We start from the raw sequence: 261,022 nt of genomic DNA on the forward strand, positions 1-261,022 counted from the left end.
AGGCATGACTTCCACCCTCCAAGTCACGGTCCTGGCTAAGAAGAGGCAGACCTCAGCTGGAGGCTACCCCAGGGCAGGTCCCCAGACCCTGCCCAGCCATCATCATCATTGTTGAGGGAGCCAGGCGCCCACGACCCAACTGGCCCTTAGGCTCCTCAGGCCCTCATATGGCAGGGGCAGGTCCCATAGACTGTGTCCCAGGAAGACAGCTGTTAGGTCACAGAGGTGGGGATGGGGGAGAGGTTCACTGCCACCTCAAGGCCTTAGGCTGGCCAGTAGGCGGCCTTGGCAGGGGCTCTGGAGCCTTTCAGGACACAGCCCCCAGCCTGCTCCCTGAGCCCTCAGCTCACCACCCACTCAAGGCCAGGTGAGCTGGAGAGCCCCTGGGGAGAAGACAGGGCTCTACCTTTTACCTCACTCTCCACCTGCCAACCACCACTCTAGAGATTCTTGTCTGAATCCCCTCACCACCTGTTGCTCCTTGACAGTTGGTTGCTTGTGGGCAGGGCCCACTGCAGTGCTGACTAATAGCCGAGCAGGACCACTGACAGTCACTCCTTGACAGTTGGTTGCTTGTGAATGGGGTGGGTGGGGCCTGGGGCCCACCATAGCCGAGCAGGACCACTAATGGGTCGCTCTGTGACAGATGGCTGCCTGGGCACCTGACTAAGGAGCTTGTGGGAGGGGCCCACTGCTGTGCTGACCAATGGCTGAGCAGGATGACTAACGGTCACTCCTTGACAGTTGGTTGCTTGTGGGAGGGGCCCACTGCTGTGCTGACCAATGGCTGAGCAGGATGACTAATGGTCACTCCTTGACAGTTGGTTGCTTGTGGGAGGGGCCCACTGCTGTGCTGACCAATGGCTGAGCAGGATGACTAACGGTCACTCCTTGACAGTTGGTTGCTTGTGGGAGGGGCCCACTGCTGTGCTGACCAGTGGCTGAGCAGGATGACTAATGGTCACTCCTTGACAGTTGGTTGCTTGTGGGAGGGGCCCACTGCTGTGCTGACCAATGGCTGAGCAGGATGACTAACGGTCACTCCTTGACAGTTGGTTGCTTGTGGGAGGGGCCCACTGCTGTGCTGACCAGTGGCTGAGCAGGATGACTAACGGTCACTCCTTGACAGTTGGTTGCTTGTGGGAGGGGCCCATTGCTGTGCTGACCAATGGCTGAGCAGGATAACTAACGGTCACTCCTTGACAGTTGGTAGCTTGTGGGGGGGCCCACTCTGTGCTGACCAATGGCTAGCAGGACCACTAACGGTCCCATGGTAACTGTTGTCTGGTAACAGAGTGAGTGTGGGTAATGGCCTAGAGCAACAGCCACATGCTCTATCTTCACTGAGAATTTTTCCTTAATTTATTAGCAAAAGCAAGAATTCTATCACCTTTAGTTTCTTTTTAAGCAAATAAATGGTAATATTTCTTTAATAGGAACACTTATAGCTGAGTTTCTAAAAATGGAGAAAGGGAGTTTGAAGTGGATCAAGTTCTAACATAACTTCCACATTCCAGGTCTCCCCACAAATAATTATGAATAATTTTTAACATTTATTTATGCCTGTATAATGGAGAAGGAAATGGCAACCCACTCCAGTATTCTTGCCTGGAGAATTCCATGGACAGAGGAGCTTGGCGGGCTACAGTCCATGGGATTGCAAAGACTTGGACATGACTCAGCGACTGTAAAAGAACAGTGCTTGTATAATATACAAAGTCTACTTTTGCCTGTTTCACTCAATTATGTTTAGTTGTATGTTTTGAGGTATTTATTCTATGTTCTACTCCAAGATCTTGTGTGTTTCAGCATAGAACAGGGGCATAAGAAGCAGCTTAACTCCTTGTATTTTTGTGATCTTGAATAAATACATGAACTCTTTTGCCCCACTTTCTTTATCTGGTTTTATGTTGAGAGGAAAAATAAATTCTTCCCCAGGAAGGAATATTATACTAGTTCTTCACTGCCCCGTCAAATTCATCAATCAAGGTTCAATTATTCACCCATCTCTGTAGCCATTATGATTCAACTGATAAGAGAAGGCCAACCAGGTAGCGATTCTTATTTTACACAAGACTTAGCTAAGAAGCTAAGATTCCTGGCCTTGTACTCAGATACTCTGATTCTGTAGGACTGAGATCAGCGAAGAGTCTGAATTTTCACTCAGATCTCCCAGGGAATTCTTAAGCACAAGGTCCTGAACACATTGTTGAAATGGTAAACTGAAATAGTTGAAAATAGACTTTGAAAGCTAATTTTCCATACCAACTGACATGGAGGCAGAAAACAAAATACAATTTTGGGTAACTATAGCATTGGGAGAAATTGGGGCTAGCCTGGCCCAAGTGGCAACTATTAAGAAAATAAAACAGGTATAGAAGAGATTACTCATTGTAAAAGACCCTGATGCTGGGAAAGATTGAAGACAAAAGGAGATGGGGGCAGCAGAGGATGAGATGGTTAGATAGCATCAGTGACTCAATGGACGTGAATTCAAGCAAACTCCAGGAGACAGTGAAGGATAGAGGGGCCTGGTGTGCTGCACTCTATGGGGTTGCAAAGAGTCACATATGACGTAGTGACTGAACAACAACCAAGTGATTCAGGCACAGCAATTGCAGAGGTTAAAACAAAGGCAGTAGCTATTTAGACAGTGTACTGTGAGTTCTGCCAAAAGATGCTTCACTTCACAAATCAATAGTTTTAGCCTCACTGCAGTGGAATTTGCAAGAAAAATTTGACAACCAGCTTACTAAGATGTTGTTAAATGTATATTTCAAAAAGACACTGGATGTAACAAAAACTGATTTAAGCCATGACAATAGAATTATAGGCACTTAGGCAGTTCTCAGACTTAAATAAGTTTATAAAAGTAAAATATCTGAATAACGGGAGATGAAAAATCCCACAGAAAGAATGATATAACATCACACACTGGTGGGAGAGGGAAAATGGCAAAACTTTTGGATATTGGCTGTGAACTAATATACCAAGTTCTTAGGACCCAGGACATCACTAATTCCACTTATCAGAATATGGACTTAAAGATATGAGAATGATTAGATAAGGTATATTATATATTCATCATAAGATAAATGAATTTGTTGCCCAATGGCCTCAGTCATATTCTGAGTTCATTCTGATAGCCCTTGCTTAAAATAGGATGGCTAGTTATTAGTTGGATGATGTGACCACATTATGGTTGTCAGTCACCCTTGACCTTGTTCTTGCTCAATGCATCCAAAAGCAAAGTAGCAATGGTGGTGGTAAAGGAGGCCATCATTCCCATTTATCACCTGGACTTCACTTCACCATCGCTAACTCATCAGCTTGGGCTTCCCTGGTGGCTCAGTTGATAAAGAACCCACCTGCAATACAGGAGAGTGCCTGTAATGCAGGAGACCTGGGTTTGATCCCTGGGTTGGGAAGAAAATGGCAAACCCACTCCAGTATTCTTGCCTAGGAAATCCCATGGACAAAGGAGCCTGGCAGACTGCAGTCCATGGGGTTGCAAGAGTTGGACATCATAGTGGCTAAACCACCAGTATTGCTAAGGGTTTAATTGGCAAGGCGTACTGATCAGTGAACAATTAAGAGGAAACTAGAGAGAGGGGGTAGGGGAAACCATCTACCTGATTGTATGATCACATGACTCAGTTCTGACCTGTGAAACATAAGCAGAAATGTTTGTGAAAGTCCTTAAGTGGGGGTGGTTGGGACATACCATTTTCACTTCTTTCTTTACTTGCTGACTGAAAGAATGTATGTGTGCTGTCTTATTTGAGAATATTCAATTCTTCCAATTTAGGATAAAGCAAATAAATGAGATATTTGAAACTCATAAGAAGTACTAAGTCTAGACACTGGGTAAGCTATGAAATAAAGGTGAAACTCATGGAGGGTGTTAACTATAGATATGTGTAGGCAGGTAGCTTATGAGATGTAGGCAAATTTCATAAAGTGTGTTAAATACAGATTTTAAGTAAGTAACTTGTAAAACATGTCTAAGTTACATATAATAAATGGAGTATATGGCAGGATAAACACGAATTTTATTCATAGGTAGAAAGGGGTAAACAAGTTGAATCACAAGGTACAGGTATATCTTTGGGCTAACAGCTAGGTTATCCTTCAGCCAGCTGTTGTCGTAGGCAGAACTGTAAAGTGGTCCTCCAAATTTCTGGCCCCCAGTGTATATACATCTTCACTTATTTATTCATCAAACATTAATTTAGGTGGTGTTGTGAAGGGATGTATTATGTATACATAATAATGCAATGTATACATTGCAGATGTATTTGAGATCCTAAATCAGTTTATTTTATTATAGGGAGATTATACAGGTGGGCCTGACCTAAGTTTAAGAAGGCTGTAGCATGAGACAAGTGCTCGGGGCCGGTGCACTGGGATGACCCAGAGGGACGGGATGGGGAGGGAGGTGGGAGGGGGGTTCAGGATGGGGAACACATGTAAATCCATGGCTGATTCATGTCAATGTATGGCAAAAACCACTACAATATTGTAAAGTAATTAGCCTCCAACTAATAAAAAATAAATACATAAAACAAACAAAAAAAAAATAAGAAGGTTGTAAATATAGGCATAAAGATCAGAGACAGAAAGCTAGAGATTCAAAACATGAAGAGTTGATGCACCGTTCCTGCCTTGAAGACTAAGGGGGCCACAGGGCAGGGAAGATCAGCAGTCTTCTAGAATCAAGAGCAGCCCCTAGCTCACAGCCAGTGAGGAAAGGGAACCCCAGTCCTGCAACTTCAGCAACTGAATTCAGTCAACAGGAAGAATGAGCTTGGAAGTGGATTTGTTCACAGAGCCTCAGATAAGAACTCAGCCCAGATGAACCTTGATTTCTGCCTTGCAATGCCTTGAGCAGAGAAACTAGTCATGTAGAACCTCTAGCCTCCAGAACTGTGACTACTAAATGGGTGTTGTTTTAACACTCCAAATTGGTGATAATCTGTGACACAGCATTAGAAAAGGAATACAGCTGCTCATTAGTGATATTTATCATGGTACCATTTTGGCCTCACACACGGTCTACCCTACAAGCATAGATAACACTCATAATTGTTCAGCAAGCTAATTAGGGAGCTACACTTGCAGCCAGGCATACTCGTCCCTACCTCTTGTTGATAGAACATATCAGTTTGTTGGTTCCAGAAACCTGCCTGCCAAACTCCCTTGCTCAAATCCTAGTTCTGCTTATAAAAATCATGCCATCAAAGGGGAAGAGTGATGAGGTAGAGAGAAAAAGAGAATATATAAACATTATGTAATCAAGGATTCAGTTAATGTGGTGCTTCCATCTACTTGCATCCTAAGTGTATGAAACTATTATCCTTGTTTCTTTTTCCTTGTTTTCTCATTCTGTGTTATAAATTGATTTAATAAGCCACATAATTTGAGCATCTTCATTTCATCTGCAGACCTTTTTGTCCCAAAAATTCTATGATAGCTTGCATGCTAGTGTACTTAGAGTTTACAGTTGCATCAAGGAAATTTCTCACAAGACAAATGTGGGCATAATGTCTGGCATGCAAGCAGCCATTTTGGCCCCATGAAACAAAAGGTCCATGCTCAGGATGGTGTTGCTGTCAAATAGAGGGAGAAACAATTTAAAAGGAGCCTGAATTCCTTACATAATGGTGGGCTGTGACAGCCCTGAATTGCCTATTTTTTATGTGTGAGAGAAATAAGCTTCTATCTTTAAAAAGTGTCAGTATTATTGATTTTTCATCACTAACAAAACTAGCTGAGCCTAACTTTAATTTATGCAGTAACGTTTCATGTTTCCTCCACTGTATCTAATAATTGGTTTTTAAAAACAATCTTTAGTTGTGGCATGCAGGATCTTTAGTGATGACACTTAAATGCTTAGTTGTGGCATGTGGGCTCTAGTTCCATGACCAGGGATTTAACCAGGATCTTGGCCACTGGACCACCAGGGAAGTTCCCCCTACCCACCCCACTGTCATCTTTCAACTCAAGCCCTGCTCAGGGAAGCTGCCTTGAATTGCATTCCAGGATCAATGATTAGATCAGGGTAGGTATATGAATGGAGGGAAGCTAGTTTACATCCTACGAGATGACCAGTTAAACATGTGATTGCAAACATCTAAGACAAACACCCTAGCTTCCTCTGTAATTTGGACTATGGAGTTTGAAATGTGGAGGTTACCAGTTAGCAGAGAGGTTTGGGTTTAACAGTCTAGGGTGGGGCCTGAGGGTTTTTTTTTCTTTTTAAATATCAGCTTTCTACTAGTTCCTATTTATTTCCTAATTGGAGATCTCAGTTGTATTGAGAAGATTATGGTATACTGGGTCAAGTATTTAAATCTCATTCCTACCACTTGCTAACTTTGCTAGTTGTCAGTAATCTCTCTGATCTGTAATTTCCTCCACTATGAAGATTATGTCTAACTCTCAGGGTTGTGAAGATTACATGTCACAAAATATCTAAAATACCTGGCACATACTAGGCACACTGGAAATCTTCAATAAATGGAATGTAGTAGGTACTTTACTGATATCATACAATATTTGTCTCTCTCTGTCTGACTTACTTCACTCAGCATGAAAATTTTTAAGTCCATTCATGTTGTTGCAAATGGCATTATTTCATTCTTTTTAATGGTTGAGTAATATCCCATTGTTTAGATGGACCACATCTTCTTCATCCATTCCTCATTGATGGACATTTTGGTTGCTACCATGTCTTGGCCTTTGTGGACAGTGCTGCAGTGAACATTGAGGTGCATGTATCCTTTCAGATCATGTTTTTCTTTGGATACATGCATTATCTGGGTAATCTAGAGGTCTGTTTTTAAAGGCTGTGTCTTCCTGTTCACATATGATATTTTCCTTCATATTTGCAAGTCCCATTTTTAGAGAATTGTATGTTGAACATTGTATATCCAAAAACTTATGGGAACTGAAATATCATTTTTGTCCCAGAGAGTTCATGTCTTTTCCACTGTCAGGAAGTTGAGTGGCATTGGTTTGTTCCACTTGCGATTATGCTCTGTTTGGGTTTAAAGTGAAAGTGAAAGTGAAGTCGCTCAGTTGTGTCTGACTCTTTGTGACCCTGTGGACTGTAGCCCACCAGGCTCCTCCGTCCATGGGATTCTCCAGTCAAGAATACTGGAGTGAGTTGCCGTTTCCTTCTCCAGGGGATCTTCCCAACCCAGGGATTGAACCCAGGTCTCCCGCATTTGCAGGCAGACGCTTTAACCTCTGAGCCACCAAGGAAGCCCGTTGTTAGGTTTAGATTATTACAGATTTATTTTGTTTGAGTTTACCTCAGGTTTCAAGTATTTGGAGAGTGAAACTTGGAGTTCTCTCCTGTGTGTATAGCATATCCATTCCTCTAGTAGGACTTTTGAGATTAGGTATTGGGAGACTGGCTACATCTTACTGGGAAGCAAAACTCCTACAATTAACAAATTTATACTTGCTTTTGAAAGACAATTTGGAAAATAATTCCAAATAAAAAGACAAAACTCAATCAAAGTACCATCACTTCAATTAAATTTCATCATTATTTTGATGTATTTTCTTACAGAAATTATGCTGGGGTTTAATAGCATAAAATTGTCTCATTATTTAATTGAAATGCTAAAAATAAATGTATACTTTGACTGAGAGTGAGACTTCCTAAGAAATTTTTTTGGGTCAAAACCTAAAGGAAAATAATATTTATAATGAGACTGCTTGCATTTACATTTTGTCTAGTTTTCTCTGAGGAGACATCCACACTTTTGCATTCTTGCAAGACCATTAGTGTGGTAAAGTCAATTCAGAATGGCTTCTTAAATTATTATTCTCAGAATTTTTGTTGGGAGTTGTGTGCTGTGTTTGTAGTTCTTTTAAACAAATCTGCTTAACTAATACCCAAACCTTCTAATTTTGGAAGTATTAATTTTGGTTAATCTCTTAGGTAAATAGGCCTATAACTGTCAGTAGCTTTTCTAAAAGGATACATAGGTCATATATTTTCTGAACCTTTGAGTATCTAAGAATAAATTTGTTATTTACTTTTTTACATTAAAAACAATTTAAACATAAAATCTAATGTCCCATCCTTTCCCCTCTCAAAACTATTAAGATATTGCTCAATTAAGTATTTGGTATTAATACAACAGAGGAGAAGTCTGATGCCAATTTGATTTTTGTTCCTTGAAATATAGCATTTTGTATCTCCATTCTTTACACACCCACCAAAGACCCACCCATGGCATATATACCTTCTTACGTTCCTGCCAAGCTAAAGGTCATAGGATTTTTATCTTGCCTATTATTCAAACATGCTGATAAAATGTTTTAAAACACAGGTTTCTTTTTTATTAATATCATTTGAAATGTACTTCAGAAGCCTGAAGTTAAGCACTGGCCATTGCTCTCTAAAGGTCATCTTAGTCAAAACTGGTGCTGAACAAAGAGGTCAAATACTAACCTTGTCAAGTTCCAGATGGTTCTCACTCTCCTTCACTTCACCTCCAGCTTGTCTTCCTATCTGTGAAACCTGTTGATGAGCAACAGACACTTGGTTAGGTCACAGAAGCCATAGCTAACTACACAGAGGCAATAGCTTTTCCTATGCAGTCCCACTTAGGCAGCATGACAAGCCTTACTTTTCAGAGAAGTTAGTTAGTGACTCCTTCTCTGTTCCTTCAACTAACCTTCTCTAGCTGTTATTTCCCTAGCTTCTACTACAGGTGTAGAAGGTTTAAATCACATAGAATCTCTTACTTCATAAGACTCATTTAGATCTCTGCTTCTCTTACTTAATACTAACTGATATTGTTATTGGTACTAACAATTGGTCCCAGGGAACAGAAACAAAATGATGGAACTTTCAAACTGATTCTCTGATCTGCCTAAATTTGGGATTAATGACCCTGTTGCCAGTAATAAAATGGTAGTCTATTGCATGAATTGGGCAAGATACTTAAATTATAACACATTGTCATGAGCAATCAATGGCCTATAGAAATAGCTGTTACCATAGATTATCTCATGGGAAAAACAATAGTGCTGGCTGATTGCTTCCAGAGGCACTGTAGAACTTGAAGAACAAAAATTATGAGTTCAGAACCTTAAATTTCCAGCTTTAGATCCAGAAAAGGAACAAGATGACTTCTATGACAGCCTTAAAATACATCTCTATCTCTTTTATCTGCAGAGTGTCAAGATTTCTGACCAAGTCCAAAGTCTAGATGTGTGAATGGCTAAGTTACAGTGCAGATTAAAATTATAACATCAAATGGTCTCTTATATTAATGTTAGAACTTTGATTAGGAGTGAGAGAATTGGGGCTGGTACATAGAGGAGACTCCAATTAGGCTAAGGATTCACATTTTGTCAAGCATCTTTCGCATCAGAAACAGCCTTTTGTATTCTGTCTTTGTTACTTTTCTTTTGTCTGAAGGGCCAGTAATGACTTTTCCTAAATTGGTTGCTTTATAGGGTCCAATGATCCGCAGTATGGACTTGGAAGGTATCCCTTTGAAAATAAAGTACAAGTTGTTTCATCTGATCCCTTCTACCAGTAAGAAAGGGACAGGATGCTTTTTGTGTCTCTTCGAATTTTAGAGATAACATAAGCTACTACTATGATGCACTTACTGGATATTCCAAAGCCTGCTGGTTTGGTATGGATCCTGGAAGAACCTCAGCATCAGATCTAGTCTTCTGCACAATCTGTTCTGTCATTTGGGCCATATAACTTAGCAGATATGATTATGCTGTGTTTTCTTTGGTAGATAGGGCTACTGTATGGAACCTCTGACTGACTCCTATAGGATTTTGAGGCAGAACTACACCATCTTCTGTGGATGACGTTTCCTTTGGGAAACGGCTTCTGTCCCACTATAGGCCCTAATACAGACTGACAGCTTGACCAGAAGCCACTAAGTTACCATGTAACCTCAGTTGCCTGTCATGAACTGAGTATTGTATGATATATAGAAGCATAAAATTAAGTATTTATCAGTTCAGTTCAGTTGCTCAGTCTTGTCCGACTCTTTGCGATCCCATGAACCTCAGCACGTCAGGCCTCCCTGTCCATCACCAACTCCTGGAGTCTACCCAAACCCATGTCCATCAAGTCAGTAATGCTATCCAACCATCTCATTCTGTCGTCCCCTTCTCCTCCTGCCCTCAATCTTTCCCAGAATCAGGGTCTTTTCAAATGAGTCAGCTCTTCACATCAGGTGGCTAAAGTACTGGAGTTTCAGCTTCAACATCAGTCCTTCCAATGAACATCCAGGACTGATCTCCTTTAGGATGGACTGGTTGGAACTCCTTGAAGTCCAACGGACTCTCAAGAGTCTTCTCCAACACCACAGTTCAAAAGCATCAATTCTTCAGCGCTCAGCTTTCTTTATAGTCTCTCACACCCATACATGACCACTGGAAAGACCATAGCCTTGACTAGATGGACCTTTGGCAAAATAATGTCTCTGCTTCTTACTATGCTGTCTAGGTTGGTCATAACTTTCCTTCCAGCAGCACTCTGTCATCAGTATAGACTGGTCTTGAGAAATTCCTACAGGAAGTAGTAAGTTGTATGAGTCTGCTTCTGTCTTCTGCTACACTTCTTCTTCTCTCTTTTGCACCTATGAATGCATTGAGACTTCCTATAACTAAGAAAATTTTGGGTGGACCTGGATTAAAGATGGTTCTGAATTATATACTGGCATAATTTGAAACTTGATGGCTACAGTACCACAGTCACACTGGAGTAGACTTGAAGAATATGGGTGAAGGAAAAACCTCATTTGGTGGGATTTCAACTGGTACATTTAGTTGTCTACTGTATCAGGACCACAGAGTTGGTTAGAAGTATGGATCTATATTTATTAATGGGCATTTGCTGTTATCTGGCTGGATGGTCAGGGACAAAACAGAATTTGAAGACTGATGGCACAGCAGTTTGGGGTAGAGGTATGTGAATGGACCCCTCTAAACAAGCACAGAGTGTGGATATATTTGTATCCCTTGTGACTGTCACCCAAGAACAACCTCAGCACAAGAGTACATTTAAAATAAGGCAGAAAAGACAATCCATTCTATAGATGTTAGGCATCATTTTTCCTCAGACATCCCTGTCCTTGACAAATGGGCTTTTGCACAAAGTGGTCATGTGGTCAAGGATGGAGGTTATGCGTGGACTTAACAATATGGATTTCCACGGACCAAAACCATTGCAATGAGCCCATGATTAACATTAGAGACCAACAATGACCCTCCTGCTTTAAGACCATTCCTGGAGATCAGTCTACCTTGGCAGCAGGCTGATTACATTAGATTAATTCCATCATTCAAAGGGTATACTTTGTTCTCACTGATATAGACTATTTCAGACTAATATAATTTGGAAGAAGATTTACCTTTCCTGCCTATAATACTTCTTCCAAACACACCACAACCTGTGGATTTACAGAATGCCTTAAGCACAATATTTCAAAGAATATAATTTTCAACCAAGGAACTCATTTTATGGCAAAGTATGTTGATATGCTCATTTCATAGAATTCACTAGTCTTCCTGTTCTCATTACCTAAAACAATTGTCCTAATATAATGGTAGAATGACCTTTTGCTTTAAAGACAAGTTATCTTTTAGAGTAATTGAAAATATTTTCTTTTACCTTCATTTATTTCATTTCTGATACTCTTTAGTCCTTTATGTTGATACATGTTTCTGACCTATCTAATATTCCTCATCCCTGAGAACTTCTTTAACATTTCTGCTGACAATGAATTTCCTCAGTTCTGATTTGTTTGAAAATATTTTTATGTCTTCTTCATTTTAAAGGATACTTTTGCCAGGTATAGAATTATGTTTTGTTTTTTTTTTCTTTCAGCACTTGAAAAGTGTCACTTTATTGTCTCTTGACTTGCATTGTTTTTGATGAGGCATATATGTTATAATTCTAAGCTTTGTCCCTCTATGAGTAATATATCTTTTTCTCTGGATGACTTCAAGATTTTTGCTAGTCTTTGACTTGCAGCTATTTAAATATGATATGCCTGAATTGTGGGGCTTTTGTATTTATCCTTATCCTACTTGGTTCTCTGAACTTTTTGGATATGTGATTTACTCTCTGTAATTAACTTTGGAAATTTTTTGGCCATTGTTTATTCAAATATTCTACTTTGTTCTTTCTTCTCCTTCTAGGATTCTAATTATGCATAATATCAGATCATTTGATATTATTCCACATCTCCTGAATATTCTGTCCTATTTTTTTGTTGATTCTTGCTTTTCTTTTTGCATTTTAGTTTGGGTAATTCCTATTGACCTACCTTCAAGTTTATTGGTTCTTTGCTTCCCTATGTTGAGTTAACTGATGAGCTCATTTAATGCATTCTTCATCTCCATCACTGTGATTTTTAGCTCTTCCAGCTGTACTGATATTTTAAAAATCTAATCATTTTAGCATGAGGGGGTAGGGAAGGAGGTGAGGGATATAATGTTGAGATTAAGTCACAGCTTTAAGCAGGCCTGTAAATTTGGGTCTTGGGGTATGGATTTCTTAAGTGTTCTGTCTCTCTTGCTTGAGTGTACAAGCCTATCTTGGATCCCCTCTATCATTTCTTTTGGGTTTATATTCCAGGAATGGAATTGCTGAATCCTATGGTAATTCTATGTTTAGCTTTTTGAGGAAATGTCAACCTCTTTTACACAGAGGCTATACCATTTTACATTCCCACCAGTGGCTCAGATGGTAAAGTGTCTGCCCGAAATGTGGGAGATACCCCGGTTCAATCCCTGGGTTGGGAAGATCTCCTGGAGAAGGAAATGGCAATCCACTCCAGCATTCTTGCCTGGAAAATCCCATGGACAGAGGACCCTGGTAGGCTATAGTCCATGGGGTCACAAGAGTCAGACACAACTGAGCGACTTCACTTTCTTTTTCTTTCCAGTAATGCATGAGAGTTCTAATTTCTTTACATTCTTGTTGACATTTGTTATTATTATTTGCCTGTTTGTTTTTGGTGATAGCCCTCCTAATTGCTATAATGTGGTATGTCATTGTGATTTTTAAAAATATTTATTTTTAACTGATTGATGATTGCTTTACAATATTGGTTTGATTTCTGTCACACATCAACATGTACAACATAGGTGTACGTATGTCCCTTCCCTCCCACCCGTTCCCACGCCTCTACGTTATTACGGAGTTCCAGTTGGAGTTCCCTGAGTTGTACAGCATATTCCCATTGGCTATCTATTTACATAAGTTAGTACACATGCTTCCATGCTGTTCTCTCCATGCTGTACTTCTCCCTCTTCTCCCCCACCTTTGTCCTTAAGTCTGTTCTCTATATCTGGGTCTCCACTGCTGCTCTGTGAACAGGTTTATCAATATCATCCTTCTAGATTCCATATTATGTGTTAATATAATATATGTTTGTTTTTCTCTTTCTGACTAACTTCACTTTGTATAATAGGCTCTAGGTTCATCCACCTCATTAGAACTGACTCCAATGTGTTCCTTTTTATGTTTTAGTAGTAGTCCATTGTATACATGTACCACAGCTTCTTTATCCATTCATCTGTTGATGGACATCTAGGTTGCTTCCATGTCTTAGCTATTGTCAATCGTGCTGCAATGAACATTGGGGTACATGTGTCTTTTTCAGTTTTGGTTTCTTCAGGGTATATGCCTAGAAGTGGAATTGCTGGGTCATATGGTGGTTTTAGTTCTAGTTTTTTAAAGGGCTCTCCATACTGTCTTCCATAGTGGCTGTATCAGTTTACATCCCCACCAGCAGCGCAGGAAAGTTCCCTTTACTCCACACCCTCTCCAGCACTTGTTATTTGTGAATTTTTTTTTTTATTATGGTCATTCTGTCCAGTGTGAGATGATATCCCATTGTAGTTTTGATTTGAATTCCTCTAATAATGAATGAGCACCAAAGAACTGATGCTTTTGAACTATGGTTTTGGAGAAGACTCTTGAGAGTCCCTTGGACTGCAAGGAGATCCAACCAGTCCATCCTGAAGGAAATCAGTCCTGGGTGTTCATTGGAAGGACTGATGCTGAAGCTCAAACTCCAGTACTTTGGTCACCTCATGCGAAGAGTTGATTCACTGGAAAAGACCCTGATGCTGGGAGGGATTGGGGGCAGGAGGAGAAGGGGATGACAGAGATGAGATGGCTGGATGGCATCACCGACTCGATGGGCATGAGTTTGAGTAAACTTTGGGAGCTGGTGATGGACAGGGAGGCCTGGTGTGCTGCCGTCCATGGGGTCGCAAAGAGTCGGACACGACTGAGTGGCTGAATTGAACTGAACAAAGACATTTCTTTGGAGAAATGTCTGTTGTTTTCTACAGAGGTATATCATTTTACATTCCCACCAGTAATGCATAAGAGTTCTGATTTCTTCACATTCTCATCAACATTTGTTATGATCGTTTGCTTGTTTCTGGTGATAGTCCTCCTAACTGCTATAATGTGGTGTGTCATTGTGATTTTTAATTTGCATTTTCCTAGTGACTAATACTGTGCAGCACCTTTTTGTGTGCTTATTGGATATTTGTATATCTTCTTGTAGATAAGTTTGTTCAAGTACTTCACCCATTTTTGAACTGGGTTTTGTTGTGTTTATTGCTGTGAGTTATAGGAATTCTTTATAAATTCTGGACTTCTATCAGATTTTCAATGATTTTGTCCCATTAGGTGGGTTGTCTTCTTATTTCCTTGATATTGTCCTTTGATATATAAAAGTTTTAATTTGAAAAAATAGAGAAATAATTAACACGGTATTTTATTATTTTCAGATATACAACAGAATTCAATATCTGTACACCATGCAAAATGATCACCACAATAAGTCTAGTTAACATCCATTACCACACAGAGTTATAAATTTTTTTCTTATAAGAACTTTTAAGGTTTACTCTATTATCAATTTTCAAATATATAATACATTATTTTAAACTAGACACAAAGCTGTAGATTACATCCCCTTGACTTATTTATAACTGAAAACTTGTACTTTTTGACTCCTTTCACCAACTTCACTTACCTCCCTATCCCACATCTCTTGCAAGTGTCTGCCTGCTTTCTGGATCTATGAGTTTAGCTTCTACTTTGTTGATTTTTTAAAAAATTCCACGTGTAAGTGGGATTATATGGTTTTTATCATTCTCTGACTTATTTCACTTAGCCAAATGCTCTCAAGATCCATCCATGGTGTTGCAAATGGCAGGATTTCATTCCTTTTTAGGACTGAATAATATTTCATTATATATATAGATCACATCTTCTTTATTTATTTATCCATTAAATGATCACTTAGGTTGCTTCCATGTCTACTGTAAACAATGTTGTAAGGAACATGGAAGTGCAAGTATCTTCTTGAGTTGGTGTTTGAGTTTCCTTTCAATAAATACCTAAAAGTGTAATTGCTGGATCACATAGTTGTTCTATTTTTAAGTTTTTTGAGAAACTTCTGTACTGTTTTTCATGGTGACTGCACCAATTTACATTCCCAGCAACAGTGCACAAAGTTTCCTTTTTCCTCTACATCCTCATCAACACTTGTTATCTCTTGTCCTTTGAATAATAGTCATTATGATAAGAGTGAGGTAATATCTCATTGTGGTTTTTTTTTTTTTTCCTCATTGTGGTTTTGATTTACATTTTCCTAATGATTACTGATTTGATCACTTTTTCATGTATCTGTTGGTCATTTGTCTTCTTAGAAAAATGTCTATTCATATATTGCGCTTATTTTTCAATATTCTTTTGCCATTGAGTGTATGAGTTCTCTCTGTATTTTGAATATTAATCCATTATCAGATACACAATTTATGAATTAGTTTTTCCCATTCTGTAGGTTTCCTCTTCATTTTGTTGATGGTTTCCTCTGCTATGCTGAAGCTTATTAGTTTAATGTAGTAATACTTATTCATTTTTGCTTTTGTTGCCTTTGCTTTTTGTGTCAAGTGTAAAAGCTCACTAAGACTAATGTCAGTGAGCATAACATCTGTTTTCTTCTAGGAGTTTTAAAGCTTCAGGTCTTACATTTAAGATTTTAATTCATTTTGTATTAATTTTTGTATATGGTATAAGACAATTGTCCAGCTTCATTTTTTTGCATGTGGCTGTTCTGATTTCCCAACACTTTTTATTGAAGTGACTGTCATTTCCCTATAGTATATTTCTGGCTCCTTTGCTGTAAATTAACTTACTATATTTAACATATTGGTTGATTTTACATATTTGTGGATTTACTTCTGGGATCTCCATTCTGTTCCACTGATCTATATATCTGTTTTTATGCCAGTGCCATACTGTTTCGGTTATTATAACTTTGTAATATAGCTTGAAACCAGAGACCATGATGTTCCCAGATTTTCTCTTTCTCAGGATTGCTTTGGTTGTTCAGATGTGTATGTGTGTGTGTGTGTGTGTGATTCTTTGTATCTTTAGGGTTTTCTGCATATCATATCATATAGTCTGCATAATAAAACTGTCATAATGACAGTTTTGCTGCTTTCTTTCTGATTTGGATAACTGATTTCTTTTTCTTGTCTAATTGTCCTGGCTAGGACATTCAATACTCTGTTGAATAAAAGTGGCAAGAGTGGGCATTTTTGTATTGTTCTTGGTCTTAGAGGAAAAGATCTTAGCTTTTTACCATTGAGAGTGATATTAACTCTGGGCTTGTCATATACGGCCTTTATTATGTTGAGGTATATTCCCTCTGTACCACTTTGTTGGGAGTTTTTGATCATAAATAAGGTTGAATTTTGTCAAACATTTTTCTGCATCTATTGAGCTGATCATAATTTTTATCCTTCATTTTATTAATGTGATATATCATTTGATTTACAGGTATTGAACTAGCCTTCCGTTCAGTTCAGTCACTCAGTCTTGTCTGACTCCCAGGTTTTCCTACTTAACACCTCAGTAAACTACTCTGAAAATTGGAGGACAAAAAGAAGTATCAGGTTATGGTTCATTCATATTCTATCTTAATGGTAGTACAGGATATATAGCAAGAAACTGCTCAAAGTGATCTATGTTTGTGACATTACTACTCTGACAAATATTACTACTACTACAATTGCTACTATGATTACTATTAGCTAACACTCATCAAGGTATTAAGGATAGTATATACTCAGCATTCCTCAAAGTGTTTTATCATAATTTAATCTTTGTAAAAACATTACCAGATAAGGGACATTTTTACCATGCCCATTTCATATTTCTGAAGCCATTTGGATAGACAAGTTTAGAACATGTAATAAGAAGCTGAGCATGCATGTGTGCTTAGCTGCTCAGTTCAGTTCAGTCACTCAGTTGTGTCGGACTCTTTGTGACCCCATGGACTGTAGCACGTCAGGCTTCCCTGTGCATCATCAACTCCTGGAGCTTGCTCAAACTCATGTCCATAAAGTTGGTGATTCTCAGTTATGTCCATCTCTTTGTGAACCCATGGACTGCAGCACGCCTGGCTCCTCTGTCCATGGGGATTATCCAGGCAAAAAAACTGGAGTGGGCTGCCATACCCGCCTCCAGGGGAGCTACTCAAGCCAGAGATCAAACCAGGGTCTCCTGCATTGCAGGCAGAGACAAGATTTTAATTCAGGTAGTATATCTTCAGAGCCCATTTTCATAAGCACGAAATAAGACTGTTTCTAACTGATTTTGAAGCTGAAACACCAATACTTTGGCCACCTCATGCGAAGAGTTGACTCATTGGAAAAGACCCTGATGCTGGGAGGGATTGGGGGCAGGAGGACAAGGGGATGACAGAGGATGAGATAGCTGGATGGCATCACCGACTTGATGGGCATGAGTTTGAGTAAGCTCCGGGAGTTGGTGATGGACAGGGAGGCCTGGAGTGCTGCAATTCATGGGGTCGCAAAGAGTCAGACACGACTGAACGACTGAAATGAACTGAACAGTACTTAGAAACTCCAGCTTTCCTCTTTAACTGTTCCTTTCTCAAGTTTATATCGCTTTTCAAAAGTTTTATTTTCCTTGTTCAATTGTTGCTCGATTGCTTCATTTTAAAATGTTTACTATTTTAGGATTTTTTGCTTTTTGTTTTTTGGAATTTTTTCTGTGATATTGCTTTACTCCACTTTTTTTTTCTAGAAGACTATTCAGTCTGTATATATAAATAAGCCCATCATGGAGGGTAAAATATGTAAATCCTTCAGTACTTACTGGTAAGTAGCTGCCCTACCCCTAATATCCCTTCAACCAGCCAGTCCGTCTCAATGCTCAGCTGAAGAACCCCTGGACCTCTCCACAAACCTACAACTAGAGGATTCAGTTCAGTTCTGTCACTCAGTCGTGTGACTCTTCGCGACCCCATGAATCTCAGCATGCCAGGCCTCCCTGTCCATCACCAACTCCCAGAGTCTACCCAAACCCATGTCCATCGAGTTGGTGATGCCATCCAGCCATCTCATCCTTTGTCGTCCCCTTCTCCTCCTGCCCCCAACCCTTCTCAGAATTAGGGTCTTTTCCAATGAGTCAACTCTTCTCATGAGGTGGCTAAAGTACTGGAGTTCCAGCTTCGGCATCAGTCCTTCCAATGAACATGCAGGACTGATCTCCTTTAGGATGGACTGATTGGATCTTCTTGCAGTCCAAGGGACTCTCAAGAGTGTTCTCCAACACCACAGTTCAAAAGTATCAATTCTTTGGTGCTCAGCTTTCTTCATTGTCCAACTCTCACATCCATACATGACTACTGGAAAAACCACAGCCTTGACAAGATGGACCTTTGTTGGCAAAATAACGTCTCTGCTTTTAAATATGCTGTCTAGGTTGGTCATAATTTTCCGTCCAAGGAGTAGCGTCTTTTAATTTCATGGCTGCAATCACCATCTGCAGTGATTTTGGAGCCCAGAAAAATAAAGTCTGACACTGTTTCCACTGTTTCCCCATTTATTTCCCATTAAGTGATGGGATCAGTATGCACATGACATCACCCTTATGGCAGAAAGTGAAGAGGAACTAAAAAGCCTCTTGATGAATGTGAAGGAGGAGAGTGAAAAAGTTGGCTTAAAGCTCGACATTCAGGAAACTAGAGGATTAACATCTGGTACATTCAGTTCAGTTCAGTTGCTCAGTCGTGTCTGACTTTACGACCCCATGAATTGCAGCACTCCAAGCCCCCTGTCCATCACCAACTCCCGGAGTCTACTCAAACTCAAGCCCATTCAGTCAGTGATGCCATCCAGCCATCTCATCCTCTGTCGTCCCCTTCTCCTCCTGCCCCCAATCCCTCCCAGCATCAGGGTCTTTGCAAATGAGTCAGCTCTTTGCATGAGGTGGCCAAAGTACTGGAGTTTCAGCTTCAGCATCAGTCCTTCCAGTGAACACCCAGGACTGATCTCCTTCAGGATGGACTGGTTGGATCTCCTTGCAGTCCAAGGGACTCTCAAGAGTCTTCTCCAACACCACAGTTCAAAAGCATCAATTTTTCGGTGCTCAGCTTTCTCCACAGTCCAACTCTCACATCCATACTTGACTACTGGAAAAACCGTAGCCTTGACCAGATGGACCTTTGTTGGCAAAGTAATGTCTCTGCTTTTCAATATGCTACCTAGGTTGGTCATAACTTTCCTTCCAAGGAGTAAGCGTCTTAATTTCATGGCTGTAATCACCATCTGCAGTGATTTTGGAGCCCAAAAAAATAAAGTCTGACTCTGTTTCCACTGTCTCCCCATCTAATTCCCATGAGGTGATGGGACCAGATGCCATGATCTTAGTTTTCTGAATGTTAAGCTTAAAGTCAACATTTTCACTCTCCTCTTTCACTTTCATCAAGAGGCTTTTTAGTTCCTCTTCACTTTCTGCTGTAAGGGTGGTGTCATCTGCATATCTGAGGTTATTGATATTTCTCCCGGCAATTTAGGGGTCTTCAAACCTTCTTCTCTTCTAATTGGTCAGTGCCTGGTATCACAAGGATTGATAAACATTTTAAGTATCATATTACCATAAATTTAAGCCACACCTTTTCCTCTTTTCAGTGCCTTTGCATTTCTGTTTTATCTAACTTGAATCTTATTTCTTTTGTACCTATTCTGACAGCCACTTTATGTTGTACATTATGAGTCAGATCAAGCATCACCTCTTCTGTGAAATTTTCCTACATTCCACAAGGAAGATTTATGTTCTCTTGTTTTATATTTCTTTTATTTTTAGTATATAACCTCATGATTGTAATGATCTCATAATGTGAATCTGTATATATGACTCCTTTCTGATTAGAGGCAGTGTCATTTCCTCTGGGCATCTCTAGTGCTTAGGAAAGTGTGTGAATAAATAACAAACGGTGTACTTGATTGAAACAATGAATGACTGGTTAGATTAACCAGCAGGTAGAATGGCTAAAGAGCCTATAAACATGTGATTGAGGATATATGGGGGAAGATTCAAATACAATAAAACTGTCTAATTGGAGTTTTAGGGAGGCAAGTCTAGAATATGAGCAAGAAAGAAAATTGACCAATTGGTGATGTCATGTTCAATTATTTTCCCTTTGTCATTAGCCAAGACAATTAAGAATGAACTATTACAAAAATGATTCCTTTTTATTTGCTTATAGAAGACAAAGAGAAAGCTAATGAACTCTACTATACCAACCTCATTTCTTATTATAGAATTTTAAATATTGATAGATTTATAATTTGCTGAGCATCCATTTTATAATTGAGCACTATGTGTTAAGTAAATTATAATACCTAATTTGTTATAATTGAGCCTTTATTTCTTTATTGAGCACCACTGTACTATATTCTGTGCTAAGGACAGAATCAAATTATAGAAATAAATATTAACCACCCCACATTAATTTCTAATTATTTACAAAAACTTCCTGTTAACTTTTTTGTCTCCTCCACTGTAGTAGAGATTTCTTAAAGACAGGCAAATTAATGTAGGTCTGGAACACACTCATTGCTAAATAAATACTGAATGAATAGATTAAACGTTAAGGTTTACTAATGATATTAAAAAACAACAACAACCAAACTTCATCCATTTGTCAGTCTGCTTTTGCTTTGCAGAATACATTTACATCTATCCGCTCATTTAATCTCCTGGACTGATTTGAATTACAGTTATCATCATTTTGGAGATGAGAAAACTGACTAACACACTTATTCCAAGTAACAAGTAAGCAGGAGTAACTGGACGTAATCCCAGATTCTTCAAAAAACACGAGGAGCATCTTTTTTTTTTAAATTGCACTCTGTGGCCTTCATGAGGGTTTGGCTCGCAATAAAAAACTGAATAACAGGGATACAACAGGTGGAAAGGTATAACTGGAAGCGCTTGTTCTGGTAGAGAACAACTGAAAGAAAAGATGTGTTTGCGCCATTCCCTCGTGACTTACACAGTTTAAAGTATATTTTCGCAGTTTTTAATATAAACGATAAAGTAACATGCTACAGCCTTTTTCGAAAACCTTGCCCTAGCTCTTTTAACTTTCACCCACCTATTTCCTTCCTTCTTTGCTGAGGCTCATAGAGGGCGCTCACAAAGTGCTACTCACTGGTTGAGCGATGCGCCACTCAAAAACACACCTCACTGCAACTAAAGGGCGCAGCGCCACCACCTCGGTCTAGCTTCTCTTTTCCACGGCAGGAGGCGGGGCCAATATTTCTCATTCAAATTAAAACCCAGGAGATTTGCATGGGGAACGGCCAACCCGGGAGCCTATTGGCTGAAAGCACGGCGGGCGTGGCCAATATTACGACCACCGAGCCCCGCCTACAATAATTTGCATAACGGCCCCGGCGCGTGCAGGGGAGAAGCGGGTTTGTTTTTGAATCTGCGGAGGCGGCGGCGGAGGCAGCGGCGGCGCGGCGAGTGGGGAGCGAGAGAGTGAGCGGCAGCGGTGGGGACGGCAGCGCGGGACGGCTCTGTAGGACGGAACTTGGTTCCTCCTGCCTCATCTCCTGCCCCGAAAGGTATATGTGAGTCCCAGGGGCTGTTATAACCACATTTTGTTAAATTACTATTGTATTTCTTAAGAGTCAAGACCGCATTATGGCGGCTGCGGGAGTTGTGTTTGCGCCTGCGCCGTTGCGGAGCTGCGGGCGGGCGCTGCATGGGAGCACGTGATCTTGCGGGGTCGGGCTCTAGCTGCAGTTGTGCAGCTGGCGGGGCGGTGGCTGCGCAAGCGCAATATTCATTTTCAAGATCTAATGTTCTTGGACGCCATTCGGGTTCTAGATTTAATTTTTCCTCATTCTTGAGGGGTTTCGTTTTGTTATGCGGGAATTCCTGTATTTTTCAAGGAAAACGTTTCTCTTATGCTGTATTCCTGTAGCGACCTGAGAGGAGTTTTTTTGTGTGTGCGTGTGTGTGTGTTTCTCCTATTCTCTGAGAAGCTGTGGACTTAATTTTGTGTAAAAATGATTGTCTACTTGTGGTTCTCGATTTTAGTTTCACTTTTAAGTGTATTGCTGGATTCAAGTTTATATTTAGGGAGCTAAAGATCAGCATCTAGTGGTGTTCTCACGGGAAGTGCAATTATTTGAACTGCATATTTGCAAATACATTTTTAACCCTATCCTTACCAGTTCTATTATGGATTGTTTTCAAAATAGGAACAGTTTGAGGTTTAGAAATATGAGAGGGAGGGGACATTGGAAGAATCTATATAATGTTGTTTAAAAAGAAATCTCAATCTCCTTAGGTATTTATGTTTTTTTAAAATAACTTGATCTTCGGTCGGTGATGTTTTAATCAGTGGTGTGCCTCTGACCTTGCTTGCATTTGAGTTTTACATTTTTTTCTATTTCTGATTGCTTGTCTATTACTGCTTCAGTTAGATTATTTTTGTTACTTTGACTTTTAAAATTGTAATGATATGTAAAATATAACTCTTAAACTCGGTAACTTTTCCTGATAAAGAATTCTACAAAGAACTCCCAACCACCCGGAGGCCTTTAGGAGGAGATTGTGAATCATCAATCAATCAGTTGATTAAAAAAACAGCCTGCTATATATAAATGTGTGTAAGATAGTTTGTGTTTGGTTTTTTAAGTTGTCTGTTCCTGGTTTTAGTTTCTTAAAGTACTTACAAGTATCCTGATTATTTTAGTTTAAAATGGTAGTGTTACTATATTTAAATCTTATGTAAGCCTCTGGGAGAAGTTTTATACGATTTAATATAATTCTACCATTGTGCAGATTATTTCTTACTGGCCTGAAAACTTGTAAATGGTTGTCATAAACGTCATCTTTGGCTTGTATATACAACAACTGTTTTCTTGGTTGGTTATGTAACTCTTAAGTTAGTCACCTGTCAAATGAAGTGACTGTCATTTTATAATCTTGGTTGGTTTAGGGACTTTATTGCCTACAGGTACGGTTAATAAGTATTAAATAGATGTAGTTGAAAGGAATACTTTTGGTTGATGGGTTTTTTAAAAATGACATCGCATGGATAAAATGCAGTGATAGGAATAATTCTTTTTTTCTGAACAGAGTATTTGTTATTGTGATATAATTTTTGAATCTTCTAAGTCTTTTACACAGAAATATATTTAGAGGGCAGTTGTGTAATTTTTTCCCTTCTATGCTTCCAGGTTGATTACCCAACACACCCCTTCCATCTCCAGATATAATTTCAAATATTTTAGAGTTGAAACATGTGTTTTTCTGTGTCTGTGTATGCGTACATAGGTTAAGAAAACTTCTGTCATAGGGCGTGTTTCATTCTGCACTTCCAGAAAAGTGAAATATTTTGTTTTATATATTTAAGCTTATGTTTTCATTTGCATATACAAATGATTGCCTCAGGTTAATGTTGAAGCTTATAAGAGGCACTTGACAATACTGAAGAACATAACGAACTATGTAAATATTAGTATTGGTAGGATGGTTTTGCTGTTAAACGTTTGTTAGAAAGGCAAGTATAGTTCTATAAACTTAAAACTAAGAATAATGTACTGTCTGAACATCTACTACTTTTTGTTCATTAGTACTCTGTGAATAGCAGGCATGATTTGGAATTTAAGTTACTGTTAAGACTGAGTGAATACTGAATGAATTCTGTTACTGGGAGTTAATTAAAATCCTTTTAGATTTGTACATTTTAAACACAAAAGTCAGGAAAAAAAGGTTTGACTACTTAAGCCAAAGCCATTAAAGTTTGTTTTTTCTTTAAATTGTGGTTTGAATATTGATATTTGAAACTTTTTACTTGTTCGTTTTAGCACGTTTCGTTTCAGAAGGTGTTGAAAATTAATTAGAAATAAACACATTAGATGTTTTTGTGACTTTCCTATTTATTGATTGATCAATTAGTTTATCTTTTGGATCATAATTTCATTCCTGCCCCTTAACCTGAGCGTATGCATACACACATGATGTTGTATTGTGGATATTTACTTCCCTGGTGGCTCAGCGGTAAAGAATCCACCTGCAATGCAGGAGATGTATAGGAGACATGGGTTTGATCCCTGAGTCGGGAAGATCCTATGGAGGAGGAAATGGCAACACATTCCAGTATTCTTGCCAGGGAAATGCCATGGACAGGGAAGCCTGGCAGGCTACAGTCTATGGGATTGCAAAGAGTTGGACACAACTGGGCATGCACACACACACATACAACCTAGTGCTATGTTGTGGATATTTATCCATTTCATTGTTCTTTAGAAGTATGTTTTTCAAAAATGATTGCATAATATTCATTTTGTGAGAATATCCTAAATCATCAGATGTTCTTGAAATACATTTTTAAACAGCCACATAATATCAGTGTCTTTAATGAGAATGTACTGTGCCTTTCCTTATTGAACATTTTGTTCATTTTGCATTTCTCTATTATAAATAAAGCTACAGTGAACATCTTGTACATGAATTACAATCTATATCTTATTTCTTTGAAATTACTGTTTCAAAGGACTTTTAAAATAATTTACAAAATAGATAAAAACTTAGTTTTTTTGAAAAGCATTTCCCGTGCCACCATGATTTTGGTGGTTGAGAAATAGTAGCTTATTAACTTTTTTTCCTGGTAACTAGTGAAATTGAACTTTTAAATATTTAATATATATGCAGCTTTCTCATTTTTCTTGACTTTGCTGTTTGAGGATATTTTGTGTTTCTTTTTTTGTGGTAAATGTTAATATTTTTCTTATTTGTAGCAGTTATTTGTGAATATGAAAATTGCTTTTCATATTTTTTGCAGGTTTTTTTTTTTTCAGTTAAATTTTTTAAAACAATTGCTGTGGGCTTCAGGGTGAAACAGTGGTAAAGAATCCACTTGCCAGTGCAGGAGACACAAGGGATATGGGTTCGATTCCTGGGTTGGGAAGATCCCTTGGAGTAGCAGTGGCAACCCACTCCAGTGTTTCTTGCCTAGAACATTACGTGGGTGGAAGAACCTGGCTGTCTACAATCTATTGGTTCACAGATTTGGACATGGTTTTACCTACTTAGAATTGTTATATTTTAATATAGTGATGTGCACTGCTTTTTCATTTATATTTCCAGGACTTCTCTGCATAAAAAATATTACCTGTTGTAAGATGAACTAAATGCTTGTCTGTTCTGTTTATTTTTTCCAGGTGTTTTAATTATCTTAAAAAATACCTTTGCACCTACATAGAGTTTATTTTGACATTGTGTAAAGATGAGTTGCTAGTTTCAATCTTTTCCAAATATCTTAATTTTCTTTGAATTTTGTGTTGGTGATTCATTTCTTATTGCTTTAAGATGCTTCTTTGACCATAGCTTACTAGATTTGAGCTGTCAGTTCTGCTTCATTTACTAGGGATATTTAATTAGGTCCATTGACCTTTGGGGGATCTATAGATAGGTTTGAAAACTTGCATGGATTCCAGTTTTATGTGAGTGAACATAATTTGCAAGTTTTTCTGGGGAAAGAGTTACAGTTTTATCAGTTTCTCACAGGAATATGTTATGTAAAATCTAAAAGCAGGTTAACAACACTGTAACTGGGCCTTGTTTATATAGCAGTACTGTGTTGTTTTATCTGCTGTAGTGCTATAGACTATATAAATATATGAAGGGACAATACATAGTGTTCCTTTTCATAATTTTCTAAGTGAGTTTTCCCTGCCTTTGTAATAAATTTGGCAGAGTTTTAAAACAGCCAACTATTTGAAGTTTTGTTTAGAGTTGCATGAAAGCTAAGTTAGGATAATTTACATCTTTATACAGTTTTTTTTTTATTCATGAATATGATGCATTTCCTGTAGATCCCACAAAAATGTACTGTTTTTAGGAACTCTGGAAAAAATTGTGGTACTTGTTACTTTTTATTGAGGTGTTACTTTACTGGTTTCCTATAATGGTATAATGTTAATAGGGATGAGAAGGTAGAGGATGTAGGATTTCATTTTCATTTTTAATCTGCTTTAGGATATAACATCATGTTAATAGTGCAAGTATAAAGTTAGTAGTAAGAGAAATAGCTTGCTGAGGTAAAGTGTTCTACAATATTTAAAAACAATTTTTCTTCTTTGTTTAACATAGACTGTTTTTTTAAATGGGAAAATTTTGAAATGTTATCTGATTCATTTTTTGGTCAGTCTGGAGCCTAGTAGATAATATGTAATAAAGATTAAAATTTTTTCTTTTTAATCTCTTTGGTAACCTTAAATATTTCTCTCATAAGTATGTTTCCTTAATTATTAGCATAAATTCATTCTCTAGTAAATCTATTCTTTGTGCTGATTGCAGTGAAAAATATAATCTTGATTAATAGTGTATTTCAGTTGTAATTCTACTTTTAAAAATATTTTTATAATAAGTACAGGAAAGAATATAAAATAATTGCCAAAATATTTATGTTGAATATAGTGAAACTTGAAAATTCGTGTCATGTGTGTAATGGAGAAATCAAGGAACTAGAGATAAAAAATGGTAAAATATTGGCTTTATAAAAATGAATCTAGGACTAGTTAGAAATCATGTTAAGATACTAAATTACTTTTCTTCAGTATTTTCTTTTTAATGAGAAATTTTGTCTTTGGGTATTTTTCAAGCAAATCCACTTATAGAAGTTTGCATATTTTTATTTTTTTGTGTATGACCTTTGCCCTTACTTGAGAATTTTTCCTAGTTCTCAATATTGTGATTCTTATGTTTCCAGACTATAATAGATAAGTTGCAGTAAACTAAAGAGTTTGTCTACAATGCAGGAGACGCAGGAGACATGGATTTGATCCCTGGATCAGGAAGATCCCCTGGAGAAGGCACTGGCAACCCACGCCAGTATTCTTGCCTGAAAAATCTCATGGACAGAGGAGCCTGATGGGCTACAGTCCAAGAGGTCACAAGGAGTTGGGCACAACTGAGCGACTAAGCACACAGTACAGTAGTAAATTAGGGAGAGGAGAGGAATGCGTATGGATGGGGTTAGGAAGTGATGGCTGACATCTTCTTAGTGAATTGGGGTTAGGTATCAAGTGCTAGAACAATACAAAGTTAATTTTGAGGTTATTTCGCTTGGGAGTTATTACTCCTAGAGACGAATCAGTATTTATAGAATGTTCATTATGGTAACTGAGGATCTTATTAACAATTCTGAATTATAGAGGATATCTAATGATGTTAAATTTGTTCAAGAAGGCAGAGGTTTAGATATGGTTTGGCTTAAAAAGACTTCTATTATCTTGTTTTTAAGTTTTGAGGTATAGGGAAAATTCATATATTATCATACCTAGTTATTCAAAGGAGTCACAGGCAGAAAGAAGTTTGAGAGTAAAGATCTTACTTTCGAGTTCCTAACAGCTGTGAGGCATTATAGGAAAACTTAGGTGATGTTTTAACAGTAAACTATAAAAACATCATTGAGTAACTCTGGGGAGCATTGTCCTTCTTAGTTTCCTAGAGTACGCAGAAATTGCCTATCCATTAGTGGAGCTTCTCTTTTAAAATTCTCGCCCATTTGATCTTGTTATGTTCTTTAGAGATTCCAAGACTAGAAATTACTTCTCAGTATTCTTTCTTAGACGGTCATGCAGTCTAGGGAGTAACTCAGTGGTCTTTTCTGTCATTTTAGTTTTTTTCAAAACAGAAAAGTGAATTCCAAAATTAAACTATGTTTATATATGCTAAAAGTTGTATGGTGAAATCCATTTTGTATTGGAGACAGTATGAGTGCTGGGCAGCATTTTCAGTGTTTTTAAGTGCTGCAAAATGAGAAAACCAGGGTATTAGTATTGATTTATAATGGAATGTTTCCAGATTTGAATTTTGATCTTTGGGTTCTTTAATCTTTAAGAGAATGACTAGGACATCTCGTTGGTCCCCCTCCTAAAGAATGTGGCTGGCCTAAGGGTGCAGTTGATGGTGTCTGCTTGACAGTCTTTATATAGTAATTGGACTTATATAAACACAAATGTCTGGGAAATGAAGATGATCTATTAACTTTACTGTCAGAAATACTTTATTCGGATCTGCAGTTTTTCATTGTTCAGAATATTTTCTGTGTTCTTTTGTATCAGATAACTGTGATTAACTGGCTGTACCCCTTTTAGTTTGGGAGGGAGGGAGAGCCCCTTGTGTGCTGATGATGACTTGCGGTAGTAGTGTCATTATGTCGAACTATATAATCTTTTCTCCCTCTCTTTGTGGTTTGTGTAACCCTATGCTACTTTGTGAAACCTTGTTTTGGTAGGTACCCAGGAATTATGTGTATGGCACTTTTATATTCTATCAGAGAGCTTGAATTGGATGTAAAAATGGAGGTTCGTGGAACTGAAAGAGCTGTGAAAGAATCTCTTCTTGAGTCAGTAATTGTCAAAGATGTCTTCCATTTTGTAGAAGAGTAAACTTAGATGCTAAGAAAAGATTCTGCTCTTTTGAGGACCAGGGACAAAAGAAAAAGAGATCGGTGAAACAATAATGAATGACTTTACTGCTTCAGCTCTTTCTCAGTTAAGACTTTTCAGCTTAGGTATGTACCTGCCCTGTTACCCTTATTAGATTAAATGTCTCAAGAAAAGGAATAAATGGGGAAACATACGGAAAAGAGGCTGTTTTTGAACTTTGTTTTCTTTTAGGTAGTAAATGTCAGGAGCTGTTGGAATACGGTAAAGGCTAAACTTTCTGAGAAACTGTTAGTATTACGGATAATGAATGTTTATTTCTCTTATAAAATAATACAAAGGAAAACTCTTCAGGTGTGTAAGTGGCTTTGGCTTAATATTTGTGGTTTCTCTATGTTGAACATGGTTTCTAGGTTGAACATGGATGATTTCACCAGCCAGGGGCAAGGGAGAAAGAACAATGGGAGTGCACAATCATTCTTCTGAGAGCCTCATATCGATGTGGCATATATCAGTTTGATTCATGTTTTATGGATCTGCATATAATCATTGGAACATACATAGCTGGAAGAGGAAGGCTGGGAAATGTAGTATCTGGCTGGACAACCATTCATTCAGCTAAAGTTAGAAAATTTTATAAAAGAAGGAAAGAAATGGATATTAGAGAAGTTAGCATTTTCTAAAAGCTACTAAAGGAAGCTGGAGAAGTGGTCTCTAATTCATAATTTGATACTGAAAACTGACTGTCTGTTTTAAGATCCAATTAAACTTAGATCTAATTATAACTCTCTAGCTTCCTTTGAAGGGCTTCCCTGATTGTTCAGTGGGTAAAGAATCCACCTGTAATGCAGGAGACACAAGAGACATGGGTTTGATCCCTGGGTTGGGATGATCCCCTGGAGGAGGGCCTGGTAACCCACTCCAGTATTCTTGCCGAGAGAATCCCATGGACAGAGGAGGCTGGTGTACTGCAGTCCAAAGCTTCACAGAGTCACATGTGCCTGACTGAGTAAACACACATGCATACACACACACATCTTCCTTTGAAGTGAAATTTTGAGAGCTTTACAGTCATGATTCCTGACTGAGGTTCTAGTTACTATGAATATCTTAGGTAGAATTCTTTCTCTTTCTACATGTCTCTGAGAACATTAAATCATGATGAGTTTTGCAAGAACTCAGTGTAATATCTTTGAATTTTGCCAGTTAACTTACTTCAAAAGGATGAAAGACTGTAGGTAAACTCTGAGTGAAAGTTTGAACTGCTTCTTTTAGCTTCAAAGTTGAGTTTATGTTTGAATTATCCATATACTATTTTTCTTCCTTTTATACCTATATGAATAAACTATACTTACTTTTTTCAAGATAGAAAATGTCATTTTTGAGGGCTTTGCAATATACACAGGTAAAAAAAAATTGTGGTCATAAATTCTTTGCTTTCAGGTAAAACTTAACTGATAAGTAATAAGTAAGTAAGTAAAAGTTATTGTTTACAGATGATAAATATAACAATAAATATTTGTGTGAGGCACAAAAAGTGGGACTCTGTTAGATGGAGGTCAAGGAAACCTTAGAAGAATTGTATTTTAAAGGAAGAATTAGAAGGATATTCTTAGTAAAGGTTATTCAAAATCTCAGAAGTGGGAAAGTAGTATGTTTAGGAGAATATACTTATGATGTGCCTAATAAAGGATATTGTTATTCTGAGCTACTGCTAAGTCACTTCAGTCGTGTCTGACCCTGTGCGACCCCATAGATGACAGTCCACCAGGCTCCCCCATCCCTGGGATTCTCCAGGCAAGAACACTGGAGTGGGCTGCCATGTTCTTCTCCAATGCAAGAAAGTGAAAAAGTGAGAGTGAAGTCACTCAGTCGTGTCCGACTCTTAATGACCTCATCGACTGCAGCCTACCAGGCTCCTCCGTCCATGGGATTTTCCAGGCAAGAGTACTGGAGTGGGGTGCCATTGCCTTCTCCATATCCTGAGCTAGGAGTCTCTAATTTCTCTTTTTACTTTGCTCTACTTTGTATCTCTTTTAAAGGCTTTTATTCCTTTCAACATTTTATGTTTATAATTACTTGTGTAGAACTTTATAAGCATCCTGCAGTTAGGAATTTTATCTTATTGATGTATTTGACAACTGTCACATTTTAAAGACAAAACCCTTTTAATTGGGTATAAGACTGCTATTAAAGTTACAAAGTTGCTTTCGACAATACCTACATTATTATTGAGTAAATATTTGCTTATCGAAAAACAGAACCCCTTTGTTTTAGGTGCCAAAAAAAAGGGCGGGGGGCGAGGAAGATGTTTTAATTCCTTTCATTTACTCATGATAATCCACAGATGTCAGAACTTTTCAGAAAATAATTAACCATGAAGTCTCAAACCCACTGGATAAATTGTCAAAAGATTTGACAGACACTTTGCATCTGGAAAATTATAAATAGTGAAATAACTTTTGGAAAAAAAATCTTCAGTTTCATTCATTAAGAAATAGAAAAAAGAAAACGCTTTTGCTTACCTATTAGTAAGTTCTTAAAATATAAATCTGAAGGACAAATGTATGCAAATAAATAAGGGTTTGATGAAAAGGTGGAATGACTTAATTTTGTGTTGTTTGTGTGATTGTCTTCTTCCCCGTAAAACTTAAGTGATATAATAGTTGCAAGATTAAAAATATGCAAGCAAATTAAGAAGAAGAAAAAGAAAAGACAAAGAATTTTCCTAAAACCATTTAGTAATACAGTGAAATGGAACGTATAGTAATTTTGTCTTGGAGCCTGGCCAACTAGTGTCTCGGAGCAGTATTTCTTACACATAAAATGGTGATACCACCTACCTGGTAGGCTTATTTTGAGGATTAAATGAAATTAGTTATATAAAATGCTTAGCATTTGTTCCTGACATACTTTTCAGATTTGGCTTCAATCAGTTGATGAATCTTTTAGTAAGACATGAATATTTACTAAGAGGCAACCATGTGCAGCTTTAGAGAGCCCTGCAGTACAAGGAGGTATATAGAAAATGACAGTGTTCTTGATTACTGGAGTTAGAGCTTTAACGGTGTTTAAAAAGTAACTTAAAAGAGTAAGTTTGATAATGCCACTCCCTAGTAGGAAAAATATACATTCGGAAAAGTAGTTTATTTGCAAAGGTTTGTGAGAGTTCAGATTTAGGACTTACTCATTACATTAAGACAAAAACAAAAAACAGAAAATACCACTAGAATATTTAAAGGATAAAAATCTTTCAAGGATATTGAATTCACCAGCCTCATCATGATGAAAAAGCAGCCATTTTCTTACATTAGTTATTTATCTTCAAGGTTTATCATAATTCTTCAGACTGTCATTATTGTCAAAGTTAGAAATGAAGTCATTTATTTGGGGGGCTAGGTCCATACAGAATTATCCTGTTTTCTTTTTGTAATTTCAGGGTGCAGTGTGATCCCTCACCACTTATTTACCTGTCAGCTGTGGAACTTGCTGGACATGCTAACTTAAAATGGAGGCAAAACAAAGTGTCAGTTTTCTTCCATAACCCTTCCTGTGACCAGGTTTCTACCCCATAAGGCATAGTCTTGACCATATAAGTTTGTTTAATGATTTTCTGATTCTTTATTTTATTTTGATATTTTGACTACTTTATTGATCTAATGAAGTACTGTTAAGTATAGAAGGGCTTCCTTTTATCTGCTAACAAAACTATACATGTTTGATATGAATTAACTTCTGTCTAGTTTTATAAAGTATAATAATTTACCTATTTATCTGCTTGATTACAAGATTAGGAGCTAAGGTCCATCTAATTTATCTCAGTGAGTTTTCACCTGGAGTACTTAAAGCTGTACTATATCATGGTTCTTTAAGATTCCCACATTTGTTAGTGTTCCTTCTGTCAGCAAGTGATATTCTTTATTCCTCTGAGCTGGGAATCCCTTAAGTTATAAAAGAGATACTATAATGATTTCCTGTGAAAACCTACAAGGCATCGTTTCTACACTTCAGGTGCAGTCGTTGTTCCCTTTCATAGCTAATTAAAAGAGATAAATATCACCTGTCTCTGTGGTCATGGTTACAAATTTGATTTATCCAGTTTTATTCTGGAAGGGAGGAAAACAAATTCTTACTGAAACTGTGTACGTGAGTTCATAAAAAGTAGAGAGACCCAGTTATGCTACTTTATACAAGATTTAATCATTCTTCTAAGTAGTTTTTAAACAAGGCCAATCAGTATATTTAGTATTTTTCTATAGAATTGTGCTTAAAATAACCTGATGGTTTATTAACTTACAACACATATTAAGATCTTTCACAGAATATTTTTTTCTCCTGAATTCTGAGGGTATTGGATCAAGAGACTATTTAAATAATCATTTGTACAAAATGTATCTTAAATTAAGAGCTAAAGGTAGATTAAGAAGATAGTGATTTTCTTATATGACCATTAAAAATAAAATGTTAACTGCAATTAGTTAACTACAATGTAAACTAAATTAAACTTCAGTTCTAGGTAATTCTTACTCTCCTGTTCTAGGGTTAAGTAATCTGCTTAAACAAAGTTGTCTACATTGAACTAATAGAAGAGTGGAATTCCTGACTCATTTTCTTGATACAGTTATGACAGAAGTTGATCACTAGGATGTGTGTATCCATGAACCTCATCTGTATAATAGTTGATATGTAGTCCAGTCTGACTCTGGGCAACCCTACAGACTGTAGCCTGCCAGGCTCCTCTGTCCATGGGGTTCTCCAGGCAAGAATACTGAAGTGTGTTGCCATTCCCTTTTCCAAGGGATCTTCCCCACTCAGGGACTGAACCCACTTCTCTTGTGTCTCCTGCATTGGCAGGTGGGTTCTTTATCACTAGCGTCACCTGGGAAGCCTGATAGTACAATTGGTACAGTTCTTTACTAAGGACTTTTTGATGTTTGTTAAGAAGACACTCCCCCTCCCCTACCCATCCAGCTTCAGTGGCAGGAAGGATCATGATTCATTTTTGTTTCTTAATTCTCATTGCTCTGGACTGCCTACTCACTTTCTACATCTGGTACACTACTTTCATCCTTAAAATTTTATTCACCATTGTGGGGATTTCTCTCACCCCTCTTTTTTGTAGGACTTTCGTTTTCTGTGTGCTGTATCTTTTTATTGACTTACTCTGTCATTAGGAGGAGTGGATCACATTCTCTAGGAGCTTTTTGAGAAAGAGTATATGGAAAATATGCTTTTTGAGATCATGTGTGTCTGAAAATTGTCATTTTATATTTTCATGCTTGATTGATAGTTTGGCTAGGTATACAAGGCTAGGTTGGAAATCATGTTACTTAAGAATTCTAAAGGCACTGCTCCATTATCTTCTTGCTTCTGTTACTACTGAGAAATCTGAGGCCATTCTTATTTTTTATTTTTTCCCCTCAATGGAAGCATGTAGAATCTGTTATTACTTTCTAGGTGTTCTGAAATTTCACTTTAATTCCTTGATATTGATCTATTTAATATTGTTTCCTGGAATTAATCAGTCCCTTTCAGTTTAGCAGCTGTTGTCTTTTAATCCTGGAATTTTTCTTAAATGGTGATATGTTCTGCTATTCTATCATTCCAAGGTGAATTTTTGGGTAGAGACTCACATTTTTTTCTCTCCTGTTTATGACTTTGTCTTTTTGCTCAGGTAGATTTTTTTTTATCATGAGGTCCTTCTATTGAGCTTTTCTTTCTTTTTTAAAATCATGTTCTTAATTTCTGTTGTGTATTCCTTGCCTGTAGTATTTTATTCTTGACACATGAATGCAGCATCTTTTAATATATGTGGATATTAATTTATTTTTGAAGTGTTCTCCCTGTGTAGTCTGTTACTTTGTGTTTTATTTTTTGTTTGTTTGTCTTCCATATTAGACTTTTCTTAGTTGTCTTTCTCTTCCTTACCTGACTGTATAATGTGTTGTGGCAGAGTAAAAAGTTGATTAGAATATCTAAATCTGTCAGTTTTAGACTTCATTATGGGCTCGCCTGGGTAGGCTGTTTTTGGAAAGTTCCTGAGACCTAGGGTCTTGTGTCTTGTGCTTGTTAAATACCCTTAGAAGGTAGTCTTTCATTTTCATACATGGAGAGTAAGAATGTTATTGCCAGCATTCTGGAAGATTAATGGAGGAAGAGGATTGGGTTGTCTTCAGTGAGCACTCAATCCCTCTCTTTTTTGTATGCTACTCTCAGTTTTTTAAAAAAACTTTTTATTTTATGTTGGAGTATAGCTGATTAACAATGGTGTGATAGTTTCAGGTGGACAGCAAAGGGACTCGACCATACATGTATTCATTCTCCCCCAAACTCCACTCCCATCCAGGTTGCCACATAACACTGGCTGTGCTGTGCTGTGCTTAAGCTGTTTTCGACCCCCATGGACTGCCACCAGTCTCCTCTGTCACCAGGCTTCTCTGTCCATGGGGATTCTCCAGGCAAGAATACTGGAGTGGGTTGCCATGCCTTCCTCCAGGGGATTTTCCCAACCCAAGGATTGAGCCCAGGTCTCCTGCATTGCGGACAGATTCTTTACCATCTGAGCCACCAGAGAAGCCCAAGAATACGAGAGTGGGTAGCCTATCTCTTCTCCAGGGGATCTTCCTGACCCAGGAATCGAACTGGGGTCTCCTGCTTTGCAGGCAGATTCTTTACTAGTTGAGTTACTACTCTCCTTTTAAACTGTGGATGTTGTTTTCAGATCTTTGCTAGGATTGGGGAGAGCGGGCATTCAGTGGAATGTGGTAAGGACATCTAGAGATTTCACTGCTTCACAAACAGCTTTCACTAATCTCTTTTTTAGTCATGCCATCCTACTATTTGCTCCCTTCGCCTCAATTTCCAAAGTGCTTAATTCTTCTGGTTTCTATGTCTTTTGAAGTTTCTGCCATGTAAATCAAATTGGTTCCTAACTTATCCCCTATGCAACTTAGAATGTAGTGTTTTGGGAACTGCTTAGTTAGTTGCCAGTGAAAGTGAAGTTGCTCAGTTGTGTCCGACTCTTTGCGACCCTATGAACTGTAGCCTATCAGGCTCCTCTGTCCATGGGATTCTCCAGGCAAGAATATTGGAGCGGGTTGCCAGTGGTTCTGCTTATTTTCCAGTTCCCAGAAATCTTTGTAGCTATTGTCCCTTTTACTTTTCTCTTTGTTCTTGAGGATTCATGCCTTCAAAAAATACCTCCAGTGTAGGTTAGTGGGATTTGAGTGAGTGAAGTTAGGTGTTTTCAGTTTACCATGTTAATAACCTTCTATTGTTATTTTTAATGTTGATAGTAACCTGTGTACTTAAAGTGTATTAACAAAATTAATAAAAATGTATTTTTACTTAATACAGTGAAGCCATTTGTTTAGGTTCCATGGAAGTTTCAACATTCACATATGCAAAGTTTTCTAATAGTGTGATATGTGATGTATTAAAAGTATAGTAGTTGACTAAAGTTAATTCTCTTATAGTTCTTTTTCATTACTACTTGTGTGACCCCTGGCAAATGATTTTATTCTATAGTCATAAAATGTTTGAGATTATAGTACCATTATTTTACATGGTCATAGTAAGAGTGAAATGAAAGTGCTAGTTTTACTTAGGAAAAGGGTAAAACATTGAGTAATCATGGTGATGTTTACTTTACATTAGAAATGCCTTCCAAATGTGTTTGCTTTTACAAATAAACATTAATTGGGTTTATTAAAACTCACTCTACCTAAAACAAGTTGATTATAATCTCTGACATTATATAATCAAGCTGTACTCTTTCTTAGTAATATTGAAATTTTTTAAAGTAGATACTATGATTATATCCGTAATTTTCTATAGACTTTTTCTTTTTTTTCAGAATTCAGCTATTCTAAGCACATGTTATCTCCTGTATAGTGCCTATAAAAGCACTTTAAAAACTGAAAAATGCTCTACAAAAGATAGTTTTTCCACCTTGGGTTTTGAAGTGCAGAGTTTTTTTAAGTTGACAGTTAAAAACTTAGCTGACATATTCTCCTTCCTAGAGAATAAGAGTTGAGATCCTAAAAAATGAAGATTCTTAAAGATGTAGAATTTTCAGGGATTTTTGTGGAAGAAATGAACACACGGGGAATTACCCTGGATATGCGTGAGTGCCTCCTGGTTTATAGTCCATGGGAACTTGAGTAGAATTTGTATCCTGCTGTTGTGTGTAAAGTGTAAATTTTTTAATTATGTTGAATTGGTTCATAGTGCTTGTCAGGTCTACTATATCCTACTTTTCTGTCCATTCTGTTAATTTTTGAGAGTTTGATATTGAAACTCCAGCTAAAAATCTTCATTTACTTAAAATAATTGTAATATATAGTGGAACTATATGTAACTTATGTTCTGTATTTTCCAAGTCTCTTGTAAATGTGTTATAGTACTTTCATAATTTAAAAAACAAGAAGAGAGAAAGACAAATACCATAAGATAGCACTTATATATGGGCTTTGAAATTTGACACAGATGAACATATCTACAAAACAGAAACAGCCTCATAGACATACAGAACAGACTTGTGGTTGCCAAGGGAGTAGAGTGGGGTGGGGGAGGAATTGGGAGTTTGGAACTAGTAGATGCAGACTCTGTTATATAGGGAATGGATAAACAACAAGGTCCTACTGGGTAGCACAGGAAACTGTATTCAGTATCCTGTGATAAACCATAATGGAAGAGAATATGAAAAGTTATATATGTGTATGACAGTCACTTTGCTGTACAGTAGAAATTAACACAATGCTGTCAATCAACTATACTTCAATAAAATGCATTTTTTAAAAGTTAAAAAAACACAAGGAATTAATTCCAACTCACCAAATATTGAGCAAATAAATACTGTGTTTCACATTATGGAAGTGAGTGGAAAATGAACTAGGTTGTGATTTCTGTCCTATAAGGACTCATACGTAAAGATGTCAATGACAAAAGATGCTGAGTATGTTGGTGGTATGTATAAAAGATCTTGAGAGAGCAAGTACACCTGGTTTGGGGTTTGTACATAGTAAGGGGAAAGGAGAGCAAAAAAAGGATTGTCAGTGATAAAATAATTTAGGTTGAATTACGAATAGGATTTATTGGGTAAACCAGCACATAGTTTCTTTGGGATAAGGAGTGAAACTTTGGCAGTGACACCAGATCTCTGAGTAGCAGCCTGACCATTATTCTGAGTTGTTTACGTGTTGCACAGAAACAAGCACTGTGGGAAGGGATGGACAGAGCTCAAGTAGGCTTAGGCTGAGTGTAGTCTAGAATATATTTTAGCTATTAGCACTTCCATGAAGTTATTTACTCTCTGAGTCTGTTTCCTCAATCACGAATTGGAGATAAACCTATTTGTAGGGTTAGTGTGAGGATAACTAAACAATGTATATAAAACTTACATGAAATCTTGGTTTATGTTAATATACTTTACTACTCCTTTGTCTTCTAAAGCCCCTTGCGTGTAGACAATCGATACATTTATTGATTTGACTTAAAGTGTCTTGGGATAATAGAGAGAATACAAATAAATTGGTAGTAAATTGGTTGTAGTGGCTGGAGGAGGATTGGCATAAGGAGGGAACTTAGATTCTGTTTCTTATTTTGAAATCTAAATTGGGTGAAAAGGTAGCTCTTACAGCCAATAGCTGTTGGGAAGATCCCCTACAGGAGGGCATGGCAACCCACTCCAGTGTTCTTACCTGGAGAATCCCCATGGACAGAGGAGCCTGGCAGGCTGCATACAGTCCCCGGGGTTGCAAAGAGTGGGACACAAGTGAGCGACTAAGCACACATAGCCAATAGCCAGCAGCTTAACTTGCCCTGGAGAGCTTAGATTGAGAAAAAAAAGTATTTAGTGTTTACATTGGAAAGGTATTTGGCAAGACATAGGAGGTTTAAGGAGTGCGGGGGAGCAACCTACACTTGAAGGTATGTTACATAATGTATATCTCCGTAGAACAAGCTTCCAAAAGAATCTGCTGCTTGAATATCAGCTGCTGTTCATCAGGCAGCTCAAAATGTTTTGGTTGTTTGTCTCGCCCCATTAACCTTGGCCACATTCTGGTGCTACAGTAATGTCTGTCCTGTTAGAATCTTTCCCAGTTTACCAATTTCTTGCTTTTAACAAATAGATCTGAGCCACCCTCAGAGAATCCATTATATTTTTGAAGAATTAATGTGGCTTGGATCAAGTGTTAATATCAACTTTTCTTCCCCTAATGCAGTACTTAAAGCAGTTTACATTGTCTGGCTAATCTCATGGAGGATAAATAAGGACTTTTAAAAAGCAGAATTTTTTTAAAAAACTTTTATTGTGGACAATTTCAAATGTATACAGAAATAGAATGAAATAATGAGCTCCATGTGCCCATCACTCAGCTTACGCAATCATCAGTTTTGGGGGCCAATCTCCTTTTGGCTAATCCCTACCACACCCTTAGCAAGTTTTGGTAAATACCTACCTTTAGTGGTAGATAGAGACAAGAGAGCACAAGGCAGCTAAATTTAGGAAGGTAAACCAAGTCAGAGAAAAGGAAAAGATGGATGTCTTGGCTGATGTGAGTTATCAAGCAAACAGGTTCTTCTGTGCCTTTGTCCTTTTCCTTTTAGTGGTTGGTTAATGCTAAAAACTAATTCTTGTTGTTAATACACCCACTTTCAGACTGAATTTTACCCTTTTGTTCTTCCTATTTGTTTTTTCCCCTGAAGGTGTCTACATTCTTTATTTTTATTTGCTTTTCACCCATGTCAAAATGTTGAGAGGTCTGTGCCAGGGCATGAAATTAAGTTTGCCCTGGGACCAAACCACTCACCTGGAGATGTCTTTGTGACCATCTGGACTACAGACTAGAAGAAATTGTTTTTACCTTTATGGCAGGTTATTCAAAATAAGCTTTGTTGCCATTTTAGCTGTAAAGTCTAGTCCTCGCCAGTACTTATTTAAAATTATTTAGTCAAAAATCTGATTGCAAGGTTTAACCACTTGGCTAGATTTGAGCACTTTGGAGCTTAGATTCTGTGGGAAAATCTTTAACTAGCTTTCTATAAATTGAAATTGATTATCAGGATTTAAAAAACTTAATTTTCTAGAAATTATAAAAAATTGGCACTCTTTTCATGTAAAAAGTACTGTAAAAGAGTTAAAAAAAAAAAAAGACCTTGAGCAGAGTTTGACTTTTTTTTTTTTTTTTTTCTGGACTGAAATGGAGGCTTTCTTTCAAGCGAATTCCCTGATGTTTGCTGTGTGTGATTTGGCTCTATCTCTGTAACTGCTAATATGTGGCGTGGACTTTAAGCTGTTTGGGATCAGGATGTGCCCAAACTCTGTATTGCAAGTCGGGATTCGCAGGCATTATGTTACAAAACTGGCTTGCTGCCTTCTGTTTTCTGTGTTCTGAGTAGCTGCATTGTTTGTTGCAGTATATGCACAAGCTGTTGTCAGTGTTGTTTCCTGCAGGCTGACATAGTGGGAGGGGCTTTGTTTGATACATAGCTGAGTTTCCACTGTGTGAGTTCTTGAGTGCACACTGCAGCCATCTTAATTACACTTTAGTGCAACTGAGACAGTGCAGCTGTCTCAAAATGGCTGCTAACCTGGTCTTTGTAACTGCTTAGGCAGCCACTATGCCACTGAGGAGACCTGCCACATGCATCAGGACCAGAGGTAAGAACCAATTACTCTTTATCTCTGAACATTTTAATTAAAAAATATTTGCATTTTACTAAATTTATATAGGAAGGTGAACTTGGAGCTTGCTTGCTAAGAAGTTGAAATGTTTGCTGATAGAACCTATAAACCTCTTTTATGGAAACAGTACATAGCATGCTGAGGTCAAAGGTTAAATTCCTGTAATTTCTCACCATCTTATGCTCTGTCATTACCAGAACATTTGATCACCACAGTAGTGCTTTTCTGGCCCTGGTTAACTTCATTGTTTCCTTTTATGTTGGAAAATTCAGTGTGCTTGTTATTTATTTGTAGAAACAAAGCACAGTATATTATCTCAGATTTTTTTTTTTTTAAAGAAGCCATAAATAAGTCTTGTTTTGCACGAAGATTGTGCTTTTTTTAAGTTTGTATGTGTGTATCTGTATGTTTTGGAGGTATTGTTTGATAGCTTTCTGGGAAGAATGTTAATTTTCTGGATATAAATCACAGTTACAAAAATTTAAAAAGATTTTCAACACTGTTACTTTTTTTGTCCTGTGCGTTCCAGTTCTTTATTATTATGCTGCCTCCTCCCGGCCACCCAGTTCTTTCACAGTTTTGATGGGGCTAACTTTTATCATTATATTTTTTGCTTAAATTGACATTCAGATTCAGATTTTGAATTTAGAAATAGCTCACATTTTCTAGGTCTGGATACCCTTTTTCTTTGTATCTAATGTATTCTTATCAACAGGACTGAAGTAAATCACAGTTTTTTAGTTAACTAAGTGATATTTTGTGTGTCCAGTTTACCTTAGTTAAAATGTGTAGTATACTTAAATTAATGACTCAGTAACTTTGTCAATTTAGTTTCAAAATTTTCAAAAAGCTTTCTTAACGTTGTTCTGAAGTAGAAAACTTTATTGAGATATTGTAAGTCGGTAGTGACCCAGAAAGTAGGAGAATTAAATTTTTGTTATTGTATTATTTCAGATAGCAGAACAGTTATTTATAATTAAAGCGCTGATATTTAAGCAGTACTTAAAATTTTTTTCTAAATGATATAGTGCATCCCTCTATCTTTATCAATAGAGTATTATGAATATATCCCTGACTAATATGACTTAGAACAGTAAGTTTTGAACTTTCTAAATACTGCAGCTTCTAAAAAATAGCAACTTTTTGCATCTTAAATTGTTATGAAGAATCCTAGCATATAAAAGGGATATATGAATGCTGTATTTATTGTATATTTTATAATGTAAACTTATGACATCTCCTTATTATAAACTTAATAAAATGAGAACAATTAGGCTGTTATGATGAAAATGATAGTTAGAAACCAGATCATGTATGACAATTATGGTCTTTAGGATCTAGGTCACCTATTTGTAGATGTCTAGGTGCTAAGGGATTGTGGAATTCAGCTTGAAAAATACTCTAGAACATATATCCTTCATTTCTTTTCTGATACACAAATTTTCATGAAAGTAGTGTGTAAGACCTATATTTGCATGATTTAACAGTTTAAGATTGCTGCCTTGCCCTGAAATTGTTTTACTTGTTCTTATTTTTAAACTTTTTTAGCAACATTTTTGTTTTTCCTAACTTAATCAGTATTTATTTATTCAGTGGCCTAAAATGTATCTAGGATCATTAGCTCAGTTTTATCAACAGCTGCAGTATGTTCGTTTTATGTATTAATTTATTACTTTGTAAAGTTATTAGGACTTTTTTGTGTGCTGTAATGAATTCTCATAATCTGAACATTTCTTTATGTAAATGTACGTATGACCTTGCCTGTGAAAAAGTAAAAGAACTACGAATCCAATATGTGTGACAAATCCAATATATGTGAGTAATTCTATCCATTGTGCATTTCGTTTCAGTAAGGTTTTGCCCTAGAGTATGAAATAGGAAAGTGAATGTGCTGTGACTCTAATCACTCTTATTTTTTTGGCTTCTTATAGTACAAACAGCTCACTGTATTTCAAAAATTGCATATGATGTAAACCAGCTACTTGGTTTTATATTCTTTATTGCTGGAGAGAAACTGACTAGGTTGAAATTATTGATCAATTTATGTTAACCTTCAGAGTAGGGCCTCAGGGAAATTTTAATGATCCATTCTTCTTGCCTTCTATTGTGGACTATAAAATTTACATCCACCTTACCCTCCACAAGATGAATCCACTGATTATTAGACAAGGGGAAACACCAATACACTGCGGTTACTCATTTCTAATTCTTTCAGTGCCATGTTGCACTTTTGCAGCTATGAACATAAGCAACTATAAACATAAACTTGACCTCACTGGGATTATTACTTTTAGGATTGGTGACAGTTTTTAAATTTTCTATGCTGAATTCCATGTTGGCTATTATGCTCAATAATTGAGAGCATGGTAAATCTGGGTAATTAAGGTGTTACATTATTATTTTGTCACTTTTTGCCCTCCTCATTTGTTTATCCCTTTTCACAAGCCATTTTGCTAGCATAAACCTTCAAGGGAAATGTTGAGGTAGCAGAAAGAACATTGACCAAGAGTTCAAACCTATATTTGAATTATACTTTTGCTACCTTTTTCTTGGCTAACTTTTACATTTTCTGACTCTCATTTCCTTATCTATGAAATGGAGGAAAAAATCCTATCTATTTGGCGAGGATATGTTGGCAATTTACATAATGTTTTTGAATAATACCAGAAAATATTCCACAAATATCTAGTATGCTAACTTTCCTGTAGTACTTGAATGCTCTTCAGTTTCTTTTCTCAGATGTCATATACTATATCAGCTACAATTGGATCAGGGAATGTGTTCTGTTTAGAAAGAATGGGAAATTTCTCATAGAACTCATGCTCAGAAGTGGTAACTAACACCATTATATCCACCTGATAATTGATATATTCATATTTGTACTCCTGGGTCCTCTCTGTTGAATAAATTAGGCTTCCTTTGCTGTATGTGGGTAGTGGCAGGGGTATTATTAAGTCAAGCGAGTACAGAATGTTGTCATTGCAGGATTAGAGTAGGAGAGAGCTTTGGTTCCCGTCTGGCTGCATAGTCCACACATGCGGTGAGAAAATAACTTTTTCTAAAGAGATAACTTGAATTCAGGGCCTAAAGAGTTTTATATGTTTCAGTACAGAGGAGAGTCCTTACAGTATAGTTCTCTTTCGGTGGCCACAAACTGGCAGTGAGCAGACTTCTGTAATGTTTTAACCATTGCTATATTTCTCTAACACTTAAAGTTGCCAGATTTTACACAAAAATCTGCATGTCTTATCTTTTAGAAAATAGAATATTGGGTAGTGCTAGAAATGTATTTTGCTTGAGAAAAATAATCTGTCCACAGTTGAGTACATAAACTCCTTCAGATAGGGCCTCCTCCTCACAGCTGGTCCTCTTCACTGATTCACATTACCTTCTGGGCTCCGGTGAGCTGTTCCTTTTAAATCCCTATCCTGCTTACTTCACAGATTGTTGGCGGCCGTTAATACCTAAAATACAGCTTCTCATCCAGAAGAAAGTAAACATAAATAAAATCTAACCTACTTCATGTGGCAGGAGACATAGCATATGTAAAATCAGCTTACTCTTTAGAAGATACGGCACATTGTCTTGTCCTAGATTTTATATTAGAGTACCATGGTTACTGATTGAAGGAGATCCACTGACTTCAGCAAAAAGTGACATTCATTTGAAAGTAAAGTAGTTAAAAAAATACAAACTAGGAACATTCAAGTTCCTCAAAGTCTTTTAATGTGATAATAAATTCTCTTTACATGTTATCACTGTATTAAATCTATCACTATATTTATTTGTTATATTACTATTGATGTTTTTAATGATGATATTGAATAGAAAATGTTAAATTATATTCACGATGCACAATTTACTGAACAGGTAAATGGAATGAACTTTATAAAAGAGTTTTGCTTAAATTGATTAAGAAATATTAGCACTTAAAATGAGTAAGTTCCTAATAGAAAGTTCTCTTCACTCTACTAGACTAGATAATTTCAGAGGTTATTATATATACTTGTTTTTGTTAATATTTCACTTCCATGTATAAAAGATTTACCATCTCAACTATGTGAAGACTTCCTTGATGATCCATGAAACATGGTAGTGTATAATTGTGATCTGATGGGAATTTGAATTCCACATTTTCCAGAGTAAGCCGGCTTCTTAGTGTTCATGTAATGCCATGACTTTGGTAACTCCAGTGATGTGCTAGAAGAATGTTACTCATTTTTAGAAAGTGAGTTTCAAGTTAGAAAGCTTTAGGGAAAATTGAAAATCCAGTTAACTTGCACAGGAAACATTGATTGACTCCCTTGTTTTTCCACTTCTTACACTCCTGAAAGAGAAAGTGATTTGGAAGAAAGCGTAAAGTTTATTCACATAAAGGATTGTTAATAAATTGCTCAGGTTAGAACTTCCACTGAGTGTTCTCTATTAGTAATTTATAATAGTCTGTTATTGGACATTAATGTGTAAATACGGAAATGATGAAAATAGTGCTTACTCAATAAATCTTTGAGTTTAATGAGAAGGGGGAGTTTAACACCAGAAAAAAAAGTCTAGAGTTGCTTCTGCATCTTCTTGAGGGCGTCAGCCTTCTCTGCTGAAGTAAACCAGATAGTACTGCCCCGTGGAGTCATCTGACTGATGCTTTTTTTTTTGCTGACATACAAGCACCATGGCATGCAGAGTGGAAAGTATTAGTGCAGAAGTCAGGAAGTGATTGTTTTGGTGCTGCTAGTGAGTAGTTGCATAGTTTGGATAAATTATTTAGGCTCTAGATGCCATTTTGTGACCATTAAATGAGGAAGGTGGTTGGACTATAGGTAAGAATACGAACTTTAGAATCAAACAGGGTCAAGGTGATTCATGTTCTTCCACTCATTTGTTAGAATAGTGCTCAGAGTGTCAATATAATGCCTATTTATAGTAAGTGCTCAATTGGTCCTATGCATTATTTTTTATGGGATGGAGGCTATTTGCTTATTTTCAGAATTTCAGTTTTCTTAAAAATGGGGATAAAGTACCATATAGAGTTGATACTGGGATTTAAATGGGCAAGACAAAGTACCTAGTGTAGTGTTTGATACAAATAAAGTATGAGTAATATTGGTTGGTTATTTCTCACAAGGTTCTCTCCAGCATGAATTGTTTTGCTCTGTGTTTCTTTTTTTAATCATTATGAAATTGAGAGGTCTGGGGTACTAGGTACTCTAGAAAAGGGATTAGGGGGAGAGGATTGTAAGGGCCCTGGCTGATACACAGTAACGATGCCCAAGAGCAAGGTGTTTAAATCTCAAATTGAAGACCTTCAAGAGCCGGAAGGAGACAAAACAAAGAGTTTTTATTTGTGCTAGGGCAGCATGATAGAGTGAAACAAAAATGTACTGTACTGTGAATTGATCAGTTGAATCAATAATAAATATTTATTATGCTCCTCTTAATTTGCCAGGCACTGTTTTGATGGCTGTAATACAAGATCCCTTGCTCTCAAGGAGTTTACATTGGGGCAGGGAAAAAAGGAACAAAGAAATAAATATGAGACGCTCAACTGAAGATGCTGGAGGTGGGATGGGGTAGTGACTAGCTAGGTGAACCCTACTCAAAATGTGTTCTGTGGGTCAGTTCAGGGTCAGTTATCAGTTCATCTGCTCCTGGTCCTCCATTAGATAACTAAAATTAAGAATGTCTAGAAAATTTTACATTAATCTAAGAAAATTATTTTATATCAGATCAAAGAATAAAAGTCATATATTTTATATGCTTCCCTCAGCCCCCCCCGCCCCATAACTCATCTTCATTGTGTTTTACAAGAGTACTAATCTGTAATGGATTGGAAATAAAACTTTGATTCTTTACCATTGTTAGTTTGAGAAACATTGTTTCTCAGTGTTTCTTAACTTTAATTTAGTGTGGTAATTTCCATTCTTGGCACTTAGGTAAGCAGGCTGCAGAAATTTTGAGCTTCTTGTGATTAATTAATTCATTGTCGGGATTAATTTATTTCTCTAAATATTGTTATTGACATTATATTTTATGCTGGACTTAAGGACTTTAGGTCCTTTGATTTTAAGTACATTTATTCAAAGAGTTGGGTGTATGAAGTAGAAACAGAGAGGGAGGAACCAAAATTAAAACTGGAATGAATACAATACTTAGCTGATTTCCAACTCTGAGATTTTATAATCAGTTGTTCTTTTGATATAAAATCTTTCCTCCCACCATGTGTTAACTTGCACGGTGTCTACTATATGAAGTCACATGATCTTATATATTTGTCCCTGTCCTTTCATCTGATGCCGGTGGAGCACAAATCCTAAGAAGAGAATATAGTTGTTTGAGGAAATCTACTACTGCTTATCAGAGATAATGTAGGTAGCATTTAGGATTATCCACATATTAGAAGTCTACCAATTCCTGTTTTTATATAGCTTTATCATTTCCTTATTTAGAGCCTTATTTATTGCACAGTAGGGATAATTTAAGACCTGTGTTTTAAGACAACTGAACATAAGATTAAAAGATAAGGAACATATTTTGGATAACCCTTAGCATAGTAAATGGACTTCCCTGGTGGCTCAGATGGTAAAGAATCTACCTGCAGTGCGGGAGACCTGGGTTCAATCCCTGGGTCAGGAAGATCCCTTGGAGAAGGGAATGGCAATATTCTTGCCTAGAGAATTACAGGGACAGAGGCTATGTAGTCCATCGTGTCGCAGAGTCAGACATGACTTGAGCGACTAACACTTTCATAGATAATGACTCAATTCTTACCCAGTCAGATCTGATCCATTAAAACAATACATAAGTGATTTAGGTTCCAAAAGAATATGCCACACAAAATATGTTCTTGTGTAGATACTTGTTATATAACATGCCTGAGTGTTGATATTGAGTGCATACTTTTGTAGTATTCACCAGTGGTAAAAATGTCGAATAATTTAAACATCATAATAGTGACACTTGAAGATGTATTATCTTACTATCTGGTAAAACATAAAGCAATATGATTCTAAGAACATGTCTATTTAATGATCATTTACTATTTAAATGATTAATTAAATTTTGAAGGTAGTTGTAGAGTAGAATAAGGACAGCTTTTAGCTAATATGAATTATAATTTATATTTTTAATGGTTGTTAGAATAGCAATCATTGGATTTATATGATCATGTTGGTCTATGCCACAAATTAAGGCTTTTGAATATCTCGGGGGGTTAAAAATATTTTTGATGTAGTGGGGTTAGAATTTCAGTTATATAAGAACTCTAAGTTGGTTTTTTTTATTACCTGGATTTTAATCATGTTAGTAAACAAATAACTGGATATATTCTAGAACCAGTCAGTGCCTGTTGGGGAACAAGTGGGGGAGGGTTCACTCGGCAGTATTCTTCAGTTTGGTCATGAAGTGAGGACTGCTTTATGTAAATTGTTCTTACTGGCGCCAGCTAGCTGTAACTGCAGTCTGGCTGTGCTAGGGCAGCAAATAATATGTGTCATGGATTTTCTGTTTGGAATGTATAAGAATGCAGCCTTTTGGACTGAAAGAACAGAGTTGATGCATTAGAATAGGAGTACTGAGACCTCCACAATTGCCAGTGAATAAGTGAAGTAGTGAGAAGCTATAAGCCTTTTAAGTTTCTGTTCTGCTTTTATAGATTTGTACCTATTGATACTATTGGGTAATATGTGGGAGGTACTTAACTGCACACAGTTGCTGCAGACTTAATAGTTGGCAGCATAGAAAGCTATACAAAAGAATTCTGATTCTAGGCATCTTCACTTGCAACAGTCCTTTGGAAGATGTACGTTGAGTGTTCTGTGAGCTTCACTGACATGCTGTCTGATGTTTTTTGGCTTTTGAGGTTGTTGGGATATTTGCTGCACAAACTACACAACAGATGTGAACCACTGAAAGGAGCTTTAATATGTAGCCAGTCTACTGTATTCTTATTTTTTTTTTAATGAATATGTACCAAACAAGGAATTTAGGCTCAAAAAAAGCTGATCTAGAAATCTGCATGAGCTTTTATGCTTATACAAATGAACTGAGTAGCAGTGGTTAACAGAAGAGGAAGTCTTTTTCACAGTATCAAGCTGCCCACAGGTAAGAGATTCAGGTCCTTCTTCTATGATAACTTTTCTCCCTCCCCTACCTCCTCAGGCCTTATATCTGCCTCTCACCTTTGGGAAGTTTTTTTTTGTTTTTAGTTTTATTAATACCAGGATTACTAGATTGTTTAATGTTAATTTTCAGGAGATTCTAAATGTCATACTTGGATTTGATTTCTTAAAAATATTTTCATCTTCTCTAATTTATCTCAGGTTTAAATTGAAATTAACAGTAGGCTTCATATATGAGTATTATTCATGCATACAATATGTTCTTATTACATGGAAATCAGTTTTAGGTCTCTTCATTATAGTTCTGTTACTGTGTTCTCAGTTGTAGTGACACCAAGTGGTACATGAAGAGCGATGACTTTTTGTAACCTTACTAAACATGAAGTTTTAGTTTAAATGTACCCCTTTAACCTCAAAATCAGTATGCTTGTGTTTTCACAAGTGACTCATTAACATACATTAGATAATGTATGTTTATACATATAACATGGTCAAGTGTTCCATACCTCCTTTATCATTTCCATTTCCACATATTTAAATTCATCACCATTTTATGAAGTGAATTTAAGAATCTAAAACTAACAAGAATGTATTAATTAGAAATTCTGTTGAGTCTAATATTTTATTTCTTAAGCTCGGTGAAAGGTACATGAGCATTTATTAATTTTTTTTTGTATGTCTGAAAAATTGCATACAAAAAATCTCATTGAAAAAAAATAAAGAAGTATATAAAATAATGAATATGGTAACCATTATTGTAAGTCGGGCATAACAGAGGCAACTCAGCACGCATGAAAAGATACGAAGATTTATGTTTATAAAGAAATGCATATATCAGTATTGCTGTTCAGTTGCTAAGTTTTGTCAGACTCTTTGTGACACCATGGATTGCAGCATGCCAGGCTCTCCTGTCCTCCACTCTTTCATACTGTATCAGTATGGCCAATGATAAGGTATATTACAGATTGATATAACAGTTTTAGAGGGATGAGAGTGGGGAGGTAAGAAAGTTGAATGAAGCTAAGAGGGGGTAGTGAGGCTAGTTTAGAGAAATGGAAGGAAGGAATTAGAGTAGGCAGTTCTCTGCCTTTGCATTCTTTTCTGGGAGTTAAATAGCAGGTTCTTTCTGCAACCTGAAAGTGCTGGTTTTAGTTGGGACTTCAGTTCTCTAGATGAAAGGTAGTTGGTCCTTTATTACTGAGTAGTTGAATACTTAAAATCTAGAGGTCAACTGTGATAAAAGGCACACTCATGTTTCAGGGGCCCGAACTATTTCCCGTTGCCCTTTGACTGTATTGCTTGGGATTTTAAAAATGATTGTTTTAATATATGTTCTGTTGAAGTATAAAAATGTATATTTGTGGATATATTTCCTCTAAGTAAAGAGTTTCACTAGAATTGGAGAAATAGTGATAGTAGAAATATATCAATTTTGAATAATGTGCTTGAGGTTCAGTGGAAGAATGAGGCTGGATATGTTCTCTTGGTGTAGAGAGCACAGCTGGGAAATGTTTTCCGACTTCTCTTTGAGGCAGTGTTTGGGAGAATGTTGGGCTAGGAAGACAGTGGAGATAGACTGGTTTATATATGTATATAGATAAAGAGGCAAGGAGTTGTTAGACCAAAACAGAGGCATTGATTGATTACTATTAGAGTTAGGGGTCAAGGCAAAGAAAGATGATGGAAAACAGGAGTATTCTGTCTATAAAGAAAAAAACCTAAAAAGAGGCACATAAGACAAAAATAAAGGCCATGAACATAATAAAGATGTGCAATCTTCGAGACTGTTAAGCTTGAGTGTGCATGATTCAAAAATCTAGGGAATGAAATTTGAAGTTTTAGTTTTGGTGTTCCTTTTAGGCAACAAAACTTTTGTTTAGCAAGCAGTGTAGACTTAGAAAATCTTCGAAGTGAAATGGACGTGAGTGATCTAGTAGTTCTAACATCACACCTTGCACTGGAGTCTACTGTTTGTTATTTCTGACAGGTAATTTCTGACAGGTAGTTATCTGGCTTTTGCATCTACATTTCTAATGACAGAAAAGAAAGGCTCTAATTTTATAAGGCAGTTCCTTCTTTTGTTGGACATCCAAAACAATGAACGCTTGCAGATTTTGAGACAAAATTGGCTTTTCATTGTTTTGTTCCTGCCCTCTACCTTGTGTCTGTCTCTTTCTCTGTGTATCTCTCTGTATTTTTTACATGACAAATCTGCACTATTTAAAGAAAGCCATTAAAATTCTCTTGTGTTTTCTAGGCTAAATATTCACCATTTTTCTAACGTTTGCTCATTGTTCTAGGTCATTCTTTAGCCTGGTTATCCTCTTGTTTATTCTGTTGTTTTTAAAAGTCTCTTTTATCTGTTATGCTCATAAGTAAATACATTACTAAAAAGAATGTTCTTTTTTTCTGACAGTGTACTTCTGTTATCTAGTTTTAAGTTTGCATTGACATTTTTGGCAGCCACTTCCCACTGCTGAATTTTATTGAGTTTGCAATAAGTTAAAATCCCTTAGTCTTTTTCATGTATTCCATTGATAACATGTAATATACTTAAATATTTGAACCAAGTGTATTATCTTATATTTTCTTCTTGATTTCTAATGTGGTTTATTATGCTTTCTTTTGATTTTCCGTGCTTGTTCCCCCCCTTTCGGAAGTCTTTCAAAGAGCTGGTTTTGGATTTCATTGATTGCTTGCTGTTTTATTGAGTTTCCCATGATAATGTTCAATTTTTATTGTAGTTACTTTCTTTGGGTTTATAACTTTTACTTGCATTTTTGAGTTTGTGCTTCTTTATTAATATATGCATTTAGGTTTTCTCCTGAGTATCATTTTAGTTGAATTCCCTGGGTGGTATTTTGTTAATACTTTGTTGTTTTTATTATTTTACCACTGAGTCCTCCTTAATCCAAAGTTTTTAAAAAAAATTTATGAGGAGATAACTTTCCCTCTCATTTCATTATTGTTTATCTAACTGTATTAAGTTATGGCTAGAGAATGTGGCCTTGTGTGAATTTTTTGGGGGGGTAGTCTTTGAATTTATTAATATTTCCTTGTCACCACATGCACAGTCAATATTAATATATGTTGATTTTTGTTCATAAAAATTTGTATTCTGTGTTTTTTGGATATACGATTCTATTTACTTTTCTACTGAGTGACTTCATTTCTTCACTTCAGCATGTTAATTGAGAAATGCATTTTTAATATTGTTTTTTTCATCTGTAGAGTTTAGAAAGAGGTGTGTCTATCTTTCTGGATTTATTAGTTTTTCCTTGAATTTTTAAAAATGTATTTTTGGTGTATGTGATTTGAAGTGGTATTATTTAGGTATATCAGACATAATGTTTCTAGTGGATTGTACCTTTTATTAATTAGAAATATCTTTTTTGTTCCATTACTGGATTTTAAATTTGAATTTTTTTTTATATGTTACATGTGGGTTTTATACATTATACTTCTTTTTTGTTTGGCATTTGCCTCATGTATCATTTTTACCTATTAGTTTTCAACCTTTCTATGCTATTTTATTATAAGGTAATATATAGCACATATTTGATGATATTTTTGTCATTTTACCCAGTTTGAAGCCTACGTAACTTTTAGATTGATAGTTTTCTTTATTCCTTTGTTCCCTATTCCACAATCTTAAAGTCCATTAATTCCCATTTTGTAATTATCTTGTATTTTGTTCCAGAATATTTGTTTTAAAGATGGTCAGTCCTCAATTATTTTAGTCTGCTCATGAGTTTTACTTCTTTTGTGGAGCATTGCTATTTCCCTTATCTGAGTTTCTTCCTAGGGTCTTTTGCTGTCTTCTATCTATAAGTGTATCTTTATATGATTATGTTAGCAATAATCTATTAACTCAGTCTTTGCTCACAAGTAATACTTTTATTTTTTCTGTCCTTGTTGATTTTCTGGCAATAGGATTCTAGGCTAAAAATAACTTCCCCCCTGACTTTGGGGATATTGTTGTTTTATTTTAGCATTTAGTATTGCTGATGACAAGTCTGATGTCAGTTTAATTTTTATTCCTTTGTAGTTAAAATGATTTTTTAGAAAATTCTGAGTTATTAGTATTTCTTCATATGGGTTTTCTGAAATCTTAACATAGTATGTCTATCTAAGTGTTAACAACTTTAATTTAGTCTCTTTTGGTAATTAGTAGACCTTTTTCTTTGGAAAACTTTTTTTTTAGGTCTGTGAAATTTTTTTCTTACTTTTCTCCTTTTTTTCCCTCAGTTCTTTTTTTCTATAATTCCTCTTGGATGAAAGTTGTTGCTTCTGGGTATATCCGTCATGTCTCTTAGCTTTCTGTTTGTCCTTTGTATCATCCCTACCTCCCCCTGCCCTGACATTTTTAATTGACTGTACTCGTCTTTGTGCTTGAGAGTTCCTGCTTTGTTTTGGGTATGTGCTGACCCAGGTGACTGAGGGGGCTGTCACCAGCTGCTGATGGCATGAGCTGGGGATGCGCGTTTTGAGTGGGAGCCTCCCTCCCCGTCTCTTCTGGAGCTTACTTAGTGTCTGTGGGTCACCACCCTGTCTGCATTCACAAATGTCACATCACTGCTGCCTTGGTTCAGCATTGGCATGAAAGAGATTGGGAAAAGTGGAATGAGCTTAACTGTTAAGATAAATCACACAAATATGTTGTCATCTGAAAACTGAAACTGGTATATGAGGTCTAAGTAAAAGTTTGTATTTATGTTGTTGTCTTCTCCTCAAGGGAACTGCTGTAAGTAGTTTGGCATTTATCCGTCCAGACTTCGAAATATCACTTATATGCATATATCGATGTTTATATTTATATAAATATATTATTTTGCACTTTAAAGCATAATTGTGTAAAATTTGGAATACTAATTAACTACTTAAATGTCTAAGAATTTTCTATTTATGTCCTCATTAATCTCCATAACATTTTTATGAAGGCAGGCATTATATAATAGTCTCAGTTTCATAGATGAAGATACTGAGGCAAGGAGAGGAGAAGTCTCATGGACAGGTAATTTAAGAAGGAAATGATCATACCTGTATTCAAAGGGGTATGTCTGACTTCAAAGTTTGTACTGTTAAGTATGTTGAATTCTGTAGCTACTTGTTGTATATTTAATATTCACACCAATAAGAATATCTACTGTGTTCTTAATTTCTTATTGTTCTTTATTCTTTAGTGGATCTTCCAGTATTTTTTAACTATTAGGGATTGAGTTTTAATTTGTTTGTTTGCTATTATAGTACAGCAGTAGATATCCTGATACATTACCTTTTAAAAACATATTACATATTATTAGTAATACTTAAGATGGTATCTCAAAGTATCTTTGGTGTGCGAAAGTGAAAGGGGGCTCAGTCTTGTCTGACTCCTTGGGACCCCATGGACTGTAGCCCACCAGGCTCCTCTGTCCATGAAATTCTCAAGGCAAGAACACTGGAGTGTGTTGCTGTTCCCTTTTCCGGGGGATCTTCCCAACACAGGGATCTAACCTGGGTCTGTTGCTCTGCAGGCAGACTCTACTATCTGAACCACCAGGGAAGCCCTTTGGTGTATCAAAGTGATACACAGTTCTGCTTATTTGCCCCTGAAAATAGTTATGACACTGAAGTCTTATATCAGCAGTGTATGATGCTACTCATTGCTGTACATTATTGCTAACATTTTTTTTCCATTTATTTGTATTAGTTGGAGGCTAATTACTTTACAATATTGTAGTGGTTTTTGTCATACACTGACATGAATCAGCCATGGATTTACATGTATTCCCCATCCCGATCCCCCCTCCCACCTCCCTCTTTACCCGATCCCTCTGGGTCTTCCCAGTGCACCAGGCCCGTGCACTTGTCTCATGCATCCAACCTGGGCTGGTGATGCTAACAATATTCTTTACCATCTGAGCCACCACGAAGCCCAAGTAGTTGCCAATCTGATGTAAACGAAGTATTTTCTCTTTGTTTTGTCTTTTTCTGATTATTATCGAAGTTGAATATTTTTTCTTATGTTCCTTTTATGAATTGCTTATTTGATTTTTTTTTGTCCTTTTGAGTTTTTTGTCTTTTTTACTCACTAATAGATACTCTCTTATTCTGGTACTAATCATATTAGCACTATGCTTTTTTTTTTTTTTTGAACTGGGGGCTGCTCTGGTACTGCAGCTGTGCAGTAGGCCCGCCTCCCACCCCCAGGTGACAAGCTCTGCCTATTTGGCGGTGCAGCCACTAGGCTGGCAGGCTGCTGCCCACTGATTGGCATGCCCCTGGTGCGAGGCACCCCAGCTCAGTACAGCGTCCTCCCTGAGATTGGCGCCCACGGAAGACGGGCAGGTGGAGGAGCGGAGGAAGGAGGCCTAGCGCCCGAGAAGGGCCGGGGTGCGAGCCCACTGTGCTTTTCAGCTTTAAAGTGTTTCTCGAGAACAGCATTGAAACAAGTACACTATCAAGGGTGAAACTGATCACCAGCCCAGGTTGGATGCATGAGACTGGTGCTCAGGGCTGGTGCACTGGGAAGACCCAGAGGGATTGGATGGGGAACACATGTAAATCCATGGCTGATTCATGTCAATGTATGGCAAAAACCACTACAATATTGTAAAGTAATTAGCCTCCAACTAATAAGATAAATGAAAAAAATAATCTGTGATTAAGAAAGCGCTAGAGTACTAACACTGACTAAACAATTTAGTTTAGAATTTTAAAAAGTGAAAGTGAAGTCGCTCAGTCGTGTCCGACTCTTTGCGACCCCGTGGACTGTAGCCCACCGGGCTCCTCCGTCCCTCGGATTCTCCAGGCAAGAATTCTCCAGGCAAGAATACTGGAGTGGGTTGCCATTTCCTTCTCCAAAGTAAATGCTAAATAAAGTGTTTCTCGAAACTTGTGGTTACTTGTTACTTTTCTGTGCCTTTGATATTTCTCTACATTGAGTCATATACCCAGCATAGTTCTAATATTTCATATCCTTTCATAGTTTTGTCAGTCTTTTTCTTATATGTTGATGTTTCTAGATACTTTTTTTCTTGCTATTCTGAGTTAAATGTTTTCTTCTTTATATCTTCTCTGAGGTCTTACTCTTTTTGTTAAGATTTCTAGAACAATAAATGTATGAATATAGTACCACACTTTTTGTTTCTGCCTTTTATGGAAATATCTGTGATGTTTTACTACTAAATATGAAGTTTTCTATTGGTTTGAAGTTGCCATTATCAGCTAAGCAAGCAGTCTTTATGTTCTTAATTTTCATTTTTACCTGTGAATGAGCCAGGGAACATACTCAATGCCTTTTCAGTTTCTGTTGAAAAATGACAGTTAATTTTTAGGTTGTTAATACATATCTGAATATGCTTAATTTTTAAGTTATTAGAGGTATTTAAAATGTTTAAAAAGTGCAATTTAGGATAGAAAACTATTTTCATTTAGTAGTTAGCCACACCTTAGGGATAGAGTGCTTCTAATGAGAATGTATAATTTTTTGTTTCTGGGCCTTAAAGATCTAATAGGAAGTGTCAGTCATTTCATACAGACTCCCTCCTAGTTTCTCCAAGGACTGTTCTCTGCACAGTATATTATTCAGAGAGTTGTTACTGCCATTAACAGTGACCTGGCTAATCACATGTCTTCTCCAGTAGAATAACTTTAGAATGTGTATTCCAGTATTTAAAGGATGATAAAAAAATTTTGTAGAGAACTGTGATAAGTATTTGAAAATACCAAAGTAAGGTCTTTGATCTGAATTTGTGAACCCTTGAAAAGAACTTGGTGGTTTATTGCATTTACAATTGTACTTCTTTGGGTTTCCCTCCCCAACCCCTTCGTTTTCCCTTTCTTTCATTTATTTATTTTTTTTAAATTCTGGAGGCTCTAGGCTCAGTTAAATATTTTAATGTGGCAGACAGCCAGATTTCCAATAGTCCTGAACTCAGCATGTTGCTGTTGCTTAGCAACTACTTGTGAAGTCTTGTGGATATAACTGAATTATAAGTAGGGTTATGGGCAGAAGTGCAATTGAAATTGAGATTGGTAAGAAAAGCATACTCTTTTTTTCCCCCTCCCGTTTGAATTTGAGTTATTCTTTATGCAGAGTCAGTTTTCAGAAATCTGGCTCATAAAAACTGGGTGTACTAACCCTATCAGGAAGACAGTAAGGGCTCTGTAGAAGTCTTGTTTGTAATTACACATTTGAAAGCCTGTTTTTATTATTAGGATTAAATAGTCTATACCAGAGAGGTAGCAGTTAATGGAAAGTAGAGTTCTTCTCCTAATTTTCATGGTTATTCATGTAGAAATGTTTCTACAGATTGTATTACTGCCTATATTTCTTTTCCACATTTATGTTAAAATTTACATGTGTAACAAATTTTTTGTTATATTTCTATAAAAGTTTTTAATCACATTGTTTCTTTGGTGTCTTAAAAACTGTCCTATAATAGTGACCATGTAGGCATTTGATAAAAGCACAAGTACTCCAAGCTATCTTTGCCATTTGTCAGTAGAGCAGTGGGTTTTCAAGTGGAATTTATTAAAATTTTATTTAAGGGTCAAAATTTAAGGATCCTCTCAGTCCTTTGTTTTCCATTTATTCCAGATGGAAAACTTTAGATCTAAAGGTCTTGAATGATTTGCCCAAGCCAACTCTCTCCAATCTGTGTTTTTTTCCTGCATTATTGTCTTCTACTGATGCAGATATAAAGCTTTTTTTTTTTTTTTTGCACTCATATTTCATCAGTTTATACAAAGTTTAATTGTAGTCTGTAATTTAAAGTAAAAACATAAACTGAATTCAGTAGCAAGCACAACTAATCTGAGCTGATTTAGATGAGAACAGAAGAACGTAAGATCTCAGTAATACTTCTGGTCATCAGTCAATGTATTTATAGAATGGGTGGAAAACATTGACTTCCTTGGTCTAATGGTTAGTAGGAGAGAGATTAAGAGAGTTTCCAAAGTATAATGTTTTGGTGAGATTTGCAGAGTTTTTTTAGGTTCTGAAAGGAAACAAAGTGATAATCCTTAGTTTTTGGAAGGAAACTGTGTTTTCTTAAAATACATCACAAGCTTTTTGTAGTAGCTTCTGATAGCCCAATTTGTGAAACTAAGCTTTTTAGGAACATTTGCCTAACACAAGTAGATTATATTCTCATGCATTGTTTGCCAGGGAAGTTCCAGAGTGGGCATGTAATTTTTCTTTTTTTGCTCCCTGGAAGAGTGCTGGTCCATTCTGAGTTGTATGCCCAAGAGAGATCTTGTTATCAAAAGCACAAGTTTTTTCTTAAATTCTAACAGAAGAAAAACATAGATTTGCAAATAAAATCAATTCAAAAAGTTGCAGTAAACATAATTTTAGTTAAATCTATTCAGCAATAATATACTAGCAAATATTGCTTTGCTACAGAAGAGAAAAATTATAGGTACAAAGAAGAATTTGAGTTTCCTCTTTGAAATGAAAGATTAGGCTTCTTTTTTTAATTTAGTTCTGTTTATTGTTAGAGTTAAACTTCTGTACACATAGGCTATGGCCACAGAATATCTGGTTCTCAGACGACACTTTGAATACCTGTGGGTTGTAGGAGGGGAGGGTCTAGAGATGGGTAAGAGTATAGAAAGATGGAGGAGGGTGACATTTCTTGCATGTATCTAAACTTCTCTAGAACATTTACTTGCTGTACTAATTTTTAACGCTAAGGTGCCATTGATAGTTCAGACCTCCCAAAATTCCAATTGGTGTGTGATAAAATGTTTACTTTGAATAATATTCTGCAAATTTCATGCTTTTTCTGTTCTCTTGAAAGATAAAACTGGTGTCAGTAAAACGAAAACATTTAATAACTGCTTTAAATAATTTTAAGAAAATATGAAGTGCTGAGATATATATTTAAAGTGATAATTTGACTTACATATTTGGAATTGTAAAATACTTTTTCCCACTTGTTGGGCCTTGTTATCAAATTTTGACCCATTTGTTACATTCTTCCCCCCTAATTATAACTCGTAGGTTAATTCATATCTTTTCTTTTCATGAGGATCATAGTTTGTTCAGGTAAGTAAACAAGATGAATTTACATTTAAGATTTAAATTGCCTTAAAGGTGTGGATACAGTTCTAGGTTAGATCTGAATATCCAAGTCACATGTGAATACAACATTAAGAAAAATAAGTAAAACAATAAGCTAAGTTACCTTTCATTCAGACCACTGCTTAAAATAATAATATTTATGTTTTTAAAGGCTTGGTTAAACTTAATTTTAAAATCTAGCTATCCTTAAAAGGATATACTACCAATGGATTGCTTTTTTGATGTATTTTCATCCTTAACTGGAGCTCTTTTTGTTACTTAAAACTGTTCTGCATTTTTATGTCTTAAACACATTGTTTATAAGCTTTATTAAAAGTAAGTCTTTTACATGTAATTTTCATAATGAAGTTTTTAGACTTTCCTAATATCAAATACTTCCTAATATCAAATGGCTTCCCTGGTGGCTCAGACAGTAAAGCATCTGTGTGCAGTGCTGGAGACCCGGGTTTGATCCCTGGGTTGGGAAGATCCCCTGGAGAAGGAAATGGCAACCCACTCCAGTACTCTTGCCTGGAAAATTCCATGGATTGAGGAGCCTGGTAGGCTACAGTCCATGGGGTCACAAAGAGTTGGACACCGCTGAGTGACTAATACTGAGAGAGACTGAAGCATAATTAGGTTGGAAAGTTAGAGTGGTGACAAACATTCTTTTATTTGGGTGACAGAAACGTGTTGTCAACTTTAATATTATCCCACATTAGACAAAACTGAAAAACCAAACATAGCAGTATTGTAAAGATTAAATATTTATATGTTTAACTTTTGCTTGACATGAATAACAAGATTGTTTGTTTTCCTCAGGAATTGTTTTAGTTTGAGAAAACAGTTATTGAATGTTGACTGTGTGGAAAGCACTATATGTTGGAACAAGTTTGTGTCAAAAATAAATAAGGCCTAATCCCCACCTGGTTAGAGATCTGCTTTGATTAATATTTAATCTTTGTATTTTTAATACACAGTAAAATCTTTTACCCTTAAGTGAGATTCTCAAATGATTGCAGGGGAAAGGTGTTAGAAAAAAAATGCAGCGCTATTCAGATTTTGACAGATTTTAGAAGTTTAGAGATGTAAGAACTATGATTAAAGTGTTAACTTTTTCTCCTGAAAAAAGAACACTTAAATATATATGTACATACATACATGTGTACATATATAAGTAAAATGGTATGGACAATGGCATGTAACTTGAAATTGGTCCATTAATTTAGCTTAGAATTCATTTTTCTTTAATTGCCACTTAGTAAGAAAAAGTTCCAAGTTAATATTCTAGATGATGAAATGCAAGGTACATCATTTTCCCCAGGAAAATAAAGTGTTTTTGCTGGTGGTTTTCCTCATATATATTCACATCTATTCTGGGATTCATACTAGCATATTGTTTCTATTTTTAGGCTGTTGCCAGGCAGATTAAAAATTTCTCCTTTTAGGATTGCCCACTTTCTAGTTTTCTGATTGGTTACATGAACCTGCTTTCTTTAGCCAACCACAGTGACTATGCAAATTGTATTTCAGTTTCTGTTGCAGTGAGAGAACTGATAAGATGGCTGCAGGGGTTTTCCTTTGGGGTATGTTTATTATTCTAAAGAGGATTTTCATCATTATGTAATAATAAGCAAAAGTAGATTTTTTTCAAAATGGCATTTTATTTTTTGAAATGTGAAATCAACTAATTAAACAAGTTTTATAAGCCTTGAGAAATGCCTCTTGTGTGTCAGATTAGGTTAATTTTAATGGAGTTCTGTATTGAACCTTGTTAGAGGCAGCATTTTCTGTCAGTGGGTATATGTTACTTTTTGTTAGTAAATAAACATCCTGACTTCTCAAAGGAAGGTTGACTTCTCTGTAAACCTGCTGTATGTGAACATGCCAACATGTTAGTGTGTAATTCTGTCAGAGATATTCTAGATTACTACCTTTGCTTTATAAAGTAATTTCATTGTTTCGCTTAAGAATCATTTTATTTTAGTTATATGTATATAGCCCATCATTCTTTTAGTTGATGTTCACTAAGTGTATATTATATTCCAGATACTGTGTAGCTTATTAGTATTATTCCTGGATATTTACTTTATTTTTTATTCTTTTGTTAAATGACCTGTGAAGTACGTCATAGTGATACCAGCATATTTTTAAGATGTTTTCTGACAGCAAAACTTGGGCATTTAAAATGTATTAATCTTATACCAAATACATGATGAGATGTGCCAAAGTATTTCATAAAATATACTTAAATGTAGGTATTATAGTCCATTTATAATAATTATTTATTTTGAAAATTGAAGTATAGTTGACTTACGGTTTTACATTAGTTTCAGGTATAAAATGTGATTCAATATTATTATAGGTTACATACCATATAGAGTTATTACAGTTTTACTGACTGTATTCTCTGTGCTGTGACATTCCTTCCCTGTGACTTATTTATTTTATAACTGGTAGTTTGTACCTCCTGATCCCCTTCACCTGTTTCACTCATTCCCCACATTACCTCTCCTAATAATTATTTCTAGAAAGATATAAGTAACGTACTGTTAAATACAGTGGCAAGACACTTCATACTGAATAAAGATAGCACTGATAAACTGTAACAAAGCATTATGTAACTCCAGAAAGTTCAGTAAATAAACCTTGTTTATAAGCAAGTTTATCATTAATTACATGTAAGGCCTCTTGGTTATAGTGCCAGTTTATAGTAAAAGAGAATGCTCCTGTTTCACTTAAGACTCCCTAGTCCTTTTGGAAAAGGCAGTTGATTGCATTTCCTGTGCATAGGATACTTGATTCATATATGTATCTGGAGTGTTCATTTGCACCATGCTCAGTACTGTTTTCTTGTTGGTAAAATTTCTTTTTTCTTTTATCTTATATGAGTATCTCATGCCCATTATTACATCCTGTGAGATAAACATACTATAAAATTATGTCCCATTTAGGATAGGGGAAAAAAGTAATTGGCTTATCTGAGAGGAACACATGGAGAACAAGGTTGCTGTTTTTTTCTACATATTGCCTTTTATAGAAGTATACTAGTGTAAGTATAGGTATATTTGTTGACCTAGAAGTGTTAATTCCCTAAAGTGGGAACCAATACTTAGTTCTTTTTGTTTTTGTTGCTTTGTCTGTGTTGAAAGTGTGACCCAGTAAAAGTCATAGGTTGAAAACAAATGAAAAAGTATTCAACTCTAGTTTTGCTGTTTAAAAAAAAAAAATCACAGGCTTATTGAAATGTAATTCACATGCCATACAATCCACATGATTAAAGTATACAACTCATTGGTTTTTAAAATACTCACACAGTTGTGTAACCATCACTATAATTAATTTTAGAACATTTTTTTTTATTACATTATAAAGAAATCTTGTATCCGTCAGGAGCCATTCCTCATTTCTTCCCCAACCCCCAGTCCTAGCCAGCTACTTATTGCTTTCTGTCTTTATAGATTTACCTATTCTGGACATTTCATATAAATAAAGTTACTCAATATGTGGCCTTTTGTGGTGGGCTTCTGTCACTCAGCATGTTTTCAAGGTTTATTCATGAAGTAACATTTATCAGTACTTCATTCCTTTTTATAGCCAGATAATATTTCATTTTAATGGATATACCACATTTTATTTATCAGTTGCTGGACATCTGTTTTTATGGCTATTATGAATAGCCACTTTTAGGAGGTTATGAGAAGTGCTTCTATGAGTATTTGTGTACAAGTGTTTGCATGGATGTGATTTTATTTCTTGTGGATATGTATACCTAGGAGTAGAATTGCTAGATTTTTGTAGCAGCACTGTTGAAGAAGTGCCAGCCTCTTTTCCAAAGCACCTGCTCCACTTTACAGTCCCGTCAGCTGTGTGAGGATTCCAATTACTCTCCATCTTTTACTAACACTTGTTATTTTCTGCTTTGATTATAAGCATTGTGTTGTGTGTGAAGTGTTAATTATGGTTTTGATCTTCATTTCTCTAGTCACTAATGATGTTGAGCATCTTTTTATGTCTGTTGCTTATTGGCTTATCTTTGGAGAAATATCTATTCAAGTCTTTTGCTCATTTTTAAATTGGGTTGTTTTATTGAGTCATAGCAGTTTTTATATATTCTAATAGATACAAGTCTCTAGTTCTATTGTTATTTGCTTGGATAACTTAATGAAAAGTTACTTTTAAAAAGATACTTGGATGTTTAAGAGCTTCTTGGTAATAATGTTGGAGCTAATATGTGAACCAGTCTGTAGGCTGATAAAATTGAGGGTGTACAGTCAGAGCTCATTCACTGTGTGAATAGGCCTTAGCAATTATATTAAATGACTTTTCCATTTTCAAAGAGAGAAGAAAATAGTGGCAAATACAGTATTTATGGCTTATTGTTTTGAACACTAGAAGACCTCCATGGTTGCAAAATTTAAAGGATGAAATGCATAAGAAGTGTACATATGCAAAGAAAGCAATTTCATGCTGAATCAAGTGTCTTTTTACTTTACTAAGTTAATTATTATCCATGTAGTGAATGATAGTGGCATAGCTATTGATGTAAAGTTGAACTTGTATAACTTGTCACTTAAATGGGAAAAAATATGCCTTGGTATAGGGTTATCTTTGAGTTAAGGAGTTGGGATGGGGAAGGAGTAGCATGCTCTCTGATAGTGTTATACAGAAGGCTTTGTTTTTAATTTCTTATCTGGATGATGGGTACACATATGTTCATGATATTAGAGTTTATATCTTGCTGCATGTTCTCTGTATTTAATAATGAAAAATTAATTATAAAAGAACATAAGTATTGCTAGACTTTAGTAAAATAATTCAAAATTTAAGCTAGAATCAAACCTAGCAAGCATCTAGTCTCACCTCCTCAGTTTTACTGTTGAGTGACATGAAATCAGGAGAGTTTGGGTGATTTATCCTGTGACAACTATTATGCTAATGTTGGAACACAGAGTAGATTTGGTTTTGTTAGTTTAGAAATCTTTGTTTTGCCAAGCTTTTATAATTATGTATTTTTGAGATGTGGTAGATTATATGTGCATGCATGCTCAGTTGTGTCTGACTCTTTGCAACCCCATGTACTGTAGCCTGCCAGGCTCCTCTGTCTATGGAATTTTCCAGGCAAGAATACTGGAGTGGATTGCCATTTCCTACTCCAATGGGTAAATTATATAGTTCACTGTTATTCTTATTCTGGTAAGATTACATATCCCTGTGTTTTTCCATGTGACATGAATTGTTTCCCCATGAGAGCTTTTTTCTCTCTACCCTCTTAACTTGGGTTTAGCCAATGGGCTATGAGTGAAAGTGGCGTCTACTGTGTCTAAGAAAAAGCTTTAAAATCCATTGGATATTGTATGGTTCTGTCATTGTGGGCTTTTTTTTCTCGGTCATTATGGGCTTTTCTCTATGCCACAAGACCTGGAATTGTGGGGGCTGGGGAAGCATTTGCTGCTTCTTCAGCTGATGACCTAGAATGAAGATTGTTAGTTATTAGCCAGTAAAAAAGCATTTTTTTTTCTTACTGCTTTATTACCTAGTGAAAGCTGACTGACACAGAAAGTAAGCTCTCCATCCTTTCTCCTTAGATTGAGTCGATAAGAAAAGTAAGCGCTATTTCCTATCATTTGAAGGATTTACCTCTTTCAACTTGCCCTCCTAAATCATTCTGGGTGTTTTATTTCATCCAAGTAAAGGGTGAAAAATTTTGGACAAGTGGTTCTTAAACTCTTGAGGAAATAAAATACATAGCAGTCTGTAATTTTACTCATGCTGCCTGGGTGCTGGTGGAGTTTGATGAGTCGACAGATAAGCTAGTGGGCCCTGATGGATAACTGGCTAATTTTCTGAGGGGTTGTAATTTAATAAGTGTGTTCTATAATTGAGTTTGTTGGATCAGGTCAGTTAGTTTGACTTTGCGTGTATGACAGAATGATCCCCGAAATACACTGGAAGAAGTGATTTTAAGGTATCTTGTGTTTGCATTTTTTCATGTAGACTACTCTAGTATTCTTCAAAATATATCAGTGAATGCAACAAAGTAGACTGTAGTGACTGTTCTGGTTTGATGTGCTTATTAATCAATATTGATTTGCTCTTGCTTTGTCCAAGGGATTGTTGGTAAAGCAAACTTCTGTTTCCTTTGTTGCTGATTAGTTTTAAACATTTGGTTAAGGGATATCCCATTATATGTTTTGAAATCTCAGCTGATATCATGAGGTTGCTGAGAGGCAGAGGGGTTATTTGTTGCATCAAATATTATGAGCGCTTGAAACCATACCGAACTCGTGAGTATTACTAGATAAGGAACGGATTTCCAGCAGTTAATGTTTCCTTTTTTTTTTTTTTTAAAAGTAGTAGTGTTTTTCTGCAATTGAGGGAAGAACCATAGCATAGTAGAATTGAGGAATTGTGAACTGTAAGGGATTCTGGATTCTCAAGTAAAATATTGCCAGTGCTTTGTGAGTGACTTCAAGAGAAGTTTGGAAACAAGATGAAAATCCTTGTGGAAGTTTTAATAGGAGTAGTGATTATGTTTTACTACAGTTTTAGAAAAATAGTTATGGACAAAGTTGACAAGATACCTAGTATTTAAGATAAAAGTTTAGAAACTGTATTAAATCTGCTCAGATAAATAACAAGAGGATGAATCATTTCACTTGCAGTTTCACCAGTCTTCACTAATGAGCAGTAAGCACTACACAGGTTATTAACATTTACTGTGCAGCAGAGTGATTATTCTTTATGATTTTATTTCCAGGAGTATTGCAGAATTCTCAAGTAAAATTTAGAAGTGCAGAGTAAAATCACACAGTTCTCGATTGAGAATGGAATTCTTAGCACAGTAACTGAGTTGCATTTCTACAGAGGCTAGGAATCCTCAGCATAAAGTGATCATTTAAGAGTAAGCCATCATTAGTCAAGCCTACTGACTAATGTTTATTTAATCTATTTAACATAAACTCAAATCTGAATAAAAATTATTTTTAGCATCCCATTATTCAGAATAATGTTATAGTACTACCAGTTAAAAGCATGAATTTAATTTGGAGTACCTGTGTCAAAGATAGAAATGTCAAGTCCACTTAAATGGCTTTGCTTAGCATTTTGCAAGTTTTTGCTAAAATTTTATTTTTAAATATACTTCATCACATATCCATACTTTGAATTAATATAGTGTTTGTGTATGTGTCTGTGCCCTTTGACCCAACAGTTTTGGTACTTCCTGTTGTTTTGTTAGTTAAAGCAGTTCTTGGAAAGCAGTAGTATAGATCCTTGTTTATTTAATCAGGAAAACCCTGCTATGGACCTGTTACTGAAATAAGAATCTGGGGCTATGTTACAAATATGTGTCAATTTCATCGTTCACCTTTAATTTTACACGTTTGGATTCTTGGTAGAGCACTTGCCCTCATCTGCTTCCCTTGTTGCCGGGCAAGGTTTGTGATGCTGATGTCTGATTGGTCTAGGCAGCTATGGCTTTAAGCCAATCAAACAGTGAATTTCAGTTCTCTCACAAGACTAAAGCATTCAAGCAGCTGCTGATTTATTTTTCCTATGGTGAGATTATATAAACTAAAAGTATGGCTGCAGCAAGCTCCCTCTTGGGTATGTTTGAAAAATTACAAGGTTCATCTGTAATTGAAAGAGAAAAAATGAAGTTTATTTTAAAAACTTGCTACTAAAAATCTCATAGGTTTGAGATTTTGAGGAAAAATATTCTGATGACAGATTTCCTAATTTTATTTTATAATTTTATATTTAAAGGACTAGAATGATATCATATAGAAAAAATTTCCCTTCAGTTTACATGAATATTTATTATGTAGTATATATATTTGCTTTATTTCTTCAAAAGGGGAGAGCTCATAACCTTTTTGTAACCTGCTGCCAAAGGCAGTTAAGGTGAAAAGAATATAGTAATTGTACTTATAACAGTTAATGCAGGTTATCAAGAATCACATTTTAATTTCATTAAATGAATCAAACTAAGTCAGTTCAGTGCAGTAGACAACAAAACATTTTATAATGCTATCCATAGTTGACCTTTGGGTCCAGAATACAGTTAACTTTTGGAATTGGAAATCTATCTATAGGGATAGATGGGTATGAAAATAATCTTGTTAGTTATTTGGATTTAAGATTTTGCTGGATTTTTAGTATAAATGTTTTATATATGTTAAAGACTACGGAATTTTAAAAAGAAATTTACAGTTGAATTTTGCAGATTCTAACCCATTGTGTAGAGATGTATGTTCTTGTTATGTATTGTTCATATTTGACTCATTCCCCAGGTAGGGCATGGATTTATATTTCTGGAAACATTCTTTAAATGAAGATAAATAAGATTTACACCTTTTATCCTATTTTATTTATGTGGTATATTTTGTGCATATTATAGGTTTAGAATTTTATGCAATTATGTTCTAGATTACTTTTATCAGACAAAGAACCTCACTTAAGTGTTGCGAATCCAGGTTTTAACTATGTTTTTCTGACCTTATTGTCTGTCTCCTGTTGCTGGGCAGGAATCAGAATGCTGGCTGCTGATTGGCTGAGTTTGTGAGCAGCTCTTGAACAGCCACTTAAATTCTTAAGCTTTTTGAGCAGGCAGATTGTAGGCTAAGACATTACAGCTTTTGGTAATACTTCTCTTTGTTGTTTCATAGCTATAATCTCTTTGCTAGAAAGAAGAGTGTGAAAGGAATGGGTGGAGGGGGATGAAGCAGAGAAGAAAATAATGGTTTCACTGAAGAAGAGGCTTATTGGGCTTTCCTTAAAAATAATTTACCCAAAATTTGAAAAAAAAAAAAAATTCCAAGCCATAGAGACTTATTTGCAGGTAACACACCCTTCTTGGTTATTAAAATATAAATTCCTTTAGTAAAGGTGAAATTCTTGTTAATTCTGTACAAAAAGATTTTTTTTTTTTAAAGTGGTGATATTTCCCCACAGTTCTTGAATCTGAACATTAAAGTAAGGACTTAAAACATTTTTTCTTACTATCTTCCTTATGAAAAATGTTTTGAGGAGAAATAGTTCATTACATTTTACACATTTACTTCTAGATATGGCAGACACTTTCTGCTGTAAAATATAAGTGTTTTTCCTATGAAAATAAATTACAATCCTGTGAGAGCTTCATGACTGTAGTGTTGCTGCCTAAAAATGTAGTGTTTCTTTTGTAGTATAGTTTTGTGAACGATATGTCAGTTCCGGATGACGATATTTAAAATGATCTTTAGAAATGTTTTGTTCCAGTCATATAGTAATGGAGACTTGTTTGCAGGTAACACACCCTTCTCTCCTGTATCTGTCTTAAATATACATTATTTATGCAAAATAGATTTTCAAAAACTTACTGCTGATTGGTTTGCATAGATATGGCTGAATTAGTTTGAACTGGTTGTTCATGCTACTTCCTTCTTGCTTTGTTATTCATTATATTTACTTAGAACCCTTAAAAGATCTTGTAAATGGCTGTAGTGTGCGCCCTTGTGGGTACAAATGGTAGTTATTCTGTAATTGTTTGTATAGTCTTTTATTTTACTGTATTGATGGCAATTTTGTTGATAAAACCGGCTTGCTTTGATAACATTTATTTTTATTAAATGTTACTTGGTGGCAGTTAACATTGAACATGATGTGTGCATGGTAGACTTTCTAATTCATATACAAACTACCAAAAATATTTAAGAGATACTTGTTTCAGATTCGGTATGCCTGAAAACATCCTGAATATACATAGACAATTACAATAACATTTGTTGAGTGCTAACTGCTTTCCAAACACTTAATGTATAGAATCTCATAATCATTACTGCAACCTCTGTCAGGTACTGATATTCCCTTTTTAAGGTGGCTGATATTAAACATTGAAATGCTAGGTAACTTGCCCTGTGTCACATAGTAAGTACATGGGAGAGTTAGAAATCAAGCACATGTTTCTGTTGGCAGAATTCATGTTCTTACTGGAATTACTAAAAATTATGAAAATACGCTTTTAAAAAAAGAGGAATGTTTGTTTTTAATGCATCTGGCAACAGCAACCAGTTATGTATATAACGGCTGAGAAATGTGGCTGTTACAATGTCAAAATCCAGAAGAATTGCAGTTCAGTATTTGAAAATATTTAAAGGGTAACCACACTCCTAGTACTATAAATTTAATCATTTTTATGCTTGGAGTCAGCAAGGAAAATGTCTACAAAACTTGCATTGTATCTTCTTTGCAGAACATTTTTCAATAAGTGCGAGTTTAAAATGGATTGTAGGTGGGAAAAATTTTGAAGTTTAAATTGTAGCTGCATTTAATAGTCCTTAAAAATAGTGCTGTGATAATTTTGCTTTGACGTTTCTTCTCATTTTAAGGTAATTTTTGTAAATAGTTTTACTCAGCTCTGTAACTTAAAAACCCAGGAAGACTAAGACCTATAAGTAGTTGGCTTACAGTAAGAGTATGAATGCATATTTTATACTGCAATCTAAAAGTACTGTGACAAAATGGTTAGTTCTCAAGCTTTATTGGCCTCCAGCAAATAGGCTGGGCCATAGTTTTGTGCCTTCCAGCTAGAGGAATGATGGAGTATCAGGAACATACCTGTAACTGGAAAGTTGGGTTTATTGTTTGTTGCAGTGAGAGAGAATGCTCACCACAGGGGAAACTGAGGCATATCAGTAGGAGGATATTAGAAAAAAACCTGGTAAAGGATTTATTTATAGTACAGGTTGGGTTTTGGCGGGGGGCGGGGGGGGGTTGAGGCAGGAGAGCCTTGCTCTGGATTAGGTACTATCAGAAAGGCGGGGAGGGAGCAATTCTGTGCTCAATAACTATGTCAGTAACTGTTATCTATAAGGAAGACAAACTACAGTGAGGATAAAACTACAAGTGATTTAAAAAAAAAAAAGGTAACCATCACTTATTTAGTCAGAGGGGGAGATATTTAGTAATTTATGGGTTGCTGGGTTGCACAGTGACCTTGTCTAATTTAAATGCTGAGTTTGTTATGTCCAACATGGCTTAGCTTTAAGCATCAGGTCAATTTTTAATAACATTGAGCTTTGAACCTTAAATTCCTAGATTTCAGAGCTGTTTTTTTTCCTTTTCCAAGCAAGTATATCCTAGCATCATTCATGCTGGTAATGGTGATATTAAAGCAATATTCATGATTCCTGTGTATCTTAGTCCTTAAAAGGATGTTTGTTTTATTCCACTGCAGAGTGGCATCATTGTCTTTCTCTAGGACCAAATCTGAACTGGCCAGATGTTAACACAGAAACATTGATAGAGAACATCCTTATCCTAGTTCTGATCTTATTTTACCATTAAGTATGATATTTGCAATTTTCTTTTGTAGATAACCTGTATTAGATTTTACTTGTTTACTTTTATTAGATTTCTGAGAGCTTAATTATGACTCAGTTTTGAATTTTGTAGAATGAATATTCTGTGTTGAGATGATCTGTTGTTTATTTTTACCTTCTATTCTGTTTATGTGGTAAATCACATTGCTTGAAAAAGAAAAATTTTTTTTCTTAAATGACAGAAATGTATTATCTTACATTTCTGGCAGTTAGAAGTCTGAAATTAAGGTGTTGAAGGGGACATGCCCTCACTGGTGAAGCTAAGGAAGGATCTGTTCCATATTTCTCTCCTAGCTATGGCTTGTGACTGACTAACTCCAGTTACCACACAGTGTTCGCATGTGTATGTGTCTGTGTACAAATTTTTCCCTTTTAATAAGTGCACTCACCATATGGAATTAGGACCCACCCTGATGACCTTATTTTAACTTTATTGTCCCTGCAAAGACCCCTATTCAAATAAGGTTACAATTTGAGAAATTATGTCTTAGGGTGCTGATTTATTTTTTTCAAGTGGACATCTTCGTTAGGCCTAAAATCTGCAATGCTTAGTGACTTACTTGTAAATCTACACTGCTTAATTTATTAATGATATTGACGCTATATATATGTATTTTAAATAGCTTATTCACATAGTTGTGTGTTACTACCTTTTAAAGAAATATACTTTAACTCACAGATGAAAGAAGAAATCACAATGGAAATTAGAAAATATTTTAATAGAACAGTGAAAAATATGACACATTAAAATGTGAGATGCAGCTAAAGCAGCGCTTAGAGGGAAATTTATAGCTTTACATGAATACATTATAAAAAAGAGGAAAGATTAAATTTAATGCTTAATATTTAGCATATTGTGGAACTGCCAGACTATTTTTCCAAAGCAGCTGTACCACTTTTACAATCCCATTGCCATCGTATGAGAGTTTCAATTTGCTCGCATTCTTACCAACACCTATTATTTCTTTTGATAATAGCCGTCCTGGTGTGTATGAGGTGTTACCTCATTTTGGTTTTGATTTGCATCTCTCTGATGACTAAATGATGTGAGGCATCTGTTTATGTTCAATGCTTATTGTCTTTTTTTGTATCTTTTAGAGAAATGTTTGTTCAAGTCTGTTGCCCATTTTTAAGTTGTTTTTTTTGTTGTTATTTTTCAATTGCAAAAGTATTTTACATTTTCCAGATGTAAATCTCTTACCGGATATATTATTTGCAAGTATATGATTTGCAAATACAGTTGACCCTTGAAAAATGTAGGGACTAGGGATGGCGAACCCCTGTACAGTTGAAAATCCTCGTGTAACTTTATAGCTAGCCCTTTGTACCTGCAGATTCAACCAACCGCGGGTCAGGCAGTAGTGTAGTATGTATTTATCAAAAAAATTCCAAGTTTAAGAGGACCCCTAAAGTTCAAACCACATTTGTGCAAGGGTCAACTGTATTTTCTTCTATTGTGAGTTGTCCTTTCACTTTCTAGATAGTAATCTGTTATTAATATGTTATTTAGATATTTCTGGTTGCAAATGTAATATTTCTTTATGTTCCTTAATTCTCCTTTCTTTTTTCCCCTATCTCTATACCTCTCCCCATTCCTCTACTGCTTTCATTCTCTTATTTTTCCTATGACAACTACTTTTTTACTTCATGTACTTTTTTTTTTTTTTTTTACTTCATGTACTTTTTTAACACTCTCTCCTCCATACTCTGTGAATCCATTAGCTTACTGAGAATGAAAACTAGGAATTAGTCACTTTCCCCCTAACATGCCTAGTAATTGATCTCTTATGAACTGTACCTATTATCAATTTTATGTTATATAAATTAAATAAATATAAAAATTAATACACAGCATTATGTATGTTATGCTTTAAGTTAGCATAAATAATTATGCTTTCTATAAATACTTTAAAATTATATAAAGTGGTGCTTGCTTCTAAGATCAATTTGTAATAAGTCTCTAATTAGGTGGCTTTGGTTTCAAGTGTTAAACTCTTTTTCTTTCTTTTTTTTAAAGATTCAAAATGGATAGTATAGAAGAACCTCAAAGAAAAGTCTTTAAGGCTCGAAAAACAATGAGAGTGAGTGATCGTCAGCAACTGGAAGCAGTGTACAAGGTCAAGGAAGAGCTGTTGAAAACTGATGTCAAGCTGTTAAATGGCAACCATGAAAATGGAGATTTGGACCCAACCTCACCTTTGGAAAATATGGACTATCTTAATGACAAGGAAGAGGTGAATGGCATTGAGGATCTTTGTTTTGATTCTGAAAAAAGTAAAGCAGAATGGAAAGAAACACCCTGTACCTTAAATGTTCACGTAAAAAGCAAGCAGGATGATGACTTAAAGTGTGAACCTTTGTCTGCAAATAATGTAAGTCCAGATCTAGCCTCTAAACTGGCTACTGAACCATCTTCTGGTGATTCAGCTTCTGATCTGGCTACTGGAGGTCTGGAGTCTGGAGATTCTGTCTCTGGAGACCTGGCCTCTGAAGCATTAACCTCTGGTGATCCTGCTTCTGGTGACCCTATCTCTGGTGATCTTGCCTCTGGTGGAATAGTCTCCAGTGAACTGGTCTCCAGTGAGCCAGTTTCTAATGAACTGGTCTCCAGTGAACCAGCCCCTGGTGAGTCGGTCTCCACTGAACCAGTCTCCAGTGATTCAGCGTGTGATGATCTGGCCTCTGGTGATCTTGCCTCTGAATCACTGGCCCCTGATGATCCAGGCTCTGGTGATCTGACTTCTAGTGATCCAGCTTTTGGTGATTCAGCCTCTGGTAATCCAGCCTCTGGTGAACCAACTTCTGATGAACCAACTTCTGAGACAGCCTTTGACCCCACCTTTGACCCAAGTTCGGTACCAGCCTGTGAACCAGTTCCTGAAACTGATAATACACAGCCCAGTAGCAATAAAGGTGATGATTTTCTTCAACAAAATAGAGACAATGAAAAGTTAGATCAAATTTTCTCATTTGACGAGAAAAATAAAGCTGATAGTAATAGTGATGCTGATGCAGAAGCTCTCGAAACAGATGATACAATTATTTGTTCAGATCTGTCTCCTGAAAAGAAGTTAGAAGAAGATGCAATCACAGAATCTGCTCTTGGAGAGGAGGCTATATCTAGCAGTGTGGAGATTGACCAAAGTGAAAAGAATGAAGAAGAAAATTCTGCAGACCTTATAGAAACCATTAGTGAAGATGTTATAAAAGATGACAAAAATGAGAATATCCTAGAAAATACAGATTCTATGGAGACAGATGAAATCATTCCTATTTTGGAAAAGCTTGCACCTGCTGAAGATGAACTCACTTGCTTTTCTAAAGCTTCTCTCCTTCCAATTGATGAGTCAAGTCCAGATTTGGAAGAAAAGATGGAAGGTTCTTTTGGTTCACCATCTAAACAAGAAAGTAGTGAGAGCTTGCCAAAAGAAGCCTTTTTGGTCCTCTCTGATGAAGAGGATATTTCGGGTGAAAAGGATGAGTCTGAAGTTACATCACAAAATGAGACGTGCTCTCCAGGTTAGCATATTATTTAAATTTTAAAGATTTTTATTAGCTTTAATAAACTGCTTAGTAAAACATTCTCATAAAGTTTTAAGTTTCTTTTAGTTACGGAGGAAGTTGAGAATGATGGTGACTAGAATACTCTCTTAACTTGACAGGTTCTTAACTTCACAGAATTCAGAATTAACAAAGATGCGCTCTGAGAGCAGCATTGTGTAAAGTGCTGAGAAGGGAGATAAAAAACGTAGAAAATATTACACTTGCCTGTAAGGAGCTTGTAGACTGGGAATAGATACAAGATGGACCAATGTAACACTGTGATGTAACAATTTCCAGTACATAATTAATCAAAATTCTAAAAGTTGTTCTTGCTGTCACTTACCAACCAAATAACTTTGAATCTATTATAAAGGCCTACTGTTTAATTTATTTTCTTCAAGCGTAACAAATTCCATTTTACAGTTTTCCAATTGAAATCTGATTCTTTTAAGATTCTTTGTCCAGGGAATGATACCATCATTGCTGGAATTCAGAAACCTGGAGGCCTAATTATATGTTTGATATAGACTATCCATTTGCTTCCTAAGCATTCTAGATTCTACCTAATGTTTGACTCATTTTCTAAATGATCTCTTAATAACTTAAATCTCTATTATTTGATTATGTTCCTCTCTTTGGTTAGATTCCCTATTACTTTAAGAATTATTTCAGACTCCCTATATAAAAACTGTATAAACTTCATGATTTGGTCAATGCTTGTCTTTCCCATCTCTTTTATTATTGCTAGAGAAAAAGGGAGAATGAGAAAATCCTACTTTGCTTTCATGGTGAAACTCAAGCATCATTCCCATGTGAAACTTTCTCAATTACTTTCAGACTGGCATGAGTACCTTTATGTTTCCATTGTGTCACATTCTCTTAGCCTTAGAACCCTATGAGTGGAGTGACCTTGTAACAAGAAACACAGCATTTGGTTTTAGTTTGTTTGAAGAAAATAAAAAGGCAAAACACAGGATTCCCCCACCCCACTCCAATATATCATACCTACATTTCTTTTGGAGATAGAAACTTTTCCCTTATTAAAGATGACTTCATTTCCAAAGAGCATTCATTCATTTATTAAACCTGTATATATAGAAAGGCCAGTTTCTTCTTGGCTTGGGGATTTAAAGGTAAAATTTATTACTTGCCCTGAGGATTCTGACAAGAATTAAATCACAGGCCATTAAATACAAGGTTGTGAATACAGTAATAATGTTAAATTGGTAGGCTGGGAGTTTAGAGGAGAGTAACTTTATGAGATATAGATGTTTCAGGGAAGCACTTTCCTTTCACTATTTGTGTAACATAGAGTTTTAATGAAGATAATCCCTCTTAATTGCAACTCCATTCTACTTGCTCAGGTGAAAGATCTTGGAATGATACTTTTTTTGTTTGGTTCACGTTCCATATGCAGTCTGTCAGAAATCCTGTTGTTGCTACCTGCAGAATAGATCTAGAATGTTGTCTCTTCTCGTCATCTTCACTGCTATCACTTCTGCTCTGAGCCATCATAATCAGGCCAAAATAATGCTTGGGTCACAGTTAGTGCTCAGTCAATGTTTGTGGAATTAAGTAAGTAATTCGTAATGTAAGAAATATAAGAATATTTTAAGTAATGTAAAAAAAAGTGTGTCATGGAGGACCTTGCTTATAATGCTGAAACATACTAGCACTGGGGAACCATTGAATGAGTTCAAGGAGAGGAGAATAACATGATCAAATTTACATTTTGGAAAGATAATAAGTAACAGTGTTTAGGGTGAACTTCACTCATTTCTCAGTAAGTATAGAGAGAGTAGTATTAAAAATATCTTTTGGTAGTGAATATAAGAAAGTTAGAGCAAATTGAAGCTTTAATGGGTTTATACGTTTTACTTTTATTCCAGAATCTAGGATATTGGAGACCATCCCTCCCACACAGTGCTGTTAAATGCAGCAAGATGAATATTAAGCTACCCCTATTGCATACTTTGAAAATTCAGAGTTGGGTTTATTTTTGGTTACTTACTTTTAGACTTTTATTTGGTTGTATGCTGTTAACAGAGTAAGTTTAGTAATTGATTTAATTTCTTAGCTGGTAACTGAACTTTTATTTTCTGTCCCTGGTTCCAAAGGAAATTTTGTTATTGTAGATTAAAGTATAGCTTCTTAACTGTTCTTTGTTCTTTTTATGTGGTGGTAGAATCTGTTTCATGTCATATTTGTTGCTGTTCATCTGTCGAGGTATTATTACTTTCTTCAGATTCTTTATTCTTGACTAATTTTTAGTATTTTCAGAACACAGAATTGTAAATCTGGCTTTTCCCGCTAAGTACTAATGCTTATGTACTGTACTAGTAGGAAAACATAGAACTCTTACTATTTCAGACACTTCTTTAGCAAATTTGTTTTAAATGTAGCAGTTACGATGTGTATTAGCATCAATAAAAGATAATGAATGATATCAGAAAACAAATAGAAAAACTATTTCAGGTTTACAAAGATAGGAAAACCTAACAAATGATTGCAGCTACTCCTGCTGTGTAATAACTGATATTAAATGTTTAAAATCATAGCCTGTGTAAAAAGGCTAGGAAAAGAAAGGTTTCTCTCTGGGAACATTACAGCAACACTAGAGGAGGTGTACACGGTAGTTATATCTTTCATGTATTTTCCATACTGTGCTCTCCTCTCGCTACTGTTCATCTTTCCTGTCTTTCAGTGCCACTCTTTAAGTTATGTTAACAAAGCTAGCACAGTTTCATCTCTTCCTGTTTACTCTCTAACTTAATTGAATTGTGATTTCCACGTTGTCAGCCTCCTACCTAATTGTTCTCAGTGGAGTGACACTGATGCTCCTGTTGTTAAATCCAGGGGCATCCTTTTTTTTTTAATTTTAATTTTTTTTATTATTATTTTTTCCATTTTTATTCATTGGAAGCTAATTACTTTACAGTATTGTAGTGGATTTTGCCATATATTGACATGAATCAGCCATGGATTTACATGTGTTCCCCATCCCGATCCCCCCTCCCGCCTCCCTCTGCATCCCATCCCTCTGGATCTTCCCAGTGCACCAGCCCTGAGCACTTGTCTCATGCATCCAGCCTGGGCTGGTGATCTGTTTCACCCTTGATAGTATACTTGTTTCAATGCTTATTTTATTCTCATACTTAAATTATCTCTTAATAATAATCCCTCCCTCTTGAGGTTCTCCTTAGTTTTAAAGCTACTGCATTCTTAGATTTTTCCTCCATTTTTGCCATTGTCATTCTGTTTCTTATGGAGAAATGAAAGGGAGAGCTCTTCTGACTACTTGGCTTTTTAAAATTCTTTAAATATTGTTATTTCTTAATATTTTTGAGGAGAATAATCTGTTTTAGAGTAAATAAGATTTTATACTAAGTTCTGACAGAATTTCCTTCCAGATATTACTTCAAATTTTAAAAATATCTGATTGATTTGTTTTCCCCTTTTCATTGAATCCTTAAGATAAATTCAGTTCAGTTCAGTCAGTCAGTCATGTCCGACTCTTTGCAACCCCATGGACTGCAGCAAACCAGGCTTCCCTGTCCCTCACCAACTCCCGGAGCTTACTCAAACTCAGGTCCATTGAGTTGGTGATGCCATCCACCATCTCATCTTCATTTAATTTATTTATAAATTAATCTCATCCTAATTTATTTATGAGATAAATTAAGTGATCATAAATGCTAATCAGGATAATTGCATGGGAATAGAATTTAAGGTTTCTGTCTAATTTTGCTTTAGGGAAAGTGATAGAATTGCCATGGTTTAGACAATTAAAATTATTGGTAATTTGTTTTCACTGTTTACTGTGTTCAGCTAAAATTCTTTATTATCTCAGCCCATTAATATTCAACTGTCTTACCTATTTGGATTTTCTTTATGGAACCTTGTATTTCTATACATTGGTGTGGAAGTTGCAGATTTTTCTATCAAGAAGTTGAGGAAGATCAAATATAAAACAAATTTTGAAAAGGGAAATGTGAGAGGAAGATCAGCTTCAGATGGCTGTTGTTGCCCATGTTAGATATATATCTGGATTTTAGGGCAGAGGCTTGGACTGTCTAGGAATAATTAGGAGTAGATAGATTACCATATATAGCTGGCGTAGGAAATGGCAACCCACTTCAGTATTCTTGATTGGAAAATTCCGTGGACAGTGGAGCATGGCGGACTGCACTTCCTGGGGTCTCAGAGATTTGGACATGACTAAGCATGCACACATAGATAATGTCTATATAACCATATAGGCATTAGTTGATGTCGAGTGAGAGCTGAAATCATCTCAGAGTGAGTATAAGTGCGTGAGAGGAGGTCCAAGAACTGAGCTGTTTGTAGTCCAGTGATTAGAGATTGATGAGATGAGGAAGAACCAGCAAAGAGTACCAAGAAGGAGCTTCAGCTAGAAAGAAAATTAGGAGATTTTGTTGTCTTAGTAAGTCAAGTAAAGAATGTTCTGAGAAGGAAGGAATAACTAGCTCTGTTTATGTATCAAATGCTGCTGTTTGTTCAGTTAAGGTGGAAGAGAGTATTTAATGACCTGGAGATCATTTGTTACGTTGACAAGGGGCAGTGGCGTTGAAAGCCTATTTGAAGTTGACTTTCAGAGAGAATGGGAGAATTGAAGATAATAAAATGTAACTTTGCCCCCCACTTTTGCTTTAAAAGGGAGCACAAAAACTTACTGTGGAAGATATATTGTTTGGAAATTTGTATTAGTTAAATAAAGCCTTTAAAAATGTTCTGGAAAAGACATATTACCAGTAATGGCACATTTTTCTGACATTTAATATGTCTTGTGAGGTTGACATTTACATTGGCTATTTATGTTCCTAGTATCTATAAATTGCTTGTTTATCTTCTTTGCCCATTTTTTTTTTTTGTGTGTGTGTGTGGATTATATTATCTTTAGTTAGTCTGTAGGAACTTTTTGTTTGAAGTGTTTCTCATAGTCATTAATCTAAGGCGGGGAATTGGCAGACTATGACTGATAAGCCCTAACTGTTTTGGTCAATAAAGTTCTGTTGGAACATAGCCACATCTATTTGTTTATGTACTACATATTTTTTATCAGTAGTTCCCATCATAAGTACAGAATCGAGCAGTTGTGTCAGAGACCATAGAGCCCACAGGATTGAAAATACTTATGTTTTGGCCATTTACAGAAAATGTTTGTCAACCCTGACCCAGGGCAGTGTTTTGTCCTTATTTTTTTGGAATAAAGTTCTATTCCATGTAATTCTGAAAGTGGGGGACTAACCCCTGATGTAAATTCTGTCTTCTCATCCTCTACAACACAGTTTTTCTACCTTAATTTAGTGGAATTATATTAAAGATAACTGTGATCAGGAACATTTGTTTCAGCTCTTTCCCAAAGTTTTTAGGATTACCAAAATTACAAGGTTTGGTACCTGCTCTTAGGGATTTTACTGCCTCATCTGGTTGAAAGGAAAGAATACCACAGATAGAACTGCATAGGAAAGCATGCCAATATATGAGGTTGTACTCAAGATGGGGAGGAATTACAGCAGAAACTGTGGATGAGGACAGCTTCTACAAAAAAAAAAAAAAACAGTCTTATGCTAAGTATTTGGATAAGTTTTAGGAATCCCAGAAACTACTCTAAGTTATATATAAATCTGTCTGTGTACATAGGCTTTTGATTATTATTCTGAGTTGATGAAAGTTCACTTAGATTCTGTATAGGCTTTGTGAACAACAACAACAACAACAATTAAAGAAAGATAGGGCCTTACTCCTTTCCGTAGATTCTGTTAATACCATTTTTGTAATCCCAAGTTCTTTATTAAGTCAAACTCGAGCCTAAATTTTAATTCTCTTTGTTCTTTATTAAGTTCTTTACTAAGTAAAACTCGAGCCTAAATTTTAATTCTTTGTCTATTTTTAGTTCTTTATTAAGTCAAACTCGAGCCTAAATTTTAATTCTCTCTGTCTATTTTTAAGTCCTAATAAGTGTTTTAAGTATGAGAATACAGTCACATCTTCTGAACATATCTGGAAAATGGAATTGGATGATAAGAGGAGTTTTTTGAATAAAATGAAGGAATCACAAGCTCAGCTTGACATCTCTCTCAGAAGAGAGGGAGAGTAACATACACATAAGAGAGGCAGACCAAACCAGGCCAGTTTGCTCGGCTGTTTTCTGATTGAATGAAGTTACAAGGCTAATTTTGTCCTTTGGTGGTATGTTGGTTTGCTGAATAAAGACTAGGTAAATCTTAATCTTAAGCAACCAAGTTACTCTGGAAACTTGGAAACTATGGGAGTCACCACCCTTAGTATTAAAGATAGGAAAACTTGGAAAAGTAAATATAGTAAATGCTTTGTAATGAGTGTGCAGTCTACAAGGGAGCAAAACAAACTTTCATTTCATTGAACTGAGGTTGAGGGATGAGACCTTAAAAACATTTCTCATGAGCATAGGGTGGTAAATGGGAAGTTAATTTTCTAATACTCATTTATTTTAAAGTTTAAAAATAGTCTCAGTAATCTTTGTATGTACTGTGTTAACATTCTTGTTCTGTTTACTGCTGTCACGTTTTGCAGAGTAATTGTTTTAATATCTTAGTGTGAAAAATATTGTAATAGGTTCATCAGTGATCCTCATCTTTGCCTGTTTTCACCTAAAAATTCTTTTTTTTTTTAACCTCAGCTTCTACTTAGTATTCTTGCCTGGAGAATTCCATGGACAAAGGAGCCTGGTGGGCTATAGTCCCTGGGGTCACAAAGAGTCAGACACGACTGAGTGACTAACACACACACGCTACTCAGGGCTGTTGAAACTAAAATCCTGGTATTTGAAGCAGAAATGCCTTATCAGAATCTTTATATAGTGCTATATGCACATGGTTGTTTATTTAATTTTGGTTGCAGTATATGATGAAATATGACATGTTTTATTGAAGCTAAAGGATATAAGGGAGGAAAATAGAATCCAAATATATTAGTGATTTGTTCTTCTCCCCTTAATGATTAAGTTAGTTGAGGAGCTATAAATTGATTGACCAAAGACCATTTCTGGTGCCTCTGGAGTTTTCTTTGTTATAACAATGCAGTTGTATAGATATCTTTATAAATATTTTTTGGTTGCATTCTTTAATTGTTAGCTTTTATATGCCTGTTGTGAAAATTACTTGTGCTACATTGCTTCAGTCATGTTCTATTCTTTGTGAAGCCAACCAGGCTCCTCTGTCCATGGGATTCTCCAGGCAAGAATACTGGAGTGGGCTGCCATGCCCTCCTCCAGGGGATCTTCCTGACCCAGGGATTGAACCTGCATGTCTTACTCTCCTGCATTGGCAGGCGAGTTCTTTACCACTAGTACCACCTGGGAAGCCTGAAAATTCCTTAACCTTTCTGAATGTTACTGTCCTTATCTACATGATGGCAAAAATACTGTTTATGCTAAGTCACTTCAGTCGTGTCTAACTCTGTATGACCCCATAGACGGCAGCCTACCAGGCTCCCCCATCCCTGGGATTCTCCAGGCAAGAACACTGGAGTGGGTTGCCATTTCCTTCTCCAATGCATGAAAGTAAAAAGTGAAAGTGAAGTTGCTCAGTCGTGTCCGACTCTTAGCGACCCCATGGACTGCAGGATTATTTGGAAGATAAGAAGTAATGTATGTTAAGCACCTAGCTAAGTTAGTTGTTGGCACTGGTATTGAAGTAGCTATTACTTTTTAGTAAAACTTTTTTTATCCTTAGGATAGATTTTACCTATCCATAACCATTAAAATAATGATTCAGCCTATCTGGTCAAAAATATTAGGTGTTTTGAGTTTGTCAGTAATTTGTAATTTTTTTTGTATTTTTTTGGTAATTAGTCACAACTAATGTTTTAGTTTTAATAACTGAATATAAAGGAGTCTGAATGCATTATAGTAGTTGTTTTCACATCTATTGATGACAATAAATTATTAAGATATTTTTTAAAATCGATATTATTTTTTTTTCATATTAAGAGTTTATTATGAACTTGCAAGAACTTTTAAAGCTAGACTTGGTCATTGATTTCCACCAGTTCATGCTCCTTTTTTTATTCCCAATATTTTACATTTTGAGACTGATTTCATGAAATATTAGCTGGATAATTACACCAAAAATGTAGATTATTATGAACTGTTGACAAATTATAATGGAAGAAATTTTCCTTTTCTATTTTTGTTACGGAAGAAGTAGAAAGCAATGAAAAGGACAGCAAACCTGAGGAGGAAGAGCAAGTAATACGTGAAGATGAAAGACCTTCTGAGAAAAGTAAGCATGTATAAGCAAACCTGAAATTGTTTTAAAAATTGTTTCTGCTTTTAAGGCTGTAGAAAATACTCTTTTGTCCATGAAATGATTGTAAAATTTTTCAGTTTAAGTAAGCCACAGTAAAATAATTTTCTTGATGGTTAACTATCTTTGAAGGTGTTAATTATTTCATGTGCTTTATTGTTATTCTTTCCATTGTTCCATAAGAAAGATTTAAGCTTACTGTTTATTTAGTAAGGTACTATCTGAATATCTTGAGAGAAGTTGTTTTAGATTTTCTTTTAGAGCATGGTCCTATAGGAATTTTGTCTGAGGTGATACTGGCTAATGGAAGTATGTATCTCCGTTTATTTAAAGCTCTTAAGCTTTATGGGAAGGGGAAAGCAATGTTATTGAATGTCATTAGGTTTATGGAAAGATCACTGGACCAGAAGTCAAGAAATCGGTATTCTGTAACTCTCTGTCTTACTCCTCTCCATTTGTGCATGTGTAAGTTGTAATACAAGAGAAGTTGTGGAATAGAATTGGAATCAGGCACATAGATAGGGATATAGGGTGAGGTAGAGAGGAAGATTTATGGTCACATATGGCCATTTTTCTTTAAGTGTGGAGATTTTAATATTTTCCTTCTTACATATTCAGAAAGAAACCAGATAAAACTTGCTTATGATCTCATGAGTGTTGTCAGTATTTAAAAGTGAAGGTCTTTGAATATTTATTATTTACCAAATTACTTTCATAATAACATTAATTTTATTATTTTTATCAATAAATATTTGCAATTTATTAAGATATGTTAAGAATAACTGTTGACATGTTATTTTCCTAAGGCTAATGATTAAGGAAGAATTTTTCCTAAATTTAGTGAGGAAGAAGTTTTACTGAGGAGATAGAATTAAATAATTAAAGCTATGCACACTTGTAGAAGTATGTAATGTGAGAATGAATACTGAGAAATCTGTGACTTGTGAATGAATGCTGTATTTTGTCAGAATTCATATTGTAGTATAGAATTTATTAAAAATGAATTTAAGATGATCTCATATTGTTAGTTCATCTTCCATCTTAATACGAAGATTTTGAGGAAAGAATGTTCTTTGTTCATGTTGTTCGTCCACTTGCTTGTTTAGCCATTAGGAAGTTCTTATTTAGCATATTGAAAATTATTTCAAGTTTAAAGCTAAAAGCTATCTACTAACTTTTCTGATCACAAAAGCAAATGATTGAGAATGCTGTTTTTTAGATAGAAATATTATTTTCCTGAGGATGGAAAATAAGCAGTACAGCCTATCTATAATAAAAGCATTTGATTGGTGTTTAATAAAAGCACCTACTTTTTCTTCTCAGGTGAATTCTTTAGAAGAAAACGTTCTAAGTCAGAGGACATGGACAATATACAGTCCAAACGCCGTCGATATTTGGAAGAGGAATATGAGGCAGAATTTCAAGTAAAGATTACAGCCAAGGGAGATATAAACCAGAAGCTACAAAAGGTGTTAGAGATTATAAGTTAAAACCATATTAAATAAAAGGCTTCACCATCATTATTCTTCTAGATTTTTTGACTTTAGTCTGTATTTTATTGATATATTCAGATTTCTCATAGAAACAAAGAACATGAAAGTGGTTGGGTTTATTACTCTTAGTTTAATTCTAAAATTCCTTGTGACCCTTTTGAAGTTAAATCATTTTTGTTTTTCTAAAGATACAATAATAATCATCAAAATGGGAGAGAAATTATGACTTCTTATTTGCTTTATACAAAACTGAGTATCAGTTTTCAGCTTTTTTTTCCCTTCTACACTCAACTTCATTCTAGTAGGAACATTAGAGTCTCATATGTTAACATTTTAGCTTTTATAACTTTTTTCATAAGCTGGTTTCATGGCTGTAAGTCCTTGCGTTTTAAGATTTTTGTTACATATTTTAGGCTTAGTATTAAAAATGGTGTGAGCAATGCTCTGGAAGGACTAGGGAAAAGGAATATTTAAAGTACAGGCTTTGGAAACTTCTCACTATATGTATTAGACTAGAGATAGAAATAATGAAAATATAAAGTATTTAATATATTTTTCAAAATGTGTTCATGAATGTTGACAAATCTTTTTTTAAGAGAAGAATAGAAGGCTTGGGTGAAATTAATTTTTCAAAGCCTTACAGATTTAATGGTGAAATTATAAATAATCTAGGCCAGTGTTCTTCTACTCAAAGTGTATATATCCCCATTAGAGAAAGGAACAGAGAGACGGTAAAAAAGTGGCTTTTTTTCTCTCAGATCTTTTTATCATATGGTGATAATAGTGCCAGTTTAGTCTTTCTTTTAGAGCTATTAGAAATATGAAGATAGCTATGTGAAAGGATTTTGAAAACATCTGTGTATACTGAGGGTTTACTCCTCTAGGAAAGTGCTACTCGAGTGTGGTCCATGGATACGCACCATGTGTCCTCTTTATGGGTCCATAATGAGATAAATATAAAAACTGTGAGTAAATTTCATAGTGCAGTGAGATTCTTAATGTCTCATAAAAATATCATCTGTAACAGATTAGAAAATATTAAAATCTGGTCCTTCACCTTGTTTCCTTAAATCACAATAGACGGTATGGGAGGAGAATATTAAAACTTCAATTTCAGATTGTTTTAAAAATTTCACCCTCTGGAAATTTTCCATTTTTAGTACACTTTATTCTGTTACAGTAGATATTATATAGGCAGAAGTAGAGGATTTCAACAGATAGCATTGTGTTATGGATGCCAGTTTTTTTTTTTTTTTAAACAAACTGGCTAATGTATTAGTACTGTCTTAGTACTTCAGAATATTTACTGTTTGCTGCTTGCTTGAAATTCCTTTTTTGTAACAAAGGAATATATATTTTTAGGTTGTACAGTGGTTGCTGGAAGAAAAATTGTGTGCACTGCAGTGTGCTGTATTTGATAAGACACTGGCAGAATTGAAAACACGAGTGGAAAAGATTGAGTGTAATAAGAGGCATAAAACAGTCCTTGCTGAACTACAGGTTTGTACAGTGAATTGCATATCTACGTGTCATCATTTTCATAACTTTCTTTTTTTTTTTTTCCATAACTTACTTTCTGGTATATGTTTTCCAAGTTGACAATAAAGTATATTTAACTTCTAAGTATTAGGAATAAAAAGAATCTCTATTAGTTTGCTCAGGCTGCCATTAAAAAAAATACCATTAACTGGGTGACTTCCAAAACAGAAATGTAATGTCTCATAGTTTTTGGAGGCTAAAAGCCCAAGGTCAAGCTGCCATCAGGATTGGTTCTTTCTGAGGGCTGTAAGAAAGAATTGTTCCATTTGTCTCCTCTAGCTTCCTATGGTTTACTGACAGTCTTGGGCATTTCTTGTCTTGTGGAAGTATCATTGTGATTTCTGGCTCCATCTTCACATAGTGCTGTGTCTGTATGTGTGTCTGCTTCCAAATTCCCCCCTTTTCTAGGGATACTAGTCACCCTGGATTAGGACCCACACTATCTAGTAGGACCTCATCTTAACTATAGTTGACTTTTGGACAGTGTAGTGGTTAGAGGTGCTATCCCCACTGCCTGCAGTTGAAAATCTATGTACTGGTACCTGCCTCAGAAAATGAAGAAATTCATAAATGACTCACCCACAGCAGTAAGCTGGAACAGTTCGGATAGAATCAGAACTCAAACCCTAGTTCCTTTGATTTAAGTTATGGTGATCTCTAATTGAACACAGACTCTCACTCAATTTAAAGATCTGTAAAATGAAAATATGAATAGTATATTTATTGAAAAAAAATTTCCATGTATAATTGGACCCATGCAGTTCAACTCCATGTTGTTCAAGGGTCAACTGTAATTACCTCTACAATTACCTATTTCCAGATAAGTTTGTGTTCTGATACTTGGGGTTCAGACTTCAGCATACTTTTGAGATATGTATCAACCCATGCCAAGCCTCAGAAGTAATCTTAGCAGTGTATCTTCAGTATCCCTTCAGTCAATGAAGAAAAGCTGGCATCATCTAAAATGCTGTTAAGTAGTGAATAATGTTTGCTGTGATTTTTTTATATTAATCTATTTCCTCCAGTGAATTGTATTTTTAAAGACATTAGTTTGTTGATCTATGTTTATGAATAAATGTTTTTAATTTTTTATTGAATATATCTGTATATTAACATGTAATTAGAAGCTTGAGCTTCTAATTAGTTGAAATGAGCACATGGTAGCAGGCTTTAGTAATTAATTTTATTTCAAGATTAAGAAGCTGGGAAATTTCATCAATACATTCATTCTGTCATAAGAGAATGTGTGGTTTCTATTTGGTAGGTTGTCTGAAATATGAGCATTGTCTCAGATGCTGACTTGAAAACCATTTATAGAGCCTTATTTACAAACAAGGGAGAAGTGGTTCATGAAAATAAAGTTGCGCAGTTGAAAGCAAATTGCAAGCAACTTCGATTTTAGGAAGTGTATATCTCAGCCAACAAGTTTAGTTTTTTAATTTCGTATTGTAAATTTTATTTAAAGTGAGACTTTATTAATAATAAGGTCATTGTAGTTATTTTATAATGCATCATTTAGGACAACACTATTCCTGTCTTTTACCTTTAGTGGATCCTTACATAGTGATAGTATTTTCTAATCATTACATTTTATTTTACTAGTACTATTTAGAATGTTGAATTAGAACTTGAAGATGTTGGAAGATTTAAGAGAATAATTTCATTCATGGTTTGTTATCAGTCCCATGGCTGCATCTATGATTTTGTGCTTTTAGAACCTGAGATTTTAACTCTCATATTTTTAAGATACAAGTCTGTCTCTAACTTTTAATAAACCTTTGCACTTGGATATTTCTTTGTAGCCTTAGAATCTTAAATCTTTCCAACATCAAACCAATCATCTTCTCCACAAATAAGTCATGTTGTGGAGTTTGCACATTGTTTTCCTTACTCAAAATTTTTGAATTCTTAGAAAAATTTTCCCATTGTTCCTTTTATTCACAATTTTTCAGTTCTTGGAAACTGATTCCTCTGTATCACTTTACATATACACAGTGAGTTGCCAAATTAAAACTTTTAAATTTCTTGTAAAAGTCTGTCTTTTACATCTTTTAACTTTCTACAAGACCGTCATCACCCAGCTCCTTGATTATAATAGCAGCCTTTTACATGATCACTTTGGTACTGCTTTTTACGTCTTTACTGGTTCTTCTCAAGCATTGTGTTCATCTTTCTAAAATGCTGCTTGTTAATTCTCTTCTGTGTAGTCCAGTTTCCTCAGTTGTGTACCAGTTTAAACCTGTCTTCATTTTCTGATTTGTAATTTAGATCTCCTAGCTTTTGATCCACTTTTCCTAATCCCACCAGTTGCTTCACTGTCCTACAGAGTATTTTTTTTTTTAAGATTTAAAAAAATAATAATTTTATTTATTTGTTGGCTGTGTTGGGTCTTCACTGCTGTGTGGGCTTTTCTCTGGTTGAGGCGAGTGGAGGCTGCTCTCCCATTGTGGTGGCTTCCCTTGTTACTGAACATGGACTCCGGGCTGTGCAGGCTTAGTGACTGCAGCACAGGGACTCAGCAGCTGTGGTCCCCGGCCCTTGAGCACAGGCTCAGCAGTTGTCGTGCATGGGCTTAGCTGTTCCACAATATGCCGTATCTTTCCAGACCAGGGATCAAACCTGTGCCTCTTGTTTTGGCAGGCAGATTCTTTACCACTGAGCCACCAGGAAAGCCCCCTGCAGAGTGTTAAAATACTCACAGTATTTTTATTTCAGCCATTTGATTTCATATTGTAGCTTCCATTCATTTATGATCTGTCTTTACCATGCCATTTATTTACATTTGACTCAGCCCAGTTTAGTTCCCATCTCTTTCTTTGTTGTTCTGATATTTAGATTTTTATGGAAGTAAAATTTGGATAGCAATTACTTTAAAGTTTACAGTTCAGTGTCATTTGGTACCTTCACACTGTTGTATGATCATCATCTTTATCTAGTTCCAGAACATTTTCATCAATCCAGAAGAAAACCTTGTACCCACTAAATAGCCACTTCTCATTTCCTTCTCCCTCTAGCCCTTGGGAACCATAATCTGCTCTCTGTCTCTACTGAGTTACCTCTGCTGCGTTATTTCACATGAACAGAGTTATACAATATGGGACTTTTTGTGTCTGGCCTGTTTTTTCATAGCATAATGTTTTTCAGATTCATACATGTTCAGTATGTATCACTACTATATTCCTTTTCATTGCTAAGTAATATTTATGTTTCTATGCTGTTGAAAATAAATAGGAATTAATTCAAGATGTTAACTTGTGTATACACACACACACACACATATTTTGTTTATGTATTCTTCAGTTGATGAACATTTGATGAGCATTTGAGTTCTTTCCACCTTTTGAATATTGAAAATAATGCTGCTGTGAACATTTGTATTCAAGTATTTGTTTGAATACTTGTTTTCAAATCTTTTGGGCATATACCTAGGCATGGAATTGTGGGTCATATGGTAATTCTTTTGTTTAATTGATTGTAGAACAGTCAATTGTTTCCTGTTTTATATTCCCACCAGCAATGTTGAGGGCTCCATTTCTCCATTTCCTTGTTAACACTTGTTACTGTCTTTTTTAAAAATAATCATCATATCCTAAGGGATATGAAGTGGTATTTCATTGTGATTTTGGTTGTGTTTTCCTAATGGCTACTGATGTTCATCATCTTTTCATGTGTTGTTTAAACATCTGTGTATCTACTTTAGAGAAAATTTAAGTTATTTTTATTCCTGGATTTTTTGTTTTTGCCTTTTTATCATTGAGCTGTAAGAGCTCTTTACATATTTTGGATATTGAACACTTTAAAGTACATGATTTATGACTATTTCACCCACTCTGTAAGTTTTCTTTTCACTTTCGTCTCTTGATAATGTCTTTTAATGCACAGAAATTTTACATTTTGATGAAGTCTTTTAGGCAGCATAGAGTTAGGTCATGATTTATTATCCACTTTGCTAATCTCTGTCTTTTAATTGAAGAGTTTTTCATCTCTTTACATTTAAATTAGTTACTGATAAAGAAAGACTTAGTCCTACCATTTTACTTGTCTTTCACCTTTTTTGTTCCTTAATTCCTACATTACTGCCTTCTTTTGTGATTTTTTTCTAGTGAACCATTTTGAGTCTCTTCATTTTTCTCTTTCTATAAAGTTTTTACTTTTTCCTTAGTGATTACTCTGGGGATTAAACTTAACCTTTTGAATTAATACCTATTATACAAAAAAGTATACAAAACTTTTCTTTCACAGTCTTGTCCTCCCATCTCTCTGGTGAATTTCTTAATTTCAGTTATTATACTTTCAACTGCAGAATTTATACTTTTAAAAAAATATATAATATCTGTCTCTTTACTGATATTCTATTGGTGAGACCTTTTTTCCCTTTTTTTTTTCCAAGTTCTTTCTCAATGGTATCCTTTAGCCCTTTGAACAGATTTAAAACATTTATTTAAAGTCTTTGTCTAGTAAGTCCTATGCCTGAGCTGTATTTCTGTTAATTTTTTTTCTTTCTGTGAATAAACCATACTTTCTTATTTCCTTGTATATGTCCTAATTTGTTCATTGTTACTGTTTAAATGGATATTTTGAGTATTGCAATGTGACAATTCAGAAAATCAGATTTTCCCCTTCTCTCCAGGGTTTGCTATTGCTGCTTGTTGTTGTTTGCCTGATTAGTGGGTTTTTAAAACAATTTTTGGAAAGTATATATTCATTATTGTGTATGGTCACTGAAGTCTATGTTTTGTTAGCTTAGTGGTCAGCTGATATTTTGACAGTTACCTTAAATGCTTAGACAGTAAGGAATCCACCTGCAATGCAGGAGACCTGGGTTCAGTCCCTGGGTTGGGAAGATCCCCTGAAGAAGGGAACAGCTCACTCCAGTATTCTGGCCTGGAGAATTCCATGGACAGAGGACCCTGGCCGGCTACAGTCCATGGGGTAGCAGAGTCAGACATGACTGAGCAACTTTCACTTACATGCTGGGAGCCTAAAAAAGTAAAAAGATTACTCTCCCAAGTCTTTGCAGGTTAACTATATTGGGGTACTCTTTCAACACAGCTTCCCTGGTGGCTCAGACAGTGAAGTGTCTGCCCACAGTGCGGGAGACGCGGGTTTGATCCCTGGTTCGGGAACATCCCCTGGAGAAGGAAATGGCAACCCACTCCAGTACTCTTGCCTGGAAAGTTCCATGGACTGAGGAGCCTCATAGGCTACAGTCCATGGGGTCACAAAGAGTCAGACATGACTGAGCAACTTCACTTTGACTTTCAACACTTAGTTTAGGCCATTTACAACCTGTTTTATCACACTTGCCTTATTCTTGTCTTCCTGCTTGCATAGATTCTGAAGGCTAGTCTGAGGTGACGGCTTAGGGTCTTTTCAGGCCACTTCTGAGCTTGCATTCTGTCCTGAACATTCAGATAGTCTTCTTAATTTCCTGAGATGGGTGAGAGCTTTTAAAGCCCCCTTCTGCCATGTGTCTTCTTTTCCAATGTTTTCCATCTCAGGCATTTCTTTTCTTTTTTTAATACTTTTTATTTTATGTTGGAGTATAACTTATTAATAGTGTTGTGATAGTTTCAGGTGGACAGCAGAGGGACTCAGGTATACTCATACATACATCATTCTCTCCCAAATGCTTCTCCCATCCAGATTGTCAAATAACACTGAGCAGAGTTCCTTGTGCTATATATAGCTATATATAGTTCCTTGTTGGTTATCCATTTTAAATAATAGCAGTGTATACATGTCTGTCCCAAACTCCCTGACTAACCCTTTCCCATATCCCTTCCCTCTGGCAATCATAAGTTCATTCTCTAAGTCTGTAAGTCAGTTTCTGTTCTGTAAATGTTGATTTGTATTATTTTTTTTTTGGATTCTGCTTGTAAGAGATGTCATACAATATTTCTCCTCCTCTGTCTGACTTTACTCAGTATGAAAATCTCTAGGTCCATCCATGTTGCTTCAAATGGCATTATATCATTCATTTTTATGGCTGAGTAATACTCTGTTGTATATATGTCCCAGATCTTCTTTATCCATTTCTCTCTCAATGGACATTTAGGTTGCTTCCATGTCCTGGCTGATGTAAATAGTGCTGCACTGAACATTGGGATGAATGTGTCTTTTTGAATTATGGCTTTCTCTGAGTATATGCCCAGTAGTGGGATTGCTGGGTCATATGGTAGTTCTGTTTTCAGTTTTTCTAAGGAACTTCTGTGCTGTTCTCCAGGCTTCCCTTGTGGCTCTGCTGGTAAAGAATCTACCTGCAATTAGGGAGACCTGGGTTAGGAAGGTCCCCTGGAGGAGAGAAAGGCTATACACTCCAGTATTCTGGCCTGGAGAATTCCATGGACTCTATAGTCCATGTGGTCACAAAGAGTTGGACACGACTAAACGACTTACACACAGATACATACCATTCTCCACAGTGGCTCTATCAGTTTACATTCACACGAAGAGTGTAAGGGTATTTCCTTTTCTCCACACCTTCTCCAGAGTTTGTTGTCTGTAGATTGTTTTGATGACCATTCTGAGCAATGTGAGGTGATATCTCATTGTAGTTTTGATTTGTATTTCTCTAATAATTGGTGATGTTAAACATCTTTTCATGTGTTTTTTTGTCCATCTGTATGTCTTTTTTTGAGAAATGTTTATTTAGGTCCTCTGCCCATTTTTTGATTGTTTTTTTTGTTTTGTTTTGTTTTGATATTGAGCTGGATAAGCTGTTTTTATGTTTTGGAGATTAATCCTTTGTCAGTTGCTTCATTTGCGAATATTTTTTCCCATTCTGAGGGTTGTCTTTTCATCTTATTTATGGTTTCCTTTGCTGTGCAAAATATTTTAAGTTTAATTAGTCCCATTTGTTTATTTATTTATTTTTCATTACTCTAGGAGATGGGTCAAAAAAGATCTTGCTGCTGTTTATCTGCCAGTAGGTTAATTTTTGAAAAGAAATATTTGAGTACTGTAGATGTAACTTCCCTTGTGGCCCAGCTGGTCAAGAATCCACCTGCAATGCAGGAGATCTGGGTTCAATTTCTGGGTTGGGAAGATCCCCTGGAGAAGGAAAAGTCTACCCACTCCAGTGTTCTGGCCTAGAAAATTCCAGACTCATATGTACTATTGATTAGGGATCTTCTGTGATTTATAGATATGTTAACTATTAATATATAATTCTCAGTGAGAAAATTAAGTGTGGTTCCAACTATGTTAAATAATAAGAAATGCAAGCACATGTATTCGTAAATATGCTGGTTTGTGAGCAAGGAGGAAAAAATCCAATCCTCTAAAACTTAAGCATATTTACTTTGGGTTTTGAAGTCAAGGATTGTACAACAACTTATCTTATTTTCTTTGCTGTTGTCTGTCTTCTGAGGATCCTATTACCCATAGATTTCTTGTTATGTATGCACAGGTTCCTTTTTAATACTATAATGCCATTTGATTTCTGTCTCATTTTTGCTTTTTTTAGGCCAAGATAGCCAGGTTAACCAAACGCTTTGGAGCAGCCAAAGAAGATCTTAAGAAAAGACAAGAAGTAAGAATTTCTATTCTTACATAGTTGATATTTAGCTTTAAGTGGTAATCTTAGGAGGTGCTGACCTAAGGAGGAAGGAAGTCTGAAATTTTCTTTCATACTGTGTACTTCCTGCATGTTGTTTCTGGAACTTCTGCTCTAGAACTAGTTATTAACCCTTTCTAATCCTCACTGTTTTCATACGAACATCAGTACATATAATATGTATATGTAAGGCATTCTTGAAATTGTATTTTCTCTCCATCTTTAAAATTAAACTTTGGGGATTTGCCTTACCATGTTTCTCTCAGGCATACCTTGGAGATACTGTGGGTTCAGTTCCAGACCACTGTAGTAAAGCAATTATTGCGATAAAGCAAGCCACAAATTTGTTAAAAAAATTTTTTCATTAAAGAAAAAAATACATAAATGTTATGTTAATTCTATAATCTATTAAATGAGCAGTGGTATTATGTCTGAAAAATCATTTAGATACATTTTAATGTACATACCTTAATTAAAAAATGCAAAACATAAGATAATTGCAATAACATCAGAGATCACTGGTCACAGATTGCTGTAGTCTATAGTAGGGTCTTCCTAGTGGCTACATGGTAGAGAATCTACCTGCCAGTGCAGAAGATGCGGGTTTGATCCCTGGGTCAAGAAGGAAATGGCAATCCCCTGCAGTATTCCTGCCTGAGATAGCACATAGACAGAGGAGCCTGGTAGGCTACAGACCATGGGATCACAGAGAGTCAGACACAACTTAGTGACTAAAGCAACAACAAATAGCAGTATAATAGTAATGAAGAAGTTTGAAATATTACAAGAATTACCAAAATGTAACACAGAGACATTAAGTGAGGAAATACTATTGGAAAAATAGTACCAAGCTTGATGCGTGTTGCTACAAACCTTCATTTTTTAAAAAATGCAGTATCTGTGAAGTGCAATAAAGCAAGGTATGCCTGTACTTGCCAGTGTAGTATGTCCTGCAAAATAGTTCAGTATTACACGGCCTCAAGTAGCCCAGTTCTCCTCTTCCTTTCTTCCTCCATGTAGTTTAGTCCAGGTGTCGTAGCATAGCACAAGCTGTGGTCTGTAATCACACTTTGCTTTCTGTTGTTTCCTTAGTTATTCTGTAATATGGATTTTTAGTATAGCATTGTATGTTGCAGTATTGTTTTTAGTTGAATTTCTTCTCCTCTTTCATTTGAGCAAGTTATATTTCTTTGTGTCTTGATAACTTTATTGCCTGGTACATAGAAATTTCCAATAGTAGTTTTTTTCAGTAGTAGTCATTATTCCTATAGATATTTCTGTCTTGAATTATTTTCATATCTTCTTTACTTGACTTTTTAAAACAACTTATTTTGAAATGATAGATACACAAGAAATTGCAACAATAACACATAGACTCCTATGAACCCTTCACTCAGCCTCGCTCATTGGTGAAATATATACCTGTAGTACATTATCAAAACCAAGAAATTAGTACAGCTCTATCAAATAGTTTTGTAGACTTTATCAGTTTCCTTCAGTTTTTACATAAATTAATTCTGTATATCTGTGTTTCTCTGCAGTTTGATCTCATTATAGATTTATGTAACCTGCCACCGTAGTTCAAGATACAGTCCCTTAGCACACAGGGACTCCCTCCTGCTTCTCTTTTACAGTTTCAACCTTGCCTTTATACCCTACCCTCACCTCCTGTATTCTGGCAGCTACAAATCTGTTCTTCATCTTTATATTCTTTGAGTTTAAATTTTTAAGCTCTGATTTATCTTTTCTTGAGCAACTGACAGTTTGTTTACACAGGCTAATCATCAAATCCTCATTTGGCCACACCCAAAGATTTTTTTATTATGGTCTTCTTCACTGATGTAGTTGCTTTTCTGATTTTAATCTAGTTTCTCAGCTTTAAAAAAAGTGTTTTTTTTTTGGTCACACTATAAAAACTATTTCTTCAGTTAGAAGAATGGTATAAACGTTTTTTTAACCTTTATTTGCTATGCCTGAACCAAACATAAGGGTTTGAAAATTTTCCCTTGTTTTTTTACAATATGATGTTCCATTTTTTTCTTTTCATCCTGTGTCTGAACTAAGTAGTGCTGCCCACCTTGTACTTTTCCAGTGTTTGTGCATATCACATTTGTTATCAGAACTGTTTTCGAGGTCTTACTTATTGAGTTAAAGGCGATAGGCAGAGACCTTAAGATATACAGATGAAAATATTACGATCCCTGAAACGTTTGTCTTGATCAGCTACAATAAGTATGGAAAGAAGGACAGATACTGTGTAATTCCTAAAGATCGGAAAAGATTAATTTGAACAATTAGTGTGTGTGGCACTTGAAGAAAATGTTAAGGTAGTGTTCAGTCTTTCAAAATTGTGTTACTTTTTTTAGTTTGTAAGGCCAGTTTTAAATTTCAAAACTTAGACATCTTTCTAACTCATTCTTGTTATTGTTTTCTTCTTGTAAGAGATATTTCTAGAGAAATGTCAGAAGATTTTGTTCTTCCATGTTTTAATTTCCTTTATGGTTTCCACTATAACGTTTGTCTTGAAGAGCTACAATAAGTATGGAAAGAAGGACAAATACTGTGTAATTCCTCATAAGCAGTTTGCTATTAAGACCATATTCATATTTAATCTATTTTATGGCTTTATGACTGATATCTTTAACTTTCATCCTTTCTATTTTTTTTTTTTACTATAAAAGAAATATCAAGATATTTCTCTCCTTTATGGAAATCAGTGACTTATAATTGATTCTCAAATTTTAGATTTAATCTAAATTCTTTTTATTTTAATTGTGATAAAAACTTAACTTAGAATTTACCATTTTAAATTCTGCAATTCAGTAGTGTTAACTGTATTCACATTGCTGTGTAACATATCTCTAGGAATTTTTCATCTTGCAAAACTAGAGCTCCATAGAACAACTACCATTTCCCCTCCCCTTTAGCCCCTGGAAATGATCATTCTACTTTGTTTCCATGGTTTTGACTTCTCTAGATATCTCCTAAGTGCAGTCATACAGTATTTGTTTTGTTTATCTTATTTCACAAAGCATTATGTTCTCAAGGTTCATCTGGGTTATTGCATATGACAGGATTTCCTTTTTTAAGGCTAATATGCCATTGTATGTATATACCACATTTTCTTTATGCTTTTATTTATTGATTCATATTTGGGCTGGTTTCAACTTCTGGCTCTTATGAATAAGGCTGCAATGACATTGGTGTGTGCAGACACCTCTTTGAGGTCAAAGTTTTGGATATTTCTACCCAGAAGTGAAATTGCTGGGTCATTTGGTATTTCTGTTATTTTTTGAGGAGCCTCCATATAGTTTTCTTTTGCAGTCACATCACTGCTGAAGTCACATTTAGGGCTTCCCAGGTAGCTCAGTCTGTAAAGAATCTGCCTGCAGTGCTGGAGACCCCACTTTGATCCCTGGGTCTGAAAGGTCCCCTGGAGAAGGAAATGGCAAACCACTCCAGTATTCTTGCCAGAAAATCCCATGGACAGAGGAGCCTGGTGGGCTGTAGTCCATGGCTTTCAAAGAGTTGGGCACGACTGAACAAGTTAACACTGAGGAACTGAGCAATCACATCATTTACATTCCCATCAGCATGGCACAAGGGTTCCAATTTCTGTATATTTTTGGCAACACTTTTTTTTCCCCTCTTTTGTGATAGTGTCCACCCTAATGGATGTGAGGCCTTATCTCATTGTGGTTTTGATGTGCATTTCTCTGATTAGTGATGTTGAGCGTCTTTTCACATGCTTATTAATCATTTTGCATATTTTCTTTGGAGAAATGTTTATTCAGGTCCTTTGGCCATTCGTAAATCTGGTTACTTATCTTTTAGTTGTTAAGATGTAGGAGTTCTTTTTATGTTTTGGATATTAACACCTTACCAGTTACATGACTTATAGTTATTCTCTGCCATTACATAGGTGTCCTTTTCACTCTGTTGATTGTTTCCTTTCATGTGCAGAAGATTTTAAGTTTGATGTAATCTTCTTTGTCTTGTTAATGCTTTTGTTACCTTTGCTTTGATCCAAGAAATCGTTGCCAAGTCCACTATCCTGAAGCTTTCCTCTGTGTTTTCTCCTAAGAAGTTCATAGTTTTAGGTTTTATGTTTAGTTCTTTAATCCATTTGGATTAAACCTTATATATGATTTAATGGTCTGACTTTATTCTTTTGCATTTGGATATCCAATTTTCACACAGTTTGTCCAAAGACTGTTCTTTCCCCATTGTGTAGCCTTTACACCCTTGTAGAACATCATTTGAGTGTATACATGAAGAGTTTATTTCTGGGGTCAGTATTCTGTTTCACATTTCTACATGTCTGTCTGCATTCCAGCACCATACTGTTTGCATTACTGTAGCTTTGTAACATGTTTTAAGATTAGGAAGTATAAGCTTTCAACTTTGTTCTTTTCTAAGATTGTTTTGGCAATTCAGAGTTTCTTGAGATTTCATTTGAATTTTAGGGTGCTTTTTCCTATTTCTGCAAAAAATGACAGGAATTTTGGTTGAGATTGCATTGAAACTTTTGACCACTTTGGGTAGGATGGACATTTTAATAATACTATAGATTTTTTTAATGATGGCCATTCTGACTGGTGTGAGATGATCTCTCATTGTAGTTTTGATTTGCACGTCTCTTAAGTTTACAACTGTTTTAAACTGGAAATAAATTCAGCTCACTTTTTTCTTCCCACCATTTTGTTGACATCACACATTATATCTTTTTGTATTGTGTGTATGTTAACATAGATTTACAATTATATTTCATACCTAAATTCTGTACTAGAATTAGATGTGATTTCTGTTTGCACTTTATAGTAATGCAGTATTCTGTATTTATTTTTGTATTTACTTTTACCAGAGAGTTTTATATTTTCCTTTGCTTTCAGTTGCTCTCTAGTGTCCTTTCATTTCTACTTGAAGGACTCCTTTTAACATTTCTTGTATGGTGGATTTAGTGGTGTGAAATGCACTCAGCCTTGTATTTACTGTGGAAATCTTAATTTTACTTCATTTTTGCAGTGATAGTGTTGCTGGTTATGATATTCTTGCTTGGCAGTATTTTTCTTTTAGCACTTGAATATATCATTCCACTCCCTTGTGGCCTGCTAGGTTTCTTCTGAGAAAAAAGCACTGATTATCTTAAGGGAGCAGCCTTAAATGTGATGGGTCTCTTTCCTCTTGATACTTTTACAATCTTTGTGACTTTTCACAGCTCCACTATAATGTTTCTTAGTGTAGGTCTCTCTGAGTTGGAAGTCTTTCACCTTCTTGAATTTGTCAGGTTTCTTTCTTTGGGAAGATTTTGGCCTTTACTTAATTAGGCTTTCTGCCTATTTTCTTTCTTTCCATTCTTGTTCTCCCATATTTGTATATTGGCCCACTTGATGGTGTCTAATAAATCTCTTAGTCTGTCTTTACCTTTTTTTCATTCACCTTTTCTGTTTGATTCTCTTAACTCAGTAATTTCAAATGATTTATGTTTAGGTTTGCTGATTCTTTTTTCTGCTTGATACAGTCTGGTTTTTATCCCTTCTAGTAAATGTTTCAATTCAGTTGTTGTAATCTTCAGCTCCAGAATTTCTGTTGGTTTTAATCTGAAGTTTCATTTTCTTCTTGCTTTGTTTTCCTAATTTCATTCAGTTTTCTTTCTGTGTTCTTTTCTGTCTCATTGAACATCTTAATGATAGTCATTTTGAATTCTTTGTTGGGTAGTTCCTAGATCTGTTTCTTTGAGATTAGTTTCTGGAGATTAATTTCATAGATTGATCCATATTTCTGTGTTTGTTTGTTTGTTTTTGTATGTTTCTCTTTTGTTGAAATCAGGCATTTGAAAAAATACACTTCCCATCTTTTTGGAATATCTTTGTACAGATGAAGACCAACCTTTAGTTGGTCCAGTTAGATAACTCTGATCTCCTTTCAAACCTTTTTTCAGAGATGGCATTTTCTTTGAGTTTGTGCATGTATCTCTAATCTGCAGAGTTTTGTCTGGTTCTATTTGGGATCTTCCCATCCCCCACCTGGTATCTGCCTTTCAAATTGCTGCTGCTTTAGCAAACCATTATATTGGAGTTACCCCTGTTGTCTCTCTGTATTACTGCCAGTTTTCTGGTTTAGGACCAAGAGGTTTGCCTTTCTTCTCATATACCCCCCAGGACCCCCAATGTGTGCTGCTTCTTCCTAATTGGGTGAGACTGAAGCCAGTACTTTGATCAGTGTCCCCCCAAAATCTGCAAATTCCACTGTTTCTTCCTGAAGGAGAGGACACTTGTTGGGAGTTTTTTTCTTTTTCTTTTATATTTTACCACACTGTGTAAGGAAGGAGGTGGGATATGGTGGTTAAGTGCAACAGACTTTCCTACCTTCTATGATTTTATCTCTTTTGGGCTTACTCTCATTTAAGGTGCTCTAATCTCTCAACAGATTTCTTGACTTATTTATACTTATTTATTATGCATATACTCCTCCTTTTATATTTTTTCCCTCTGAAATGTTTACCTTCATTTTAAGTGTTTTAAGTGTACTGATTACTCAAAGGCTTATTAGTAGATGCACTTCTTTCCCCTAAAATTTTTTAAAACTTTTCCCAATGATGCTACAATGTTAGTTTCATTTGCTTTTCTAGAAGTTTCAGATGTTTCTGTGTCAGAGCAGTTTATCTTAATTCTTTATCTTTTTCCTCCTCTACATGGATAAAATCGTTCTTTTATCCTATAAAAAGTAGCAAAATATATTTGTTGTTGAGAAGAGTGATTAGTGGCATCTGCTTGATGTGATCCTAAGTGATTATCACCATTTGTTCAATATGTATTATATTTAATTAAGACTTGAGTGGACTTATTTTTCTCAATTTAAGAAATAGATGATGATAGTGGCATTATAATGGAGGCCCAAATAATGGTAATTAGCGTATAAATGTTACAACTCTATTTCTTTTTTTTTTTTCATTTATTTTTATTAGTTGGAGGCTAATTACTTTACAATATTGTAGTGGTTTTTGCCATACATTGACATGAATCAGCCATGGATTTACCTGTATTCCCCATCCCGACCCCCCCTCCCACCTCCCTCCCCAACTCCTGTTTTGGAGGATGGAAAAAGGCTTAAATTAGTTTGTACTGAAGTTTAGAATTGGGGCATCTTTTTATGAAATTATAAGTCACATAGTGACAAGTCGTTATTTTTTAAACAAAAATTATAAAAATAATTTTGATTTGTGACATAGGATACCACTTAATTGGTAATTAATTACTTCTGAGGATAAACATATTTTCCTTGTTTGTTGAGTTTCTGCTTGTAATCTGGTGCCTCCTCTGCCAGGATATATAGTAGGCATTTACTAGATGTTTATTGAGTGAGTATCTAGTTATTCTTTAGATTCATATTGTTAATGCTTACTGAACACTTTTAACATGTAAACTATTTTTACATTCTTTATTTACTCATAAAAACTGAGGTCTAGGAATTATTCCCTTTTCATATGATAAGCAGTTGTGACAATATACTAATTTGTGTAAGCGCTTTATGTGCCAATGCCAAGGTTTAATTTTTTTTTTCTTAGTAAGATTTTATCTTGTACTATAGAAATAACAGATAACGTATTAACAAAGCACTTAAAGGTCTGAAAGATTCCTTGTGAATTGGGCTTTATTTTACCTTGGTATTTTTCTCCCCAGAACCCACCAAACCCACCTGTATCACCAGGAAAGTCTGTAGTTGATGTCATCAGCAATAACAGTGTGCCCTACAGGTGAGAATTGTAAACAGGCTATTTATCAAGTTTTTCATTAAGAGAACAAGGTTCTGATTTTCTTTATTGTGCAGAAAGATCTTAGAATGTGATGCTATGTATTTTTGTAGAGATAAGTATTTGGTGTACTGAATTAAGTATATTTGCTTCTTTTTGCTTAGCTGTAATTGTTCTCCTATGGATATTGATTTTGCTAGTTTTTTATAAGGCTTTCTTTTGTCATTGCAGATTTCTTTAACCACTTGTGCTAAATAGTATTACCTTAAGTATTTGAGAAATTCTTTGGTCAGAGTTGATAAAAACTAATGTGTGCAGATATTCGGACCCATTTTTGGTTTTCAGGTTAAAGTATTGAGAACATAGAATATAAAAGGAAGACTCTTCCCTAATGCCCTACACCCCAGCATTCCAGTGTTTTCCTACCAGCTTTGCTTCACTGCATTCACTTCCAGTTTAGTGCTTTAAATTAATATCCATGTCTAGCTACCCTTTGTTCATATGGGCCACTGCTTTCTGTATGCATAAGTAGATATCCCTTAGAATGGCATGTCCAGTGACCATTTGTGTGTGTATATATTTCATAGAAATACAAACACGGTGAGACAGATGTTGGAGTCCAAAAGGAATATAAGTGAGAGCGCACCGCCATCTTTTCAAACCCCTGTGAATACAGGTAATATTCTTAACACCGAAATACATTTTGTTAGGAATTGAAGGCTTTTGTTTTCTTTTCTTACACTCTTTTGAGCTTGAAATGGACTAAGAAACTGAACACAGTTATGTAAAATTGAGTGCTAAGAGCAAATTTTTGTTTAAAAAGTAGGATCACAGATGTACGTAAAAATACAGAAACTCAGATTTCTGCTGTAGTGATTCTCAAACTTTTGGGTGTTGGCATTCCTGTATAATCTTAAAAATTATTAAGAATCTACAGAGTTTTATTTATGTTGGTATATTAATTGACATTTACTATGGTAGAAATTAAAACATATAATTTTTAAATGTTTATTAATTCACTTAAAAATAATTGCAAACCTATATTTTTTACCATTATACAGTCCAGTATTCTTGCCTGGGAAATCCCATGGACAGAGGAGCCTGGTGGGCTGCAGTCCATTTGGTCATAGAAGAGTTGGGCATGATTTAGCAATTAAACAACAGAATTACATACCATAAGTAGCAAGTTTTGGTGAAAAGTAACTCTTTTCCAAAATTAAAAAAATTAGCAAAAAGAATATTATTATATTAAAATTTTATGTCTCTTTTGTACTTCACTTAAAACATTAAGATGGCCAAACACACCTGGATTCTCATATCTGCATCTGCGTTCAATCTGTTGCAATTTGTTGTTTTAGTTGAAATATGTGAAGAAAATTCAGCCTCATACAAATATGTAGTTGGGAAAGGCCTAGAGAGAATGTGGGTATTATTCTTTGACACAGCAAGTAGTGGTTTCTTAAAGGTTAGTTGCAAAGTGAAATCAGAAATCATACCAACAAACCTTTTTAAATTTTTCACAAAGTTCGTTTGTCTTGTACTTGGATGGGTCTTTTACTAACATCATTCATTGATCACTTGGAAGATATTCACCGAGTTTTCTAAGTCTTCCAAACATGGGTACATTTCATTAATAAATTTTTTTTAATTGTATTTATTTACTTTGTTATCAGTTATTCTCAAAAGAGCCTTTAAAGATTTGGGAAGCTAACCATGCTCTCAGGGTGGCAGGTAGATGTATTTTCCCAAGTTCTAAGTTGTTTATTTTTTAAAACTCAGATTTTACTGTTACCAGTATATACTGTTGGTTGTTTTCTTTGAAGTCTCTGCCTTATTTGGTTTATTTTCAAGAAAAAATTTGCCAGATACCCTAATGTGAATAACCGTAGTGTGTTTATAAGTCAGTCTTTCAAGTAAAAGTGGTATTCCATCAAATAGGCTGTGAGCTCAGCTTATAGCTCAGCCAGTCGTCCAGGCACTTTTCCTTGAGCCAGCCAGCCTTATTTGATATGCAGCAGTAATGCTTTATGTGTGCCTGTGATTTTGGAAAGACTTTACAAATCAGTGAGAAGGAGATTTGGTCATTGATTTTTATTAAACCTGCTCAAATGAGAAGAAACACAAATGGCTGAGCTAAAAAAAGACTATAAAACTGCAGTGACCAACATTTTTATTTACTCTGCTCTTTGTTGTCAGCTCCTTAATTCTTCTCCCATCTTCCCTATGTTATTTTCCATATCACATAATGTCAATAGAACTTTAATAGAGGTAGTAGCCTCTCCTCACTAGTTCCTCTCCCAGGGAATTCAGTAACATCGGATCCACAGGTACAGGTTTCACTTTATCCATATGGCAAAATACCATCACTAAGTTTAACTATTATGAATTTATGGTACTCTTTCTAGATATTCTATTTGAGTTTATTTATTGCCAGTGTTCTAAGGCATTTTTAATGTACTTTCAAAATTGTCTTTCCAGTTTTGCCTAGTTTTCACTGTTTTTTAGTTGTATTTCCAGCTAGTTACTCTGAAGTAAGTATGCTAATTTTCGGAGACTCTTGATACAGAGATAGCAGTCCTCCATCTTAATGATAAAACATTGCTATTTTCATAATTTACCAAATGTAAATGCAGAAATGATTCTGCAAATAATCTAAGAATTCAAGGATTTAAATCAAATTAAAAGATATGAGAGACTACTGTATATATTGCAGTACGTCAAATTTGTATTATATTATCTTAGCTGATAAAGATAGCTATTTAAACTGAAACTTCTCTCTCTTTTTTTTTACAGTACCTTCAACCAATCTTGTCACTCCTCCAACAGTTGTCAGTAGTCAACCTAAATTGCAGCCTCCAGTGACTTCAGGTTCTCTGACAGCCACGTCAGTTCTTCCTGCACCCAACACAGCTACAGTAGTTGCTTCTACTCAGGTGCCTAGTGGAAATCCCCAGCCTACAATCTCTTTACAGTCTTTACCAGTGATTTTACATGTACCTGTTGCTGTATCCTCACAGCCTCAGCTCCTTCAGAGCCATCCAGGGACTTTAGTGACCAATCAACCATCAGGCAACGTTGAATTCATTTCTGTACAAAGCCCACCTACAGTGAGTGGTCTTACCAAAAATCCAGTGTCTTTGCCATCTTTGCCAAACCCCACGAAACCAAACAACGTTCCTTCTGTGCCCAGTCCTAGTATTCAAAGGAATTCTCCTGCCAGTGCTGCACCGTTAGGAACAACACTTGCCGTACAGGCCGTTCCCACAGCACACTCTATTGTCCAAGCCACAAGGACTTCTTTACCTACAGTAGGCCCCTCAGGACTCTATAGTCCATCAAATAATCGAGGTCCTATACAGATGAAGATTCCAATTTCGGCTTTTAGTACTTCATCTCCTGCAGAACAGAGCAGCACTACCACCACAAGAATTGGTAAGTCAACAAGTAGATTTAATAATAGAAAAGCAAGCTTGTTAATAGTCTAGATAATTGAATTTGTGTGTGTATGTGTATATGTAGTTGACTATCATTATTAGAAGACAGAGTGAATAGAATTTCACAGAGACTATTTTAGTTACCTAAGAGAAATGATGTTGTTAAAGTGGGATCTGAGAATTTATTTTGAGTAAGAAGTTACCATTTGTAATTCATCTTTTACTAGTTTTCCTAACCTGGGCAAATTTTTAATTTTGGCTTTGTAGCAAGCATTATGAATTACTCTTATAATACATTTTACAGATATATCTGAATATACAGAAAACAGTATGTTTTAAAATATCTAAGTGATGTAATATATGCTAATAAGAGGAAATTAAGAACCACACATCTTCTCTAGTGAAAGTGTTAGTTGCTCAGTTATGTCCGACTCTTTGTGACCCCATGGACTGTAGCCTGCCAGGTTCTTCTGTCCATGGAATTCTCCAGGTAAGAATACTGGAGTGGTGCTCACTTGGGCAGCACATATACTAAAATCAGAATGATACAGAGAAGATTAGTATGGCCCTGTACAAGGATGACACACAAATTCTTGAAGTGTTCCATATTTTTTGTTCATGTTTGGCAGAAACCAACAAAATTCTGTAAAGCAATTATCCTTCAATTAAAAAATAAATGAATTAAAAAGAAAGAATAGTAGAGTGGGTTGCCATTCCCATCTCCAGGGGATCTTTCCAACCCAGGGATCAAACTTGAGTCTCCTGCGTTGAAGGCAGATTCTTTACCATCTGAGACACTAGGGAAGCCCCTGCCCATTACTCCATTTGGAAAAATCCTTTGTGCATTCTTCACTCCTATCTTCCAAATTTGAATGGTTTTATACTAGGTCTTCCCTCTTTAATTTACTGCAGAACGTTTGCTTGCTTCTTGTTTTCTCTTATATAGTTTCCCATATGGCATATTTTACATGATTATGTTTGTATATTTATATATACTTTGAAGTATTGCAAGAAGGAGAACTTGATTGTTCCTAATTTAAAATCTGTAGAACTCTGTCTTCCTTGTTCTTAGAAAGCATAGATTGTATATACATTCTTCAACTTGCTTATTCTTCATTTCTGATTTTATATTTATCCCCACTACTTTTGGAAAGATAGGAAAGAGTACCTGGGCATCATGTATATAGTGAAATTGTAGTAACTGTCCTATTGATATAGTTGACCTTGAAATATAAGAAAAAATTATAAAGTACAAAACTACTTTTTATAAGTGAGATATACAGGGCTTTTTTTAAAATTTTTTATGTGGTCTTCAGGAGAGTACTTTTCTTCTGAGTATATATTCTCATAAAATAGAGTTTCACAGAGTTACTGAGAGTAAATGAATTGTAGATAAAAATTCATACTGGAATGAAGCTGAATATCACCCTCATACAATTAACATCTGGGATATAAGATTGAAATTTCAAATACAGTTATTATTAGTATTTAAAACTAAATATTTGCATGGTACAGTAATGATATTTATTAGCATTATCTGCTGTCACAACATTCCTTAGATGCTTACTTTTAATTGAGTTCAGTGAATGAGAAAGATTTTTCTGGGGGTGGGTTACATTTCTTCCAGTCATTACTATTTTTTAACATGTTAGGTGGAAGATGATTATCATGGACATTGTTTTCTGTGATTTTGGAGTTTTTCTTCTTTATGAAATTTTGAACTTAGTTGACATTATTTTTAAATCATGGTTACAAAATAAGGTAAATTCTTAAATATAGAACTTTCCCTGAAAGACCATAGCCTGAAAAGAAGTAAATAACTTGAAAGATTACTTTGTCTAATGTTATGATTGCAAGTTCCCTAAATACTTGTACAGTATCAGAATTATGAGTTTCCCAGGTGGCTCATTGGTAAAGTATCCACCTGTCAATGCAGGCAACTCAGGAGATGGAGGTTTGATCCCAGGGTCAGAAAAATCCCCCGGAGGAGGAAATGGCAACCCACTCCAGTATTCTTGCTAGGAGAATCCCATGGACAAAGAAGCCTGGTGGGCTGCAGTCCATAGGCTTGCAAAGACTTGGACCTGACTGAGCATACACACACACATCTGAATTATACTTCAGTTCACTATCCTGTTAACATTGTATGAACATTTGTTGACCCAAAGTGTGTGTTTTTCCCAAAATTATCTAGCTTAATGTGCTTTATTAGTTGTAATGTCAGTCTGTTTAATTTCTTGACTGTCATTAATTATTTTTGTATATAAAATTAATAATTTTAGTAATTATTAGTTTTGTGATAATACATTTATATTTATATTTAAAACTTTATATTTTAACATATATATACTTAACACATATATACTTTAATACATAAATTATATTATGGAGATCTTCATTTTGAGTTCTATTTGGAATGCTTACATATATTTGAAAGTAAATTATTAGATATTAACCAAAACTATTAATGTTAAGCTTGACTTTGTTTACCATATTAATTAGAAGGAGGTCCTATGAGATGATATATTCTCTGATTATGCATAATTTTAAGGATGCCATAAATGGCATGAAAGTAGGCATTTAGCTATTGAGACTTGCAAAAACCTAAGCCAAGATCAAATAGCAAAATTTGGGTGAATATGAAGGCTGAAGCCAAACATTAATACACCCATAAGGTGATAAATTAATTAGTTATTTAAGTAAAACTTCTTTAAAACTATGCTTATGTAAGTTTTATTTGCATAATGTATAACTAGACAGCATGCATTTGTACATATTTATGTACATATGTCTTCATAGAGTAAGTCAATATTTTTTATAAGTATAAAATAAAAGTTGTTCTAAGGATTACTTGGAAATTTAAAGACCAAATATAGCTTGTCTCATTCATTCATAAAAGGAAATGGCTACCCACTCCAGTATTCTTGCCTGGAGAGTCCTGTGGACGGAGGAGCCTGGTGGGCTGCTGTCCATTGAGTCGCACAGAGTCGGACATGACTGCAGCGGCTTAGCATGCTTGCATTCATTCATTAAACATTGAATGCTGTTTTGTTCTAAAATCATGCAGACACACAGAAATGTACAAAATAGTCCCTATTGTAACCAGGCTTATAGTCAAATAGGGAACTTGAATGTTAAATAATTATAAATGTGATGAGTGTAAATATATGCAGGTTTCTGTGAGAGGATATGGGAGCTCTGGGAAGGTACGAGAATGGAGTGAATGGCAAGATGGTGGGAAGTAGAGTTTTAAAGGATTTTTACAGAGAGGAAGGAGTGTGACATCCAGAAACACTGACTACAGGAGGGGAGAAAATGGAGTTAGAGAAACTAGAGGCTCTTGGGAGTGTTCTAGATGAGAGATAGGGTGGTAAAAGTGACTTAAAAGTTTTTGCATTCCATTTATTTTCATTCAGTTATCCAGCACCTACCAAGGTACACTACTAATGCACCCCTGTAAAATGCACATGCTCATAATGCACATCCATTTTATGATGCTGGTAAAAATTCAGTGTTGGTTAAAAGTGACAATATCTTTTAAGAATAGAGAGACAGAGATGTTTCTTATATGATAGAGTTTGGTGTACAATTTTTTACTTTATATACTGCCAATTTTATTGCTTGATAGATTGATTCATAACTTTTTACTTTCATAATTCATCTGAAGTGGTAAAAGAAAACAAAAGATGCAGTGAAACTATAAAATGTTACATTGAGAATCAAGACAACAATCTAATAAAAGGGTAGGAGAAGTTAGTGGAAAATCTAGGATAAAGAATATTTTTACAGCTTTATATATTTTACAGCTTTATAACACAAAGTTATAATTAACTTTGTGTCCTGAGACAATTAAGTCAAAGAATCATGCTGGATAGGAAAACTCTCATATTTATTAGTATTTGTGTGTGTGTGTGTGTAGAAATAAAACATTTCATTAATCAGTTTAAATCTTTCCTGAATCTTGAGAATAATTGTATGAGGATAATTCCACAGAAAATTCCATGGACAGAGGAGTCTGGTGGGCTACAGTCCATGGGTTGCAAGAGTCAGACACAACTTAGAACGAAACCAGCCAACCAGCCAATCAACAGAAAATAAAAATGAAACTCCCTCACCTGCTTTGCTTCTTGACTTACCTTTTATTTTCACTTGAAAATGTGTTTTAAATCCAAATGAATGTATTCTTACACTGTATATATATATTTAAAAATTCGTAGTAAATTGCTTATGTTTTGGTAATGTCTTGAGTGTGTATTAATACTCTGCATGTCAGTAACCTGGAATTAATTTTTTTTTATTAAGTAGTATTTTTAAGAAGTACTATTTAAAAAAAAATTTTTTTATTAAGTAGTATTTCAAGAAATTTGCAGTCCAGAAATGAAGCTGATGCATTATAAATGAAGCAATTTTAAGATATTAAAGATATGTGTATACATACATCTTAAATATACCTGGGAGATTCCTTAGGTTATATATACACACACATGCATTTGTACATATGTGTATATATATGTATATTTTCTTGCTATGCAAAGATCTAAGATAATTCAGATAGGGTAGGCAGAAATTGGAAGGGCCCCTTTTACTTACCTAGCCTGTAAAACCCTCTTTTTAACAGGTAGATATTTATCCTCATTTGTTTAAATGTATAGACAGAAATAATTCTATCTCCCATTTCTGGTTTTGTCTTTTTAAATATATTGATAAATTATTTACTTTGTATGTATGTTATGAAGATTTACAAATGAAAGGAGTGTCATATTTTGACTATAAGGTTTTTTTGACAGAAAGTGTGGATAGGATGTTTCAGCATTAGAAAACTCCTATTAATGTAATTGACCACGTTACCAAAGAGGAAAAACTGATTAATCACCTCAGTAGATGCTCAAGACATTTGACAAAACTTAATACATTTTCTTTAGAAATTGAGGCAGAAAAACATCCTTTGTTTCTTTTCTGTGCTGTTTTTTCATTCAGCTATCTTTTATACAACTATATAGTTGTTGTTCCATACATGCAAAATTCTTATGTATGTGTGTGTGTACAAACTCAATACAAGTTTATTGAAAAATGAATAAAGGAAAACCATCTGTGATTGAGCTGTTGAGATTATGCATGTATGTTTCATCAGGATCACCTTATTTTTCTAGTGAATTTATTACATTTTTGCCATGTTGCTAAATTTTTTTCTCCAGAGGTGTGTAGTATGGAAGGATTATATTTTATTTAACTTTTCGTGTTATAGCATTTAGGTTATACACATCTTAAATTGCTTCCCTGCAATATTCCTTTGGTTAGAGTTAAAATTTGTGTTTAATGGGTATATGAAGTGTTTGGATTTCTAGTATCAATTTGTCCTTCTGAAAGATTTGTAGCAGTGGTCTATGAGAGAGTAATTTACATATGTGACATGTTGACAGACAAAAAACTATTGGAGAAAATTAACGTGAATTGTTGTATATAAAGAAACCACATTTTGTAGGTTCCTTTAAAAATAGCTCTGAGTTTGTTTTGTTTTTTGACTCCTTAGAAAACCAGACAAACAAAACAGTAGATGCTTCTGTTAATAAGAAAGCAGCTGATAGCACATCACAGGTAAGATGTTTCCTACTGTTTCAAAATGAAAGAATGGATTTCTATTGATGTTCTTTGATAAAATGAAAATTATTCCAAGTCTGTTTTTTACAACTGTCCAAAATTTTTCAAACAGCTTCTCTGTGTTGTTTGACAAGAATTGAATTTTTTTACTGGTAATTCTCTTAGTGATATTGGATTATATATAACTGACAGTCTAGTAATTTTCTTTCATACAGTGTGAAGTTTTAGTCTCCAAATTACATGTGGCCCATCTTTTTAAGACAGTCTCACTGGTTTATCCCTCTCCCCACTCCTCCCCATCCTCTGTCCTGCCATTGCCAACACACACAGAGACTCCATTTTAGTTTGTTCAGAGCTAATCAGAAACAGTTTAATGGAAAGAAAATTTTGGTTTTTCTGATAGCTTCTTAGTATTTTGCCATCCTTGGTACTTTTTCATGTTAAATTTAAGTCACCCAGGAGTGGAGTAACTCCATTTTTCCTGTATTAATAAAGTTCATCATGATTCTTTTTCTACATTGCTTTAGGTGTAATAGATTCATAGGGAAGTCATTGCATGTTTGATGGTCTAATTTCTTCCCTTCCTCTTAATCATATCTAGAAACTCATATATTTTCCTAGTGAGAGAAAAAATCTTGAATAAGTCAGGCATGAATAAAATATGTGAATTTTAAAACAAGGGCATAGTGATCTTTAATTTTGACTATTCATCTTTAAAATGATGAATTTTTGACCAAAGATAGATATACACCATGCTGTATAGATCAAACTAAAGCTATTAGAAATATTTTATTTCTTACAAATTTTAGCAGGCTTTTTATATTATATTAAAGGTCAAAGTTTTGATTCTGAGAATGTCTTGTAGCTATGTTTTTAATTAAAAGCATATGGAGTACTTTTTTGGAAGGCATGTAGTATAGGAAACATCGATATATTCAGTGACTTTTCTGTAACATTTATAGCAAGTCTAGCTTTACTTTATAAAGTAAAACTAAAACTAAACAAAGAAATTACAAACATCCTCATTTCTCTCAGTAACTTTTCTCTTGTTTGTTTGGACATACTAGGTGATGTTTTAGAAGAGGAAGATGGACACTAATGGCTGTTTTTTCTTGTTATAAATGGTGATTCTTCTAGAGTTGTGCTGTCTAATGTGGTAGCCACTAATCACATGTAGGCTATTTAAATGAAAATGGATTTAATTTAGCCTTAAATAAAAAATTTACTTCCTCTATCATAGTAGCCCCATTTCAAAGCTGAAAAGCCACATATAGATAGTAACTACCATATTGGAAAACAAGGATATGGAATATTTTCATCACTGCAAAAAGTTATATTCTGATGTTATATGGCAGCCTGGATGGGAGAGGAATTGGGGGAGAATGGTACATGTACATGTATGGCTAAATCCCTTTGCTGTCCACTGAAACTGGCATAACATTGTTAATTGGCTATACTCCAGTACAAAATAAAAAAAATTTTTTAAAGTTTTATTAGGTTGCTGAAATAAAGTGTATGTAATATTGTAAACATTTCAGTAAAAATAAATTGATATAAAAGTTTGCCAAAAAAAAAAAAAAAAAGTTTGCCATACTTTTAAAGTTCTTTACTTAAAAATATTCTTTTTAAATTAAAAAAAAATAACAAAATAATATAAAATCTAGTCACACTCAGCTACTTATGTTCTAGAAAGTCTAAAACATGTATTACCACTTCACAAGTTTTAGAATCATAACTATTTTAGTTTACATTGTATTAGATAACTTTTATTTTGATGAAGCAACTTGTACCAGTAGATCCAAAAGACACCTGAAATAGTAAGTTACTGCTTCAGATTAGCAAAGAGACTGTACAACCAAATTCTAAGTTCTCAAAGAATATTTTTTTAAAAATTCTTCTTATTTATTTAATGAATTTATTTGGCTGTACCAGGTCTTAGCTGTGGCATGTGGGATCTTACTTCCCTGACCAGGGATTGAACCTGGGCCCCCTGCATTGGGAGCATGGAGTCTTAGCCACTGGACCACCAGAAAGGTCTCTCAATGAATATTTTATTTGGCTTACAGGAATAGTAATTCACTACCATTGTATGAAAAACACAAGTAGCATGACTAGGCAGCTAATCTGTTAAAGTCATGTCTGATCAAAGGTTTGAATGAGTTCCAGTTATGGATTTAAATAGTAAATATAATATGCAAGTTTTATTATATAATAAATTATTATGGAAATATATATGGGCTGCTAGTTATAAATTGATGCTATATTGGCTTTTTGGGTTATAGATAAAATTTTTGTTGTGCAGAAATATTTTGATAATGTTAACACTACAGTTTTTTTGAACATATGTTAAGAAATTGCTGTTAGCTTTTTACCCTGTATGTTACTTGGTAGCAAATAGAATCTGGTGTGAAATAGGTAGCCTATGATTCTTTACACTCTTAGCTTTCTAACCACTCAGATGACTTCTTTTTTCTATGCCAAGTCTTCCTTAGTTTTACTTCTGAACACTTGTAAAACTATCATAATTTAGAAGGAATCTAGATGGCATGTATGGAAATGATAGTTGTTCAGACATAGCTAATGAGAAAATAATTAAAGATATAAAATATTCTTTTTGTAGTCCTTGAATGAAGATTTCTGTAATGTCTTTCAAATAAGCATTTATTAGCATATTCCATATAATTGTTATTATTTTATTCATGGATCTCATTTCATGTAGTACATTACTAATATATTTTATGGGGTAAAACATTATTTGTTAAAACTACCATCATATGTTGTAAAACAGTGTAGAAATCATTTTCTGCTGCTTCTATAGTTTTATATTACTGTTTGGAGGGACTTGAGATCCACCTCAATTTTGCTGATTTGCTAGAAGGGCTCATAAAACCTGTGACAGGTTATATCATGGTTATGGTTTATCACAGCAAAAAATAGAGAACCAAACCAGCAGGGAAAAAAATAAGCATCAAGTGGGATCAAGTGCGGTCAGGCTGAGGCTTCCATGTTCTTCCCTAACCAGCACTGCACAGGAGAGGCTTTCTCTCTGGTTATTACCTTAGGGAACAAGTGAAAGGTCTTTGCCCTGGTAAGCCTGACTGAGTGTCATGGCCTGAGCTGATTGGACAGCTGCTTCTTTCTGTGTAACCAGCTATGGCAGTCACAATGCAGGACGCCCAGCAGTGAACCCAGGTGTGCATCATCAGCCTTGGTGTTTGCGCAGATCAACCTTGATAAGCCAGTGTGACAGAGTTCATTGTTTAAGGTGTTTAAGGTACATAAGAAAATGATCAATAATTTATGTAAACTTTCTAAGGGCCACATTTTTGGTAGCCAACCAAACCTTGAGATAGTTCCCAAGTTCCTTTGGAGAGATTGTGGAGTGAACAGCCGGGTCTTCTGTACTGGCATTCTCTGCAGTTGTGGAAGTGCCTTTCAAATATATTCTTTGTTATTGCCTTTTAAATATGATCTTATTATTTTAGTACAAAAAAAAAATACCCTACAAAGCCAATATCTTTGCCTTCTTGAAATTTTCTTAGTGTTCATACGATGAGAGTGGTCATTTGGGGGGACACATGATTAAATAACTTTTTAATAAAATTAATTCTTAGTATTAAAACCTACTTGACACAAGATGTTTTTTAGCAGTTTCAGAACTTCAGTAATATGTATAAATGCAGATATAGGCATGTAATGTCTCTTTACATAAGTTTTCTCAGAATTGATGGCAGAAAAACATGAACCTAGTGACATAGAAATAATAAGCTCTAGAGTCAGACAGTCTGGCAACTGTAACTTACCTAATATGTAAGGCTTGAATACGTTATCTAAACCTTGGAATTGATTTCTTACCTATAAAATATGGTTAATGCTGATCTCAGCCACAGATTATTGTAGATTAAATTTGTTAGTGAATGTAGAACACTGACCATGGAGCCTGATGGAAATAGTTCCAGCTATCATGAATATCTTTTATTTGCTGTTAATAATTATTGAAATAATTAGATTTTATTTCTTAAGAAAATAGAAACAGGAGACTACTGTAGTATGTGATAATAGATGAACTTTATCAGTCAAGTTAGGATAAATAAAAATACAATTCAGTAAATTAGCTCATTGATTATAGACCTTTCTTCCTATTATAGATTATACACTATAGAAAAATATGCACCTTATAATAGAGCATTAAAACAATAAAAAGAAATAGACAAATTGACCCTTTTATCTTTATAAGATTTACTCTTTGTATCTTCTCTAACATTAATGTAATTACAGCAGTTTTTTTCAGTGTGTTTGTGTATTTGTATTTAAAGTGAGTATTTAGGAGGAAAAAACTAGTAATTTCTTCATTTTTTGATGTGTTATTTCATCTGACAATCCCTAATATTGATAGGAAATTTCATTCTGTTTCTTTGGTTTAGTCAGTGATATGGTTGAATTTAGGTCTGCTGTTCTATAATTTAAAAAATATATCATCTATTTTTTGTTTTTGGGTACTTTTCCCCCTACTTTAATTTTGTGTTGATTTTTAATACTCTTAATTTTTCTGTTGTCTGTTCTTAAAAAGTTGGAGTATAATTGATTTACAATGTTGTGTTAGATTGTGGTGTACAGCAAAGTGATTCAGTTATACATATGTATATATTCTTTTTCATTACAGGTTATTAGAAGATATTGAATATAGCTCCCTTAGATACATAGTAGAATCTTACTATTTTCTATTTTATATATAGTAGTTTGTATCTGCTAATCCCAGACTCTTAATTTATCCCTCCCTGCCTTTTCCCCTTTGGTAACCTCTAGTTTGTTTTCTATGTCTATGAGTCTGTTTCTGTTTTATAAGTGAATCCATTTGTATATTTTAGATTCCGTGTGTAAGTGACATCATATATCTTTCTGACTTGCTTCACTTAGTATGATAATCCTTAGGTCCATTCTTTTTTGTGGCTGATTAATATTCCGTGTGTGTGTGTGCGTGTATAAGAGAGACATCTTTATCTGTTTATCTGTCAGTAGACATTTCGGTTGCTTTCATATCTTGGCTCTTGTAAATAGTGCTGCTGTGAACATTGGGGTGCATGTATCTTTTTGAATTAAGAGTTTTCTCTGGATATGTGCCCAGCAATGAGATGTTTGGATCAAGTGGTAACTCTAGTTTAAGTTTTTTAAGGAACCTCTATCTTTTCCTCCATAGTGGTTGCCTCAGTAATTTACATTTTCACCAACAGTGTAGGAGGGTACCCTTTTCTCCACACACTCTCAAGCACTTATTGTTGGTAGACTTTTCAATGATGATGCTTCTAACCAGTTTGAGATGATACTTTCTTGTAGTTTTGATTTGCATTTCTCTGGTAATTAGCTGTGTTAGCATCATTTCATGTGCCTGTTGACCATCTTCTTTGGAGAAATGTCTGTTTAAGTCTTCTGCCCATTTTTTAATTGGGCTATTTGTTTTTTAGTTATTGATTTGTATACCCTGTTTAAATATTTTGAAAATTAAGCCCTTGTCAGTTGTGTTGTTTGCAAGTATTTCCTCCGAGTCTGTAGGTTGTCTTTTTGTTTATGGTTTCCTTTGCTGTGCAAAAAGCTTATGAGTCTTTTTAGGTCTCATTTGTTTATTTTTGTTTTTATTTCTATTGCCTTGGAAAACTGACCTAAGAAAACATTGCTGTGATCTATGTCAGAGAAAGTTTTGCCCACATTCTCATCTGGGAGCTTTATGGTGTCATGTCTTACATATTTAAGTCTTTAGCCATTTTCAGTTTACTTTTGTGTATAGTGTGAGGGCATGTTCCAGCATCATTGATAGACATGTGGCTATCCAGCTTTCCCAACTTGCTGAAGAGACTGTCTTTTGTCCATTGTATCAGTCTTGGCTCCTTTGTCAAAGATTAGTTGACCATAGGTGTGTGGGTTTGTTTCTGGGTGCTCTGTTCTGATCCATTGATCCACGTCTGTTCTTATGCCAACACCATGTTGTTTTCATTGCGATAGCTTTGTTGTATTATTGATGTTGGGAGTGTTAGGCCTCCAGTTTTATTCTATTCTCCCAGGATTGTTTTGGCAATTTTGGGTCTTTTGTGATCCCACATAAGTTTTAGGATTGTTTGTTCTAGTAATTCTTGGAATATATTTTTAACAGCTGCTTTGAAGTCTGCTAAATTCAACATCTGGCTCCACTTGGAGTTATTTTTATTGACTATCTTTTATTTCTAGTTGGGTTCTACTTTACTAGTCTTTGCCTGTTGTTCTAGTAATTTTTGATGAATTTAAAATTTAATTTTAAAAGTGGACCTTAGTTGGACAAGTGGATCTTATAGATCTGTTGTAGCAAGTGGATTCTGTTATGTTCTTCAAAGGTTTGTTAAGAACTTTTCAGTTTGGGTTTTACAGATTTGTGATGTTTATTAACAAGTCATTTTCTGTGAAGTCATTATCATAGAAAAGGTTTATAATTGTAAGATTTAGAGTTACATCATGGTCTTTGGATTTGGTCTGTATATCTAATATTAAGAAATTATTTTCTTTAATTTTGTAAAACTTTAGTATTGTAGATGAAAACCTTAATCATTTGGAGTTGACATGACTGTAAATATACCATAAAGTAATTATGATTAGCATTTATTGAGCGGTTCTTGTGTGTCATGCCTGGTGTTAAGCTCTTTGTTTGCATATTTGTATTAATCCTTATAATAGACTTCATATCAATTTTTTGAAATTAAAAAAATGGCATTTTAACATAAGTTCATGTAACTTGTAAGTGTTGGAACTAAAAGATTCAGTCATTCTTTTTGACTTGAAGATCTTGGCTCTTTAGGTCTATGTTATACTGCTTTCCTTTTTTTGTTGCCATTATATAGTTTAAAAAAGTTTTTTTAACTACATTTCTAATAATTTTGGACAATGAGTTGACTTTGGTCAAATTGGATGTCATCTGATTATAGCATATTACATCCTGTGATACCATACCATTCTTTAGGGAGAAAAATAGATTATTTTATGTAACCTAATTCTGGCTTTAAAGTTGCCTTTGGTCTTTTTGTGAATTAATGTTGATAATTTAGTATAGGTTTGGTCAACATTTTATTATTAGAAATGAATTATGTTTACATTTAATCACTTAAAGCACTTGATAGTCACTCTAATAGCTCTATGTAATTGACAGTATAATTAAAAAAGAAAATAATTTATTGTGAAAGATTTCTTTCTTTTTTTGTGTGTGTGGCAGATATTTGACTCATGAGGATCCTTGGGTCATTTATCTGACAAACACTCTTTACGTAAAGTCATTTAGGGGTCTGGATTGAACCAAGCTATGCATTATCATTGCTTCCCCTCAGTATCGTTTTATTTTCCTTATGCCTACTAGAGTTCCCATAGCAAAATGCAGATGTTTTGTTTTTTAGAGTGGAAAAGCCACAAGCAGCGATTCAGGTGGTGTCATTGATCTCACAATGGATGATGAAGAGAGTGGAGCTTTACAAGGTACTTAAATATAAGTAATCATACTAAGGAATGCTTTAGTACCATTTTTCTCTCTTAACTCATTATACTTAGTGAGGACAAATCTTGACAGCATTGTTTATGTCCTTTTTAGAAAGAGTTTTTAAGATTAGAAGTAAAAAATAGAAATCAAATCTTCGGAGAATATTAACAAAGCATAAAGGAAAACAGAACAACTAAGAGAATATTTAACTTAGGGAATACTTCTCTTTTTATAGCTGTTATTTCACTTGATCCTTACCATAACCCTGTAATGCCCATTTTAGAATTCAGGATAGATTCAGAGTACAAATTAAATCTAGGTCTTTAGACTTTAAACGTTTTTTCCATATGTGTGTATGTGTACTTTAACATAGGTGTTAAATCAAGATATTGTTAAAAAGCACATATACCCAGAATTCTCAGTATTATTCTGAGTTATAATATTTAGAAATTATATTGGTTAGCTGATGACCGACATTCCAAGTTATTCTTCTACAGTGTTAATAGGTGTTCTGTAAATAAAAAGGTTCATGGTTAAATATGCTTGGGAAATGCTGAGTTAAAATTATATGGGTTTTTTTCCTTAATACAGATATCTCTGAACCTTTACTGTGCTGATTTACAATGTAAATCTCCAAGAATGATTCAAGCGATAGAGTATTTCTCAAACTTATTTGACTGTACAAAATAACTTTTCTCATAGACATATCTGTAAAACTTTGTGGTAGTAATTATATAATGCATGTGAAAAATCTAGTAGGATCAGAGTTATTATACCTTTAAGACATTAATTTTTTAAAAAATATTAGAGACTTTAAGAAATTATATTTTAGGGAATAAGATAGTTCAGTTGGTTTTAGAAAAACAAAATTAAGTAGCTATACAGTTCATTATGTGACATTAAGGTCAGGTTTTTTTGTAAAAACTGCTGTAAAATTGGAAGATTTATGTCATCATATGTTGGGGTTGAATTCATGCCTGTCTGATTACTGTTTAAACATTTCAAATTTTCTGTATTGCTTTTACTATTTTTTTAATACACAAATCTTAATGAAAGAAATTTCCTAGAGCACAAAAGTAAATACTGGTTATTTGTAAGAGGACACAGATAGGGCTGGTTTTGGATAAAAAAGTAAAATAAAAGTTTGTCATCTGTACTCTTGCCATTTCCCTTTGTAGCACCCCTGCCTCTTAGAATCTCTCTCCATTGTCCCACCAATGAGTGTTACTTAAATTCTCCCATCTAATGTGCATTGTCTTCATCAACACTCAGATATTAAAGTAGCTGCTGCTAAAGCCTTAAGCTTTTTGTATTAAGTTAGAAGTAGGATTCTTTTCATTAAAAAAAAAAATTACAACTATATTTTCTTTAAATGTGATTTAAAATCTGTGGTAGAACCAACAGTAAATTATTTAAGGTTCTGACTTGGTTTTCACATTGGCAGAAGTACACTTAATTAAAATACAGTGAAATTGTTCTCTTAGTGGTAAAATGCAAATGAATGGCAAAGATAAACTTGTATATCTGATATTTTTCTATCATTAATCATATTGCCTCACTTTTAATTAACAGACTCTAAAAAGGTAAATCACACCCCTGTGTCAACCATGAGTTCTTCTCAGCCTTTATCTCGACCGTTGCAACCCATCCAGCCAGCACCGCCTCTTCAACCATCTGGAGTGCCAACAAGTGGACCATCTCAGACAACCATACACTTACTACCTACAGGTAAACTTGCTGAATCACTGAGCTGAAACTTTAGTTTGGCCTGTTGTGAAATATGACTGTGAAACTGAGTGGAAGGGTTAGACAGAAAATTAGCTCATTTAGGTAAGTACCAATGGATGTGATTACTGGATCATACAGGAAGATTGTGGTTTTGCAGAAACTGCCAGAGTAGAGTGGCTGTACCAGTTAGCATTTTTACCAGCAGTGAGTGTGAGGAAGGAACTGTTGCTCCACATCCTTACCAGCATTTGGTATTGTTAGGGTTTTAGATTGTCACCATTCTAATAGGGATAGTAGAATCTCATTGTTATTTGATTTGCATCTCCCTGATGATATATTATGTTGAGCAGCTTTTCCTGTGCTTCTTTGCCATCTGTTCATCATCTTTGGTGAGGTGTCTGTTCAGATCCTTGGTCCACTTTTTAATTGGGTTATACATTTTCTTACTGTTGAGTTCTAGGAGTTCTTTGTATGTTTTGGATGAGTCCTTTATCAAATAATGTCTCTTGCAGATATTTTGTCCTTTTCTTCACATTCCCTTGAGATGAACTTGATTTTAACACTAATTATGTTAGTAATAAGTTATAAAAGCTATAACTATTTTTTTAAAGATTAGAAAATTAAGAATAATCTTCATTGTTATTTTTTATTTTTTAAAAAATTGTATTGGAGTATTCCCATTGTCATTTTGAAGACAATGTGTGTTTTTGAATGCAATGTGACTTAATTTTGCAGATAGTCTTTTAACCAGCAGCACTGATACAGAATGGTTATAAAGAAGAGTTAAACTATATATGTCTTTGTCATCTAACAGTGTAAACAGCAGAAATGAATATAGTTTCTCTGGAACAGATGAATATAATGATTCATTCTAATTATAACCAAGATGTTATAATTGATCAAACAAGAGTTTTTCAGTGATTCTTAACTAGAAATTGTTTTAACTGGCCTAACACTACTGTCAGAAGATAATCATTAAAATTTTATTGTTTCGAATAGGAGGTGATTTGACTCATCTGAAAAACTTGTCAGTTATAATAGCCAATCGGTTTTTTGAACTATGGGACCACAAGTTACTCTTTTGGATTTATACCCATCGGTAGAAGGCCTGGAGGGCCTAAAATTCCACTCTGCTAAGAATAATTTAACATTGAGGAAGGGAAATATATATATAAGATTATACTCCCCAAAGTCTAAACCCTTTCTTCATCTTCACATGCTTATTTATCTAGACAGACTAGAGTGGGAAGGGCCTTGGACATGGTCGAGGTGTTCTTTTCTTCTGAAACTTGGATTGTACTAATACTAACCTTGGTTGACCCTGTCATTCTTGACTTTTTCATGATTACAAAAGGAGACTCTTATCTATTATAGTAAATTAGATTTTGTATAAAGTGAATTGTCATTTAATATTGCTTACTTAACATAGAATTTACTGCATCTTAAATCTATTTTTCTGCTTTTCATTAGCTCCAACCACCGTGAATGTAACACATCGTCCAGTAACTCAGGTGACCACAAGACTCCCTGTACCGAGAGCTCCTGCAAACCACCAGGTGGTTTATACGACCCTCCCTGCACCACCAGCTCAGGCTCCCCTGCGAGGAACTGTTATGCAGGCTCCTGCTGTTCGGCAGGTCAATCCCCAAAACAGTAAGAGACCCTTTTCCTATTTATGTTGTTCTTTTGCATGTAGTTGGAGTGGCTTATATTGATGTTAGATGCAGCAAAAAGTGTTCAGTATCATACTAAAACTATTATCCATTCATTTTCTTTTCTTAGGAGAGTTAACCAGAAAAAAATGGACTGGTATCTAATTTGTGTTCTGTATGTTGTCTTCAGTTTAATTATTTATGGCCTACTTGATTTGGTGTTGGTCTATACAGTACTTTAGAGACAACTTGCCTAGTTAAAGTGGGAGTGATCAATTGTGACTTAGCCCAGATGGAGATAATGGTAAAGGATAGCCTCCAATGAGAGTCTTAAAGGTATGGAAGGTGGCTGAGAAATAAAAGATGGGAAAATGTTTAAGGTAACTTGTAATTTCCATGTGTGTGTGTGTGTATGTATGTGTGTGTGTGTGTGTATATACACACATATATATATATGAAATATATATGTTTTCAGTTGCAAAATATACAAACAAGTTTCTATAAAGGATATATTTAAAGCTTAAAGAAAAATAGCAAAGTGAACCACATATGAACTCTCCACTAGACTAAGAAATAGGACTTCATCAGAATCCAAAAGTCTATGTATGCCCGCTCTTAATTGCATCCTTCTCCCTTTCCATCAGAGGTAACCATCACCCTTACTTACTTTCTGTTTTTCTGTATGGTTTTGCAGTCTCTATAGGTATCACTAAAAATATTTAGTTTTGCAAAACTTAACAAGCAGGGACAAATCCAGCTATTTACTGAAACTTCAGTCATGCCATTATTAGGTGATGGCTATAGGAGGAAATAAACTAAACAGAGTCTCTAGTTCACATTCTGGCTTTAGCTTTCTCAAGCTTACAAGAGCTTTCTCTGGGGAAATCAGTCAGCGGTGTCTTAAATGAATTCTTGGAAACAGGGCTCGCCCCTGGCAAGGTACCCACAGTACTGGATATGTGGCAGAAATATGGTTGGGCGATGAGTGGCTTCTAAATTTTCTCCTTTTTTTAATTAAGAAAACTTATTTTATTTTTGGTCACACTGGGTCTTCATTGCTGCACATGAGCTTTCTGTAGTTGCGGGGAACAGGGGCTACTGTCTAGCTGTGGTGTTCAGCCTTCACACTGCAGTGACTTGTGCAGTGCAGGCTCTCGGGGCTCGGGCTTCAGTGGTTGCAGCTGTCGAGTAGGCTGGACTCTAGAGCACAGTCTCAGTAGTTGCCCCATGGCGTGTGGGATCTTCCCAGACCAGGGGTCAAAGCCGTGTACTCTGCATTAGCAGGCGAATTCTTATGCACTGTAACACCGAGGAAGTCTGCTTCTAGATTTTCTGCTTTTATTGCCCTGATGTCTGTATAAAGAGTTTTCTGTTGGATGAAATGAGTATCCTCAGCTGATTAGCAGGGCGTGGAAAGGAAGAGAGGAACCTTGTTAAAATGAGTCAAGATTAACTTGCCTGTTCTGGAGGCAGCAGAGATCTTTGTGAAGAGAGCTTCGTGTTTTCTATCTTTAGAGTCACAGTGCTCCGTTCTGACCTATTTGCCTTCTGTGTTCTGTGTACCTCCAGTGCTTCAGTGCGCTAGGATTTTGGGCAGGGATCGCATTTCTTTCTTCCCTATGCTGGGTCTCCTGATCACTGTGTCTCCTGTTGTCCTTTGTTGATCTTGTCTCTCGTGTGGCTACTTGAAGAAAAGTTCATGGAGGTAGACTGTTTATGTTGGTAGCTTGCATATGTGAGAATTTCTTTATCCTCGTGCTCAAATGATACTTTAGCTGAGTATAGCCTTCTAGGTTAGAAATATTTTTCCTTTTGAATTTTATAAGCATCACTTTACTGATTTTTAAATGTTTAATTCAGTGTTCTACCAAATTTAGAATAGAACTCTAATTCAATCACTTCATTTTCTTTTATAGGTGTTACAGTTCGAGTGCCTCAAGCAACTACATATGTTGTAAACAATGGATTAACCCTGGGATCAACGGGACCTCAGCTCACAGTGCATCACCGACCACCACAAGTGCATACTGTAAGTGTGGACCCTTGGCGTCACAAAATTCTCACCTATAAAGCTGTCAGATACCACTGCAGTTGGTACTTTTTCTTTAAACTAGTTATATCAAAAGAAAATAACAGGTCTTCTGTTTTTCCAGCAGATGCTTATTGAAGAAAGTAGATCTTACCATTAGATCTGTCACCATTACCCAGAAACACTTCTGGGTAATGATGGTTGGGGAGTATAGAGCTTGCTTGTGGTGGTGTGCAGCATATAAAAAGAGTCCACGTCTGGGGCATCACAAGTGAAATAGACCATGTTAAACTTATGGTTAGGTTAAAGAGCATTCTTGAGTAGTGAATATTTTTTGAAAGTATTGAATATTTTAAGAAATACTGTTGCATGTTTAATTTTATTTTTTCCTCAGAATTTTATACTAGTTCTGTTACATTGCTATCATTTTATTGGTTTAATTTTAAACTTTTAATTAAAAAAGTTTTTTTTAATTTAGCTGTAATTTATCTACAGTATTGTAGTTTCAGGGGTACAGCTTCAGATCTTTTCCATTATAGGTTATTATAAGATATTGAATGGAGTTGCCTGTGCTGTAGAGTACATCCTTGTTTACCTATTTTATACATAGTGATGTGTATCTGGTAATCCCATACTCCTAATTTATCCCTTCCCCTCTCCTTTGGTAACCATAACTATTTTCTGTGTCTGTGAACCTGTTTCTGTTCTGTAAAGAAGTCCATTTGTGTTACTTTTTGGATTTCACATCTAAGTGATATCATATAATATTTGTCTTTCTCTGACTTATCACTTAGTACTTTTAATCATCCAATAGTATTGGGAATTCATTGGTTAAGAGATAATAGAGAAAACCAAAGATTTCTCCTTAGTCTTAGTCTCCAAATCAATGTCACATTATCCTGTGACCTGACTGTGATAGTATTTGGTGTGATAGAGTGTGTGAATGGAAATGCTGGCTCTAATGGTGGTAGGAGATTGAGGCTGATACACTTTTTACCAAGCAAAGCATCCTTTTTAAAATATACATAATAATGGCTAAGTTTCTGAAGTGCTTTCTATGCACCAGGCACTGTTAATTTATGTGGTCCTTACATAGAAATTCTTTAGAACTCTAGCTTTCCTTTTTTTATCCTTTATTATAGGTATGGCCACTAATGTACAGAGTGGTTGAGTAACCAGCCCTAGGTCATACCTCACAAAACCCGGTACATTCCAGTTCCAGAGCCTGTGCTCTTAGCAGCTGTTTTTTACTTTCCCACTGCAGTGAAAAAACGTCATGTTAATGAAGCACTTCACATATATGAGACACTCTACTATTTTGCTTGTATTATTTTATTTACTCCTCCCAACCCTGCTGTGTGCTGAGTCGCTCAGTTGTGTCCGATTCTTTGTGACCCCATAGACTGTAGCCCGCCAGGTTCCTCTGTCCATGGGGGTTCTCCAGGCAAGAATACTGGAGTGGGTTGCCATGCCCTCCTGCAGGGGATCTTCCCAACCCAGGGATCAAACTCAGGTCTCCTGCATTGCAGGCGGATTCTTTACCGTCTGAGCCACCGGCACCAGGGAAGCCCTTGAGAATCAATATTCTCCATTTGATAGAAGAGGCTACTGTGTCTTAGAGATATTAAGTGATTACTCAGTGTCATTACCAAACTAGTGTCAGAGGCAGAGCCATTTTAAAACTCAGATTTTCTGGTCCCAGCACCTCCAGCATGTTGTCACAGTTCTTCAGATCTAGCCCTGTAGGATCTGTGGCAAATATCTCATTACTGTTGTTTGCAACTACAAATAACTTACTTCATCCCATATTCCTTCGAGAAATATATAGTAAAAATCTCTTATTTATGCTACAGTTTTGCAAATGGGATGATCCATCAGAGCTTTTTTTAAAACAGGATTCCATATGAATTGTCTTAATACACTGTATCTCATCGGAGAAGGCAATGGCAATGGGGTCGCACAGAGTCGGACACGACTAAAGTGACTAAGCAGCAGCATCTCATAGGAGAAACATTCTTTTAATTTAATTTTAGTAATATTTTTAACTGGGAATTTTCAAATATATATAAAGGTAGAAAGATTATTATAGCAATCCCCACGTACCCATCACCTGTCTTCAGTAGTTATCAGTCTTCAGCAGTCATAGCCAGTCTTCTTTCATCTGTATTGCCACCCACAAACTCTCACAACCTGTGTATGCACTGGAATATTTTGAAGCAAATCCCTGATATATTATCTCTAAAACTTCAATAGAAACCTCCATTGCAGTGGCAGAAACAGAACAGTAACTCAGTTGAGTTAACTGTTTTGAGATATAAGAGGATTCTGTAGCCTCAAATTTTAAGAATTAGAAAGGGCTGTTATAGGCTGTAAGGTATTATCATACTCCTTAAATTCCTACTCTCTCCAGTCAAGTTCATGACTTCAGCCTTCTTCTCTTAGGTCTTACTAGTTGTATGTTTTTTTAATGTTATTTACTTAATTTGAGAGAAGTAATACAGCAAGATGGCCAGTATTCAAATCTGTTTTTCTTCAGCTTTCAATGTTTCATGTATTTGCATTTGCTTTTCCCCCCCTCTAACTTTGTATTTATTTTAGCTTTTAAACTGTGGATTATGCTTTTTTCCAGATGTGTATATGAATTTTTTTCTACTTCGCATATGAATTTCAGCATGTTTTCATTCCTTGAGATTATTTGGCAGATCATTTTCTGAGTTGTTACTATGTGTACATTACTAGCACTGAACTTTGAAAAGGCATGGAGATTTAGAAGTTATCAGATCTTCACAGAATTCCCTATTTAGTGTATGCAAATTATTCATTTAATGAAATGCATATTAAAACATAATTTTGTTAAATGAATTTCAGTTAAGGAAATCTCATTTTTTTCATGACTTCCAAACTAAAGTCATTGAGCAGTAATGTTTCACTTGGCGGGGGAGGGGAGACTACTTATATCTCTGTTTCCTGGCTCTTAAATTTTTTTGAAAAAACTGTTATCATTGTAATCTTAAAACCTAGATGATATAATGTCGAGCATTAGGTCAGTTTGTAAGCTTAGTATTCATGGTTTTTCATTATCTGGCCTTAACTTACCATTCCAAATTTGTGTGTTCTTCTTCACAGTCTCCGTGTTTTTGCCCATAAGTCCCCTCACTTGCCTATCCCCATGCACTTGTTCATGCTTTTACCTATTAGCAGAAAGATTCACAACTATTTCTACATTTCTAAATTCTGTCTCTCACAGTCCGGTATAAATGTCACCTTTTTCATGCAGACTGACCGAGAACATAATACACAGTCAGTGTTATATGTATGTACTTATAAAAATATGCTACTGTCTTTTTATGAAGAAACAGTCTGAAAATGAAAGTAGAGTTGATACTCAAATCTTAGATGATTTCTAGACTGCCAACACATATACTGAAACAAGGGCCTGTGGTATAGATCATTAAATCATTAATTATTTTATCAGAAGTAGATGATTATTTCAGTTTCTGTCAAGATGATGTTCCATCAGCCAGGGCTTTTGTTTCTCAAGGAAAACTCAGTATCTCAGACCCAAAAAGCACAGAGGGAATAATCTCAACACTCATCTTCTGGGTCGTGACTGGTTACAAATCATCAGGGAGAACTTGCCAGATGTGTGATATTTGCTATTTCCCAGTATTCTTGATGTAAAATGAAGACTCTCTGAAAGTAAGTGATTTCTAGGATGTTATAGTTCTCGCTTTAAGAAACAGTCCTTTCTCTGATCATTATCCATCAACATGACTCTTTTTTCATTAGGAGCCCCCACGCCCTGTGCACCCAGCACCCTTACCAGAAGCCCCACAACCACAGCGTCTGCCCCCTGAAGCTGCCAGCACGTCTCTGCCTCAGAAGCCTCACTTGAAGTTAGCACGAGTTCAAAGTCAAAATGGCATTGTACTGTCCTGGAGTGTTCTGGAGGTGGACAGAAGCTGTGCCACTGTTGACAGCTACCACCTGTACGCGTACCACGAGGAACCCAGTGCCACTGTACCCTCACAGTGGAAGAAGATTGGCGAAGTCAAGGCACTTCCCCTGCCCATGGCATGCACTCTCACCCAGTTCGTGTCTGGCAGCAAATACTACTTTGCAGTACGAGCCAAGGATATTTATGGGCGTTTTGGACCTTTCTGTGATCCTCAGTCAACGGATGTGATCTCTTCTTCGCAGAGCAGTTAAACCTTGGAGCCTTTCTCTCTTCCTCTTTCAGAGTTCTACTTTTTGGTCTTGTTTTAATCTTGTGCATGATACCCACTGTAAAATGCACATTGTGCAAGATTTCTTGGACCGATGTGTATATACACTACATTTGTTCATAATCAGAATAAACTCAGCCCATAAAGCAGAATCTTTTCCTGAACAATTCGGGCTTCAAGGTTTTGAAATGTAAATGTGCACCTTGCTTTAGTTTTGAGGCTGGGGTATATGTGTGGTGTGTGCTTTTCTGTATTTATATGTTTATTACAGTGGAATCTCCCATTTTCATTCTCAAATTTACCTCTCTTCCAGTGTGAAGTAAGTAGATCAAAGGATTTGAGGTATGTATCTGGCATGATTCTGCTTCTACGTGATCTGTAGGTTTATAGATAGATGATGTAAACTGACTCTAAATGAAACCCAAAGAAAAAATAAAAAGCAAAATGGTCAAATAGTTTAAAATAGGTTAATTTGAACACAGGAAAAGATCTTTTCATATTTTCTTTTGTCTTTTCTGGGTTGTCAGTTCGATGAGAAAGATGTGCAGTGGGCCCTCCCTTTTCTAATCTGAAATTTTTTCCATTTATTTTTGTGCCTTAAAGATTAACTGCAAAAGTAAACAGGGCCATTTTTCCATTGTGGTTTACTCTTCTCTTGTCAACCTTTCATCCTCATTTCTCCTTTTTCTCCACCAAATGTAGCACATTTCCCTCAAGTAAATTTTAGACCAAGGCTTTTGTATGTAGTGACATCATTACATTTAACTTGCTCTTTTCTTCCAAGAAAATTAATGCTTTTTATTTCTGGTCACTATTTAACTCTGTGTAAAGTGAACCAAAAGAAGACCACATTGTGTAAGCCAATTTCCCTTCAAATATATTTTAGTATCTATGTTGCACACTGTCTTAGAGATTATGAAAGCAATTCTAGTTTACCTTATCACCCAAAGTATACCTTATCACCCATAATATTCTTTCAAAGAAAGTAAATAGTAAAATTCACAAAATACAGTGAGCTAAACTATCAAAGGGAGAGCTCCTTTTCTTCTTTATCCTCATATCATTCTTCCTGTATTAATCTTTTCTTTTGATGGTGCTAAGTTTTATCTGATTCACCATATGTCAGCTTTGGATAGGGTTTAAAGTACATCCTTTGGGGTCATTTATGTAAGAAGTGACTTTACAACTTCTGTGCATCTCTGTTCCTCTTCAAAGTTTTAATCAAACTTTGGTCATGGATTTTCTATTTGAGTGCCAGTTATACTGGTATCAGGTACGTGTTGGAGTGTAGGTAGCTTAAGACAGGAGAGCTGGCGTAATTTGGGGGATGAGAGTGGGGTTGGCGATGCTTGGGAAGGAGTTTATGGAGTTTGTGGAATACATTTTCAAGCCATCTTCCATATCATGTTTGAAATCATATTCCTGCCTTCTTAAATAAGTTACTCATTAATTTATTCTGGACTTATAAGAGGGAACTGTCATTTCCATATTAATGCTTCTTTGTTTGCAACTTCAATGGCTTGTAACAGGAAACATTCTACTTGTAAAGAAACTCTCTTTAGAGACTTTTACTGGTCACTGTACTGTCAGGTTGGATGTGAAGTTTGATCGATGCTGAAGAAAGCCTACAGAATGCCAAAAGTAAATGCTCCAAAATCTTCCTTTTGCTTTCAGAAAATAGACCACAATGAGAATTAAAATTTCCATGAGTCATATTTGCCAACCAACTATGTAGGCGTTACTCATTGTGGGTCTAATGATGATGGTAAAGAAATTGCCAATGTCATGCCAATGAAAAATTTTAAAGGGAGAAATTGATGATCTTCTAGATGTATGTGAGCACCTGTCTTATATCTGCATGTACATATGTTTTTACCTGCAATGGTTGCAGTGTTGATTATGTGTTGGAGATCATTTCAGTCGACAGAATAGAAAGCCCATGTTCAAAATTGCTCTTTATTGACCGGTTTTATGGTCATGTGATAATTTGCTTACCTAGCCTAGAAAGCTTCCCTTGGTGAGTACTTTATGTTTACTAATCCTTTTTTTTTTTTAAAGCTTTCATAGCATTATATAATCAGGTGAAGAAAGCCCAGTATCATGAAAATATTATTTTGACCTATACTGTGTGATTTCTGTCAGAGAAAAAAGAAATAACTTAAATAGTAACCCTAAAAAATAGATTTACTACAGTAAAATAAAACTTTATTCCAAGTGGTGGAGGGAAGGTACAAAGAGAGATTGTAATTATTTGAGGGAAAAGATATTATACGATGGTTTCTTTCAATTAGTCTGCCACAGGATTTATAGGCAACAACTATGTTGGAGTTACTGATGGGTGCTAGACTTGAACTCTAGGTTTTTATTTCAGGCAGGTTTTTTAATGTTGAAGAGAGCTTTCTTTTTGTTTGATTTGTTTCTTTAGAGACAGAGAATGGAGGACTCAACTAGAAATAGCTACTGGTCACATATTTTTAATAGCAATTCACACTTCATGGTACCTTTTTTAATTTCACAGTATCTTTTCACAGAGTATTACAAATAAGCTTAATAATCCCATTTTGGGAATGCGAGTTTGCTACGTTTTTAGCCTGACAATACTTGTGTAAGTATTGCCTTATTGGAAATCCTGGAAACTTCTGATACTTCAACTTGAAATATAGGGTGTTTATATGATGTTTAAAGGTAATGGTGATGTTTGTTACTGTCTACTTTGCACTTTGTCAGAGTAATTTTCACCCAATTTTAAGTGTGAGTAAGCCTCACATTTTAAAATAATATTCTTGCCAGTACATTTATAAAGTATATACAAAGACATCTGTTGGTAACAGGTAACTTTATGAGGTAACTATATCCCTCTATTTCTCTGGACTCACTTTTTAAAACATGCAGAATACTGTGTGCTATTTAACACAGTCAAAGTTTATGAGAGAAGTGAAGAACAGAGCTTGCTTCCTTGAAAAGTGAATGTTTGTTGGGATGCCATTTGCCTCACAGACATGTGTTCCCCACTGTCCCAACCCCCATTGCCAGATAAGAAATGAAAAGTTTGATTGAATAAAATGACCTCAAACAAGGAGCTTAGGACCACCTGTCAGCAGAACTCCTTAGGCAGGCTGCACCATACAGTTTTCTTCCTGTAGCCGATAAGTGTTAACGTGGCTTTTTTTGTTTGTTTGTTTGCTCTTTTGCTTATATTTTCCAAATTATTGTTTATGCAGCAAGGTGTTAATATTGCATGATATGCATTTATCTTGTTCCACAAATTTTTCATTACTGTACAAGATTAGCAGAATAATGTCTGCGTTATCCTCCTCTCTCGCTTGTATACACTGTGATGTTGGCACAGTACGTTACTGCAAAGACTTCCAAATGTTCTCCCAGACTTTCCTTGTTGGGCTATTTCAATATCCTGTGATTTATTCATTATTTTAGCTTTATCATTGACCATTCATTGGCCTGTTTTATTCTGATTTCCAGAAAGACCATGTCCCAGTATTAGATTATTGCAAATAACTCTATCTAAAGCCAGTGTATAATTCTGCCTGCCTTACTCTCTACTGGGTAAATGATGGCCCCTCCCCTTTCTGAAAATTTTGGGACAAACAAAAAAAGTTAGAACAATTCCTGTAAAGTGTTTCGTTAGTGTGGCAGGTTTATCCAATTCCAAAAACTTATTTCCCTTGAGCCAGCCAATGGGGAGGAATAGAATGATACAAACACGTGTTTTGTCTTCTCATCTTCAGTTTTATCATGCTAAGTTTGTCATTCTTTTTTTTTTTTAACTTGTAGAGTCAAATACCCACTCTTTATATTTAATTGCTATCTTAAAAATTTTTTTTTTTTGTAAATAAGGTAACTGGGCAATCAAACATCATTTGGGGAATCCTGGCTTTAGAATTTTTCAGCCATTTCAAAATATAAAAATAATTCCTTTGTAGGAAACTTGCATCCTAATATTTCTTTTTACAGTTGAAAGTGTAAATAAGAAGACAATGTAAGACCTTCTGATGTCTAATAGAAACTGGGCTGTAGCAAGTTGCCCTATTTTTATTAGGTTTTGAAGGTTTTTGTGGGTTTTTTTTTTTTCTTTTTTAAATGTACAGTAGAGTGGTGTCTGTATAAGTGTTAACTGTAGTGGGATTTTGTCCAGCAAGCCTGAAATTTATACTTTGAAATAAACTACTGGGTTTTTAACATTCTGAGTACTCTGATTCACTCTGTTATTCTCAGACCTTGTGAGTATTCTTTTCTTTTGCGAGTCTCTCACCTTTGTAAGAGCCACTGTTACACTGTTCAGTATCGTTTACTTAATTTGACAACACCATGACACTCAAACAACATATAACCCTCCAGCTTTGACAGAAACGTTAGGCAGAGCTGCTGCTAGGTTAGATAAGCTGTTTTTAACTAATAGGAGACAATATTAAAGTCTGCTGTATTATGTTTGTTCACTGCAGAAAGACTTCAACTGTTGCTTGTTAATGACCAGAGAAAAACAAAAACATACTAACTGCATTTGTCTTGGAAGTTCCACCATCCCCTAGGGCTTGTCATGAAGTCCATCCAGCAAGGAGAAGGGGAAAGAGAAAGAGCATGAGGCAGTCAGGGTCTTAGCAGCCAGGCCCGGCAGTAGCACTCACCTCGGAGTCCACCCCAAGGACTCTGTCACATGGCATAGCTGCCCAAGGGAAGCTGGGAGGTGCGGCCTGTTCGGCCAGGCACACGTGGAGATGGTGGATCTTGGGGCGAGGGAGCAGTTTCTACCGTACTTTCTGGTGTATAAGCTTGTGTGCTGAAATGGTACTGTTTATTTATCATGTTTCTTCTGTGGAGCCCCACCCAATTGTAGGTGCTTGTTTTAAAAATGACAAAATCAGCAGCAGAAAATGAAAGTGATAGACTGAATTGAATATATTTCATTAAAACTAATTCTGAATGGAAAAACACAGCTAAAGTAGTGCCTTTGGTATCTTACTTGCAGCCTTCTATTCCCTTATCTCCCTCCATTTTATGTCAAGTTACAAAATAGGTTTCATGGTAATAAAATCAAAGTTGTAGGCCTCTGGCATGCCCTCATGGAGAGTTTTGTTGAAACGACTCCAGTGAAAAACAGGGAGGCCACCTTGTACAGTGGGCCCACTGATGGCATAGGCTTTGTACTTGGATGCCAGGTAGATGTCTGCCACCTGCAGAGAGAGAGGAGGGGGATGTTTTAGAAAACCATTGGGAAAAAAAACCGACTAAGCCCCTTTTGCTGTGGTCCCTGCTCTTTGTCCAAAGTCAAAATATTAGCTCCCCTTAAAATAAAATCCTGCAAGCTTCCACAATATGCTCTTCTGTATCTATTTGGCATCCAAATGTGAATTGACTAGTTGTTCAGCTGCAAAGTCATGACCTGCCAGGTTCCTCTGTCCATAGGATTTCCTAGGCAAGAATACTGGAGTGGGTTGCCATTTCCTTCTTCGGGGTGGTGGGGGGAGGTCTTCCCAACCCAAGGATCAAACCCATGTCTCCTGCTTGGCAGGTGGATTCTTTACCACTGTGCCACCTGGGAAGTCTGCATTGACTACTAGAAGTGTATTAAACTAACAGCCCAAAGTGTGAGATCTGGAGTCAGGTTACTCATATTTAGAATTCAACCTCCAAAATGTATTTTGACTCAGTTTTCTTATTTGTAAAATTAGAGTAATAACCCTACTTCATAGAAGAGTTGTCATGAGGATTAATGAGAGCAAATACCTGAAGCAGTGCCTAGAATGTGTTAATTCCTCAGTAAAAGTTGTTATTAATCAGGGTAGTAACAAGAGTATTAAAATAGAAGGAACTTGATATCAAAAAATAAGGTCCATGGTTCTTAAAAACACTTAAACATTGGGTCGTAGCAGATTTTAAGCTTAGAGAGGAAAGCAGAAAATGTCTCATAACTTCAAATTTTCCTCATATTCAAAATGGCTCAAGAGAAGTGACATTTTTAAAATATGTGCTTCAACAGAACCTTTTTGATGAAAAATTGGCAGGCTCTTGTCTCCTGAAAAAGGTAAAATTTGGCAGATGAAAGCTTGGCTTGGTTTCTCCCCAGTTCAACTCTTTGTGTACTCTGGAATGGATATAACACTTTTTACTCACTTTACTGAATGTTTGCAAATACCATTAAAAAGAAATAAATACAAAAGCATTCACTGGGGCTTCATGTGTGCCAGGCTCACTACATCCACTAAATTTTTTGTACATTACACAAAATCTTAAAGAGCCATTAAGACTAAAGCTTGGCTCAAACTACTCTACACCATCTTCTGTTTAGCCATTAGGCGGATAGAAAAAATAATGTGTCAGGGAGTTGGCATTTTTAATAGATTTCAGAGCTTCAGATAGAACAGTTAACTCTAATAGATTTCTTCAGAACTTAGGACCATAGATGCAAATGAAAAGACACATGCCCAAGCCCAAAAGGACAAAAGGATGCAGTAGAATGATTCTTTTCCACCCACTAGGTGGTTAACACATAATCTTGGACACTCCAGATGCAGTCATGTGCCAATAAGTTGTTAACAGTTAGCTCTCTTAGGAAAAAAGACCCCAATTTGCATTGTTTGCTGATTTCCATGATGTAAATATTCTACCATTTCAGGCTATCAAGCTGGTGTTCACATTTTAAACCACCGGTTCTCACAAGCCTATATGAGTGGGCTTCAACCCCACTGTAAACTTACTTATTACCTATATTGTGAGACACATTACAGCACTTAACAGTTGTAGTGTAGTGAAAACCCTTTAGTGCTTGAGCATCTGGCCCAATACTTATTCCTTCAGCTCGATTCAATTCCTGTTTAAAGTGACATCACTGTGCTCTCAATATGTTCTTTGGACTTTGGGCCAGTCTGGTAAAACTTAAGACAGCAACACTATCACCATCATCATTATTATGGTTATGCACATTTACAAATAACCTGCAAAGTACTGTTGTAAACATTTTATAGATATTAAATGTTCATTCTTCACAACAACCCTAGGAAGCAAGCACTCTTATTTCCATTTTTCAGATGAGCAAAGAGAAGCCCTATGAGATGATGTGATGAAGTGGCAGAGCAGGGACTGGAAGTTAGTCCAAGGGACCTACCACTGTAACCTCTGAAAAAGCTGATTCCGTAATTGAGTTCATGTTTAAGAGACACTGGGCTTCCCAGGTGACTCAGCAGTAAAGAATCCTCCTGCCAATGCAGGAGACGCTGGTCGGTCCTGGAGTTAGGAAGATCCCCTGGAGAAGGAAATGGCAACCCATTCTGGTATTCTTGTCTGGGAAATCCCATGGACAGAGGAGCCTGGCAGGCTACAGTCCATGGGGTCGCAGAGTCAGACACAACTTAGCGACTGAGCACAGGCACAGTAAGTTAAGAGACGTTACTGTGTTTTATGCCACAAAAATCTCTGCAGCTCTGCCTTTGAACAGGCCTAGGCGCTGGTGGAAATTAAATTCGAAAACCAATAGGGTGGGGCTTCCCTGGTGGCTCAGTGGGAAGGAGTCCGCCTGCCAATGTGGGATAACGGGTTTGATCCCTGGTCCAGGAAGATCCCACTTGCCGTCAAGCACCTAAGTCCATGGGCCACAACAGAGCCTGTGCTCTAGAGCCTGGGAACTGCAAATATTGAAGCCCGTGAAGCCACTGCAGTGAGAAGTGGATTGCACTGCAACTAAAGAGTAGCCTCTGCTCACCGTAAGTAGAAAAATGTTTGAACAACAAAGACCCAGCACAGCCAAAATAAAGCAAACAACCCAACAGCACATTACCTTGGTGTCATAGCAACCTCCAGGACTCGGATTGTGTGAGTTTAGGTCCTCACGGCAACAGATGGTGTTGCAGGGATCACCCCTGCTATAAGGGTCCTCCTTGTAATCTAGGGAACAGTGATGGGACAGAGTGAGCACTGGCCATTCCGAGATGCTTTTTTTCACAGTAAGCTGTGTGGCCCTATTCAAGCCTAGGTGTCCAGAGCGTACACCCCAGAGGCCTCCTCTGCCCAGCCTGCTCCCACATACAGAAGGCCCCTGTGGCTTGTACAGGGCGGAGGCAGCCTCGAGCCCCAACTCCAGGCTCAACCTGCGCTCACAACCCTTCACAGTGATGACTGGACAGAAGAGAAATAACAGAGCACAAGTGTGTGTCCAATTTTTTTTAACAAAGCAAATACAAATCTGACTTTGATACTGTTCATCAAAAATAAAGTGTTTACAGGTAATTTTTGTTTTAGTAGCTGCTTTTGTCCTTGGAAGGAAATCTGTGTTTGGGATGGTAGGGTAAAAAAGAAAAAAAAAAGTTACCCCTGTATGGGTTATTTCTTTTGTGTTTTACATATGAATTTTTTCAATTAAATCCATAGAACCTTCTTCCCTGTCATTTTTATAAAGAAAGACAAAATTCTATTTGTTGAGTATATAATATGCATAGTATCAACTGAATACTAAATAATTCAATAACTTCTTAGACTGCCTTCTAGTTCAGAAGTGATAAACTTACATGGATTCTTTATCCATGGGGAAGAAAAGGAGTTTTGAAGAATGATTCTTGAGAAATGTGCTACGTACTGTTGTATCGCATGATATATTTCATGGATTCCACATCAGTCACTTTTCCTTGGTCACGCCGGAAGATTTTAGCTCGAGGAGCCAGATCGTAAGAGTAGTCCAGACCCAGGTTCTTGACCAGTATTGGATAGCCACTCCAGTTGTAAACTTTTTCATGGAAAGGAATGTTGTAGGAGGGCCAATATCCTGATTTGGAATGGAAGGGAGAGAAGGGTGGGATTGACAGGGAGGAAGACAGAAGAGAGAGGAAACAAAAGAAGTGTCAGGAGTGGTACTTTCTTTTGAACATCGGCACAGCTGTGTAATTACAAAGTAATATTACACAGAAAATAGTGGCTGTGAACCCTGGTAATCACACAGAGCCTTAGAAATTTACAGAACCAGTATAGTCTAGATTATTCCATTAGGGGGAGAAGAGCATCAGAATTCTTTGGTTTTTCACCCCAAATTCTGAAAGCAATCTATTAAACAGAAGAAAACCTGACTTCTAGGCTCAGAGTTGAATAATTAGGCTTGTGTCAGTTAACCTCATTTCTGCCCCCCCCCCCCTTTTTTTTTTTAGTAGGAAGAGGGAAAGGAAAAGTTATATTGTGAAGGGATTGGAGGTGATTTTAAGATTCCAGTAGACTTTTAACTCCTCTGACCCTAAACTTTCATAAGGCTCAGCTTCATTCAAAGCTTCACAGTGTTCCAGCCCTTCCTCACTAGGCATCAAATGTGACACAACTTTAATAAAATTGCCTTTTCCGGAACATCACAGATGACAGTAGCCTGGGGTATTGCTGCAGGACTGTCAGCCAATGTAGGGCCACCTTCACCATTCAGGGTTAAACTTCCACTCCCATCTTCTCTTGGCCCTTGTCTGCCTTCCTTTCTCCTTACTATTTTATAGGATCCGCTGCTTGGGGTGGAGTTATTAGGACAAAACAAATGACAAAACGTTCAACCTCACTGATTCTGGGGCATGGAGCCAGCATCAGGGTGAAGGGAGACAAAGACAACATTGAAAGTACAGGCTAAAAATCACATTTATTATTGCACTATATCCAGGTAATTCAGACTTGGGAGTTAGACTGCCTGGCTCTTAAGCCTGGTCCTGCCAATACTAGGTATGTGACCTTACAGAAGTTACTTAACCTCTCTGTGGCTCACGTCTTCATCTGTAAAATGTGAACAATGATGGTCTTACCTCACAAGGATCACTGCTGGGAGCATTGAGTGAGTTCAAATGGATAGCAGAGCTTACAGTAGGGTCTGGTACTTGGTAAGCACTAGATGAACATTAACTATTACAGTTCTCTACATGAATAGCTCAAGTGAATAATAAAAATGGTTGCTTTTTACATTTTCATAAAGCTTTATGATTTAAAAAGCATTTAAAAGAGTATCTTGTATTGGGTTGGCCAAAAAGTTTCTTCAGGTTTTCCCATCACATTGTAGGGAAAAACCTGAACGAACTTTTTGGCCAACCCAATATAGTATCAAAACCACCTGCTGATGTGTAAATATTACCATCCTTCCTTCTAAAGGAAGAAACAGAGGTTCAGAGAGGTTGAATGCCTTCCTCTGACTAAAAGCACCTACGACTTCTATAGATATATCACTGTGGCTTCTAAATACTAGGTTTGTGGGCTTTTTAAAAAATGGCTAAATCATATGTTTCTTCCTCAGCTTTTCTTCCTTTCCAGTAAGATGGTAACAATACTACTTTTCTGGAAATATGTTGTGTGTGTGTGCTCAGTCGCACAGTCGTGTCCAACTCTTTGTGACCCCATGGGCTGTAGCCTGCCAGGCTCCTCTCTCCGTGGGATCTCCAGGCAAGGATACTGGAGTGGGTTGCCATTCCCTTCTCCAGGGGATCTTCCCGACCTGGGGATCGAACCCAACTCTCCTGTGCTCCAGCACTGGCAGGCAGATCTTTTACCACTGTGCCACCTGGGAAGTCCTTGGAAATACATTATGAAGGTCAAACAAAATAAATAAAAGATACATCAAGTATATAGTAGACACTCTGAATTTAACTCTGTGTTTTCTGCCTCTGGGGGAAAAATAAAAAATAAAATCCCCCAAACTACAGATGGATCAGCATCAATTTATTTAATACCAGGGTAGACTTCTTCATGGGATCTAAAAATGGCATTGCATAGAACCCAAATCTACCATATCATCAGCAGCAGTCCAAAGAAGAAAAGGCCTGGGGTAACTAGTCCACTTTAATAAGCATCTCCCTCTTGAGGCTGGCTATTACTATCAGGCTCTTAGGAGCTGGATGGACCAGTCTTCAGAGTCAGATAGCTGGGTCCTCAGTTTTGAATTGTTGTGCTAACCAAGTAGCCGCCTAGTGATCTGACTTCTCAGGTGGATTTCCCAAGAAGTGGAGGTAGGTCCACTGCTTGGTAGCACCTGATCTTCTTGGCAACTGAAGTTTCCACCGTAGTCAATTCTGTTCTACACACATGGTGTGCATTTCACTGGCGGGAGCCACTGTCGAGTGAGGCATCTCCCCCTGGGTGTTATTACAAGATGAATGCGAGGACCTGGGAAATGAAGGACCAGCCCTGATCCCCAGGAGCCACATGTTATCTTGGTTCTGTACCTACCCATCTCTCAGTGGACCTATTTCAACAGTTTCCTAATTCACCTCCTGTCTTCTCTCTGTCCTTCAGTGTGTTCCCCCTTTTCAAAGACTTCAGTTTTCTAAAGCAAGGTCCCCAACCTCCAGAATCTAATGCCTGATGATCTGAGGTGAGGTGATGTAATAATAACAGAAATAAAGTGCACAATGAATATAATGCATTTGAATCACCCCCAAACCCAAATCATCCCCACCCCCCACCCCAGGATGTAGAAGAATTGTCTTCCACAAAACCAGTCCCTGGTGCCAAAAAGGCTGGGGACTGATGCTCTAAAGGATAAAGGCTAAACTGCTCAGCAGAATCCAAGGGCAACACTTTTCCCATCACTACCTCATCTTCCACATGACAGCCTCCTCTCCAGCCATCCTGAGCTAATACATTCACATTCATGCCATGGTCTCATGCCTCTATCTGTTTGATTTGTCCCCTTGTCAAACTGCTGAGCTCCTTTCTCACATGTCTCTTCATTGTTTCTGGAGTTGTTTGTCCACTGATCTCCAGTAGCATACTGGGCACCTACTGACCTGGGAAGTTCAACTTTCAATGTCCTATCTTTTTGCCTTTTCATACTGTTCTTGGGGTTCTCAGGGCAAGAATACTGAAGTGCTTTGCCATTCCCTTCCCCTTCTCCAGTGGACCACATTTTGTCAGAACCCTCCACCATGACCCGTCCGACTTGAGTGGCCCTACACGGCCATGGCTCATACTTTCATTGAGTTAGACAAGGCTGTGGTCCATGTGATCAGTTTGATTCGTTTTCTGTGATTGGTTTTCATTCTCTCTGCCCTCTGATGGATAAGGATAAGAGGCTTATGGAAGCTTCCTGATGGGAGAGACTGACTGAGGGGGAAACTGGGTCTTGTTCTGATGGGCGGGGCCATGCTCAGTAAATCTTTAATCCAGTTTTCTGTCAATGGGCAGGGCTGTGTTCCCTCCTTGTTGTTTGACCTGCGGCCAAACTATGGTGGAGGTAATGAAGATAGTGGCGACCTCCTTCAAAAGGTGCCATGCACCCAATGCTGCACTCAGTGCCCCCGACCCTGCAGCAGGCCACCGCCGACCCATGCCTCTGCCCGAGACTCCTGGACACTCATGGGCAAGTCTCGGTCAGTCTCCTGTGGGGTCACTGCTCCTTTCTTCTGGGTCCTGGTGCATACAAGGTTTTATTTGTGCCCTCCAAGAGTCTGTCTCCCCAGTCCTGTGTAAGTTCTGGTGGCTTTATGGTGGGGTTAATGGCGACCTCCTACAAGAGGGCTTATGCCACACCCAGGTCTGCTGCACCCAGAGCCCCTGCCCCTGTGGCAGGCCACTGCTGACCCGTACCTCCACAGGAGACACGCAAACACTCAAAGGCAGGTCTGGCTCAGTCTCTGTGGGGTCTCTGGTGTGCACAATGTTTTCTTTGAACCCTCCAATCAGTGGAGAAGTAACTCCAGAAAGAATGAAGAGACAGAGCCAAAGCAAAAACAACGCCCAGCTGTGGATGTTACTGGTGATGGTAGTAAAGTCCGATGCTGTAAAGAACAACATTGCATAGGAACCTGGAATGTTAGGTGCGTGAATCAAGGTAAGTTGGAAGTGGTCAAACAGGAGATAGCAAGAGTGAACATTGACATCTTAGGAATCAGTGAACTAAAATGGACTGGAATGGGTGAATTTAACTCAGATGACCATTATATCTACTACTGTGGGCAAGAATCCCTTAGAAGAAATGGAGTCAAGTCAACAAGAGAGTCCAAAATGCAGTACTTGGATGCAATCTCAAAGATGACAGAATGATCTCTGTTCATTTCCAAGGCAAACCATTCAATATCACAGTAATCCAAGTCTATGCCCCAACCAGTAATGCTGAAGAAGCTAAAGTTGAATGGTTCTATGAAGACCTACAAGACCTTCTAGAACTAACACCCAAAAAAGATGTCCTTTTCATCACTGGGGACTGGAATGCAAAAGTAAGAAGTCAAGAGATACCTGGAGTAACAGGCAAATTTTACCTTGGAGTAAAAATGAAGCAGCACAAAGGCTAACAGAGTTTTGCCAAGAGAATGCACTGTTCATAGCAAACACCCTCTTCCAACAACACAAGAGAAGGCTTTACACATGGACATCACCAGATGGTCAATACTGAAATCAGATTGATTATCTTCTTTGCAGCCAAAGATGGAAAAGCTCTATACAGTCAGCAAAAACAAGACTGGGAGCTGACTGTGGCTCAGATCAGATTATTGCAAATTCAGACTGAAATTGAAGAAAGTAGGGAATACCACTAGTCATTCGGGTATGACCTAAATCAAATCCCATATGATTATACAGTGGAAGTGACAAACAGATTCAAGGGATTAGATCTGATAGACAGAGTGCCTGAAGAACTATGGTCAGAGATTCGTGACACTGTAGAGGAGGCAGTGATCAAGACCGTACCCAAGAAAAAGAAATGCAAAAAGGCAAAATAGTTGTCTGAGGAGGCCTTACAAATAGCTGAGAAAAGAGAAGCCAAAGACAAAGGAGAAAAGATAAATATACCCATTTGAATGCAGAGTTCTAAAGGATAGCACGGAGAGATAAGAAAGCCTTCCTAAGTGATCAGTGCAAAGAAATAGAGGAAAACAATATAATGGGAAAGACCAGAGATCTCTTCAAGAAAATTAGAGATGCCAAGGGAACATTTCATGCAAAGATGAGCTCAATAAAGGACAGAAATGGTAATGGACCTAACAGGAGCAGAAGATATTAAGAAGTGGCAAGAATACACAGAAGAACTATACAAAAAAGATCTTCATGACCCAGATCACATGATAGTGTGATCACTCACCTAGAGCCAGACATCCTGGAATGTGAAGTCAAGTGGGCCTTAGGAAGCATCACTACGAACAAAGCTAGTGGAGGTGGTGAAATTCCAGTTGAGCTATTTCAAATCCCAAAAGATGATGCTGTGAAAGTGCTTCACTCAATATGCCAGAAAATTTGGAAAACTCAGCAGTGGCCACAGGACTGGAAAAGGTCAGTTTTCATTCCAATCCCAAAGAAAGGCAATGACAAAGAATGTTCAAACTACTGCATAATTGCACTCATCTCACACACTAGCAAAGTAATACTCAAAATTCTCCAAGCCAGGCTTCAACAGTACATGAACCAAGAACTTCAGATGTTCAAGCTGGTTTTAGAAAAGGCAGAGGAACCAGAGATCAAATTGCCAACATCTGTTGGATCATCAAAAAAGCAAGAGAGTTCCAGAAAAACATCTACTTCTGCTTTATTGACTACAAAGCCTTTGACAATGTGAATCACAACAAACTGGAAAATTCTTAAAGAGATAGGAATACCAGACTACCTTACCTGCCTCCTGAGAAATCTGTATGCAGGTCAAGAAGCAACAGTTAGAACTGGACATGGAACAACAGACTGGTTCCAAATTGGGAAAGGAGTACGTCAAGGCTGTATATTGTCACCCTGCTTATTTAAATTATGTGCAGAGTACATCATGTGAAATGCCAGGCTGGATGAAGGACAAACTGGAATCAAAATTTCAGAGAGAAATATCAGTGACCTCAGATATGCAGATGACACCACCCTTATGGCAGAAAGCGAAGAACTAAAGTGCCTCTTGAAGAATGTCAAAGAGGAGAGTGAAAAAATTGGCTTAGAACTCAACATTAGGAAAACTAAGATCATGGCATCTGGTCCCATCACTTCAATGGCAAATAGATGGGGAAACAATGGAAACAGTGAGAGACTTTATTTTTGGGCTCTAAATCACTGCAGATGGTGACTACAGCTTTGAAATTAAAAGATGCTTGCTCCTTGGAAAAAATGCTATGACCAACCTAGATAGCATATTAAAAAGCAGAGACATTACTTTGCAACAAAGGTCTGTCTAGTCAAAGCTATGGCTTTTCCAGTAGTCATGTATGGATGTGAGAGTTGGACCATAAGAAAGCTGAGTGCTGAAGAATTGATGCTTTTGAACTGTGGTGTTGGAGAAGACTCTTGAGAGTCCTTTGGACTGCAAGGAAATCAAATCAGTCAATCCTAAAGGAAATCAGTCCTAAACATTCATTGGAAGGACTGATGCTGAAGCTCCAATACTTTGGTCACCTGATGCGAAGAAATGACTCACTGGAAAAGACCCTGATACTGGGAAAGATTGAAGGCTGGAGGAGAAGGGGATGACAGAGGATGAGATGGTTGGATGGTATCACCAACTCGATGGACATGAGTTTGTATAAGCTCCGGGAGTTGATGATGGACAGGGAAGCATGGTGTGCTACAGTCCACGGGGTTGCAAAAAGTTGGACATGACTGAGCGACTGAACTAAACTTTCTAGGCTGTAACCTTCCACCCAGACATCATCTTCTCTTTCATTTATTCAACAAATATCCAGTGAGGACTTCCTGTGTGTGCTGAGCACTATGTTCAGTGCAAGATGCTAGGACTTACTATGGACCAGTAATATGCTTAAGAATTGATAGAAATTTATCTCAACTCATTTTCATAAAACCTGGTGAAATTGCAAAGATGGGCTTCCCAGGTGGTGCTAGTGGTAAAGAACCCACCCACCTGCCAATGCAGGAGACTTAAGAGTCTCTGGTTCAATCCCTGGGTCAGGAAGATCCCCTGGAAGAGGGCATGACAACACACTCCAGTGTACTTAGTTGGAGAATCCTATGGACAGAGGAGCCTGGCGGGCTACGGCCCCTAGGGTCACAAAGAACTGGACATGACTGAAGTGAAGTGGCTTTGCACACACGCACACACATGTAAGATTACACTGTCATGGGACTTCCCTGGTGGTTCAGTGGTTAAGACTCCCCGCACCGAGGGGTGCAGGTTTGATTCATCCCTGTTCGGGGAACTGAGATCCCTTATGCTGCATGGTGCGGGCAAAAGAAGTATTAATTGAGCTGCTACTCTGTACTAGGAAAAATCATCACTGTGACTTAACCAGTGCATGCAACAGGAGTCATAAATAAATAGTACAGAAAACTTTTTTTTTTTAAATAAATAGTACAAAAAAGAGTACATTGTTAGATAAGAGTTTGAGGTGTAGGTTTTACATGTGCTGAACCTTGTCATTCTTTCCCTGTGTGATAAGCAACAGCATTCCCACCCCTGCATCCCCACCATACATACCCCCCATTGTACATTCACACACCACACATTATCCATCATATATGTGTGTGTGCACACACACACACTCATCAGACTTCTAGCATGAAGAAAGTACCTCTCCGCAGAACAGCAGTTTGTTCAGAATATTCTACATATGTAGGAATCTGCTCCACAATGTACAGAGTGCCTTCGTCAAGGCTGTGGTTCAGATTTACCTTCTTCAGGTCCAGGACCATGTACTGATTGTTATATGTGCCTGAAGCAGAGAAGACATGAAGACAGGGCGTGGGTATTGCTTGGCTGGTTAACTCAAAATCTAAAAAAAACCGTACACACCTAAACGTTATTCTGCAGGGCCACTTACCAGAGTTGTATTTTGAAAAGACGTCTGCCCACTGCTTGCCATTGTTAGCCATCATATTGGCCACCCGGACTCTTTGCCAGGCCAGGAGAGACTGGGGTACCACGTGCTGCAGCAAGGTTTTATTATACACGCTGTTTGTGGTCTGCAGCAATACCAACCCACTGCTGAGAAGGTAAAAGTCATCCAGAGACTCCAAAAACCCTACAGGAAACATGAATATATGAATCGGTATACATACGTGCAAAATATCAAATCATCATTGTTAATGTAGAGCTTCACATATACAATGCATTTTGTAGAGTATCAGTTATTATTTCTTTTGGGGGTTTTTAAAAAATGATAAGTGGAGGATAATTGCTTTACAGTGTTGTTGGTTTCTGCCGTATATCAGCGTGAATAAGCCATCGGTATACACACGTCCCCTCCTTACTGAACTTCCCTCCTACCTTCCACCCCATCCCACCCCTCTAGGTTGTTACAAAGCACCAGGTTGAGCTCCCTGCATCATCACACTGCAAATTCCCACCGGTTATATATTTTACATATAATATGTATATATTTCAGCGCTACTCTCTCAATTCATCCCACCATCTCCTTCCCCCGCTGTGTCCACAAGTCTATTTATTCTCTGTCTGCGACTCTATTCCTGCCCTGCAAATAGGCTCATCAGTACCATTTTTCTTGTTTCCATATGTGTGTGTTAATAGACAATATCTGTGTTTCTCTGACTCACTTCAGTCTTTATAACAAGCTCCAGGGCATCAGTTATCATGTCCCAGCTTAGGTTCACCTCTGCAGCAGGTGCCAGTGAACCTCCATCCCTGGGTTCTCCTTTGAAAAATTTTAATTTTATGATTTGACGAAAATACATTAAATCAGGAACTAGACCTAAGGATGCATGATTGACAAGCAAAGTATGAAATGAATTTTAATGACTATTCATTCACCACTTGGGCTGGAGTCATTTTGCAGTGTTTCATCTGAGCAACCATACTGGCAGCCTTGAGCAAGCTCTCTGATAGAAAATCTCCACAGGATGGAAAGCTGTATTTCTGGCCTGATACTCTTGCTAATTCACTCCTTATTGTAGCAGCCTCGATGGACACAAGAGGGCAGGCGTTCTTTAATATGTGTAAGTAAGTGACTAATACTAACAGGAAAGGAATAGTCTTTCATTCAAGAGCAAGACTGTTTATAGAAGACCAAAAAAAAAAAAGTAAGCCATCCAGAGTTCCGGAACAAAGAAGATAAACTGTCTTACAAAAAACTTTAGTCAAGGAGTCTAATTTTATAATTTCGAGTTTAAAGTTAAAGAAAGGAAAAGGTCCAGGGGAGGGACAAAGTCCTGAAATACTGCACTATAAGAGAAACAAGTGTTCTTTGAATATGTAAAATTATATTCTTGCTCTAATCTGTCACTAGCAACTTTGGAAGGCACACTATGTTAGATAAGGATAGAGTGAAACACTCCGGTGTGAAAGCCAGCTGGCAAATTACATTTCATAGTAAGCTTCTTACTAAATTTAATGAAGAGACAAAAGAGAACCCTTACAGTTAATAAAGCATCTTCCAGGACTTAGAAAATAACCACCTGAGGTCTTCCCTGGTGGCACAGTGGATAAGAATCCGCCTGCCAGGGCAGGGGGCACGGATCAGGTCCAGCAAGATTCCACATGCCGTGGGGTAACTAAGTCTGTGCACCCTAAAGCCCGCACTCTGCAACAAGAGAAGCCACTGCGACGAGAAGCCCTCGCACCGCAATGAAGAGTAGTCCCAGCAGCTAGAGGAAGCCTGCACAAAGCAACGAAGATCCAGTGCAGACAAAAATAAATAAGTAAAATCTTTTAAAAAACGGACTTTCAGAAGGTTTTTTGTTTTTTTTTAAATAGCCACTTGAATTATAAACAATGACAACTCTCCTCTAATTCCATTTAGATCTATTGCTTAGCACAACCTGGAAGAGATATTCTTCTTATCCTACCAAGTGTATTTAAAACGTGCCCCGTTTGGAAAAGTGACATCAGCATCGCAGGGGTGTGGGACACTCCCTTTATCTCTCCCCCTCAATCTACAACCAGTAAAACCAGTAAAGCACCCATAACTCAACAAAGGTGCCTCTGCCCCACACAGCAGGATGCTGGAGAATTCCACACACCTGTTATCTAAAGGGGGGTGGCCTGGACCACGTGGAGGAGGAAGAACCAGAGGAACAGTGAAAGCAGTACCTGTCGTCCTGAACCCCTGGCCACAATGGCTGGGCCCAGAGCCCGGGAGAAGCCCGAACCGCTGGGCAGGTGGCACGCAGGAGTCTGGTGGCCTGGTCACAGCACGCCCAGCCAACAGGCAGCTGGAAGGCAGCGGCAGCAAGCCCTGCAACCCTGTTCCTCAAGCTACAGGGGCGCCGCGACTCAGCCCTCCCTCCCCCACTGCCGCCAGCAGCAGCACCCACAACCCCAGTCTAGGCAGGGACGCCCGGTTTCCTTTCACCCCCTCCCTCCCCACACCCAGGACCTGCACACAGCCGAGGAACCTGCCATCTTGGAGCCCCAGGGGGCGCCGCCAGCAAGACCAGCAGCAGCAAGGCACCACCAACACCGGTGACAGTGAGGGCCCCGGGCCACATCCCTGACAGAGACAGTGGAGGGCGGGGAGTGGCAGCTCTCAAAAATAACCAGAGGCAGCTCTGGGGAAAGAACCCACTCCCCGTCGCAAAAAAGAAAGAAGAAAAGGAAAGGAAAAACCCACAACAAAACCAACTTGCGCTATATCGCCACCTACTGGAGAGCAAAAGAAAGGCACCTAATTACTAAACTGCAGGCGGATTCTTTACCAACTGGGCTATGAGGGAAGCCCCAATGACTAAACTACTCAACAGTTACTCAAGTGGGGGAAAAAAGTTTTACCTAAAGAAGAAATATTTGACAATTCAAATTTACTGGATGAAGCACAAGCTGGAATCAAGATTGGCGAGAGAAATATCAATAACCTCAGATATGCAGATGACATCACCCTTACGGCAGAAAGTGAAGAACTAAAGAGCCTCTTGATGAAAGTGAAAGAGGAGAGTGAAAAAGTTGGCTTAAAACTCAACATTCAGAAAACTAAGATCAGGGCATCTGGTCCCATCACTTCATGGCAAATAGATGGGGAAACGATGGAAACAGTGAGAGATTTTATTTTCTTGGCCTCCAAAAATCACTGCAGATGGTGACTGCAGCTTTGAAATTAAAAGACACTTGCTCTTTGGAAGAAATGCTATGACCAACCTAGACAGCATATTAAAAAGCAGAGACATGACTTTGCCAACAAAGGTCCATCTAGTAAAAGCTATGGTTTTTCCAGTAGTCATGTATGAATGTGAGAGTTGGACTATAAAGAAAGCTGAGCGCTGAAGAATTGATGCTTTTGAACTGTGGTGTTGGAGAAGACTCTTGGGAGTTCCCTGGACTGCAAGGAAATGCAACCAGTCCATCCTAAAGGAAATCAGTCCTGAATATTCATTGGAAGAAGACGCTGAAGCTGAAACTCCAGTACTTTGGTCACCTGATGCGAAGAACTGACTCACTGCAAAACACCCTGATGCTGGGAAGGATTGAAGGTGGGAGGAGAAGGGGACGACAGAGGATGAGATGGTTGGATGGCATCACCGACTCGATAGACATGAGTTTGAGCAAGCTCTGGGAGTTGGTGATGGACAGGGAAGCCTGGCATGCTGCAGTCCATGGGGTCTCAAAGAGTTGGACATGACTGAGCAGTTGAACTGAACATTATATAAATTTTTGTATAGGTAAATATTATATTTCTCCTCCTGTATACACTGCAGTGTGCTCATTCCCAAAATGCCCTCCCCCTGCCACCCTTCCCCTCTGGTAACCACTAGTCTGTTCACTGTATCTATGTGTTTGTTTTTGTTTGGTTTGGTTTGTTCATTTATTTTTAATTTATTTTTGTATTCCACATATGAGTGAAATCATATGATATGTGTCTTTCTCCATCTGACTTACTTCATTTAGCATAATACTTTCAAGGTTCCCAAATAGCCAAAACAATCTTGAGAAAGAGGAACCTAGCTAGAAGAATCATGCTTCCTGACTTCAGACTATACTACAAAGCTACAGTCATAAAACAGTATGGAGCTAGCACAAACAAGACACATCAGTTGCTTAACTTCATAGACTTGTATGTCCAGTTTTTTCCCCAGGTTTGGGTAGTCCGCAACTGTTATTTCTTTCAATACACTCTCTTCACTCTCCCTTCTCCTTGCTGGGATACCCATTACCCTAATGATACATTTCCTAATGGAGTCAGATAGTTCTATAGGATTTTCTTTTTTGTAGACCCTAATTTCCTCTCTTCTATCTATATCATTTCTAGATTTGTCTTTGAGCTCACTAATTCTCTCTTCCATGCGGTCTCCAGTATTTCCAGTTCTTTCTAATGCAGGCTTCATCTCATTTATTAAGTTCTTCAGCTCCAGAGTTTCTATTTGGTTCTATTTTCGAATTTCAGTTGGTATTCAGAAAATACCAGTTTCTCTTTGGTATTCTTTCTGTTCATTAATTTCATTTCTGAGTTCACTGAATTGCCTTTCAAAGTTTTCTTGTAGCTCATTGGGTACCTTCACAGGGATCTGAATTCTCTATCACTTAGATAATGTTATAAACCATTAAAAATTTAAAATGTGTTCATTTGCACATCACATGCATTAACTGCTCCAAAGTTTTTGAAACCATAAGCCCCCGTGTCCTTGTCTTCTGAAGTAAAATATTGACTCAAGAGTTAATCATTGGAAAATGTGAAGACATAGAAAGAAAAAAAGAATAGCTGTTGGGCTGGGGAACTGGTAACAATTTAGGATATAATTCTGCCATACAGAAGAATCACTGAACTCCCAGTTCCCTGAAAGACATGGATAAAGGCCTGACATACATTCCTAAGTTGTTTTTACAAGAAGCAGACCCCACCCCCCTTTCATCTGGAGAGATGAAAACTGCTGGCCACAAGGACAAAGGCCCTAGACTGGTTGAAATGATGGTGCTTGAAGCTTCACCTTGATGCCAGCCAATCCAAGAACTGTCGATTAGCTGATCATGCTCTGCTCCTCACGCTGTGAAACGCCTCATTACCCTCTTCAGGGTGGGTCGTATAGTTTTGAGGGCATTAGCCCTCTATGGCCCTCTTTGCCTGGCAAAGCAATAAAAGCTACTCTTTTCTACTTCACCCCAAACGCTGTCTCTGCATTTCTATTCAGCACCAGTGAACAGAGGCTGAATTTCAGCAATACTCTGAAGACCAAAAACCTTCCTTCCTTCCAAAAGAGTAGACTCATTGTTGACCAAGGACATGAATGACATACAACTCAGGGTCAGGCATGAGGATCATGACTGTAAAAATATCTGTGCTGCATGTCTTCACCCCTCGCTTTATCCATACTTAGCAATGGGACGTTGCAGCACCTCCTAGCAAGAGGCATTGTCTGTTTCCCCACCCCTTAAATCTGAACTGTTTTGGCTTAACAAAAGGTGCCAGTTCTAGCCTAGGCCTCAAGAGACCTTGCACACTTCTTCTCACTCTTTTATAACCCTGTTACAGCTGAGAAAACTGGTACAGCCTAGCCTAGTCTCCTAGTGCAGGAAGGCCAGCCTCTAGCTGGGCAGCCCCCAAAGTGAGGCAGAGTTCATCCAAGATCAACAGAGCTGCCCACCCCACCCCAGCCAACCACGGATGCATGGATGTGCCCAGCTGAGACACCGTCCTGTACACTCAAAAGCAATACTAATCACATATGAGTTTACAGCACAAACTTGTGGAGGTTTAGCAACAGCCAGTATAATAATAGTAATCCAGTTACACAACATATTTTGTTTTCAAATGTCTAACTGCCATTTGATTTTAACAGAGATGGATGTGACACTTCGGGAATAGTTTTCTTTTTTAAAAGGAAAAAACAAAGTAATATCTTGGCACCATACTCACCTTTCTGCTCAGGTTTTTCCCACAGCTAAAGAGGAACAATATCACTTCTCAGACCTTGGGGAAGGCAATCACCTATGCTGGGCTGTCTGATGTCTCGAAGCCTATCTGATACTCACTAAAACTTTATTTTAGTTTTAGTGAGTACTAACACCTACTAACTAAACACCTACTAGATCCCAAGCATTGTGCAGTGACCCCAGCCTAGAGACGGTAGTAGAATTCCTTCAGCTTCTCCAAAAGTCACATGCCCAGACTGCTCTCCCTGCCCACCTCTGCGCCACTCTGAGTCTCCACCGGGAGCCCTGCACTAAGGTGGCTGCAGTGGGAAAAACCTCTGCTTCCTCCCTAAGAAAAGGTGTTCTCCATGTCATCCCACAACGTGAAATCTTCCAGTCATTTGCTCTGTCTACTCCACAATGGACTCAGTCTTCCTACCTTACAGAATGGCATTCATTTACTTCTCTTTCTGGCAAGAACCTAACTGGTACCAACCAATTTCCCCCTTCACTTTCCAGTAATTATTCTTCAACCAAGTATGGCTGGTTTTTTGTTTTTCAGCACATTTCTGCTTTGCCCTGCAATAGGAATGTGATCAATGAAAGATTCATACTATTAGATATTCAGGCACGTGAAGACCATACACTGGAGTCTGAATATCCTGAAGTAGCTCAAATAAAACAATAAGTATAATTCTTATTCTAAAGTGATAATAATCTCTTGGGCCATAAAGATGGCTGAGCACTGAAGAACTGATGCTTTTGAACTGTGGTGTTGGAGAAGACTCTTGTCCCTTGGACTGCAAGGAGATCAAACCAGTCAATCTTAAAGGAAATCAACCCTGAATATTCATTGGAAGGATGATGCTGAAGCTGAAGCTCCAAAACTTTGGCCACCTGATGTGAAGAGCCACCTCACTCTAAAAGGCCCTGATGCTGGGAAAGACTGAAGGCAGGAGGTGAAGGGGATGACAGAGGATGAGATGGTTAGATAGCATTTCGCTCTCAAGGACATGAGTTTGAGCAAACGGGGAGATAGTGAACAACAGCAAAGATTATACAGAGTAAATATGAAGAGGTGGGTGTACATTTAATCAATATTCAATTATTATCTACATCAAAATTGTTTGCTTTTCTTCAAGAAGAAGTTATTTACTTTAGGTTATATTACTTGTTTACTGTTTCCTTTTCCATCTATCCCATAGCATGTTAAGTTCCACCAGGGCAGGAACTTTTTCTGTCTTGTTCACTCCAGTGGCAAGAAAAGGATTTGACATGTAGTGCACTTGTGCTCAGTCATGTCCAATTCTTTGTGACCCTACGGATTGTCAATGGAATTCTCCAGGCAAGAACACTGGAGTGGGTTGCCATTTCCTTCTCTAGAGGATCTTCCAGACCCAGGGATCGAGCCTGTCTCTCTTGCATCTCCTGCATTGGCAAGCTGATTCTTTACCACTGTGCCACCTGGGAAGCCCCTTGACACATAGTAGGTGCTCAATAAATAACTGTTACGTACAAGAGAGAAGGAGAAGATGGTGGTGACTAACATTTATAGTGTACCTACTACACATCAGAAACTTTGCTTTAGAAGGATAGATACTTTCATTTGATCTTCACAAAAAGAGAGCTTAGATGAGCTATTTTTCATTTTTTTAAGTATTTAGCTTTTTAAAGCTTATAAACAGCATTGTCAGGGATAAATCTAGAACTGAATCTCAACACATGCCTTTTCTACCCTAACATACGTCGGACAAAATTGAGGGGAACAGTCATGCAAATGGCAACAAGACATACGCACAATGGAGCAGAGACATTAGAACCAATTAAGGAGAGGGTGAATCATGGGGAGCTGCATGTTTAAACAGGGTGGAGGTGGACCAGTCAATCAAGAAAAGTGTGGAGAATGAGGTGGAATTTCTGGAAAGATAGAAGGGAAGAAGCTTTCTTTTGGCTAGGTGAGGAAAGATTCAAGGCAGGGGTGGCCTGGCAGAAGTTATCAGCATCCTGGTGCTAAGTTGCTTCAGCGTGTCCGACTCTTTGCGACTCTTTGGACTGTAGCCCGCCAGGCTCCTCTGTCCATGGGATTTCCCAGGCAAGAATACCAGAGTGGGTTGCCATTTCCTCCTCCAGGGGATCTTCCCGAGCCAGGGACTGAACCCACATCTCTTACATCTCCTCCATTGGCAGGTGGGTTCTTTACCACTAGCGCCTCCTGGGTGTCTATTCAGTATCCTGGGATACTGAATAGATACAAAGAGGAACATAAAAAAAGAGTAAGGTACACAGGAAAGCAGGAATGAAGTGCTACAAAATCTATCTACAGTCTTTGGAACAGGTGACCGAGTTCTACTTTTATTTAGTTCTACTTTTATTTCTTCTCCTCCTTTGGTTCTGCTAAGATAAAAGAGGTAACATGAAATTAATAAAAGTAATTTACTCCATTAAAAATGTTTACAACTATAAAGGCAATTTAATAACAAATGAAAGTAGTAATATTATGGATTATGAAGGAGACTGGGCTACATTTTCCCCAGGCATTGAGGATATTCTTTTATGTTCCTACTTTCAAGTATTGGAACTTCAAACAGGAGAAGGCTGAGCAAAATCATGTCTGCCCAGACCAGAAGGGCTGCCAGAGTCTAAAAGGATAGATTTGGAAACCCAATCAGTTAGAAATGCCTAGGGTGCTTGTTTGAATGCACCAACCCAGATCAACTGGTTAAGAATTCCTATGGATGGCACTTTAGAATCTGCATTTTTAACAAGCTTCAGAGGAAACTGTAAGGGGTATGTACATGTGTGTGGGAGGCGATGGAATGCCCAGATGTAATGCAAAGTAGGAACACATGCATGCTTGGTGAAACATACCGAGTGTGCTCTAGAGAGCTCCACTTACAGATAATTAAGCGGGAAGCCTCAGCCTCACAGGCATCATCATTATTTACTGTACTCCTCAATTAGAACACTTTGAATAGGTTCCAGCTTTGGTTCCCACGCAAAAGTTCCACCCACCCGTATCCCAGGAGGCCCTTTGAGTCCACGGTCTCTTAGTTTTAACCATTTAACTTAGATACAAACGGAACCATTTCTGAAAACAAACCCCAAAAAATGGGTATTTTGTAGTCAGATATATTTTGCTTGAACCACACTGCCCAACCTCTGCGCAGTATGGTTCTGAAAAGGCTGTTTAACTTCTCTGAACCTGTTTATTTGAAAAATACTGATACAATACCCACCTTGTTAGGTCTTTATGAAAATTAAGTGACATAATACACACCAAATGTGTATTATGCATACACTGAGTGTCAGTTATAATGCTGGACACACAAGTAGGAACTAAACAAATGTTAGTTTGGGGGGCTTTTTTTTCTTTTTATTTCAAAGACAGGTTAAGCACAAATGAGTTTAAAATAACTTACTTAAAACTTGGGTGCTGCCTAATTCCCACACAACTAGTTGGGTCCTATTCATGTCATTCCTGTTAAGGTCCCAACTTGCTTCAGTGGGGTCTGACTCTTCGAGACCCGGTGGACTGTGGCCCACCAGGTTCCTCTGTCCCTGGGATTTTCCAGGCAAGAATACTGGAGCGGGTTGCCATTTCTCTCCAACCCAGGGATGGAACCCACACCTCTTCTGTCTCCTGCACTGGCAGGCATGTTCTTTACTAGTGCAACCTGGGGGGCTTACAGAGGATCAACTTACGGGTCCAATCCCTACACTGTCTAGGTGTGCATCTGAGATGCCTTGATAACAATTCCTGAACATCTTAGACTCTTATTTTCAAATCAACAGCATAAAGGGAGGGTGCTAAATAAATTAGTTTTAAAAACATGCAGTTTATTAAAAAAAATAAAAGGGAGGGCAGGATGAAGAGAAGACAGTGAGATTGTGATAGAGATGATGATCTCTTCAGTAGGCCCTTCTCCACCTCTCACTGAATTTCCCATCCTTCTCTCTCCAGTTTCCACATGTCCACATCAGGATGGGTTGTCTGTAATCTGTCTGCTGTCTCCTTTCCTTTTTCTTTCCATTATCTTTCTCCTCCTTCCTTGCCTCCATAAATATTTATTCAATGACTGCCATGTGCAAGCCTCTGTACTGGCCCTGGGGATGCAGACGTGAATATGGAACATGGGCTCTGAAGAAGTTACCCACAGGCACCAGGGAAGCTGAAAGGACGGGTAGCTGGTTCTGCCTGAGTTAGGGAAGACTTCGAAGAGGAGCTCTTGTGAGACTTTTGTTAATATGGAAAACATTTGGGTAAGATGCATTAAAAGGCAATAAAAATGCGCATAGGGTGAACATTCCAGTAGCAACACAAAGAAATTGGGTGATTCCTCCCACAAGTAAAAATGATAAACTGTATGGTGGTGGTGGCCTAGTCACTCAGTCATATCCGACTCTTGTGACCCCGTGGACTGTAGCCTGCCAGGCTCCTCTGTCCATGGGATTTCTCAGGCAAGAATATTGCAGTGGGTTGCCATTTCCTTCTCCAGGGTACATTATGATTAATTGGGGCTTACCCAAGGAATGCCAAGTTGACTTAACATCTGAAAATTAATCAGTGCAACTCACTATATTAATACAAGATGAAAATTAGATGATCATTTTAATAGAAAACGAGAACTGCATAAAGTGCAGCACTTATTTATGATAAAAACATAAAAGTAGTAAGAGACGGAATCCTCTTTAACCTTATAAAGGGTATCCACAAAAAGCCTACAATTAACATCATACTTAATGGTGAATGCATACTTTTTCACTTAAGATCAGGAACTAGGCAAGGATTTCCATGCCACTTCTAGTCTATAGTCTAGAGTCCTGGAGGTCTTATCCAGTACACTCGTGGAAGAAAACAAAGACAGACAAGGAAAGGGGGAAGTAAAACTGTCTTCCTGCAGAGATGGGCTGATGATGCATCTAGAAAAATCCCAAGAAATCTACCAAAAAAAAAAAAAGTTATTAGAATGATAAATGAACTTAGAAAGTTCTCAAGATAAAAAGTAAGTATACAAAAAATAGTATTTTGATATTGTGATGGTTTTAAAATTTCCACAAATTCCTTGGCAATTTTCCCTTGAAATGATAGATTCTAACATCCTCTTCTTGAGTGTGGACTAATCATAACAACCTCCTTCTAATAAATAGAATGTGGTGGAAGTGACAGCATGTGACTTCTGAGACTAGGTCATAATAGTCACTGCTGTTTCTGCCTTGTTCTTTTGGATCACTTGGTTTGCGGGAACCAGGAGCCCTGTTTCAAGGATACTTGAGCAGTTCTACAGAGAGGCCCATGGAGGGGAATCGATTCGTCAGCAGCATCTTGTTGACCATGGAAGTGAGTCACCTTGGAAGTACATCCTTTTGCTTCAGTTAAGTTATCAGAGATTTCAGCCCCTCAGGCTCTGAGTCTTTGCAGACACAAGCCATCCTAACTGGGCCCTATCTAAATTCCTTATCCATAGAGACTATGAGACGCTAAACGATTACTGTCATTGCTTCAAGTCACGAATTTGGGGCATGACTCGTTACATGGTGATAGATAACTAATGCATACATACAAGCAATGAACAATTGGAAAAGGGAATAAAAAACTGATTCTGATTACAGTAGCATCAAAATTCACTTAGGATTCAAATAAGTTTAAGGTATGTAAGCCCAATATACTAAAAACTACAAAAAAATTGCTCAAATTAAAGAAGAAGACCTAAATAGAGAAACAATATTTGTGGATGGGAAGACTCAGGATTACTGACATGTTGATTCTCTCTGATTGATTTAGAGCTTCAGTGCAATAGAAATCAATAGATCTTTTTTTTTTTGACAAGAACAAATTTTATTTTTAATACAATTTCTAAAGGTTACACTTCATTTATACTTATTACAAAATATCTGCTGTATTCCCTGAGTTGTAAAATGTACCCTGTAACCTATCTTACACCCTATAGTTTGTACCTCCCAGTCCCCCTACCCTCTGTAAGCCCTCTCTCCTCCCCACCAGTAACAACTAGCTTGTTCTCTATAAGTCTTCTTTTCTTGTTATATTCACTAGTTTGTTGTATTTTTTAGATCCCACATATAAGTGATTTCATATAGTATTTGTCTTTCTCTGTCTGACATAAGTGAAATAATTCACTTGGCATAATGCCTTTCAAGTCCATCCATGTGTTCCAAATGGCAAAATTTCATTCTTTTTATGGCTAAGTGGTATTCCATTGTGTGTGTGTGTGTATATATATATAATATATATACCACATCCTCTCTATCAGTCATCTGTTGATGAACACAGGTTGCTTCCATGTGTTAGTAATTGTAAATAATGCTGCTATGAACACTGGGGGGCACATATCTTTTCAAGGTAGTGTTTCTGGCTTTTTTTTTTCTTTTTTGGATATGTATCCAGGAGTGGAATTGCAGGGTCATATGATAGTTGTAGTTTTAGTTTTTGAGGAACTTCCATACTGTTTTCCATGGTAGCTACACCAATACAGATTTCCACCAACTAGTGTAACAAGGGTTCACTTTTCCCCACATCCATTAGAGATATTGAGCAGAGTTCCCTGTGTCATACAGTAAGGTCCTTATTAGTCATCTATTTTACATATGTGTTGTCTGTTTAAGTCGTGTCTGACTCTTTTGCGACCCCATGGACTGTAGCCTGCCAGGCTCCTCTGTCCATGGAATTTTCCAGGCAAGAATACTGGAGAGGGTTGCCATTTCCTCCACCAGGGAGAGCCTAGCGATGGTGGCAGAAACTAAGGATCCAGAAAAGTACATAAGCTTTTTTTTAAATTGTTTTTCAAATTAATTAAGTAATTAATTTTTGGCTGTGCTGGGCCTGTGTTGCTGCAAGCAGGCTTTCTCTATTTGCAGTACATGGGCTTCTCATTATGGTGGCTTCTCTTGTTGCAAAGCAAGGGAGGGCTCTAGGCACGTGGGCTTCAGTAGTTTTGGCACACGGGCTTAGCTGCCCTGTGGCATGTGGAATCTTCCCAGACAAGGGATCAAACCTCTTTCCCCTGCATGGACAGCAGATTCTTATCCACTGGACCACCACAGAAGTCCCGGTGTATAACCTTTTATCTGGGAAGTGTTTCCGAGCTATAGTGAGGCCAAGGGGGTGTGCCAGCATGTCTCCCAGCTTATGTTCCCTGGCTATGTCTCCTTAGCCTCTAGAGGAGTGGGAAACCTGAAGCCTGTCTGAAGCTGAAGCTCCAGGCTAAGTAAATATGTTTTTTTCACAGGAATACTTGGGTTTTATTTCCACTTGCTGTCTGTGCAGTGCCCTGGGGGTGTCTGCCTGCTGAGAATTGTCTTTCTGGTGGTTACAGCCCTGTGGAGCTCAGGAATGCTAGTGTCCTTTGCCAGCAAGGCCAAGGGATCAAAGCGTGTCCCCTGTGTGGGTTGCACGTGCTCAGCGGCGGCTTTAGCAAGACTGCTGGGGAGTGTAGCGGGTGGGGCGCGCTCACTGGCTTCAGAAAGACAGCTCTCCAGCCACAGCCAGGAGGTGGGGGAGTGGTGCGACCACTGTACCTGCAGACTTCAGCAAGGACGTGGGACAATGTCACCACCATTCATCCTGCCTGCTTAGCTAGGCAGCTGGTGTTGTATTCAAGCTCACCAACCTGTTCTAGCATGCTAGGTGGAGAATGCAACAACCAGGTCCATCAGTGCCTCTGCCTTCAGGAGGGTTGTTTTTTTTTTTTTTTGCTCTTATTTATTTATTTTTGGCTGTGCTGGGTCTTGGTTGCTGTGCAAGCTTTTCTCTAGTTGAGGCGAGTGGGAGCCACTCTCTAATTGCAGTGCGTGGGCTTCTCATTGCTGTGGCTTCTCTCGCGGTGGAGCACGGGCTCTAGGGCACACGGGCTTGGTAGCTGCAGCTCCCTGGCTCTAGAGCCCAGGCTCAGTAGCTGTGGCACACAGGCCTAGTTGCTCTGCGGCATGTGGGATCTTCCCAGACGAGGGATCGAACCCGCGTCCCCTGCACAGGCAGGCAGATTCTTTCCCACTGAGCTACCAGGGAAGCCCAGGAGCTTTTCAACTGTCCCCTGCCTCTCCAGCTGATGCCTTTAGACCGACAATGAATCTCCTTCACATATGGCCCTTTACAAGCTACTGTTACTCTGCTCGCTCTGAGGGTAAGATCACATGCAAAATCCTTTAATAGGGGAATTTCACATTCCTATTGCACTTTGGAACCCTTGGAGCTCAGCCCTGTTGGGTCTCTAAGCCAGGAGTTTTGGGGGCTCGTCTTTCTGGGGCAGACCCCAGGGGCTAGGGTGCCTAGGGTGGGGCACCAATCCCTCACTCCTCCTGGAGAAGTGGTAGGCTCATGAGAGTCCTCCTTGTCCAGTGTTGCTGCATGCAATTAGGGGAGAGGTCTTTTGCAAGACCATGTCTCTGCCTCTCCTACCTGCCTCAATGTGTTCCTTTTATTTTGTGTTGTGGGAAGCATTTTGTCTAGTTTTCAGATCTTTTTCACAGGGAAATGTTCCATACTTAGCTGTAGATTTAGTGTGTCCATGAGAGCCCATGAGTTCAGAATTTTCCTACTCTGTCATCCTGGACACTGCCTTAAGACCTTTCTAGATTAAAATTGGGGATAATATATTAATTTGTTTCCTTGAATAACCTCCTCTATTTTTATGAAGTCAGCTGGGACTCTTGGTGAACACAGAGCATGAGATTGGCTTGAATAAGTCTGGGTGTGCTGGGGTAAGCAAATCCTTTTGCAGTACTGACCAAGGCACAGTGAAGGATTACTAATGCTCCTCCTACCCCTCTATGCTGGAGGACAGTTTTGGGAGTGCCCTTGTAATAATTCTTACTATGCAATTATCCCTCAAGGATTTTGGCAACAACAACAGAAATATACAGAAAGTCAAGATCTGCTATAGTAATTCAGCAGTCATATTTTTTTTTCTTCTTGAAGATGAATATCAATCTTCTATCCATATATTGATCTATAACACATTACGTGGTTTGAGTTGCCTGGATTGTTGCCTCAGCCTTCTACACGTTCTGTTGGAAGCCTCTCTTGTCCACTGCTCAGGAGCTTGGCATTTTGTAATTTTAAAATGCAAATCTATTAATGTCACTTCCACTTCTCACTTTAATGGTCTTGCATTGCCCTTCATTCCCTCCCTCTGGGTTTCTCTGAACTTTTTCTTGCCTACAGGCTTTTACATGTGCTATGTTCCATGTGGAACATTATCCTGTTATCCCAATTGGTCTGGCCAGTTTAAAATTTACACTTGCTTTTGTGTCTTAACATAAACTTTACTTTCTCTTAAAAGTTTGCTCATCATCCCCAAACTACTCTGCCCTATTATTACACAAATCACACTTTAAGCATTGCTTTCTTTGTTTGTCTCTATTTTTCACCAGAAGGTAAAATTTTGTTAGAACAGAGACTGTCTGTCCTGTTTTTCATCACAAATACTCTGTCTAGCACATTTTAACCGAAAATCGTAGATGAATAAATTATATCATGACTTGATCTATCAGTTCTGACTCAACAATTCTTAGTATATTTATCCATATTAGGAAGAACCTCTAAGTCCTGCTACTCTGAATACAAAACCAACATCACAATCCTAATTCACTCAATCTACCGTGGCATTCCTTCACCAAAGAAAAACAAGTCACCCAGCTTCTTTTCTGGGATCAACAGTACCTTCACATGGCATAGAGTTCACAGCAAAGCTTAGTTCCACACCTATTGAATGAATCCAATGTGACCAATCGCTTAATTAAACAATTCTTTCTAATATAAATAAAATTCTACATAGTTTTCATGTTTGCTGTTGAGAACAAAGCAGTTTAGTTAGAGAAATTAGGAATTACAGTGCTCCACTGGCTCCTATAAAAAAATCTTGCAGTAAGAAAGATGTCTTTTGTTTTCTCTCAGTTATATCTATACTTCTGTATCTGTCTATTCTGTAAGGAAATCAACCCTGAATATTCATTGGAAGAACTGATGCTGAAGCTGAAGTTCCAATGCTTTGGCTGACTCAAAGAGCCAACTCATTGGAAAAGACCCTGATGCTGGGGAAGGTTGAAGGCAGGAGGAGAATGGGGACAACAGAGGATGAGATGGTTGGATGGCATCACCGACTCAATGGACATGAGTTTGAACAACCTCCAGGAGATGGAAGGACAGGGAAGCCTGGTGTGCTGCAGTCCATGGGTCACAAAGAATCAGACACAACTAAGCAACTGAACAACAATAATACATGCAAATATCAGCAAGCCAAACGTTTTCATATGAAATCCCTCCATGGCCTTCCCCCTCACTACTTTTGGGATCCAGGACTGTTAAGATTGGAGAGGTTTGAAAGCAAAGATTTCAGGTAGCAGTTGAATTTTGCGTTTTATCAAAAATAGGAGGACGAGTAGGAATGGTTCATTGTCTCAGTATCTTGCTGTACTTAAATTTTGGAACAAAGAATCAAAGCATGGTCTAACTTGCAGAAAGGAGTCCTCAGTCCCCCTCAATACTAAAACAATTCAGCAGACAACAACAAAGATGAAATCCAAGTGGTCTCAAAGGAAGGATCAGGTCACAAGGACAGTAAAACAGACCACTATTCCCCTGGTCAGAATTCCTGATAGAGTAAAGCTAGTATTATCAAGAACAACAGAACCAGAAGAGGCAATAATACTCTGACAAAAATACTCTTTCAAAGGTAGATATGACAGGTGATTGGTATAACCACCCTGTAAGTTGCATATTTGTAATTAGAGCTTGGTGTCCACATCATACCCATGTAGGACACTTGGATGTTGGGTAAGAACTTCCCCCTTGTCTTTTTGCTGGTAATGTTTCCGGTAGAGGTTGCAAACCAGCTGTTGAGGGCAATCCCAGTTATCAGATACAATTTCAGGGGTTTACACAGTGGATTTTGTTTTTTAAATCCATATTTCTCTCTTGAGAAGCTAGAGGATATGGAAATACTGATCTCCAGGACATGTCCGGGTGACAACAGTCAGTAGGTGTTGAATAGCTGACTCCCTTTCAATGGACCCTGTCTTTGCTATAATTGTTTCCACTTCTATTTACTTTTACTGACCCCTTTTATTCACTTGTATCATCTTCTCATCCCCTTTAGGCATGCATGTGTGCACACTCAGTCTCTTCAGTCATGTCCAACTCTGCGACTCCATGGACTGTGGCCGACCAGGCTCCTCTGTCCATGGGATTCTCCAGGCAGGGAGAGAATGCCCTCCTTCAGGAGATCTTCCTAACCCAGGGATCGAACCCACACCTCTAACATCTCCTGCATTGGCAAGTGGTTCTTTACCATTAGCACCACCTAGGAAGCCCATTGCAGACATGAGCCCCCTGGGAAGCCCCCGCTTTAAGCACAGGAGTTTGCAATTCCTACTCTACAAAGACTGTCCCTTCTCATCCATTTCTACTTGCTCAAATTCTAGTCATCATTCATGGTTCATCTCAAATGTCAACTTTTTTCCTTTTCCCAACAATCAGATGTGAGTTATCCCAATTTTGAATACTCACAACATTTCTAATACTTCTTTTGTAGCCTATATAGTATTCAGCAGTAGTATTATTATCTGTATTTTATTTGTCTTGTTAGTATAAGACCTATAAGCTTGGGACAACGTCCCTTGTCAGCTCAGGAGCAGTTATGGAATGAGAACGACACCCCTTTTCCCTAGGAAACATAATTCTCCTAAAAGAAAAGGGGGGAATGAGAGGGTAACAGGCAGGAAGGCCAGGGGTCTCCAAACGGAGGAAAGAGGCTGCAAGTGCCAGACATTTTTATCTCTCTTAAGCGGCAGGAGGAAACAAACCAGCGATGTTTTTTCTTCTCTATACAAATTTAAAAGGAGGTTTCTCCTAAAATGCTGTGTTGCCATGACACCTGGTTTCACCTGAAGCTAACTACTCTCAAACCTTGAGTTAACCAATACATTTCTTTTTCTTATGGAAATGTTGTCTTAAGCTATGACTCTATCTTCAAGTTGGTTCCGCCAAATGGCCCAACCTACTTACTCAGGTATTGTTCCCCTAATCTATATAAACGAAACTATTTGTTGGTAATCTGCCCTTCTACAAGATTCAAGTCAATCATTTTATGGCCAGGGATGAATTATCTGGTGCCATTCTAAGTTTTATGACATTCCTTTCTTTTCATTAACAGATTGTGAGTGACTATATAACAATAATGTATCTTGCCTGAGGACAGTCTTTGGATTAAACCCTCTGGCTAATTCTGTTATCTTAAAACATAAATTATGGGAGTAGGTCTGGCCTTTACAAGGATGTATCCTGCCTGAGGACAATCTTTGGATTAAACCTTCTGGCCAACTCTGTCATCTTAAAATGTAAATTATGGGAGTAGGTCTGGTGAGGTCTTTACAACCTCCAGACATTCTTTGGATTCATTGGAGAGTATATAATTCCATTGCTAATACTAGCAAAGGGGTACTCTTTTGCCCCCTTCTGATGCCTATGTCAGAAGCTTTCTCTATCTCCTTTATACTTTAATAAAACTTTATTACACACACACACACACAAAAAGACCTATAAGCTTGTACATTCATTCACTCATTCATTCAACAAAAATTTATTTAAGTACATGTTGCCACACACTAGGTAAAGTCCTGTGGATATTGCAAAGAATAAGAGAAATGGGTAAATCAACCATACTTCGACTAAAAAAAAAATCATATAAAAGAGTACTGGAGACAGGCTCTCAAGGAGAAACTGCAATCAGGATCTTTCTTGCTCATCTTTGTGTCCACTGCAGAGCCTCAGAAAGTGACTTGTACTTAATAAATACTCAGTTGGCATTTGTAGAAGTTGCCAATTTTTGGCAACCCTCTTAGCATAGTTTATGACATACTACTTTAAGTAAAAATAATAGAGTTATAGTTCTTCAAACAGCACTCTAAAAACCAGTTTTCATTAATATATGTTAATCACTAAACATTTCTTAATCCACTCCAGTTACTCTGAATCACCAAGGTTTTATCCTGAAATAGGACTCAAAGTACTGAGATGTCCCTCTAAATTTAGTTACCTGGGTAACTGCTGAAAGAGAGGCGACTGCTGCTGGTGTCTTTATCAACGATGTTGAAGTCCCAGTGTTTATATATCCTGAGCATGGCTGCATATGTGTACCAGCTTGAGTGAGCAAAAAAGATGTTCTCAAATCCAGGAAGAACCTATAGCCAGAATCACAGTGAAGTAAACAGATAACTGACTGCAAATGTGGGAAATGTACAAGGATTACATCTATTGAGGTGTTTATTGCTATATTTGGTAGTGGAAAATTAACCTTTAATGTACACAAGACAGATTCTGTCCTAGCTTCCAAAATGGAAGATTCTAGAGTGTAGGAGTGGCAGGTACATACAGCATGAGAAAAATGATGGAAGAAATAGAAGTGCTGTGTGCATGCTAAGTGGCTTCAGTGGTGTCTGAGTCTTTGTGATCCCATGGACTGTAGCCTGCCAGGGTCCTCTGTCCATGGGATTCTCCAGGCAAGAATACTGAAGTGGGCTGCCAGCTCCTCCTCCAGGGGATCCTCCTGACTCAGGGATCGAACCAACATCTCTTGAGTCTCCTGCATTGGCAGGTGGGTTCTTTACCACTAGCGTCCAAACAGAGAAAACATCATGTACATCCAATTCCCTCTATCAGTTCCTTCCAGTTCTTAACTTCCATGACAGAGGAACCCATGAGGTGATATGTAACTACAGCAGGGCTGATGAGATGCCATGTTTGGGTGACATATAGAAAGAATCTCCACGGACCAGAAGAAGGACAATGAGAAAGGCTACTCACCTTAATAAGGGCAGAGCAATGTCCCATGTCCCATCTCTTAAAAAACTTCAGGCTGGAGTTTTTTGTGGGAGAAAGTGAGGGAATCAGATCCAGCAGGTCTCCAATAGCATTCAGGAACTGAATCTGGAACAGGGTGATGGGCTGGGGAAAGACAAAGACTGCACTTAACATTGATTTGTTACTATCACATGTCATTTTCTATCGGGAGGGTTCCCCTTGTTAGGTATCCACTACATCATTCCTTTGTGAAGAGTCCCTCATGTAACAGATACCTAGATTTTTTTGTTCTTTATAAAATAATTTTTATTACTTTATAGTTTACAAGACGTTTTAGCCTGTTATCCACAGATTTGAGGAGTGGGTCCTGGGAGAGGAAAACAAACAAAGCACTCTGCTTGCATTTCTCTACCGCAAGTTTTTTCAGTCTTGGCACGAGTGATACATACATACATATGTGCATGCCCAGTCATGTCTGACTCTGGGACCCTGTGGACTGTAGCCTGCCAGGCTTCCCTGTCCATGGGACTTCTCGGGAAAGAACACTGGAGTGGGCTGTCATAAGATCTATAGTGGAAATTCTTTCCACTCCTCTTCTCTGCTCAAACCTCAATCCTGTCTCCAGCTTACCACTTGAACTGGTTTCTAGCGTCTCTCTCTAGACTTTTAAAAATGCCTTGTATGTGCTAAGTCGCTTTAGTCGTGTACTACTCTGCAACCCTATGGACCATAGCCTACCAGGCTCCTCTGCCCATGGGGAGTCTCCAGGCAAGAATACTGGAATGGGTTGCCATGCCCTCCTCCAGGGAATCTTTTTAAAAATGCCTTACAAATACATTTTTTTAAACATAAATGACAGTATATTTTATGTGCTTCTTTTCACCTTGATTTTTTTTTTCCTCTTCATATCTTTTGGTATCTTGGGGACCTTTCCATATTGGATGTAAAAATCTTCCTCATTATTTTAAACAGTATGTTAATGAATGAATGCATTATAATGTTTTAAATCAGTATTTTATTGGTGGACTTTCAGGTGGTTTTCTAGTCTTTTACTATTAAAGACAATCTTCCAATAATCAGCCTTGGACACATTATTTTCTATGTGTGTAACTTTGTGTAGAATACCTTTCTAGAGATGATTTTGATTTTAATAGATATTTCCATATTATCTTCACAGGGCTTCCTTCAATTATACTATTACAGCCTCAACAAAGAATTAAACAATTAGTTTATTTCCAATTTGATAAGGAAAAAACAGTATCTGGTAGCTACATTTAAGGTAGACTATTTTCAAAGTCTTTATTGACTTTGTTATAATATTGCTTCTGTTTTATGTGTTGTTTTTTGTTTTGGCCATGAGGCATGTGGGATCTTAGTTCCCCAACCAGGGATGGAACTCCCCTGCACTGGAAGACGAAGTCTTCGCCACTAGACTGCCAGGGAAGTCCCCTCACTAGTTTATCTTGACATTTATTAGTACGGCTAAGTATATATTTAAGAATCTTTGGATTTACTTTTTGTGAACTGTTAGCATGCTTTATTTTTCTACTAGGTTATTCTTTTTTATCTGCTTTTAAGAGCTCCTTAAGTCTGATATGAATTGCACGATTTTTTCAGTTTGTAATTTGCCTTTAAATTTTTTGCCTTTATTTTAAAAATCAAGAATGATATCATACATATGAAAGAATGAAGATGTATATGCACATTTTAAGAAAAAAATAATAAAAATAAACTATGTACCTGCATCCCAGTTAAAAAATAAAATATTTTAAATAGAATACTAGCTGTGCCTTAGAAAGTCACCAATCTCATTTCTGTTCCCCACCAGCAGTAACCACTCTGCTAAATTTCATGTTGTTCATTACTTGCTTTCCTATCATTTTATCATCTATGTATAAATCCCTAGGCAATATATTTTTAAAACTTTGCCTGGTTTAGAATATGGATAAATAGAATCATATCATGTGCATTATTTTGCTCAAAATTATTTTTTTATATTGATCAATGTTGATAGTGTGCAAATGGTTCATTCATTTTCATTCTTATATGGTATCCCATTACATGAACATATGGTATCACAATATACTTAGGATAAACATTTGAGATGTTTACAGTTCACGGTAAACTATGGTGCTGTGAACTTTTACATATGTGGACCCCATGTTCAAGACTGTATCTAATCTTGGAGTGGATCCGCCAGGTTGTAGAATATGTATTAACCTCAAATGTTTCAAGTAATGTCCAATCCTTTTCCAAAGTGGTTGTATGAGTTTACTTACACCAACAGTGGTTGGGATTTCCCAATTCTGGTGTGTAATAGGATTTCATTGTGGCTTTATGATGCATTTTCTTGAAATCGTGCATTTCTTCACATGTTTATTGGCCATTTGTATTTCCTCTTCTGTGAAGTTCCTGTTGATGTTTTGTGCCCGTTACCCATTTTTCTACTGGGTATGTTCTTTTTAAAAATTTGTTGACATTATGTATTTTAGATACAAATCCTTTGTTAGTTAAATGTATTGTAAATATCTTCCCTTGGTTTGCAGCTTATCTTTTCAGTCTCTATATTTTCTTTTGATAAAAAGAAATTCTTATTTTAATTAGTCAAATTTCCCAATCTTTTTCTTCATGGCTAGTGCTTCTATGTCTTGTTTAAGATAGACCATATCCTCCTGGGGAAGACTAAATGCTACTGGGTCAAGGCTATTGTCATTACTTCTAGGCTTTTTCAAGGGACAAAGAAAGGAAATTGTACATTTTTTTTTTTTATTAAGGAAGTTAAAAGTAATGATTTCCTACCTATATGTTAATTAAAAAATACACAGCGTGTTTACTTCATTAACTTCTCTTGTGCTGAAAATCTTTTTATCTAATATACTTCTTTACTTTATCTTCATCTATCAAATTCTATCAGACTTCAAAATAGCAATATCAATATTTTTACTAAAGTAAGATTACAAGTCAAGGCTGTCTATTTTTGTTTTGGTGATTTTTTTATCCTTAGCATCTGTTCCATGGAGGATGCCCTGCTTTTTGAGGATAATTGTTTTTTGCTCTTTTGTTTTGGCCATGCTGTGTGGCATGTGGGATCCTAGTTTCCTGACTGAGGACCGAACTCATGTCCCCTGCACTGAAAGTGTGGAGTCCCAACCACTGGATCACCAGGGAAGTTCAATAACTCTGTTTTGACGTCATTTAACTGTTGCCCATATGGTTATACGATGAACTTGATATACCACTAAGTATATTTGTGTGCATGCATTTTCAGGTCTCAGGAGTTGCTTTGCTTTAAAAAATTTTGTTAAGTATGAACAGCATTTACATGGTTTCAAAGTCAAATGTAAAAAAGCAGTTTACATCCAGAGAAATGTAGCTTTCATTTCTGCTCCCTCCACTCTCCTTTCATTTATCTTTTAGTTATTGGTTTACACTTTCATTGCTTTTCTCCTTGAAAATATGAGTAAATCTATCATCTATCTATCTATCATCTATTATCTATCTATCTATCACATATCTATCAATCATCTATTATCTATCTATCTCAATTTCTTATGCAGAAGGCAGCACACGATATACACTGGTCTTTACTTTTTACACTTAATAACAGATTCTGAAGGTCAGTCCATAGCAGTATATGGAGATACACCTCATTCCTGTTTACAGCCACATCATTCGTACAACCAGTCTTCCATGTCTTTGGCCGTTTTCAGTCTTTTCACTACTGTAAATTATCTGCAGTGAATAGGCTTCTATTGTCGCCAGTGAACCTTTGTGATAATTCTGGAGATCCTGCGTCAGAGGATAAATGAGTATGTGATTTTGGTGCTGGGTGCCAAACTGTCCATAGCAGATATGCCATTTTGTATTCCCACCAGTCTTTTAGGAAAATGTCTTTTTCCCCTTATTACCTCATCAACACAGTACACTCTCACACATTGGAATTTCTGCCAAATTGATAAGTGAGAAAATATTTCTCAGTATGGCTTTCCAGGTGGCTCAGTGGTAAAGAATCCACCTGCCAATGCAGGAGACGTGGGTTCGAGCCCTGGGTCGGGAAGATTCCTCTGGAGAAGGAAATGGCAACGCACTCCAATATTCTTGCCTGGGAAGTCCCATGGACAGAGGAGTCTGGCGGACTACAGTCCATGGGCTCACAAAGGGATTGGACACAACTTAGTGACTAAACAACAAGCGTTTCTCAGTATGGTTTTAATTTGCATTTCTAATTTTATTACCAAGGCCAAGCTCATGTGATTAACAATACTTTTTGCACCTATTTTCTATAAACTGTTATTTTATATATTCTGTCCAGTGTGTGTGCGTGCACGTGTGTGTGTGGTTATATATATTACCCCCAGGAAATAAAATCTTCCTAGTTTTTGTAAGTATATTAAAGAGTACCTTTCTATCCTCAATGCTTCAGTAAACTTTTCAGAAAAAACTCTGACATGTGAGCCTGGGTTGTGTGTGTGTTTGTGTATGTGTGTGCATGTGCTGAGGAGGATGGAAAGCATAGTACTTGCACACTTTTAAAAACTTATACATTTTTCTTTATCATATTGTCTAAAACTCTAGCTTTAGAAGGTTAATCAAATAGCCAGTACATTCATATCAGACTTTAACCTGACCCAGGGCACATGAACAAGACTGACAGGATGCAGAAACAAGCTGGTTTATTTGTGTATTAAGCTTGGATTTTGCGTCCAACATTGAGTCAGGTTCTAGTAATGAGATAGATAAGACTGTACTTCTATGCAAAAAATTTATTTTTTAGTCCTAATTTGATCTTCTCCTTAGTTGGAATGTAATTTTAAAGACCATTTTCAGTATTCTTGCCATACCACATAAATCCTGAGTGGCTTTTTAGAAATCTTACCTTTGTTCCTTCTAATATAGCTCTCTTTGTTGCCCCTGAATACAGCCCATCCATTTGTGCCATAACATAGCCTGCGTGTTTCCAAAATGGGTCATCCTTGTAATATTTGATGTTCTCCCGGGTCCATTGATCTTGCTTCCTGGAAGACAAATTAGATTTGTACTAGTGGTCTCTAGGGTTGTTCATCCAAAGCCAAATTAAACCCAAGCATTTAAAGATTATATATTCAGATACTTATGCTAGTATAGGGGCTTCCCTGGTGTCTCAGATGGTAAAGAATCTGCCTGCAATGTGGGAGACCTGGGTTTGATCCCTGGGTTGGGAAGATCCCCTGGAGGAGGGCATGGCAACCCACTCCAGTATTCTTGCCTGGAGAATCCCCATGAATGGAGGAGGCTGGCGGGCTACAGTCCATGGGGTCCCAAAGAATCAGACACGACTGAGCGACTAAGCACACACAAAGGCTAGTATAATTTAAATTCTGGCTCTTGTAACATTCCAGTAATTTTGAAAAGATATTAGGGCAAATCCTAAATGCTTTTTAATTTCTCCCAAGGACTATGAAAGTGAACATGTTAGTCGGACAGTCATGTCCAAGTCTCTATGACCCCATGGACTGCAGCCTGCCAGGCTTCTCTGTCCATGGATTTCTCCAGGCAAGAATACTAAAGTAGATAGCCATTCCCTTTTCCAGGGGATCTTCCTGACCCAGGGATTGAACCCAAGTATCCCGTGCTGCAGACAGATTCTTTGCCATCTGAGCCACCAGGGAAGCCCCAAGGACTATGACTCTTTATAACTCTGCATGCTTTACCTAGAACTATCTAGAAACACAGATGTGATATTTATTTATTTATCTGTGATTTATTTATCTGTGATATTGAGACCTAAGAAAGTTGAGGACAGACTATTCAAATGCATCTCATATAATATTATAATGTTTTCACTAAATCCATAGTGACAAGTTGATTAACTTACTTTTGTTAGATATAAGTGGTAAAGTTAAGCAGGAAAAAAAAAAGCTCTTAAGGACAAGTGGTTTGTATTTGCTTATATTTCTCTCAGATCATTTTCATAGTTTATGGTTTGTTCTATTCCAGTTTTTGGCAATAACTGCCTCAATGACTGTCCTATAAAAGTCTTTTTGTTGTTGTTTTATACTCCTTTCATTCTCTCTCATGTTTTAGTTGTCTGCACTTTATGCAAGATAAGTTGACATCACTTTGTATACTAAAAGCAGTTTCTGATTTGTTCAGGCTATCTCCAGATCAGTTTAAAAACACAATATCACTGCTTCACGAGATCTAGCCTAGATGCTCTGAAGGACCTTCACATCTGACAAACAGGTTGCTAGGTATATATTTTAGAGGGCCAAACCAAGAGCTCTTCTATCCCCAAATTAGTCTCAGTCTGTCATCCCCACAAATATAAAACAAATTTTGAATATTGAGAATTATTAGTCTCCAGAAAGCTTTACTAAAATAAAAATATTCTCAAAGGATGTTAGGACTTATAACTTAAGATGTGCACTACCTCCCCAGCTAGGATGAGTCCAGGTCCATAAAAAGGAAGCACCTTAGAGAGGGAGGAGGGGGGTTTCTGAAGGAGAGGAGTCCCCAGGTGGAAGGGATCCAGGGGTTTGGTTTTGCCTGTCTTGTCCTGTGAGGCTTCCTCTAGCTGCATTGCAGCTGATAATGTGATATATTAACCTGACCTCTCAAAGGGCATAAATTAGAAGGCATTTGTCTGCAACCAGTTTTTATGCTATTATCAAAAGGTGCTACACTTAACTACAAGAACCACTCCGGAGTCCTGCCTTAGAGACAGAAAAGAAATTGGTGAAGGAAAAATGGCTGTTTGGAATGACAGATTCGATCCCTGAAGCCTCAGTAACAATGAGAAGAGGAATGCTAATCATACATACATTAAAAAGTCCTGCACTTTATTCAACATGGAGCGTTTCTTGATCAGCTGTGGGTAGAGGTTTGTGAAGTGGTCATCTATGTGCCTGAAACGAGAGATGAAAATCGTTACATTTCCATTTTTCTTCTGGGATTTTCCCATCACAGTAAATTACTTGTTATTTTGGCTAACTGAGATGTTCCCTATTGCAAACCTTCCCTATCTTTTTTAATAAATCAAACACACAATTTAAAATTGGAAATATTTTCAATGTATAGAAAAGCATAGAATATAACGAACACCCAAGTATCCACCAGTCAACTATATTAAATCATTCATTATATTTTACTATATTTGTTTCATATTTTTAAAAAAGATATAAAACATAAGCTAGAGTTGAAGTGCTGACATTAATTGTCCTCCCTTCTCCCTAGAGGCAACTGCAATCTTAAATCAGTATTTATTATTCTCATACACATTTTAATACCATATATATATTTAAATATTTAATCATAGATAATGTAGAGCATTGCACCCAAGTACTGCATTTCAGAGTCTTCTGTTGACTATGAGGGTTACTCCATTTCTTCTAAGGGATTCTTGCCCATAGTAGTAGATATAATGGTCACCAGAATTAAATTCACCCATTCTAGTCCATGACCTAAAATGTCAATGTTCATTCTTGCCATCTCCTATTTGACCACTTCCAATTCGCCTTGATTCATGGATCTAACATTCCAGGTTCCTATGCAATATTGTTTTTTACAGCATTGTACTTTACTTTCATCACCAGTCACATCCACAACTGGGCGCTGTTTTTGCTTTGGCTCCATCTCTTCATTCTTTCTGGAATTATTTCTCCACTCTTCTCCAGTAGCATATTGGGCACCTTCTGACTTGGGGAGTTCATCTTTCAGTGTCATATCTTTTTGTTCTCAAGGCAAGAATACTGGAGTGGTTTGCCATTCACTTCTCCTTCTCCGGTGGACGTTTTGTCAGAACTCTCCAGCATGACCCATCCATCTTGGGTGGCCCTACACGGCATGCTCATAGTTTCATTGAGTTAGACAAGGCTATGATCCATGTGATCAGTTTGGTTAGTTTTCTGTGACTGTGGTTTGCATTCTATCTGCCTCTGATGGATAAGGTTAAGAGGCTTATGGAAGCTTCCTGATGGGAGAGACTGACTGTGGGGTTCCAAAGAATAGCAAGGAGAGATAAAAAAGCCTTCCTAACTGATTAATGCAAAGAAACAGACAAAAACAATAGAATGGGAAAGACTAGAGATCTCTTCAAGAAAATTAGAGATACCAAGGGAACATTTCATGCAAAGATGGGCACAATAAAGGACAGAAATGGTATGGGCCTAACAGAAGCAGAAGATATTCAGAAGAGGTGGCAAGAATACACAGAAGAACTATACAAAAAAGATCTTCATGACCCAGATAACCACAATGGTGTGATCACTCACCTAGAGCCAGACATCCTGGAATGCGAAGTCAAGTAGGCCTTAGGAAGCATTACTATGAACAAAGCTAGTGGAGGTGATGGAATTCCAGTTGAGCTATTTTGAATCCTAAAAGATGATGCTGTCAAAGATCTTCACTCAATATGCCAGAAAATTTGGAAAACCCAGCAGTGGCCACAGGACTGGAAAAGGTCCGTTTTCATTCCAAACCCAAAGAAAGGCAATGACAAAGAATGCTCAAACTACCACACAATTGCACTCATCTCACATGCTAGTAAGGTAATGCTCAAAATTCTCCAGGCCAGGCTTCAACAGTACATGAACTGTGAACTTCCAGATGTTTAAGCTGGTTTCAGAAAAGGCAGAGGAACCAGTGCTCAAATTGCCAACGTCTGTTGGATCATTGAAAAAGCAAGAGAGTTCCAGAAAAACATTTACTTCTACTTTATTGACTACACGAAAGCCTTTGACTGTGTGCATCACAACAAATTGTGGAAAATTCTTAGAGATGGGAATACCAGACCACCTTACCTGCCTCATGAGAAACCTGTATGCAGGTCAAGAAGCAACAGTTAGAACTGGACATGAAACAACAGACTTGTTCCAAATTGGGAAGGGAGTACATTAAGGCTGTATATTGTCACCCTGCTTATTTGACTTATATGCAGAGTACATCATGCGAAATGCTAGGCTGGATGAAGCACAAGCTGGAATCAAGATTTCAGGGAGAAATACCAATAACCTCAGATACGCAGATGATACCACCCTTATGGCAGAAAGTGAAGAAGAATTAAAAGAGCCTCTTGGTGAAAGTGAAAGAGGAGAGTGAAAAAGCTGGCGTAAAACTCAACATTCAAAAAACTAAGATCATGGCATCCAGTCCCATCACTTCAATGGCAAATAGATGGGGAAACAATGGAAACAGTGAGGGATTTTATTTTTGGGGGCTCCAAAATCACTGCAGATGGTGATTGCAGCCATGAAATTAAAAGATGCTTGCTCCTTAGAAGAAATGCTATGACAAACCTAGACATTATATTAAAAAGCAGAGACATTAGTTAGCTGACAAAGGTCCATCGAGTCAAAGCTATTGTTTTTCCAGTAGTCATGTATGGATGTAAGAGTTGAACCATAAAGAAAACTGAATGCCAAAGAATTGATGCTTTTGAACTGTGGTGTTGGAGAAGACTCTTGAGAGTCCCTTGGACTGCAAGGAGATCCAACCAGTCAATTGTAATGGAAATCAGTCCTGAATATTCATTGGAAGAACTGATGCTGAAGCTGAAGCTCCAATACTTTGGCCACCTGATGCGAAGAACTGACTCACTGGAAAAGACCCTGATGCTGGGAAAGAAAGAAGGCAGGAGGAGAAGGGGACAACAGAGGATGAGATGGCTGGATGGCACCCCAACTTGCTGGACATGAGTTTGAGCAAGCGCTGGGAGTTGGTGATGGACAGGGAAGCCTGGTGTGCTGCAATTCATGGGGTTGCAAAGAGTTGGACATGGCTGAGCGACTGAACTAAACTGTATAGCAATATTTATCATGTTTCAGAGCATATATAAATAAGTAAATAAGATCATACTATCTACCTAACTTGTTTGTTTCCACATGATATTTTTTAATTTTTTTGCATTTAGTGTCATAATATTTATTTAATAGAAATCTATAGTATTAAATTACATTAATATAATTTATTCTGTATGTAGTCTAAATGACATGGTCAATTCTTTTTTTAAATGTTTTAGTTGGAGGATAATTGCTTTACAATATTGTGTTTGTTTCTGCCATATATCAGCATGAATCAGTGATAGGTATACACACATCCCCTCCCTCTTGAGCCTTCTTCACACCTCCCACCCCTCCATATGACATTTTAAAAGAATTATCTATGCTATTATCAGCTTAAATTTATTGTTTTCATGTGCTGATGGTATTCCATGCTATGACTATGTAAAAATTCATTTATGCAGTCCTATGATAAACATTTAACTGGTTTTTAATTTTTCACTATTATAATACAACTTCAAACATTCTTGTAAATATCTTTTTTTACACATTTGTTTTTCTAGGATACATATATACACACACACACATATATATAAAAATGCTGGGGTGAATATTCTATATACCTAGAGTTATAGATATTGCCAAATTGTTCTCCATAGCGATTGTACCAAATTACATTCTTCTGAACTACATGTTAGATTTCTCTTTGCTCCATGGCTTCACCAACACTTGGCACAGTCACACTTTCAAATTTTCAACAATTTGATGTATTTGAAATGATATGTTGTTTTAATTTCCATTCCCCTCAGGATTATTGACTATTTGAGCTTCTTTAAAACTTATTTTAAAAATTAAATGTTCCTCACATGATATACAGTAAGCATTTCTGGTGAGCTATACTTGACATATAACATTGTGTAATGGTTTGATGCATTTATCTGTTACAGTATGATTGCCACCATCATATTAGTTAACACCTCTATCATGGTACATAATTATAATTTCATTTTTTGTGATGAGAACAGTTAAGATCTAATCTCTTAGCAACTCTGAAATTTATAATACAGGATGGTTGACTACAACCACTATGTTGTGCCTTAGATCTCTAGGACTTATTTACCTACTGGTGGCAAGTTAGTGTCCTTGAACAACATCTCCTCAATTGAACATTTTTTAATTGATGAGAATAATCCTTTTACATCTATTGTGATTTTAATATACTTGCATTTATTTTTATAATCTGTCCTGTTTTCCAATTACCATCCCTTTCTTTGTCATTCTTTTATATTTTCCCCATTAGATAACATTTTATTATCCTTCTTTTAGCTTCCTGCTAATTTAAAAGCTATAAAATGTACAACTGACTCTTAAACAACATGTGTTTGTACTACAAGGGTCCACTTAGATGTGGATTAAAAAATATATATACACTCTTTAAATATGGAGGGCCAATTATAAGTCTACATGAGGGTTTTTGATTGCATAGGGTTGGGGATGGGTGTACCAATGCCTCTAACCCCAGCATTGTTCAAGGGTCAGCTCTATGTCCATCCTGAGGGCAACCATCGTTAAAAATTTTTTAAACATTCATAACTATGCATTTTATTATAAAATCTAAGAATTTTTTTGTTTGTTTGTTTTTGGCTGCACAAAGTGGCAGATGAGATCTTAGTTCCCTGACCAGTGAGCAACCCGTGCCCCCTGCAATGGAAGCACAGAGTCTACCACTGGATTGCCAGGGAATTCCCATATAAAATCTAAATGAATTTTATGTTTCTCTCCTCCTCCAAACATACACATCTTAGCAAGCTTTACCTACCCACTGACATCATCCATCATGTTATTGTTCGAAGATTTAGTTTTACCTTTTCAATTAAAAAAATTATTAATTTTTTTGAAGTTTTACAATTAAATCTTATTAATTTCTTTCTTTCTTGTGTTAACAATTGTTCCTTATATCCCAAATATTCCCTCCTGCTATTCTTGTCAGTGTGTGTCCTATAATATCAAAAGGTAAATAGAAGTCTGGGCATGGTGAAATATTTTATTTATCTAAAAATATCCTTGTTTTGCCCTTGCTCTTGGGTAATTGAAATGGTTTTAAAACTCTAGTTTTATTTTTCCTTAGTACTTTTAAAATATTGGACTTCCCTGATAGCTCAGTTGATAAAGAATCCGCCTGCAATGCAGGAGACCCCTGTTCAATTACTGGGTCGGGAAGATCCTCTGGAGAAGAGATAGGCTATCCACTCCAGTATTCTTGGGCTTCCCTTGTGGCTCAGTTGGTAAAGAATCTATCTGCAATGCAGGAGACCTGGGTTTGATCCCTGGGTTGGGAAGATTGCCTGGAGAAGGGAAAAGCTACCCACTCCAGTATTCTGGCTTGGAGAATTCCGTGGACTGAATAGTCCATGGAGTCACAAAGACATATCTTCTGGCTCTATTGTTGCTAATGAGAAATATGCTATCAGTCAAGCTGAGATTCCTTGGTAATCACTGTTTTTCTTGCTGATAGTTTTTAAAAATTTCCCTTTAACCTCAGTTCTCTGTAGTTTCACCCTCTGGGTTGTAGCAATTTAATAGGCTGTGTCTTCTAACCAAGGACTCCATTGTTTATTTGTTGTCTTTTTGCTGCACTACGTACCTTGTGGGATCTTAGGTCCCTGACCAGGGAATTGAACCTGGGCCCATGGCAGTGAAAGTGTCAAATCCTAACCACTGGACTGCCAGGGAACTCTGAAAGTGTTTCCCCCCCCCCCCTTTTTTTTCTTTGTTTTGGCTGCACTGGGGGAGTTGCAGGATCTCAGTTCCCTGAGCAGGAACTGAACTTGGGCCATGGCAGTGAAAGCCTGGGATCCTAACCACAAGGCCATAGGGAATTCCCTTCATGTCTTTTTCAATTTTGATCAATTCTCAACTACTACCCTGTTAACTCCTCCTTATTTGAAATTCCTCCAGTTTTTTCTCCCCCCCACCCCCCGGGGCTTCTGATAGACATATGTTGGAGTTACTTAATCAAATCTCTCTATTTAATAACAGCTCTCTCGTTATTTTTACCCCTTTCTCTGGGCAGTGTACCATGTAAATCCCTCAATACCAGTGTTTGATTCAGAAATTATTTCTCTGACTTTATCTCGGCTAAGGTTTGCCCACTTATTGATATTTAAAAAATTAATTTCCCTAATTTTCATTTATGATATTTCAAACAAGTTCTTATAAAATATCTACTTGTCTTCTTATTCTTCCTTCTTGCTCCACTAATTCTTCAAGTTTTCCTTCATTTGTAACTTAGAGTACCTTAAGCATATTTAAAGTGTTTATTCCAAAGGCAAGGGCCCAGTGAGAGATGGAGGAGCTGTGGCTGCCCCAGCCGCGCACAGCAACGCGCTCCTCCCCACTCCCCCACACTGGCATCGGCCTGCTCATTGGCAGGTGAAAATGGTGAAAAAGACCACTTACTATGACGTCTTGGGGGTCAAACCCAATGCCACCCAAGAAGAATTGAAACAGGCTTACAGGAAACCAGCCTTGAAGTACCACCCTGATAAGACTCCAAATGAAGGTGAGAAATTTAAACGGATTTCTCAAGCTTATGAAGTGCTCTCTGATGCAAAGAAAAGAGAATCATAAGACAAAGGAGGAGAACAGGCAATTAAAGAAGGTGGAGCAGGTGGTGGTTTTGGCTTCCCCATGGACATCTTTGATATGTTATTCAGAGGAGGAGGCAGGATACAGAGAGAGAGAGGCTAAAAACGTTGTGCATCAACTTATAGTAACCTTAGGAGAATTTATACAATGGTGCAACAAGAAAACTAGCTCTGCAAAAGAATGTGATCTGTGACAAATGTGAAGGCCGAAGTGGTAAGAAAGGAGTGGCAGAATACTGTCCCAGTCCACTGGAATGCAAATAAGAATTCATCAAATAAGACCTAGCATGGTTCAGCAAATTCAGTCTGTCTGCATGGAGTGCCAGGGCCATGGGGAGCGGATCAGCCCTAAAGATAGATGTAAAAGCTGCAATGGAAGGAAGATAGTTTGAGAAAAGAAAATTCTAGAAGTTCATATAGACAAAGGCGTGAAAGATGGCCAGAAGGTAACATTCCATGGTGAAGGAGACCGAGAACCAGGACTGGAGCCAGGAGATATTATCATTGTTTTAGATCAGAAGGATCATGCTGTTTTCACTTGATGAGGAGAAGAACTTTTCATGTGTATGGCCATACAGTTGACTGAGGCATTGTGTGGCTTCCAGAAGCCAATGTCTACTCTTGACAACTGAATCATAGTCATCACTTCTCATCCAGGTGAGATTGTTAAGCATGTAGATATCAAGTGTGTGCTAAATGAAGGCATGCCAGTTTATCATGGGCCATATGAAAAGGGTTGCCTAACCATTGAATTTAAGGTAAACTTTCCTGAGAATGGCTTTCTCGCTCCTGATAAACTCTCCTTCCTGGAAAAACTTCTGCCTGAGAGGAAGGAGGTAGAAGAGACTGATGAAATGGACCAGGTAGAATTAGTGGACTTTGATCCAAATCAGGAACGATGGCACCATTACAGTGGAGAAGCATATGAGGATGATGAATATCATCCTAGGGGTGGTGTTCAGTGTCAGACCTCTTAGTAGGGCCCGTGAATAACACTCACTGCTGGTGTTTTATTTGCAGTAGTGATTAAGTGAGGGACTATAATCATAATATGCTCACTACTTGTTTTTGTTTTCACATTCAACTATACTAGTGTTTTAAAAGTTAAATGAAGAATAAACTTGAATATAAAAGCTCTGACTTTGCCCTGTATGTATGATGACTTCAGGGTGCAAGATAAGTTTAATACTTGTAAAAACTACTTTAAAAAATTTCCCCTAGCATTTGTCAGGCCATACTTTGTAATTGATTTCAGCTATGTACATGGAATAGCTTAGACTGAAATGCCAGGTATATGTATTGACTTCAGGGTATGACCCTTAATTGTTAAGCTATGAAATTAAAACTATACTTAGGGGGGAGGAGCCAAGATGGCTGAGGAGTAGGATGGGGAGACCACTTTCTCCCCTACAAATTCATCGAAAGAACAATGGAACACAGAGCAAACTTCACAAAACAACTTCTGATTGCTAGCTGAGGACATCAGGCGCCCAGAAAAGCAGCCCATTGTCTTCGAAAGGAGGTAGGACAAAATATAAAAGATAAAAAGAGAGACAAAAGAGCTAGGGACAGAGACCCGTCCAGGGAAGGGAGTCTTAATAGAGGAAGTTTCCAAACACCGGGAAACCCTCTCACTGGCGGGTCTGGGGGAAGTTTTTGAATCTCGGAGGGCAACCTAACTGGGAGGAAAAATAAATAATACCCACAGATTAAGTGCCTAAAAGCAACTCCCACCAGAAAAGTACCCCAGACGCCCGCATCCGCCACCAGCAAGTGGCGGAACGGAGAGGAGCGGGCGGCATTGCTTAGGGGTAAGGACCAGGCCTGAGTGCCCTGAGGGCAATCGGAGGGAGCTTTTGTGAGTTACCAACTTAAACTGTGGGACAGCAAAAGAGAGAGAGAAAATTAACCGGCCCGAACACACTGCCGGCCGTTCGCAGAACAAAGGGACCGAGCAAGTCCAGAGGAGCTAGCCGGCTGCAGACGGCCCAGCCCCGCCGGAGGCAGGAGGCAGGGGGGAGGGGAAAGGGGCAGGATCGGCTCCAAGGACCGCATCCCCTACCACACTGCAAACAGGCCTCCAGTTTCTAACCAAAGACCTCCTGAGATTCTGGATGGTCGACATCTGCCGGGAGGGTCGCGGCTAGACACAGGGCGCACGCACCCGACTGGCGCAGGTGGGGACTGGGGCTGGGGCCGCGAAGGGGAGAAGGTGCACGCACCTGGGGAGAGTGCGCCCCTCAAGCTCCTGGCTGCCTGAGCTGCTTGGGCCGGGGAAGGCACAAAACACAGGTGCAGCCGAGTCCATGCTTTTGTGGAACACCCGAGGGCTGGAACTGCGGGCAGCGCTGGGCACGCTCCATATAGAGCAGCCAGGAGCCTGAGCAGCGTAGACGGGGAAAGCAGTGCTTGCCCCTCCCCGCAGTGTGACGGAACTAGCGAACCTGAACAAGAGACCACCTCGGCCCCCCTGTGTCAGGGCAGAAATTAGGCACTGAAGAGACCGGCAAACAAAAGCCAAATAAACAAAGGGAACCGCTTCAGAAGGGACTGGTGCAACAGATTAAAATCACTGTAGATAACACAGACTACACCGGAAGGGGCCTATAGACATTGAGAAGTGTAAGCTGGAATGAGGAGCTATCCGAAACTGAACTGAACCCACACTGACCGCAACAGCTCCAGAGAAATTCCTAGATATATTTTTACCTTTTTTTTTCTTTTCTTTTCTCTTTTATTTTTTTCTCTTTTATTTTCTTTTAAAATTCCCTATTACTCCCCCATTACTCCTTAACTTTCATTTTCATAGATTTTTATGATTTTTTTAATTAGGAAAAAAATTTTTTTTCTTGTTTTTTTTCTTTTTTCTTTCTCTTATTTTCTTTTAAAGTTCTCTATTACTCCTCTACTACTCCTTAATTTTCATTTTCATTTCACTATAACCTTGCAAAAAAAAAAAAGAGAGAGAAGCCCCATTTTTAAACCGAACTTCATATATATTTCTAAAATTTTTTGTTTTTGTTTTTAATATTGTATTTTTAAGAGTCTAACCTCTACTCTAGATTTTTAATCTTTGTTTTTCAGTACATGATATAAATTTTGGACATTTAAGAATCCAATATTCAGTTCCCATTTTTACTCAGGAGTGTGTTGATTACTCTCTCCCACTTTTGACTCTCTGTTTTCTACCTCAGAACACCTCTATTTCCTCCTTTCCCCTTCTCTTCCCAATCTAATTCTGTGAATCTTTGTGTGTGTCTGGGCTACAGAGAAACTCTGGGAACAGACAACTGCGTAGATCTGTCTCTCTCCTCTTGAGTCCCCTTTTTCTCTTCCTGCTCATCTGTATCTCCCTCCTCCCTCTCCTCTTTTTCATGTAACTCTGTGAACCTCTCTGGGTGTCCCTCACAGTGGAGAATCTTTTCACCATTAACCTAGAAGTTTTATTACCAGTGCTGTATAGTTGGAGAAGTCTTGAGACTACTGGAAGAATAAAACTGAAATCCAGAGGCAGGAGACTTAAGCCCAAAACCTGAGAACACCAGAAAACTCCTGACTACATGGAACATTAAGTAATAAGAGAACACCCAAAAGCCTCCATACCTACACTGAAACCAACCACCACCCAAGAGCCAGTAAGTTTCAGAGCAAGACATACCACGCAAATTCTTCAGCAATGCAGGAACATAGCCCTGAGCATCAACATACAGGCTACCCAAAGTCACACCTAACACATAGGCCCATCTCAAAACTCATTACTGGGCATTCCATTGCACTCCAGAGAGAAGAAATCTAGTTCCATGCACCAGAACACCGACGCAAGCTTCTCTAACCAGGAAACCTTGACAAGCCAATTGTCCAACCCCATCCACTGGGTGAAACCTCCACAATAAAAAGGAACCACAGACCTCCAGAATACAGAAAGCCCACTCCAGACACAGCAATCTAAACAAGATGAAAAGGCAGAGAAATACCCAACAGGTAAAGGAACATGAAAAATGCCCACCAAGTCAAACAAAAGAGGAGGAGATAGGGAATCTACCTGAAAAAGAATTTAGAATAATGATAATAAAAATGATCCAAAATCTTGAAAACAAAATGGAGTTACAGATAAATAGCCTGGAGACAAAGATTGAGAAGATGCAAGAAATGTTTAATAAAGACCTAGAAGAAATAAAAAAGAGTCAATTAAAAATGAATAATGCAATAAATGGGATCAAAAACACTCTGGAGGGAACCAAGAGTAGAATAACGGAGGCAGAAGATAGGATAAGTGAGGTAGAAGATAAAATGGTGGAAATAAATGAAGCAGAGAGGAAAAAAGAAAAAAGGATCAAAAGAAATGAGGACAACCTCAGGGACCTCTGGGACAATGTGAAATGCCCCAACATTCGAATCATAGGAGTCCCAGAAGAAGACGACAAAAAGAAAGGCCATGAGAAAATACTCGAGGAGATAATAGCTGAAAACTTCCCTAAAATGGGGAAGGAAATAGCCACCCAAGTCCAAGAAACCCAGAGAGTCCCAAACAGGATAAACCCAAGGCGAAACACCCCAAGACACATATTAATCAAATTAACAAAGATCAAACACAAAGAACAAATATTAAAAGCAGCAAGGGAGAAACAACAAATAACACACAAAGGGATTCCCATAAGGATAACAGCTGATCTATCAATAGAAACCCTCTAGGCCAGAAGGGAATGGCAGGACATACTTAAAGTAATGAAAGAGAATAACCTACAACCTAGATTACTGTACCCAGCAAGGATCTCATTCAGATATGAAGGAGAATTCAAAAGCTTTACAGACAAGCAAAAGCTGAGAGAATTCAGCACCACCAATCCAACTTTTCAACAAATGCTAAAGGATCTTCTCTAGACAGGAAACAGAAAGGTTGTATAAACGTGAACCCAAAACAACAAAGTAAATGGCAATGGGACCATACCTATCAATAATTACCTTAAATGTAAATGGGTTGAATGCCCCAACCAAAAGACAAAGACTGGCTGAATGAATACAAAAACAAGACCCCTATATATGCTGTCTACAAGAGACCCACCTCAAAACAAGAGACACATACAGACTAAAAGTGAAGGGCTGGAAAAAAATATTTCATGCAAAAGGAGAACAAAAGAAAGCAGGAGTCGCAATACTCATATCAGATAAAATAGACTTTCAAATAAAGGATGTGAAAAGAGACAAAGAAGGACACTACATAATGATCAAAGGATCAATCCAAGAAGAAGATATAACAATTATAAATATATATGCACCCAACATAGGAGCACTGCAATATGTAAGGCAAACACTAACGAGTATGAAAGAGGAAATTAATAGTAACAATAATAGTGGGAGACTTTAATACCCCACTCACAACTATGGATAGATCAACTAAACAGAAAATTAACAAGGAAACACAAACCTTAAATGACACAATGGACCAGCTAGACCTAATTGATATCTATAGGACATTTCACCCCAAAACAATCAACTTCACCTTTTTCTCAAGTGCACACAGAACCTTCTCCAGAATAGATCACATCCTGGGCCATAAATCTCGTCTTGGTAAATTAAAAAAAATTGAAATCATTCCAATCATCTTTTCTGACCACAGTGCAGTAAGATTAGATCTCAATTACAGGAAAAAAATTGTTAAAAATTCAAACATATGGAGGCTAAATAACACGCTTCTGAATAACCAACAAATCATAGAAGAAATCAAAAAATGCATAGAAATGAATGAAAATGAAAACACAACAACCCCAAACCTATGGGACACTGTAAAAGCAGTGCTAAGGGGAAGGTTCACAGCATTACAGGCTTACATCAAGAAACAAGAAAAAAGTCAAATAAATAACCTGACTCTACACCTAAAGCAACTAGAGAAGGAAGAAATGAAGAACCCTAGGGTTAGTAGAAGGAAAGAAATCTTAAAAATTAGGGCAGAAATAAATGCAAAAGAAACTAAAGAGACCATAGCAAAAATCAACAAAGCTAAAAGCTGTTTTTTTGAAAAAATAAACAAAATTGACAAACCATTAGCAAGACTCATTAAGAAACAAAGAGAGAAGAACCAAATTAACAAAATTAGAAATGAAAATGGAGAGATCACAACAGACAACACTGAAATACAAAGGATCATAAGAGACTACTACCAGCAGCTCTATGCCAATAAAATGGACAACTTGGAAGAAATGGACAAATTCTTAGAAAAGTAACACTTTCCAAAACTGAACCAGGAAGAAATAGAGGATCTTAACAGACCCATCACAAGCAAGGAAATCGAAACTGTAATCAGAAATCTTCCAGCAAACAAAAGCCCAGGACCAGGTGGCTTCACAGCTGAATTCTACCAAAAATTTAGAGAAGAGCTAACACCTATCTTACTCAAACTCTTCCAGAAAATTGCAGAAGAAGGTAAACTTCCAAACTCATTCTATGAGGCCACCATCACCCTAATTCCGAAACCAGACAAAGATGCCACAAAAAAAGAAAACTACAGGCCAATATCACTGATGAACATACATGCAAAAATCCTTAACAAAATTCTAGCAAACAGAATCCAACAACATATTAAAAAAATCATACACCATGACCAAGTGGGCTTTATCCCAGGAATGCAAGGATTCTTTAATATCTGCAAATCAATCAATGTAATACACCACATTAAAAAATTGAAAGATAAAAACCATATGATGATCTCAATAGATGCAGAGAAAGCCTTTGACAAAATTCAACACCCATTTATGATTAAAACTCTCCAGAAAGCAGGAATAGAAGGAACATACCTCAACATAATAAAAGCTATATATGACAAACCCACAGCAAGCATTACCCTCAATGGTGAAAAATTGAAAGCATTTCCCCTGAAATCAGGAACAAGACAAGGGTGCCCACTCTCACCACTACTATTGAACATAGTGTTGGAAGTTTTGGCCACAGCAATCAGAGCAGAAAAAGAAGTAAAAGGAATCCAGATAGGAAAAGAAGAAGTGAAACTCTCACTGTTTGCAGATGACATGATCCTCTACATAGAAAACCCTAAAGACTCTACCAGAAAATTACTAGAGCTAATCAGCGAATATAGTAAAGTTGCAGGATATAAAATTAACACACAGAAATCCCTTGCACTCCTATACACTAACAATGAAAAAACAGAAAGAGAAATTAAGGAAACAATACAATTCACCATTGCAACAAAAAGAATAAAACACTTAGGAGTATATCTACCTAAAGAAACAAAAGACCTATACATAGAAAACTATAAAACACTGATGAAAGAAATCAAAGAGGACACAAACAGATGGAGAAACATACTGTGTTCATGGATTGGAAGAATCAATATTGTCAAAATGGCTATACTACCCAAAGCAATCTGTAGATTCAATGCAATCCCTATTAAGCTACCAACGGTATTTTTCACAGAACTAGAACAAATAATTTCACAATTTGTATGGAAATACAAAAAACCTCGAATAGCCAAAGTAATCTTGAGAAAGAAGAATGGAACTGGAGGAATCAACCTGCCTGACTTCAGACTCTACTACAAAGCCACAGTCATCAAGACAGTATGGTACTGGCACAAAGACAGAAATATAGACCAATGGAACAGAATAGAAAGCCCAGAGATAAATCCACGAACCTATGGACACCTTATCTTTGACAAAGGAGGCAAGGATATACAATGGAAAAAAGACAACCTCTTTAACAAGTGGTGCTGGGAAAACTGGTCAACCACTTGTAAAAGAATGAAACTAGAACACTTTCTAACACCATACACAAAAATAAACTCAAAATGGATTAAAGATCTAAATGTAAGACCAGAAACTATAAAACTCCTAGAGGAGAACATAGGCAAAACACTCTCCGACATGAATCACAGCAGGATCCTCTATGACCCACCTCCCAGAATATTGGAAATAAAAGCAAAACTAAACAAATGGGACCTAATGAAACTTAAAAGCTTTTGCACAACAAAGGAAACTATAAGCAAGGTGAAAAGACAGCCCTCAGATTGGGAGAAAATAATAGCAAATGAAGCAACAGACAAAGGATTAATCTCAAAAATATACAAGCAACTCCTGCAGCTCAATTCCAGAAAAATAAATGACCCAATCAAAAAATGGGCCAAAGAACTAAACAGACACTTCTCCAAAGAAGACATACAGATGGCTAACAAACACATGAAAAGATGCTCAACATCACTCATTATCAGAGAAATGCAAATCAAAAGCACAATGAGGTACCATTACACGCCAGTCAGGATGGCTGCTATCCAAAAGTCTACAAGCAATAAATGCTGGAGAGGATGTGGAGAAAAGGGAACCCTTTTACACTGTTGGTGGGAATGCAAACTAGTACAGCCACTATGGAGAACAGTGTGGAGATTTCTTAAAAAACTGGAAATAGAACTGCCATATGACCCAGCAATACCACTTCTGGGCATACACATCGAGGAAACCATATCTGAAAGAGACACGTGCACCCCAATGTTCATTGCAGCACTGCTTATAATAGCCAGGACATGGAAGCAACCTAGACGCCCATCAGCAGACGAATGGATAAGGAAGCTATGGTACATATATACCATGGAATATTACTCAGCCATTAAAAAGAATTCATTTGAATCAGTTCTAATGAGATGGATGAAACTGGAGCCCATTATACAGAGTGAAGTAAGCCAGAAAGATAAAGAACATTACAGCATACTAACACATATATATGGAATTTAGAAAGACAGTAATGATAACCCTATAGGCAAAACAGAAAAAGAGACACAGAAATACAGAACAGACTTTTGAACTCTGTGGGAGAAGGTGAGGGTGGGATGTTTCGAGAGAACAGCATCAAAACATGTATATTATCTATGGTGAAACAGATCACCAGCCCAGGTTGGATGCATGAGACAAGTGCTTGGGCCTGGTGCACTGGGAAGACCCAGAGGGATCGGGTAGAGAGGGAGGTGGGAGCGGGGATCGGGATGGGGAATACATGTAACTCCATGGCTGATTCATGCCAATGTATGATAAAACCCACTACAATATTGTAAAGTAATTAGCCTCCAACTGATAAAAATAAATGGAAAAAAAGAAAAAAGAAAAAAAATTGTATTTAACTGGCAGTCAGACAAAGAACTTAATTTGTAGAGAAGTGTTGGTCTGTATAGTTGTATTAAGTGGGATTCGTTGTGATGCTTCTGTATTTATTCTATTGCCTCAACTGTTACTTGAAGATGGCATACTGTACAATTTAATTTAGCCTGTGGTATCAGTGATAGAAACGATACCTTTCTAAAGACGGGGTTTATCATAACATGCTACTTCTTGAGGGCTTGCACTTGTAGAATTGCATTCTCTTCTGCTGTGTCGTCTTTTATTAATATATATAGCTACTGGTCCTTGTTACTTTTTTTTTCTCCTTCTCCTTGGACAGTAAGCCTTAGAGTAGTGACTTCTGGAGCAGGGAAACTTAGAGGTTAGAGTGATAAGACCTTTACATGGAGAAGTAATTTGCATGTATGAGCTAGGAAGGTGTTTTTGTAGGTATGTTACAGGCTTACTTTAAACCATTTAACTTGTGCTCCAGAGTAACTGTCATTTAATGTTGGTAGTATAGCAAATTATGATGAATAGCTTTAATTGTATGTTTAAAGTCATATGTTCACAGGTTCAAATCTGGGTATCAGAATTTAAACAATTCTTGAAATGTATGAATGTCTCTTTAATATACTGATTACAAAGCAAAAAAAAAAAATTCTTCAAGTTTTTCCTTAAGCATATTTACAGTGTTCCAAGGACAAGGGCCCTGAAGATCCGTACTCCCCCTCTTTGTTTTCTGCTCCATTTCTTGTTCAAGGGTTGTTCAACCCTGTTTGGGGACCAGCTATATACAATACCACGAAGCTCTCTTGCTGCACTTTTTGTCTGCCATTTGCTCTAAATTTAGAGCAACGTAGGTCCAACTAACTGTGAGCCCCATGCACTCTCTGGACTGGAAGCTTACCCAAAGTCTGATTCTGGTTTTCATTTGATGCTTTTTCTGCTGTGCTGTGCTGTGCTGAGTCTCGTTCAATTCTTTGTGACCCCATGGACTGTAGCCTGCCAGGCTTCTCTGTCTATGGAATTTTCCAAGCAAGAATATTGTAATGGATTGCCATTTCCTACTCCAGGTAATCTTCCTGACCCAAGGATTGAACTTAAATCTCCTGAGTCCCCTGCATTATCTGGTGAGTTCCCTACCACTTGCGCCACATGGGAAGCCTGAGGCTTTTGTTGACCCAGAGTTCAGCACTGTAAGCAGGACATGACTCAGCTTTCAAAAATGGGAATTGGGCCCCCGGCACAGTAAAAATCTAGATATCCTTTATCTAACAGCTTCCAGCACTGAAACTGACAAGACGGGAATAGAGTTTTATTGCCTGTTAGGCAAAGAACATTAAAATCCTTTGAAATCTTTAATGGTCCTTGACTTCAACAAACTTCATGAGGCCGTTTCCTTCAAATTATTTGTAAGTTTTTTTTTAACTTAAGAATTGTATTTAACTTTTATTTATATATATCTTATGCTGCCATATTCCTCTATCAAGTTGATCCCTTTCCTATCACCTCTAAAATAGAGGGAGAGAACAGCAATAAAGCTAGACAGGTATGTGGGTGACGGGGAAGAGACCCTCTGCCCTGGCCTCATACTTCAGGGGAATGGAATGCAGAAACTACAGGTATGCTGGGTGACTTGATTTAGTTGCTTAGAAGCAAGAGCCCTGAAGTTTCCCCTCCAAGCTTGCCTGGGGAAACAGAGATGGCTTCCTGGATTGTCTGGGTTCATGAGCTAAATGAAGCCAACCCTGCACCCACCTTGAGTTTTAGGGGACAGCCAAAGTTGCTCTTGTCTGGTCTAGGGTGAAATAAGAGGACATTGGGAGCTGATGAACCTCCTCAGGGCAGAGGACTAATATTTGGGGTGACCACCACAGCCTCAATGGCATTGATTGTACAACTGGAGACCAGGGAGACCTTGGAATCCTCATCTGATGTCAGGTGGGGAAACACCCAAGCTAAAGACTCAACGAGATCCTTCCACTTCAGTAGATGCTCCAGAGAAAGACACAAGACAGACAATCACTACTTAAACATCTCCCCTCCCTCAATGATGCCTGAGTATAACCAGTCCATTCTGGAGACAAGTGTTTGGGACAGGAGTGTAATATTCTGAACTTCTTGTGTGTGCGTGCTCAGTCAAGTCTGATTCTTTGTGACCCTCTGTTCATGGGAATCTCTAGGCAAGAATACTGGAGTGCGTTGCCTTCCTCTCGGGGATCTTCCCAACCCAGGGTTAAACTCACGTCTCTTATGTCTCCTGCATTGGCAGGCGGGTTCTTTCCCACTAGGGCCACCTGGGAAGCCTATTTTGAACTGACTTAGTCTCAATGATAAATTATTTTGTTCTTATTCAAATAACTGTGGTCACATTTCTTGCCACAAGGAGGAATGGGCTCTACATTAAAATGAGTTAAGTGAGAACAAAGTTCTATTTTTTTGGAAAAAAATAACTTGTGGACTATTGACCCACAATAGTCACTCAGGTAAAGAAACAAAAGTCATACATTTTAGCTGAGGTCTCCACCACTGCATCTTGCCCAGCTCCATTCAGAGTTCCAGATCCTCTCTACTTTTCAGTCTGTTTCAATACAGGGCCATGTTTCTCAACTGGAGTGATTTTTCCATCCATTTGGCAATGTCTGGAGACATATTTCGTTGTCACAATAGGGGGAGGAGGGAAGGTGCAATTGGCATCTGGTGGGTAGATAGCAAGGACGTTGCTAAACATCCTACAGTGCACAACAAAGGATAATTCAATCCCTGATGTCAAAGTGCTGAGGCTGAGAAACCTTGAAACAGAGGAACATTCATCCTGACTTGGGGGTGGAGCTGCAGAGGTCCACATCACAGTAGATAGGACAGATGGAGACAGAGGAGGGTAATTAGGCTAGAATTATTAAAATTGCTTCTTCCTTTTTTGGGTGAGGGCTAAATTTTTTTGATTCTGACATTCAGAGCAGGCGAACAGAAACCTCTACCTTGAGATCAGAAGTGGAGGCTTCTCCTGATTCTGCCCCATCCAGGGGCCCTGAGGAACATAACCCACTCACAGCCCCCTCAGGAGGCTGAGGCCCTTCTCTGACCCTTGGCCCTGGGACTCTATTCTTTGTGTGTGCTATAGCAATACAGGACAGCAGATAAGAGCAGAGGATTTGAATTCTGAGCTCAAAGCTCGACCCACTCCTTCTGGGCTCTTTGACCATATGAAAGACTCCCAACTTCTCCATGTGTCCGGATTCTCATCAGACAGAATCCACACCAGTCTCCAGGTCAAGGATGTGTTAGATTTAGTTCCAGCTCCTATGGTATGTAAAGTCAGTAAGTTTCCCCCTAAGCTGGTGGAGACTTCACCCACCTTTCCATCTCTCACACACTCGTATGCGCCAATCATGAAGACATGTGTGTGCCCACTTTTCCCTGAATCTATCTGCGTTATGTTAATACCATATCACTTGACAGCCCACTCTAGCATTCTTGCCTGGACAATGCCATGGACGGAGAAGCCTGGTGGGCTACAGTCCATGGGGTCGCCAAGAGTCGGACATGACTGAGCAAGTTTCACTTAGTGCTGGTCAGGAGCTCTCTCCTATGCTTTCCTAGGTGTTTTGATTTCCCACTTCCTGGGTCTGAGACTGGATCAGGCTCCTTTAGTATATCCCATTGTGATTAATCTATTTGTGTATGTGCTGTGTCCATGTGCATGGACTCCATAGCCAGGTAGCTTGTTTCCAAACCTGGCTTCTGCTTACTAGCTTTGTGACTTTCAGCTAGTTACTGAACTTCTCTGTACCCAAGTTTTCTCATCAATGATATGGAGATAAAAATAATATATATCTTATAGCACTGTTGGGGATGAAATAATTTAATGGGCTTCCCAGGTGGCTCAGTGGTAAAGAATCACTTGCCAATGCAGGAGACACAAGAGTTGTGGGTTCAGTCCCTGGGTTGGGAAGATCCCCTGGAGGAGGAAATGGCAACCCACTCCAGTATTCTTGCCTGGAGAATCCCATGGACAGAGGAGCCTGGTGGGCTACTGCCCATGGGGTCGCAAAGAGTTGGACACAACTGAGCAACTAACACACCTCATACAAGTAATTTGACATATATAAAATGTTTTGAACAATGCTTGACATATTTTAAATTATATATATATATACATATGCTAGTCATTATCATCATCATCACCATTTTGTGGTTCATGTTAAGTTCCAAATAATTACTGGTTGATGTGTCATTTGAAAATTTGAGGGTGGAACTGTGTCTTACTTATCTTTGATGTGTCTACAGCCTTGACCAGAAGCCATAGTCAGTTTCTGATATCAAAAGGAGCAAGTTTGGGGGTATGGAGGAGATTCTTGAAGTATCTCTTGATGATAAGACAAACACTGAAAAGGTTCTACTTTTTGACTGCTTTCTCTACTTTCTCTACTTGTGTCAAAATCTTGCTAGAATATCATTTCATCATAGTTTCAGCAACTGTTGTGTCAACACATTAACTCAAAAAGACTGAGGAAAGTACTGAGGAACTCACTCCCCACTGTCTCTCCATTCCCAGAACCCAGCACAAGTGTTGGCTGCATGGAATTCACTCACCCAAGCTGGGTAAACCCTGAAGAAGTCATTTCTGCAGCTGCTCCAGCAATGCACGAGATCAGCTGCTTTGCTAAAAACTAGAGCAGGCCAGGTCCCCACACCCTCATCACCATTCTTTCCAGAAAGGTCTCATGACTCATTTTATTAAAAATCAATCTATGGCTGTTTATCAGCTTTTACCTCATTAGTGAGCCATCAGAGACTCTTAATTTGCAACTCTTAGGGAGCCACCCCAGTAGAGTTTTAAAAAAAAAGGGGGAGGGGGTGGAAATTCCATCTGGCCAAGGCTGCTAGACAGGGCATTACATGGAAACAGGTAGCTCACACTTCTGATTCATCTCTAATAAAACTGGAACAACAACAGGATTCAGTTCAACTTAACAAGCCTGTTACGTAAGTGCTGGTGGCAGAAGTGCTGTGCTGGGCTTCTGGGGTATGCACAGATGAAAGAGGGGGACCCTGTCCTCAAAGCACTAAGAGATGGTGGAGGAGAAGGATGGGGCTTTGACCCAGTAGAAATGGAATCAGAAAGAGCTTCATCAAGGAGACAGCGTCTGAGACGGGTCTTGGAGGTTGAGCAGTATTTTGATCAGTAGAGATGTGAAGAGCAGCATCTGGCTCTTAGGAATCATAGCTTGAAGAATTGCTAGGAAGGGGATGTGCAAGAGGTGGAAGGAGCATCACGGCACAGCTCACGGGCGCATGTGAAACGCGTGGTGCACCATGCAGGGAGGGGGTTCCTCGGGGGACGGGGGTGAGGCATCGAAAGAAGAGGAAGAACAGAACATGAAGAAGAGCAAACCAGTGAGAGAAACCCCAGAAAACAGGGAGTGCCTGCTCTAAGCTGGATGTGCCGCTGCTCCACACGAGATCACCCTGCAGAAGCAGCGCAGGTAGACGGCCGTGAGCTTCAGCATAGAGAATTGATACAAAGGGTTGGACCCAGGAGAGTGTTGCAAAAGTTCAGAGAAGCAGCAAATTGCTGAATGCTTCAAAGGCCATGATGGAGCATATGAGGATATGTCTTTGCGTTTTGATTTGGTTTCTTGAATATTTCATGTTTCAAATGATATTTTCCGAGGTCGTCAAACCAACATCCTTGTCTATCTCAAGTCGTTCATCCCATGATCTCCGACCTTGCGCACACCTCTGCCCCCAGGAGGTGCAGGAGGCTATAAGGAACACTCCATTTTAAAAGTGGAAGAAAGTGGCGGGCCTATACCTTCCACTGCTCCTGGCAGCTGCATGAGCAACTCTGTGAAATGAGAGGGAAACAAGACAGCTCTTTCTTCTGGCCTCTGGCACAAACTCACCTTCTCTGCCCTGGCACCAAGGCTGCATCTGGGTACGTGGGACTGTACTTTGCAAAATAGTCTCCAGCAGTATATGTTGTAAGTGGATGAAATGATGCCTGGGTATAAAGATGCTATTGCTTTTCATATGACTCCCCTTGTGTAGCTGAAAACAAAAGACTCTAGCCTGTGACTTGTTTCTCCACCGCTGGTCCGTGGCTACAGTCCTTCCAGAGGGTTGATATTTTAAGCTACTTCTGCTTTGCTTCAGAGAATGCTCGATACTTTTGCTCGGAGGGAGCCCCACGGCCTCCCTGCTCAGCTGAGACAGTGCATGGAGCGCTTACTGCTGCAGTCCTTCTTTGATGGGGCCTTGGGTCTAAGAGTCTCAATTCCAGGAAACCTTCCAGTCGCCACTCACCAACCACATCCCCCTGCCCCTCCCACCCTACTTCCCTGCCAGAGTTCGTGTCTCTGTGAGCCCCAGTTCTCTACTTCATTTGGCACTTTCTCCAAATTAAACTCTTGCACCACAGAATGTGTACTAAGCCTTCACCCCCTGGACCATATCAGAGAGGAAGCAGGTAACCACTTCCCTCTCCTCCCTCTTCCCCAGCCCATTGCCAGGGGTCTGTTTGATGCTTGCTGGACCATATCCCATGGCTCTGAGCTGTGAGCAAGGCACAGAGCCTTGGAATGTGTGCTGATTCAGAAATTCCCTTACTTACTGAACTTCTCAGTAATGCAGTCAGAATGACAGCCTCTGAAAGGAACTTATGGGAAATGCCCTTCTAAAGATGGTTTTGGGGGACTTCCCTTGTGGTCCAATGGTTAAGAATCTGCCTTCCAATGAAGGGAACACAGGTTCGATCCTTGGTTGGGGAACTAAGTCCGTGTGTCACGTGAAGACCCAGCATAGCCAAAATGTACATTGGAAAAAATAAATAAAAAGAGGGTTTTGGTTATAATTTAAAAAAAAATAGTAGCATATATTTATTTGTTTGGTCACGCAGCTCATGGGCAATTCGTTCCGTAACCAGCAATTAACCTGGGCCCTCGGCAGTGAGAGCACAGAGTCCTAACCGCAGGACAGCCAGGGATATCCCTTGGTGGTAATTCTTCCTCCTCCTCCTTCTCCTCTTCCCTGTTCTGTTCCATCCTTCCTTCCTTCCTTTCCTCTTTCCTTTTTGTCCTCTCCTTTCTCTCTTTCTCTTTTTCTTCTCCTTCAAACATACAAATATTGATCTCACTCTTCCATCTACCCTCTTCCACCCTTTATCAGGCAACTTCCTGCTCACCAGCATCTTCTCGGGCTCAGTGAGATACAACAAGATCCCGCGCAGAGCAAAGCTTCTCTCAGATTCCTGGTACCACCCACAGGGGAAGCCCATCATGAGCAGCCAGGGAGTTTCCACAATCACAAATACTGATGGAGATGAACAGAGAGGCTGTCTTTCCAATTCAAGAAACCTCTGCTTGAAATAGAGAATGACCACCGTCAAATGAGCCTCTACCCAGAGCTTCCATGACATGGCTGCCATCTGCCTTTTTAAACCAGATGTCCCTGCTTGCTCGATTGGAGCCTCCACTCCTGGTCACTGTAAATGCAACTTATTCAGACTCAGTGCCTTTCTTGAGGGCTCTCTTCTGTTACCTTCCACCTTGAATGATTTTGGCTAAGTCTAAGGTTCTCGTGCTTGACCCACCACTCACTGCTTCCACAAAGCCTCCGTTGGCTGCTCTGGTCCACCGGGGTGCCTTCCTCTCAGACTCCCATAGGATTAATGATTAAATCACTTTTCATCTGTTTTCTGCAGCAGAAATGCTGCCGAGAATTTCCCAACGTTTCCTCAAGGATCCTGTGATGAGTGAGCTTCCTAGGCTGGCCCCTCCCTCACTCCTGATCCCTGGTCCCCAGGCTGCTGCTACAGGATCCTAGGGAAGGCGGATTCAGAGTCTGAAATCAGGAGCTTCTCTAGGGGCTCAGTGGTAAAGAATCCATCTGCCAATGCAGACAGATTCCATCCGTCTTCCATCCCTGATCCAGGAAGATTCCTCAAGCCGAGGGGCAACTAAGCCCATGTGCCTCAACTACTAAGCCTGAGCCCTAGAGCCTGGGAGCCCCAGCTACTGAAGCCTGAGGGCCCTAGAGCCTGTGCTCTGTAACAGGAGAAGCCACCACCAAGAGAGTAGCCCCTGCTCACCACAACTAGAGAGTAGCCCCTGCTCGCCGCAACTAGAGAAAAGCTTGCACAGCAACGAAGACCCAGCACAGCCAAAAATAAAAATTTTTTAAAAAAGAGAATGCAATGAGAATTCAGTGGATCCAGAAACAGATAAGGATTTGGAGGGAAAAAGAAAAAAGTCTGGATTGTTACATGCAGAATAACAGTTTTAAACATGTTTTTAAACATCGTATTCACTTTATAGTTTTCTACATCTCCAAATAGAGAGTTCCCTACTAAGGGGACTTGTATGGCAAGGTAATAAAAATTTGGTAGAACGATAAAAACAGGAATTTTTAGTTTAAGGTTAAAAAAAAAAAACAGCCAGAGCCCAGTAATTAGCCATTCAACATTTGATATAATTGCCAGCACTTAGAAACAGATTAAGACCAGCACTGTGTTTACTATGAGTAAGGCTGCAACAGGGGAAAACAAGGTTTGGTTAAATTTGCACTCAGCGATCTAGGTCACAGAGCATAAAAAGAAGAAAGCCAAGTTCTCAAGATATTTTATATCAAAGGGAGAATGAGGCTTGTTTAAATAATTTGCAACTTTCCTTTCTCCAAGGAAGAGTTCTCCAAAAAGGATGCATCATGATTGCATTATTATAACTACATTTTTGTTATTTTCATTAGACAAAGGAAGAACTCAAGAATCAAACAACAATAGAACATTCATGTTAAGACATCAAAATTTCAATTTTTGATTGAATCTTTGCCCACTTGAAAGTATCATTCTAGGACAGTTGAAAATAAATGCTCTTACATTTTATTTTTAATTAATTTTTAATTAACCCTCTCTGTTTTGTGCTTCTCAAAGAGCCACTCCATCTCCCTTTGCTTTCTCCCTGACAATGAATGACTAGTGAGATGAAATGGCTTAGCTGTCTTTACAACAGTTTCATGAGAGGGAAATGTTTTAAATGTCACAACTGGGAGCTTTGCTCCTTCTAGGCAGGCATGACTATAGATACAAATGTAATTGTGATTTTTTTTTTTTTTTAACTTTAGGCCATACTGCACAGCACTTAGGATCTTAGTTCCCCGAGCAGGGATTGAACCCAGGCCCCTTGCTCGGTGTCTTAACCACTGGACTACCAAGGAAGTCGCTGTAAATGTAATTCCGATGTTTCTATCATCTGAGAAGGACCACGGTGACTTTTCAATTCTAGTGTACAATGCTAGGAAGAAAAATGTTACTGCTGAAAAAAAGAAAGGGACAGAGGTTGCCTTGCAGTTCTCTACCATGACTGGGGTACTTACGGGGCAGTGAGGTAACCCTCCAAAAAGCCGGCGGCAAACATGATGATCTCGTTGCTCAGGGATCGAGAACCATACCCTGCTTTGATCTCCAGGATGCCCCAGCCTGTGGTTTTCACAGAGTTGTTGTAAAAGCCATAGGCATCCCCATTCCTGTCCAGGACATTTTTGACTTGTATTCTCTTCTCGGTAGGCATCCAGTACGCAGTTGCATAGTAGACCCCTGGAAGAAAAAAAAAAAGGAATAATGCTAGGATGTCACTGAACTGAGTGGCTGATGCCTTTCTTTTTCTGTGTAACCAACAATTCTAGCACATCTGCTTTTGAAGAGTCATTCTATTAGAGTTGGGGAATCTGTCACACCACAGTTTGTCCTTGTTATTGTTGTTTAATCTCTAAGTCGTGTATGACTCTTTGCAACCTCATGGACTGTAGCCCACCAGGCTCCTCTGTCCAGGCAAGAATAGTGGAGTGTGTTGTCATTTTCTTCACTGGATCTTCCTGACCCAGTGATCAGACCCAGGTACCCTGCATTGGCAGGAGGATTCTTTACCAGTGAGCCACCTGGCAAGCCCTTGTCCTTGTTACAAATGGGGAAAAACCACACCCTTGATCAAAGGCAATGAGCCTAGAGCACAAAGAACCAGGTCAAAGGTAGGGGTGTAGTTGGAGCATCAGAGAGGGGGTCTAAGTGCTTCAACCTTAGGGATGGAATTCTGGGTAAGGCAGGAGCTGGACCTCTCACCCTTCTTGTCATTCAACCAAGAATAAGATCTGGGATTTCCCTGGTTGAGAGTCCACCTTGCAATGCCGGGGACTTGAGTTCAATCCCTGGTCAGGGAACTAGTATCCCACATGCCTTGAAACAGGCAGGCCTGTGCTTTGCAACTACTGAGCCCAAGTGCTGCAACAAAAAAATCCCACATCACACACTGAAAACCCTGCATGCCATAACTAAGACCCAATGCAGCCAAATAAATAATAAAATAAATAAATATAGTTTTTAAAAAAATAATAGGGTTCAACCCTGGTCTGAAGCCCTTTTCATCCCCCTCAATAGTTGGGCCAAAGCATCCACATTCTCTCACTTTCTACCCTATCTCTCCTGCTTAATTCTTTTGTTTCTTATCAAAAATATTTTATTTACAAAAAATTCCATGGAAATACACTGAATAATTGCTAAAATAAATTCGGGCAATTCATTCAATCTTTTATAAGAAGGAGAGAATTTGACACTTGAATGTTACTAAGGCAAAGAGTCGGACACGACTGAGCGACTGAACTGAACTGAAAGCTTAACTTAGAACATAAATAGTTGGAAAGGCAAACTCAAGGTTAGTCTCACTTAATGACATGGTCTGTTTGCTTCCCACAAGCTCTCCAATCACTGCAAGTATACTTTGTAGAACATTATGAACCTTTTTGTACTCTGAAGGTAGGCTGTGCAGTTTTTTTCTTAGGCAAAATGGATGGAATATAGGTGTCTGCATAAAAAGGAAGCAGAAAGGCAGAAAACACATGGTTGAACACTTTTCCACATTTCTGCTTCATCACAATACTTTTTATTCAGCTCTTCATGTGTTCAATTGTGCTTTTAACACAGGTCTACAGAGCACCAGCTACAAGGCAAGATGGGTCATCTCTAAAGTCAAACTGGATAAATAAGATCCCAGAGTAGCTAAATGAACCAGGCTGAGGGTACCTGGTCCATCAATTTTTTATGTGCCAATTCTTGATACAGCTATTAATATTAAACCTTGATACCATGTCTACTATGTGAACATATTTATGTAGGACAAGAACAGAAGAGATGAAGCAATTATCTGTATAATTTAGAAAAAATCTTTCCTAGAAAGTTAAATAATAATAGGTAAAGCTTGATTCTGCCAGTTTTGAATCTATATGCTTTATCCTTGTTATAATTTATCCTACTCACCCATATAAATCTCATGGACATGAGTTTGAGCAAACTCCGGGAGACGTTGAGGGACAGGGAAGCCTGGCATGCTGCAGCCCATGGGGTCGCAAAGAGTCAGACACAACTTAGCGACTAAACAACAAAGTGAACTTTAGAAAAAAAAAAAAACTTTGGGAAAAAAAAAAAAGGTAGGTGAAATATGTTCAACATATGGACAGGATCCAGTGAATACAGGTCACAGAACAAAATGATGAACTGTACTGTATTTGTCCAAATTACACAGATAATTTTTCCCACTTTGCTTCTTCATGGCCTGGAAAAACACTATGAGAATCTCCAAAGACTGTCTTTGACATGTAAATTTCATCTGTTGCTGGATACCTAGTGCTTTCTTTTGAGAACAAGCACTCGCTTTTTTTTTTTTCAATCTTATGAAAAAATTGCATTTTTCTACCCCTTTAGCTTTGCTTTTCAAGGACTTCTTTTTGGTACATGTAAGTGTGAATTTCTACTTCCAAAGTGTGACAGATATATTGGCCTTTTCTAAAATAAACGAAGAAAGGGACTTCCCTGGTGATCCAGTGGGAGTGGTTAAGACTCCTTGTTCCCAATGTAGGGGGCCCTGCTCAGGGAACTAGATCCCACATGCCTCAACTAAAGATCACATGTGCTGCAATGAAGTTGGAAGATCCCGTGGGCTGCAACTAAATAAACAGTTACAAGAGCTCCCAAATAAATGAATATTAAAAAATGAAATAAATGAAAAAAGTTAAAATATTGAAAGTTTAAGCACTTTTTCACAGAAATAAACTATTCAATTTTAAAGGTAGAAAGAAAGAAACACTTTATTCTTTCTATCATGAATAATATCAGTCAACCAAGCTTCACATTTTGGGTAGACATTTTTCAAGTATGAATTTTTTCAGAACCTCTTTTATTTTAAAAAAAAAAAAAAAGGAAGAATAGGTGAATTTTGGCAGAGGAGTAAAATATAAAAATATGCACAATTTGTTTTAAGATTGGCATACAAACTTTTAAAACAGTACAATTATATAAAAGTATGGCCTGTAAAATATCCTTTGGCATTTCACTTGGTAGTTAAACAGAAAAATTTTCTAAAAAAAAAAAAAAAAAAAAATAGCTATCAACACAGTCCATAAGTTAGGGTTGTATATGTTGAAAGAAATTTCCCTTGAGTTTCAAAATCCTTTTCTTCCATAATAACTCAATGGACATGAGTTTGAGCAAATCCAAGGAGACAGTGAAGGACTGGAAAACCTGGTGTGCTGCCATTAATGGGGTCGCTAAGAGTCGGGCACAACTCAGCTACTGAACAACAACCCAGGTAAGTCATCATTAGTGAGGTATATAGGGCAGAACACTGTTAGGCAAACGGAAGGAAAGAGCACATGAACAAAGAATTCTTCCCATTTTCATAGAAATATTAGGTTAAATCTGAGTCATCCTTCTTGGTGTGTCACTCTACTTTGGCAGAATTAAAATAAGCCCATACAAATGTCTTTGTTCAAGTCCCAGCAGCAGCGATATGTCTCCTTTGGTGGCATTATTTGATGCCAACACACCGTACAGTCCCCTGGAGGGATGAAGATTGTGTGCATGTGTCTGCATCTATAACTGCAAACACCAAATGTAAGATCATACATCAAGCGCCATGTCGTACTGTTGTCCCCTCCTCCGCCTGCCACACTTCTTGATGACAACCACATACAATGTCAAAAACAGGACCCAGTAGCATACATAGAGCAATGTTCCTACAATTATAACTGTCTGTTTTGATTCTGAAAATGGCTTTTTAGATTCCATATAAATGGTGAAAACCACACCACCCAGGAGGATTGTGAACCAAACTGTTACGGGGATGAGTCCTATGAAATTAACAACAATGGTCTTCCTTCCAGAAGTACCCCACCCAGCTTTGTTAATCGTCGCAATTGCAAACATCTTGGCGGGAAGTAAACTTGACATGTATAACACTGAATAGAGGGACATAAAGACCATAATGGTGTTTCCTCTAAGGCAGCTGGCAAAAGATGATTTTATGAGACCCACTAACTGGACAGTTAACAAGAAGAGGAGTATGTTCCAGGTTTTACCCCTGTAGAAAAGCTGGATTACTGTGGCAATGAGAAAGAAAGGGAAGAACCCAGTGATGACGGCTTCATAGGTCATCCACAGGTGATGTTTGTGGAACCACATTGCATTGTATAGCCACTCTCGGAAGTAGGACTTGCTCCAACGGGTCTGCTGGTTTAACCACCTGAGATATTCCTTAGGTGTTTCAGTAAGGCACTTGGATCGAGCTGTGTATTTCGTTGCATAGCCCAGACTCAGCACTCGGTTCGTTAGGTGCCTGTCATCTCCAAAACTACAGTGGCTGCCCATAAATTCTTGATTGTACCAGTCTTCCACAAATTCCTGCAGTAAGGAGTTTCGGTACATTCCCAGGGGTCCGCTAATGCACTGGACACACCCAAAATAAGACTGACAGGCCCTTTCTATGTTAAAAGCCATCCAGTATCTCACGCTGCTGAGGAAAGAGATCCAGGAATCATACTTGTTTAAAATCTGGACATCTCCCCCAACACCTCCAACCATGGGATCTTCTTCTAAAACCTTTACCATCTCCACCGATGAGGCAGGGTCAAGTATGGTGTCTGAATCACAGACCTGTACATAATCCACACTCCGTCCCAGTGCTCTGAAAGCCGTGTACATGACTTCTCTTTTTCCACCCCATTTTTGCATGATACAGATATTCTTGTTGGACAAGACCAACTGGGTGACATGTTGTGAGCTCTCTTTATGTGACTCATTTTTCTCACCAGGACCCTTCATGTGGAAGTTGCTCTTCCAGATATACGTGGCTGACATGTCCCTGCCCATGACTTCACTGAAGATGTCCATCATGTAAAGGTCATCTTCTGAGTTTCCGTCTATGACCATGACAACTTTAATTCTGGGGTAGGTTAGCCTTTTCACAGATTGCAAACATTTCCGTAAGTAGCCTGGATCTTCTTGATACGCGGCAATGCAGAGAGCAACAGTTTTGTTCAACTTAACAGGGGTTTCTAGAGATTTTTTCATTTTCCGGTGTTCCAAAAAGGCAAACAGACTTTGGATGATGAGGTGTGATACTAAAACTGCACCGTATAGCCCAAAAGAGAAATAGTAATTATCCGTTTGGAAAAATTGGTAGCCAACAATATAAGCAGCTGTGATTCCAAGGAGGAGAGAAACTCCAAAAAGTGTGGTTCCAATTATTCTCAGGATACATAGTAACCTCCCACAGTGCATCTTGTTCGGCTCTGGGTCATAAAGTTGTCCTCAGCCTGTCTGTCCTGGAGGGTCGGCGGCAGGCAGTTTCCAAAACTGAGCTAATAGGAGATCAGATGAATTTGAGACAATGGACCAAAAAAAAAAAACCCAATTTTAAACACATTTATAAAAGATTGAGGAGTTTTTTATTTTATTTTTTAGTTCCCCTCCCTTAATACTAGAAAGTCTCTTCTCTCTTTTGTATTTAAAGAAAAAGAAAAAAAAAAAAAGGCCTGGTGAAAACTCAACAGAACCGAGGAAGCGTAGAATTGGGAGAAAGTCTTTGGCGGGGCCTGGTTCAAGTCCTGAGTCAGTGGGTTGCTGGAAGCCAGGTCTGTTTAACTCTTTTCAGATGCCTTGATTTCCTCCTTCTGGCTGTTGCCTTTCTGCCTCCTTCAATGGAAGAGGTGTCTCCTGCTTAATTCTTCACAAATGACATTAGATTCCTACTTTGTAGAAATGATAGAAACTATCACCTGTGGATTCCTCAAGTTCTTGATAATTTTGTGAATTGATCCTCACAGCTCCTGTGTCCATCTCACCCTTCTTGGTCTCCTCCATCCCTCCACCCATGTCCTGGGTCCCACCACTTTCCTTAAGTGGCTCTCACTTTCATGAGGAACTTCACTGCATCCTGTATCTTCTTGCTCCTAAAGCTTGTACCCTAAAGCTCCCTCTCTGCAGTGGCTCATCCCCATTCAGGTTACCGTCTTGCAGCTCAAAGCTAACCAGCCATAGCAGCCCTCTCTGGATCACAAATGAAATTCTCGAATCCTAACGTCACATGAACTTCCAAAAGCATATGACCCTGGTGACCACTTATTCTTAAAGCTCTTTCCTCCCATGGTCTCTGGAATAACAATCTCCTGAAGCACCGCCTCCTCTACTTGCCTTTTCCTTACTTTTCCCAGGAGTTCCACTTTATCCCCAACAGCACAATACCTTCTGGATGATTCCTTTAGCACTAGGAATTAAAAATATCCAAAGCAAAATTCATATTCTCTTCCAATCCGTCCTCCACCCTCTGCTTTCTAGCTTTGTGGTCTTTCAGCCTAAAACCCAAGTCCATCCAGGTCTCCTCTCTCCTCCACAACTCATATTTAATCAAAAGTTCCTAAATTGCTCTCCTATTAGTAAGTGCCTCCTTAGCTCTTCCTTTCTATGCTAGTTAAAAAAAAACAAATTTATTTGGTTTTGGCTGTGCGGGTCTTTGTTGCCGCACACAGGCTTTTCTCTGGCTGTGGCAAGCAGGGGCTACGCTCTAGTTGCGGTGCTTGTGTTTCTCCTTGTGGTGGCTTCTTTTGTTGCAGAGAACAGGGTCTAGGACGCTTGGGTTTCAGCAATTCCCACACACAGGCTCAGTAGTTGTAGCTTCCGGGTTCTAGAGCACAGGCTCGGTCATTGCAGTGTACAGGGTTAGCTGTTCGCAGCATGTGGGATCTTCCAGAACCAGAGATCAAACCTGTGTCTCCTGCATTGGCAGGTAGATTCTCTATTATTGAGACACAGGGAAGACCATTTCTATGCTAGTTTCAATATCACAACTAGTCTAAACTATGAAGAGGCCTTTCCCCCCCCAAGGTCTCTGACTTTTAATCCATTTTTCATACTTTGCCAGAGTGACCTTTCTAAAATGCAAAACTAATTTGTTTACTTGAATACCCCCAATTGTCAATGGCTTCCACTTCCTAGAATTAAAATTCTTTGACTTATCCTCTTGGGCCTTCATGACCTGGTTTCTGCCTCCCTATCTAGTTGCACTCCACGTGATCTCGAAACCATTACACACAGTTCTCTGGCCTACCATGAGCTGGTCCAACACCTCTGACTTTGCATATGCTGTTTCCTCTGCCTGAGATTTTCCCCCTTGTTGACTACCGAGTAATCTCAAAACAGTTATTTAAGACTCAGGAAGCAGCACCCCCTTTATAGGGACTGACTCGCTCTACCTTGTATGGAGGTCTGTTGGTCTAATGTAACTTACACATCTGCTCCTGCTCCCAGCCTATGAACTTGTTTCCTCAGCACCTAATACTGTGTCTGGCCCACAACAAGTACTCAATTTTTGTTGTTGTTTAGTCGCTAAGTCATGTCCGACTCTTCTGTGACCCTGTGGATTGTAGCCTGCCAGGCTCCTCTGTCCATGGGATTTTCCAGGCAAGAATACTAGAGTGGGTTGCCATTTCCTTCTCCAGGGGATCTTCCAACCCAGGGAATGAACCCATGTCTCTTGTATTGGTAAGTGGATTCTTTACCACTGAGCCACCTGGGAAGCCATAGGTATTCAATAAATATCTATAAAAGGGAGGAGGACATAGGAAGAGAGCAAGATGAAGAAAAGAAATAGTATGTACAGCATTCATTTCTCTGCCTCCGAAACCATCACACAGCTGCTCAGGTTAAAGAGAAACTTTATATTCAGGTCATCAGGGAGGTGGGAGGAGGCCAGAGTGACTCAGATTCTGGGCTGCGACTCAGCAGATGGGTATTGTATCATCACTGAGAGTGGGAGCAGAAGGGAAACACGTCTGGGAGGGAGCATATGTTTAGTTTTGGACATACTAAGTTTTTAGTGGTTAAGATACTAGAAAGCTCAGATACAATATTTAAATATGATTATCTGCTTTCAACATTCAAAACTGACTCAGTATTTTATTTATTTGGCTGAGGCATGTGGAATCTTTGGTTGCAGAATGCGAACTCCTAGTTGCAGCACATGGGATCTAGTTCCCTGACCAGGGATCGAATCCGAGGCCCCCTGCATTGGGAATGCAGTGTTTTAACCACTGGACCACCAGGGAAGTCCATATATGTATATATATATATATATATTTTATGCAAAGACTGTCTATGAAATGAGCACTAAAATTAGAAACTTAATATTAGAGCATCAATGGCACCTTGGCCCAACAAGGTGATAGACTGGGACTCGGTCAAGCTGTGCTAATCAGCTAATGTTATAACTGTTAAAGAAAGATCTTGAGCAGGAAAATCACTTTATTCTCAGTCAAGTCATGACCATAATGGTGGGCTTTGTTTAAAAATGGTGAAGTGGACCCAGAGGAATCGGGTGGAGAGGGAGGTGGGAGGGGGGATCGGGATGGGGAATACATATAAATCCATGGCTGATTCATGTCAATGTATGACAAAAACCACTACAATATTGTAAAGTAATTAGCCTCCAACTAATAAAAATAAATGAAAAAAAATTAAAAAATAAAATTCTTATTTAAAAAAAAAAATGGTGAAGTGGAAGTAATGGCAGTGATAAACATAGGCAGGTGCAGACTACCTATTCACCAGGTTTCTGGTGATGAAAGAGAGTCTAATTGTTACTGAGTCAATTGACCACAGTTGGATAATTGTGGGCAACATCCACAGAAAAGTCCTTTCTGCTCCTCCCAAATATAATAAATATGCTTTCCAAACTGATCTTGGACCATGAATGCTACAGCCTCAGCCTCTTCCCAGCTTTTCTCCTGCATTCTCGTCCACCCTTAGCACCAGTGAACTTGGAGGGAAATGAGAAAGGATGGCTGTTTCACTGTTACTGGTACTACCCCTTTTTCTTACCACAAATAACAAACTTCTGCAAATCTGTGCTTTTTTGACATTCATATGCCCCCATATAAGGGAAAAAAATTTTTTTTTACCCAGTCCTCAGGGGAATTCAATGAGAAAAATTTGCTGCTAACACACTGACCAATTTAGCAAGTGCTTTGAGAATTAAGCCAAAATCTGAGTTTCTTGTGCTACCTCTAATTGATGTCCTCCGTTCCTCAGTGTTTTCTCCATATATCAACTCTTCCCGGTTGTCCAGTCTCATGCATTTAAAATTTTTTTTTCTTAAATACTTGATTAGTTTAAGCCTTATGCTTTTCTATTAAAAAAAAAAAAACCCTCCATGTTGTGAAGTGACTGGTGTGGAAACTGTAATAGCAAAAACGTAGAAAAATATCACATAATTCTAATCTCAACCATGCTCTATGCAGGCTCTGTGAAGGTAGGGGCGACTTTTGCTTATGACCGCATATCCTGGGAATGCTAGAGCTGGCACAATAATGTTTCTGTGATGGATCTAGATTACATGTGTGTGTTCCTGACCCCAAAGTGAAATTTATCTGAACATTCACAGAAGTTAGTCTAAAATAACTCAAGTCGTTATGTCCTTAAGCTCGGGTAACAAGCCTAGAGGACGTTCAGATGCCCAAGGGGCAAATGCCATGTTCGTGAAAATGAGACTTAAACATTTCTAACAGCAACATCCTTAGAATCAATGCACTTGATAAATATTTATTGAATGACTGAGAATATTACTTTCTAAAAAAGTTTTTCCTTCCACAAATAAAGATGAAAAGAAGCCCCATCAATTTTTGATTTCTCTATGTAAAAACCCAAACATCCAAATTGAATTTCTTTTCTTTACCTATGTATTCTATTATTTTCTATAAGTTAATTGTTTTCAGTTGAAAAAAAAATTCGTCACGCTCTTAGAATTTGTAAAACAGTCAAACATGGCCGAAATCACTTTTTCCCATAGTTGGAACCTAAGTCTGCTAGCACTTCATTTATGAAAGAGGAAGCGGTGTTCAACCCTGAGCAATACAATTTTCCCCTAATGTAGTCAGTCAGTTAGATAGAGGGGAAAAAGAAACATGAGAAAGCAGAGCATGTCAGAGAAAATATAAAAGCAAAATTGCAACTTAATCTATTCAGATTAGTTTTAGCTAATAGTTTACTATGATCCTCGAATTGCTTTTCTCTTTCATGTTCAATGAGCACAGTCACTCAGCTTCCTTCTCTGTACCCTGGCTTTGCACCTTTCCTTCTCTGAAAGGACTTAAAGTAAATGCATACCTGGTTTTTAGATTTGCTTAGTCTCTTCATCAGAGTCACTAAGAAAATAACTAATGAATAATCAATCTCCAGGCAACAAAATCCTAAGTTGGTATTTTAGCTCTCACTCTCTCCAGAAATCAGAGCCTGGGATTCTGGATGGAAAGAGAACCATTTGGCGAGGTGCTCCACAGAACAGGAGTAGGGGGCTAGGAGAGGGGAACACGGAGGGATGGAAAGCAGCAGGGTGCATTTCAAGATGGTCCAAAGAGGTGTGCAGAATAAGCCTATGAAGACCACACCCCAGGGATGGAAAGAGGGAGCATTTATCCACCCACTCCCATCCTGCGGAGGTCAAAGGTGGCCTTTGACCATTCCCAGTTATGCACATGCTCCAGAGCTAAACAGCTATGATTTCAGAGGAGCTCTGAGGTAGAAAGTGGGGGCTCTTGCAGTTTGGCTGAGGTGAGGTACCTCAGCTTATCTGAGTGAAGCTAGAATAAAAGGCAGAGTATGAGGTGGGTTGAATAATGTGTCTAATACACAAAGCAGGTTGAAAGGGATTAGTTAAAAAAAATAGCTTCAAGGAAACCAAATACTAGTACATAAAAACGCTGCAGATTTCCTTGGCTCTGGAATGATCTCTTTCCTTCACCTCCTAGAAGTATACCTGGTTCTTCACTGCTGGCTTAACTCAGAGTTCTTGTCAAAAGTCTTATCAACAGAAAGTCAGCTTTGCCCCATTCTGATTCAGCACTCAGCTCACTGCTCATCTAGATCTCTCTTTAGTTATATGCATTTGTGTGTATTTGTTGCAGTAAATTTGCCTATAAACTTGTTAAGAATGAGGGGTGGCATCATGTATCTCATTGTATTGACTCCCTTGGGCTTAATATAATGTTTTATCCTATCAAATCCCCAGCTCTTACACTGGCTGGAAGGTTACCATTGGAGACAGATTCACATCACATCTGCTGTACATTAATTCTTGATTTCTCACTGTAAATTAGAATTTTGATTTCTTAGGTCTGGTTTGAGTAACTTGATGCTACTTTATATTAGACTATACCTGTGTTTGCAAGGCTGCAGGACAAACTTCAGAGCAAGCCTCTCTCTCTCAATCAAGAGACTTTCACAATTTTTCCCAAGAAGATTATAACATATCTGCTGTCTATGCAGACATGGAGTTTCAAGTGTTAGACTCAAGTTTCCTCATAATTTCACTACCTCTATTAGTTTCATTTTTTTAACCACATTAAGTAAATTCCTGTTTCATAGTAGTACAAGAAACCTACATAATAACATTATTAATACATTTTCTAGTCACATCTTTAAGCTAAGTTATCAAAAAATTGTGAGACATAGGTTGTAGAAGCAACTGGAACCTTCTCTATTTTTAGAAAAAGGTAAAACAAATGTATTCTTAAACAATTCTTAAAATGTTAAAATTAATTCCTTGAGATTCACTGCATTATTGCTGCTACTACCTATTTCAATTATTCATTATTGCTGCTAATAACTATTTCAATAGTTCATGCTTTGTAATTTGGAATCCAATAAAACATAACAAGTGACACAAGTGATAATAATGTCTAAATAAGTGTGAAAACTAAAGTTTCTATTTTGTGTGTCAGAACCGAGACCCAAGATGAAGTTCATGGATAAACACTTCATATATTATGGAAAGTAAATCACCAAGAAATAGTTGCTTAAAATTTTCTACCCCAGTTTTGGGGCTTCCCTGGTGGCTCAGATGGTAAAGAATCTGCCTGAATGCAGGAGACCTGGGTTTGATCCATGGGTTGGGAAGATCCCCTGAATAAGGGAATGGCAAACCACTGCAGTATTTTTCCTGGAGAATCTCATAGACTGAGGAGCATGGCAGGTTAGTCCATGGGATCGCAAAGAGTCGGACACAACTGAGCAACTAACTAACACATTACACACATACCCCAATTTCAGGACTGAAGGAGGGTCTTTTAAATTTTATTCTGGAGAAAGTTTTTGATCTTTTCTATAAGTTTCAGGACCAGGAAACAAAATTTAATAATAAAGATTAATAAGTATTAATACTTCTCCCAGAAATTCTTCTGAACTTATCTATTAAAAAAAATGTTTTTAGCAAAGGTCTAGTCAATAAATGTGATGCCATGCTTGTATTTGCCCTGTCAGAGTCTATAATAAATGTATATTTATATGTTAGTCTTTATGAGAGAACTCCCTAAATTTTCTCAAAATATCCCAAACTCCACGCATCCCAAACTAAAGTCACCCTATTCTCAACCCTCAAATAAGCACCTTTTCCTTTAGTTCTTACCTTGATGAAGGCAAGAAACATCTACCCACTTTGATCTGGGTATTCTCAACTCAACATTGCTAAGTGTTAGAGAAATGCAAATCAAGACTACAATGAGATAACACCTCACACCAGTCAAAATGGTTATCACCAAAAAAATCCACAAACAATAAATGCCAGGGAAGGTGTGGAGAGAAGGGAACTCTCCTGCAGTGTTGGTGGGAATGTGAATTGATACAGCCACTATGGAGAACAGTATGGAGGTTTCTTTAAAAACTAAAAATAGGTCTACCACAAGACCCTGCAATCCCACTCCTGGGCATATATCTGGAGGAAAACATGATCAGAAATGATACATGCACCCCAATGTTCTTACCCTAAAAAGGAAACTGAAGTTGTTCCTTCTGGCCATTTACCAAGTCCTCATGCTTTTATCCACTTCCTTTCCTTCCCTATGTGTTACTTTAGTCGAGGCTTTTCCCATTTCTGGGAATTATCTTGTATATATTCTGATTAACACACTGGTATAGCCCTTGAATTGGTTCAAGATGGCAGAGTAGAAGGATGTGCACTCACTCCTTGAGAGAGCACTGGAATCACAACAAACTGCTGAACCATCATGGACAGGAAGATGCTAGAACCAACCAAAAAAGATATCCCACATATCCAGAGACAAAGGAGAAGCTGCAGTGAGATAGTAGGAGGGGTGCAATCATGATAAAATAAAATCACATCATCACCAGGTGGGCTACTCACAAACTGGAGATCAATTATATCACAGAATTTCTCCCACTGGAGCGAAGGTTCTGAGCCCCATGTCAGGCTTCCCGATGTGAGGGTCTGGCAACAGGAGAAGGAATCCCCAGAGAACCTGACTTTGAAGGCCAGTGGGATTTGACTGCGGGACTTCCACAGGATTGGGGAAAACAGAGTCCACTCTTGGAGGGCACACACAAAATCTGGTACACATTAGAACCCAGGGGAAGGGAGCAGTGACCCCACAGGAGACTGAACCAGACCTTACCTGCTAGTGCTGGAGGGTCTCTGCAGAAGTGGGGGGCAGCTATGGTTCACCATGGAGACAAAGACACTGACAGCAGCAGTTCTCAGAAGTACTCATTGGCATGAGGCCTCCATGAGGTCACCATTATCCACACCAAACAGCCTATAGGCTCCAGTGTTGGGCTGCTCCAGGCCAAACCACCAAGAGGGAAGGAACACAGCCATACCCATCAGCAGACAAGTGGGTTAAAGTTTAACTGAGCACAGACTTGTCCCACAAGAGCAAGACCCAGCTCTACTTACCACCAGTCCCTCCCATCAGGAAACTTGCACAAAACTCTTAGATACTCCATCTACTAGAAGGTAGACAGCAGAAGCAAGAACTGCAATCCTGCAGCCTGTTGAATGAAAACCACTATCACAGAAAGTTGGAGAAAATGAAAATATGGAGGATTATGTCTCAGATGAAGGAACAAAATAAAACCCCAGAAAAGCAATGAAATTAAGTAGAGATAGGCAACCTTCCAGAAAAAGAATTTAGAATAATGATAGTGAAGACGATCCAGGATCTTGGACAAATGATTTAGGCAAGGATTGAGAAGATGCAAGAAATGTTTAATATAGACCTGGAAGAACTAAAGAACAACAAACAGAGACAAAAAGTACAATAACTGAAATTAAATAGATACTAGAAGGAATCAAAGAATAAATGAGGCAGAAGAAGGAATAAGTGACCTAGGAGGCAGAATGGTGGAAATCACTGCCACTGAACAAAATAAAGACTGAAATAAAGACAACCTAAGATACCTCTGGGACATATTAAACACACCAACATTTGCATTGTGGTAGTTCAAAAATGGTAAGAAATAGAAAAAGGATCTAATAAAATATTTGAGGAGACTATAGCTGAAAACTTCTCGAACATGGGAAAGGAAACCTCTCAACCAAGTTTGGGAAGTGCAGCGTGTCCCAGGCAGGATAAACCCAAAGAAGAGCACAGAAAGACACATGGTAATCAAACTGACAAAAATTAAAGACAATGAAAAATTATTAAAATCAACAAGGGGAAAATGACAACATACACGGGTACTTCCCTAAGGTTATGAGCTGACTTCTAGGCAGAAACTCTGCAAGCCAGAAGGGAGTGGCACAATGTATTTAAAGTGATGAAAGGGAGGAAACTACAACCCAGAATACTCTACCCAGCAAGCATATCATTCAGATTTGAGGGAGAAATCAAAAGCTTTCCAAACAAGCAAAAGTCAAGAATTCAACACCATCAGAAAAGCTTTACAACAAAAACAAAAGGAACTCCTCTAGGTAGGAAAGAGACTAGCAACTTAAAACAACCTGTGCATCTATAGACTGCTATATCAAAATCTCATAGAAGAGGAAAACCTAAAAACTACAATAGATATACCCACACACACAAAAAAAAGCAACCCAACATAACACTAAAGATGACCATCAAACCACAAGAGATGAGAACAAAAGAGGAAAGGAAGAAAAAAGACCTACAAAAACAAACCCAAAATAATTAAGAAAATGGCAATAGGAACACACATACTGATAATTACCTTAAATGCAAATGGATAAAATGCACCAACCAAAAGACTGAGACTGTTTGAATGGCTACAAAAACAAGACCTGTGCATATGCTGTCTATAAGAGATCCATCTCAGACCTAGGGACACATACAGACTGAAAGTGAGGGGATGGAAGAAGGTATTCCATGCAAATGGAAATCAAAAGAAAGCTGGAGTAGTCATACTCATATCAGACAAAATAGACTTTAAAATAAAGACTGTTATAAGAGACAAAGAAGGACACTACATAATGATCAAGGAAGGGATCAATCCAAGAAGAAATAACAATTGCAAATATATATGTACCCAACAAAGAAGCACCTCAATTCATAAGACAAATCATAACAACCATAAAGCGAAAAATTGACAGTAACAAGATAATAGTGGGGGACTTTAACATCCCACTTTCATCAATGGATACATCATCCAGTCAGAAAATCAATAAGGAAACACAGGCATTAAATAACACATTAGATTAGATAGACTTAATTTATATTTATAGAGCTTTCCATTCAAAAGCAGAAGAATACATGTTTCTCAAGTGCACATGCAATATTCTCCAGGACTGACCACATGCTTGGCCAAAAGTGAGTGTAAATTTAAGAAAACTGAAGTCATATCAAGCATGTTTTCCAACTACAACACTTTGAGATTAGAAATAAAGTACAAGAAAAAAAAATAAAAACACAAACACATAGAGGTTAAACAAGACTAAACAAACAATGGATCACTGAAGAAATCAAAGGGGAAATCAAAAAATACCTAGAGATAAATGAAAATGAAAGCACACTGATCCAAAACCTGTAGGATGTAGCAAAAGTAGTTCTGAGAGGAAAATTTATTAGCAATACAGTCTTACCTCAGGAAACAAGAACAATCTCAAATAAACAACCTAACCTTACACTTAAAGCAATTAGAGAAAGTAGAACAGACAAAACCTAAAGTTAGTAGAAGAAAAGAAAACATAAAGAAAAGTTTTCATAAAGAAAACTTTGTGAAATGGAGACAAAGAAGACAACAGCAAAGATCAACAAAACTAAAAGCTGATTCTTTGAAAAGATAAAACTGATAAAGTCTCAGCCAGATAGAGAGAGGACTCAATAAAATTAGAAATGCAAAAAATGTTACAACTGACACCACAGAAATACAAAATATCATAAGAGACTACTACAAGCAACTGTATGACAATAAAATGGACAACCTGGAAGAAATGGACAGATTCTTAAAAAGATGCAGTCTCAAGACTGAACCAGGAAGAAATAAAAAATACGAATAGCCCAATCATACACACTGAAATGGAAACTGTGATTTTAAAACTCCCAACAAACAAAAGTCCAGGACACAGGTGACTTCTATCAAACATTTAGAGAAGAGCTAGCACCTACCCTTCTGAAACTGTTCTGAAAGAATGGCAGAGGAAGGAAAATTCTCAAAATCATTCTATGAGGCCACCATCACTCTGATACCAAAATCAGACAAAGATACCACACAGATAAGAAAATTACAGGCCAACATCACTGATGAACACAGACACAGAAATCCTCAACAAAATACTATCAATTCTAATCCAACAATACATTAAAAGGCTCAAGTACCATGATTAAGTGGGATTTATCCCAGGGATGCAGGGATTTTTCAATATTCACAAATCAAGCAGTGTGATAAACCACATCAACAAACTGAAGGATAAAAACCATATGATCATCTCAATAAAAGCAGAAAAAGCTTCTAATAAAATTCAGCACCGGTTTATGATGAAAAAAAAACCTCTCCAGAAAGTGGGCATAAAGGAAACACATGCTCAGTTGCTCAGTCAAAGCTGACTCTTTGCAACTCCATGGACTGTAGCCCTCCAGGCTCCTCTGTTCATGGAATTTTCTGGCAAGAATATTGGAGTGGGTTGCCATTTCCTTCTCCATAAAGAAAACATACCTCAACAGAATAAAGGCTGTATAAGACAGACCTACAGATAACATCATAGTCAATGGTGAAAAGCTGAAAGCATTTCCTCTAAGATCAGGAACAAGGCAAGGATGTCCACTTTTGCCACTTATATTCAACATAGCTAGGAAGTCCTAGCTACAGCAATCAGAGAAGAAAATAAAAGGAATCCAAATTGGGAAAAAAAAAAAAAAGTGAAACTGCCATGATACTATACATAAAAAACCTTAAAGATACTACCAGAAAACTACTAGAGCTCATCAATGAATTCAGTAAAGTTGTAGGACACAAAATTAATAGACAGAAATCTTTTGCATTTCTATGCACTAAAAGTGAAACATCAGAAAGAGAAATTAAGGAAACAATTCCATTATCATTGCTTCAAAAAAATAGAACAAAATAAAACACCTAGGAATAAATCTACCCAGGGTGCAAAAGACCTGTACATGGAATACTATTAGACACTGATTAAAGAAACCAAAGATGACACAGATGAAAAAATATATTATGTTCTTGGATTGAAAGAATCACTATTGTCCAAATAACTGTGTTACCCAAGGCAATCTACAGATCAAATGCAATCCTTATCAAATTAGCAATGACATTTTTCACAAAAGTAGAACAGAAAATCTTAAAATTTGTATGGAGGCACAAGAGATCCCAAATCATCAAAACAATCTTGAGAAAGGAAAACAGAGCTGGAGGGATCAGGCTCTCTGACTCAAGATTATCCTGCAAAACTATAGTCATCAAAACAGTATGGTACTGGCAGAAAAACAGATATATAGATCAATGGAACAGAATAGAATGCCCAGAAATAAACTCATGCACCTGTGCTCAATTAATCTATGACAAAGGAGACCAGACTATACAGTGATGGGAAGATAGTCTCTTCAATAAATGATGCTGGGAAAACTGGACAGCTACATGTAAAAAAAAAAAAAAAAAGAAAAAAATGAAATTTAATACCATACACAAAAATAAACTCAAAATGGATTAAAGACACTACACAGCTCCTAGAAGAAAACATCAGCAGAACACTCTCTGACATAAATGGCAGCAATATCTTTTTTGATTCATCTCCCAGAGTAATGGAAATAAAAACAAAAACAAATGGGACCTAATTAAACTCAAAAGCTTATGCATAGCAAAAGAAACCATAAACAAAACCAAAGATAACCCAAAGATTGGGGAAAATATTTGCAAATTATGTGACCAACAAGAGATTAGTCTCTAAAGTTTATAAACAGCTCATGTGGCTTAACACCATCAAAAACAAACAACCCAATCAAAAAATGGGCAGAGGACCTAAAGAGACATTTCTCCAAAGAAGACATACAGATGGCCAAGAGGCACATGAAAAGATGTTCAACATTGCTAAGTATTAGATAAATGCAAATCAAAACTACAATGAGGTATCACCTCACACCAGTCAAAATAGCTATCATCAAAAATTCCACAAACAATAAATGCTAGGGAAGGTGTGGAGAGAAGGGAACCCTCCTGCAGTGTTGGTGGGAATGTAAATTCATACAGCCACTATGGAAAACAGTATGGAGGTTTCTTTAAAAACTAAAAATAGGGCTACTATATGACCCTGCAATCCCACTCCTGGGCACACATCTGGAGGAAAACATGATCAGAAAGGATATATGCACCCCTATGTTCATTACAGCACTGCTTACAATAGTCAAGACATGGAAGCAACCCAAATGTCCATTGACAGAGGAACAGATAAACAAACTGTGATACATATATGCAATGCAATTATTACTCAGCCATTGAAAAGAATGAAATAATGTCACTTGCAGCAACATGGATGGATCTAGAGTTTGTCATCCTGAGTGAAGTAAGTCAGACAGAGGAGAAATATCATAAGATATTGCCTATATGTGAAATCTAAAAAGAAATGATACAAATGAACTTATTTACTAAACAGAAACAAAGTCACAGATTTAGAGAACAAACTTATGGTTACCAGGACCAAGAGTGAGGGAAGGGATAATGAGGGAGTTTTGGGGTTGACATGTATACACAGCTGTATTTAAAACCTATAACTAACAAGGATCTATTGTATAACACAGGGAACTCTGTTCAATGTTATGTAGCAGCCTGGACGGGAAGGGAGTTTGGGGGAGAATGGATACATGTATATGTATGGCCAAGTTGCTCTGCTATGCACCTGAAACTATTACATTGTTAACGGCCTATATTCCAATGTAAAATAAAAAATGTGTGTTGTCTTTTTTTTTTTTAAAGATAATACATTACCACATTAAAAAAAAAAAAAAAAACTGGTACAGAAAAACAGGAAGTGAAGTGAAGTGAAGTGAAAGTCGCTCAGTTGTGTCCGACTCTTTGCGACCCCAGGGACTGTATAATCCATGGAATTCTCCAGGCCAGAATACTGGAGTAGGTAGCTGTTTCCTTCTCCAGTGGGTCTCCCCAACCCAGGGATCAAATTCAGGTCTCCCACATTGCAGGTGGATTCTTAACTAGCTGGGTCGCCAGGGAAGCCCAAAAAACAGGAAAGTACTGGGAAATTCTAAAGCAGCCATGGTTAAGAAAACGGCACTTTGGCAAAAATAATCATGATGACTTCTGAAAGAGCTTTCTGAAAGAGCTGCTTAAGGTACTGGTATACACCCCAACTCCCCAGAATGTTAGGCCATGATTAAGAAAATATGTTTTTATAACAAGTTATTACTTCACTGAACAGGGATTATCATCAGCAATTCTGTTGCCTTATCAAGAGATCCATGATGCCTTTTCAGAGAAAAGCAATTCCCGTGGCTGGTCATAATAGTAATTCAATTATATAGCCCCTACTATGTGCCCTAGTTAGTTAAGCTTTCCTGATAGCTCAGTTGGTAAAGAATCCACCTGCAATGTGGGAGACCTGGGTTTGAGCCCTGGGTTGGGAAGATCTCCTGGAGACGGGAAAGGCTATCCATTCCAGTATTCTGGCCTGGAGAATTCCATGGACTGTAGAGTCCATGGGGTTGCAAAGAGTCGGACATGACTGAGGGACTTTCACACTATGTGCCAGGCACTGTTCCTCATAACAAACTTACGATATAGGTATTATTATAATACCCATTTTACAGATGAGGAAATTGAGGCATGGAGAGATTAGATAATTAGCTAAAAGTCATGCAGTTTGTCAGTATTGGAGCCAGGCTTCAAACATAGGTGGTCTGGCCCCATGGCTTCTGTCTTGGAATTCCAACCTATCTCTCTAATCTTTGACTTCCAAAAATGGAGACCTGCCATGGAAAGAGTGAACATATGGTGCAACTTCCACAGGGAATCTGGAAATAAGGAAGCCCTCAGAGATAAAGGATCGATTGAGATTGGCCTTAACCACAAGTCTACTATGTCAATTAAGGAGCCTGAACAACTCCCAGGACTGTAGACTCCTTGAGAGCCACTTAAAGGGATTAGTTAATCTAGACAGGCAGTCAGTTAGTCTCAAGTGGTACTGGTAAACCATGGAAGAGTGGAAAAGGAGTCTGTGACCAGCTGTTTTGGGCAAGCAGTGACCAGTAAGGAGCAGCTATGTACTGCCTGAAATGCCCAGTCCTAGGGAGAGGCAGATGAATCAGGTCCTCAGCCTGAGAATCCCTGATACATTTTTTATCCCAGGTAGTTTGATTACAGTGAGAATGTACCCGGAGCAGGCTACACAAATAACCGGATTGTTAAAAATCAGTTTCCTTGTATCCAATCAGCTCTGGAGAACGGCAAAGAATGAATTTCTAGAGTCTATCCCTGAGAAACCCAGGGCCAGATCTGAAACTCACTTTACCAAGGCACATGCCACTTTATGAGTGTCTTGGCAACCAACCCATCTCTTTCCCTAGTGACAACCTGACTGCCCTATATATATGACTAGAAAAACTGGTAATTCCCTGGTGGTCCAGTGGTTAGAACTCCATGCTTTTATTGTCGACGGCTTGGGTTCAATCTCTGGTTGGGGCCACAAGCCGCTGGGATCCTAAAACACACGCGGGGCCTTCGGTCTGGAAAGATAAATGCAATGTGATTATGTTTGAAGTCTATAATAGACTGAGGCCAGAATCGGGGACTCCGTTTAAGAAGCAGTTTCTTGCAGGGTGATATTTTCCTAAATAAACAGTGCCCCATCTTCAGAAAAACAATGTCTCCACCTCACTCTTTAGGCTACCCACTCCATCTCCCGGAACATTTAAAACAATCCCAATAATCTAAAAGGAGACCAGGAAAGGGAGAAAAGTTTCTGCCATTTCCGTTTCCGGGGCACTCCCCAGCCTGTCCCAGGTGTGTTCAAATGAGCACTCTAAGTGGGCTAAGAGGCCGCATCGACACCACCGCCTCCAGAATGTGCAAGCAAATTACGGGTCAGGAGCCAGGGAGTGATCACTTCTGAGCTCAGAAGCTGAGGCAGCTTCAGAGACTGGAAAAATCTAAGAGTGATAAGTGGTCACGTTGCGAAAGCTAAGGCTTTGAAATCTGGTAACTGCACATACTGGTTAATGGAAGACAGTAGAATAAGAACCCATAAGGCACTTTTAGGAAGGGATAGCCCTGCTGAACCTCACCCTAGTCTTGCGCAAGGTCAGCACAGAAAAGGGATTAGGAAATAAAATGAATCCTCTCTCATTTTACATAAATTGTCTCTTATATGTTACTTTTGAAGTCTTTCAGGTTGTTGTTTTTTTTTTAACTTAATCTTAGATATACTCATTGGGAGTGAAACAGACAAAACCCAGACCCACCCCCCACCCCCATCCCCAACACACACACACACACACACACACACACACACACACACACACCCTCCTTTTGCTTTTGAAGCAAAGGGTACAGTTCAGTGTCAATACCTGCAGGAAAAAAACCTTGTTTAAAACCTGTTTTATTAAGAGGGGAGTAGTCAAGTACATGCCTTTTTGCATTTCAGCTCTGCCTCCATTTGTTGTGTATCTTTATGCAAATCATTGAACTTGCTCAATCTCAAACTTTCTCATCTGTAGAATACGGATACTAAACCTATTTAGGATCGTGTTATTGTTGTTGTTTAGTGGCTAAGTCGTGTCAGACTCTTTGCCATTCCATGGACTGTAGCCTGCCAGACTCCTCTTTCCATGGGATTTCCCAGGCAAGAAAACTGGAGTGGGTTTCCTTCTCCAGGGGATCTTCCTCACCCAGGGATCAAATCCACGCCTCCTGAGTTTTCTGCATTGGCAGGCGGATTCTGTTTTACCACTATGCCACCTGGGAAGCCCATTTAGGATTGCAGTGAGCAGTATATGAAAGAACATAAATCTTTGGGTACACTGCCTAGAACATTTCAAGCGAACAATACCAGGTTGCACTTCTCAACACTTTAAACCAAAGCCACTGTCAAAAAGAAAAAAAGTGGCAACCTGGATCACACTCTATGATGAGAATAAATATAGTTAGATGTCCTTTGGCTGACTTTTTTAGGATCAGCCAAGAATCAGCAAAGCCAAGAGCCGTGCCGGAGCGAACCGATTTGTCTGCCAAGAATTCCGGCCAGCACTTTCTAAGTTTGGAGAAACACACCCCCAAGTCCTCGTCCGGGGCCATCCCCGAGCGCCAGCAGGGCTGGAGCAACCCGGGCCGTCCCCCACCCAGGCAGAAGCGCGTTCCTTGGCGTCCACCCAGAAAACAGACGGACACCCGCGGGAAGTCAGCTTGAGTGGACTCCGGAGCGCACGGGGCGGCACGCGCGCAGAGGGGAGCGCGCGGGCTCCCAGGGGTCCCTCCTGGCGCCCCCAGCCGGGGCGGCGCACTGACCGCGCGGCTCACCTGCCTGGCTCTGAGGCACCGCGGCGGCCAGAAGCAGCAGGAGCAGCGGTAGCCGGGCCGGCGGCGGGGGCAGCCCGAGGCGCTCATCCAGGCTGTGGCGGGACATTGCTCGGCGGCCCGCGATCTCCGCTCCGCTCCGCTCGGCAGGACCAGGCAGCTGCTGGCAGAGCGGTTCTGGGGCCGGCAGCGGGGCGCCCGGACGCGGAGGTTCGGGCGTCTTTCTTAACTTTCCTCTCTCATAAGCCCGGCCTGTTTGGGGCTTTTTAGGGGCGAGGAAGCCTCACGTGGTCTTGAGGACAACCTTCGCCCCGCAGGGCCAGTCTGGGAAGGGCGGGTCCTTTCTGACCCTCTAGCGCCCCGAGAGCCGGGCCGGGCCGGTTCCCCTCCTGCACTCCTGGGACCTGCGTGCTGCTTTCTCCGCACTCCGTCGGGCGGTTTGGCGACCCAGGGCTGGGACAGATCAGTTCACGTCCACACCGCTGGCCTCCAGGGCCGGCCACTGGTCTGCAGCAGCGGAGAGGGGGCGTCCTGGGCAGTGTAGAAATGCATACCCCTGCCTACACGCAGCTCCGATTCCTCGCCCTTTCAGAGAGGGCTTCCCAGGTGCTTACAACTCAGGGTTTAGAGCCCCTCTCCATTCCCGCTGTTTAACCTAAATCCATTTGCTACCGCTCAGGACTTCGGATCGTTTGTTTTTCTCTTCATTGGCGGGAGCCACCACTGGCGAGTGATTCAGATCAGATGGGGCTGAAACCAGAGATATCCCAGAAAACTCCTGTGAAGTCCCCATTTCTGTGCAGGGTCAGTTGAAAGTGACATTGTGAAGTAGGCAACACCGTGCCTTGGGGGACATTGTGAAGGTGGCAGAGGGTGCCCTAGGTGACATTGTGAAGTAGGCAAAAGGCATTTTATTCATCCAATAAGCTTCTGTTGAGCCCACCTTATGTGTCCCATACAGGTGGTATAAAGACCATTAAGACCACGGTCTACAGCAGGCCAGAAGAGACAGAGCCCTATAAATAAACAGGTACCGGAAGTTGCCATTACTGCTGTAACAGAGCCCTGCTTACCTATGACTGCATCCACCTGGGGACCAAGGCACCGCCTTGTCCATCTTTCTTCTGAGCTGAACCGAGGTGTTGAGGGGAGATGGGAAGGGAGGAAAAGAGGCACCTTTCCTAGAGGGCGAAACACATTTGTCATGCTAGGAAAGATGTAAAACAATTACATCAGATCTCTATGCAAATTGTTAAACACATCATGTAAGCCTGTTTCTTTTCCAAAAGGTGTAATTAACTTAGCATTTAAACACTTATGCACTGATGGCAAAAATTTTAGCATGCCAAATTTAAGGTTACTCAATCTCATTTGGACTAAATTCTAAGCATTCTTCACCTCCTCTGTATTCTTTGCCCCCCTCCTTAGGGTTCATCTTTGTTTCAGGGGGCTTATGTGTTGACTGGGTATAAGGCATCTACTCTGGTGGCCTTCAGTGAGATGTAGTTCATCTCTTCTGGTCCTCCTTGTGGTACAGCAGTGGCAGGAATCCACTGTTGACATCTGAGGTTCTTGGCCTCACGTCTGGATTCCTACATGCTCTGTGTATTAGTTAGGGAATGACAAACTCCCAAAGTTCGATGCGTTAATGCAACTGAAATGTATTCCTGACTCATATACCAGTCTAATGTGGGAGTTCTTTATTGGTTGGTGGCTTTCTTTCATGTGGGAATTAAGAACCTGGTATCCTTTCATCTGTGGTTCCACCATTCCCTAAAGCACATGTCCCCATCTTTCTTGGTTCATAGTGCCCTGAGAATCTTGGGACTGCAGGCCAAAAGAAATATCTAACAGTTTCTTTTATTAATTAGTTAGGGTCAAACAATTTATCAGTAGTAATTTACCCACTGTCCTAGATGGTACTATGTTTTCCTCAAAGATTTATAATATCCCAAATGCTCCCTTTAGTTCACTGTGGTATGTTCCACTGATACTGTTATTTCCTGTGAATATTTAGCATATCCTGGGTCTCTTGCATTGCAGGCAGGTTCTTTACTGTCTGAGCCATCAGGGTAGCCCATATTCTAGGTAGCCCTTGTGAATTCACTGTGGTTGTCAAACTGGATACAGGAACCATCACCCAAGGGACTTGGAATGTTTTCTTCTAACCAGAAGAAGAGGAAAGAATGTGGGACAGCTCTCCTACTTCTTATTCACTTCCACTCACATTCCATCAACAGTAGCTAGACATATTGCCATACCTGGATGCTGAAGAGACTGGGAAATGCAGCCTCTGGCTGGGATGTCACCTCTCAGCATGGAAAGAAAATGTACATTTTTGGGGAAGGAAGATGGCTGTCTCTGGCACTCTCGGCAATCTCTCCATCCAGACTTGGATTCTCCTGGATCCTCTGGCTCATTCTCAGACCCCTCCGATCCCTCTATGTGTGTGTGTGGGGAGGGTAGGAGGGGGGCAGTGGGGAGCTGGGGTGGAGTAGGGACTCAAAGATCCTCTGACTTGGGGTGTGTTAGTCAGCCTCCCCAAACAGTGCCCTCTATCACTGCTTATCTTCAATTCACATGTCATTGCAGGGCACATAACTCCTGGCAAATTCATGAGCTACATTCTGAGAAGTTTAAACACAGCCTCCTCTGCTCTGGTAACTCTAGACCTATTTGGAGTTTCTATTACCAAATGCTCCCACATCCCGCCCCACCCATCAAATAGGCGACTCACCTCCTAGAGGAAGGGTGGCGCTGGCCCTTGCATCAACCCACTGAGTCTTTCTCTTATCAGCTCTTCAAACTTTGTAGTTGTTTGCATAAGAGTTATTATACATTCTTATACATTATTATCTTTCAAACATTTATTATCTACTATATACCTTATTATGTATTCCTCTTATTCCAACTTATTGTTCTTGAATGTTTTCACACCACTTTATTTCAATCTGTGCCTTTCAGTTGTCCAAGCCCAACTGTTGAATATTTCAAAATACTTTTCTCTCTCAAATGCACACATTTTACATTTGAATGACTTTGAATATTATGGTTTGTGTCTACACAAGACCTCAAAAAGTCACAAGCTTTACTCTTTGGTTTTTTCATTACTTTTGTCTCCTCCTTCCTTGAGAAACAAGTCTTAGCTTCTCGGATTTAATCTACTACTGGAAAATTTACTAAGTTTTACTAAATGTGTAGGATAGTATTCAACTTCCTTCTGTATATTTACTTCTGTAGTTAATTTTTCTTGTATTTATTTATTATTTTCCTACATTCATTTTTGTGCAGGTTGTTTTGGTAGTTGAACTTACATTTGGTACTTGGAGATCAGATTGTTGAGTTTAGACTGCTGCAGAACCAAAGAAAAGATGGACATTCCTGGGCTCAAGCTTAATGCCTGTGGAGCTTGTTTTGCTCACTTATAACACAGTTCTGTACTGAGCATCACCACCTCAATGGACATGAATTTGAGAAAACTCTGGGAGACACTTAAGGACAGGGGAGTCTAGTGTGCTGCAGTCCATGGAATCACAAAGAGTCAGACATGACATAGCAACTGAACAACTGTACTATATCCCTATCCTCTCTTCTACTCACTTGCTTGAACTTTATATAAGCTGCCATCCATTGTAATTTCCAGACTGCAGGTGTTTTGTAAATTGGTTACATAAAAGAGGGGCTGCCATTGGTCAGCGATTGTAAGGCCACTAGCACATCTTAGCTTTGGGACCACAGTATAAGGGTGAGACGTGAATCAGGCCTGGGTTGACTGAAGTAGATGGGGCAGAGTTTAAAAGAGAAGTTGCCATATCAGTTGAATACTGATTAGAGTAGATGCTTAGTAGTGTAGAGTAGATGGGATAGAGCAGATGATTTAGTATCATTATCTTTCTCTACAGATAACTATAAACTTTTTACCCATCTGATAGGCATCTTGGTCCCCATCTTTACATTCCAAAGAGGCTGAAAAAGACTGAACACGCTTGAGGCCAAGCACATTTTCTTCATTGTTTAAGAGATGTAATTTTTTTGCCTGACAGTTCTTTTTTCATAATTTTTCTTTTTCTATTTCTTTGCTAAATTCAGTGGCTATCTCCTGGAGTCAGTTCAGTCGCTTAGTCGTGTCTGACTCTTTGCAGCCCCAGGACTGCAGCATGCTAGGCTTCCCTGTCCATCACCAACTCCCAAAGCTTGCTCAAACTCATCTTCATCGAGTTGGTGATGCCATCCAACCATCTCATCCTCTGTTGTCTCCTTCTCCTCCAGCCTGCAATCTTTCCCAGCATCATGGTCTTTTCTAGTGAGTCAGTTCTTCGCATCAGGTGTCCGAAGTACTGCAGTAGATGCCACCAATTTCTCTATTTACTTTCCTTCCCCCATTCTTAATTATCTTAGTATTTTCTCTTCTTTCTACAGACAGAAATACCAATGCCAAGTAAAAACAGTTAACAAAATGCAACCCTTTTTTAGTTCTGTTTAATCTTGACTACAGATGCAAAATATTTCTGTATTAAATGTCCCAGATCTTCTTTCAGATTATAAAAAAGGATTTACGCCTAAACCATGTATAACAGTGAATAAATGAAAAGTGTTTGATCAAGATTTGGTTGGTCTAGTTGCTGCTGATATTTTTAAAGAAAGACAACAAGGATACAAATCTTAGGCAGCTCATTCTTGGAAAGTGGATAGAAATTAACATGTAAATGAAACCCAGGGTCAAACCCCATGAAAATGTTACTAGGAAAAGATCCTATTTCAGTCTAGCTGAGTAAACTAGATGAACATCCCCTGGATACAGAGAACTGTGTTCTCAACTGTGCATATCAATCTTCCAGAAAACTGCAGTCTGAGAAAGGAGTACTAGGGAGCATTGCCAAGAGAAATTTGAATACTCTCTCTGTTGAGAAACACACTGTCTGCTAGCTCTTTCAGTGTAAAGATGAGTAATCAGAAACAAGAACCAGCACAACATGGAGTCTTTCAGAAATATTGACACATGAGGGGAAAGGAACATCATCCTGAAAGCTCAAATTTCTAAAAACTATCAATTTTAGGAACCCAAAGAAATCTTAGGAAAATACTATTAGCATCTTCTATAAGATACAAGAAGATAGGCTGTCTTTATCAAGAGAAGAAAATTTATAAAGCAAAACAGGTTGAGAAGAAAAGGCATGAGATGAAATGGGAGATGGATAGAATAAGAGAGGGTTGATAGAAAACTAAAAATGTCATTGTCTTATTGACTTTCCATTGGAAGCTATGAATGAAGAGCAGAAACTGACACTGTTGAAAATGGAGTCAGGAATTTGACAGAAAAATTGATGAGGCCCTCCGAAAAATAGAGGGGAAAGATAGAAATGAAAAGGAAGGTAAAGAGGAGAGACACAAAACAGTCTACAGTCCAACCTAAGAATGATATTCTTACTGAAAATTAAGATCAAATAAAGTCAAACAGAAGCACTGATCAAAACACTCTCAGGAAAACTTTCCTGAGCTGAGTGCTTTTCCGGATATGATGTGATGGGAGGTGCACAACATCACTTACGTTGTAGTCTTGGCAATATTTTTTGCCTACATCAAATCATGGGGATCATATCTGGCTGGGGCCAGCTTCATGGGCACATGACCTGTGTGGTGACATATTCCCCATCCTCGATGGTGAGACGCACAGCAACGTGGACGCACTTAGCGACACTGGGCTGGACAGTTAAATAGGGTTACAACAGTAGGTTTTCTATTTTGTGACTTTTATTGCATCTGGACTACAGATGCAAAATATTTCTGTATTAAATGTCCCAGATGTTCTTCCAGGTTATAAAAAAATGATTTAAACCTAAATGATTTATAACAGTTAAAAAAATTTTTTTTAATGGCAAGATGTGTTCTAAATATAAATTATAAATGAACACTATAGGAAGTTACCAGTTTATAATCTTACAATCTCTAACTTGCTCTAAGCAAAATAAAAAATTAAAGTTTCAGCAATCTTTCCTGCAAAAAAAAATAAAAAAATATATATAAACACACACACACACACACATCATCATCATCACCCTTAGAAGGGACCCACGCTTGGTTTAACGTCCTGCTGCTGCTTGTCCTGAAATTCTTACTAATTTCTGAACAGTCTTGCATTTTCATCTTGTGTGGGGCGTCACAAATCATACAGCCATTCATGAATCTGCCAAATCCACATTGTGGGACATTCTGCAAGACAACTGGCCTATATTATTTTTTAAAATGTCAGTTACTTAATAGATATCCCCTTCCCCACCCCTCAAAAACCCACTGCCCTAGAAAAAGCATGAAGTACTCTTCCAGGTTAAAGGCAGTTAAGGAGACGTGATGACCCAAAATATTAATAATGTGTAAGCTTTAATTGGATCTTGAGTGGGTATATGTGTATGATGGGGGAATATCTACAAAAGACATTTTAGGGGAGAATATTTGGAAAAAATTAAATAAATAAGGACTATATATTAGATGGCATTGTACATTTAAATATTTATTGGGCATGAAAATTGCATTCTGTGTATGCAAAAGGAGGTCCTAGTTTTTAGCCAATACAGGCTGTGGTCAAGTGTCATGATGTTTGCAACTTACTTTCAAACGGTTTGGTAAAAATAAATGCGTGTAGTTTGGTCGCTAAGTTTTGTCTGACTCTTTTTGCAACCCAATGGACTGTAGCCCTCCAGGCTCCTCTGTCAACGGGATTCTCCAGGCAATAATAATGATAATGAAATGGGCTGACATTTCTGTCTCCAGGGGATCCTCCCAGCCCAGAGATCGAACCCACATCTCTTGCGGGAGCAGGCGACTCCTTGAGGCACCAGGTGCCTCAAATGCACATATATGCATTTGGGTGCACAATATATGCACCCAAATGCATACATGGACACAAGTAAAATAAATATGACCAAAGAACTCCCACAATAATCCTCTCGGCAAACTTCTTTTCTAAGGGGGAGTTTTTAATGAGTTATTTGTCCATTGACTTTCTAATTGGTTTACATCTCCAGACTCTCCCTTTCCATGGCCACTAATACCTAAGTCCAGGCATCTCCTCCCTGTTCTCTTTCAGCAACCAGCAGATGACTTCTCTTAAACACAGATGCTCTCAAGTCTGAACTCATCAATCTACCGGCCCTGGTCCTGGAGGTTAAAACTTTACCTTTTAAACTTATCGAAGCCTTCATTCAATAAAGGTTAAGTTTCTCCCTAGGGGCAACTGCCTATCAACTCTTAAAAAAACAGTAGGTTCTGAATGGTATATAAGAGGAGAAAAAAAAAAGAAAACCCAAGAACTGTGATTGTTCCAGTGAAGGGAAAATGGAAAATGTTACCTGCAAAGTGGTAAAAAAGAAAAAAAAAAAGCTGATTGACTTTGCCGTTCAAGAATCATCTACAGCCTTTGTAGAGAGAAAAGGCTGTGGCCATGAAATTTTATATTGAGTTCATTTTAGTTCATGTGTTAAGGTAACCAGTGTTCAAGGACTCAGAAAATAGAATTGCATGAATCATTTTTGAAAGAATTACTTTGATACAGTTCAACAGACTGGATGACAAGTCAAAATTAAGAAAAATAGGGAAATTATGTAAAACTTTTACGTGGTTTAGTAACTTGAGGACCCCACATTCAGGAATCGAGTGGGTTCTGTATTCTCCAGTGAATTCTGCTAGCAAGGTGGTAGCTCGCCCTTCTGTGCTTCCTTTAGCAAGACTGTGTTTTTTTCCTCTTCCCCTTCTTGCCCACTGACACAAGGTGGATTTCTCAAGTTGCATTTTCCACAATGCAATGTGGATTGAGTCCCTGCTGTGGTTGATAACTTGTAAGTGCTTTTCTGCTCAGCTCCTTACCAAGCAATTTGATTAAACACTGTGTCAATAAGAATTACCTAACAGAAGGCAAGTTGCATAAAAAAACCCCATAATGGCTATTTTCATTGCTAAATAAATTGAGCAATGATTTTTCTACATCCTGGCAACTCCTCTTGAAAAATGTGTCATGTTTTTTTAAAAACTGGCTATGAAAAACAATTTTTTTTTTTTAAATCTCTCAGTCATGTCCAACTCTTTGCAATTCCGTGGGCTGTAGCCTACAAGACTCTTCCGTCCACGGGATTCTCCAGTCAAGAGTACTGGAGTGGGTTGCCATTTCCTTCTCCAGAAACACAAATTAGTCAGGGGCAATTGCTTAGCAGTTATGAAGCCCATCCTCTTATTGTTCTAGGGAATGATCAATCTTATTCATTAGGCTTAGTAGTGTGGGGTCTTGGCTAAGCAAAACTAGGATTCATGTTTGCACATGTCTGATGAATGCATGTGTCCACACGTATCCATCTACCTGAATTGAGTTGTACTGAGGAAGGAAATTGGAGAACTAGGTTTGTGTTGAGCACCTGGAGGAAAGCAGAATAGGAGGGGAGAAAGATGAGTGGGTGGAGAGAAAAGCATGGTACCTCTTCCATAATTTGCCTGCCTTGTTAACTTGATTTCGAAGCTTGAGGAGTAAGGGGCTTCAGGCAGAAGCAACAGATTTCAAGGGGTTTTTGAGACTTGGAGCCATTAGATCATTGTTTTGATGCCGGACAACACATGGGCCATGGAATAGAGAGAAGAAACATGGCTTCCACAAGTAAAAACTGCAAGGGGGCCAAACTGCACTGACACTGGTAAAGATAAAGTGCATGTATATGAAAAAACCCTATGATAATGCTATGAATGAACGTGAAAGTGTTAGCCACTCAGTCGTGTCTGATCTTTGTAACCCTACGGACTGTAGTCCAGCAGGCTCCTCTGTCCATGGGATTCTCCAGGCAAGAATCCTGGAGTGGGCTGCCATTCTCTTTTCCAGGGGAGAGGAGGGGGGGTGGTGTCTTCCTGACCGAGGGATCAAACCTGGATCTCCTGAATTGCAGGCAGATGTTTTACCATCTGAGCCACCAGGGAAGCCCTCACAAATTAAATAGTTTAACATCATGGACACCCTTTTGCAAGGTGGTTGTTATTGTTTGGCCTCTAAGTCGTGTCCAACTCTTTTGTGACCCTACAGACCAAAGCCTGCCAAGTTCCTTTGCCCATGAGGATTCTCTAGGCAAGAATACTGGAGTGGGTTGCCATGCCCAGCTCCAGGGGATCTTCCCGACACAGGGATCAAACGCGTGTCTCCTGAATTGAGAGGCCGGTTCTTTACTGTCTGAGCCACTGAAATGAAAATGGTGACTGGGAGGAGGAAGGGAATCAATCACCAATGGTATCATAACCAAATTTGTTTTACTGAATGCATATTCTTATATTCAGTTCAGTTGTCGGTTCTGTCTGACTCTTTGCGACCCCATGGAGTGCAGCATGCCAGGCTTCCCTGTCCATCACCAACTCCCAGAGCTTGCTCAAACTCATGTCCATTGAGTTGGTGATGTGATGCCATCCAACCATCTCATCCTCTGTCGTCCCTTTCTCCCACCTTCAGTGTATCCCAGCATCAGGGTCTTTTTCAATGAGTCAGTTCTTCGCATCGGGTGGGCAAAGTGTTAGAGTTTCAGCTTCAGCATCAGTTCTTCCAAAGAATATTCAGGACTGATTTCCTTTAGGATTGACTGGTTGGATCTCCTTGCAGTTCAAGGGGCTCTCAAGAGTCTTCTCCAACACCACAGTTCAAAAGCACCGATTCTTTGGTGCTCAGCTTTCTTTATACTCCAACTCTCACATCCATACATGACTACTAGAAAAAACACAGCTTTGACTAGATGGACCTTTGTTGGCAAAGTAATGTCTCTGCTTTTTAATATGCTATCTATGTTGGTCATAGCTTTTCTTTGAAAGAGCAGGTGTCTTTTAATGTCATGACTGTAGTCACCATCAGCAGGGATCTTGGAGCCCCAAAAATGAAGTCTGTCACTGTTTCCATCATTTCCCCATCTATTTGCCGTGAAGTGATGGGACCACATGCCATGATCTTAGTTTTCTGAATGTTGAGCTTTAAGCCAACTTTGTCACTCTCCTCTTTCACTTGCTTCAAGAGGCTCTTTAGTTCTTCTTCACTTTCTGCCATAAGGGTGGTGTCATCTGCATATCTGAGGTTATTGATATTTCTCCTTGCAATCTTGATTCCAGCTTGTGCTTCATCCAGCCCATCATTTCTCATGATGTACTCTGCATATAAGTTAAATAAGCAGAGTGACAATATACAGTCTTAACATACTCCTTTCCCAATTTGGAGCCAGTCTTGTTCCAGGTCCACTTTTAACTGTTGCTTTTTTTACCTACACACACATTTCTCAGGAGGCACATCAGGTAGTCTGGTATTCCCATCTCTTGAAGAATTTTCCAGTTTGTTATGATCCACACAGTCAAAGGCTTTGGAGTAGTCAATAAAGCAGAAGATATTCTGGAACTCTCATGCTTTTTCAAAGATACAGTGGATGTTGGTAATTTGATCACTGATTCCTCTGCCTTTTCTAAATCGTGCTTGAACATCTGAAAGTTCACCATTCACATACTGTTGAAGTCTGGCTTGGAGAATTTTGAGCATTACTTTGCTAGTGTGTGAGATGAGGGCAACTGGGCAGTAGTTTGCGCATTCTTTGGCATTGCCTTTCTTTGGGATTGGAATGAAAGCTGACCTTTTCCATTCCTGTAGCTGGAGTTTTCCAAATTTGCTGACATGTTGAGGTGATCACACCATCGTGGTTATCTGGGTCATGAAGATCTTTTTTTGTATCGTTCTTCTGTGTATTCTTGCCACCTCTTCTGAATATCTTCTGCTTCTGTTAGGTCCATACCATTTCTGTCCTTAATTGTGCCCATCTTGGCATGAAATATTCCCTTGGTATCTCTAATTTCCTTGAAGAAATCACTAGTCTTTCCCATTCTATTGTTTTCCCCTATTTCTCTTCTTTATTCAGCCATTTGTAAGGCCTCCTCAGACAACCATTCTGCATTTTTGCATTTCTTTTTCTTGGGGATGGTCTTGATCCCTGCTTCCTGTACAACGTCACAAACCTCCCTCCATAGTTCTTCAGGCACTCTTGTCTGTCAGATATAATCCCTTGAATCTATTTGTCAGTTCCACTGTATGATAGTAAGGGATTTGATTTAAGTCATACCTGAATGGTCTGACTTGCCAACATGCGCTGGATCATCAAAAAAGCAAGAGAGTTCCAGAAAAACATCTATTTCTGCTTTATTGACTATGCCAAAGCCTTTGACTGTGTGGATCACAATAAACTGTGGAAAATTCTGAAAGAGATGGGAATACCAGCCACCTGACCTGCCTGTTGAGAAACCTGTAAGCAGGTCAGGAAGCACCAGTTAGAACTGGACATGGAACAACAGACTGGTTCCAAATAGGAAAAGGAGTACGTCAAGGCTGTATATTGTCACCCTGCTTAGTTAACTTACATGCAGAGTACATCATGAGAAACACTGGGCTGGAAGAAGCACAAGCTGGAATCAAGATTGCCGGGAGAAATATCAGTAACCTCAGATATGCAGATGACACCACCCTTATAGCAGAAAGTGAAGAAGAACTAAAGAGCCTCTTTGATGAAAGTGGAAGAGGAGAGTGAAAAAGTTGGCTTAAAGCTCAACACTCAGAAAACTAAGATCATGGCATCTGGTCCCATCACTTCATGGCAAATAGATGGGGAAACAGTGGAAACAGTGGCTGACTTTATTTTTTGGGACTCCAAAATCACTGCAGATGGTGATTGCAGCCATGAAATTAAAAGACGCTTACTCCTTGGAAGCAAAGTTATGACCAAACTAGACAGCATATTAAAAAGCAGAGACATTACTTCATCAACAAAGGTCCATCTAGTCAAGGCTATGGTTTTTCCAGTGGTCATGTATGGATGTGAGAGTTGGACTATAAAAAAAGCTGAGCACCAAAGAATTGATGCTTTTTAACTGTGGTGTTGGAGAAGACTCTTGAGAGTCCCTTGGACTGCAAGGAGATCCAACCAGTCCATTCTGAAGAAGATCAGTCCTGGATGTTCATTGACAGGACTGATGTTGAAGCTGAAACTCCAATACTTTGGCCACCTGATGCGAAGAAGTGACTCATTTGGAAAGACCCTGATGCTGGGCAAGATTGAGGGCAGGAGGAGAAGGGGACAACAGAGGATGAGATGATTGGATGGCATCACCAACTCGATAACATGGATTTGGGTGAACTCCAGGAGTTGGTGATGGTTAAGGGGGCCTGGCGTGCTCTGGTTCATGGGGTCGCAAAGAGTTGGACACGACTGAGCGAATGAATTGAACTGAACTGAATTGAATGGTCCAGTAGTTTTCCCTACTTTCTTCAATTTCAGTCTGAATTTGTGAATAAAGAGTTTATGATCTGAGCCACAGTCAGCTCCTGGTCTTCTTTTTGCTGACTGTATAGAGCTTCTCCATCTTTGGCTGCAAAGAATATCATCAGTCTGATTTCGGTATTGACCATCTGGTGATGTCAATGTGTAGAGCCTTCTCCTGTGTTGTTGAAAGAGGGTGTTTTCTATGACCAGTGCATTCTCTTGGCAAACCTCTATTAGCTTTTGCCCTGCTTCATTCTGTACTCCAAGGCCATATTTGCCTGTTGTTCCAGGTATCTCTTGACTTCCTACTTTTGCATTCCAGTCCCCTATAATGAAAAAGATATCTTTTTGGGGGTGTTAGTTCTAGAAGGTCTTGTAGGTCTTCATAGAACTGTTTAATTTCAGCTTTTTCAATATTACTGGTTGGGACATAGACTTGGATTACTATAATATTGAATCGTTTGCCTTGGAAATGAACAGAGATCATTCTGTAGTTTCTGAGATTGCATCCAAGTACTGCATTTCAGATTCTTTTGTTGACTATGATGGTTACTCCATTTCTTCTAAGGGATTCTTTCCCACAGTAGTAGATACAATGGTCATATGAGTTAAATCCACCCATTTCAGTCCATTTTAGTTCGCTGATTCCTAAAATGTTGATGTTCACTCTTGCCATCTCCTGTTTGACCACTTCCAATTTGCCTTGATTCATGGACCTAACATTCCAGGTTCCTATGCAATATTGTTCTTTATAGCATTGGACTTTACTTCCAGTCACATCCTCATCTGGGTGTTACTTTTGCTTTGACTCTGTCTCTTCATTCTTTCTGGAGTTATTTCTCCACTGATCTCCAGTAGTATATGGGTACTGACTGACCTGGGGAGTTCATCTGTCAGTGTCCTATCTTTTTGCATTTTCATACTGTTCATGGGCTTCTCAAGGCAAGAATACTGAAGTGGTTTGCCGTTCCCTTCTCCAGTGGACCACATTTTGTCAGAACTCTCCACCATGACCCATCCATCTTGAGTGGCCCTACACGGCATGGCTCATAGTTTCATTGAGTTAGACAAGGCTGTGGTCCATGTGATCAGTTTGATTAGTTTTCTGTGATTGTGGTTTTCATTCTGTAGATGGATGAGGATAAGAAGCTTATGGAAGCTTCCTGATGGGAGATACTGAGGGGGAAACTATTTCTTGTTCTGATGGGTGGGGCCATGCTCAGTAAATGTTTAATCCAATTTTCTGTTGATGGGTGGGGCTGTGTTCCCTCCCTGTTGTTTGACCTGAGGCCAAACTATGGTAGTGGTAATGAAGTACACTGTTATATACTCAAATGGGTATTACTTTTAAATGGGGGTGGGAAAACAAAGCTGGCTAAGCAAAGGAAAGAATTACATGAGCATAGTATAATGAATGTCTCTGTGTTGTGGGCTTGGGGGTGATTTTTTCCCCCCACCTGTCAGTATTTTCCAAAAATTTAATGACAAGAATATGGTAGTTTTCTCATCTAAATTTTTTATTTTGACATATCCATACGAAATATCATTTTATTTTTAAAAATATTTGAAGGTGTCTTGACTGAACAAATCCTCTTACTAGCTTCTAAATCAAATCAGGAGTTTTAAATTGGCTATTATATGCTTCGAAGCATATATTTCAGATCAAGCCTTTTCACTTTGAATAAACACTTTAAATAACAGTTCTATTCATATCATTTTCGTAGTTTTTTTTTTTTTTTCACCAAAGCCTTTCCATTACCAGAAGCAATAGTTGTGTGTATGAACCAACTAGGAAGCACTTTCAGAATCATCATGGTTGCTTAATACCATATCAGCCTGATCTTCTCTGGGCTGGGATTTCAAAAACCACCTCAGAAGATTTGAACTTCCCCTGGCCTACACTATTAAAAGTCACCAACTGACATGAGAAAGTTAAAATTTCATAACTTAGCTTTCACAAATATGACCCTGTATGCCTTTTTACCTCATTTTCTCTCTCCTGAGTGAATCCCCTCCTGCTTGACTACTGTGTCTGAAATATTTTCCCCTTTCTCTTTTTGATGCTATTACTCTCCTAGCATATCCTTGTTCTCTCTTTCTTTAAAAAACAATCTATTGGGACTTCCCTCCTGATCCAGTGGTTAAGAATCCTCCTTCCAGTTCAAGGGTCATGGGTTTGATCCCTGCTCAGGGAACTAAGATCCCACATGCAGTGGGGCAACTAAGCCCATGAGTCACAAATAGAGAACCCAGTGCAGCCAAAAAAAATAAACAAAACAAAAACAATCTATCATGTAAGGTTCAACTTTAGGTCCAAATCAGATATCTTCAATAAGCATTTTGGAACACCTGGTAAAAAATAGGTTTATGCTAGATGCTATAAGAGCTCCAATTAGAAAGTTTGTAGCTACTGTTCTGGTTAAGAACTGGTTATATGATCCACCAGGTCAAGGCTATGGTTTTTCCAGGGGTCATGTATGGATGTGAGAGTTGGACTATAAAGAAAGTTGAGCACTGAAGAATTGATGCTTTTGAACTGTGGTGTTGGAGAAGACTCTTGAGAGTCCCTTGGACTGCAAGGAGATCCAACCAGTCCATCCTAAAGGAGATCAGTCCTGGGTGTTCATTGGAAGGACTGATGTTGAAGCTGAAACTCCAATACTTTGGCCACCTCATGCGAAGAGCTGACTCATTTGAAAAGACCCAGATGCTGGGAAAGATTGAGGGCAGGAGAAGAAGGGGATGACAGAGGATGAGATGGTTGGATGGCATCACCGACTCAATGGACATGAATTTGGGTAAACTCTGGGAGTTGGTGATGGACAGGGAGGCCTGGCATGCTGCAGTCCATGGGGTTGCAAAGAGTTGGACACGACTGAGCTGAACTGAACTGAACTGAACTGAAATGCCCCAAGCTCTGAAGAAAAGATTCCACTAAGACTTGCCAAATAAATAATCGGTTTGGTAAAAGCAATGATCTTGCTCTTTGATCTCTAAGACTGGTCCCTGGCTCTTCCTCTCAGCCACATTGCTTCACTAGCTCTGTATGTATACATTCTGATGCTCTTAAGAGAATGACTCTCTCCCTTTTAAGACATTATATTTTCTATTAAACAAGTCTTGTTGACACTAGGGTCAGAAGGCCTAGGGAATGACTTATTTTTACTTTCCTTCTTATCTCTCTTATTCTGGTCAGTGACACATAATGTAACCACTATGGGTATGTTGTTTCTAGAACCAAATCAGATGGTTTTAAATCTTCACTTTGCCACTAACTGGGCAAGTAACTTCATAGCTCCATATCTTTATTTTCTCACATTTATAGTGGGAATAATAATGCTAGTACCTGCCTCACATGTGTATCATAAGTATCAGAGTGAATAGACTTAAGGTGATTTAACAATACCTGTGTGATAGAAGGGGCTTCCCTGGTGGCTCAGATGGTAAAGAATCTGCCTGCAATGCAGGAGACCTGGGTTTGATTCTTGGGTCGGGTGATAGAAGATTTCACAAGTGGCCTCTTGATTTAGTTTTTAATCAGGGCTAAAAAGTCTCCATTCATGTGAAAGAATTAGAAGTCTTCAGAGTGAAGTTTCTAGTCTACCTGAATAAACCAACCTGATTCTATATATAACAGTCTTCATTATAGCTAATGTGATTTTATTTTTAAAAACTTTATTATATTTATCAATTTGCACTTACTGGAAGCCTATTCAGTTGAATTAATGAAAATTTTGACTTATTCTTAAGAAACATTTCTGTATTTTATTATAAACTATAACATGACTTGTACTATTATCAGTTCAGTTCAGTTCAGTCACTCATTCATATCCAACTCTTTGCAACCCCATGGACTGCAGCATGCCAGGCCTCCCTGTCCATCACCAACTCCCAGAGTTTACCCAAACTCATGCCCATTGAGCTGGTGATGCCATCCAACCATCTCATCCTCTGTTGTCCCCTTCTCCTCCTGCCTTCAATCTTTCCCAGCATCAGGTCTTTTCAAATGAGTCAGCTCTTCGCATGAGGTGGCCAAAGTATTGGAGTTTCAGCTTCAATATCAGTCCTTCCAATGAACACTCGGGACTGATCTCTTTTAGGATGGGCTGGCTGGATCTCCTTGCAGTCAACATAGGTTAAAAAAAAAGTTCGCAATTAGCATAACCTTCAAATGAATACTGTATCATTCTGCACATTATTTGAATGATAAATTCTTAATACTTGATTCTGTTTATGCTCCTAATGCTCAATAAAGTAAAACTGTCTCTAAAATTAAAACAAACAAACAAACCCATACACTCCTTTTAGAGGCAGTTTTCTAAACCCCCACTTCAGCTTCTTTCCTTATCAGGTTCTGACAGCCCTGGGTTACAGTATTCAATACCCAACTGCCAGAGGTCTCAGATATTTAACACCCAGGAATGGCCTCTTCAAACCCTCAGAAGTATTCAAAATTTCCAATCCCTGGGAAGCCACAAAACCTAGCTAACCTCACCCGGTTTGCTATGAAACTACCATTACAGCTCCGGCTTGCTGACCATGCCTCCAGGCGAAAACTACTGTGCGGCCTTGCATGGCATCCTTCTCTAGTTTGGAGTTGTAAAAACAAATTCAGCCTTTCATCCAAGTGTCACTGTGCTATGTCTGGCTATCCAAAGAACTTATAATCATACCTAATATCATATAATTATGAAATAACCTGGTTCATGTTAAGAACTCAGTTAAGACTCATGTTAAGAACTCAGTAACTTTTAGCTTGAAAAAAAAGGGCTTTCTATTCCCAATTTATATAAAGTTGCATGCATGCAAATATTGCAAGACTATTCCTTTTGAGAACTCATGGGGGCTTCCCTGGTGATCCAGAGGCTAAGACTCCCCACTCGCAATACATGGGCTGGGGTTCAGTCCCTGGTTGGGGAGCTAGATTCCACATGCCCCAACTAAAAGTTTCCATGCCACAGCCAAAGATTCTGAATGCTGCAACTAGGACAGTATGCACAATTAAAAAAGAAAAAAAAAAAAAAGAGTTAAAATTATTTAACCTTTAGATTGGAGCTAATCTCGATAGAAAAATCTTTACAGTTTTAGTTTGACTTTATTGTATTACAATATTGTATTCCAAAATATACTGAAGAAACCAAAGGTCCTCTAAAATATGCCTTTTTTGACATAAAAATTATTTTGACTTGAAGGCAATTAAGCAGCAGTAAATGTGGGGCTCCTCAATAGTCCAGTCAAGCCTTAAGAATCTGCCTAGCAATGCAAGGGACACTGGTTCAATCTCCAGCCTGGGAAGATCTGACATGCCGCGGGGGGACTGAGCCCGTATGCCACAACTACTGAGCCCATGCACCACAACTAGTGAAGCCTGCTCTGGAGAGCCTGTGCTCCACAACAAGAGAAGCCACTGCAATGAGAAGCCCATGCACTACAACTAGAGAGTAGCCCCCACTCACTGCAACTAGAGAAAGTCCATGCACAGCAACAAAGACCCAGCACGGCCAGAAAAAAAAATAAGCAGGAAATGGATGTATTGAGAGACTAGGGATAGTCTTTCTTAATAGAAGACAGAGAGCAGAGTAGAGAGATCCTAGGTTCACCTTGTCCCATAAACACATCAATTATGAGTACATTTGAAGAAAGTGGGGAAAACCACTAGACCATTCAGGTATGACCTAAATCAAATCCCTTATGATTACACAGTGGAAGTAAGAAATAGATTTAAGGGACTAGATCTGATAGAGTGCCTGATGAACTATGGATGGAGGTTTGTGACACTGTACAGGAGACAGGGAGCAAGACACCAACCCCAAGAAAAAGAAATGCAAAAAAGCAAAACGTCTGTCTGAGGAGGTCTTACAAATAGCTGTGAAAAGAAGAGAGGCCAAAAGCAAAGGAAAAAAGGAAAGATATACCCATTTGAATGCAGAGTTCCAAAGAATAGCAAGGAGAGATAAGAAAGCCTTCCACAGTGATCAATGCAAAGAAATAGGGGAAAACAATAGAATGGGAAAGACTAGAGATCTCTTCAAGAAAATTAGAGATACCAAGGGAACATTTCATGCAAAGATGGGCTCAATAAATGACAGAAATGGTATGGACATAACAGAAGCAGAAGATATTCAGAAGGGGTGGCAAGAATACACAGAAAAACTGTACAAAAAAGATCTTCATGATCCAGATAACCACAGTGGTGTGATCACTCACCTAGAGCCAGACATCCTGGAATGTGAAGTCAAGTGGGCCTTAGGAAGCATCACTACGAACAAAGCTAGTGGAGGTGATGGAATTCCAGTTGAGCTATTTCAAATCCTAAAAGATGATGCTGTGAAAGTGCTGCACTCAATATGCCAGCAAATTTGGAAAACTCAGCAGTGGCCACAGGACTGGAAAAGGTCAGTTTTCATTCCAGTCCCTAAGAAACGCAATCCCAAAGAATGCTCAAACTACTGCACGATTGAACTCATCTCACACGCTAGTAAAGTAATGCTCAAAATTCTCCAAGCCAGGCTTCAGCAATACGTGAACCATGAACTTCCAGATGTTCAAGCTGGTTTTAGAAAAGGCAGAGGAACCATAGATCAAATTGCCAACATCCACTGGATCATCAAAAAAGCAAGAGAGTTCCAGAAAAACATCTATTTCTGCTTTATTGACTGTGCCAAAGCCTTTGACTGTGTGGATCACAATAAACTGTGGAAAATTCTGAAAGAAATGGGAATACCATACCTCCTGACCTGCCTCTTGAGAAACATGTATGCAGGTCAGGAAGCAACAGTTAGAACCAGACATGAAACAACAGACCGGTTCTATATAGGAAAAGGAGTTCATCGAGGCTGTATATTATCACCCTGCTTTTTTAACTTATATGCAGAGTACATCATGAGAAATGATGGGCTGGAAGATGCACAAGCTGGAATCAAGATTGCAAGGAGAAATATCAATAACCTCAGATATGCAGATGACACCACCCTTATGGCAGAAAGTGAAGAAGAACTAAAGAGCCTCTTGATGAAAGTGGAAGAGGAGACTGAAAAAGTTGGCTTAAAGCTCAACATTCAGAAAACTAAGATCATGGCATCTGGTCCCATCACTTCATGGCAAATAGATGGGGAAACAGTGGAAACAGTGGCTGAGTTTAATTTTTTGGGCTCCAAAATCACTGCAGATGGTGACTGCAGCCATGAAATTAAAAGACACTTACTCTGTGGAAGGAAAGTTATGACCAAACTAGACAGCATATTAAAAAGCAGAGACATTACTTCGTCAACAAAGGTCCATCTAGTCAAGGCTATGGTTTTTCCAGTAGTCATGTATGGATGTGAGAGTTGGACTATAAAGAAAGCTGAGAGCTGAAGAATTGATGCTTTTTAACTGTGGTGTTGGAGAAGACTCTTGAGAGTCCCTTGGACTGCAAGGAGATCCAACCAGTCCACCCTAAAGAGATCAGTCCTGGGTGTTCATTGGAAGGACTGATTTTGAAGCTGAAACTCTAATACTTTGGCCACCTGATTTGAAGAGCTGACTCATTTGCAAAGACCCTGATGCTGGGAAAGATTGAGGGCAGGAGGAGAAGGGGACAACAGAGGATGAGATGGTTGGATGGCATCACTGACTCAATGGACATGTGTTTGGGTAAACTCTGAGAGTTGGTGATGGACAGGGAGGCCTGGTGTGCTGAGGTTCATGAGATTGCAAAGAGTTGTACATGACTGAGCAACTGAACTGAACTAAACTGATAGAAAAATGTCTCTGATAATGACCTGATGACTAACATAAAAAATTTACCACAATTAAAGATAAGGAAAAGCCACATGAAACAAGTAGGAGGGGTGGAGATGCTATTTAGCTGAAATCCACACCCCTGACACTGTGACCAACGGGGGAGAGGGGTTTCATAGCCTTGCAGGGTCCCTTTGGGGACTGAGGGCACCGAATTCCTCACTGGGCTCCTCAGGGGGACCTGTAGGGGAAGATGAGCCCCTATAACTCCTGGCTTTAAAAGCCCATGGGGATTACATCCTACAGGAAACCAAGACTCTGCTCTTAAAGGGCATGTGCAAAAATTCACTTACTGCAAGCCCCAGCACAGAGGCAATAGTCTGAAAAGTGCCTGGGTCATACATGAAGGAGATTCATGGACTAATTTTAAAGCATGTGCCCAAAAATCAGGGATCTGTTGAAACTTTCTCTGGGCCCAGAGGAGCTGGCAGGCATCATTTTTCATTTGCAGCTCTTACCCAGCTGGACTGACACTGGAAATCATCATTTCTGACTCTTCCCTTTTAACCTATTTGTGCTGCTCACCCGGCTCCGGGTTCACCTGCTGACCTGACAGAGCTGGCGTTCCTCCAAAGCACCGCCTCCTCCCCCTCACACACACACACACACACACCCCCCCCACACACACACACACCCCACACCCCACACACCACCACCACCAGACCTGGCAGCTGCTCTCAGCTCATAGCTGGGTCCCTCCTAAATAACTCCCTGCTTTAACAGACCTGGTGGCTGCCCTTGGACACTAGAGCCCTCAGGCCCCACACCCTACCAGATATGATATTCACCCTCAGCCAGCACCATCATTCCCCCAAAGCAGCTCCCATCCCAGAGGCTAGCCCCGCACCCTCGTGTGGCCCAGCCAGAATAGGAAGATATACACAGTTCACACAGGCTCATTCCTGGAGCAGCTGGCTCTGGTGGCCAGGGGAACCATGCTATTGGGCCCCAGAGGACAACTTCCACATAAAGCCACTCTTTCAAAACTAGAAGACATAGCTCATCTACCTAATACACAGAAATAAACACAGTTAGGCAAAATGAGGAGACAAAGAAACATGATCCAAAGGAAACAACAAGAGAAGACCCCAGAAAAGTTAAACAAACAAAATGTAAATAAGCAAACTTTCAGCTAAAGAGTTCAAAAGACTGGTCACAAAGATACTCATTGAAATCAGAAGAAGAATGGAAGAACTCAGGGAAAATTTCAACAAAGAGAAAATATGAAAAAGAACCAATCAGAGCTGAAGAATTCAATAATGGAAATTTTAAAAATACACTAGAGAAAACCAAGAGCAGCTTAGATTATGCAGAAGAAAGGATCAACAATTTTGAAGACAGGCCAGAGAAAATCACACAATCAAAACAGTTAAGGGAAAAAAGAAACAGTTAAAGGAAAAAAAAGTAAGACAAGCTATTAAAATCATATACATCTATAATAATTAGTTAAGGGATACCGTAAAATAAAATAATGTAAAAGATAACATTAAAAACATAAAACATGGGTGGGCAGAGTAAAAATGTAGTGCTTTTAGAATGCATGCAAACTTAACCAACCATCAGCTTAAAATAGAGTACTACATACATAGATATTATATAAGAACCTCATAGTATCACAAGCCAAAAACTGATAATAGGTACACAAAAAATAGAGAAAGGAATGCAAACATATTACTAAAGAAAATCATCAAATCACAGGGGAGAAGAGTAAGAGAAAGAACAGAGAACAGCAAAACTAACCAGAAAACAATGAACAAAATGGCAATAATTAGTTATCAATAATCACTTTAAATTTAAATGTACTAAATTATCCAATCAAAAAAACAATGGGGTAGTTGAATGGATTTAAAAATGAAAGACTCATATACATGTTGCCTATAAAAGACTCACTTCAGATCTAAAAACACAGGTGGACTGAAAGTGAAAGGATGGGAAAAGGTATTCTGTGCAAATGGAAACAAAGAGAAGGCTGGAGTAGCAATCCTGGGTAGAATCCACCTCCCAATGCAGGGGACACAGGTTCAATCCCTGGTTCGAGAAGACCCCCCTTAGACGCAGGACAAGTAAGCCTGTGCACCACAACTCTTGAGCCTGTGCTCCAGAGCCCGGGACCCACACTACTGAGCCACGCGCCTAGAGCTTGCTCTCTGCAGCAAGAGAAGCCACTGCAGCGAGAAGCCTGTCCATTGCAACTAGGGAGTAGCCCCGCCAGCCGCAACTAGAGAAAAACCTGTGCGGCAACGAAGATGCAGAGCAGCCAAAAAAAAAAAAAAAAAACCAACCAAAACAGACTGTAATAAGAGACAAACATGGCCTTGCTGAGGTATCACTGACACACAGTAAATTAAACATATCTAAAGTGCAAATAAAATTTAAAGTGTAAATATGTTTTGACCTATGTCAGTTCCACCCGCACTCTGAGACGGGTGAGACTGAAATCAGCCCTCAGGCAGCCTCCTGAAAAGTCTGAATGTCGCCTGTGTGTTTAGGTCTTCTCTTTCTCTCCTCAGGGATAAGCCGGGAGCTGAATCTTCCCGATTGGGATGTGCTGAGTCAGGGTTAGGGACTCTGTTGGCGGAGGACAGGCTGATTCAGACTTCTGCCTTATTCTCAGCAGCCTGTAGGCTTTGAGAGTACACCGGCTCTCATCAGAGCTCTGAGACAAGCAAGACAGAAGACAGTCCCTTGGGAAGCCCCCATCTCTCTCTCTCTCTCTCTCTCTCTCTCTCTCTCTCTCTCTCCCCTTCCCTCCCCAGGGAGAAGCTAGGATAGGAGGATTTCCATTTGCTCACTCTACATGAAGCCAGAAGGATGATCGATGCCAAATGCCTGCCCGCTTGTCCAAGCTGTTGTCTTTGTTCTCTGTGTCTTTCGATCTGGGATCCCCTGCTGTCCGGGCTCAGATTCAGATAAGAGAAACAAGTGCCTTGGGCAGTCTCCAGAACAATCAACATGTTGGCAGTAACATCCATTCCTTTCCTTCCCTCCCCAGGGAGAAGCTGGGAGCTGAGAATGTCCTCCCAATTCATAAAAAAGAAATAGGAGGGATAAACCAAAACCTAGTAATGGTAGTTATATACAGGGGATAGACTGGGATGGAGTGTAAAAAATGTGGGAATTGGAGCAAGGTAGAAGGGAAGGGAGGACTTTCCTGGTGGTTCAACCGGTAAAGGGTCTGCCTACAATGCAGGAGACCCGGCTTTGATTCCTGGGTCGAGAAGATCCCCTGGAAAGGAAATGGCAACCCACTCTAGTATTCTTGCTTGGAAAATCCCAAGGACAGAGAGGTTGGTGGGTTACAGTTCATGGGGTCGAAAAGAGTTGGACACAACTGAGCGACTAACCCACACACCAGAAGGGAAGGGAGCCTAGGTGTGACATTTCTCTGAGCATAACATTCTATGTCCTGAACTTTAGAACCATATTAAGGTTTCATCTACTCAGAAAATATATATAATTTATAAACCAGGATTAGGGATGGAGGACAGACAAAAACCGGAATAACAACTAGCAATATAAGCAGTATAACCTACATGTGGATTTGGAATCGGTTTCTTTATTTGAAAATTTAAAATAACAAGTTTCCTTGAAGCACTGTTTTGAGAATTAAATGAGCTAATGGGTTCACTGACTCAAGGACATGAGTTTGAGCAAACTTCAGGAGGTCGTGAAGGACAGGGAAGCCTGGCCTGCTGCTCTCCATGGAGTCGAAAAGAGCTGAATACCACTGAGCAACTGAACAACAGTAACAACAAAATGGACATAAAGCTATTTACCATGCTACATGCCCAGTAAGTGTTACCTATTATTATTTTTGTCATTGTAATTATGTTGTCAGAGGGCTAGGTTTTTGCCACTAAGTATCTATATATATATATATATATATATATCCAATATGGAAATAAATATAAAGAAATACAGCCATCTTTGACCTTCAAGTTTGACTAGTGCTTCAGTTATTCACTTACTCATTCATAAAGAAACATACGTATCAGGAACTTTGTTAGACCTTAGGGATTACAAAGAAGAATAAGGCAAAATCTCTGTTTTCAATGGTCTCACAGTCTTAGTGAAGTCAAGGAATAACCATGTAACTGTAATACACTGTGGTAAGTGCAGTGACTGATAAACACACGGTACTTTGGGAACTTCCAAGGAGGAAGTATGTAGCTTGGGATGAAGTACGTCAAAGAAATCTTCCTAATTGAGGTGAACTTGAGCTAATTCTTAAAATGAATAGCTGGGAGCAGAAGAAAGAGAGGAGGCAGACAGGGGAAAGGTTTTGAAGCTCCTCTGTCTACACAATTCAACTCAAAAGCAAGAGAATTCCATGCTTTAATTAATTTAAAAGAAAATTGTAGAAAAAAAAAATTGTAGGCCTTCCCTGGTGTCTCAGTGGTAAAGAATCCACCTGCCAATGCAGGAGACACAGATTCGATTCCCGGCCTGGGAAGATCTCACGTGCCACGGAGGCATGAAGTCTGTGCATCCCAACTATTGAGCCTGTGTGCCTGCGAGTCTGTGCTCTGCAACAAAGAAGCCCTTGCACGGCAACTAGAGTAGCCCCCAGTCTCTGCAACTAGAGAAAAGCCTGAGCAGCAGCGATATCCAGCACAGCCAAAAATAAATAAATAATTAAAATTTAAAAAAAATTTAAAATGGACTGTCAGCTACAGTCCATGGGGTCTCAAAGAGTCAGACATGACTGACTGACTAACAATCTCTTAAGGACTGGTTCAGTTTAAAAATAGGAGATGAAAATAAAAGTGACATTGCATTCGTGTAGAATAAAAATAGGAAATTCATGCAAACTGAAACACTCATGTTGTCATGACTGACTGCTACACGTGCTCCATATAGGTAGGCTGAACAGGTGTCTTGAGAGCCTGAAGTCAGAGGAAAAGGAATTAGCTAGAACAGGCAGTTGCCTGGTTGAGAACATGGGCCTGATTTCCTGTTCTTAATCTATATGATTTCCTGGATTTAAAAATCCTCATGACTGTGGTTATGTGAAAGATGAGCTTGGGAAACAGGGCCAGGTCTTAGACCGATAAGCATCAAATGAGAATGCCTTTTGGAACTGACACAAACAGCACCTGCTGAGCAAGCTTCATGAGCTGAGGTCATGTTAAGACATCAGGGGAAAGAAATTAGCATGGGAACGTATACCTGCCAAATTATTAGTGCCACATTGGCTGTGAAACTGGGGTGTCTCTGAACCTTTGAGAGTTAGATAAACCATACCAACATAGAGTATTATGCAAATTGGGCTTCCCAAGTGGGTCATTGGTAAAGAATCAACCTGCAATGCAGGAGACACAAGAGACGTGGGTTCCATTGCTGGGTTGAGAAGATCCCCTGAGAAGGAAATGGCAACCCTCTCCATTATTCTTGCCTGGAAAATTCCACGGACAGAGAAAACTGGCAGGCTACAGTCCACGGAATCAAAAAGAGTCAGACACAACTGAGCACTAACGCATGTAAGCATTAAGCATAGTATCCACTTAAAATAACTGCGTGTACATGCATAGATGCATGAGTATGGGTGTATACATAAAATATTATGAGTGGTTTTCCTACATAAAGAAACCTAGGTGGAAGCATGGGGTACTCTTTATTTTCTTTTCACTTTATCTGTGATTTCAAATTTTTTTAAGAATAAAAATGCACTAAGAAAGCTTGAAAAATTAGCATCAGAGAAAAAAAGACTGTCTTCCACATTCACTGGAATGACTAAGAGCAGTGCAGCCTGGATGCTGTTAGATGTGAACAGGTCAAGATCTCAGGGAGCACGGAGGGGAGTAGCACATAGAGAGGGCCGTGGTGCTGCACAAAAAGGAATTTCTTTTCAGTTTGGACTAAAAAAACAGGAAAGGATTATTTTTGGTAGGAGTGTTTTAAATGCCCCTCCCACTGGCACAACTGGCACAAAAAATATTTATCTTGCATAAAGAGAGCACACATTATTTTTCGAGCACACTCAAGTCATTTATGTTCTAGGCTATAAAGCAAGTATCCACAACTTACAGAAAGTTAAGGGTGTATACATCACAATAAATGAAAACAGAATTGATTAGACAAAGGTAACAAAAATCTCCCTCAAACATTTAAAAATTTTTAAAATACACATTTAAGTATTCAGGGATGACAATAAATCATGAGGGAACATTGACAACACTTAGAACTCAATAATACTGAAAATGCTGCTTCTTACCACCTGTGGGATGCGACCTTTCATTACGTGTGCTTCCCTTAGGGAAGCTGTGGGGTGGAGCTTCCAGTGTGCCCTTCAGTCCGGTTCAGTTCAGTTTGTAACTCAGTCAGGTCCTATTCTTTGTGACCCCATGGACTGCAGCACGCCAGGCTTCCCTGTCCATCACCAACTCCCGGAGTTTACTCAAACTCATGTCCATTGAGTCACTAATGCCATCCAACCATCTTATCTTCTGTCATCCCCATCTCCTCCTGCCTTCAATCTTTCCCAGTATCAGAGTCTTTTCTAATGAATCAGTTCTTTGCATCAGATGGCCAAAGTATTGGAGCTTCAGCTTCAGCATCAATCCTACTAATGAATATTCAGGACTAACGTCCTTTAGGATTGACTGGTTGGATCTCCGTGCAGTCCAAGGATCTCAAGAGTCTTCTCCAACACCACAGTTCAAAAGCATCAATTCTTTGGTGCTCAGATTTCTTTATGTGGTTTCCCTGACAGCTCAGTTGGTAAAGAATCCGCCTGCAATGCAGGAGACCCCAGTTCGATTCCTGGGTCGGGAAGATTCTCTGCAGAAGGGATAGGCTACCCACTCCAATATTCTTGGGCTTCCCTTGTCGCTCAGCTGGTAAAGAATCCACCTGCAATGCAGGAGACCTAGGTTCAATCCCTGGATTATGAAGATCCCCTGGAGAAGGGAAGGCTACCCACTCCAGTATTCTGACCTGGAGAATTCCTGACTGTATAGTCTATAGGGTCCCAAAGGGTCAAACAAGACTGAGTGACTTTCACTTTCACTTTCTTTATAGTCCAACTCTCACATCCATACATGACCACTGGAAAAGCGACAGCTTTGACTAGACAGACCTTTGTTGGCAAAGTAATGTCTCTGCTTTTTAATATGCTATCCGTGTTGGTCATAGCTTTTCTTCCAAGGAGCAAGTGTCTTTTAACGTCATGGCTGCAATCACCATCTGCAGTGATTTTGGAGCACAAGAAAATAAAGTCTCTCACTGTTTCTATTGTTTACCCATCTATTTGCCATGAAGTGATGGGACCAGATGCCATGATCTTAGTTTTCTGAATGTTGAGTTTTAAGCCAACTTTTTCACTCTCCTCTTTCACTTTCATCAAGAGGCACTTTAGTTCTTCTTCTCTTCTGCCATAAGGGTGGTGTAATCTGCATATCTGAGGTTATTGATGTTTCTCCCGGCAATCTTGATTCCAGCTTGTGCTTCATCCAGGCCAGCATTTCTGCATATAAGTTAAATAAGCAGGGTGACAATATACAGCCTTGACGAACTCCTTTTCCTATTTGGAACCAGTCTGTTGTTCCATGTCCAGTTCTAACTGTTGCTTCCTGACCTGCATACAGGTTTCTCAAGAGGCAGGTCAGGTGGTCTGGTATTCCCATCTCTTTCAGAATTTTCCACAGTTTCTTGTGATCCACACAGTCAAAGGCTTTGGCATATTCAAGGAAGCAGAAATAGATGTTTTTCTGGAACTCTCTTCCTTTTTCGATGATCCAATAGATGTTGGCGATTTGATCTCTGGTTCCTCTGCCTTTTCTAAAACCAGCTTGAACATCTGGAAGTTCACAGTTCATGTAAAAAGCATGGCTTGGAGAATTTTGAGCATTACTTTGTTAGCGTGTGAGATGAGTGCAATTGTGCGGTAGTTTGAACATTCTTTGGTATTGCCTTTCTTTGGGATTGAAATGAAAACTGACCTTTTCCAGTCCTGTGGCCACTGATGAGTTTTCCAAATTTGCTGGCATATTGAGTGCAGCACTTTCACAGCATCATCTTTTAGGATTCAAAATAGCTCAACTGGAATTCCATCACTTCCACTAGCTTTGCTCATAGTGATGCTTCCTAAGGTCCACTTGACTTCTCATTCCAGGATGTCTGGCTCTAGGTGAGTGATCACACCATTGTGGTTATCTGGATCATGATCTTTTTTGTATAGTTCTTCTGTGTATTCTTGCCACCTCTTCTGAATATCTTCTGCTTCTGTTAGGTCCACACCATTTCTGTCCTTAATTGTACCCATCTTTGCATGAAATGTTCTCTTGGTATCTCTAATTTTCTTGAAGAGATCTCTAGCCTTTCCCATTCTTTTGTCTTCCTCTATTTCTTTTTTTTTTTTTTTTTGTCTTCCTCTATTTCTTTGCATTGAACACTGAGGAAGGCTTTCTTATCTCTCTTTGCTATTCTTTGGAACTCTGCATCCAGATGGGTATATCTTTCCTTTTCTCCTTTGCCTTTAGCTTCTCTTCTTTTCTTAGCTATTTGTAAGGCCTCCTCAGACAACCATTTTGCCTTTTTTCCATTTCTTTTTCTTGGGGATGGTCTTGATCACTGCTTCCTGTACAAGTCACTGCTGGGAGCCAACACACGAGACCCTACCCATGACAAGTTCATGAGGGAGAAAACCTGACAGGCAAGGCAGATCAGGTTTTCAGGGATTCCGAAAAGCTGCCCCAGGCACTCACCTTAAAGATGATATCTGTCTTTCTGATGCTTGCTTCAATAGACTACTCCCTAATTTCTGTGACACAGGTAGAAGGCCTTCCCCGATCTCTTCCCAAATAAGAATCAATTTAGAACTTTAATCAATAAGTTTCCCGAGTGGTGGTATTTTATGAGATTATCCAGGGTGAAAGGAGTGTTTTAATTTAAACTCCTTTGCTGGTATTTTAGTTTGTTTAGCAAATGTGTTTATGCCCTTGTACTAATATACATGATTGCTTATAATACCCTAATCATAAAATAGCATAAAGAACCTGATTATATAAAAGCCTTAATAGACATAGAGCCTTTTTGAGGGGTGAAGGAGTCCTATTAGAAAACATAAGAAAAATTATTCTAAAGGTGGTTATTGGGTTGACGTTTGTTTGCTGTGTTTTTGCTCTTAATGTGCTAAGGTTGTGTTATAGAAACCATTGTTAATATAGTTATAGATCTAGAAAAAAAAGAGCTTAGCCCTAGTGTGGTAACAATGAAAAGGTTGTTAATTATTAGTCAGGAGTGCTAGGCAGGGGCTGCCTCACCAAAGTCGCAGAGTCGGTATGGGGTAAACTTCTTAGATAAACTCAACTGACAACTTCTGCAGAAGGACTAATTTTTGTGTTAACAAGGTTATACTTCTACTCTGTACTGTTGCCCTATGAGACTGGTACCTTTCAGTTAAGGTCACAGAAACCTTTTTGCTTAAGGTCTCCTTAACCTTTCAGTTAAGGTCATAGAAACAGAAAATAGGTTTACGTTCACCTGACTTGCATATAATGTTAATAGGCCCCAAGGCCAGAAGGTAATGTACAAGACCCTCATAAACAAAGAAGTATGCAGAAAACACCCCCGTCTGGTCACTCTCTTTCTCTCTCTCTCTTTCTGTCTCTCTCCCTCGAAGACTTGGCCCTATCAAGGTTGGTCTCACGTGTCTTCCCTTGCTGACGCCGTTCATCCCCTGGTTCCTGCCGAGACTGGACCCCGGCAAGTCACGAACCTCTGTTCATAGTTCTTCAGGCACTCTGTCTATCAGATCTAATCCCTTGAATCTATTTGTCACTTTCACTGTATAATAGTAAGGGATTTGATTTAGGTCATACCTGAATGGTCTGGTGGTTTTCCCTACTTTCTTTAATTTAAATCTGAATTAGGCAAGCATTCAAATTAGGGCACATCAATTTCATTTTCTACAGTATTTATATTTAGTATGAAGTGGAACCTAGTATCTACTGCTTTGCCAAGTTAAAAAATGAATTTTAGAGACTTCCCTGGTCCAGTGGTTGAGATTCCTAGCTTCCACTGCAGGGGCATGGGATTTCATTGCTGGTGGGGGAACTCAGATCCCACAAGTTGTGTGGCACAGCCAAAAAAACAAAAATAATTTTAATTTAAGGGCCAATTTACAGATGTTAGTTTGATTTCAGTTAGAAGTTGTATGACAATTAGGTGACTGTTGAAGTTTTTCATGAGGAGTCAGGGTGGGGGTGAGTGCTCCCTTAGGACTCATTTCTAAAGGAGTATAGAAGCCTAGCTGGAGTGAGTGAGCATGACTGTAACTCAGACATCTTTCAGAATTTTTCAACAGGATTCCCTGAGAAAATCTAGCCCTAAATGGCCAAAGACATCCTTTGTATGTAACGAGTTAACCTCTCTTATGCATGTAGACTAGGGTTAGTTATGTACATCTTTGGGGGAATTAAGAAAATAGTCAAATAATTTTCTACATCCTGTGGCTTGGATGATGAACCCAGGCTGTAAAGAGCTGTGTGGCAGTGGAATAAACCCTGCATTGGCCCTTCTGGGCCCTCATACCTGGGCTCAGCCCAGGGGATCCTCATCCTGGTGAAAAGCCAGGAGACCAGGTAGTCAAGGGGAGTTAGGTGAAACGTCTACACCCTGGGCTGATGGAACTCATGCCTGACAGATGTATCTTTGAGCTCATGCTTGAGATATTTCCCTTGTCCTTAAAGCCTTCCTGTATTCTCCTTTAAAATCCCCTCCTTGGCTTTGGAGCCAAGTGAAAATAATCCAGTTGCCTTGTATAAAAAAAGAGGACTCTACAGGACATAGGAAAGAATGGTCACTGAACCAAGACCGAAACTGTAGCAAGAAAATAGAAGCTTAGACACAACACTCTCGGTATGTGTCATTTTAAAAATAAGAAACATTAAGAAATTTCTGACCGTATCACAAATATCAGTTCTAACAACTAGCAGCATCACAATCACCTGAGATCCTCATAAAAAATGCAGAGTCCTATGTACATACTGCTATATTTAAAATGGATAATCAAGAATGACCTACTATATAGCTCAGGGAACTCTGCTCAATGTTATGTGGCAGCCTGGATGGGAGGGGAGTTTGAGGGAGAATGGATACATGTATATGTATGACTGAGTTCCTTCACTGTTCTCCTGAAACTATCTCAATTGTTTATACCCCAATACAAAATAAAAAGTTTAAAAATATATATATATATTTCAAAAACTTTATAAAATACAGAGTCCTGGTCTCTATGACATCAGAATTTCTACAGCAGGGCTTGGGAATCTGATTAAATATGAAAACTCACTGACTTAAGAAGATTTGTTGGGCACATAGCAAAAGCCTTTACTCAATGTGGCTCAGACGGCAAAGAATCTACCTGCAATGTGGGAGACCAGGGTTCGATCCCTGGGTTGGGAAGATCCACTGGAGAAGGGAATGGCTACCCACTCCAGTACTCTTAACCTGGAGAATTCCATGGCCAGAGGAGCCTGGCAGGCTACAGTCCATGGGGTCGTAAAGAGTGGGACACAACTGACCAACTAACACTTTCACTTTCACCCCATGTAAGATCTTAATTAGGAAGATCCAAAATGGTTTCCTTTGATATACAGAAGACCTCTGTTATTTGTGGATTTTGTAGTCACAGTTTAAATGACCAAAGAGAGATCCTAAGTCTTCATGACATGTAACCGTTAGGGGTTTCCCTGAGGCACAAAGCCTAGATCAAATGTAATGAGGTCAGCAGATGACCCCAAAGACACAGCCTCTCAGCACGAATTTGTGATTCTCTTTGCCAGCCTGCATCCTGCAGGAGAAATTATTTGCTAAAATTGAAATTATATTAATAACATTCATCTGTATAATATAACCTAAGGTTGACAATCACTTATTTAACAATGTCTCTCATATAATTTAATATGCCAAATAAGCCTAATTAGTGTAACATCTCTCATCTTTTGAGATGTTCTCACTTGGGTTTTTCTACGTTTGCAGCCAGGACAAACGGTACATATTTCTAGCAGAATTAAACAATTTCATGACCCAGAGGTATCTTTAGAGAGAGTGAAAAAGTTACTACCTTCTCAAGATCAGAGTCATTCCCAAAGATAGCCAAAAGAAGGAACCAACAACCTGCCTGTCCCAGGGAGGCAGAAAGTCAAGCCAAGCTATTACTTTAAAGGTAACTGTTTAATAGTCTTTGCAGTGTAGAAAGGCAATTCAGACAGAGGATTGTTAGAATAAGTACTCAAAGGAGCATAGAGGGAGCAGTAGGAATTATATCGGTCCTAAGATCTTTCATTTTAGGTAACTTTTATGTCCTTAATGTTTTCATTCTGGCCTTTTTACAATGAATCTTCTAATGAGCTTTTTTTGGAATTTTGAAACATTTTGGAGGCTTCTTCCTACCAATTAAAATATGTATCCCTTGTGTTTTAATACACTTCTTAAATAATATTATTAAACTGGAACATTCCTCATAATGGTCACTAAGATCCCTGAGCGTTGGCAGCAGTTTGGCAGGACACTTACCAAATGATGTTCAACCCACATTTCTGTCCAGCCACATCTGGCCACAGATTTGTACAACCCAGACTTCTGTCTGGCAATATCTTGAGGCCCTCTAACCTGATCAGTCTAAAGGAAATCAACCCTGAATATTCATTGGAAGATCTGATGCTGAAGCTGAAGATCCACTACTTTGGCCACCTGATGTGTAAAGATGACTCATTGGAAAAGACCCTGTTGCTGGGCAAGATTGAAAACAGGACAAAAAGAGGGTGATAGAGGATGAGATGGTTGAATGGCATGACCAATTCAATGGAGATGAGTTTGAGCAAACTCTAAGAGACAGTGAAGGACAGGGAAGCCTGGTGTGCTGCAGCCCACAGGGTCCCAAAAAGTTGGACACACTTAGCGACTGAACAATGAACCTGATGGTTACCAAGGCAAGTTCTCAGGACACAAAATTCTAGATTGCCTTTAGTAAGATTTTGACCACATTTGGTAGATATTTAGAGCTTCTAGGACCATAGCTTTTAAGTAGGTGTGCTAGAAGGTGGCATCTCTTTTTAGGGATTCTATTATTATCATTATTTTAGAGAAAGTTTTGGGTTTCTCAGGGCCAAAATAATTCCTAAAAGGAATGTACTGTTGGATTGGGAACTGTGTGGTGTTTTGCAGGGTACCTCACTGCACTGATAGCTCAGTTGGTAAAGAATCTGCCTGCAACGCGGGAGACCTAGGTTCAATCCCTGGGTTGGGAAGATCCCCTGGAGAAGGGAAAGGCTACTCACTCCAGTATTGTGGCCTGGAGAATTCCACGGATTGTATAGTCCATAGGGACACAACTGAGTGACTTTGACTTTCACTGCACAGAAGTCTTCTTGAGGTTATCAGGTAACCGAGTGCTGATCTATCCCCTTTTGTGACCAAATTGCCCTAACACCAGACTCTTGGGTTATGTGGTGACTATTCTAACAGTTTTTAAATGCGCTTCACATACCCACCAATTTTGTGACTTTTCTCTTCTGAGATTCCTAATAGCAATAGCTTTTATGTAAAATCTATCCACTCAAGGCCTCACACTTGAACCCAGTCCAGTTTTAGTCAGACCTAGTCTGAATCCAGACCAAGTCTGCTTTTTAAAAGTCTGACCCAGTCCAACTCTGGTCAATAACCACCCACAGTTCCAATGTGGAATCTGGGGATCGGGGGACAAAACCAAGGGCTCGGGTTTCCAATCAAATAAGTAACTATGGAAATCTAATTAGATCAGCAGCTCAGTGCAAAGAGGGCAGAGCTGAGAACCAAGACGAGACTTACCCATGGGCCTCAAAAATAGTGAGAAAAACAGTGAACTCAGGCAGCTCACAGGGTACCACACCTGTGTCTCTTGCTGTCTTTGAAGCTGTCAAAAGTCTGCTTCAGTCCTGATGCTGCCATCAAACTGTTAAATAACAAAAATTCAACTGAGTAAATTTAAGGATCAAATTGGCTTTCTTAAACTATTAATGAATGAGCAGTATCCATCTTTGCAAGTAGAAGGGACCTCTTCTAAGGTATAAAAAAAAAAGACCTTTAAAGGCAAAAAGAAGGCAGAAAGGGGAAATTATTAGCAAAGAATGCATTATTTCAGGCAAGATTACCCTCTGAAAGGGAATGGAAGAACCTACAGGGCAGATTACCTCAGTGCTGACCAGGTAATTCCGGGTTGACTGGTTGAAGATTCCTCAAGGGTTGGGGCTATAATTAGGATACATATTTAGTTTCACTTTGGTGTACATGGGCTTAGAACAAGTGACTCCATTTTGGGTCTGTTGTTTCTTTTAAAAAAGCAGAGATATCACTATGATGACAAAGGTCCTTCTATAGTCAAAGCTATGGTTTTTCCAGTAGTCATGTACAGATGTGAGAGCTGGATCATGAAGAAGGCTGAGAGCTGAAGAATTGATGCTTCTGAATTGTGGTGCTGGAGAAGACTCTTGAGAGTCCCTTTGGGCAGCAAGGAGATAAAACCAGTCAATCCTAAAGGAAACCAACCCTGAATTTTCATTGGAAGGACTGATGCTGAAGCTCCAATACTTTGGCCACCTGATGCAAAGAGCCAACTCATATGAAAAGGCCCTGATACTGGAAAAGATCTCTAGTCTTTCCCATTCTATTCAAATGGGTATATCTTTCTTTTCTCCTTTGCTTTTCACTTCTCTTCTTTTCACAGCTATTTGTAAGGCCTCCTCAGACAGCCATTTTCCTTTGTTGCATTTCTTTGTCTTCCGCATGGTCTTGATCCCTGTCTTCTGTACAGTCTCATGAACCTCCATCCATAGTTCATCAGGTACTCTGTCTATCAGATCTAGTCCCCTAAATCTATTTCTCACTTCCACTGTATAATCATAAAGGATTTGATTTAGGTCATACCTGAATGGTCTAGTGGTTTTCCCCACTTCAATTTAAGACTGAATTTGGCAATAAGGAGTTCATGATCTGAGCCACAGTCAGCTCCCGGTCTTGTTTTTGCTGACTGTATCGAGCTTCTCCACCTTTGGCTACAAAGAAAATAATCAGTCAGATTTTGGTGTTGGCCATCTGGTGATGTCCACATGTAGAGTCTTCTCTTGTGTTGTTGGAAGAAGGTGTCTGCTATGACCACTGCGTTCTCTTGGCAGAACTCTATTAGCTTTTGAAGTGCTTCATTCCATACTCCAAGGCCAAATTTGCCTGTTACTCTAGGTGTTTCTTGACTTCCTATTTTTGCATTCCAGTCCCCTATAATGAAAAGGACATCTTTTTTGGGTGTTAGTTCTAAAAGGTCTTGTAGGTCTTCATAGAACTGATGAACCTCAGCTTCTTCAGCATTACTGGTCAGGGCATAGACTTGGATTACCGTGATATTGAATGGTTTGCCTTGGAAATGAACAGAGATAATTCTGTCATTTTTGAATAGCAGGGAGAGATAAGAAAGCCTTCCTCAGCAATTAATGCAAAGAAATAGAGGAAAACAATAGAATGGGAAAGACTAGAGATCTCTTCAAGAAAATTAGAGATACCAAGGGAACATTTCATGCAAAGATGGGCTCAATAAAGGACAGAAATGGTATGGACCTAACAGAAGCAGAAGATATTCAGAAGAGCTGGCAAGAATACACAGAAGAACTATACAAAAAAGATCTTCATGACCCAGATAATCACGATGGTGTAATCACTCACCTAGAGCCAGACATCCTGGAATGAGAAGTCAAGGTGGCCTTGGGGAGCATCACTATGAACAAAGCTAGTGGAGGTGACGGAATTCCAGTTGAGCTATTTCAAATCCTAAAAGATGATGCTGTGAAAGTGCTGCACTCAATATGCCAGCAAATTTGGAAAACTCATCAGTGGCCACAGGACTGGAAAAGGTCAGTTTTCATTTCAATTTCAATGCCAAAGAATGTTCAAACTATCACACAATTGAACTCATCTCACACACTAGTAAAGTAATGCTCAAAATTCTCCAAGCCAGGCTTCAGCAATATGTGAACAGTGAACTTCCAGATGTTCAAGTTGGTTTTAGAAAAGGCAGAGGAAACAGAGATCAAATTGCCAACATCTGTTGGATCATCGAAAAAGGAAAAGAGTTCCAGAAAAACATCTATTTCTGCTCTATTGCCTATGCCAAAGCCTTTGACTGTGTGGATCACAATAAACTGTGGAAAATTCTTCAAGAGGTGAAAATCCCAGACCACCTGACCTGCCTCTTGAGAAATCTGTATGCAGGTCAGGAAAAACAGTTAGAACTGGAAGTGGAACAACAGACTGATTCCAAATAGGAAAATGAGTATGTCAAGGCTGTATACTGTCCCCCTGTTTATTTAACTTATATGCAGAGTATATCGTGAGAAATGCTGGGCTGGAAGAAGCACAAGCTGGAATCAAGATTGCCAGGAGAAATATCAGTAACCTCAGATATGCAGATGACACCACCCTTATGGCAGAAAGTGAAGAAGAACTAAAGAGCCTCTTGATGAAAGTGAAAGAGGAGAGTGAAAAAGTTGGCTTAAAGCTCAACATTCAGAAAACTAAGATCATGCATTTTGGTCCCATCACTTCATGGCAAATAGGTGGGGAAACAGTGGAAACAGTGGCTGACTTTATTTTTGGGGGCTCCAAAATAACTGCAGATGGTAATTGTAGCCATGAAATTAAAAGACGCTTACTCCTTGGAAAGGAAAGTTATGACCAACCTAGACAGCATATTAAAAAGCAGAGACATTACTTTGTCAACAAAGGTCCATCTAGTCACGGCTTTGGTTTTTCCAGTGGTCATGTACGGATGTGAGAGTTGGACTATAAAGAAAGCTGAGCACCAAAGAATTGATGCTTTTGAACTATGTTGTTGGAGAAGACTCTTGAGAGTCCCTTGGACTGCAAGCAGATCCAACCAGTCCATCCTAAAGGAGATCAGTCCTGGGTGTTCATTGGAAGGACTGATGTTGAAGCTGAAACTCCAATACTTTGGCCACCTGATGCGAAGAAGTGACTCATTGGAAAAGACTGATGCTGGGAACGATTGAGGGCAGGAGGAGAAGGGGACGACAGAGGATGAGATGGTTGGGTGGCATCACATCACCGACTCAACGGACACGAGTTTGAGTAAAGTCCGGGAGTTGGTGATGGACAGGGAGGTCTGGCGTGCTGCACTTCATGGGTTCACAAAGAGTTGGACATGACTGAGTGATTGAATTGGGAAAGACTGAAGGCAAAAGGCAGGCAGAGGAAGAGATGTTTAGATAGCATCATTGACTCAATGGACATGAATTTCAGTAAACTGCAGGAGATAATGAAGGACAGGCAAGCCTGGCATGCTACAGTCCAGGGGGTCACAAAGAGTCAGACATGACTGAACCACAATAATAAGAACAAAACATAAGTAAAGTGTTTTCTCAAGTTCTGTGAATTGTCCTTGCAAATTATTGACCCTGAGGAGAGGGGCATGGGAACCTCTGGATGGTAGCCATTCGGTCAGATGTATGGGTGGCCCTCTGGGATTTGAGACTCCATCTGCAGTCGAGGCAGTCTTGTGAGACTGAGTCCTTAACCTGTGGGAAGTAAAGTAAAGTTGCTCAGTCGTGTCTGACTCATTTCGACCCCATGGACTGTAACCTATCAGGCTCCTCCATCCTTGGAATTTTCCAGGCAAGAGTACTGGAGTGGGTTGCCATTTCCTTCTCTAGGGGATCGTCCTGACCCAGGGATCGAACCTGGGTCTCCTGCATTACAGGTAGACGCTTTACCATCTGAGCCACCAGGGAAGGCCTAACCTGTGGAATCAGTGCTAAGTTGGTAGCTAGTGTCAGCACTGAATTGCTGGTCACTCAGTTAGTATCAGAAGGTTGGCTGTTGGTGTTGGAAAAGACACTACATTTTGATGCTGAGAAGGAAAAAACTCAACATTTTAAACTGAAGCTTCTCTTTTTTCTTAATTACTGATTTTTTAACTGAAAAGGTCATCCATTTTTCCAAGATGTAGAAACATTCTAGGTCAGTTCTTTTGGCCTCTCCTAATTTACTACGGGAGTATGCATTCCTTCTTCACTTTAGCTGAGCTAGGGGTCTGGACTTGTCTCTGGGGAACCTGTTTCTGGAAGGATATATTGCTCCATGTGAGTGCCCCAGGAAGCCGGGGCAGGGGGAGTGGGCAGTGGCGTGACAACAGCAGAGTGTGACATTCTGGTTTACTGCTTCTGCATTTTGGCTTTTCAATATTGAGGGCAGGTCCTGGTCAAAAACTAGTGTGTTTTCCTTCAGGCATGATTGCAGTTAATTCCATAGGCTCTACTTGGAGGCTGCCCGCCCCACACCTGTCTTGGCACATAGCCTATGCACTGCTGTCTCCGAACGGAGGTGAAATCAAGGACTCAGGCTTTCTGGCCAGTCATACTCTTTGCTCATTTGCCTTCCTGGCCCAGGTACCTTCATTCCTAGGTCTCTTTATCTGAACCTTTGGCCTCCACGTGTTTCTGTAGAGATCACCTTATCAGGAGGAGGAAGAGGAAGACGTAAAGACACTTTACCCCATCCTGACCCAGGACACAGTACTTTTCCATCCCTGGCCCTGCTCCCTTGCCCTCTCTCGACCCCAGAGCTTGCAAGACTGCCTGGAGGCTCCCTCAACAGCAAGATGAATCATCTGAGCTGATCCACCTGACCACTAACAGGTGTGCTGTTCATGGGGGGAAGTGCAACAGTGGGAGGTGATGTTTTCTCTGATATCAGACTCTCACTTATACCATCATATAGAGCCTTCGCTCTCTTTGTTGGCCTGTTGCTTGTTTTTTAAAAAAAATTTACGAACAGAGATTCATTTCTCATAGTTCTGGAGGCTCAAGGTCTGAGATCAGGGTGCCAGCATGCTTGTCCTGGTGAGCAGCCTCTTTCAGGCTGCAGACTGCTGACTACTCCCTGTGTCCTCACATGGCAGAAAGAGGGTTTGGAAAGCTCTGGTCTCCTTTATAAAAGCACTAAACCCACTCACAAGGGCTGTACTCTCAAGACCTAATTACCTCCCAAAGGCAATACCTTCCAGTAATACCACACTGGGGATTAGGTTTCAACATAGGACTTTTGGAGAGAGACAGATGTTCAGTCTTTAGCACTTTATAGTGAGCCTAAAGTCAACCTGGGAATTTTAACTTGGATTTGGGGCAGGTTGGGGAAAATTGACTTGGAAATGAAGGCAGAGAAAAGTGTGGCTTCAGTTTCAGATTCACCAGAACCTAGAAACAGGTTAGGCATAGAAATGGTCAGGCATATGGCTTGTTGCTTTAATCAGCTACACTGATCATGGACAGCTCAGATTTTTCTCTCTGCCTAGCCAAGCTCCCGGCAAATCTCAGGCCCAGTTGGTTACCTTTGAGGCAAAAGAGAGGTAAAAATCAAGTCATTTAGACCATAATAGTTATGTACGGATGTGACAATTGGACCATAAAGAAGGCTGAGCACTGAAGAATTGATGCTTTCAAACTGTGGTGCTGGAGAAGACTCCTGAGAGTCCCTTGGACTGCAAGGAGATCAGTCAGGCAATCCTAAAGGAGATCAACCTTGAATACTCATTGGAAGGACTGACGCTGGAGTTGAAGCTCCAACACTTTGGTCATCTGATGCAAAGCGCTGACTCACTGAAAAAGACCCTGATGCTGGGAAAGATTGAAGGCAGGAGGAGAAGAGGGTGACAGAGGATGAGATGGTTGATTGGCATCATTGACTCCATGGACATGAGTTTGAGCAAACTCTGGGAGATAGTGAAGGATGGGAAAGCCTGGTGTGCTGCTGTCTATGGGGTCTCAAAGAGTCAGACATGACTTAGAGGCTGAACAACATTTCACTAAATGTACATAAAGGGCTTAGTGTACTCCAGGCACTGTGCTATGCTCTGTGGCTACAGATGAACGAATCTTAGCCCCTGACTTTGAGGAGTTCATGGTCCGAAGGGGCCTAGAAGGTCAGCAGTTCATTTCACGGTGTGGTAAGTGCTTAGAGGTAAGCACAGGGTATTTTGGGGATACAAAGAGTGCACACGGAGCAGAGAGGGGAAGGGGAAGAAATCACAGAAGTCCTGCAAGAGGAGGCGAACCTGTAAGTGAAGAATATGGGAGAGATTTCCAGGCAGTGGAATCAGTGAACCACAACGTCATGATCAGTATCAGCAGTGGAAATTATGTTACTGATTACCTCCTATTTCTAATGCAATGGGATGGGTTTTTTGTTTGAGTTGGGTTTTTTGCTTTGTTTTTCTCTAGAACTACGTGGCTTCGTTTTCTACTGGTTGAGACCGGTTGGTGGTGGCAGGTGGCATGTCCACAGGAAAATGGGGCAGATCTTCTTGGAAAGCTTGGAGCAATGTGAGAGCAACCATGTCTGAGGAGCTGGTATTTTCATCATGCAAATGGCAGAGGCATCTGGTCCTTGGGGACAACTGTAGCGCTGTTTCTGGATCTCAGTTCTGAGCAGCGCTGGGCAGCAGACCCTGAGGGGCTTTGGCTGAAACAGTCCTCTGTTGTGACAATCCAGGTTTCATTCTTGCAGTCTCCTGATTTTGTGGATGCTAAGCTCGGTTCTCCTATACTTTCAGAGACTGGAGATGCTACCTGATAAATTTCTTCCTTTTAAAGTAGCTGGAGCCGACTTTTTTTTTCTGTAGCTGGGAAAGGGCCTTCTTACTGGAGAAGACAAAGTCTCTCTAGTCAAAGTTATGGTGTTTCCAGTAGTCACGTATGGACGTGAGAGTTGGACTATAAAGAAAGCTGAGTGCCAAAGAATTGATGCTTGTGAACTGTGGTGTTGGAGAAGACTCTTGAGTGTCCCTTGGACAGCAAGGAGATCAATCCAGTCAATCATAAAGGAAATCATTTCTGAATATTCATTGGAAGGACTGATGCTAAAGTTGAAGCTCCAATACTTTGGCCACCTGATGCAAAGAACTGACTCAGTGGAAAAGACTCTGATGCTGGGCAAGATTGAAGACAGGAGGAGAAGGGGACAGCAGAGGATGAGATGGTTGGATGGCTTCGTTGATTCAGTGGACAGGAGTTTGAGTAAGCTCGGGGAGATGGTAATGGACAGGGAAGCCTGGTGTGCTGCAGTCCATGGTGTTGCAAAGAGTCGGACACGACTGAGGAACTGAACTGAAATGGGGAAGAAGTGTACAAGCAACAAGGAAGAATCCAGACAGGAAACTGTGCTTCTGGAGGAAATGGAGGACCTCACGGAGGGGACTAGGTGGTGGAATGTGGGACTTCTTGTTCCCATGGTAACACAGTCCTGTCCCCAACTTGCTGCTCAGGATACATGTTCTCTTCCAAGTGGAACCTGTAAGTTTCCAAGAGCAGCCTTTGTTTTTAATCAGTCACCACAGACCTCAGGGAGCGGAGCCAAGGGTCAGGATAAAGGATGGGTCCTATACAATCTACTCTATGTGTGTGCTCGGGTGCCTCAGTTGTGTCCAACTCTGCAAACTTAGGGACTGTAGCCTGCAAGGCCACTCTGTTCATGGGATTCTCCAGGCAAGAATCCTGAAGTGGGTTGCCATGCCCTCCTCCAGGGGATCTTCCTGACCCAGGGAATGAACCTGCATCTCCTGCACTGTCAGGCAGATTCTTTACCCAGTGAGATACTACACTGTATCAACAGGCTGTCCACACCTCTTGCTTTATTTAAACAAATGCATCAGTACACAGAATGGTTAAAGTTTAAGGTACTATAAAGATCATCTCCAATTCTCTTTGAGTCATATTAAAACTGAGGTTCAGAGAGGTTAAGAAGATAACTAATATGATTATAGGGGCTTCCCTGGTGGCTCAGATGGTAGAGTGTCTGCCTGCAATATGGGAGGCCCGGGTTCAATCACTGGGTAGGAAAGATCCCCTGGAGAAGGAAATTGCAACCCACTCCAGTACTCTTGCCTGGAAAATGGACAGTGGAGGTCAGAGGAGCCTGGAAGGCTAAGGTCCACGGGGTCACAAAGAGTTGGACACGACTGAGTGACTTCACTTCACTTCAACATGATTATGGTTCTCTGCTCTTTACAAAGCTTTGTGTCTATAAAATCTTTGGTCCTTGCAGCAGCCCTGTGAGGTTAAGTGGCCGGTCCAAAGGCTCTTGGATTAGCCTGTGGCAAAGCTGAGACTGAAATCTGCACTTCAGGGGCTCTGCAGGCCAGTCCTGGCTTGCAATGGCAGCTGAACTGTTGCCACAACATCTAAACATAGGCTTCTGTTTTTTTTTATAAAAGTATCATTCTGATCAAGTTGAAATGAAAAAAAATCTTCAATCACAGAATCGCAGAGTGAAAAATACTGCTCTATATAATTTTTGTTTCTGCGCAGAAAGGATGACTCAGTAATCTAGGATCTCCTTAGAAGTTGCAGAAGGCTCTGGTGCAATTCCCACTCTTACAAAACATCTATCTTATCACAAACCACAAAATCTGATTATTTATTTCAAAAGAAATACAGAATTGGAAGTGATAACTCATGTTTTTTTGGTAACAAATGTGAACTCTGAGTCATTATCTGTCCAAATATTAGGACACAAACCAGAAGCGTGTCACTGGATTCTCTGCTGGGAGCTCTATTTCCCTGCGGTCAGGTTAATGCAGTAAACAATTTGGTGGAATAATCTGCACGAGGTTAAATTGCGATGGAAGGTGCTAGATAACGTGTGTTTTAACTGGGATTGCCTTATGCAATATATGTGTAAACACATGCACAAAGTTTTACATTCTATAAAAATACAGAAAAAAGGATAATGGCATTTTTAGCAAACATGAAAACAGTGTGCTGTTGCTGCAGATACAAAGTGTCCATGAGAATTCTAGGGTGGAAAGTCTTCTATTTCTGTAATGGTTAACTTATCACCACTTAATAGAACAAGGTCATTTTCAGAACACATCATCCAACATCTGGTCTACCATCTGCTGGCTGAATAAAAATTCACACGACTCAGGCACAAAAGGAGCAATTTCCTACATCATTTCAGTTGTTATTCTTCACTCAGTTGCACAAAAAAAGGTTATATGATCATTTAAAAATGCTCTCAGAAAGACACTTGAACTACATTTTGTGCAAAAGGTAGGTTTCTGAATAAAATTTCATGAATTATTTTTTCCCTGTTTTATTGAACCTCATTTCCTATGCACAGGAAATGTCCAATTTTTAAACAAATTTTATTCTGAATCTTTTATAAACAAAAGAGTTCAAATTTTTATGGAATACTGTTATTTATTTTTGTATTTTTTAAAATTTATTTTTTGTTGATCAGTCGTGGGTGTTCATTGGAAGGACTGACATTGATGCTAAAACCCCAATATTTTGGCCACCTGATGCAAAGAGCTGCTCATTGGAAAAGACCCTCATGTGGGAAAGATTAAAGGCAGGAGGAGAAGGGGACAACAGAAGGTGACATGGTTAGATGGCATTGATGACTCAATGGACATGAGTTTGGGTGAACTCC

General features: G+C 38.4%; 3 protein-coding genes, 1 non-coding gene and 1 pseudogene across 7 annotated transcripts; 3 read left to right on the top strand and 2 right to left on the bottom strand.

The window, feature by feature from the left end:
• Positions 1-21,832: 21,832 nt before the first annotated feature.
• On the top strand, positions 21,833-130,586 carry LOC122680724 (activating transcription factor 7 interacting protein). Of its 4 annotated transcripts, none has more exons than XM_043882374.1 (15): positions 21,833-21,978; positions 72,056-73,557; positions 81,786-81,866; positions 83,214-83,359; positions 84,746-84,883; positions 92,391-92,456; positions 100,163-100,236; positions 100,821-100,909; positions 103,027-103,665; positions 109,198-109,262; positions 116,675-116,753; positions 118,327-118,482; positions 119,953-120,135; positions 122,051-122,163; positions 125,953-130,586. In XM_043882374.1, exons 2-15 carry the CDS (start codon positions 72,063-72,065, stop codon positions 126,370-126,372), a joined length of 3,744 nt encoding a protein of 1,247 aa, XP_043738309.1. In that variant the 5' UTR covers positions 21,833-21,978; positions 72,056-72,062; the 3' UTR covers positions 126,373-130,586. The 4 variants fall into 4 exon arrangements, with proteins under 4 accessions (XP_043738309.1, XP_043738308.1, XP_043738310.1 ...); XM_043882373.1 differs by lacking the exon at positions 21,833-21,978 and adding an exon at positions 37,568-40,486; XM_043882375.1 differs by lacking the exon at positions 21,833-21,978 and adding an exon at positions 59,990-60,261.
• Positions 104,175-104,280, top strand: LOC122680884. The gene has a single exon (XR_006336804.1). It is a non-coding gene; the product is annotated as a U6 spliceosomal RNA (small nuclear RNA).
• Positions 130,587-131,279: 693 nt separating the features above from the next.
• PLBD1 (phospholipase B domain containing 1) lies at positions 131,280-217,825 on the bottom strand. The gene is made up of 11 exons (XM_043882377.1): positions 217,467-217,825; positions 194,744-194,963; positions 169,669-169,752; positions 167,745-167,883; positions 162,872-163,012; positions 162,105-162,249; positions 143,084-143,284; positions 142,835-142,975; positions 134,974-135,159; positions 134,179-134,285; positions 131,280-131,578 (listed from the first exon to the last, which is right to left on the bottom strand). Exons 1-11 carry the CDS (start codon positions 217,570-217,572, stop codon positions 131,411-131,413), a joined length of 1,638 nt encoding a protein of 545 aa, XP_043738312.1. The 5' UTR covers positions 217,573-217,825; the 3' UTR covers positions 131,280-131,410.
• On the top strand, positions 176,062-177,247 carry LOC122680727 (annotated as a pseudogene).
• Positions 198,315-200,064, bottom strand: LOC122680725 (hyaluronan synthase 2-like). The gene has a single exon (XM_043882376.1). It carries the CDS (start codon positions 199,971-199,973, stop codon positions 198,315-198,317), a length of 1,659 nt encoding a protein of 552 aa, XP_043738311.1. The 5' UTR covers positions 199,974-200,064.
• Positions 217,826-261,022: the final 43,197 nt, after the last annotated feature.

Source organism: Cervus elaphus, chromosome 22 (genome assembly GCF_910594005.1).
Source record: "Cervus elaphus chromosome 22, mCerEla1.1, whole genome shotgun sequence".
Taxonomy (NCBI): Eukaryota; Metazoa; Chordata; class Mammalia; order Artiodactyla; family Cervidae; genus Cervus; species Cervus elaphus.

What these genes read in the sequence shown, in the direction of transcription:
- LOC122680724 (XM_043882373.1), top strand. An exon ending in AAATGAGACGTGCTCTCCAG is followed by an intron (nt 73,558 to 81,785) that starts GTTAGCATATTA and finishes TTGTTACGGAAG; the next exon opens with AAGTAGAAAGCAATGAAAAG. An exon ending in GACCACCACAAGTGCATACT is followed by an intron (nt 122,164 to 125,952) that starts GTAAGTGTGGAC and finishes TTTTTTCATTAG; the next exon opens with GAGCCCCCACGCCCTGTGCA.
- LOC122680725 (XM_043882376.1), bottom strand. Translation starts at nt 199,973, where the DNA reads ATGCACTGTGGGAGGTTACTATGTATCCTGAGAATAATTGGAACCACA.
- PLBD1 (XM_043882377.1), bottom strand. Translation starts at nt 217,572, where the DNA reads ATGTCCCGCCACAGCCTGGATGAGCGCCTCGGGCTGCCCCCGCCGCCG. An exon ending in GAGGGTTACCTCACTGCCCC is followed by an intron (nt 169,753 to 194,743) that starts GTAAGTACCCCA and finishes CTCTCGTTTCAG; the next exon opens with GCACATAGATGACCACTTCA. An exon ending in ATATATCATGCGATACAACA is followed by an intron (nt 134,286 to 134,973) that starts GTACGTAGCACA and finishes ACTGTTCCCTAG; the next exon opens with ATTACAAGGAGGACCCTTAT.